The sequence below is a fragment of the Myotis daubentonii genome, chromosome 5 (assembly GCF_963259705.1).
Source record: "Myotis daubentonii chromosome 5, mMyoDau2.1, whole genome shotgun sequence".
Lineage (NCBI taxonomy): Eukaryota > Metazoa > Chordata > Mammalia > Chiroptera > Vespertilionidae > Myotis > Myotis daubentonii.
In genome coordinates, this window is record NC_081844.1 from 26,669,471 (window position 1) to 26,907,047 (window position 237,577).

Here is a 237,577-nt window from a genome sequence, read left to right on the forward strand (position 1 = left end):
ATGGGAAGTTGACAGTAGAGAAAAGGCTTGAAGGAGGTAATGGGGTGAATCATGCAAATATGGGGGGGAGGGAGAGAACATTCCAGGTGGAGGCACCTGCACCTGCAAAGGCTCTGAGGCATGGGAAGAACTTTGGCTTTCACATCGAGTGCCATGGGGATCCACAAGAGGGTTTGAGCAGGGGAGGGATATGATCTCAGTTACATTCTAGACCACAGCTCTGCCTTTTGTTGAGCTGAGTTTGAGATGCTGTGAGACCCACGGGGGGACGTCGAGAAAGCTCTTGAATAAGCGGGTACATCTCAGTATGGGTTCTTTACCTAAGATTATCCATCATGGGATGGGGACGTGGGCAAGGCTCAGGCTACTGCCACCACCCTCTCTAGCCGGCCCAGACACTTCTTTGTGTCCTGCAGCCCCATTTTAACCTTTCTTGTGTTGTGCTCAACATCAGAACCGTGGACAGCACCAACTGGGTTGGTAGGGGTGCTGTCCACCGTGCTGAAAACTTGCTTCCTTCCTGTCCTGCGTGAAGGCAGCTGTGCAACAACAGGTGTGAGCCCTGGAGACCGGAGCTCTGGTCGGGGAAGCAGGGTGTCCATGGGTCTGCACCTCCTCTGATTCTGATTTCAGCCCTTTCATGCTCCCATCTCATTCCCTGTGGTCTCCAACAGGCCCACCCCCCCCCTCACTTATTCCGCTCCAGCCACACAGGTCTCCACATTGTTCCCTGAACGTAACGGGCACCCTCCAACCTCAGGGCCTTTGTGCTTGCTCTTCCCTCTGCCTGGAGTGCTCCTCCCACCAGCCCTGGTATGTTAATGGACCCCTCGCCCCTCTCCTTCGCACCTCGTCTCCAGTATCATCTCCTCAGAAAGAAGTCTCCTGACCACCCACTTGAAATTGCAAACGGTGTCTCCATCCCACAGTTGTCCTATTGTCTTCCCTAGTTTGAGTTTTCTCCTGATCACTTGTTAATATCTAACATATCAGAGGCCTCACTCCCTGACCTAAGTCTGTGGTCCTAGAGTTTGGAATTCAGAATTTTTCAGATTTTTGAAAATAACTCTGGTGTAAATACTGTGTGTTGCATAACACCCCTGGTGGAGTCTGGGATAACATCTCAAAATCAAACACTTTATCATCAATGAAACATAAGAATATTCACACCAAGTTAAATAAATGAAAGCTACAGTAACCTCATGTCAGTTCAGATCAGGTTTTTGCCACAGATGAATTAAGAAAAAAAATTTTTTTTTGGTTTTCAGATATTTTTGAAATTTGCAATTGTAGTTCTGTATATAGCTTATACATCTTGTCTATTGTCTCTTAAGTCTGAGAATGTGAGCTCCATGAGGGCAGAAATTCGTGTCTGTTCTGTTAACGGTGACAGCCCCTGTGTCTAATCACACAGTACTTGGCATGCAGTAGGTGCTCCCTAGTGTTTGATGAATGAATGAAAGGATGAGTTAGGGGAAAGCAGCTTCCCTTTTCCTAGTCCCTGGATGACTCCATGCCCTGAATGGCCTGTCTGAAGCCCTGCAGAGCCGGTGTGTGTGTGTGTGTGTGTGTGTGTGTGTGTGTGTGTGTGTGTGTGTGTTTCCCTGCCCCTCCTACACTTCCTGTCTCCATTGGGTCTTCAGCACAACCTCACAATCAGAACTCCTGCTTTCATCCGTGCATCCAGGGGTTTGGCTTTGAGGTTCCTACTGTCCTCAGCATCCCCTTTCACTATCAGGACCCTGAATCCACTCACCCTGTTTCCTGTGCCTTCTACACCCTGGCCATGGTAAAAACAAAACACAAACAGGCCAGCTGCCCGGGGAAGACAGGCATGTGAGGCCCCTCACTGTGGGTTTGTGGGTCTGCATTTCACACGAAGACACAAGGGCACAGAGAGGTTAATTAACTTTCCTGAGGCCAAGAAGCACTGAGCCAAGATTTAAACCCAAGTTGCTGGCCCACAGCCCCACACTGTCTTTCCACAATTGCCCTCAGAAACACTAACAATACACCCACACCCAGCCTCACTGACACCTAGACCCACAATAAAAGTCCTCCACACTCCAATACTCAGGGAAGGAAGGCATGTGGCCAAACTTCTGTTACAAACAGGTCTTTATTAAAGATGAGGGAGGGGCAGGAAAGGGAGTCAGTGTCTCCTCTGCCCACTGCCTTTGGCTGCCCTCCTGGATGGGGAGCCCTCTCTGCTCCACCCTTGCCCCCATGATGGCACATCCTCATGGGGCTGAGGCATGGGGGCAGTGTGAAAACAGGGAACAGTGGGTTCCAAGGGAAAAAAGGCCCTTTCCCACAGCCCTAATAAATAACAGAAGGGTTTGGGGTGACCTGGGCACAGGCAAAAGGAGACAGCACCCTGAACCACAAAACTTTTGAACTGGACAAGCCCTGCATAAGTAGGGAGTTAGGAGGGTCTGGGCGGGAGGGTGCACATGGTGGAGGGTCTGAACGGGGAAGGGGTGAATTGAGGACCCTGCCATGGGGGAACCTGCCCCCACCCTCGGGTTGGATTCTGATCCTGAGGAGAGAGAACCCAGTTACAAAGGATGGTCCCATCTCCCTCCTCAATGTTGCACATACTTAGACATGGGCGGTCCCCCATTGGCTGGAATCATACCCACCCTAGAAATTCTGGAAAACAAGGGCTCCTATTGGTTGTTCATTTGCTGAACACTGGCTGGAGTTGCCCTCTTGCCTGAGGATTCTAAGTGAGGAGGAGGCTCCCATTGGCTGGAGTAAACTCCTTTTGATTACAATTCAAATAACTGGAGGCTCCCATTGGCTGGCAATAGCCAATGGGGTCAGGATTTGGCCCTCAAAAGGGCAATCCTAGGGGGCAAGGGCCCACCTCCCAGTTATGCCCACTTGGATGTCCCAGAGGGCAAGAGAGGCAGGGGTGGCCCCCAAATGTCCTTCCAGCCATCCTCTGCTGTCTGGACCTGGCTGGTTTGGGGACAGGGGGCTTTGGCACTCACACGGCGCACGCACGCACACGTGTGGCAGGGAAGAAATGAGGACTGGCAGATTCTGGGTGAGTGATTGGGCCTCACAGCAGGTGGTCACGGCTAGCAAACAGGTAAGGGCTGAAGTTGTCCCGATGGAAGGGGGAGGGATAGAGTCCACTAAGGGTGTACAGGTCCCGCAGCAGGGGTGTGGGCAACAACAGCTTCCGGCCACGTCCACCACCCCCTCCTGGCCCCCCAGGCCCAGGAGAGGAGGGTGAGGGGCCCTGGCTGGGGGTTGGTGCTGGCAGGGGCAGGGGCAGAGGCAGGGGCGTTGGCTCAGATCTCAATCGAGGGCGGGGCACACGGGGTGATGAACACATGGCTGGAGCCCTGGAGGACGCGCAGCTTGGGATCAGGTGGCCACGGCGGGCGCAGTTCTGCGGCTCTGGGGGTCAGAGGTCATGGAGTTAGAAAGCTTGGGAGGAGGTAAGACCTCTGTGGCAGTCACCACCATCTGGAAGTCCCCTCATTTATCCCCCCGTTCCCCCGGACACTCACTGGATGGGGTGAGCCGTGCCGGTGTCGAATGCGGCCTGCAGGCCTCGGGTTCCTGAGACAAAGAGGCGGAGGGATGGGCTAGCGGTCCCCTGAGCCCCGCGGGCCACAGCATGAGGGCCTCATTGGGCAGAGAGCCCAATGGAAAAGACAACCAGGTTATCAGGATTAACCATGTTCCCTCGGCAGGGAGAGAGGGTCTCACCCTTCTATTCTGTGGGACTGTCCCCGCAGGTCTTATGTTCACAGAGATGAGTCGTCCCCCCCACATCCCCATGGCCCTGAGGACCCCCCTCCCCGATCTGTTGCCTGACACCTTGCACCCTTGGTCCCCCTTCCACCCACCACCCTCTCCAGCCGGGAGCAGTCCCCGGCCCCCCTTACCTGGGCCACACTTAACTTTTCGAGGGGGCTGTCCATGGTGGGGGCTTGGCCCAGGCTCTCCCAGGGGGAGAGCCTTCGGCCGGAGGGTGGCCGGCTCTGGAAGTTGTGCACGACACAGGTGACCTGGGACAGAGGTGTATTGAGGCTAATAAGTTAAAAGTGGTGTAAATGCCATCCCCGTTTTTCAGATAAGGAAACTGAGGGTCAGGTTTTCAAAGACAGCTAGCATTTTTATGGTGCTTACTATGTTCTTTGCCACCTACGAAGAGGCTGCTACTATTATAATTAACTCCACAGGGCTGGGACTAGGAGGAGGCAAGTAAGGCTCCGTTTCGTTTTTGCACTAATTTTTTTTATTTTTTAAAATATTTCATTAAAATTTGATTTATCTGAATCACTGAGTGTTTTTAACACCCTTCAAATTTTGCACTCAAAACAAGTACCTCACTCACATCATCCTGATCCAGGTCCTGCCATCCCATTTCACAGATGCACATCCGGGCAAGGTGAGGTCAAAGATCTGGTCCCATCCCCTTCACAATCATGCAGCCCTCCCTTTCGGGTCAAGGAGCCGATGGAGGGTCTCCCATACCAGAATGGGTGCCCAGGGGGCTCACCAGAAAGGTGGCGATGGCCGCTCCGGTCAGGAAGCCGGCCAGCACGTCTGACCAGTGGTTGCGGTACTCCGCCACGCGGACCACGCCCACCAGGAAGGCGGGGCACAGCAGGGCCAGGCAGAGCGAGGGTTTGACCAGGCGGGAGCCCTTTACGCGGAACACCAGTGTGACGTACATCTGCGGAAAGGAAACCCGACCGGTCAGGGGACACCGGTAATGCGGCTGGCGTTTGGGGCTGGGGGCACGGCCAGAATCCCATTGGGGCTGGGGGAGGTGGTCAGGGGCTCCAGGGAGGAGCCAGAAGACAGGAGCGCAGGGGGTGGAGGCGTGCACCCCGAGTGGGCCCTGCTGGGGTGGGGCGTGGCCAGATCACCAAAGAGCAATGGCGCTCAAGGGCAGGGTCTCCCCGGGACCAGTCACAGGTGGAGACAGGCCCTTGCTGGGCGAGGGCGTGGCTACAGAACCAGAGGGCGGAATCAGGACCTAAGGGGCAGGTCCAGGAGCTCCAGGAGGTGGAATCCCCAAACGCCAGAGGATCACTGACCCGAGTCGAAGCTGAGACCCAAACTCCAGGAAATGGAGTCAAAGCAACATGGGGTGTGACCAGGGAAAAGCAAGGGAGCGTCAGCAAGTCCTAGCAGAGACCAAGGCAATAAAGGGGGAGGGACCGAGGGCTCCAGGGGGTGAAGGCCCGGTCTCCCAGCCAATATCCAGGACCTGCCGCACCCTGGGGACATGGCTGGGCTCCAGGCACAGTGTCCTGCTCCCTCGGGGCGGAGCCAACAGCTTCCCGTGGGTGTGGCATTACCGGGTCAGGAGGCAGGGCCAGGCACCAAAAGGCCACAGCAGATTCGGGGCAAGACTAGGGCCCAAGGGGAGGAGTCAGAGCTTCCACGGGGTAGACCCTGCCTTATGGGCGGGGTAACAGGGCCAGGGCGTGGCTTCCCCTGGGTGAGAATTAGAGGCTCCAATCCTGGAGGCCTGCCCGCTGGGCGCCCCCCAGCCCCCCACCTCTACTGCCGAGCTCCCATTTCGGGGCTCACCGCTGTGTAGGTGACGGCATAGGCGCAAAGGGCGGCATCCTTGCAGGGGAAGGCGCGGCGTGCAGCGGCCACCAGGTTGGGGCTGCCAGCGCAGGCACCCAGGTCGGTGACAAAGCGGTCGGGCCCTGGCCGGTCCGGCGAGGGCGGCTGGCAGCCCAGGGCCGTGTAGTTGGGGCGGCACACGGACAGGAAGTGCGGCGTGGGGTTGCCAGTCACCACCTGCCCCGCGTTGGCGAAGATGGTCGTGGTGAAGAGGCCAAAGGAGTAGACCCCTGGGGATGGGGTGGGAAAGGGTTCAGTGTTAGGGTCCTGCTGCCGCACTGTTAAGGCTCCCCTGTGAGCCTCCTTGGGCCTCATCTGGGCCGCTATCTCCTTGTTCCTGTGACCACCATTTAATCCCCTTAATACCATACCCCATTATAGCCGGCCACCACGATGGCACTCCGGGCCTCCTGCCTCTGTCCCCCTGGGACTATCGCTATGGCAGCAGGGGGCCCTCCCCTGGGACCCCATTAGACCTGGGTTTCCTCAACAGCGTTACATCAGCATTGGACCTATGCCTGGGACCCCTGGGACCCCCTGATGGCATTTCTGGGCCTCTTCATATCTGCCCTGGACTCGCTGTGACCGAGTTGCTCACTTTAATGAGCCAGAGCTGAACCGCCGGCCCTCTGCCACGGGGACCACTGTCATGGATGAGCTATGCCGCCTCCCGTCCCAACCACCCACTGTGGCTGGGACTACATTTACAGCACAGCTGAGGTCTCATCTCCCTGGGGCCCCATGGTGTCCCCCTTTTCTGACTGAGAATCTCCCTGTGGCAATTTGGGGCCCCCTCTTACAGTTGCCGCCGTTGGCTTAGGCCCCATCCATGTCCCTAAAACCTCCATCCTGTCTGGCCTGGGCCCAAGTGCCTTTTGCCTCTGACCATCATGACAGTTCTAGGCCCCTTTCCCGCTGGAATCCTGATGATGGCTGAGCCTGGCCCATATCCCTTTGCCCAGTTGAGCCCTGGCCCCGTCACTCACCCAGGAAGCGGACCAGCCTCCTCAGTGGGGGGCTGAAGCGGCAGCAGGCCCCAGACACGATGGTGCTCTCCCCGATGATGGGGATGGCTGAGGGTGGTGCGGGGAAAAAGGCACGAGCCAGCTCCCCCAGCAAGATCTGTGGGTGAGACCAAAGCAGGGTCTTCCTGGCCTTCACGCCCGGCCCAAGCCACCGCCCCCTGGCCCTCCTGCCTCCTGGGAGGGCCTCCCACAGTCTACCAAGGCTACCCCCCCCAGTCTCACCGTGAGGGTGGGCCCAGCGGTGACCAGAGCATAGATAAGTGCAGGAGGTGCCCGGCTGGCAGCCTCGGGCCCCGGGTAGGGCTTGGCATAAGTACTGTCATAGCAGAAGAAGCCCTGGGTGTGCACAGGGAAGGTGTCCGTGAACTCCAGGCGGTACGCAAGCAGGACCACCACGCCCAGCAGCACAGACTGCCACCCAGCCAGAGCGGAGAGAGAGATGGAGAGAGACAGAGAGAAAAAGAGAGATGGTCAGGCCTGAACTGGGGACATGGAGAGACACACACACACACACACACACACACACACACACGGAGAGAGACAGAGAGAGAAAAGGGGGAGAGAGACAGAGAGTGACCAAGACGAGGGAGATGAAAAGAGTAAAAGAGAGAGAGGTGGGGAATGGGGCCAGAGAAGTGTCAGGGTTTGGGAGACAGAGAAAAGAGATGGAGATGGAAACAGAACGAAAGATAGAGAAGACAGAAATGGAGGGGAGAGGAGAGAAGGGGGAAGAGAAGGAGAAAGAGAAAGAGAAAAGGCAAAGAAGAAAAAGAGAAGGGGCTAGAACAGTAGACTAGAGAGAGAAGAAAAGAAGGAATGGGATTTGGGAGAGAGAGTGAGGACACGGCTAAAATCTGACCAGAGAGATATAGAGACTGGGTCGGGGAGTGACAGATCACCAGGGAAGAATTAGTACTACGGGTAGGACTAGCAACTACCACAGGTATAACTCTTCTGTCAGTGAATACATTTTACCTTCTAAATATGCCCATTTGACAGAAGAGGAAATTGAGGCTCAGGAGGATATGTGAGTGCCCAGAGTCCAAAAGTAAGGATGTGAAGAGTGCGATTGGAACCCTGGAAGCGCTACTTCTGAGTCCAAGCCCATAAACACTTCTCAAGAGAAAGGGAATAGTATTCTCAACACCACCCGCCCCCCCCGCACCCCCCCCCCCCGCCCCGAGACAGGAAGGCGGAAATGGGGAGAGAGAAGGCAGGCCTGGAACCAGGTAGATGGAAAATCAGGGCCAGGTAGGGACCTGGCCAGGATGAGGGACACGGAGACGAGACAGAAAGACAGGTACACCCCCTCCCCACGGAGGGAAGGAAGGAAGTGCTGGACGCCTCACCTCCACGAAGACAAAGCAGGGAATGATGGAGAAACTCCTCTTGAGCTGAGGTCTCCCTCCCGCCATGGTGAAGGCCTGGGCCTGTGGAGGTGGGAGGAAATGGGGTGGCCAGGGTGGGGCCTAGGGGGACGCTCAGGTCACAGGCCCTGGAGTCCCCTGGCCATGCCTCTGCATATCCAGGGCTCAGCCCTGCACCTGCCCATTGGAGACACTAGCCTCCTCTGACAACCTGCTCAGCTCAGCCAGCTGGCGGGGGAACCCCAGAGATCCTCTAGTGGTCTTCACTCCCTATAACCTACATAGGAGATTCTGACCCCATACCTTTTAAGAGGGATTCTCCTCCTTACTAAGCAGGACCCCCCCCCACCCGCCCCGGCCTTGAGAAGAGAATTCTCCAACTTAACAGGGATACCTCCACGACGGAGAAGGATCCATTTAGAAGGGTTCTCACACCCACCAGTTTTTAGGGAACCCCATCCTCTTTCCCCACATGCTTTACAGGGGACCCCATGCTCCATGTCCCCCACTCCTGCCAGGCCCTTCTCCTGAGCCCCTTCTCCCATGTCCCTATGGTTCGTGGCTGATGGCCAGGCCCTACTTCTCTCCCAGTTGCCTCTCCCTCTCTACTTTCTTCCAGCCCATCACCTCCATGTATCATTAGGGCACTACCTCCCACCACATGCTCCCACTACCCCGAGCAGTGAAGCACTAACAGGGTCACACCTGCTTGACCCATTCTCCCAGGCGGGCCTCACCTGTGAAAGAGCCCTATGACTTCCCACAGGTGGCTGCCACGTCCGGGGACTCACAGCCGTTCCTGGCAGCCAGCAGGGCAGTGATGGTCACCCCCATTGCACAGATGTGGAAACTGAGGCGCAGGCAGGTGAGGGTAGGCACTCTGGGTCCAGTGCTCCATCCACAAGGCTTGCTCTTCAGTGTAACATGTGGGATGAAAGTTGCTAGAGGTCCCAGATGTCTCTCTGGCCACAGCCCCCTCACCCTCCCAGAGACATAATCAACCACATCGCACCCCCAGAGTACACAACTCAGCCACAGCCTCCATCCCACCCCCACCCCCACACACCATGGCCCAGCATTCGCCCATCTCACCAACATGGACCAAGTGCCTGCTGCGTTCCAGGCACTGTACTGAGTGCCAGCCTTGTGGTGAACAAGACAGGCCCACTCATTCAGACAGGTGCCCAACACCCACCACAACCCACCACACACATAACTGCATGCTCATGCACACACTCCACACACGCACACGGCACAATGTGCACACAGCCTGTCACGGACACCCACACAGATCAGACAACTCCCCCCCAGCACAGGCACAGGGACACAACGGGAGGCTCCACACGCCTCACAGCCCCTCACAGCCCCACGTGAGCACTCGGCCCTCAGGGATGTGGGCTCAGGGTTGCCAACACACTTAGGAGCAACATCAAAAAGAGAGTCACCATACACAATGGGGGGTCACTGAACCGGTCAGTGTCACACCCCCAGTTACATGGAATTCAGTGACAACCACACACATGAACACTTCTCATCCACGTCAACTGTCATGGGAGATACCGTGCTATCCACAGCCACAGCCACATGGCCACACCAGGGCACATACATGGACCATGACAGACTCACACAGAGCCACAGCCACACAAGAAAGATGCACGATCACAGCCACACATTAGAATGCAAAAATGCCCCCCACACCATTAAAAGGAACACACAATGACAGTCACATACACACAACCACACGGACTCACAATCACAGTGACAGCCATCACAACAAAGCCACACACACACCATCAGTGATAGCCACGATGAGAGCACACAATGACAGCCGCAGGAGACAGTCACACACACCACACACACTTCAGAAGCCACACCATCACAGCTATACAGACACAAAATGACAGTTATACAACCACACACTGACAATCATTACAGCCATACAATCCCAGTCACCCTCATCACCACCTCTTGGCTTCTCAAGCCCAGATCCCCTCCCATGCCCCCTCCCAGCCCGGTCCCCAAGCTCCTCGCTTCCCCTCCCCCTTCCCACGCTGGACCCGCAGGGGACCGGACCCACAGGATCCGAACCCGGACCAGACAGAGACCGAGTATCGAAGCCCGAAAGAAGGCCTACAAGGGACACTTCAGGCCCCTCCCCCTCACCGGGTAGAGGCTCTGCCACCTGAGCTCGGGGTCCGCCTAGACGTCACCAGCGCTGCCGGACGGACCGATGGCTGGCCTGGCGGGCGGGCGGGTGGACGCACAAATGGAGATGCTGTCGGCCCGGCTCTGCGCCGCGCAGACTCCGCGAAGGAGCGAGGGGCGTGGCCTCGGGGCGCCTTATTTGCATAACACAGTGGGCGGGGTATCGAGACGTCTTATTAGCATGATCTGGGCGGAGCCTCGGTAGCTCTTTGGGGCGGGGCGGGCGTGTTAAGAGTAGATTGAGGGGGAAAGAAGGATGGAGGTTAAGAGGGAGGACGCTGGCCCTGGCCGGTTTGGCTCAGTGGATAGAGCATCTGCCTGCGAACTGAAGGGTCTCAGGTTTGATTCAAGTCAAGGGCACATGCCCGGGTGGCGGGCTCCGTCCCCAGTGAGGGCATGCAGGAGGCAGCCGATCACTGATTCTCTCTCCCTCTCCCTTCCTCTCTGAAATCAATAAAAAAAATTTTTTTTAAAAAAGAACAAGTACCTTAATTGTAGTGTACAGTAAACAAATAAAAAAAAAAGAGGGAGGACTCTGGGTGAGGGTAGGCGCTGAGGGGAAGAGGAGGGCGGAGTGTCAGAGCATGACCTGGGCCACCACGCTCCCTCTCTGGGCCTCGGTTTCCCCATTTGGGCAGTAGGGCCAGATCGCCAAAGCCCCCTGGAAAGGAAGGCTGGTGACTAGTGTTAAACCGCCTGCCTAGCCACTCATATCTGGACAGAGCAACCCAGGACTTGTCATATACTAATCTGGCCTCGCACTGTACGCTGACCCTAAGTTCATACATCCCCAACAGCCCCTGGGATCTCCATGGCCGCCCCAACACTGGCGGGTAAATGGGGGTGGCTCATTCTCAGGCACGGAAGCAGCAGGAGCAACAGTCCACAGGTGGAGGAGGGTCTCGGCTAGTTTATTTTCTCTCTGGAGGGGTCTTCGTGGAGAGCAACCCGGCTGCTCAAGCTGTGGGGAGACAGGATGGGTAAGGGCCAGGTCTGGTCCAGGGGACCCAGGGTGGCAGTCAGGGTGCAGGAGCCCAGGTTGGGAGCGGGGAGGGTCCATCCTGTGGGATTCCAGGGCTGGTCAGGAGGGGCAAGGTGGGCGGAGCAGGGGAGGAGCCACACCTGGTGGGAAAGAGCGGCTTTTGTTGAAGGGTGGCTGGGAAGGGTTCTGGTCCGAGTCCGAGTCCGAGTCCCAAGAGTGAAGCGGAGGACTCAGGCATCTGTGCCCCTTGTAGCCTGCAGGGACAGGTGCCATTCTGGCTCTCCATGCATGAACCCTGAATGTGATCCTTGAACCAGGGTCCCTTGATCATGTCCCTTGAATGTGACCCAATGTGACACTTAAATTTTACACCAATGATCCTTGAAAAACATCCAGGTGACCCTGAGTGACCCCTAGATGAAACCTCCAGGGACTCCTTAATGTGACCCCAGATTAAAATCCAACAGATGTGGCCCGGCTGGTGTGGCTCAGTGGTTGAGCGTCAACCTATGAACCAGGAGGGTGGCAGTTCCTCCTGGGTTGCTGGCTCAATCCCCAGTAGGGGGGCATGAGGGAGGCAGCCAATCAATGATTCTCTCTCACCACTGATGTTTCTCTCTCTCTCTCCCTCTCCTTTCTTCTCTGAAAGCAATGAAAAAATATTATTAAAAAAATGAAACCAGCCCAGCTGACATGGCTCAGTGGTTGAGCTTCGGGCTTGATCCCTAGTGGGGGACATGCAGGGGGCAGCCAATCAATGATTCTCTCTCATCATTGATGTTTCTATCTCTCTCTTCCTCTCCTTTCCTCTCTGAAAGCAATAAAATATATATATAATGAAACCCAACAGATGTGACCTCCAAATATGGCCTCTGAACATGACCTCCATGTGTGAAGCTGGAGAATGATCCCACCCACTCTGGAGCATGGCTCAGTCCCTCTCACCCCGGAGGCTCCCAGTCTTGGGGCGGATTCCCGAGGACATGGTGAGGCCATCAAAGGAGTTCTGCAGCGTATGCACGGCGGACCTGCAGGAAGATGGGGAGCTGGGGCCCCCAGGTGACTCTGGACTGCCTGAGGCTGGGGCACGGGGTTGTTAGGGGGGCAGAGGAGGAAGGGAGTCCTGCTTGGAGATGGAGGTCTGGACTCAGATGGCTTCTAGGTTCTGGTGGTCACTGTTTGATCAGATTGGGGGCAGGGCAGGGCAGATGAGGGTCAGGGGTCAGAGGTCAGAGTAGGGGCTGGGCATCACCATATGTCACTCAGCTCCTTCTGGAGGTCACTCCTCCAAGAGCCATTGCCTCCTGATGGCATCTCCTCTGTCTCCAGCCAGTTGGTTGTCTCACACCCCTGTTGTTTCATCTTGGTCAAGACCTGGGGCTCCGACAGGAGTAGGGGGGAAAAGAGAAGAGCAGTAGTAATAAAATGACGGTGCAAGGTGACCATTACATGCTAGGCTGTCCTCAGTTCATGCAGCTACCCCTTCAGGTAGGGATGTGTGTGTTTTATCCATTACACAGAAGAGGAAAATGAGGCCCAGAGAGGTGAAGAAACTTGCCCACAGTCACACAGCAGTAAGTAGCAGAGCTGAGATTTATGTCCAGGCCTTCTGGCTCCAGTCCAATGGTGGAGGCCGAAATCCCCATGTCCCCAACCCATGTGGGGTCCCTGTCCTCCCCTCTCACCTTACGGCACTTCGCCTGGGTCTTCTGCACCTTTTGGATGTTCACCAGGTTCTCAGTGATCTCTTCCTCCTGTGCCTCTGTGAGGGGAGGGGGCTCAGCGAGGCCAGGCAGCAGAAGGACACCCCCACCCTTCCCCCGACCCCCGTGGGCTCCAGGCACTCACGGAGCTTCTGATAGATGAAGGTCACCTCCTCCCGAACCAGCTCCAGCTCCTCCCACAGGAATTTCTTGCTGAGGGGATAGTGCAGCCTAGGCCCACAGCCCGTGCCCAGTCCCTGGCCTCCTGGTCTCACAATTTGCCCACCTGCCTCTCCAAACCTCCTCCACCTCCCATGTTCCCATCTGTTCAACCACCCATTTCCCTCAGGCTCCACCCCTCCCCAAGTTGCCCACCCACCTTTACCCTCTAACTACCCCTCCTCTCCTCCCCCAGCCCCTGTCCTCTCCTCCTGACCTCCAGCCTCCCATTCCCTCAGCTTCCTATTGCCTGGCCTCCATCTCTCTACCTTCCTCACCCCTGACCTCCCATATTCCCAGCCTCAGCCCCCATCAACCTCTCCACCCCCCAGTTCCCTGATCCTCCGACCTCCTTCCCATCCTACCTCCAGCTTCCTGTCTTCCCTGCCTTCTGGCCTCCCAGTCTCCCCACGCACAAACACTGCAACCTGTCTTCGCCCCATCATCCACTCCTCTTGTCCTCTAAGCCTTCCATGGCCCCCCATCATCCTTACTCAGGCCTCCCCTGTTTTCCCCATCTTGGGCTTCCTTCCCTCCCACAGCCTCCAGGCCTCCCCCCTTGGCACACTCACCTGTCTCGGATCTCCTGGGCCAGCAGCTGCAGGTAGCGGATAGTGCGGGTTTTCTGCACCTCCTCACTCTCCCGCACAGTCTTCTGGAGCCCCTTCAGGCCTTGCGCCAGGGCCCCATACAGCTCCCGCTGTCCCTGATCCATGTCCCATTTTTTCCCCTCTGTCTGCTGGCTCGTGGGGTTCAGGACTCCTTCAGAAACAGTGGGAGCTTGATTGAGGCCCAATCACACCAGGCGCAGCTTTGAACCCACTCGCCCTAGCCTGGCTGGATCCCAAGCCTGAATCCAGACTCACCCACTTCTCTCACTCTGACCCAGCTGACCCTGACAGCCTCCGGCCTGACCTTGACCTCAGGCCAGTCCTCACCTTCAAGCTGTTGGATCTTGATTTGCTGCAGGCAGCTCTCTTTCTCCAACATGGTCACTGAGTGATTTAGGAACTCAAAAGCCTGTGGGGGAAGAGGTCATGCCTGGAGGCAGGGTGGGGAGGAGAAAGGGACAGAGGTTGCTGGGCCCAGGGCTGGCTGAGGAGGCTCACCTTAGTCTGGGCCTGTAGCTGGTTCTTGAGTGACTCCAGTTCGCATCGCAGGAGCTTCTGGGTGTCAGGAATCATCATGGTGGACTTACCTATGAGCAGAAGTGTGGGTCAGCCAAGCCGGGAAGGGTGGGGGCAGGGGCAAGGTCGGGAGCAGGGATCACAGAGCCTGAGGTAGAGGCTGGAGTAGGGGTCAAGATCAGGGACTGGGACAGAGGGCAAGGTCAGGGGCAAGAGGCAGCTGTGCTGGGGCAGGGTTGCGCGGGCAGCAATGGCAGGGTTCCACCGAGGCTGGGGCAGAGGGTGGAAGAAGGAAGCAGCAGGTCTTGCACACACAGTCTTGTTAGGAGGGAGGGCTCTCACCTTTGATTTTGGAAGAGCTGGTCTCCAATGGTTTCTAGGATGGGGGAATATGAGGGCAGTAGAAATTCATCCCTGGGCTGCCTCCTTGCTCCCCCAAACCCAGTGTTTGGACATGAGTTGAATCTGCTGAGTTCTGGGTGTCCCAGACCCTGAGTGCAGGCATATCCGCACATGCTCAGAAGTGCACTTTTGTGGCTTATACCCTACATGGGTGGGCCTCTGGGCTGCCCCTGAGAGCATGCACCTGCAAAGTCCTCTCTCTGGACTAGGCTCAGAAAATGGCCCTCCTCTTCAGGGGCAAACGACATTGACAGTGTCTGCAGGCAGCACCAATAGCACAGACACATAGCCATGCGTAATCCCAGAACAATCACAGCTACATAAATTCAAACACAGTCACGCACTCCAAGTCATAAGACGCAGGGCATCCATGCACACTCATCTCAGATACATAACCAGACACAGACACACAGGCAGTCATACCCAGAGACAATTACAGGAAAGACTCCACTAAAACACACAATCCCTCATCCATTCCATTCATTCCTTCGTCCATTAAGACATATTCATTGCAGGCCTGCTGAGCACTGGGAGGAGTTCTGGGTGCTGAGGACCTCCCTGTTCCTCCCACCAAGCCCTGCAGCAACAGACTGTGGGGCAGCAGGGAGAGGGTTCCAGGGTGTGGGTAACCTTAGTGATACTCGAATGCTTCTTCACAAGTTCCTGGTCATTACAGCATTCCTGTGAGTCTGAGTTGGGGGAGTGGGGAGACCCATGTGACTGAGGCCCTGAGTCCCTCCCTGGCTTCCAGTCTGTAATTGTCACTGTGTTCTCTGAAGCAGCTGGCCCCGAGGTCTCTGGTTCTGGAGTGCTGGACCAGTGAGTCGTATAGTCCAAGTTCTTGTCTGAGGAAGTACCTGGGGGTGGGTGAATGCGGGCTTCCTGAGGGCCAGCCCCGAGCACTCAGCCCCTCCCAGCTCCCCAGCTCTGGAGCAGCCCCTCAACGAACCCCAGTACTTGTCACACTTGCTGTGATCAAGCGAACACAAGTTGGAGGGCGACGGAGATGAGCAGTAGCAGGGCAGAGAGTAGTCAGAGTCCCGGGGCAGGCCGGCCAGAACAGGGTCGCTTCGAGTAGGAAGGACAGGACAGGGGGCTGCACTGAGACCAGCCCCCATGTCCCGACACTGCCAGACCCTCCCTGACACCTCACAGAGGCCTCATCCCTGAACACAGGGCCTCCAACTATGGTAGGAACAGGATAAAAGATGATCCCAGCCTCAGGGATTGGGATGGGCAGTGAGAAGGACCTAGAAGACCCCACAGGAGAAAGTGAGGTCTCAGAAGAGTCTAAAAGAAAAAAAAATCTTAACATTGGGTCCTGGTAGGAAACAGCATGTGCAACCCTAGCCCGTGGGGCTTAGTTGGTTGGGCGTTGTCCCTGCACCAAAAGGTTTCTGGTTAGATTCCTGGTCAGGGCAGATGCCCCAGTTGCAGGCTAGATCCCCAGTTTGGGGCATGCAGGGGGCATGTAGGAGGCAGCCAATCAACAATTCTCTCTTATCATTGACTAGTGGCTTGGTGCACAAAATTTGTGCACATGAAAGGGAATTATTAGAAGAAATTTTTTAATATTGCTATTTGCCCTTTCTCTATAATAGAAGTGTCAGAGATGAAAGAAAATTAGTAAAATGTATATGAAAACCTTACTCCTGTCAGAGTCTGGGGCATACCACAGGACCCAGAGTCAAGTCCCCGCCCACCTGTGTGCACCTTGAAATTGCAAGAGATCCAGACCTGGCCAGCCCCGCCAGGCGGGGGATGCAGCCTCAGGTCCCCTGTCAAGCCCCGCCGTGTAGGGGGTGCAGCCTCAGGGCCCCGTCAAGCCCTGCCAGATGGGGGGCACAGCCTCAGGTCCCCTGTCAAGCCCCACTGGGTGGGGGGGTGCAGCCTCAGGTCCCCCAGCCTGGTGCCAGGTGGGGGGTGCAGCCTCAGATCCCCTAGTTCCCCTCAGATCCCCCGACCTGGCACCAGGACAGGGGGTGCAGCCTGAGGTCCCTGTCAAGCCCCTCTGGGTGGGGGACGCAGCCTGAGGTTTCCCTTCAAGCCCCTCTGGAGCCAGGGGCGCAGTCTGAGGTCCCCCGTCAAGCCCTGCCGGGCAGGGGGTATAGCCTGTGGTCTCCCATCAAGCCCCACTGGGCAAGGGGGCACAGCCTGAGGTCCCTGTCAAGCCCCACCAGGTGGGGGGGGCGCAGCCTCAGGTCCCGTGCCCCGGCCTGGTGCCACGCAGCCTCAGGTCCCTGCTGATCACTCATTATGGCTCGTTATGGGAACCCCCCCTCTACTGTGGGCGCAGCCATCTTGTGATGGCATGATGGAGTGAGGGTCAATTTGCATATTACCAAGCGATGTTTTTGTTTTGTTTTTTTTTTTTTTTTATATTTTATTGAGTTTTTACAGAGAGGAAAGGAGAGAGATAGAGAGTTAGAAACATCGATGAGAGAGAAACATCGACCAGCTGCCTCCTGCACACTCCCCACTGGGGATGTGCCCGCAACCAAGGTACATGCCCTTGACCGGAATCGAACCCGGGACCCCTCAGTCCACAGGCCGACGCTCTATCCACTGAGCCAAACCAGCTTCGGCACCAAGCGATGTTTTTATCTCTCTCTCCCTCTCCATCTCCCTCTCTAAAATCAATAAAAAGTAGATTTATAAAATATTTTTAAAAAATCAATAAACTATTCTTTAAAAAAAAAGAAAAAGGAAGAGCATGTACCAAAGCTTGGAGGTGTGGAACCATGTGCTCTGTGATGACAAATTCAGGCCGGTTGGAGGCAGAGTCCAAGAGGAAACAGTAGGAGCTTAGCAGGGCAGCTCAAGCAAGGAATTGAAAGCCAAGCAGAGAAGTTTGGACTTGGTTCCCCAGATAAATGGGAGCCATAGTGTGCGAACAGGAGAGGCAAGGCACATCTATTTAGTAAGTATTAGCTGAATGGGGGCCCGGGCCCATGCTAAGTGGGGCTGGGAACGGATGGAGTCATGTGGGACAGAGCTGTCTGGAAAAACTTCCAGGTGCAGGGGATCTTGCCTTGGGTCACACTCAGACAGAAAGGCCACGCTCTAGAGGCCTTTCTGAGTCCTCTAGTGTCCTTCCTCTGCCCAGTCCTAGAAGACTGCCGTGCACCTTTCAAAACCCTATTCAGCATCTGTTCTGTAAAAGTTTCCTTAATCCGTTTTTTGTTTTTTTTTAATGTCTTTACTGATTTGAGAGAGAGAGGAAGGGTGAGGGAGAGAGAGAAACACCAATGTTAAAGAGAAGCATCGACCAGCTGCCTCCTGCATGACCCCTAGCGGGGATCCAGCCCACAACCCCACACATGCCCTGACGGGGACCGCTGACTTTCTAGTGCATGGGACATGCTCAACCAACTGAGCCACACCGACCTTAATCCTTTTTAATCGATTTTTAGAGAGAGAGGAAGGAAGAGAGAGAGAGAGAGAGAGAGAGAGAGAGAGAGAGAGAGAGAGAGGAGAGAGAGAAACACTGATGTTAAAGAGGAACATGGATTGGCTGCCTCCTGCATGACCCCTACTGGGGATCAAACCCGCCACCTGGGCCTGTGGCCTGACAGGGAAAACCCCCGCAACCTTTCAGTGCACGGGAGGATGCCCGCCCAACTGAGCCACACCGGCCAGGGCCCTTGATCCATTTTTAAGCTCCTATTTTCTGAGTACCTCACTGAGCGCGGGGCACCACCATCAGCACTCATTCGGTCTTCACACAAGAGGCAGTGGACACCCTCTGGCTGGATGGTGTGGGCTCAAGTCCTAGCCCTGCCCCTTCCTAGCTGTGTGGTGTTGGAAGAGTTACTGAACCTCCCCATGCCTCAGTGTCCCCAACTCTAAAAACGGGATATCACTACCACATCGTTGAGCTGCTGTGATTAAGTAGATTAATCCATGCCAGTGCTGAGCACACAGTAGTGGGAAACTCAGTGCATGTCCTTGAATGTCACACTGAGAACTTGGGACCTGGGAATCATATAGGAGCCCTGAGAGGATTGGAGGAGAGGGAAGACCCGTTTCTGAGTGCCACCTGCAAGCAGAACCCCCTTCCCCTCCCACATCGGTCGTTCCTCCCGAAGTTCCTCCAGGGAGAATTCTTGGGGAGAGGGCGGGGTGTCATTAACCTGGGCCCCGCCCCCCGGGCCTTGAACCCTGCGCCCCACAGGCTTCCGACCCCTTCCCACCCCCACCTACCACATAGCACCTGCTCATGCTCTCCCATCGGGAACCGCGAAGCCAGTCCCCAGCTGTGACGCTGAAATTTGATCCTGTGGGGACACCACCACTTTAAAACGCGCGGAGCCTAAACGCGGAGTCACAGAGAGGGGCGTGGCTGGCACGTTAGCCCCGCCCCCTCCGTTGCAACCCACGGCCTCATTGGCGCCTTCCCGCTTCCGCAGATCTTGGGAGCCGTCGCGTAATTGGGTAAAATCCCGGAGAGGGGGCGGGGTTTCAGGCAGGTTTCTGCTAATCGATTAGTCCATATCCAATGGGGCGGTACAGGAGGCAGCAGATTACGATTAGATTGGCTTCGGGTTCAGCTGGGAGGCGGGACGAGTTGTCGGTCCCACGAGGAGAGGTGGTGGGGATCCCGGGAGTGCAGTACCGAGCCCAGCCCGCTGGCCCCCAAGATCGGCCTCGGCGCCTCTGGTCTCGGACGCCTGGGTATTGCGGGTTGAAGTCCGATTCCTACTGGCGGGATGGTGTCTTCGGGATGAGATTTGGGGGTTTCCCAGCATTAGATGGAGCCGGGGTGCTTTGGGGACCTTCATATAGATATCTGGATCTTGTTATGGGAGCAGGAGTCTTTGCTGTTAGAACTGGAACCCCGACGTGATATTTGAGAGTCACGGAGGTGATCTCAGAAGCTCTAGGGCTACGAGCTGGAGCTGGTGGGGCTGAAACTTGGGGGTGTCGCAGGTGGCATGGATGTTGGGGTCCAGAGAGTCTGAGAGCTTGAGGGCTGACATTGCGAGAGATGGGGTCGGGTTGTCGCAGGGCTGACCCCTATTCCTGGGCTGCCATCCCTGCATACCTGCTGGATTGGCGGTGACCCCGGCCTTGCGCAGGCTCCCAGGGGCTGAAGGCCAAAGGTAAAGCTCTGAGCCACCCGGTACCTCCTTCCCAGGCCTGCAAGATGGAGGAAGGCGGGAACCCAGCAAGCCTGACTAAGGTGGTCCATCTGCTGCTCTTGTCCGGGGCCTGGGGCATGCAAATATGGGTGACCTTCGTCTCAGGTAGGGACCCTCGTTCTGGACGTCATGGATACCCAGGGTGGGGACAGGAATGAGAGCGGGACCTGGAGTATCCTCACGGATGTGTGGTCCCCCGCACTCCACAGGCTTCCTGCTCTTCCGAGGCCTTCCGCGACACACCTTCGGCCTCGTGCAGAGCAAACTCTTCCCATTCTACTTTCACATCTCCATGGGCTGTGCCTTCGTCAACTTCTGCATCTTGTTTCCACAACACCCCTGGTCTCAGCTCACCTTCTGGGAGACCAGCCAGGTATGCAGACTTGGGCCTCACTACCCTCGGAAGGCTTATTCCCAGGACCCCACTGAGCACCGAGGGGCCCTCCGTTGCGAGAATTGAACAACAGCAAAACTGTGCCTCCTTCCTGGTGGATACAAAGCTGGGCTCTGGATACCCTTGAGCAGTACCCAGCCTGCACAGCCGTCCTCCGCAGCCCTGTCTACCCTATTCCCCCTGTCTGTCTGCTGGCTGCTGCGCCCTCTCCTCCTTCTGGTTGGGCCTGCTGCCAAGCTGTGGTGACTCAGCTGGGCCGGGGCACTGACCCCGGGTCATTGTTTAAAAAACGAGCCAGACTGGGAATTTAAAGTCCCCCACCCCCATCCACACATTTTCCCAACTACCAGGCAAGCGACCATCTCTGCATCTCGTATTTCTCTATCCCGCCCTCCCACTGCCCTCATTGTGTCCCTCATATGCGGGCAGGTAAAGCCTGACAGGGATTTCAAGAATAACCCCATAGAGACCAGAGAGTATTATGGGTAACTGGAGCTTTAAGGGCTTTTTATTCACTCCCTGTGGGCCCAGTGTCAGCTTCTGGGATCTGGGCTGGGGCCACAGAGGAGATGGACCCTGTCTTAGGCTCTCTCTCTTTTGGGGGAACGAGGGGACAGTTATTGTGCTGTTCCAATTTGGGGAAGAGAGGTTCTGCTCTGAGATACCATCAGTTTGTGGGAAAAGGCTGTGTTCTGGAAACTTCCAGTCTGAATATCAGAGAAGAGGAGACTCAGAAGGTTTTGGGGGGGGGAATAAAGCAGGTGCTGATATGGAGCTTTTCCTGCCGGCTTCAGGTTATTAGAGCTGGAGCTCTGGTTGGGGGCCCTAATCTGGGTTGTGGGAGGAGGGGGAGGCCTGGCTTTGACCCTCTGCTGTCCCCCAGCCCCTCGGGACTTTGAGGGTGCAGAAGGACCCTCTGCAGGGCCCCTCCTGCCTTCCCGGCATGGCTCACCTCCCACTACTTCCAACAGCTCTGCCTGCTGTTCCTGAGTCTCACACTTGCCACCATCAATGCCCGTTGGCTGGAACCTCGCACCACAGCCGCCATGTGGGCCCTGCAGACCGTGGAGAAGAAGCAGGGCTTGGGTGGGGAGGTACCAGGCCGCCACCAGGGCCCTGACCTCTACCGCCAGCTGCGGGAGCAGGATCCCAAGTACAGTGCTCTCCGCCAGATCTTCTTCCGCTACCATGGCCTGTCCTCCATTTGCAACCTGGGCTGCCTCCTGAGCAACGGGCTCTGTCTTGCTGGCCTTGCCCTGAATCTCAGGAGCCTGTAGCACCCACTGCTTCTTTGTCTCTGCTGGCGCCCCAAATCTCAATAAACCCATCTTTGGAAATGGCTGCTGTGCTTTTTCTCCAACTGGGAAGCAGGGGGGAAAGTGGACAAGAATGGAAGCGAGGGCCTCTGTTTCTCTGTTCATACTCCCCGTGATGATTTGCAGTGTCAGCTACTGCAGCCCCTAAGCTCTTCCTATAACAGTGCCCATTTGTTGAGCACCCACTGTGTGCCAAGCATGGAGCTAACCATTGCACATACTGGTGCCATATATTATTGTAACAATAGCTGGTTCTGATCCCTAGGGGACAAGCATATTTCCAACCCCATTGAATTGGGGGTGGCCATGTGTCTTGCTTTGGCCAATGAAATGTAAACAGACCCCAATAGTCATTTCCAAAGAGCAGGGTACACCCTAGCCTGTTTTTCTCAGTGTGGAGAGCGTCAGCCCTTGGACCAAAGGATCTTGGGTTCGATTCCTGGTCAATGGCATGTACCTCGGTTACAGGTTTGATCCCCAGCCCTGGTCAGGGCACACATGCAGGAGGCAACCAATTAATGCGTTGATATTTCTCTCTCTCCCCTCCTCTCCTTCCAATCTCTTTTAACATCAATGGAAAAATATTCCCGGATGAGGATTAAAAAAAAAAAAAAAAAGAGGGAGAAGGGTACAATGGTCCCCTCCTTATCCATGGGGGATACATTCCAAGACCCCATGATTGCCTGAAACTATCGATAGTACCAAATCCTATATATATTATGTTTTCTTCCTATACACACATACTTTCAATTAAAGCATTTTATGGCTTCTCTACTCTTGTGCTTTCGGGTCATTATTAGTTTTTAAAAATTTTTTTAAAAATATATTTTATTGATTTTTTTACAGAGAGGAAGGGAGAGGGTTAGAGAGTTAGAAACATTGACGAAAGAGAAACATTGATCAGCTGCCTCCTGCACACCTCCCGCTGGGGATGTGGCCGCAACCAAGGTACATGCCCTTGACTGGAATCAAACCTGGGACCCTTCAGTCTGCAGGCCAACGCTCTATCCACTGAGCCAAACCAGTTAGGGCTAATTTTTTTTTTAAATACCTTTTTTAGAGATAGAGGAAGGGAGAGGGAGATAGAAACATTCATGAGAGAGAAACATCAACATGGACTGGCTGCCTCCTGCACGCCATGCACTGGGGATCAAGCCTGCAACCTGGGCATGTGCCCTGACCGGGAATTGAACTTTTTTTATTTTATTGATTTTTTACAGAGAGGAAGGGAGAGGGATAGAGAGTTAGAAACATCGATGAGAGAGAAACATCGATCAGCTGCCTCCTGCACACTCCCCACTGAGGATGTGCCCGCAACCAAGGTACATGCCCTTGACTGGAATCGAACCCGGGACCCTTGAGTCCGCAGGCCAATGCTCTATCCACTGAGCCAAACCAGTTAGGGCGAACTGGCAACCTCTTGGTGCATGGGTTGACACTCAACCACTGGACAACAGTGGCGGGGCTGGGTTACTATTAAGTAAAATAAGGGTTACTTGAACACAAGCACTGTGATACCATGACATTTGATCTAATACCTGATATGGCTCCTAAGTGACTAATGGGTGGGTAGTGTCCACAGCGTGGATATGGTGGACACGGGTGATTCACGTCCAGGTTGGATGGAACAAGATAGTGCAAGATTTTATCATGCTATTCAGAATGGTACACAGTTTTAAACTTAGAAATTGTTTATCCCAGAATTTTCCATTTGATATTTTCAAACAGTGGTTGACTATGGGTAACTGAACCCACAGAAAGGGAGCTCTGGGTAAGGGAGGACTACTATACAAGCCAGTGCATGGTTTGCCACATTTTCCCTTCTCCACAATGACCAGTGTGAGAAGAAAACCTCAAATGTTGGGTGCCATTGAAGTTTTGGGGCTGTTTGTTACTGAGCATACACCACTCCTTCCTGACTGATGCATGTCATTTTTGTTCATTCTCCTAGCAGTCCTTTGAGGCACCTGCTGTTCTCATGAAGCAGTGGTACTCAGAGATGTTCAACAAGTGGCTTCAGGTGGAGTTGTTGGAAGTTGAACACCAGTAAAGCCTAAACTATTATAACCGCAGATCCTCTCCTGCTGGCATAAAGAAAACTCTAGGACCTCAGTTAGGGCTGGATGTGCCAAATTTCCATACTGTGTGGCCTTGGCCAAGGAGCTGATCCTTTCTGAGACTCAGTTTCCTTATCCATAAAGTGGAAATTAATTCCAAGGGCCCTTAAGAGTATTTGGCCAAGGGATTGAGCCCACTTTAGGGTCAGGCGCGCTGCAATTACAAACACTAATTCAGACGAGAACCCATACAAAACCCTGTGAGGGGGAGACTCTTGTCATCAACCATTTGACTGTTGGGGAAACTGAGGCCCAGAGAGGTTAAGTAACTTCTCCAAAGTCACAGGGATAGAAAGCGGAGGAGCTGGGATTCGAACCTGGCTCCAGAATCCGCGCGCTCAATCGCTCTGCACATAGTAGGAGTTCTATGAGTAGTTTATTGTTGGGGGGTGAGCTCCCGACCTCTGCAGGCGCGGGGCCGCTTCCAGCCGCTATCCCCGCTTTCCACAAGTCCCGCCCCGGACTCGGCCCCGCCCCGCCCCGCCCTCCCCGGGAGCGGCCCCTCCCTCCCCGCCTGGGCGGAGCCGGCGCGGGATCCGGGTGGCTGCGGGCTGCAGCGGCGGTGGCAGAGGCTGCGGGGTCGGGGTCGCGGTCGCGGTCGCGGTCGCGGTCGAGGCCGCAGCGAGTTCGGAGGCGGAAACCCCGCGGGCAACGACCCACTCGAGGTGACCCCCTCGGAGGGAGCGCACCCCGCCCCGCACCTCCGCGTCCCATCAGGTCTGGGGGGAACCAGGGGGTTGGGGGAGGCCCCGGGGGAACAGAGGCGGGCAGCGGGGGACGCCTCTTCCCTCGCCCCCACTCAGCTGGGCTCCTCCGAGGACCAGAATGGGACGCGGCGGCTCCGAGAGCCCCGCTGGGAACGAGAGATGGGACCATATGGTGATGGGAGGACGCTCCAGAGCTACCCTGCACTGGCTGGGGCCCCCCAAACCCAGCGGAGAGGGAAGGGGCCAGATCCCGGGACCCTTACCAAGTGCGGGGCGAGGGAGGATGGGGCCGGCTGACAGGTGGGCTGGGGTGGGGCGGGGACGGGGCCCCAGCCTGGCAGCCCTGCCCAGCTTGGGGAAAGGCTTCCTGTCTCTTGTCTTCCCCTCAAACTCGTTCTCCCGGAACACGGGGTGGGGCTGAGGGCTGGGCAGAAAGGGGGGCCGGCTGTGTCCTCCTTTAAAATGGAGAGAAGCCCCACAGGCAGTTGAGAAAGAGCTTTGCGAGGTGTGTCCCCCGCTCACCCAGGTCTTCTGGAACCTCCCTGCGTGGCTCAGGGGGCGGCGGCAGACAGCTGGGGCAGCTGAGATCTAGGGAGGCCCCGAGGGCCGAGGGGATGTCCAGGGCCCAGGTGAGGCAGCCCCGCTGTGGGGACACAATGCCCGGGAAGACAGGACCAGGAGTGGCGGTCCTGGCAGTAGGGTTCCTGATTATTAGGTGGCTGGGGTGGTTTCCTCTATTTGAGGACCATCACCCCAGCCTCCCTGGGCTGGGGCTGGACTGAGTCAGCTCTATCCAGAACGAAATGGGCCCGGCCCCTTTGTCAAACAGGAGGTGGCAGTACCCGCTGCCGGGGCGGAGCTCGGCTTATCCCTGGGCTGAACCTACTGAAATCCCCTCCCCTGGGGATCAGGGAAGGGGTTAAGCTCAGCTTGGATGGGGGCAGGGCAGGCACCCTGGTGGTGGCTGACACCTGCCAAAGTCAACACCCAGCCTGCAGGGGGAGGGGGGCTCTATCCAGCTGGCAGGCCCCCTCCCCCAGCTCACACCTGGGCCACACTGGCTGCTCACCAGGGGGCAAAGTCCACACCTGCACCTTTGCAGGGTCTGGTTCCTTAGCAGCCAGAGGAGGCCCCCATGCGCCCCCCAACCTGGGCCCTTGCGTTTGCCAAACATCCCCCTTTTCTGAGTCCTGCAGAGAGCAACTGATGCATCCTGAGTCCCTTGGCCTCCACGTGGCAGAAGCGGGATTTGAACCCAGGCTACTTGTCTTTTGTTTCCCTGCAGGAGGCTTCCCCCCAGGATGGCATCAGCTGGAGACCCCCCCACCAGCCCTCGTGATGCAGCAGACCAGAACTTCGACTACATGTTCAAGCTCCTGCTCATTGGCAACAGCAGCGTGGGCAAGACGTCCTTCCTGTTCCGCTACGCGGACGACTCCTTCACCCCCGCCTTTGTCAGCACCGTGGGCATTGACTTCAAGGTCAAGACCGTCTACCGCCACGACAAGAGGATCAAGCTGCAGATCTGGGTGGGCCCTGCCGCTGTTCCTGGGTCTGTGGGACGCCCACGGGAAGGTGTAGGGCTGTGGGAAGGGGTCCCGAGTGAGAGAGGAGCCCAGAGTCGGGGAGGGGGCGTGGAGTAGGTGTGAAGAGTAGGGGGGTATTATCTGTGAGGCGAATTCATCAGGACGAGAGGATGCGCCCTGCCCTGTGAGGTCTGAGGGGGAGTCAGCAGTAACCCAAGGCAGTTAGAAGTCCTAGTGACTAATGGGAAAGGGATTTAGGTAGGCTCAGGTGTGAGTCCAGAGGCCCCCACTGAGCCTGCCAGGTGTCAGAGCCATCCTCACCCCCCACCCCACCCCCAGGGTGCAGCTGTTGGTAACAATGTCAGGGTAACGAGCGCCAGGTGTGTGCATCAAGAGGGTTCCCCTCTAGCCCAGGTGGCTCCTGTTTGTGGTCATTACGTGGGTTCTTGGAGATGAGGTCCAAGGGGCTTATAAGTCTGTGAGAGGCACTGACGCCTCCGACTGGGAATTCCTCAAGCTCAGGGTCATGTCTCTCACATCAGACATGGAGGCAGGCCCATGTTTCTCTCATCAGACTGGGGCCGTGGGGGCAGGGCCCGCGGGGGTGCGGTGACCCTTCCCTAGTCGGCTGACCCCCCTGTTTCCCCAGGACACGGCAGGGCAGGAACGCTACCGGACGATCACCACAGCCTACTACCGGGGAGCCATGGGCTTCCTGCTCATGTACGATGTTGCCAACCAGGAGTCCTTTACCGCCGTGCAGGACTGGTGAGTGCTTGCTGCCTACTGATCCCCTGACCTTTGCCCTCTCCCCTAACCCCAAATCTCTGGCCTCACAGCCCTCAAACTCCACAGGGCCACCCAGATCAAGACCTACTCCTGGGACAACGCTCAGGTCATCCTCGTGGGGAACAAGTGTGACCTGGAGGATGAGCGCGTCGTGCTTGCGGAGGACGGCCAGAGGCTCGCCGATGACCTTGGTTAGTGCCCAGCCGCGGCTGTGTAGGCCCTGGACGTCCCAGAACAAGCCCCCATGCTCACGCTCCGATCCCAGGTCCCACCGCAGTCTCCAACCCTTTGCTCTTTGAGGATCTGGCCAGAAAAATGCCCACATGTATGCCACCTTCTCCACTTAATTCCAGGGGGTTCACCCATTGATCCCTCTCCCTGACCGCTGCCCCCCCTAGGAACCCAGACTCAGAAAACTGTTTCTGGACATTTATCCCACAAACATCCTCACCCACGTGAGAAGCGGCGAGTGTGTCAAATTGCAGTTCTGCTAGTGGCAGGGGCACCTTGGCAGCCGCCCAGGTGTCTCGCAGTGGAGGAAGCAGCAGCACCTAAAGCATATTCACGTGGCAAAATGCTGTGCGGCCGTGAACATGGCAAGGTTTCTGGGTTATGTGGCTAAGAGGTAAAAGCAAACTGCAGAACAGTGGCTGTGGCTGCTTCCTTTAGTTCAGGCAGCGGTCAGCAGACATTTGCTTAAAGGGCCAGAGAGGAAATGTTTTTGGTCGTCGGGCCTCTCACAACTATTCAATTCTGCCTGAAAGCGGCCGTAGACAATACATCAAGGAATGAGTATGACGGCCAGGAAAACGTTATTTACAAAACAGGCCACGGGCCAGATTTGGCCTGCATTCTGAAGTTGGCCAACACCGGCATTCGTGTATAAAAAGGATGAGAATAAGAACATACACTTAAGTTTGCCTAAAGCAGCGGTTCTCAACCCATGGGTCGCGACCCCTTTGGCGGTCGAACAGCCCTTTCACAGGGGTCGCCTAAGACCATCCTGCATATCAGATGTTTACATGACGATTCATAACAGTAGCAACATGACAGTTATGAAGTAGCAACGAAAATAATTTTATGGTTGGGTCCCAACATGAGGAGCTGTATTTAAAGGGCCAGAAGGTTGAGAACCACTGGCCTAAAGGAACTCTGGGAGGATACGGAAGGATCTAGTCACAGACGTGACTTTTGTGTCTGAAAACTGGGTGGCTGGAAACCAGGGTGGGAGGGGGACTCTTCAGTTTATCTCTTTGGAGCAGGTGATGAATGAATTATCTATTCAAAACTTAAGCTCAATGAAAACCTTGTCCTGGAATATTCTAGTATTCTAGACTCTCCCAGGACTTTGCTTAAAGGGACATGGTATAACTACTGTAGGGTAGGGCGTGTTAAGGACCCAGAGTCAAGCTAGAATCCCAGTCTGCAACCCACTGCGGTGTGACCGAGGGCACAGGGCCTCCCCGCGGTGCTTCCCCGTCTCACCTAGGAAACAGGTGAAACCGTGTCTACTTCATCGGCTATTCGAAGGATTAAATAGGCAAACGCTGGCCTCGGTTGAACATTAACTTGTATTATTTCTCAGTCGCTTTGTGATCTGGCACCGGTGACTCCAGCTCTCTGGGTCTGCACTTCCCTGTGTGTCAAATGGAGATAGTAACAGTCCCACCTCACTGAGGTATCGTGAGGACTCAATGAGTTACAGCATGTGAAGCAGTTATAGGCACATCTGAGTGTTAGCTGGCGTGACGTGAACGACTGTTGATGCTTGCATAGAAAACTCTAAGCACCTGATGGCCCACCAAGTCGGAAATGTTTACTCTCTGGCCCTTTACAGAAAAAGTCCTAGGACCCCTGGACTGTAATGGTCCCCTTTCTCTTTTTTCTTGCCATCCATTTGTTGGAGAAACCGGGTCTTTGTCCTGTGGAACATCTTCCATTTGAGGTCTGGCTCTTTGCTCCCTCCTGTTTTCTGGGAACTCTAGCCTGGGCTCACTCCTGGGGAGTCCATCGTGGGCTAGGGCACTTGTGGGTGTCGCCCACACCTTCTTCCCGAGACATCCAGTGACAGGGCTGAGGGGAGACTTCCCACCCTGTCATTTAGGTTTAAAATACCAGAGTACAAAGCAGAAGATGGAATTTCATCTCAATTTTGTAAGAAAACAAAACAAAAACTTACCCCCCCCCCACACCACCTACAAACCCAAACCCAACGATTATGAATTAGTATTTTTTAAATTAATTTTTTATTGACTTCAAAGAGGAAGCGAGAGGAAGAGAGAAACAGAAACATCAGTGATAAGAGAGAATCACTGATTGGCTGCCTCCTTCAGGACTCCTACTGGGGATCGAGCCTGCAACCCAGGCATGTGCCCTTGACCGGAATTGAACCTGGGCCCTTTGAGTCTGCAGTCTGATGCTCTATCCATTGAGCCAAACCGGCTAGGGCTATATTTGTATTTTTAAAAGTAGAAAGCTACATATCAAACACCAATAGTAATTGTCTCTGGGTGATGAAACTACAAATGGCTTTCATGTTTGTCTTGATACTTTTCAGCAGTTTCTAGCTTTCTCTAGCAAATATTTATGATGAAAAAAAGATATTAAAAAAAAAAAGAACTCAGATTGAGAGAAGCCACACATATTTGAAGGAAATGCCAGGTTTGCCCAGGAAGACAGTGGGGTGCCATTGATGGTCACTAGGTTCAGAGTAGAAGGTCTGAGTTCATATCCTGCCTCTAGCATTCATTCGTCATTCATCCATTCATCATTCATCCATTCATCCAGTCATTGAGCAAGTAGTTCCCTAATGCCTGCTCTGTGCCAGGCACTGGCTGCAGAGTGGACAAGGCAGACAGAAATCCTGCCCTCTTGGAGCTGGTGGTCTAGTAGCGGAGACGGATAGGAAACCTATAGTCACACACCTGACTATTTAATTACAATTACATTTAAAAAAAATATATATTTTATTGATTTTATACAGAGAGGAAGGGAGAGAGATAGAGAGCCAGAAACATCGATGAGAGAGAAACATCGATCAGCTGCCTCCTGCACATCTCCCACTGGGGATGTGCCCGCAACCCAGGCACATGTCCCTGACCGGAATCGAACCCGGGACCCTTCAGTCCGCAGGCCGACGCTCTATCCACTGAGCCAAACCAGTCAGGGCTACAATTACATTTTTATAGAGCAGCATGACAAGTGCCGGAGCAGAGGCCCAGTTACCCTTCGCTGTGTGTAATGTGGTGGGTGTTTGCTTGGATTCCTGGCCCACCTTGGCGGGTGTGGCAGGTGGAGACACATCGGGGACCTTTCAGGGATAGTTCACTGCAGGCAGATTCTTAACCAAACTTTTAGGGGTGCAGGAAGGATCTTCTTGTACACCCTTATTTTCAGGTTGACTGGTACTTTTTGTAGCTGAGGGACCTTAAGCAAAACATTCGTTTCACCTCCCACCTTTGGAAGGGCAAACAGTTATGATGGTCACTAAGAATATACTCAAAGCTACCTCACATCCTCCACCCCAGGAGTCAGCTAGCCAAGACCCAAGGTGGTACAATAGGAATATTTATTTTTCTTTCTTTCTTGAGCCAAACCAGTTAGGGCTTGTTTTTTTTTTTTTTTTTTTTAGGGCTTTCTTTATATTAAAAATATTTATTTAATATTAACTGTTGTTAAGCAAGGCAGCCTGGGTGTGAACCCTGGCCCTGCCATGTGTTACCTATGTGAATTTTAAATGAGTGACTTTCCCTCTCTGTGCCTCAGTTTCCTCATCTATAAAATGGGTTATAATAGGATGAACCTCAGAGCATCATTAAAGATGTTTATTTATGTAAAGCGCTTAAAAAAGTGCCTGACACATAGTAAACATGATATAAGCCATTATTATTATTATTATTATTATTATTATTATTATTATTATTATCACCATTACCACTTTTAGTGCATTCTATAGGCCAGGAACTACTTATCACACACTCTCCACAAACACTGGGGAACCCGACAGAGACTGCAGGCTGGTAGCCCCCCAGGCTGAAGCCAGTCTTCAGCTATGTTTTCCTTGGTCTGAAGCACATTTTCCAGAACATTTCTAAAGTCCATATCAATACCTACTTTTGTGGGCAGCCTTGCGGTACCGTCCTGTGCAGTACAATTGCATGGAAGGTAAGTCGAAGCCACCTGTGGGTAGCCATCCCTCTAGGCACCAGAATGTTACTACCTGGACTCTTGCAGCCACTGCCCTGGGACAAAGAGATTCTTAGGGTAGTTCAGAGCAGGGCTTCTGTCACAGGTTTTTTGTTTGTTTGTTTTTTATTTCAGAGAGGAAGGGAGAGGGAGAGAGAATCATTGATCGGCTGCCTCCTGCATGCCCCCGACTGGGGATTGAGCCTATAACCTAAGCATGCGCCCCTGATGGGAATCGAACCCGGGACCCTTCAATCCACAGGCCTACACTCTACCCACTGAGCCAAACCAGCCAGGACTATCACAGGTTTTTATTAACATGGTTCCCATTTTATAGACAAGCCCACTGAGGCTCAGAGAGACTAAGGCACTCAGCCAGGGTCCCATAGCTGCATAGCAGACAGAAGTGGGCGTGGAACCCAGGTTTGGATGATGCCACAGCCCAGCCTGCGCCTTGCAGGGTCTCACAGGTGTCCCCACTTATGTTCATCCAGGTTTCGAGTTCTTTGAGGCCAGCGCCAAGGAGAACATCAACGTGAAGCAGGTCTTCGAGCGCCTGGTGGATGTCATCTGTGAGAAAATGAATGAGTCCCTGGATCCCAGCTCCAGCCCCGGCAGCAATGGGAAAGGCCCCGCCTTGGGGGATTCCCCACCCCCCCAGCCTAGCAGCTGTAGCTGCTAGAGAGGGTACCCAACCCCCGCCCACCCCCTCCTGCCTCGGCAGGGAATGTGACTGAGGCATGAGCCACAAGGGCTATTTTCAAGCTCAGGGCGCCCCCTTCCCTCCTGTCAGCTGTCAGCTGCCCCTCACTGCCCGCATGGCTCGTTTCCTCACTATAGCCGCCAGCTGCCCAAGCAGCCCCTGTCGCAAGCTCCAGACCCCAGGACTCTGCATGAGAGGCAGGGTCTGGGGCTGTTGACATGCACGCGCTTGCTGCCTCCCGGTGTTTCAGTGGGCGCACATGGGCAGCCTGTGGGGGGGCTTCTGCAGTGCCTTCTGGGTCCGAGCCATTGTCCACATCTCTTCTGTGCTGGGCCTTGCCTGGAGCTCACGAGCTGGCTGAAGGGGCTAGCCTTCTTCCTCCCGCCATGCGGCTTCTCCGCATTCACCCTTGGAGATGGGGAAGGAGGCTCCTTGCTCGGGGTCCCCTACTCTGATCCCGAGCCTGCCCATCGGTCTCTGATCTCAAGGCTCCAAGGTGGGGCGGTGACTTTGGCCCTGGTAGACCCCTCCCGTCTGGCCTGCAGACCCTCTGTGAGAACAGTATTAAAGCAGCTTTACCTGTTGGGAAGGGATAGGGCGTCAGAACCCCCTGGCTTCGGGGACCCCGAAGTGCCTTCTGAGTTTCCTCAGAATTCCGCATCACCACGACCCTGCCACTGTTTTTGGCTGATCCATGGTGCCCCTGATCCGGGATTGAATTCTGGAATGAGGCACCGTGTTAGGCCAGGCAGAGAATCGCCAACCCCCTGGCCTTACCGTTTGGGGCTTTTTGCCAGGAGTTAACCTCAGAGCCAGGAGCCCCAGCCCTCCTGCCCAAACCTGCCTCCCTGGGCCCATTTGGTGATGTTTTAAGCAAAGTCTTTCCACATCTCACATCCGGCTAGAGAAGGAAATTGAGCAACGTTCCCATGGCCCTCCCTTGCTGGTGACTTTCTGCTCTAAGGACTTGGGCGTCTTTCACCTGAGCACGGTGGAAGACCCAGGGTCCGCGTCCTGAGCCATGTCATCGGTGGGGCCCAGAGATGGGACCTGTTTTTGCTAATGGAGGAGTCACTCTCAGGAATGTTTGGGGTTTGGGCTGGAAGAGGGAGAGGGTAGGGTTGTGTAACTGCTACTGCCTCTTGCACTTCATGATATAGCTTGGGAGTGGCAGGCTGATGGGGGATGGGCTGGGGTCAGTCTCCCTGCTTGAGGCTTGGGTTCCCAGCTGCCCCGGGCTCCTGCTGTGGGAGGTTATGTGCAGTTTGGGGATCTACCCTCTTCACATGCACCCCGTACAGCTCAGTGGCCCTTTCTGCCCTGGGACACCAACCGACACCCCATAACTTGATAGACACTGTGAGGACAGCCTATAGCCTTAAAGGTCTCCACCTCCTCCGCTGTGGTATGGGGAAGGCCTAGTTCCAGTTTAAGATTAGCTCCCGCCTTTCTGGAAACTCTAGATAGAACCCGTTTCTAGAGGGCCCTACGTGCCCCGTATCAGGGTCTGCCCTGAGACTTTCAGAGTGAGGATATCTTTGTACACAACAAGTGAAATGACTGGTGAAAGGACCAAGTTTTGGGAGACACACAAAGAAGATCCGAAATCAGAAATGTTCCTTGCTTTAACATAAAAGTGACATTAAATTAGTTAGAAGTCTTCTTAAGTTGCACCACGGGCTGTCAGGATGTCACTGGCCAGTCCATTCTCGCTGAGCTGCTGCCAGAAAAAACGGTGGGTCAAGAGGGACCGGCCTGTGGCCACAGCCCGAGTGATGCAGCGATGGCCGCATCGTCTATCTGACTTGGTCTAAGCTTTCTGTGTGCACAGAGTTCTTCAACCGTTCAGCTTCAAGTAACAACCGAGACAGCTGCCGCAGGGCTCTCTCAAGACTGGGACGCATGTAGGAGCAGAATATGTATTTTTGTTTCTGCTAAAAATAATGCAAGTTTTTATTTCATGACTTTGGGGGGGAGTGTGTTCGCTCAAGATAGTCTCTGGGGAGCAGAAATTGATGTCCTCCCGGGTCACTGAGGGGAGGGAGGCTTGTTGAGTTTACAAACAAAAATAAACCAAAGGCCGTGGGAAAACCACCTCCCAGCTGCAGGGAGCCGGGCCTGGAGCCCGCGCCTGAGGCTGGGTCCTGCCTGGGTGCTGTCCCTTCTTACCATTTGCTTTTACTTGCCTTTCCACAGGCAGTTCGGTGGGAAACTGCCATGATTGCTGTGGTTTAGGGTTCTGCTTGCTTTCTTTCTTTTTCCTGGCTTCTCTGAGGGTCATATTCTTGTGTCATTCTCCCAACTAAGAAAAACAAGCAAAGGGTGAAATTTGGTCTCCGTGTGGAAGCACTAATTCTGCTAACTGGCTTCTTCTCCCCCATAATCCCAAAACACTACGGAGAGAGCCCTTGGCCTGCTCATTTCTGCCCTGGATGTGGCTCTCCTGCGTAAGCGATTCTTTGATGACCATTGGAAAGACGTGGCACTTTTCTCCACACGAAAAAACAATTAAAGCCATTGTGCCCAGATGCAGTTGTTTTTTTATTTCCATTAGTGAAATGCGACTTCCAGGAAGAGGGCAGTTGACTCACAGCCAAGCAGAGGGTTGAGGGCCATGCGGGTTGTAGCAGATGCCCTGAGAGTCCAGGGACGCTCGGGCCTGGGGCTGTCTAGCGGGAACTCCTGGCCACCCCTTTGCCCTGGAAACTGCCTCTGCCTGGAGAGCAGAGAGGATAATGTTGCTCCAACTAATTCAACTGGGAAGGTCTGTCCTCCACCACAGCCGCCAGGGGCGCCTGTGAGCACACACATCCCTCTCCTCAGAACCCTCCATGGCTCCCACCTGCCTGGGAGTAAATGCCAAAGTCTCCCTGTGTCCTACTAGGTACTGCCTGACCTCATCAGCCACCTCCTTGCTCTCAACTTTTCCCACTTGCCCTCTACACTTGCTTTGCTCCGGTCATATTGACCTCCTAGCTGCTATTTGAACACACCAGGCCCCTGCCTCAGGCCCCTTGCATTAGCTGTCCCTCTGCCTGGAACTCTCCTACCCCAGGTAGTCACAAAGCTCCCCTCTCTCATTTCCTCTTTCAGGTCTTTCCACAAATTTCACCTTCTCATTCTGCACCCCTCCCCCTACTTCCCTCACAATTTAGTACTTTAGTACTGCAACCCCTCCTTCCCATAGCCCCTAGAACATAAAATACTATTTCATTTTCTCATTTAACTTCAATAAGTATCTCCTCCAATAGTGTCAGCTAAACGTAGGGATTTAAAAATATTTCACTGCCACCCCCAGCTCTGTTCCTGTCTGCTACAATAAAAAAGAAATACTTGGTCTTTGTCCCTGGTTCCTACCACGCATCTCTTAAAACCGTTATCTCCGGAGGGACGGCTAAGTGTCTTTTGTATGTTACCCAGAGGACTGGGGGAGGGGGGTGGTAGCTTCAGGATGGGAGTTGGTCTCCAGAAAGACCAAGCCATGATTAGAGTGTTGGCACGGTCAGTCCTGCCCCCTGACCTGGGAGGAGTGGGGCTGGAGATAGAGTGAATCGCCAATGGCCAACGATTGAATCAATCATGTCTTTGTAAGGAAACCACCATGAAAACCCTAAACCGGTGGTCGGCAAACTGCGGTCGCGAGCCACATGCGGCTCTTTGGCCCCTTGAGTGTGGCTCTTCCACAAAATACCACGTGCAGGCGCGCACGTACAGTGCGATTGAAACTTCGTGGCCCATGCGCAGACGTCGGTTTTCGGCCTGGGCGAGTCTATTTTGAAGAAGTACCGTTGATATTTGGCTCTGGTGATTAATGAGTTTGCCAACCACTGCCCTAAACTATGGTCGAGCTTCCGGGTTGGTGAACACATGGCCATGCTGCGAGGGTGGTACGCCCAGAGAAGGCATGGAAATCCCACACCCCTCCCCCATACCTTGTCCTGTGCATCTCTTCCGTCTCACCGTTCCTGAGTTGTAGCTTTTATTTATATTTTTAAATATGTTTTTATTCTGAGTTGTAGCTTTTTAAAAAAATATATTTTATTGATTTTTTACAGAGAGGAAGGGAGAGGGATAGAGAGCTAGAAACATCGATGAGAAAGAAATACCGATCACCCGCCTCCTGCACACCCCCCCCCCCCCGGGGATGTGCCTGCAACCAAGGCACATGCCCTTGACTGGAATCGAACCTGGGACCCTGCAGTCCGCAGGCCGACGCTCTACCCACTGAGCCAAACCAGTCAGGGCTAGTTGTAGCTTTTGTAATAATGTAATAACGGGTCAAATGCTTTCCTGAGTTTTGTGAGTCATTCTAGTTATCAAACCTGAAATGGAAGGAAGATGGCGGGAAACCTCTGACTGTAACCAACTCAGAAATGTGTCTCACCTGGGTCATGATTCTTGCCCCTGGCATCCGAGATGGCGGCAGTCCTGCGGGACTGAGCCCTTAAACCTGTGGCTTCTGATGTGGGCTCTGGGTAGTTAGTTTCAGAATTGAATTGAACTGTAGGACACCCGGTTGATGCCTGCAGATTTGCTTCATATGGAAAATCCCCACATATTTGGTGTCAGAAGTGTGCGTAAAAACAGTTTGTTTCTGACATTCAGCAGGCACTGTACAGATGTTTGTTCAGTGAATGAATGAACTGCAGAGCCGGAGTGAGCTAGGTCCAAAGACTTGCATATGGTACCAGGATTCTCATCCCTGCTCTCTGTGCCTTCTCTCTGTAGCCTCGCCCCTGTGAGGTGGCCCCCTCTGAACCATGTGAGTTGTGGGGGGCTGTGGGGATGGTGGAAGCTGCTCTTTCCTGATAACCCTAGTTAACTTCCCCAAACCAGGTCTCTTGGCCACCTGGGTCCCAGTCCATGCCTGAACCAATGACTGAGGTCGAGACAGATGAAACGTGCTGATTGGCTGGCTGGGAGTATTTGCCCGCCCCTAACTTAGGGACAGAAATCTGAGAGGTGGGCTGGTTCCAAAGAAAGCTAGGTGTGTTTTACAGAAGTGGCAGTTGATTGCAGCAATAGCAAATAGGACTGTGCCCATTTTATTATCTTCCCCAAAAGAAAGATGGAAACATTAGATAAATTACCATTTGCAACCCCCAGTGGAAGAATCCATTCAGTCTGCTATGGTCACTGGATGAAACCCTGGTTTTATTGATTCTCAGCAGTGTCCGTGGCCACCCCTTAATTGGGTAAATGTAATAAGTCCCATGCCCAGGCCACGGCCCAGTCCAATTAAATCAGAAGATGGAGAGATGGTGTAACCACAGAACCAGCTCAAACGGGTCCTATCCTGTTTCTAATGTCAACTGATGGATGTTGGTGTCGATTCAACAACAATAGGAATCCCCAGTCGGGTGTGGTGAAGAATGAAATTACACAGTGCAAAACACCTCAGTTGTGATACAGCACAGCTGTGAGGCAGCCCTGGGGCCAGGCCACCCTCCAACTAGGCGGCTCTGCCCCTGGCTGGTCTGCACCGGTCTGCTGTGTCGTCAGCTCTGTGCTGCAGTGACCTGCTCACTGCCTTCTGGCCTGTTCTGCTCCTTTCCGCTTTAGGTGGAAAGAAGAGTGCTCCCAGAGCCGCAGGAGAGCTGGCTTATATAGACACAAGTCCCCACCCCTGGTCCCTGATTGGTGTGTCCTCATGCAAATGAGGGCTCCACATCCTCGGCAGTTTGATTGGTCCAAAAGGCACTGTCCTAATTGGTCAGAATAGAACTGCTCCAGTTGACCGGACCTTTGCAGCTCGGGTTGGATGGGGAAAGCCTCAGTCCTATGGGTTGAAATAGGATTTCAGGCACTCCTTCATCAGGGCTGGCCCAGGGGGCGGAAGCAGTACAGGCAGGCGAGTCAGTGCAGAGGCAAGCAGTTCAGTGCAGACTCCTCCCTGGAGTGCAGTTTGTGTGAGAGGCCCCTGTGTAGAAATGGCTGCCAGGCTCTGTTTTTAAAAATTTGAGCCCAGTTAGCCACCAGGAACCCTTGTCAGTAGGTATCTTCGTTCTCAGGGTTCGCACCAACAGGACCCAGACCCAAAGTTTAAACTTCGATATTCCCCTTGTGAGTAGCACTTGTGAACCCTTCGGTGCTCCCCCCACAGAAACAAAGGACCAGGACAAGATCGGAACCTGATGAAACCCTTTCAGAAGCAAAGGGCCTGTTGTCCAGGAAGATCCGGTGTTGCAATCCCTTGCATTATTAGTTTTTATTTATTGATTTTTAGAGAGAGAGAGGAAGGGAGAGAAAGAGAGTGAGAGAGAGTGAGGGAAACACCAGTTTGTTGTTCCACTTATTTATGCACTCATTGGTTGATTCTTGTGTGTGCCCTGATTGAACCCATAACCGTGGTATCTCAGGACAACACTCTAACCAACTAAGCTACCTGGCCCCAAGCCCTGGAAGGAGAAGACAGGCTTGAGCCTTGCCTCCTGTCTCTTTACAGGTTGACCTCACGATAAAAGCTTTTTTTTTCCTCCTCAAAAGCTAGTGCCATAGCCTCCTCGGCATGGCTCAGTGGTTGAGCATTGACCTATGAACCAGGAGTTTGCAGTTTGATCCCAGGTCACATGTCAGGGTTGCAGGCTCCATCCCCAGTGTGGAGCGTGCAGGAGGCAGCTGATCAGTGATTCTCTGTCATCATTGATATTTCTAACTCTCTCCCTATAATCAATACAAATATATTTTAAAAAGAAAAAAGAAGAAGCTAGTGCCATAGTATTGGCTTCTGTGTCCATTAGGCCTTGCTTGGTAACCCTGGGGTCCAAGCTTGAGTATTTTGTTAAATTCCCAGGGGGTTCCAGTGTACAGCCAGGGCTGAGAACAAGTGATTTATAGGAAATACAGGGGAGAGAGGAACAAGGTAAAGGCACCACAGAGCAGATGTAGCAAAACCAGACGGTGTGGAATTCCCAGCATTTCACACTCTTCCTGCAACAAATCCAAGGTAGGTGGGGTTGGGGAAAAGGAGGAAATCTAGAGCAGCGGTTTCTCAAAGTGTGTTTCCTGTGTCCGCAACGTTGTCTGGGAATGTGCTAGGAATGCAGACCCCTGCGCCCTCAAGGTCTCCTGAGTCAGAAGCTCTGGCAGAGGGATTGGGACTTTAACAAAACCTCTAGAGCAGTGGTTCTCAGCCTTCCCAATGCCGCGACCCTTTAATACAGTTCTTCATGTGGTGGTCACCCCCAACCACAACATTATTTTCTTTTTCTTTTTTTTTTTTTTTAACAATAAAGCTAATTTTTTATTATTATTATTGCTTAAAGTATTACAAAGGGTATTACATATGTGTCCTTTTTTTCCCCACCCTTGACAATCCCCTGGCCTCCCCTACCCCCCAGTGTCTTATGTCCATTGGTTATGCTTATATGCATGCATACAAGTCCTTCGGTTGATCTCTTACCCCCCCTCCTGCCCCCCCAACCCTCCCCGGCCTTCCCGCTGCAGTTTGACCATCTGTTTGAGGCAGCTCTGCCTCTGTATCTATTTTTGTTCATAAGTTTATAATAGTCTCTATTATCCATGAATGAGTGAGATCATGTGGTATTTTTCCTTCATTGTCTGGCTTATTTCACTTAGCATAATGCTCTCCAGTTCCATCCATGCCGTTGCAAATGGTAAGAGTTCCTTCTTTTTTACAGCAGCATAGTATTCCATTGTGTAGATGTACCATTAAATTATTTTCGTTGCTACTTCATAACTGCAATTTTGCTAGTGTTATGAATCGTAATGTAAATATCTGATATGCAGGATGTATTTTCATTGTTACAAATTGAACATAATTAAAGCATCGTGATTCATCACAAAAAATATGTAATTATATATGTGTTTTTCGATGGTCTTAGGCGACCCCTGTGAAAGGGTCGTTCGACCCCCAAAGGGGTCGCGACCCACAGGTTGAGAACCGCTGATCTAGAGGATTGCAATGCGCACTCTGATTTCGGGACTACTGGGTTCAGATAAAAGGGATGTAGAAGACATGACACACATAACATGTGGAGCTTGTTTGGATCCCAATTCAAAGAAACCAAATGCACAGTGACATTTGGAGCCAATTAGAGGAATTCGATGATGGCCTGTGTGTTTGGTGATGCCAAAGAATGGCTGCTAATTGTCTTAGCTGTTGTCTTAGTCCATTCAAGCTGCTGTAACAGAATATCAGACTTGGTGGGTTATAAACAACATTAATTTCTCACAGTTCTAGAGGCTGGGAAGTTCAAGACCACGGTGCCAGCAGATTACTGTGTCCTCACATGGAGGGAGGGGTGAGGGAGCTCTTTGGAGTCTCTATTACAAGGGCACTAATCCCATTCATGAGGGCCCCACACTCATGACCTAATCACCTCCTGATACCATCACCTTGGGGATTAGGTTTCAACATACAAATTTTGGGAAGACACACGTATTCAGTCTGATGTTATAATGGCATTAGGGTTGTGAACACAAATGTATACATTTTTAAATTTTATTTTAACCTTTATTGTTGAGAGGATTACAGATGTCCCCCCTCTCTCCCCCATTGCCTCCCTTCACCTGGTTCCCTCCTCACCGCAGGTCTTCACCACCTATTGTCTGTGTCCATAGGTAATGCATATACGCATATAAATTCTTTGGTTAATCTCTTCTCAGCACCCCACCCCCCTTTCCTCTGAGATTCACCAGTGTGTTCCATGTTTCCATGCCTCTGGTTATATTTTATTCATCAGTTTATTTTGTTCATTAGATTCCTTATTCATTTATTTTTATTATTATTTTTTAAAAATATTTTTATTGGTTTCAGAGAGGAAGGTAGAGGGAGAGATAGAAACATCAATGATGAGAGAGAATCATTGATCAGCTGCCTCCTGCACGCTCCCTATTGGGGATCGAGCCTGCAACGCAGGCATGTACCCTTGACTGGAATCGAACCCGGGACCCTTCAGTGTGCAGGTCGATGCTCTATCCACTGAGCAAAACCAGCCAGGGATATTTTGATTTTTAGATTCAATTGTTAGTAGGCATGCATTTATTGCCATTTTATTGTTCATGTTTTTGATATTTTATTTCTTCTTCTTCTTCTTCTTCCTCTTCAGGAAGACCCTTTAACATTTTATGTCATACTAGTTTGGTGGTGATGAACTCCTTTAGCTTTTTCTTATCTGTGAAGCTCTTTATCTGACCTTCAATTCTAAATGATAACTTTGCTGGGTAGAGTAATCTTGGCTGTAGGTCCTTGCTTTTCATCACTTTGAATATTTCTTGCCACTCCCTTCTGGCCTGCAAAGTTTCTGTTGAGAAATCAGCTGACAGTTGTATGGGTGCTCCCTTGTAGGTAGGAAACTGCTTTTCTCTTTGCTGCTTATAAGATTCTCTCTTTGTCTTTAACCTTTGGCATTTTAATTATGATGTGTCTTGGTGTGGGCCTCTGCCCCTCATACTAGTCTCGATGTACTTTCTTCGTTACTTCTCTAGTTGTAGGACTTCTGTTCAGCCAGTTTTCAGGCAGTTCTCAATGATGGTTGTTCTGTATTGTATTGTCATTTTGATGTGGTTGTGCAAGGTGGCAAGTACCTGTGTTTACCTGTGCTGCCAGCTTGGTTCTCCTCAAAAACATATTTAAAAAAAAAAAGAGAGAGAGAAAGGGATAATGAAACAAATAATGTCAAATTCTTGGTGATTGCTGAGTCTGGGTTAGGAGTACATGGGGGTTTCTTTGGACAAGTTATCTTTTGTGAATGTTTTTTAAAAAATATATTTTATTGATTTTTTACAGAGAGGAAAGGAGAGGGATAGAGAGCTAGAAACATCGATCAGCTGCCTCCTGCACACCCCCTACTGGGGATGTGCCCGCAACCAAGGTACATGCCCTTGACCGGAATTGAACCTGGGACCCTTCAGTCCGCAGGCCGACGCTCTGTCCACTGAGCCAAACCAGCCAGGGCTTTTGTGAATATTTTTGATTTTTTTTCACATAATAATTTACCAAACAAGACAGTTGCATGTGAACTAAAATCATTGCCAGCTAGTATGAAAAATAAAGCGAAGGAAAAAACAAAACAAAAGAAAAATAACTAAATAAAGCGAAGGAGAAGGGAGTCGGGATGACAGAAGTTTCCCCAATCTTTTATTACCAATCTCCCTTCAAAAAAACAGTGAGTTCCACAGAGAAAAAAAAATGAGACCACATCTCCAACAGCCAGGTGTGCCCAGGTGTCGTCTGTCAGCTCAGCTTCACAAACAGCAACAAGGTGGTAAGAACTCCTGGCAGCTGACATGGAAGAAACAAACACAGAACCAACTTTGAGGGACTTCTGGAACGGGAATCAAATTGGAAACACAGAGATGGGTAGCATCGTGTTCCGGAAACGGCAGGGGCAGGGTTTACACGTGGCCTCAGGGTCCCCAGGCCACGTTGGAGGTCATTTGGACCTGTTCACATCGTTTCAGTGGAGGGTAGAAGGCGGAGGCCTTTCAGGATGCACAGCAGTCATTCTCCCTTGCTTCCCCCAGGTCTTATCTCCACCCTCTTCTGTTCTCCCCTGGGTCCTGAAAACTACATTTCCCAGAAACCCCTGCCTTCTTCCTTCCTGTTAGATTTGGCCAATAGGAAGCACCAATGAGAGGTGGGAGAATGGGTGTAAGTTTGAAGTATTCCCACTCCCTCCTCTCTTCTGCTCATCCTGAACCCTCCGAGCCTGCTCGCCCCAGCGCTTCAGGACTTGGAGAAGTAAACGCTCCCCAAGCTGCTAGCCCCTGAGTGCCCCAACAGCCCTCGCTTTCCTGAACTCTGCCCACACCTCTGCAGAGGCCCCAGAAGCTACTTTTCTGATCTTTTTTTTTTCAATGACAGTTTACATACAATATTATTTTGTACCTGAGGCCTAGTGCATGAAATTCATGCATGGGAGGGGGTTCCCTCAGCCCAGCCCGCACCCTCTCCAATCCAGGACCCCTCGGGGAATGTCCGACTGCCGGTTTATCAGGCCTAAACCGGCAGTCGGACATCCCTCTCACAACCCGGGACTGCTGGCTCCTAACTGTTCACCTGCCTGCCTGCCTGATTGCCCCTAACTGCCCTCCCCACCCCCCCCACAGCTTGATCACCCCTAAACGCCTCTGCCTGCCAGCCTGATTACCCCTAACTGCCCTCCCCTGCCAGCCTGGTTGCCCCCAACTGCCCCCCTCTGCCAACCTGGTTGCCCCCAACTTCCCCCCTACCAGTCTGGTCACCCCCAACTGCCCCCCTTGCCAGCCTGGTCGCCCCCAACTGCCCCACCCTGCCAGCCTGGTCGCCCCATGCAGACTGCTGTTCAGTTGTTTGGTCATCCCTCACCAACACCCCTGCCAGCCTTGTCACCCCATGCAGCCTGATGTTCGGTCGTTACTGTGACTGTGACTGTGTGCCGGACAATTTGCATATTCCTCTATTATTACTATAGATTAGTTTCCAGTGCACAACATAATGTTAGATAATCATATACTTTACAAAGTGGTCCTCCCAATATTTCAGGGGCCCACCTGGCACTGTATATAGTCCTTACAATATTATTGCCTATATTCCCTATGCTGTACTTTACATCTCCATGACTATTCTGTGGCTAACAATTTGTACCAATTTGTACTTCTTCTTCTTCTTTATTTTTAAATGATTTTATTATCTCTTTTTTTAAAAAATAAGTTGTTATTGATTTCAGAGAAAGGAAGGGAGAGGAGAGAGAGAGATAGAAACATCACTGAGAGCCTGACCTGTATGAACCAGGTAGTTGTGGTTCAATTCTGGGTCAAGGCATATGCCCAGGTTGTGGGCTCTATTCCCAGTAGGGGGTGTGCAGAAGGCAACTGGTCAATGCTTCTCTCTCATCTTTGATGTTTCTATCACTCTCTCCCTCTCCCTTCCTCTCTGAAATCAATAAAAATATAAATTTAAAAAGTCTTTTAATTTGTATTAAAAAAATAGAAACATCATATTTTTTATCTGTTCATCTATTGATGGCCATTTGGGTTGTGTCCATATCTTGGCTATCCTATCTAATAAAAGAGAAAAATGGTAATTGGCGTACGACGATACCCTTTTCATTGGCTAATCAGGGCTATATGCAAATTAACTGCCAACTAAGATCAGCAGTTAACTGCCAACAAGATGGCGGTTAATTTGCATATGTAGGCACAATGCAGGGAGGCGAAAGGGAAAGCAGGAAGAAGCCCCCTGCCAAGGAGAATCAGGCGACTTTGCTGCCCTGGCCAGTGATAGCAGGAAGTAGGGGTGGAGCCAGCGATGGGAGCTGGGCACGGTAGAAGCTGGCAGTCCCGGGAGCTAGGGGTCCCTTGCCTGGGCCTAAAGTGGAGCCCACAATCACGGGGCCACTGCAGCTGCGGGTCCCTGCTGCCCGGGCCGGACGCCTAGGCCAGAGGTGTTAGGCCTGGGCAGGGGCGGAGCCTGCAACCACGGGGAGCTGGGGGTCCCCTGCCTAGGCCTGACACCTCTGCCGAAGGCCTCAGGCCTGGTCAAGGGGCCGATCCGGTGATTGGTGATCGGAGGGTGATGAGGGTCAACTCCTCTGGCCGAGGCATCAGGCCTGGGCGGGGGGCGGAGCCGGGGATTGGGGGGATATGATGGTCCCCTTGCCCAGGCCTGAAGCCTGGGTCAGAGGCGTCAGGCTTGGGCGGGGGGTGGAGCAAGCGATCAGAGGGAGATGGGGGTCCCCTGCCCAGGCATGATTCCTGGGCCAGAGGCCTCAGGCCTGGGCGGGGGCCAGAGCCAGTGATAAGGGGGAGATGGGGGTCCCCTGTCCAAGCCTGACACTTCTGGCGGAGGCATCAGGCCTGGGCAAGGGGCCGATCAGGCGATTGGAGGGTGATGGGGGTCTACGCCTCTGGCCGAGGCATCAGGCCTGGGCTGGGGGCAGAACCAGTGATGGGGGGAAATGAGGGTCCCCTGCGCAGGCATGATTCCTGGGCCAGAGGCCTCAGGCCTGGGCGGGGGCCAGAGCCAGTGATAAGGGGGATATGGGGGTCCCCTGTCCAAGCCTGACACCTCTGTCAGAGGCGTCAGGCCTGGGCAAGGGGCCGATCCTGCGATTGGAGGGTGATGGGGGTCAACGCCTGAGGGCTCCCATTATGTGAGAGGGGGCAGGCTGGGCTGAGGGATACTCCCCCCACACACACACACCCAGTGCACGAATTTCGTGCACCGGGCCCCTAGTCTATCTAATAAAAGAGTAATATGCAAATTAACCGTCACTTTGCAGCAAAGATGGCGGCACCCATAGTGGTTGGGGCAGGATGCTGGTGGCATTGCCCCGGCAACACGAGCCCAGCGTCCCTGCCCTGGCTGCACGGCGGGAGGGAGGGGCCTCAGGCCAGAGGCCAGGGCGAGGGACACTGGCGTCATTGCAGGCTGGGCTGAAGGACCCCCTCCCCATGCATGAATTTCGTGCACCAGGCCTCTAGTTGTAAATAACGCTGCAATGAACAAAGGGTACATATATTCTTTCCAATTAGTGTTTTGGGTTTCTTCAGATATATCCCAGAGGTGGAGTCACTGGGTCATAAAGCAGTTCTATTTTTAATTTTAAAAAAATCTTTTCATTGATTTTTTTTAAAGAGAGGAAGGGAGAGAGAAAGAAACATATATGTGAGAGCAAAACATTGATTGGCTGCCTCTAGCATGCTCCCTAGTGGGGATCAAGCCTGAAACCCAGGTGTGACCTGACCCGGAATGGAACTGATACCTTTCAGTGCACAGGACGAGGCCCAATCAACTGGGGATTACAATGAACATCTTTACTTTTTACAGTCTTGCTTGGATTAAGAGTAAATTAACTTCAGTAGCCTACAAAAACGTTGCTCCTGTATAGCTGTTTTCTCCAACCTTGTTCATGCTATTATTGTCATGTATATTTCATTTTAACATAAGTCTATCAACGCAGTTTTATAGTTATTGCCTTATGCAATTATCTTTATATGAGATAGGAGAAGAAAAGTTTTAACAAAAAATATTTTTCTCTTCCTGGGGCTTATCTGAACTTGGCCCTGAGGAAAGAGCCGCTCCTTGGACAGGCTCAGGGATGAGAATAGCTCCTGTGCACACTGTTTCCATGGTGAGTGGCCTTCGAGCATCTCTCGTGGTGCATGAAGAACTCATCATCTCGCTGCCTCTGCCTCCCTGTGATCCCTGCCTCGGATAAGACCTCTCTCGGGCTGATGACAATAACTTCCCAGAGTCATGGGGCATCGCCCAAAGCCTCTGACTCACGCCACCTCATCAGTGCTTAGCAGCAAACAAGGCGCAGCCCATTTTACAAATGAGGGAGGCTGTCGTCCTAACTCACAGTCAGACAGCCAGTGAGTGACACGGCTAGGACCAGAGTTTGGAGCCCCAGCCCTTGCCCCCTCAGGCCTTCCACCAGAGAAGTGTAGGCCAGACTCACTAGCAGGATGAAGAGGGCACATCTCCAGGGTAAGTTGTTTCTCACTTGAATCCTGCATCACTCACATGCCTTCCTCACCCCTTCTTTTCTTCTCTTTCCTTTTCTCCTCCTCCTCCTCCTCCTCCTCCTCCTCCTCCTCCTCCTCCTCCTCCTCCTCCTCCTGTTAATCCTCACTTGAGGATATTTTTCCATTGATTTTTAGAGAGAGTGAAAAACTTCGATGTGAGGGAGACATATGGATTGGTTGCCTCCTGCATGTGCCCCGACTGGGGCTGGGGTTCAAGCCTGCAACCGAGGTACATGCCTTGACCAGAATCGAACCCGGGACACTTCAGTCTGCAGGCCAACGCTCTATCCACAGAGCCAAACCAGCTAGGGCCATTGGTTGATTCCTGTATGTGCCCTGACTGGCATCAAACCCGTAACCTTGGCATATCAGGACAAAACTCCAACCAACGGAGCTACCTGGCCAGGGCCACATTTTCCAATTTAAGAATCATGTTTCTCACCTATCCCCGCTGGTTAGAAGGCCAGCTCCATGACAGAAGAGATTTTTGTTTGTTTAATTCTAAGTTGTATCCTTAGTGTCTACAATATTGACTGGACCTAGTAGGTGCTCAATAAAGTTCGTGGAGTAAAAAAGATGTGAAAAACCTTTCTACTGCCTGGCCGGCGTAGCTCAGTGGTTGAGCGTCGACCTATGAACCTGGAGGTCACGGGTTCGATTCCCAGTCAGGGCATATGCCCAGGTTTCGGGCTCTATCCCCAGTGTGGGGTGTGCAGGAGGCAGCTGATCAATGATTCTCTCTCATCATTGATGTTTCTCTCTCTCTCCCTCTCCCTTCCTGTCTGAAATAAATAAACTCAATAAAAATATTTTTTAAAAATAAGCATTTTTTTAAACCTTTCTACTGCCTTTCTGTTATTCTCAGAATAAAGCCAACCCCTCTCTGTATCCCACAAGGCCTTATATTACCTTGCCCGCATCAACCTGCCCTCATCTCACCCTTCTTGTCCATCCTGCTCCGCCCCAGGGGCCTCCCTGCTGGTCCTTGAATAAGGCAAGCTTATCCCAGCCTCAGGGCCTTTGCACCAACTGTTCCCTCTGCCCTCCCCCCATATACACACATGGCTTTTCCTCAGGTCACTGGTCAGCCGTCACCTCCTCAGACAGTCCCTCCCTAACCTTCCTTATTCCATCACCATGTTTTACTGCCTCCCCCACTTGAATGTCAGTGCCACATTGGCAGGGATTTTTGTCTTTTTTCATCACTGTTGTGTCCTCAGTGCCCCGAACAGTGCTTGGCACACAGTAGGTGCTCAATAAAAGAATGCAGTGCATCCCAGAGGAGCGAGGCTTACCTGTATCACTGCTGCCCCCAGTGAGCCTAAACTCAGGTTGACGCTCTGAGTCGTGACTATTTTCTGGAACTTGGGAAAACAGCCCTGCAGGTACAAATGTCAAAGCAGGCGGGACCTGGTTAGGGGCTCGGAGACTCCGAGGCCCTGTCACCATCCACCCCTTTTGGGGCCATTCAAACTGCCCCCAGATTCAGGGAGGAGAAAGGGACAGGGCGACAGGACCTCGGCTCCTTCTCACTTGACTGCTCCCCAACATGCCAGCATTGCCCTAGCCTCCTCCTCCTTCCACACACCCCCCCAGAGGACCCCCCAGTGTCCACATGGGCAAGTCATCACTAACTGTGGGACCCTCTTTCTGCGCCTCGGTTTCCCAACTGTAAACGTGACCAACTGGGTCCCCCTCACAAGATTTTTGAGTGGATTAAGACAGCGGTTCTCAACCTGTGGGTCGCGACCCCTTTGGCGGTCGAACGACCCTTTCACAGGGGTCGCCTAAGACCATCCTGCATATCAGATATTTACATTACGCTTCATAACAGTATCAACATTACAGTTATGAAGTAGCAACAAAAATAATTTTATGGTTGGGTCACAACATGAGGAAAAGCATTTAAAGGGCCAGAAGGTTGAGCCCTGACCGGTTTGGCTCAGTGGATGGAGCGTCGGCCTTCAGACTGAAGGGTCCCGGGTTCGATTCCGGTCAAGGGCATGTACCTTGGTTGTAGGCACATCCCCAGTAGGGGGTGTGCAGGAGGCAGCTGATCGATGTTTCTCTCTCGTCGATGTTTCTGGCTCTCTATCCCTCTCCCTTCCTCTCTGTAAAAAAAATCAATAAAATATATATTTAAAAAAAAAATGAATAAAGGGCCAGAAGGTTGAGAACCACTGGATTAAGAGAAAGAATCTACAGGAAGTACATAGCAGTGGCCTGACACAGAGCCAGCGTTCAGGAACTATTCGTCATTTCTGAGTGTTCTTTATATATGAACAGAAGGACGTACGTGTTTCTAGCACCTTCTCACTCATTTCCTACAACAACCCCATAAGGTAGGTATTTATTTTCTCTCCCCCCCCCCAATATATTTTTATTGATTTCAGAGAGGAAGGGAGAGGGAGAGGGGGATAGAAACATCCACGGGAAGAGAGAATCTTTGATCCGCTGCCTCCTGCATGCCCCACACTGAGGATCCAGCCCACAATTCGGGCAGGTGCCCTGACCAGGAATCGAACTGTGACCTCCTGGTTGGTAGGTTGATGCTCAACCATTGAGTCATACCAGCTGGGCTCTCTGTTTTATAAATGAAGAAACTGAGGCTCAGACAGGTGAAGAGATCAGACACAGTGGGTGAGCAGAGCAGGCTCCACTCTCCTTGCTGCGGCCACGGAGATGCCCCTCACCTTCTGGGCGCCCAGCACTCCCTGTGTTTGGAAGCTGGGGCTGCCTGTTGCTCACTGTTGGCAGTTCCGTAGCCCCTTCACGTAATGAATATTTACTCAGTGCCTATTGTATGCGAGGCAGTGGGCGCTGGAACCCAGCAATGCGAAAACAGACAAAATTCTTGCCTTGGTGGAGGACATTTGCGTGGGGAAAACAGGTACAGTGGGGCCTTGACTTACGAGTGTCCCGACTAACGAGTTTTTTGAGATACCAGCTGTCTCGCAGCCGATTTTCTGCATTGAGTTGAGAGAGTAATTTGAGTTAACGAGCTCCTTAACGAGCTCGGTCTCCGAACGAATTAAACTCGTAAGTCAAGGCCCCACTGTGTAGTAGGTACTGGTTAAGCACCAGACAGACACTGAAGTAGAATAAGGAGATGAAGTGTAATGGTGATTTGTGGGGAGATCCTATTATAGAGGATCAGGAATATCTCAACAATGGAGCACAGACTAGAAGGAAGTGAGGTGGGAAGACATTTAGGGGAAGAGAATTCCAGGCAGAAGGAACAGCCTTTGCAGAGCCCCTGAGGCTGGCAGGCGCCTGATGTGTTTGTGCTGCCTCGAGGAGGCTGGTGCGGCTGCAGCAGGATGAGTGAGCGTGTGAGTCGGAGGAGAAGTGGTTGTGCAGGGCCCAAGGGGACAGTCCAGGGGTGGGCCAACTTTTTGACTCGAGGGCCACCATGGGTTCTTAAACTGGACCGGAGGGCCGGAACAAAAGCATGGATGGAGTGTTTGTGTGAACAAATATAAATTCAAAGTAAACATCATTACATAAAAGGGTGCGGTCTTTTTTTTCAATAGTTTTATTCATTTCAAACGGGCCGGATCCGGCCCGCGGGCCGTAGTTTGCCCACGGCTGGCCTAGAGGGATGTGATGGGGATTGAGTTAAAGTGAATGCCCAGCCCTGGCCAGTGTAGCTCAGTTCATTGGGCGTCATCCTGGCACCAAAAGGTTGCCGCTTCAATTCCCAGTCAGGGCACATGTCCAGGTTGTGGGCTCAATCCTGGGTAGGGGGCATGCAGAGAGATAGAGAGACAGAGAGACAGAGAGAGAAGCATCAACCTGAGAGAGAAACACCAATCACCGGGAATCAAACCCGCAACCTGGGAACGTGCCTTGACCGGAAATCGAACCCACCACCTTTTGGGTATAGGACGACGCTCCAACCGAGTCACACCAGCCAGGGCAAATGTGCAATTTTTATGAAAGTCCCCAGCCCTCGGGGTCTACCATGGTGGTGGCCAACAAAATCGGGAGTTACCGCCTGGTGGATGACATCGGAGGACACGTTGTGCCCGGTACAGGCCGCAGTCCGGATGGATTTGCAGCAGCTCCTGGGGTAGGTGTAGCCAGTCGTCTTCTCAAAGGAGGAACCAGAAAAATCTGTGTAGTTCTTCACCCCACAGCACTTCAGCTGCAGAGCGGAGAAGAAACACTTGAAGACTTCCTTTCACATATTAAACTAACAAAAACAATAGAAGTCACAGTCGCCATGGCTACTAGACAGCAGTCACAGTATTCCAGAGCCTGGGCTAGTGCCTCCCTTACCCCCACCCCCATCACGGCTCAGAGCATTCATGGTTCTCCTCTTACTGGGGGTAAAAGCTGAACTCCTCATCATGGCCCGCAAGGCCCTGCAAGACCTGCCCTGTCCCCTCCAGGCCCTCATCTCCGCCCACTCTCCCTTTCACTTTCTCAGCTTTCGCCTCCCTGTCTCCTTGATGTTTCGCACTTGGCAAGTGCCAGCCTTGGGGCCTTTAGATAGGCTGTTCCCTTTTAAAAAAAAAAATTAAATACACTGTTTTTCTTTCCTTTTTTTTTTTTAAATTGATTTCAGAGAAGAAGGAAGGAGAGAGAGAAATATCAATGATGAGAGAGAAACATTGATTGGCTGCCTCCTGCACGCCCCCTACTGGGGATCCAGGTTGCAAACCGGGCATGTGCCTGACGGAATCAAACCGTGATTTCCTAGTTCAGTGGTCGGCAAACTCATTAGTCAACAGAGCCAAATATCAGCAGTACGACGATTGAAATGTCTTTTGAGAGCCAACTTTTTTAAACTTAAACTATATGGGTAGGTACATTGTGATTAACTTAATTAGGGTACTCCTAAGCTGGCCTTGGCTAAAAACGCCCTCAATCTGATTGAGGTACGTTCGCTGAGGTCGCCCCCTTCCAGCTCTCCCATCCACACTCGTATACTTGTTTCGTCTATCCCAGTGGTCGGCAAACTCATTAGTCAACAGAGCCAAATATCAACAGTACTTCTTCAAAATAGACTCGCTCAGGCCGAAAACCGACTCCTGTGCAAGGGCCACAAAGTTTCAATCGCACTGTACGTGCGTGCCCGCATGTGGTATTTTGTGGAAGAGCCACACTCAAGGAGCCAAAGAGCCGCATGTGGCTCGCGAGCCGCAGTTTGCCGACCACTGTACCTAGTTCATGGGTTGATGCTTAACCACTGAGCCATGCCGGCCAGGCTACAGCACTAGCTTTTGAGGAGGAAAATAAATAAACATATATTTAAAAAAATAATTGAAAGAGGTTTTCAAACACCCAAGAAGGACTTGGACACCCATGTTCATAGCGGCATTTTTCACAGCACCCCAAAGGTGGGGGCAGCTCAAGTGTCCACTGATGGATGATGGGTAAACAAAAGGGGCTGTATCCATACAACGAAATCTTTTTCAGTCTGAAAAAGGAAGGAAATTCTGACCCTTGCTACAACATGTGTGATTCCACTTATATGAGGAGTCAGATGAATAGAGACAGAAAGTAGATGGTGGGTGCCCGGGCTGGGGAAGGGGAGAATGGGAAGTGAGTGTTTAATGGGGACAGAGTTTCAGGTTGGGAAGATGAGAAAGTTCTGGAGCTGGATGGTGGTGATGGCTGCACAACAATGTGAGTGTGCTTAATGCCACTTAAAAATGGTTGAGATGGTAAATTTGATGTTATGTACTAGAGGCCCAGTGCACGAATTTGTGCATGGGGGGGGGAGGGGACACTTGGCCTGGCTGGCAATCGAGGCTGATCGGGGCCAATTGGGGCCAGCCAGCCAGGAGGAGGGACCTCAGGAGATCGGCCAGCTGAGGGAGGTTGGCTGTGGGAGCATCCTGACCCCCGGGGGGGGGGGGGGATGGGGGCAGCTCCTGCGTTGAGCATCTGCCCCCTAGTGGTCAGTGCATCGTCATAGTGACCAGTCATTCGGTTGACCAGTCTTAACGGTAGCTTAGGCTTTTATATGTAGAGCTGTTTTATCACATTAAAAGAAAGATGGGGCTCTCACCTTCTCCATGACCAAGTTCCATTCCATGGAGAAGTCATCGGGCTCATTGTAGCCCCTGTAATTCTTCTTCAGGGCCACAAAGTTGTATTCCAGGGATTCTTCCGGAGCCTCAAAGGGGAAACGGGAAGCCATGAATACACAAAACAGCAAGGCGCCCCATTTGGTGAGGTTTCTTGGGGACAGAGCCAGGGGGTGGGGGCTTCCCTTCTGCTTCCTTCAGGTCCCTCCCCTCAGCCGTGGGTCTGCTCTGGCGGATGCCGCCTTCAGGCTCCCGTCAGCCTGGGAGGCACAGGGAGCGCATCTGGTCGTCTCCATCACAAACCAGTTTGAATCATCTGCTCTTTCCAACCGCCCACACATCTGCCCCCCTCCCACCCCATTTGGCTGAAAGTCTATTAAAGACTTGAATATCATCGTTAGCAACTGAATCAATCTCTCTCTCTCTCGCTCTCTCTCTCTCGCAACTGCATCTCTCTGTGCACAAGAAAAGAAACACATTTAATTTTCCACTGTTTAAATAAAGGTCTAAATTTTAAGCGTGTCCCCTGAAGAGGTGACGTAGCCACATGGTTCAAAATTCGCAAAGCACAGACGGGTAGACCATGAAAAGTCTCCTCCCACCTTTTCTCCCAGCCAACAAGTTCCTCCCACTCCACAGCGACTGTCACTGCTTCCTGTGTCCCCAGAAGAGACATCCTGTGTGTGTCAGAGCAAGTGCATCCGATGGCTTTCCTCCTGGCTTCACAGGACTCTCGGGCTGCACCTGGCTGGTCGTGAACCAGGGAGGCCGTGGCTCTCGGTCCCCCGCTTGTGTCCCGGCGGCCTTTGTCATTTCTGTGCTCGCTGCCTGCGACCAAGGGCTGCCTGTGGCCTCTCAGCACGCAAGCGGCTGATGGGAGGTGTGGGGGTCGGCACTGCAGCTTCCTGGGCCTCGCGTGGAGGAGCGGCTGTGTGTCCTGCACCGGGTCCCCGGGGCCCCCAGCAGGGCTGAACCCAGCCGCCCACAGTGTCACCTTTTACCAACTGCATGCCCTCCCCTGCCTCCCTCCCCTGTCCCTACAGGTGCTTCTTGGGGTCACGTCTCAAATAAACCAGGAGCCTTCACATTCCTGTCTCCGAGTGGGCCTCTGGGGGGACACGAATGAGGACATCACTGTGTCCTGAAGCAAGTGCCACCTTGTTCAGGGACGGCCTTCTCCTTCCCTCCCCCCCGGCAGCGACTGCCTTGTGATGTTGTTATAAACTGGCCCCTCCAGTGACGCTCCCGAGGCGGGGGGTTTGCCGTCCCCGCATGCGTGTCGTTCTGCCCACGGACACACAGGCCCGTGGGTAAAAATGGGACGGTGGGGTCAAAGCATCTGTTTGTCATTTGGATGAATTTTGCCAAATAGCCCCCTGTTTTCAACATATTCCAAAGCCCAACAATGTGTATGGCATTCCCATTGCTCCTTACCACCCACCACCCAGAGCAGGACAGGGGGTCAGATGAACTGGGCCAGTTTCTTGGGGCCTTCGAGGGGAGGCCTGAGGTTTTCGGCTTTTCAAGGCATCTTTAAGGCCCAGTCTCCCTCCTCGGGGCCTCCCTGCCTCCCTCCTGGGGTGGGGTGGGGTGGGGTCGGGGGCTTCAGTTGAGTCTGTTTCTTTCTTTAAAAAGAATTTTTTTTTTATTGATTTCAGAGAGGAAGGGAGAGGGAGAGAGAGATAGACACATCAATGATGAGAGAGAATCATTGGTCGGCTGCCTCCAGCACGCCCCTCACTGGGGATCGAGCCCGCAACCCAGGCATGTGCCCTTGACCGGAATCGAACCTGGGACCCTTCAGTCCACAGACCGACGCTCTATCCACTGAGCCAAACCGGTCTGTTTATTCCTAACGCTGAAGGGGAGAAGCAGCGCTGTACTCACAGTTGGGAGGAAGGCAAGGACCAAGGTGGCGACCGTGATTTCCACCGTGAGGATGACAACCATCCACAGGAGGCTCTGGAAGACACGGCAGGGGCGACGGGAGCTGGGCGCTGCTGGGCGTCCCTGCCCACGCCCAGGCCACGAGGCTGCCCCGGGCTTGAAAGAACGGACATCCAGCGGGGTAGGGGCCTTTATTTCTTTCATGTGTCACTTTCCTATTTGTCCAGGTTGCAGGGTAGACTTAGGAGCCAACTAGCTGGACCCTCACTTCACACCCAGCACTGTATGGGCTTATGTGGCAGGTGTCGTAAAGGCTGTAGGTCGCAGATAGCAGGGACCGGGGTGGGGTGAGTGGGGTGGGGTGGGGAGGACAGAACAGAAGCAGGAGGAGGGGAGAAGCCTCAGACCCACTAATGTGGGAAGAGGCTGACAACTCAAGGGGAGGGGCAGGGACAGGTCGGTGGGTGTAGGAAGAAAATATCAACATTCGCTGCCTAATGTTTCCAATAAGTTCACTTGCACAGTGGAAAACGATGGGAAATTTGGCAGGCAGAGGGGCGGTCTTCAAGTTACCCATCAAGGAGAAGCTGCCTCCCCCGCCCCCTCCCCCCCCCCCCCCGCGTGTCTCAGTTTCCCCGTCTGCACAATATGGCGGTGGGACCAGCTCTAGGGGTCTCGGTGGATTCTGTGGAGCTTGAGGCCAGATGGGAGCGAAGTAAGGTCACCTCCTGGCTTTCCTTTCATGCATTTCTGTTTGTACCTATTATTATTATTATTATTATTATTACTAGAGGCCCAGTGCACGAAATTTGTGCATGGTCGGGGGGGGGGGGGTGTCCCTCAGCCTGGCCTGCACCGTCTCCAATCCAGGACCCCTTGGATCGTGCCTAAACTGACAGTTGGACATCCCTCTCACAATCTGGGACTGCTGGCTCCTCACCGTTCGCCTACCTGTCTGCCTGATCGCCCCTAACCGCCTCTGCCTACTGGCCTGATTGCCCCCTAACTGCTCTCCCCTGCCAGCCTGATCACCCCCTAACTGCTCTCCCCTGCCGGCCTGATCGCCCCTAACCACCTCTGCCTTGGCCCCTGCCACCGTGGCTTTGTCCAGAAGCACGTCCAGAAGATGTCTGATCTAATTAGCATATTACCCTTTTATTAGTATAGATTATTAAAGACCTGTTTGATGATTTAGGCTGAGTCACCTGGCTTATCTGGCCCTCACACAGAGAGGAAGGAAAGTGCAGTGGATACACCCCCGGGGTCCCCACAGCCCACAGGGGTAAACGTGGGTGCAGGGCTTACCAGGTGTAGGACCCCAGATGAGTGGCTCATGTAACAGGTTATGAGGATTAATATTAATATCAATGTCACTCTCTCCCTGTCTCTGGGTGACTAAGATAACCAGACGTCAGCAAGTCCCAGGCGCTCTATCTTCAGAATCTATCCCCAATCTGCCCTTTCTCACCCCTTCCACAACTCCACCAGGTCTAGCCTCCACCATTCCCACCTGGCCCAGCACAGTGCCTCTGCTCTGGGGCCCCCCCCAATGTCCCCCCCCATGGACACCAGAGGGCGCCCGTGAGCACCAGCACCTGTGAGTACCTGTGTCCCAAAGACCCTCCTCTGCTCAGAACCTTGTGTGGCTCCCAAATCCATCAAAAAGACTTTGCTTTTGTGAGTGAGGTCTCAGAGGCTTTGGGGGGACAGAGACTGGTGGTAAAGCAGGTCGGATTTGCAGACAGGTTGGATGTGGGGTTGTGAGAGGGAGGACTCTGATTCCTCCAAGTTAAACTATGGTTAAAATAGTGTCCATATCACATTAAAGATAAAATGAAATATTGTAGGCATAGGATGTGGCTAAGAAATATTTGCTGAGCTCTAACCGGTTTGGCTCAGTAGATAGAGCATCAACCTGCAGACTCAAGGGTCCCAGGTTTGATTCCGGATAAGGGCATCTACCTTGGTTGCAGGCACATCCCCAGTAGGGGGTGTGCAGGAGGCAACTGATCGATGTTTCTAACTCTCTATCCCTCCCCCTTCCTCTCTGTAAAAAAATTAATAAAATATATTTTTTAAAAAAGAAATATTCGCTGAACCTAATTAAGAAAAGAAATTGAGATGATGGAACTTCAGGGAGAAGGAGGGTGGAGGCAGGGTGCTCTAGGAGGTAACTAGAGTAAGAATTTCCCTGAAAACCCCAAATTGAAATAACCAGAGACTGGTAGCAACACAGTAGAGGAAGGAAAACAAACACACTGGAGATAGATTAAACATAAAGTGGGATAATCCGCTCCAACAAGATTCTAAGGGAAATGAGAAAGGGGATGCTGGGAGCTGGATTTTAAAGAGATGGTTAGCCAAGGCTGTGTGTGAAAATAAAGCATGTAAAATCTGGGACATGCTATCTGCATGGCCATGCTCACAACGTTCATACCCCATGTACTTGAGCATGTACTTGTTCATGTATGACGATTCACAGTGTTGTGTTAGTGGGATGGAAAGAACAGCATGCCCAGAACAGACGCAAACACAATGGAAACTCATGTAGACAGAGGAGGACCAGAGGGGCCACTCAGTAAGGGGGGCAGTATAAATCAGATCCCTACCTCACACCACACACATGGTTAAACTCCAGAAGGCCATGGGGAGAAAACCTAGGAGAGTATAACTCATGGCCTTGGGTAGGAAAGGAGTCCTACTAGTAAGTGAGACACATCATAAAGGAAGAGATGTGTGTATTGATGCCATCAGATGAGACACCATGAACACTGCAAATGGGCAGGAGGGATTTGCAGTGTGTACAGTGAAGGATTTGTACGTGCAGGGCGAGTTTGGGGGTTTGCCTGCAGACCCAACTTACAAACAAGAGAATCTCTCTGCTTTCTTTGGTTGTGCCGTACCACACGAGGAAGCTCAGCAGCACTGTGAGGCAGCCCATCACCAGACACAGGTAGCTAACGTGGAACAGGTACACGGACGACAGCCCGAGGACTTTTGTGAGGACGGCCCCTCTGAACTTGACGTAGATGCCCAGGGCAATGAGGATCACGCCAGACACCTTTAGAACATGAATCAGAAATGGAAAGGCAGCCTGTTCGTTGTTCACAAAAGGAACTCTCCTCAGGGAGGGACAGGAGAGTGAAGGCCAACATATCAGCAAAAACATGAAAACATTGATCGCGCCCCGTGTCGGTGAGGATGGGGAGAAACATCCTCATACGTTTCTGCTAGGCAACAAACTTTATTTTTTTGGGGGGAGGACGGCGGGGAAGGACACTTGCAATTTATATTTAAAACCTTAAAGGTTAGCCCAGCAGGTGTGGAATAGTGGTTGAGCAATCACCTATGAACCAAGAGGTCACAGCTCTATTCGCTGTCAGGGCATAATGCCTGGGTTGTGGGGCGTGCAGGAGGCAGCTGATCAATGATTCTCTCTCATCATTGATGTTTCTATCTCTCTCTCTCTCCCTCTCCTTTCCTCTGAAACCAATCATAAAATTATATTTAAAAACAAACAAAACAAAAAATCCTTAAAGGTTATATGGTAAAAACCTTTACCTAGAAATTCCATTTCTAGATATTCAGCCTAAGGAAAAGCCACATATTTGCCTCAGTACCAGGATGTTCCTTAAGGACAAAGCATCAAAAATCACTGAAGCGCCCTAACCGGTTTGGCTCAGTGGATAGAGCGTCGGCCTGCGGACTGAAGGGTCCCAGGTTCGATTCCGGTCAAGGGCATGTACCTTGGTTGCGGGCACATCCCCAGTGGGAGGTGTGCAGGAGGCAGCTGATCGATGTTTCTCTCTCATCGATGTTTCTAACTCTCTATCCTTCTTCCTTCCTCTCTGCAAAAAAATCAATAAAATATATTTTTTTAAAAATCACTGAAGCAACCAATAAGAGAGCGGATAGGTAAATCATGGCAATGCAGTGGCACCATACACCGTTGCTTTAAATGATACTGTAGGACAGGGGGTGGCAATTTTTTTTTTTCTGAAAATACCCAGATATTATGAGCTCTGTAGACTATAAGTTCACTTTTATCTAATCCTTACCTGAGGATATATTTATATAGATTTTTAGAGAGACAGGATGGGAGAGAGAGAGAAACATCAACATGAGAGAGAAAGCATTGACTGGAAGCCTCCTGTATGTGTCTGGCCCAGGGATCAAACCAACCCAGGTATGTATCCTGACCGGAAATCAAACCTGCAACCTTTTGGTGTATGGGGAAGATGCTCCAACCAACTGAGCCAGCCAGCCAGCCAGGGCTGTAAATTCTCTTTGCAAAGCACTCAGCTATGGTGGTGTACATCAAAAGCAGCCATATTTAATTTGTAAACAATTTTTTAAATTTAAAAATATTTTTTATGTATCCATCCATCCATCCATCCATCCATCCATCTATCTGGGTGTACTGTGCTGACCCCTATTGTAGGAAAGTGTTTATTAGTACAAAAAGATGTTTCCAATGCCTTAGGAAGTTTTTATTTTATTTATTTTTTTATTTTTAACTTTTATTAACTTCAGAAAGGAAGAGAGAGATAGAAACATCAATGATGAGAGAGAATCATCCTGCACAACACCCACTGGGGAATTGAGCCCACAACCTGGGCATGGGCCCTGACCGGAATCAAACCAGCTGAGTGATGGGTTTTTTTGTTTGTTTTGTTTTGTTTTAAAATATTTTATTGGTTTTTTACAGAGAGGAAGGGAGAGGGATAGAGAGCTAGAAACATCGATGAGAGAGAAACATCAATCAGCTGCCTCCTGCACACTCCCCACCGGGGATGCGCCCGCAACCAAGGCACATGCCCCTGGCCGGAATCGAACCTGGGACCCTCCAGTCCGCAGGCCGACGCTCTATCCACTGAGCAAAACCGGTCAGGGCTGATGGTTTATATTGAGCAATGTTCCCATGGTAGGCATGAGCCCCTTTAATGTGCTGTCTCCTTTCTTTTTCTTTTTCTTTTTTTTTATTTTTTCATTTTTTTAAAATATATTTTTATTGATCTCAGAGAGGACGGGAGAGGGAGAGATAGAATCATCAATGATGAGAATCATGGATCGGCTGCCTCCTGCACACCCCACACTGGGGATCGAGCCCATAACCCGGGCACGTGCCCTGACCAGGAATTGAACTGTGACCTCCTGGTTCATAGGTCGACGTGGTGTCTCCTTTAATTCCCATCAAAATGTCACAGCACCGGTAACGAGGAGGAGTGATATTGAATATCTTTCTCTTTCCGGGCAGCCTGTCCTTATCCTGCTCTACTATAAGAACAATCACTTCCTGAATAATGCACATGCTGAGTTATTTTTATAGTAAGAAAACAGTGTTTTGAAAAATGTAAAGGACCAGAAAATGACCACTCCCTCCCGCCCTCCCAACACACTTTCGCTTTCTGCCGGATTTGACTTAGAGCCAAGAGGTCCTCGCTGCCTCTGGGCTCCCAGATCACACCCGTCTGTGATTTTCACCTGCTCTGGGTCAGTGGAGGCTACCCCTGTTCCCAACATGTCCTGCCGCTCGTCAGCCTGCCCTACATTCCTCCCGCTTCCCTGGGGACCGCAGAGCTGGATGCCAATGAATTTGGATCAACTTATTTCTGTCTTCGAGGGAGTCAGCCGTGGAGGAAGGGCCGCGAAGCCTGGGGCCTGGGTTGTGACATACTTACAGCCATGAAGCCATTGAGGAAAAGTAACCGTCTCTTCAAGGAATAGTAGGGGGTGTGCGTTTCAGCCATGCTGGCAGCCTGGGTGCCCTGGACATTAAGTCAGCACCTTCCTACACCTCTGGGCTACTGTTTCCTGAGATGGTAGAGGGCTGGGGGCGGGGGGGAGGCAGGGGCGGGGGTCACTACAGCTGATGTGCTCTATTCCTCTCTCTCCTGACTGCCTGAGCATCTGCAGGGGAGGGGTTGAGTCATCAGCCTTTATCACATCACAATTGGAACAGGTGCTCCAAACTTCCTTCCTGCCGGCTCTTCTAACCAGGCCACGTGAGGCGTGGAAAAAAGGAACGGTGTGCCACCCTGGTACCCCCAGATGCCGTGGGTAGGGTGCTCAGCACTGACCACTTACGTGGTTGACGCTACACTGGGGGGCCAAGCGGGCAAGGGCCTCCACTATCCCATTCATGGCTGCATTCCCAAAGCCTGCTACACAGCAGGTGCTCCAAGACACCAGTGTGGAATGAATGATTCAAAAGGCACTATCCCTGGCCGGTTTGGCTCAGTGGATAGGGTGTCTGGCCCGCGGACCAAAGGGTCTCGGATTCGATTTCAGTCAAGGGCACATACCTCGGTTGCAGGCTCCTCCCTGGCCCAGGCCCTGGTCAGGGCTTGTGCGGGAGACAACCAAACCATGTGTTTCTCTCACATCGATGTTTCTCTCTGTCTTTCCCTTTCTCTTCCACTTTCCCTAAGAATCAACGGAAAAAAATATCCTCGGGTGAGGATTAACAACAGCAAAAAGGCACTATGACCCAGGAATCTCACGACAAGCCACTGGGTCCCGAGCTCCTGCCCACACATTAGCGCATTCGGCCCATCCTTCTCCCAGGGCTCAGAGAGGCCAAGATCACCGCTTGAGGCCACACAGGAAGCAGGATCAAGGCTGGGCTTTGAAGCTCCAAGAGTGCCATGAAGGTGGGAACCTGCGGCCCCTCCCCAGGAACCCGTCCTTTCTCCATCTGAGGCTTGTCGGCCAAAGCTGGTGGAGCGACTGTCCTTGAGCCCATGAGTCACTGATCACTGGGACTTTCTTGATAACAGAGGCCGAGAGGGCATTTCAGGGCAAAAACATGTGCACGTGGGCAGAGAGACCACAGGTCCCGCTCCTGTAGCCCCTCACCCCCATTGTCTCCGGGACCCCAAGTCCATGCCACACCAACCCTGTGCCCCCTCTGTCCAGCCCTGGGCTGCAGTTGTCTGCGTCCAGTCCTGGAGGGCTCGGGACTTTCAGAATCTTCTGTGACCCCAGGAAAGAAAATACTTTACACTTGAATTAATCTCGTGAATGTTCGTCAAATTTCCTGCTTCTTGGAACAGGTGGAACTAAGCCGATATTCATGGAAGGGGAACTGTCTCCTCCCACAGGCCGTGTTCACAGCGAGGACAATGTCCTTCCACGCCTATCTCTAAATGGTCTTTTTACAAAAATTATGTAATTGGTTTGAGAGAGAGGAAGGAAGACAGAAGCGTCGATTTATTATTCCACGTATTTATGCATTCATTGGTTGATTCTTGTATGTGTCCTTAGTAGGGATCGAACCTGCAACCTTGGCATATGCCCAGGACCCTCTAACCCACTGAACTACCTGGCCAGGACCTAAATGGTTTTTTTTTAAAACAAGGAGCCTCAGAGCCAGGGGCTAAGGACACAAAAACGGGGGCACAAAGGCGGGCGAGAACGTGGGGGTGAAAGGGGGCATGGGGAAATAGAAGGTGCAAAGGAGGGTGGAGAAAGGGGGATCAGAGGGTGGGGGTGCAAACAGCAACGCAAAGAAGCGCGGGAAAATGAGGGGCGGATAAGGGCGGGGTAGGGTGGGAGACAGAGGTTGGGGTGGATGGAAGGGCAGGTTGGGGCGCCTGCCGTCGAAGGGGAGCAGCCGGGGTGGGACAGGACGAGGGAAAGGGGACCCTGTGCGCTGCGGCAGGACCCCCCAGCCTCACCGCAAGGCCGCGGCCGGCCCCGGTCTCGCGCGCCCTCTGTCGGCCTTCAGTGGACGCGCGGCCCTGCGTGTGTCCGGACTCGGATGGGTCCCCCAGAACAGCCGCTCTGCCCGCGAGTGTCATGAGTGCCATGAAGTCCCAGGAGTGTCATCTGTGAGAAAATGAAGCTACAATTCCCACCCCCAAGCTCCCCCATCACAAGCCCATTGAATTGATGGGAATAGGCAGAATTGTGCAGGCATCCGGCAAATTACAAATGCAAGCCACGTGGTTAAAACAGAAAAGCATGCAGAAAACCAGTACAAATTTATCAGGGACGGTTAAAAGGTTCTAGAAACAGTGAAAAGCTCCTCGTGAAGTGGTGCTACACAGCCATTAGGAGGACATGCAAATACCACTGAAGAAATAACACAAGAGCCACTTCAATATTTCCCTAATAGCAGGGCTTACTGTATTGACATAATCCTGGTTTATTTCTCCACATGCGTGGTCTCCTTCCTTATAATTAGGAGATGTTTCTCTCTCTCTCTCTCTCTCTTTGCAATATATCTTTATTTCAGAGAGGAAGGGAGAGGGAGAGAGAGGTAGAAACATCAACGATGAGAGAATCATCAATCAACTGCCTCCTGCACGCCCCACACCGGGATGGAACCCTGACCTCCTGGTTCATAGGTCGATGCTCAAGCACTGAGCCATGCTGGCCAGGCAGGATATTTTTCTTAAATGAACCATTTCCAATAAAAGGGAATCTATTAAATATAAACACACACACGCACACACACACACATGCACACGCACACACACGCACACACATACACACACGCGCACGCACACACGCACGCACACGCGCGCGCGCGCACACACACACACTATTTTATGTCAATAGCCCTTGTTAGTCCATGAACGATCCTTAAATCCATAGATTTGTCATCAACACCAACAACAGGGTTCTCAGGAGATAGGTCCACCCGGCCGACTGTTCATGTAAAATTTGCAGCATTGATATAGTTGTGTGTTCAGGGCCCACACAACCTGGATCCACCCCTGACAAGAGGCATTTTATGGTTTAAGATATTTTAGTAGCCCTCCGTGGGGGAGGAGGTGACAAATCAGAATCTACCAGCCAACAGGAAAGTGAGCTCAGGGCAGCAGGTGTCTGTCCGTGCTGAGGCTGGTCACTCCCTCACTCTGGGTTCCCAGGCCACAGGCCTCAGCCCGGGCCAGGGATGTTGTGACATTGTGGGCTGAAATCTTCGTCACCATCATGGCTGCCACTTGAACAAGAAGCAGAGCATTTCCACCATGAGGGACCTTTTGTTGTTGTTTGGCTGGTTGGTTATTTTTTAAATATGTTTTATTGATTGTTTTTACAGAGAGGAAGGGAGAGGGATAGAGAGTTAGAAACATCGATGAGAAACATCGATCAGCTGCCTCCTGCACACCTCCTACTAAGGATGTGCCCACAACCAAGGTATATGCCCTTGACCGGAATCAAACCTGGGACCTTTCAGTCCTCAGGCCGACGCTCTATCCACTGAGCCAAACCAGTTAGGGTGGTTAGTTTTTTTAAAATTCCATTTCTTTCATCTTTTTCACATTCTGACTTTTTTGTTGTTGTTGTTAATCCTCATTGAGGATATTTTTCCCACTGATTTTTAGAGAGAGTAGAGGGAGAAGGGAGGGGGGAGAGAGAGAGAAAGAGAGAGAGAGAGAGAGAGAGAGAGAGAGAGAGAAACATCGATGTGAGAGACACATCAATTGGTTGCCTCCCGCACAAACAGGGGTGGGAATTGAACCTGCAACCCAGGTATGTGCCCTTGACCGGGAATCGAACCCAAGACCCTTCCATCCTCAGGCCAGAGCTCTAACCACTAAGCCACCGACCAGGGCTTCTGACTTATTTTTGAGCCTTTGTACTCTGAGTGCTGAGGGCCTTGGATGGGGTGAGGAGGGGGCAACAGGAAGGCCCCTGTCTGGTAGGGATAGCCGCTCCTCTCCTCTTTCTCTCTGCATATAAATCTGGAATTTCTACCCCTTCAGCTCAGCAGAGACTCAACCTCAGGAAAAGAGGGGAGTAAATTAAGGAACACCAACAGATTTTGGATGATATTCAAAATACTCAGCCACAGCCCTGGCTGCTGTGGCTCAGCGGTAGAGCATTGGCCCCTGCACCGAGGGTTCGGTTCCTGGTCAAGGGCATGTACGTGGGTTGTGGTTCATTCCCCAGCCCTGGTCGAGGCCCATGTGTCTTTCTTGCATCGATGTTTCTCTCTTTCTCACCCCCCTCCCTCCTTTCTACTCTCTCTCTTTAAAAAAAGGAAAAAAATATCCTTTGGTGAGGATTAAAAAACCCCAAAAACTCAAGGAGGCAAAAGCATACAATGGAGTCAAGACAGTCTCTTCAATAAATGGTGTTGGGAAAATTGGACAGATACATGCAAAAAAAATGAAACGAGACCGCCAACTTACACCATACACAAGAATAAACTCAAAATGGATAAAAGTCTTAAACGTGAGACGTGAAATCATAAAAATCTAAGAAGAATCCATAGGTAGCAAAATATCAGACATATGTCAGAGCAATATCTTAGCAAGAACTAAGGAGAAAATAAGCAAGTGGGACTACATCAAAATAAAAAGCTTCTGCACAGCAAAAGAAACCATCAACAAAACAATAAGAAAGCCCCCTGCATGGGAGAACGTATTTGCCAATGTCATCTCTGATAAGGGTTTAATCTCCAACATTTACAGGGAACTCATACAACTTAGCAAAAGGAAGATCAACAATCCAATCAAAAAATGGCCAAAGGACCTTGAATGACAGTTTTCGAAAGAGGACCTACAGAAGGCCAGGAGACATATGCAAACATGCTCAAAGTCACCAATCACCTGAGAGATGCAAATCAAAATGACAATGAGGTACCATCTCACACCTGTCAGACTGGCTATCATCAACAAATCAACAAACGACAAGTGCTGGAGAGGATGCGGAGAAAAAGGAACCCTCGTGCACTGCTGGTGGGAATGCAGACTGGTGCAGCCATTATGGAAGACAGTATGGAGTTTCCTCAAAAAACTAAAAATGGAACTCCCATTTGACCCTGTGATCCCACTTCTAGGAATATATCCCAAGAAACCAGAAACACCAATCAGAAAGGATATATGCACCCCTATGTTCATAGCAGCACAATTCACCATAGCTAAGATCTGGAAACAGCCTAAGTGCCCATCAGCAGATGAGTGAATTAAAAAACTGTGGCACTTCTACACGATGGAATACTATGCTGCTGTAAAAAAAAAAAGAAGGAATTCTTACCATTTGCAACAGCATGGATGGACCTGGAGAGCATTATGCTAAGTGAAACAAGCCAGTCGGAGAGAGATAAATACCACATGATCTCACTCATTTGTGGAATATAATGAGCAACATAAACTGATGAACCAAAATAGAGCCAGAGGGAGAAAAAAAATATTTTAGAATATAATAGAAGTAGATTTCGATCTGTTATTTGCAGATTTTTAATATTTCCCACAACTTTTGTATTATTATACTATGTTAGTACAGTTTTGGTAATATTATTATATTTAAAATCATTTTTCTTGAAATATTAATGTTTATTGCATGTAGCATTATTATGCTTAAAATAGTTTTTCTTGAAATATTAATGTTTATTGCATGTAGCATTATTATGCTTAAAATAGTTTTTCTTGAAATATTAAAAACAAAACAAAACACAAAAATTCAGCCACAAAGTACTGCCCAGGCAGCAATGAGCCAGGCAGAGCAAAGGTCTTGATCTGTGGGACCAGGAGGCCTGGGAGGGCCTGGCGAGAGTCCTAATGAGAGTTCAGACAGAGTGGCTACTAGACCACTGGCTGCAGGTGACATTCCTCAAGGGGGCTCCGGTTTTGTTTTTGTTTTAATCCTCATCCAAGGATATTTTCCCATTAGTTTTTAGAGAGAGTCAAAGAGAGGGGAAGAGACACACAGAGAGAGTGACAAACATCGAAGTGAGATCAATTGGTTGCCTCCTGCATGCACCCTGACCAGGACTGGGGATGGATGGAGCCCACAACTGAGGTATATGCGCTTGACCAGAATCTAACCCGGGATCCTTCAGTCTGTTGGCAGACACTCTATCCACTGAGCCAACCCACTGGCTGGTCCCTGTGGAGTCAAAACTGTCCCCATCCCACTGAAAAGTTCATAAGTAGTTTTCAGAGATTCTGCACCTCTAATGCGTCAAAGGGACCGATAACAACTGCAAACAGGACCTTTTAAAGTATGCGAGGCGCCCCAGCTGGTTTAGGGCGTGTACCTGAGTTGCATACCTAAGTTGCAGGATAGATCCCTGGCCCTGGTCAGGATGCATGCGGGAGGCAACCAATCTATGTGTCTCTCTCACATCAATGTTTCTCTCTATGTCTCTCCCCCTCCCTTCCACTCTCTCTAAAAATCAATATCCTCAGGTGAGGACTAACAAAAAAATAAAACACTGAAGCATGTGAGGAGTGTTTCCCCTTCTAGAAATTTCTCCTGCAGATTTTTACTCAAGCACATAAACCAGGAGTTGGCAAACAGAGAGTAAATATTTTTGGCTTTGCAGACCACACCATCTTTGTTACTACTCTGCTCTTGGAGCACAGACAGTATGTAAATAAATGCCATGCAAATAAATGCAGACAGATGGGCGTGGCCATGTCATGATGTAAACAACAGAGAGAATGTTGTTTACAAAAGCAGGTGGCAGGATGTGGTTCTGTCAACACCTCCTCTAAAGTTTAGTCTGAGTTGGTGAATGAATACCAACAACCTGAATGCCCTTCACGAGGGGACTGGTTAAATGCGACAGGCTCCCACCACAGGCAGGGGCTGTGGACTAACCTGTGTCCCCCCACAAACTCATGTAGTCGAATGGGCCCAAAGTGACCATATCGGGAGGAGGGCCTCTAGGGAGCTCACTAAGAGTAAATGAGGTCCTAAGGGTGGGCCCCTGATCCAATAGGATTGGCGTCCTCATACAAAGAGGAAGAGAAGCCAGAGACAAGACAGAGGAAGTGCTGAGTGAGGACACCGGCTCCGGCCAGGAAGAGGACTCCCAGCGGAAATCAACTCTGGCGCATTTGTCTTGGAGTCCAGCTTCCAAAACCACCGGAAAATAAATGTCTGCTGTTTAACCCGGCAGCCTGAGGTGTTTTGTTCCAATGGTCCAAGCTGATTCAGACCCGAGGGATTTCTGTAGCTGAGAAACTGAGTGCTGAGTCCCAAAAGTACTCAGGTACCGGCGTGGGAAGATTTCCCAGCGACAGTCTCTTAGGAGAAGAAATAAGGCGTAGCTCTAGCCGGTTTAGCTCAGTGGATAGCACACCGGCCCTCGGACTGGAAGGTTCTGTTCTGGTCAAGGGCTCGTACCTCAGTGGCAGGTTCTGGCCCTGGTCGGAGAGGCAGCCAATCCATGTGTCTCTCTCACATCGATGTTTCTCTCTCTGTCTCTCCCCCTCCCTTCCACTCTCTCTAAAAAAATCAATGGAAAAATATCCTTGGGTGAGGATTAACAAAAAAGAAATGAAGTGCAGGAAACACGCATGGAAAACATGAATGAATAAACAAATTGTGATGCCGTCCACACGATGGAATATTATTCGTCTTATTCGTCTGTGAAAGCAATGAAGCTCTGACACACACTACAATGTGGATGAACTCATGCTGAATGAAAGAAGCCGGACTCGAAACGCAACATGTTGTGTGATTCTATTTCTATGAAATGCCCAGAATTGGCAAATTGGTAGAGGTGGAAAGTAGATTTTTGTTGCCAGCGGCTGGGGAGGGGGACATGGGACTGACTGCTTCATAAGGACAGTTTGCTCTTGGAGCGATGGAGATGTTTTGGGCTCGGCTGGTGTGGCTCAGTGGTTGAGCATCAACCTATGAACCAGGAGATCACAGTTCCATTCCCGGTCAGGGCACATGCCCGGGTCGTGGGCTCCATCCCCAGTGTGTGGTATGCAGGGGGCAGCCAATCAATGATTTTCTCTCATCACTGATGTTTCTATCTCTCTCCCTCTCCCTTCCTCCCTGAAATCAATAAAAGATATTTTTTTTAAAATGTTTTGGAACTAGATAGTGGTGTAGTTGCACAACATCATGACTGTAGTAAATGCCACTGAATTGTACGGTTTAAAATGGTTAACTTTATGTATGTGACTTTCACCTTCATAAAAAGAAATCTGACCCTGACCTCCCCCATAAAAGCAGAAGCATTTTGATGTTTCCCAAACAACCTTAGACACCGGAGCTTGTTGTGGATGCTTGACGGAAGCCATGTTGTCAAGGGGTTGGGCCTCAACACTTGTTTGTTCAGTTCCTAAGAAACGTAAGCCATGGCACTCACCTGGCAGGGCCTCAGTTTTCTTACCTGCCAGAAGGTGATAATAAATGGCAAGGGCGGAAAAAGTGATGGGATTAAGAAATACAATCTGCCACTTACAAAACTAATAAGTCTGGTCCTGGCAGCATAGCTCAGCTGGTTAGAGTGTCGTTCTGATACACCAAGGTCATAGGTTCTATCCCCAGTCAGGGCACATAAAAGAGCCAGCCAGCCTTAGCTGGTTTGGCTCAGTGGATAGGGTGTCGGCCTGTGGACTGAAGGGTCCCGGGTTCGATTCCGTCAAGGGCGCACGCCTGGGTTGTGGGCTCGATCCTCAGTAGGGGGCGTTCAGGCGGTGGCCGATCGATGATTCTCTCTCATTATTGATGTTTCTGTCTCTCCCTCTCCCTTCCTCTCTGAAATCAATAAAAATATATATATTTTTAAAATGTGATGTAGTGGTGACTGTGACTTTTCAGTCACATATTGCCAATAAATGCATAAATAATTGGAACAGCAAATCAGTGTTTCTATCTCTTCCTCTCTCTAAATAAAAAAAAATAAAATAAATAAAATAGGTCATGGGGATGTAATGTACCACACAGTTAATAATGTCATGATAACTATGTCCAGTAACAGATGGTTACTAGATCTGTCATGGTGATCACTTCATTGGGTATATAAATGTTGAATAACGATGTTGTATGCCTGAAACTAATATAATATTGTACCTTAACTAAAGTGTGTCCCCCCAAAATGTTATACACTTTAGCAGCTGATAGCTCAATTTTGAAAATGAAATGTATTTAATAAACAGTTGCCTCTATAATTATTCAGTGTGTGTATACATTTGGGGGGGGGCACCCTGTATATTTTAATTTAAAAAGTAGTAAATTCTATGTGCACCAGGAATAGAGGCCTCCCGGTGGGGGAGGTGGAGATGGGCGGGTGAAGCGCACAGCTCCATGCCTGCAGCTACGGGGGAATGTCACCTCCAGTGCCCACCACCTCGGGCTGCAGTGCTGCTCCCAAGCTCCAAATTCATGGCCTCCGGGAGCCTCAGAATGTGACCTTTTTTGGAAATAGGATCCTTGCGGATGCAATTAGGGATCTTGAGATGAAATCAATCTGCATTTAGGGTGGTTTTGGGCCCTAAACCCAACGGGCCTTGGAGGTTCAATGGTGTGAAAAAATGATCCCAAGGTGTTGCTAAGAGATTGCTGCAGCTCCGACGCTGTGCATTCAGGACAATCCCAAGTTTGAAAAATTAGCCCTGATACCTGTTTTGTAAACAAAAATGACCAGAAGGGAATCTACAAAAATACCAGCACTGGGGGCATTAGGGCAACGTTGTCTTTTCTTATGTACTTCTTTCTGCAAATGGTCACAGAGCTTCTACAATGAGCATGAATTCCTTTGGCATACAGAAAAGAAAAAATTGTTAAGAACATGGAGGGATGTTATGACTCTTTGTAAAAGGAGACCAGTGACTGAAGGGGCCAGGATGCTGAGTGACCGCCTCCCGCCAGGGCCTCCGCGTTCTTGGCAGGGTTTTCTCGCCACCTCGGGGGATGCTCCTTGCTGAGCCTGGCGAGATACGGGATACGGGATACGGGATACGGGATACGGGATACGGGACCTCAAGTGAAAGAATTTTCAGAAACAAAAGCAACTGTGACGCAAAACTTAGCCAGGACCTTGGGGGTCAGGGAAAACAATCGCCCAGCACAGGAATTTCCTCTGCAGGCTGCGTGCAGACTGTTCTGTGGTTCTCTCTTAAAGGATCTGACAGAGCCCGGCTGGTGTGGCTCAGTGGCTGAGCGTCAACCTATGAACCAGGAGGTCATGGTTCGATTCCCAGTCAGGGCACATGCCTGGGTTGTGGGATCGGCAGGAGGCAGCCGGTCAATGATTCCCTTTCAACATTGATGTTTCTGTCTCTCTCCATCTCTCCTTTCCTCTCTGAAATCAATAAAAAATATATTAAAAAAAAAAAGATCCGAAAGAGTTGGTGTACACCAGTGATGGCAAACCTATGACAAGCGTGTCAGAGGTGACATGCAAACTCATTTTTTTGGTTGATTTTTCTTTGTTAAATGGCATTGAAATCTATAAAATAAATATAAAAAATATAAGTCTTTGTTGCAAATATCAAAAAGTTCCTACATGTGACACATCACCAGAGTTAAGTTAGGGTTTTTCAAAATGCTGACACGCCGAGCCCAAAAGGTTCGCGCCATGGTGTACACATTTCTTGAAGCCTTTACTCCATGCCACTTAACAAACAGTCTGGAATCTCCCCTCCCATCCTTGGAGGTAGGTATGGTGGTTGCACCCAATTTACAGATGGAAAACCAGAGGCACAGTAGGAGAACCTCATGCCCCCAGTCACACTGCTGAGACTTGCAGCCTGGTCTCCTGAGTCCAAAGTCAGGGCTTTTTTCTGGTGGGTGTTGTCTGTCCATTCACTAATTCATTCAGGGAGCATCCATTGAGTGCCCAGTGTGTGCCAACCACTGTGCCAAACATGACAGACACAGTGCCTGCATCCAGAGCTAAGGTATTCTTAGGGACCCAGATGTGAGAGCAGACAATGCAATTATTGGGGCCAGCTTCTTTTTAAGAACATTGGGGGACAGGGATCTCACTACCTGAAAAGCCATGTGGCTCATTATGGGTGGGCTCCTGTTGACCCCCTTATTCCTTGGGCTAGAAGTGCTCAGGCCTCGGGAGACCAGGGGGACTTCAAACCCACAGCTGTCCCATTGGGAAGTCCAGCCTTAGATCTGTATCTCTGTCTCCTCCTCCTGGGCCTGGCTTCGGGAGACAGCCACACAGATAGGGTAGCCTTCCCGGGCCGGCAGTAGCCTCTGACCCTTCACCTTTGGCCCTTTGAACACCCGAGACCCTCGAGGCATCACCAGACCCTTTTTATGTGTTTAATATGGACAAATGGAGCAGCTGGCACCAAGGTCTAGCTTCTAGAATAGGTAAGCTCATAGAGACAGAGGTAAACTAAAGGTTACCAGGGGGTGGCGGGAGAAAGTTATTCTTGCTAAATGAGTACAGAATTTCTGCTTGGGGTGATGAAAACTTTTGGAAATAGACAGTGGTGATGGTCACAAGGCATCGTGACTGTAACTAATGCCCCTGAATTGTACACTTAAAACAGTGAAAATGGCAACTTTTATGTTATATATATTACTAGAGGCCCAGTGCACGGATTCATGCACCAGTGGGGTCCCTCGGCCTGGCCTGAGCCCTCTCATAATCCGGGATCCCTCGGGGGATGTCAGACTGCCGGTTTCGGCCTGATCCCTGCAGGCAGGCCGAGGGACCCCACTGGTGCACGCCTCTAGTATGCATATAAAATCTTTAGTTAATCTCTTCCTGCCCTCCCCCACCCTTCCTGAGATTCATCAGTCTGTTTCACGTTTCCTTGCCCCTGCATTGAGCGTCTACCCCCTGGTGGCCAGTGCATGTCATAGCTACAGGTCAAAGGGTTGCTGAGGCTTTTATATATATAGATACCACAATTTTTAAAAGCACAAAAAGTCTTAAAACATCCAAGCATTATAAAAATGATAGCAACCTAGAAAGGGAAGGTCTCTTTTATTTTTTAAAAAAATTGACCATTTTAATTTTATTTATTTTTAAAGTTTTAATTGATTGTGGAGAGAGAGGAAAGGGTTTGGAGAGAGAGAGAGAGAGAGAGAGAGAGAGAGAGAGAGAGAGAGAGACCAACTGCCTCCAGCATACACCCCAACTGGGATTGAACCCACAACTTGGTCGTATGCCCTGACCGGGAATCAAACCTGAGACTCTTTGGTGTATGGGACGACACGCCAACCAACTGAGCCACACTGGCCAGGGTTATCTTATTATTATTTTAAACAATCCGCATCCTTCTTCATTATATCACACAATTTCAAGGCTTTCTGTCTGCTCTGTTCACTGGATGTCTACAGTACCTGGTACACAGTAGGAGCTCAATAAAGACCCATGGACTCTTTAGTCAGGCTTCAATGAAATGAAAAACCTGTGGAGAAACTGATATCCTCCTTCGCTGCTGGTGGGATGGGACAATGGGACAGCCACTTTGGAAAGCAGTCTGGCAGTCCCTCAGAAGGTTAAGTATGGAATTACCATATGGCCCTCGAGGCCTGCGCCCAGGAGGAATGAAAACCCACATCCCCGGAATCCTTGCGAATCCTTGCGCTTGATTATTCAGGGCACCAGTCACAATCGCCAAAAGGTGGAAACAGCCCCACGTCCCATCACAGAAGAACCGATCAGCCAGGTGTGGCCTATCCACACAGGGAATGTGATTCAGCCACAACCAGGAATGACGCTCTGACGCAGGTTACCACGGGGGTGGGCCCTGAGCACGTTTCCCCAAGTGGAAGGAGCCAGATGCAAAGGACACACGCGTTGAATTACGTCAGCCACAGGAAAGCCCAGAGGAGCGAGTTCCTGGCTGCATAGGTAGGGCTCGGGCACAAGGCACAGGAGGCAGGAGAGTGAGCGTGGAAGCGTGCAGGGTTGCTGTTGGTTTTTTGATTTGTTTTTTTGAGATGATGAAAATGCTGAAGGTTGCATGTGTCTGTGAATATACTGGAAACCATTGATTTGTCCACTTTAAATGGGGCATTGCATGGGATATGAATTATATCTGAGCTGGGTTGGGGACGGGGGAGGGAGGAGGGAGGAGGGAGGAGGGAGGAGCAAGGGAGGGAGGAGTAAGGGAGGGAGGTGGGGAGGAGGGAGGAGGGAGGAGCAAGGGAGGGAGGAGTAAGGGAGGGAGGAAAGGGGGAGGGAGGAGGGGAGAAGGGAGGAGGGAGGAGAGAAGAGGGGAGGAAGGGAGGAGGGAGGGGTAGGGGAGAGGAGGAGGGAGGAGAGGGGGAGGGAGGAGTAGGGGAGGGAGGAGAGGGGGAAGGAAGAGGGATGAGGGAGGAGACAGGAGGGGAGGAGGGGAGGAGAGGGGGAGGGAGGAGGGAGGAGGGGGGAGGGAGGAGGGGAGGAGGGAAGAAAGAGGAGAGAGGAGGGGAGGAGGGGAGGAGGGAGGAGGGAGAAGGGAAGAGGGAGGAGGGAGGAGGGAGGAGTAAGGGAGGGGGGAGGGGAGGAGGGAGGAGAGGCCCAGCCCGGAAGGCTGAGGTCAGGTCACTCAGCCCAAAGGAGTAAGCATTTCCCTGTGGCCGTACAGAAATGAGCTGTGCCCCGACTTGGCGGCCGGAAGCCAGGGAGGAGGTTCCCTCTGTGGGCTCTCCTGTGCCCCATCGGAGCTTTCCCTCCAGGGCTTGGAGCCGGCGGTGGTTCCTGCCGCCTGAGGTCTGGCCTGCATCACTGGCTCCGCTGTGGACCCCGGGCCCCTGCGACCCTCCGCTTCAGCTCAGGCACCTTCTGTGCCCGAGGGGCTTGCCTTCACTTGATTCATTTTTATTTAATTTCCTCTTTAAAGGCCCCGTCTCCAAATACAGTCCCAGGCTGGGGTCCCGGCGGGTAGGGCTTTACCATGTGAATTGGGGGGGGGGGGGCGGTTCCAATTCAGTCAGTAAAAGGAAGTGAGCCCAGGAAGAAAGGGCAGCTAGGAAAGGAGTTTTGGGGCCATTGGGACCTCTGGGAGGTAGCCCGCAGGAATGCGCCCGTAGGGAGCTGGGGATCCATTCTACAGCCGCCACCGATGCCCATCAGCCACCGACTGAGGGCTGCTTCCAGGAGGCGTTAATTTTTCAGCGTCCCCCCCCCACCCCCCCAAGCAGCCTCCAGAGAAAACTATCTGACAAAGGCGGCTGGATGTTGGAGGAGAGCCTGTGAGGACCTCAGTGGCAAGGTCTGGGTCTGCCAAACTTCTATTCACCCCTCAGCTTTCAGCGCCACCTCCACTGGTAGCCTTCCTGGATTTCCCCATCCTTTTTATTCTCGTTCATCAAACCCAGGCCCGTCTGGTCCCTGCATCTGAGCACTTAGTCCTGAGCCACATTTACCCCAAGGTCACATCAGGGGATGAATGGCCGCTGCTCTGAGTCTTGGCTTCTCTGTAAAATGGGAGTCAGGGAGAGAATAAAGCTGGACGGGATCCCAGGTGACCCCTCCACCCAGGGCAGGGTCTCTTCTCTGCCTTGGGGCCCGGCGGGGGGGGGGGGGGGGGTGGGGGACACAAACCGGATGGTTATGAGCACAGGGCTGGGCGCGCACGGGCTGGGTTCACATCCAAGCTCTGCCGTCTACCTGCTATGTGGTCTTGAAGAGGTGACCTCGCCTCTCTGAACCCTACATTGATTTGCTGAGCAGCTACTATGTGGAAGCTCTCTTCCAGGACACAGACGTAAGCAAGGCAGACAGCACACCTTCCGACATCCTCATGGCTGTGGTGGTGAGTGGAGAGGGGGAGATGGGGCGGGCGGCAACGATAAACAGATGTGTGAAATGTGAAATGTCAAGTGGAGAGATGCCCCGGGAAGAAAAACAAAGCCGGGCAGAGGGGCGCCGTGTTCTCCTGGGGGCTCAGGGAAGGTGCCTCTGGGGACGTGGCCTTTGAATAGAGCCCGAGAGAGAAGTGAGGGAGGAGCCCTGTGCGTGCCTGGGGAAGAGCATTCCAGGCAGCGGGAACAGCACGTGCCAAGGCCCTGGGCTGAATGGTGTTTGGAACAAGGAGGCTGGTGTGGCTGGAGCTGAAGGAGCCAAGGGGAGAGTGGGAGGTGGGGAGGGCAGGGAGGTGGCAAGGCAGGTGGTACAGGGCCTTGTGGGCCATCGGGAGGACTTGGGCCTTTTACCCACCCTGCGATGGTAGCCACCGAGGGGTCAGAGCAGAGGAGGGATGCGTTCTGACTCAGGTGCTCACGGCGCCCTCTGGCTGCTGCAGGGTGGATAGCGTGTGGGAGGTGAGGGCTGGGGGAGCCAGGGGACAGGGCAGAGGGGACCAAAGTCCAAGGGAAGGACCCGAGAGGGTGGGAGGCTGAGGAGGAGGAGGGAAGTGTTTAGATTCTGGCTAGATTCCAAAGGCAGAGTCCACAGGCTGAGCGCTGGGCTGTCTGTGGGGAGGCAGGGGCACCGCCTGTATCTCATACATGATCAATTATGCTTCCCTTTCCCATGCCCCTCCCGGCTAAGGAAGCTTTCCGTCACACTATCACAAACATTTGCTTTCTCCCAGCACATGAGCAGGGCAAGGCAGGGCCTCATCCTGCTAGTTTTGGCCAACCTGGTAGCTGTAACGTGACCTCTTGTTAAATCTGCTTGTCTCACCCGGCCGGCGTGGCTCGGTGGCTGAGCCTCAACCTGTGAGCCAGGAAGTCACGGTTCGATTCCCCTTCGGGGCACCTACGTGGGTTGTGGGCTCGATCCCCAGTGTGGGGGGTGCAGAAGGCAGCCGATCAATGATTCTCTCTCATCATGGATGTTTCTATCTCTGTCTCTCTCTCTCTTCCTCTCTGAAATCAATAAAAAATATGTTTTTAAAAAATCTTTCTCTGATCATCGTGATGTGAGCATCTGTTTGCAAGTTGGCACACCTTCTGGTTTTCCTTTTTTTAAAACCCCGTCATTGAGGTACGGCTGACACACAAAAAGCTGTACAAGGGATACAGTAAGAGGAGTTTGGTGGGATCCTCCTTTGGGAGTTACCTGTTCCTGTTCTTGACACATTTTCTGTATCAGGTGGGGGCTGTCTTGTTCTTGTTGATCTGCAGAAGTCCCTCACGCCTTGGTCGGTGTCAGACCTTGCAAATGTTATCTCCCATGAAACAGGCAACTGGAGGGCACGTTTAAAAAATATATTTTTTTATTGATTTCAGAGAGGAAGGGTGAGGGAGAAAGAGATAAAAACATCCATGATGAGAGAGAATCACTGATTGGCTGCCTCCTGCAAGTCCCCCACCGGGGATCGAGCCCACCGCCCGGGCATGTGCCCTTGACCGGAATCGAACCTGGGACCTTTCAGTTCGCAGGCCGACGCTCTATCCACTGAGCCAAACCGGCCAGGGCTGGTGGGCACTTTAGATTAAACAAAGGCCCCACCCCTTCTTCCTCTGCGTCTCTCTCACCTCTGCCCACTTCTCTCCACCGCCAGCCCTGGCTTTGTTCCTTCAGGCTGCCACCATCTCGTCCTTCTCACCTCCAGTCTGTCCTGTTTCAAATCACTCCCCACTTTAGGTCCAGCCAATCTTTCTAAAACAAGATTTAAAGTCTGGCTGCCTTCCTTGCCTGTTCCAAATCCTCCCAAGTCTCCCCAGTGCCCTAAAGTCTGCTTAGATCCCACCAACTTCTCCAGTTTTCTTTCTCTCCAGTTTTCACCCCCAACATGGATTAAACGTGCAGGCACACACGTACACACGCACGCACACCGCCTCTGTACTCCAGTCAAATAAAGGTCATCTGCTTTCCTGAATGCATCTCCTCCGGACCTCCGCTCATGCTGTTCCCTCTGCCTGGAAGGTCCTGCGTCTCCTGACTCCATCCAGCGCAGCCTCCAGGTCTTCGCTTAGATGGCGCCTCCTCTGAGAAGCCCTCGGCTGGGTCAGACATGGCCTCGGGGCCCCCACAGGCGTGGGATCCCTCCACGGCAGCCCTGATTACCGCCATCTGCTGTCCCTCCAGTCAGCTCCAAAACTCCAAAACATTCTCGGCCCGGCCGGTGCGGCTCAGTGGTTGAGCATCGACCTATGAACCAGGAGGTCACAGTCTGATTCCCGGTAGGGGCACATGCCCAGGTTGCAGGCTCAATCCCCAGTTGGGGCGTGCAAGAGGCAGCCAATCAATGATTCTCTTTCATCGTTGATGTTTCTAACTCTCTCTCTCTCTCTGAAATTAAAAAAAAAAAAAAAAAAAGTAAAACACTCCGAATCTCTCTCTCCATGCTGCCCCTATGGAGTCAGCCCCTCCCCGATCCCAGCAAGCACCGGTCCCTCCCACCCCCCAGCTCTGTCTTCCTGAAAATGTTATCTGAATGGCATCGTACAAAATGCAGCCTTTGCAGCCCGGCTTCTTTCACTGCAGCATAACGCATTTGAGCACAAAGCTTTGTTGCTTGTATCAGTAGTTTGTTCCATTTTGTTACTGACGAATATCCGATTGTGCAGATGGACTCTAACTTTTTATGTTTTTATTGATTTTAGGGAGAGAAGAAGGGAGAGGGAGGGAGAGAAACAAACATCGGTTGGCTTCTCTCGCACACCCCCTGCTAGGGATCGAGCCTGTCACCCGAGCATGTGCCCTGCCTGGGAATCGAACCCGCCGCCTTTGGTGCGTGGGATGACGCTCAACCAACTGAGCTACCCCGGTCAGGGCCCTAATTTGTTTCACATTCACCCAGTGAAGGACACTGGGTTGTTTCCAGTTATTGGTGATTGTGCATCAAGCTGTTATAAGCATCCATGCACAGACTTTTATGAGACTGTACATCTTCATTTCTAACTCCACCGCAGTGGGATTGCTGGGTCACATGGTTGCATCGGAGGGGTCCTGTTTCTTTGCAAACTCACCAGCACTTGGGGTTGTCAGTACTTTTAGTTTAGCCATTCTGACAGGTGTGAAAGGAAAGTGCTTTAAGGCTGGCATTGTGAGCTGAAGGCAGGATTCAAACCCCAGCATCTGAGCGTCTATCCACTGTGTGGTGCTGCCTCTATGTCTAGGCAGAGCCATTTTCTAGAAACAAAGGCAGTAACCGGAGTTCCGGTCAAGATGGCAGAGTAGGCCTAGCTGGTTTGGCTCAGTGGATAGAGTGTCAGCCTGCGGACTGCAGGGTCCCAGGTTCGATTCCGGTCAAGGGCACATGCCCGGGTTGTGGGTTCAATCCCCAGTCGGGGCGTGCAGGAGGCAGCCAATCAATGACCCTCTCTCATCACTGATGTTTCTATCTCTCTTCCCTCGCCCTTCCTCTCTGAGATCAATAAAAATATATTTTTTTAAAAAATGGCAGAGTAGGTGTATGCTGTGCCCACCTCCTCCTACAACCACTTCAAAATTACAACTAAATTATAGAACAATCAACCTGGAGAACCATCTGAAAACTAGACAAACAGAAGTCCTATAACTAAGAAAATAAAGAAGAAGCCATGTTGGGACTGGGAAAAAAAACACACAAAAAAACAAATCTCAAAATCAGCTCATAGCCAGCAATCGGGATAAAAATTTCCTTGAGAAAAAAAAAAAAAAGGAAGTAGCTGAGCTGAGAAAATGCGGTCCACAGAAGGTGGAGTTTTGTTGAAATCGGTGCTGCCTGCTCCAAAGGGTTGTGCTAAGGAGAAAACGCCACAGGCAGAGTCAGAGCAAGAAAACTATCACATGATCTCACTCACATGTGGAGTCTAATGAACAAAATAAGCGGATGAATAGAATAGACCCAGAGACGGGACGCATGGAACAGACCGGAATCTCAGAGGGAAGGCGGGGGAGGGTGGGTGGGTGGAAAGTGATCAATGGAAGAACTTGTATGCATATATGCATAACCCATGGACACAGACAATAGGGTGCTGAAGGCCTGGGGCGGGGTTGGGGGGGCTAGAAGGGGTCATTGGGGGAAAGAGGGAAACCTAGGTAACTCTTTCAACAATAAAGATTTAGTTTAAAAAAAAAACGGCAACAACACAGGCAGGAGGGCAAGGTTTTGGTGCAAGAGGTGGCTCTGGTTCAAACCCAAACTCCGCTGCTCCTCAGCTGGGTGGCTCGAGGCCCCTGGGACCTAGCAGGTGAACAGATCTCAGAAGTCCCACGACACGGAGGCGAGGTCAGGGTGTTCCCTGGAGCCCTGGCCAGTCGGTGAGAAAGTTCCTGTAACGTTCGCCTCAGCTCCTCGCAGTCGACTAGCACTTGGGCTCCGGTGGTGGAAGAGGTGGCCTGGGACAGCGGTTGCCAACCTTCCGGACCTCCCGGACCCCCGGTGGTCCGCAGACCCCCGCATGGCGACCGCTGGCCTGGGAAACTCCGACGGAGACACAGTCATGGTAGGGGTCAGTCCGGGGGGAGCCAGAGAGGCTGAGGACTCTGGGGACTGGGGGCAGCTCCGTGGCCTCAGATCGTCCATCCACCAAAAGGGATGGAGACTGTGCACCCACATTGCAGCCTGAGTGAGGACGGAGATGATGCGTTAGTGTCCCTTCCTGGAAAAAGAGAGGAGGTCTCAAGTCATGAGAAGATACGCAGGAGCCTTACATGCAGGTTGCTGGGTCAAAGAAGCCGGTCTGAAAAGGCTGCACATCGTATGATTCCAACCATGTCACATCTGGAGAAGGCAAAACTGTGGGGGGCAGTGGTCCCAGGGATTGGGGGAGTTGATGGGGGAGCACAGAGGAGTTTTAGGGCGGTGGAAGTATTCTGTGACACTGTGGATACATGTCATTATACATTTGTCCAAACCCACGGAATGTACAACACCAAGGGTGAAGCTTAATGCGGACTACCAATGTTAATGAGTAATATATCAATTTCGCTTCGTCAGTTATAACAAATGTACCTCACTCAAGCAAGATGTTAATAATAGAGGAAACTGTGGGTGGGTGGGGGTGAGAGAACATATGGGAACTTTCTGTATTATCTGCTCAATTTTCTGTGAACGGAAACATCTCTAAAAAAACATCTATTCATTAAAAAAGAAAAGAAAGGAAAGTGTCTTTCCTGCCCTTTACCCCAACCTCATTATTTTCTTGGAATTCTTTGAAGAGGATTCCTAGAAAATCAAGTAAATATGGGTAGATACATAATTCCCAAATACACAAAAAACAGTTTTCTATACACCCGGTTTTGCACCCTGTTTTTCTCATTCCTACCCATTCCATGCACTGCATGCATAGATATCATTCTCATTTTTTAAAATATGTTTATTGATTTCAGAGAGGAAGGGAGAGGGAGAGAGAGATAGAAACATCAATGATGAGAGAGAATCATTGATCGGCTGCCTCCTGCACGCCCCCCCACTGGGGATCGAGCCTGCAACCCAGGCATGTGCCCTTGACAGGAATCGAACCCAGGACTCTTCAGTCTGCAGGCCGATGCTCAATCCATTGAGCCAAACCGGGTAGGGCCGTTCTCATTGTTTTTTAAAAAACATATTTTTTAATTGATTTCAGAAAGGAAGGGAGAGGGAGAGAGAGATAGGATCATCAATGATGAGAGAGAAACATCAAATTGATCAGCTGCCTCCTGCACCCGCCCCCGCCCCTCCCCCCCACACACACACTGGGGATCGAGCCCACAACCCAGGCATGTGCCTGACTGGGAGTTGAACCATGACCTCCTGTTCATAGGTGGACGCTAAACCATTGAGCCATACTGGCCGGGCTGTTTCTTTTATAGAAACACAATTCTCGTTCTTTTTCACAGCTGCATAGTATTCCACGGTGCAGAGAGTGTGGAGCCAGCCCCACGTAGTCATTACCACTCTTAGCTGTTTAGTCAACACCACCACAAATGTCCCCGTCATTTGCTATATAAAGACTAGAATTCTAGAAGTGGACATTCTCTGTCCAAGGGTTTATAGGTTTTCGTGTGTTTGTTTTTTGGTTAATCCTACCTGATGTGAGAGAGACACATCGATTGGTTGCTTCCTGCATGTGCCCTGATTGGGGCCAGGGATCGAGCCTGCAACCCAGTATGTGCTCTTGACTGGAATCGAACCCGGGACACTTCAGCCCGAGGGCTAACGCTCTACCTACTGAGCTAAACCAGCTAGGGCCAAGAGTTTGTAAGTTTGCAATTTTGAAACATCTGGCTGCTTTGTCCTGCATTTGACATTTACTTAAGGACAGCTCTGCCCGTGATGGACGTGAGAACTGTATCTTCCTGAAACAAACCAGAAGGTGCCCTTGCCCACCACCCCTCCCCTGCTCCCCACTCTCCGCAGGGCTATGCCCAGGCCCCTACTGGGAGGCCTTGCGGGACCTGGGCCTGAAAACCCACCCCCTTGAGTCCCACCCTCTCCTCCCTGTCCCCCCACCCCCACCCCCACGTGGGCGACTTCTCCTCTCGATTTTTGCCGTGTTGGTCCCTCTACCGGACACTCCTCCCTTTTTGATTCTGCCTGGTTGACACCCACTTGAATTTAGGCCTCATATCCTTCCAGAAGCCCCTATGCCTGGCATACAGCAGGTGCTCAATAAATGCTGGTAGAATGAATGAATGAATGAATGAATGAGGGGGAATGGGGAAGGGACAGGCTTATGGGGCGGATGAGGGTTCTGTAGGCCACAGGGAGGGCATGTCTCCCTCTTGGGGCAATGTGGAACCATAGCAGGCTTTTTTTTTTTTTTAATATATATATATTTTATTGATTTTTTTTTTTTTTTTTTTTTTTACAGAGAGGAAGGGAGAGGGATCAGCTGCCTCCTACACACCCCCTACTAGGGATGTGCCCGCAACCAAGGTACATGCCCTTGACCAGAATCGAACCTGAGACCCTTCAGTCCACAGGCCCACGCTCTATCCACTGAGCCAAACCGGTCAGGGCCCATAGCAGGTTTAAGGAGGGGAGAGGATGTTGGGAAAATTCCTCTAATTTACAGGGGCACCTTTTGGTGCCACGGGGCCCTCAACAGTGAAAGTTTGTAATCACATAAAATACAACACCTTGATGGGAACGGAAACCTATTAGAAGCCCATTACCTTGGGCTACAGTTATCGAAATGCGTTTTAATTGTGATGAAATGTGTGCATCTTTCTAAACACTAAATAGTGAGGCAAAGCGGCAAGTCTAATGACTGCTGGCATTAGAAGCCGGGTGGGTGAGCGTGAGCGATGCTAGCTTTTCTCCTCCAAGTTCATGGCCCCCCTGAATTCTATTTGCAGACTCTTGGGTATCTGGGGACCTTGATGAAAACTCTCCAAATGCTGGGATGTGGTGAGAACCCCCGGAAAATGAGCAGACTAGACAGAGGTGTCACCGAGAGGGAGAGGAGTGATTTCCAGGGATAATGCATGAGCATCCAGACAAGAGACAGGGGACAGGCAGCCGGGCCATCTGTCCAAAGACAAACAGGAAGCCTGCGGCCTGCCCCTCTGGCCTGTCTGGGCCCAGCCTTTGTGCTTTAAACTCCCAAAGGCAGGACACCCCCAGCTGCTTCCAGCTTCCTTCCCCGGCTCCAGCTGGCTCCGGAAGCCACAGGAAAAACAATCTGACAGGCAGCACCTCCCCAGCTTCTGTGCTCAGTGTCTCCTGGGTTCTGTGCTCTCCCGACAACACCTCATGGGCCCCCATCACCGTCCTGTAGGGCCAGCTCCGAGGGGACCACACGAACATCACAGAGCAGGAAGCGGAGGCCCCACACGGCCCCAGGTCACCCAGCCTGCAATCGAGGACTCTTTGAACTCTAAGTCCTGCTTCTGACTGTTCTTACTCTGAGTTCACCCCTGACGGCCAGACACTCATTCATTCATTCACTCACTCATTCATTCACTCACTCATTCATTCACTCACTCATTCATTCATTCACTCACTCATTCATTCACTCATTCATTCATTCACTCATTCATTCACTCACTCATTCATTCATTCACTCATTCACTCACTCATTCATTCACTCATTCATTCATTCACTCACTCATTCATTCACTCATTCATTCACTCACTCATTCATTCATTCACTCACTCACTCACTCATTCATTCATTCACTCATTCATTCATCAAGTGATTCACCAAGTTGTCAAAATGCATCTGAAGAACCAGGAGAGAGGTTGCCCTGAACACAGCAGACCCAGTTCAAGTCCTATGACTCCAATGTGTGATCTTGGGCCAGTGGCTGCTCCTCTCTTAGCCTCAGTTTCCTGAGTCTGTAAGTTGAGGGCCTGGGTGATGGCCCACCTCTGAAGTCAGTCGGAGCCTGCCCACAGCAGGTGCTCATGAGACGCTTGTTGAATGGATGTCTTGCAGCCTTTGCCCCCACCCCACCTTATCTTCTTACTCTCCTCACTCCCCTCACCTTGTGGTGAGAGGGTTCCGTGCCCATGGGCAGGAGAGCTGGGGGCAGGACAAGTGCCCTGGGCTGACTGGTCCTGCTATCCCCACTGTGAGCACCAAGCGGCAGGGAGCACCCCTATTCCGCCCCCACTCCCCATCTTCCTGGCCATCTACCATCGGTGCCCCTCAGTTTGGGAAGCTGAGGAATTGGTCCCTCTGCCACCAGGCTGGCTTCTCCCACCACACCGAAGGTGGAAATGGGAGGCACCCTGGGAGAGGAAGGCATCAGGGTCCTCTGGCCCCTGGACTTCTGCCCCACTCTGCCTCACTCATCCTATTATTGAGTACCTGCTGTATGCACAGCCCTCTGCTAAGTGCTGGGGACACAGCATTGAATAAGACAGAAAATCCTTGCCCTGATGGAGTTGACATTTGAGTGGGATAACGATACCACCTCAGGAGCAGGAGGTGACCACTGAGGGTGGTCAGGGCTGTGATGGGAAAAGCCAGGGGCTTGCGGGAGGGGCCAGGGGAGCCCCTGACTCAGCTTGGGCAGGGGAGAGAGGTCGTTAAGGAAGGCTTCTGAGAGGCATGAAACCTGAGGAATGAATAGAAGTTCTTTCAGGTACAGAGTAGGGGAAACTGTGCTCCAGGCAGAGGGCACGCGGCCTGTGCAAAGTTCTGGAAGCAGCTGCAAACCCCCTTACCCCCAGCGTGTGTGCGCCCAGAAAGATGAAAAAGCACATTTTAATGCTACACTGATTGAAATTGTGAGTTCCTGGAGCAAGCACTGTGTAACAGATGAGGAAAACAGGAGGGGCCAGAAATAGATATTATGGACACCAATCATGTGCCAGGTGCTGGGAGCTCTGCCTAGCCACCTGGACCCAGTGTGATGGGGCTGTGATGGGGGATGCACAGGCAGCTGTGGGAGGCAGGGATACCCAAGGTGAGACTTAATGGATGGAGAAGGCGTCAGATGAGGAGTGGGTGGAACAACATTCTAGGTGGAGGGAACAGCGTTGGACAACATTGGTGTGAAGGGAGATGGTCTTCAGCTCCACTCCATTGACCACACAGACGTTCAACTTACCAGCAAGTTGATCTTCCAAAACCCACCCACTTCTGGCCACCTTCTTGGCCCACTCCCTCCGAGCCCAGGCGCCCCCCACCTGGACCAGTGCAGCCCCTCCTCCCGGGTCTGCAGGTTCCCACTCTCACACACAATCTGTCCTCCCACAGCAGCCATAGGAGGCCAAAGTCCCCACCGAGCTTGGCCTCTGTTTGAGCAGCTGTCGAGGTCACCCCAGCCCCGCCCAGCTGAGTCAGACCTGCGCATAGCCTGGAGAGGAACTGCCTCGCCAATCAGGTCTGGCAGGCACCAGGGCAGGTACTGGGCTCCAGGCGGCTGGGCAGGGCCTTTACTTGGAGGGATCATTGCAGCCATGTTTCCACCAAGACAGGGCCTGGAGCCTCTGGGCTTACAGCTCCCACTGGCTCTGGTGTGGAGTCAGCCCCCACAAGGCCTGGCGCGCGGTGTTCCCAAGTCCACGCCTCCTGCTGTGTCTGCCCTGAGCCCTCATGAAGCAGACAAGGAGACAGACACGGAAAGGTCAGAAGATTTACCCTGGGTCACGCCGCCTGGCCCAGACTGGGACCCGGCTGGTATTTAGAAGCCATGTGGGGTCAGGTTCCCGGGTCACCATCTGACACTGATTCACTGGGCGAAATGCAGCAAGTCACTCTGCTCTCTGGGCCTCATTTTCCTCATCCGTAAAAGGGGGATGAGGACGGCACCCACACGTGGGAAGGGGAACGGCACGTGCAAAGGTCCTGAGGTAGAGCTGTGTCCGACTGTTCAGAGGAACATTGAGGAAGTGAGCAGCAGTGGAGTGACTGAGGGAGAGAGTAGGAGGAGGGGGGACAGGGGCAGATCATGCAGGGCCTTTGGCTTTTATACTGAATGAGGTGGGAGCCAGGGAGGATTCGAAGCTGAGGAGGGACATGACCTGACTTGGGTGTTTCCAGGCTCCTTCTGACCGCTGAGGAGTTAACGCACTGTGGGGGCTGAGGGCAGGAACCAGGAGACCAGGTACGGTGAGCTGGACTGGAACTAGGCAGAGGGGAGGGGAGAAATCCGCCAACCTTTACTCATCTCCATATTTCCGGCCCACTTTGGCTCCCAGCAGCCTGAGAAGTGAGGCAGGGACTTCGGCCTGGGAGGCTGAAGGTTGGGGTGAGGGGTAGGCACAGCAGGGCGTGATGGGCGGGGTCACACCTGGCGTCTCCCACGCCGAAGTGGCTGGACCACTTGGGCAGGTGCGTGGGCTGCTGACACACATGTGCACGTGTCACATGCCACCCTGGGAGCCACCCTGCTGGGCCCTCGCTGGGCTGGGGCAAGTGGTCGGGTATGAGGGTTCCCCTTCCATCCAGGCATCCCTCCTGTGGGCTCAGGATCTGACACTGACCTACAGGGCGACAGGGGCAAGTCACTCTGCTTCTCTGGGCCTCAGTTTCCTCATCTGGAAAAGGGGGATAATGACAGCACCCGTACACTGAAGAGGGAATAACACAAGCCAAGGCCCTGAGCACAGCTGTGCCCTAGTATTTTTCAGCCTCAAATTCTCGCTAGGGCCTTGGCCCGATAGCTCAGTTGGTTAGAGCGTCATCCTGATACACCAGTCAAGGTTGCGGGTTTGATCCCCAGTCAGGACACACACAAGAATCAACCAGTGAATGCATAAATAAGTGGAACAACAAATCAATGTTTCTCTCTCTCTCTCTCTCCCTTCCTCTCGCGCTCTCTCTAAAAATCAATTTAAAAAATCTTGCCGAAACCAGTTTGGCTCAGTGGATAGAGCGTCAGCCTGCGGACTGAGAGGTCCCGGGTTCGATTCCGGTCAAGGGCATGTACCTGGGTTGCGGGCATATCCCCGGTGAGGGATGTGCAGGAGGCAGCTGATCGATGTTTCTCTCTCATCGATGTTTCTAACTCTCTCTATCTCTCTCCCTTCCTCTCTGTGAAAAATCAATAAAATATATTTTAAAAAAAATCTTTAGCCGTGGCTGGTGTGGCTCAGTTGGTTGAACATCGTCCCATGCAACGAGAGGTCGCTGGTTTGATTTCGGGTCAGGGCACATGCCCTGGCTCGGTCCCCGGTGGGTGTATGCAGGAGGCAGCAGATGGATGTTTCTCTCTCTCTTTAAAAACAAAACAAAACAAAAAAACAAATCAATAAAAACATACTTTAGATAAAAACGTTTAAAAAAAATCTCCCTCGGACTGGAGCTGGGTCACCAAGAGGAAGAATCCGCCTGTGCAAGGCGTGGAGGTGAGCAAGGGACTGGCGCATCCGGAGGGTGAGGGGGTGGGAGAACCCTCCAAAACTGCTGGGGGGGGGGGGGGGAGGTGGCGCCCGGGGTGGGGCTGGGAGAGGGGCCATGGCGGGGAGGGGGGTAGTGTTGAGACCACAGATTAACCAAGACAACCCCACATTCTCCTCCCAGTGGAGGCTGCACAGCCGTCCAGCCCCCTCGACGGGCTCATTCAGGTCCCACCACCAGACGTCCTGACTCACGTCTGCAGGCCATTGGGAGGACCGCTGCCCCCCGCCCCGTCCCCCCTTACCCCAGACTGGGGCGTATCCCGTGGAGCCTCAGAGACCCTGGTGATCACTCAGGCCTGGGCTCCGTTTATTCACCTGTAAAATGGGAGCAATGAGTTCCTGCCGTCTGTGAATGCAGGGCTGTGCTTAATAAACGCCGAGATTATACTGATGATGGCGACTACTAGTTAAATGGCAGAAAGAGCCTCCCCTGGAGTCCGAGCCCCCCCCCGACCCCCCACCCCGGCGTCAGTCCGGGCGCCGCTCTCCGCCTCCCCCCCAGCCTCAGTTTCCCCAGCCCAGCCCCAGGGAGCGGGGTGGCCGGGGACGGGCGCCCCCTGGCCGGCAGGGGCAGCACCGAGCGGAGCGGCCCGGGGCCTCCGGAAGGGCCCCGCCCCCGCCCGGCCCCGCCCCGCCCGGCCCGGCTGCCCAGATCCAGGAGGCGGCGGCGGTGGCCACGACCCGGACGGTGCGCGCGGCGGCGGCGGAGGGACCGGGACGCCATGGCGGCCGCCGAGCGCCGCGCCTTCGCGCACAAGATCAACAGGTAGCGCGGCCGCCGGGTCCCCTCCTGGCGGCCCCACGTGCGTGCGCCCCGCCCCGCCCCGGGGTCCGGCCCACCCCGGCCCGGGCGCCCCCCGTCCCAGCCCCTTCCGCCTTCGCCGGGGCCGCCGGGGCCGGGGGAGGCGGGAGGGCGGCGGGGTCCCGGCTGGGGGTCGCGTCCGGGCGGCGGGCGGGATGGCGGCCGAGGTCCACCCTCCGAGCCGTGGGACCCGGGGGCGTGGCCCGGGGGCCTTCCTGGAGGCGGCGGTGCAGGGAAGGCTGGGGCCGGCGTCCTCGGCATCGCCTCCGGCATCCTGGCCTCCCCCGGTCCCCGATCGAGGGTTCGGGAGTGGGGGGCAGCCTTTCTGTCCATCCTGTGTCCGGTTTGGAGCCGGGAGTTCGGACCCGGGATTGCGCTCCTGGCACCTTTGAGTCCCGTGGAGAAGTTTCCCGTGCGCCCCGCTCCCCGGGGTCCCGTGCCCAGCTGTCGGAGGCGTGAGAGACAGCTGTGGGTGTCCCCCCGCCCGGCCTCAGGCCGTCCTAGCACCGGCCGGACGGGCTGGGATGGATGGGGATTGAATGGAGGGAGTGGGGGCTGGGGACGGGCCAGCTGGTGGGCAGACGGGGGAGGGGGCAGGCACCAGGCGCTGGGGGATCCATTTCCGCGACTGGAGACTGTGAGCCGCCCGGGAGAGGGGTGGGCGCCGGCCCGGGAGAGGGATGGGGGCCGGTGCTCAGTGGTCCTCTCACAGGGGACCTGACCCCAGTGAAAAAGCCACCCTGCAGGGGTCGGCACTTGCCTGATGGAGACACAGGGAAGAGCTCACCCACCCTTGGGAGCAGAGACAGTAGGGGGTACAGACTAGAAGCACAAAGTCGGTCATTTATTAGTGACAAGTGCTATGGGGACACACAAGGCAGAGAAGGGAGGTGGGGAGGGTGGGGGTTAGATATGGGAGGTGGGGAGGGTGGGGGTTAGATATGGGAGGTTGGGAGGGTGGGGGTTGGGTATGGGAGGTGGGGAGGGTGGGGGTTGGGTATGGGAGGTGGGGAGGGTGGGGGTTGGGTATGGGAGGTGGGGAGGGTGGGGGTTATGTTAGATAGGGGAGGTGGGCCAGGAATGCCTGGGTGAGAAGGTGACATTTGAACAAATATCCGAAGGAGGCCAGGAAGGGGTCCCTGCTGTATGTGGGAGGAGGGTCCGGACACAGGGAAGGGCAGTGCAAAGGCCCTGTGTGTTCGCAAAGGCAGCGTGTGCTCACAGGGCATCGGCGACCAGCCGGGCTGCGGAGAGTGAGGAAGGGACAGTGGCAGCAGATCCCACGGGGCCTTGCGGGCTGTGGGGGGACTTTAACTTTTATCCTGAACGAGGTGGGACCCATGAAGGGTTCTAAACAGAGACGTGACCTGGTGTCCCCGGGGCCGTTTTTATGTCTGTCATCTCTGTGTCTCGAACCGTCTCTCTGTTTTGGAACTTTGATGTCTCTGAGCCTGTTTCTTTGCCTTTCAGCCCCTTCCGCCCTGTGAGTGAGGGGGGTCCTGGGTCCCACCCTGGGAAACAGATGCTACAGAACCCAGAGTAAGAAGAGCAGAGAGAGGTCCTGGGGCCCCAGTGAACCACAAGCAAACGGCTCGAGTCTTCCAGCTTCTCTCTGATGAGGTCTCCAGAGCTGTCAGTGGACACCCAGGTGTCCTACATGCTCAGATCTGGGCCTGTCTTCCTTCCTTCCTTCCTTCCTTCCTTCCTTCCTTCCTTCCTTCCTTCCTTCCACAAATACCATATTAACCTGAGCATAAGACAGTCCCCCAGTTTCCTAATGAACAGATTCTAGAAAAAAAACAAGATTTTGAATGACAACCTAAAAGTCCAAACTCTTGTGAATGTTCATAATATGGACAAATGTTCTTGGATGCAATACAACTTGTTCATTTTTTTCACTTGTACTATTTAAAATAAAATACAGTATAGAAGGGTGATAGTGACCAGCACTTACAATAATGCTTATCACATGCTTATCTCCATCTGGGATGTTAATTGTTTATAACCAGAGAAACTGAGACTCAACGTGGTTAGGTCATTGCAGAGTCCTAATGGGGTGTGTGGCTCCAGAGCCCAGAGCAGCCGTGGGAACGGTGCCTCTTTCTGTATCTCTAAGGTGTCTGCTCATTCTCCTTGGGCAGCTACCAGCAGCGTCTTCCTTCTGTCCGGCAGTGGATTGGTATGAGGCAGCTTGCATTTCTCATTTAATGACAATGATTTGTTGGACTAGTGGAGGGCCCTGAAACAGACATTGAGAAAATTCCAAAGGGACCTCTAGGATTTCAAGGAAATGGCTCCTTCCTGCTCCGTCCCACCACATGTCTGCAAATATGAGCACACGCAAATGTCATTACCTTTTTAAAAGTGTTATGTAAAACATGCATGCAGGAAAGTGCAAGGTTCACTTATAATACAGACTAGAGGCCCGGGGCATGAAAATTCATGCCCCAGAGGGGGGGGTTCCTCAGCCCGGCCTGCCCCCCCCTCACAGTCCGGGAGCCCTCAGGGGCGGGAGGCAACCCGGTGATCAGGGGATGACCAGGGGAAGGCAACGGCCCATCACACCTCTGCTGCTGCCACTGCCGGCAGCGCAAGCCTCAGCCACCCTGGTTACCTGAGCTTTGGCTGCCCTGGGTGTCTGAGGGGCTGAGGGGACTGGGAGACTCCAGAGGTGGGCAGGCCCGGCCTTGCCATGTGTCTGCCGCCCCGACAGGGCTGAGGGGACTGGGCACTGCCATCTTTGAGGGTGTGTCGGTCAATTAGCATATTCCTTCCTTATTGGCTGTGGGCGCCGCCATCTTTGAGGGTGTGTCAGTCAATTAGCATATTCCCTCCTTATTGGCTGTGGGCGCCGCCATCTTTGAGGGTGTGTCAGTCAATTAGCATATTCCCTCCTTATTGGCTGTGGGCGCCGCCATCTTTGAGGGTGTGGCAGTCAATTAGCATATTCCCTCCTTATTGGCTGTGGGCGCCGCCATCTTTGAGGGTGTGGCGGTCAATTAGCATATTCCCTCCTTATTGGCTGTGGGTGCCGCCATCTTTGCAGGCTGCTGCTTAGTTGTTTGGTCGTCCCTCACTAACCCCCCTGCCGGCCTGGTGGCCCCACTCAGCTGTTCGGTCGTCCGTTTGGTTGTTTTGGTTGCGGTCGCTTAGGCTTTTGTATGTAGAGATGCCAAGGGGCCCGGCCAGTGTGGCTCAGTGGTTGAGCATTGACCTATGAGCCAGGAGGTCACGGTTTGATTCCTTGTCAGGTCTCACGTCCGGATTCGGGGCTCCATCCCCAGTGTGGGGTGTGCAGGAGGCAGCCGATCAATGATCTCTGTCATCATTGTCTCTCTCCCTTTCCCTTCCTCTCTGAAATCAATAAAAATATATTATCTATTTTTAAAAAAATAATAAAAATGTAAAAATAAAACAAATGCCGAGGAGAAACCACTTAGGTCAGATGGGGGCCCTCTCCTCCTTCCTGGCCCCCCCCCCCAGCAGCCCCTCAGAACTGCCGTCCCCTCCTCCCCTTCATGATGGCTTCTCGTCCAGGATGGCTCCTTGTCTGCTGTGGGTTAGTTTTGCCTGTTTATGCATCTATTTTAAATTTTATTTTGAGAGAGAGACACACTGATTTGCTGTCCACTTATTTATGCATCGTGGGTTGATTCTTGTATGTGCCCTGACCGGGGATCGAAACCTCAACCTCGGGTATAGGGTCGATGCTCCGACCAGCTGAGCTCCCTGCCAGGGCTCAGTTTTGCATGTTTAGAGCGTCCTGTGCACGGAGTTACGGGGACGCCTGGTCCGTGGCCCCGCTTTCACCGCAGTCAGGAGCAGGCTTGTCTGTCAGTTGCCTGAGTCGGGGTCGTCCTTCACATTTGCTGCATATCCCCTGCCTGTGAGTTCTGTCTTTGCTCAGGGAACACTGGGTTGTTTCACGCTGGGGCTGTCACATCAGGGCTGCTGAGAGCATCCGTGGCCACGTGTTTCCTCCTGAGTGTCTGTGCCTCCAAGGGGAATTGCTGGGAATTGCTGGATGGGCATATCTTGAGCTTTCCTTGATAATTATAGACGGTTTTACAGGGTTTTCACCGCCAGCGCGTGAGAGTTACCATTGTTCTACATCATCGCCGGCACTCGTAACAGTTGTCTTCCAGTCCGGAGTGGTGGGTGGGGTATGAAGAGGACTCTCTTTGTGATGTTATTTGGATTCACTTTCTTCCCTCACTTGTTGCACAAATGGGAACACAGAGCATTCGAGGCTTCTGTCATTCTTGTTCTGGATTATCCTCCTCCTCCCCTGTGAGGGTAAGGCCTCTGTTAATCTGGCCAGCCCTGGGGTAAGTTCCCAGTCTCACATGAATTCCCAATGATGCTCCATCTTTACACTCTGAGCAACTCTTTTTTTTCTTTTAAGACTGTCTTTTTTTTTTTTAATCCTCACCTGAGGGGATATATATATATATATATATATATATATATATATATATATATATTTTTTTTTTTTTTTTTAAATATATTTCTTTATTGATTTCAGAGAGGAAGAGAGAAGGAGAGAGAGATAGAAACAGCAATGATGAGAGAGAATCATTAATTCCCTGCCCCCCACTGGGGATCGAGCTGCAACCCAGGCATGTGCCCTTGGCCAGAATCGAACCTGGGACTCTTCAGTCCTCAGGCTGATGCTCTATCCACTGAGCCAAGCCGGCCAGGGCCTGAGGATATTTTTTTCATTGCTTTTAAGAGAGAATGGAAGAGAGAGGGAAAGACAGAGAGAAATATCGATGTGAGAGAAACACATCTATCGCTTGCCTCCTGCAGGAGCCCTGACCAGGGCCTGGGCCGAAGAGGAGCCTGCCACTGGGGTACATGCCCTTGACTGGAATCGAACCCAGGGCTCTTTGGTCTGCAGGCCGACCCTCTCTCCACGGAGCCAAACCGGCTAGGGCTGAACAGCTCTTTCGTGTCACATAGGGTTGTCAGTTTTTCACCTTGGGAGGATTGATCTCACCGACAGCTCTAACCCACCACCTGCAGTTTCCTTTACTGCAATTGTGAGATCACGTCCAGGAAAGTCACTAAATTCAGCTCAACAGTTTGCCTGCCTGTTTGAAAGGTGCTCTATGTGAGGGCGCCTGACGTGGAGGCAGAAAGAGAGGAGTTGGGGGTGGCTCCCAGGGGTGGGTTCCAAACACCTGAGAGGTTTGGCTGCCTTAGTGAGGCAGGGAGACAGTGGGGGCAGGTGACGGTCACACCTGGGCAGGATGCCTGCCGGGCCCCCCACGTGGGCACACGAAGAGACAGGTGTCACACGGAGCAAACCCAAGGATCCATTCGTGTTGAGAGGGTGTGGAAGCCCCAAGGCCGGACAGGGCTGGTGTGCAGGGTGCGTATGGACAGGGAGGAGGTAGGTTCCGGAGGCCTGTTCTTGGGGCTCCTTCTCCCATCCTAGTCACAGGGGCGCACACTTCGGCCTCCGGCCGGCCAGGGTTCCGTTCCGGCCCTGCTGCGTTCAGCTGCTGACCCTGGGTGGGCCAGACCCCTCTCTGAGCCTGTCTCCTTTGGTGTCAAAGACAGGGCCAGAATTCTAGTTCCTAAGATCCTCTTGGAGGCAACATGGGGACAGCGAGCCTTAAGCGAGCACTTACCATGTGCCAGGCCCGGCACTCAAAACAGCTCAGTGAGTGCGGATGCCGCCCCTGAGCCTAGAGGTCCGCAGCGGGAGGTCGCCCGCCCATGCCCGCCCAGCTCCACGCACAGAGCCCTGCGACTCGGAACTGGCTGTCACGGCCATGGCGTCATGGACCCATCCATCCCTTTCCCACGGCAGGGGCCTCTCCACGCCTATGACAAAATGAAGCTGGAGCTCTAGCCTCCCCCCCCCCCCCTTCCCCTCCACCTCCGCTCTGGGGCAGCAGCTGCAGAACAGCTGGGACCAGGACACAGACAGGTCCCCTGTCCAGGCATCTTTTGTAAATTACCCCCAAAGTCCTTGTGTGCCCAGGCTTCTAGAGGAGGCGGCCCAATTTGGGGGAATTTCCCTAATTTTGAACACCCTTTGAATTTTCTAGAATCTCTGCCCCTCCCCATCAATAGAAGCAAGGCTCAGGGACAGTTGACAGGAAGTAAATAGAATGCAGGGACAGAAAAGGAGTGAGGTGCGCTGGCTGATTTGGCTCAGTGGATAGAGCGTAGGACTGTGGACTGAAGGGTCCCAGGTTCTATTCTGGTCAGAGGTGCATGCCCTGGTGGCAGGCTCAATCCCCAGAGCGGGGCGTGCAGGAGGCAGCCAATCAGTGATTCTCTCTCATCATTGATGTTTCTATCTCTCCCTCTCCCTTCCTTTCTAAAATAAGAAAATAAAAAGGAGTGAGGCTGGGGCCGCAAACTGGAGGGCCCCAGGTTGGATCAGGGTCATGGTCAAGTTTTGTTTGACGCATAGGGACTTGAATTCAGGCTTCTGGATGGAGCTACGGTTCTCAGCTGGCCCAGCCTCCCCCACCCCGACCCACTGCACACATCCATCTCAGTGGTGGCCTGTGGGCCATCGAGTTTGCAGTCCTCAGTGTAGAGCTTTGGGGGGTAAAACTTTTTATTATGAAAATTCTCACACACACAGAAGAGTGGGAAGCAGAACGGAGGCCTAAACGCTCAGGCAACTGCCTTCTCAATTATAAGAGGAACTGAGGCCCAGAAAAGGTGGCCCCACTGCCCAAAGCCGCCCCGCCCGAAGGTCTGGGCTTCCCCCAGTTTACAAGGGATTTAAGAAAGTTGGACCAGCCTTAACCGGTTTGGCTCAGTGGATAGAGTGTCAGCCTGTGGACTGAGGGGTCCCGGGTCCGGTTCTAGTGAGGGGCATGTGCCTTGGTTGCGGGCGCGTCCCCAGTGGGGGGTGTGCAGGAGGCGGCTGATCGATGTTTCCTCTCATCAATGTTTCTAACTCTCCCTCTCCCTTCCTCTCTGTAAAAAATCAATAAAATATATTTAAAAAAAGAAAAAAGAAAGAAAGTTGGACCAGGTGGGAGTTGGGGAGGGATGTACTCATCCCATCAAAAAACCCACATCTACTGAGCACCTGTGATGTGCAGGGTCCAACGCTAGGGCCTCCGCGGGGACCGCACAGCCCTGGATCCTGCTTCACAGAGACGTCGGGGGGCAGGAGCCCATGCCCAGAGCACAGAGCACAGCCTCCAGGCCTTTGCACTTGCTGTTCCCACTGCCTGGCACACTGTTCCCCTAGACAACTGCATGGCTGTCTCTCCTTCCCCTCCGTCTAAGCGCTGCTGAAGGGCTGAGGGCCTGGGAGATCCCTGCTCCCACGGGGTCTTGTCCCCGATTTTCCTGCTGCCCCTCCCCCAGGGTCCTGTTCCTCCCTGCCTGCCAAGGGCAGTGCAGACTTAGGTGACTCAAGCAGGCCTCAGCCCTAACCTTGGCTGCGGGCTGAGCTCTGGGAGTTCTGCCGCCTCTTACACACCGTCAGCCTCTCTCAGACTCCCTGAGAAGGCATGGAGTGCCCTCTGATTGCCAGGCCCCTGGCCTGCTCCCCACAGCCGCCCTGTGAGGTCAGAACAGCCACAAATGGGTAAACTGAGGCTGGGTGGCAGGAGTGACCTGTCCAAGGCAGCCTAGCAGGCACAGGATGGTGCCCACATACTGGATGGCTGCACAGCGAGGAGTTTGAGGGGCCCCAGGCTGGACAGAGGCCCCCCAGACGAGAAAGCAGAGACCAGAGGGCTGGCGTGGTGAGGGTGGGGGTTGGATGAGGAGGGATCTATCACCCCTCGTGGCCCTGCCCAGGAGCAGTGGCCCCATCTGTGCTCGGAGAGGGGTAGGAAGGGCTGCAGTGTGAGACGTGTGGGTCTGGAAGCCCAAGTTCTCTTGGCCAAGCGGCCTGTTGTTTTCTTGCCTCAGCCTGGATTCTTCTCTCACAGTAAATTCGCTGGCTCCGAAGCCCAGGTTCTCAGGGCCCTGCTGCCCACGTTCTCCTGTCCCCAAGGCCCCCTTCCTGTCCCCGCAGGACCGTGGCCGCCGAGGTGAGGAAGCAGGTGTCCCGGGAGCGCAGCGGCTCTCCCCACTCCAGCAGGCGCAGCAGCAGCTCCCTGGGGGTAAGTGTTCGGGAGGCGCCCCCCTGCCCAGACCCCGCCCGCTCGTAGAGCTGGGGTTCCCCTGTGCCTGGGCTCTATCCACCCCACCCGCCAGTGCCCTGTCCTGTGGGAAAGCTGAGGCGACTTCCACCCGGCCGTGGCAGGGGAGGGGTTCCTGGCCGGGCCGTGCTGCCCCCATTCCTGCTTCCCTGTGAGTGGGGAGGGAGCTCCCTGGGGTGGGGGACAGCCCTGTGGGTGGTCGGGGTGGGATGGGGGGGAGGCTCCAGCCTGATGGAGCCCCACCTTCTGCTGCCTGGACCACCCAGATGAAGAGAGGGGAGGCGGCCTGGGGGCTGGGAGGTCCGTCAGCTGCAGAGGGAAGAGGTGGGGCCATCTCGCCACTGGGCCTGAGGGATTGTCTGTTTCTGGGCTGCAGTCAGGAGGCCTTTCCTTCCACCATTAGTTCCCTCCCTTCCAGGCACAGGGTGTGATTTCCTGCCTGGAAGGAGGGGTGGGGCCGGCATAGCTGGCCTGGGAGAGGAGAGTCTGAGGTCACCACCCTTCGTAGAACCTCTCCAGCTCCAGCGCCCTCCATGGCTCCCACTGCCCTCGTACTTGAATCTGAGGCCAGCCCAGGCCCACACTCGACCTCCACCCCGACTCCCAGTGCCCAGGACTGGGGTCACGGCCACTTTGCTCTGAACCAGGTCCCCCTGACTGAAGTCATTGAGCCCCTGGACTTCGAGGATGTGCTGCAGAGCCGGCCGCCCGAGGTTGAGCCCGGGCCTCTCCGAGACCTGGTCGAGTTTCCTGCTGATGACCTGGAGCTGCTGCTGCAGCCCCGAGAATGCCGGACCACAGAGCTCGGGATCCCCAAGGAAGGGTGGGTTCCACCCCACGCCCTCCCTGTTCATAACTCCACTCTGCCTCATGCACCCCTCCCCATCTACACCTCCTTCCCATCAAACACCCAACAGCCCTGAATTCAAATCCTGCCTCCTCTGTGTGGCCTGGAGAAGTCACCCCCCCACACACACACCCCGCCCTCTCTGAGCCTCTATCACCCTATCTCTGAGACAGGCAGAAGGGCGTGCCCCACCTCACAGCTCTCTGTTTACCCTGATTTTATTTTGCGCAGAAAGCTGGATGCCCAGGTGAGGGCCGCGGTGGAGATGTATACAGAGGACTGGATCATCGCCCACAGAAGGTGGGTCTGGCTGGGGGCAGCTCAGGGTGGAGGGTCAAGAGGCCAGGTCTGAGCCCAGAAGAGCCCATTGTCTGTGGCTGGTCCTCCTGCTTATCTGCCCATTGTCACTGCATGAGCAGCTGGACTTCAGGGATGGAGTACAGGGTAGGTGGATGGTCTTGCAGGCATCACCTGGCCTTGCAGGTGTGTCAGGGTGCATCGGGGAGTCCGGGGGAGCCCTGATCCCTGCTACCCACCCAGCCCCGCCTCCTCCTAGGTACCAGCATCTGAGTTCGGCATACAGTCCCATCACCACAGAGACCCAGCGAGAGCGACAGAAAGGCCTCACCCGCCAGGTTTTTGAGCAGGATGCGTCTGGAGACGAGAAATCCGGGCCAGAGGACTCGGTGAGGGATCCCTGGGCCGGGATCACTGCAGGGGTATATGTGTGGGCTCCAGCCCCAGCTCTCAGTCACATTTAATGGGAAATGACCCAAATACCCTTGAATTTAAAAGGAAATGTATTGACCCCATGAGTGAAAAGTTAAGATAATAATTATAAACATTTATTAAGCGCCTAGTGTATACTAAGTACTTAATACTTGTCCTCATTTTTCATCCTGTGAGGCAGGGCAACCATTACACCCATTTTACAGATTAAAAAACTGAGGCACAGCCAGGTGATTAGAGGACCATCACTGTCCCACTACGACGCTAGCCTGTATTTTGTCAGCCAACATTTATTGAGCAGCTACTTTATACCAAGAATAATTATACTAAGAATTATTGTTATTGTTTTCATTGTTATTATTTATAGACTAGAGGCCCCGTGCACAAAAATTTGTGCACTGGCGGGGGGGGGGGTGTCCCTCAGCCCGACCTGTGCCCTCTCACAGTCTGGGACTCCTCGGGAGATAACCACCTGCTGGCTTAGGCCCGCTCCCTGGGTGGCAGATGGCAGGCCCGGATCCTGCGCTGGGTCGCAGATGGCTGGCCCGCTGCCATGCCACCCCGCCCCGCTGCCCGCCGCACATGGCAGGCCCGGCGGGCAGTGGGGCAGGCTGGGCGGATCGCGATCTGCCACGCCCTGCCCTGCCAGCCGCCGGGCCACTCACACGGACGGCAGGCCTGGTGGGCAGTGGGGTGGGGCCGCGCACATGCAGCAGCTGGCCGTGGGGCGGGCGGATCGCGCTGTGCCGCCCTGCCTGCAGTATGCAAATTTAACGGCCATCTTTGTTGGGTTAATTTGCATACTCTTCTGATTGGCTGATGGACGTAGCAAAGGTACAGTCAATTAACATCTTTGTCTTTTATTAGTGTAGATGTAGCTAGGCTGCCGTGGTCGGCAAACCGCGGCTTGCGAACCACATGCGGCTCTTTGGCCCCTTGAGTGTGGGTCTTCCACAAAATACCACGTGCAGGCGCGCACATATAGTGCGATTGAAACTTCATGGCCAATGCACAGAAGTTGGTATTTTGTGGAAGAGCCACACTCAAGAGGCCAAAGAGCCGTGTGGCTCACGAGCCGTGGTTTGCCGAGCCACAGTTTGCCGACCACTGACTAGGGAAACTGAGGCCCTCAGAGTTGGGGTCTAGATCTGGAGTCACAGAGCTGAGCTGGGATTTGAACCAGGGTAATCTAGCTTTGACCGTAGCTGTGTCTGGGAGGTCAGGTAGGATCCTGGGCCAGTGACAGCCCTGTAAGAAGAGCTCTCCCTCCCCTGGCAACCGTGAGCAGAGTCCCAGGGAAGCTCTCATTGACCCAGCCCAGGTCTGTCCTTCACCGTGGAGCCTATCTCTGGGGCTGGTAGATGTCTTCTGATTGGCCGGATGGGGGTCGTGTGAAGCTCAGAACATGGGGCTGGGAGTAGCCTTCCCGACAATGGTAAAGGAGCAAGGCTCGCCAGTAAGTTTCTAGAAAGAGAGTCAGCCAAGTCCCCAGGTGACCCTTGTGGTGGTGCTTGCCCGTCTCCACCGGCAGGAGGACCTCCGGCACTCCGCGGGCTCCCCGGAGGACACTCCTCGAAGCAGCAGCGCCTCTGGCATCTTCGACCTAAAGAACTCGGCCGCTGACTCACTGCTGCCCTCGCTGCTGGAGCGGGTGGCCCCCGAGGATGTGGACCGGCGCAATGAGGCCCTACGGAGGCAGCACCGGGCCCGCACCCTGCTCACCCTCTACCCAGCACCTGACGAGGTGGGTGCCTACAGGCCCACATAGGCCCTGAGGCCAACGCCCCTCCAGCTGACATGTATCCCTGTATATTATCCCACCAACTTGTACTGGGTGCCTACTGTATGCCCTGTTTTTTTATTCCGTGGCTTATATTGGATGTCTAATATGCACCCCCATATTTATTCAACCAATAGTTATTGTATACCTTCTGTATAGACCTCCCTTTAATCTAACAGAATTTATTTAGTGCCTATTACATGCCTGTATTTACCTAACCAGCGCTTATTGGACAACTAGTGTATATACACTTTATTTTTATTGAATGGCTTTTATTAGACATCTATATACCCCTATATTTATCCAGCCCACTTTTATTGGGTATCTAGTATTTTCATTCAACCATTTATTGAGTCTTAATTGTATACTCCTATATTTATTCAATCAGTGCTTATTGGGTATCTAATATAATATAATATATACATATACATATATATATCTAGTCATCATTAATAGAATGCATTCTATATATACCTATCTGTTTATTCAACTTTCAGCAGGTACCTACTGTATACCTCTATTTATTCAACCGACATGTTTGGGTGCCTGTTGTATGACAGGCACTGGGGATATAGCCATGAACAAGATAGACCCAACCCCTTCTCCACAAGTTAACAGTCTAGTGGAAGAGAGATCCTCCTACCAGGAAATTACAACCCAGACAGAGTAACACCATAGTGACGTGCTGATATTTGTCCCTCACGTGGCCCTCAGTGCCCAGCCACTTGGCCCATCGCAACAGGGCATTGTGACCACTTTGTCAACCAACAGTTATTGAGCAGCTCCCTTAAACCAATAACTAGAGGCCCAGTGCACGAAATTTGTGCACAGGGCGGGGGTCCCTCTGTCTGGCCTGCGCCCTCTTGCAGTCCGGAAGCCCTCAGGGGATTTCTGACTGATGGCTTAGGCCCGCTCCCCATGGGGAGCAGTCAGACATCCTTAGTGCTGCTGCAGAGGCTGGAGAGGCTCCCGCCACCACCACTGCGCTCGCCAGCCGTGAACCCGGCTTCTGGCTGAGCAGCGTTCCCCCTGTGGGAGCACACTGACCACCAGGGGCAGCTCCTGTATAGAGCAGGGTAGGGCTGAAACCGGCTCTCCTGCAGGCCAGGCCAAGGGACCCCACTGGTGCACGATCGGGGTTGGGGAGGGACGCGGGAGGTTGGCCAGCCAGGGAGGGACCGCAGGAGGGCTCCAGGGCGTGTCCAGCTTGTCTTGCTCAGTCCAGATCAGCTGGTCCCCAACAGCAAGCTAACCTACCAGTTGGAGCATCTGCCCTCTGGTGGTCAGTGCATGTCATAGCAAGCAGTTGAGTCGTCTTAGCATATCATTAGCATATTATGCTTTGATTGGTTGAACAGAGACCAGACACTTAGCATATTAGGCTTTTATTATATGGATAATTATACCAAGAATTATCGTTATTATTTTCGTTGTTACTAGTTTAAGTTGGAGGAGGTGCCTGCCCAGGCCTCAGAGGTCAGGGAAGGCTTTCTGGAGGAAGTGCCAGGTAAGCTGCGACCTCCACCATGAGCAGGCATCGGCAGTAAGGAGGAAGGGGAAGAAAGGCATTACAGGCAGGGGAACAGCATGTGCAAAGGCTCAGAGGCAAGGGACTTCAAGTTTAGTCAGGCTGGGGGTTGAGCTGGTCTCAGGCTATACATTCCAAGCTCTTCTTGGAGGACATGTCCCAGCTGCCCCACGGTTCTTGGCAGGACGAGGCCGTGGAACGCTGCAGCCACCCGGAGCCGCCCTGCGAACACTTTGGACAGAGGATCCTGGTCAAGTGCCTGTCACTTAAGTGAGTGTGCTCACCTGCCCCCGTTCAGACATGCAAGGGGACCAGACAGCTAGATCACGGTGTGGCACACACTCGGTGCTCACTGCGAGAGCCGTGCCATTACCACGTGCAGCCATGGGACCCGTGAGGCCATGGGCCTTTAGGCGGGAAATAAGACTTCCGTTTCCATTACTCAAAGCCACCAGTCCTTAAGTGCTGTGTACCAGGCTCTGTTCTCAGCCCATTCACGTACATTCCCTCTGATCTTCACTAAACCTTGTGAGGTGGACACAAGTGGGGAAGCCGAAGCACAGAGTGACAGTCCCTGCGCCAAAATCACACAATCTGGGAGGCCGGAGTCCAGCACGCTCCCACTCTGTTGGTGGGACCCAGGTGGACGGGCGCTGGTGACGCTGGGGCTGGAGGCCCCCTCCACAGTCGCCCCTGGGGAGCAGCCAACAATGCGTGGGAACTGAGCTGAACAGGATGTGGCCTTGGACCTGAGCCTGGCCCTGCCCCTTCCCACCCTGAGTTCCTGTTGGCCAGGGACAGGAAAGAGAGGCCTGGTCTGGCCCGAGGCCCGGGTGGGCCGCCCGCCCCAAGCGCAAGGCTTGGGAATTGGCTCTGTGGGCTCATCCAGTCATTCAGCGCTCATTGAGTGCCTACTGTATACAGAGCATGTAATCGTGGGATGACCATACAGCACACACCAAGGAAGGGAGACATCTGGAGAGGGGAAAATGAGACCAAGAGGTGTGGCAGGGCTGGGCCATGCAGGAATTTGTTGTCAGGGCAGTGGGGAGCCTCAAAATGTAAGTTCTAAGATGCTTCCTTAGAAGGTAGCTGCTGCGTAGGGGCCAGCAAGGCAGAGCAAGGGAGGGAGGCGGTTACAGTGGCCATTCAGGTGAGCGAAAATGGGACTCAGCCCAGGGTGGCACAGGTGGCAAAGGACACCCCAGAGAGGGGAGACAGGGAGACCCGGGAGTCGAGAATTTAATTTGGGGGAGAGGGAATTGTTGTGCCAAAAGCTACCTCTCTACAAACTGAACAAGAGCCATGATTTGGGGGGGAGGGGTTTTGTGTGAGTTACTTACTCACGGGAGTGGGGTGGGGGGTAGAATCAGTGCCTCAGTTTCCTCTTGCGAAATGGGACAGGCCTTTCCTGCAAGCCCCTTAAATGGCAGTTCGTGTGGCTCAGTGGGAATTAGATGCCCCCCAAGGCTGCACCAAGGTGGGTGGGGCCTCAAGAGGGAGTCGGGGGTGTGGATGGCCGGAGTGTGGCAGGAACAGCCCGTGCCAGATCGCCCCCTCACACAGGTTCGAGATCGAGATTGAGCCCATCTTTGGCATCTTGGCCCTGTACGATGTGCGGGAGAAGAAGAAGGTAGGCGCCCCTTTCTTCTCCTTCCTGCCTCACTGCCCTCCTCGTTGCAAGGCTGTGGGCTTCCAGGAGGTGGTGACCCAGCTGCCTCTTGTGCCCCCAGATCTCGGAGAACTTCTACTTTGACCTGAACTCAGACTCTGTGAAGGGATTGCTGCGGGCCCACGGCACTCACCCGGCTATTTCCACCCTGGCCCGCTCTGCCATCTTCTCTGTGACCTATCCCTCGCCCGACATCTTCCTGGTCATCAAGGTGCCCACTGGGGCTGGGCAAGGAAGGGGTGGTAATGGTGATGTCACAGGCTCAGTCCCTGCGGTCATGGAAGAACATGGACATGAGGAAGGATGATCAGGCCTCTTGTAGGGGAAGCACAGGCAGTGGGGCAAGCCTGGAGGAGGCTCCTGACCCAACCCAGGTGAAGAGAAATCCCTGAGGGCTTCCATGCAGAGGTGACAGCTGAGCCAAGACCCATGAGTGAGCAGCCTGTAGAGAAATGGCATCCTGGCCTAGGGGGACAGATGTTTAAAAATATATGTATTTCTCATTTATTGATTTGAGAGAGAGAGAGAGAGACATCGATTTGTTGTTTCGCCTATTAATGCATTCACTAGTTGATTCTTGTATGTGCCTGACTGGGGATAGAACCCCCCATCTTGGTGTATCGGAACAATGCTCTAACCACTGAGGTGCCTGGCCAGGGCCTAAAACATGTTTTTTAGTTGAGAATTTTTCAGTTTATTAGAGAAAAGACCTAATGAGCACATTTATTTGGGATATTGTTTCCAGGCGTGAGTTTAAATTTCCTTTCCCAAAGCATTCAGTTAGGTTACACAAATGACGTTAACTGAGCACCAATGGATAGGGACTGCTCACGGTCAGCCAGGCGTCACAGGGATTCCCCCTTGAGTCCTCACAGCAGCCCTGGGAGGTGGGGGTTGCCATGGCTCCATTTTACAGGTGGGGAAACTGAGGGACCTGCTCAGGATCCCACAGCCCAGAGTGGTCAGGATTGAAGTCCAGTTCTTGTCACCCAGAGCCATGCTTGGAGTGGCCTCTGTTCCTACTGACAAGGAATTGTAGATGTAGGGAAATAGGGAGCCTTGGCTGCTAGCACTCAACCCCGAGGACAGTGGGAGCCATGGAAGGTGTTGGAGCAAGAGCTCTAGTGGATGGGGTGTCTGGGGGCTCAGGAGAGGCCCAGGAGGTTGGGGGTATGGTGGGGAGGTCAGGCTCCCGCAGCACCTCACTGGGCCTGCCTGCCCCTCAGCTGGAGAAGGTATTACAGCAGGGAGACATCAGCGAGTGCTGTGAGCCCTACATGGTCATGAAGGAGGTGGACACAGCCAAGGTAAGCGGTGGAGGCTGGACCTGGTGGTGAACGCCCCGCCCCCCTCACCCCCCATCCCTCACCCCCCATCCCCCACCCCCCACCCCCCACACCACCCCTGTATTCAGCAGGCCTGGGGCACTGAGCTTGTGGGTCTCGGAGGGTCTCCCCACAGAACAAAGAGAAGCTGGAGAAGCTTCGCTTAGCGGCCGAGCAGTTCTGCACCCGCCTGGGCCGCTACCGAATGCCGTTTGCCTGGACGGCCGTGCACTTGGCCAACATCGTGAGCAGCGCTGGGCAGCCAGACCGGGACTCCGACTCCGAGGGCGGTGAGAAGGCGGGGCTGGTGGCCCGGGGCGGGGCTGCTGGGAACGGAAGGGGCGCCCTCTGCTGGCCGCACTCTGTACAGGCGGAGTCTCCAAGTTTCTCCTTCCCTGCCTCTCACCCCTGTCCCCCTCCATCCATCACCGTCACTGCTGCCCCTAGAGCGCCGGCCCGCCTGGACTGACCGCCGCCGTCGGGGGCCCCCAGATCGGACGAGTAGCGGGGACGACGCCTGCAGCTTCTCCAGTTTCCGCCCGGCCACGCTAACTGTCACCAACTTCTTTAAACAGGTGTCATGGCCACAGGGGAGGGGGCGAGGGGAGGGGCGCCGAGGGACACCCCCGTGGTCGCACAGGCCCCGGGGGACCCAGCTCATGGATGCGGGTCTGGTGCAGGAGGCCGAGAGGCTCAGTGATGAGGACCTCTTCAAGTTCCTGGCTGACATGAAGCGCCCCTCGTCCTTGCTACGGCGTCTGCGGCCTGTGACCGGTGCGTGCTGCACCCCCTAAGCCAGAGGTGTCACTCAGCAAACCCTGACCACCCGCTGTGTCTGACCCTGGGGGCTCCACAGGGACCATGACAGACAAATCCCCAGCTTCAGAGGCTGGGCCTTCCAGTGGGGCCACAGATTAGAAACAATAAATAAGACAGATGTTGGGCCAGCTGGGGGATGTAGTGGCTGGGGGGCCATGGATCCCCAGGGCAGAGCTGATCCAATGTGGGGACAAGAGGTGGGAGTTGAGGGTGACTTCTGGCCTTGGTACCCGAAGGACAGCCACCAGAGGGCATTGTGGGGGAGTTTGAGCTGGGACCCCAAAGTCCAGAGAGGGTGGGGCCTGGCTAGGAGGCTCCGAGGCAGGTGCAAACTGGCTCCCCTCTCCAGCCCAGCTCAAGATCGACATTTCCCCGGCCCCCGAGAACCCCCACTTCTGCCTGTCCCCGGAGCTGCTTCATGTCAAGCCCTACCCAGACCCCAGGGGCCGGCCCACCAAGGAGATCCTGGAGTTTCCCACCCGTGAGGTCTACGCCCCCCACACAAGCTACAGGTACAGCTTCTGGGGCCCAGTTGGGCACTTGAATGGGGGGCATTCAGGCATCATGCAAAGTGAGGCCCCCTTTGTCCCAGACACACACAGACACCAGGGTGAGATGCCACTGTTGCTTTAATGGGTATGTAGGCATGAAGGCACGCATGTCTTTCCTTCACTCCTCCTCCGTGGGGCCATGTCTTCTGCCTTCGTCCCCACCTGCTTCTGTCTCTGATCCAGGGCCGGAAGCGGGGCCCGACAGCCTGGCTGACCCCAGCAGACAGGCGGCTCCTCCCTGTGCAGGGGCCGCATGGGGCGTGGCAGCGTCCCTAGGTGTGCATGGCTGGTCCTCAGTGCTGCCAGGCAGGCTCAGGCTGGGAGCGCGGCTGTGTGGAGTCTGGAAGGGAGATGAGGCTCAGCCAAGGCGGGGAGTGGGGGGCATACCCCCAACCCAGTTGCCCTACATGCCAACCCCCACCAGGCTCACCTTTCCTGGATCTGTCGCAGCCGGTGCTGCTGTGCCACCATCTCCCGCCTCTGTCGCTGCACGTGGCCCGTGAGGGCCCACAGGATGTGGCTCTGCTTGTCAGCATGGGCCTGTGGGGTCAAGACAGAAACCTCAGCTGGGGCTGCCTCCCCTCCCATCCCTTGATCCTACCCAGCCCCCTCTCCTCATTGCATTTGTGTGACCCAGCACGTCACTGCCGCTCTCTGGCCTCGGCTTCCCTAGCTGTAAAATGGGGAAGCAATGGGACTCACTTGGCAGCATTATGAGCATGATATGGATTAACAGTGCTGGGTACTTCCTGAACACGCAAGAAATGTTGCCAGTTTCTCTAAAAGTATGCATTCATTGAGTACCTCGCCTCTTCCTGGCCCCACGCTGAGTATCTTATCTGCACTGAGTCCCTGACTCCACTCTGAGACATCAATTGTTGACTGTATTGCAAGCGGAGAAGCTGAGACAGGGAAAGGGACATGGGTTGCGCCCAGGGTCCCACCTGCTGCTGGGAAGCTGACCCGGGCGAGGGGGATCTCTGGGACTTGCTCTAAAAGCAGCTTCTGATGGGGAATCAGGGTCTCACCTCCCCCAGGACTGGGAGCCCCTTACCTTCAAAGCCTCGAATTCTTGATGGGCGGGGCCCAGCCAGGCCCCTCTCAGCCGGACTTCCAGCCGCCGCATGCTCTCCCGCAGCACCTGCTGCCCCTGGGCCGCCTTCCCCAGCGCCCGGGCCGTGGCCTCTGCCTGCAGCTGCAGCGCTTCCTCTTCCCCCTGCAGAGGTAGCAGGATGACCGACTTGTCTGTGTTTGCCTGGGTCATGCCTGGTTTTAGCACTGAAATTGCTATATTCCAGGAGCCCCCCTCTTCCCGGGCAAACCCAGGCAGTTGGTCGCCCTACACATAACTCCAGGGCAGATCCTCCCCCGCCCCAAGGAGTCAGAAAGCAGCGCTCACCTGCATCTCCCGCAAGCTGGCGCGGAGCTCCTGGGCCGCATCCCTGCCCTGGCTGACCTCCCGCCCCAGGAGCCCCAGGGCACGGCCGTAGAGGCCGATGCTGTGCCGGGCCTCCGTCAGCCGTGCATCTGTGGTCTTGTACACGCCGTTGAGGGCCTGGCCCAGCTGCAGGGCCCCGTGGAAGAGCAGGGTCAGCTCCTCGTGCTGTGCCGGCTCCACGCTGCCCACGGGGGCCGCAGAGGCCGGCCAGGCCGTCGTTAGCAGGGAGCACAGCAGACACAGAGCGAGCATGGCCGTGGCTGAGTGGCTGGAGGTGCGGTCACGGCGCCACTGCTGCCTTTTATGCCTCAGCGCCCCTTCAACCCCCGGTCAATCGTTAACCAGCCAGTCGGGTGTCTGTGTTGTGCAAGGGCCTGGCAGCGGTACAATGGTTGCATCAGGCGAATGTCCAGCGGGGCCATGCTGGAGTCACGCAGGCTGGGGCTGAGGGCCAGGTGTGGGCTGGGGGCACTGGGGGAGGACAGGCCCAGGTGCTGGGGGACCAAGGAGCTCTGAGCTCTGGTTTCCCCAGCTGCAGATGGGCACGGCCGTCACGGTAACAATAGTGAGGTAATAACCATATGAGTTTCCCCAGTTTGCTCAGAGCTGTACCCCTGATGACGGTAACTGAGCGCGTGCCCTTCCCGCAAGCCCCTGAGGCCGGCGTCTTTGTCGGCCTGGTTGAGAACCCGGGGAGTGGGTGCAGGTGGCAGAGACTGTGCCAAGGCCACACGGTCCGACTTCGAGACCCACACATGCCCCGGATCCATGTGAGCTGCCAATCTTCCCTCTGGGTAACGACAGGCAAGCGCCTCGCTCGCCTTGCCTGTGAAAGGGGGTGACATGAGTCTTGCCTCACAAGCTGCTTGTGAAAAGTAAATGAGCTGTTTCACGGTGAGTGCTTAACCGGAGGCTGGCACTCAGGTGCCCCCTCGGTGGTTGGTGCAATCATGGTCCTGACTGTTACCGTCCTTGGTATTGTTACAGCGGCTCAGCTGGGAGGGCCAATGCCCCCATGACACAGGCAGGGAAACTGAAGCCCAGAGGCAGGTCGGGGCTTGCACAGTCACCCCCGGGGAGAGAGGCAGACCTCTGACCCCAGCCAAGCCCCTACGCTGGCCCGGGCTCAGTTTCCCCACCTGAGAGACAAGCCACGTAACGAGGGGCCTCTCCTGGGGGCAGGGGGGAAGGCCCCTGAGCGGGTGAGGGGCAGGTCGGCCCGGGCAGGGCTTATCCTGACCGTGGGCCACCTTGGAACTCAGCCCTGAGCTCCCACGTGGCCCCTGCCTTTGCCTCATTAGTGTCCCCAGCGGCCTCAGTGCTTCCACCGTCTGCCACAGTTTCCCTGTCTACGCTCTGAGGCTGCCCACCTGTCTCCCGCTCTCTGCCAGTCACATTTCCGAACTGTGCCCCTAACTGCCCCTCACCCAGCCCTCAGTGCCTCGGCCGTGTGGCCGTTGTCCTGTGTCCCAGGCCAGGCTTGTTCCGGGAGCCCAGCCTCCTCTGTCCCTTTGACACCCCCTCCCCTGCCCCTGTCCCTACAGGAACCTGCTCTACGTGTACCCGCACAGCCTCAACTTCAGCAGCCGCCAGGGCTCCGTGCGCAACCTCACCGTGCGAGTGCAGTACATGGCGGGCGAGGACCCCAGCCAGGCCCTGCCGGTCAGTGGCTGGGCCCGGGAGAGGTGGGCGAGGTGTCCCTGGCCGGCCCCTCATGGCCCTGCTCCCCCAGGTCATCTTTGGCAAGTCCAGCTGCAGCGAATTCACCCGGGAGGCCTTCACGCCGGTGGTCTACCACAACAAGTAGGTGGGGTGGGGGGCCGGGCACTGGTGGGGGGACAGCAGCGGGAAGAGGGGAGGGAGGGGCAGGTTCCAGAAGTGCTAGTGGGGGACCCCGAGACAGAGAGCAGAGACAGTGGGGTCTGCAGCTCTGGGGGAACACGTGACGAGGGAGGTGGGGCAGACCAGGGGGGTCCCCGTCCCCTGAACTCCAGCCCGGCCCTGCCAGGTCCCCTGAGTTCTACGAGGAGTTCAAGCTGCATCTTCCAGCCTGTGTGACCGAGAACCACCACCTGCTCTTCACCTTCTACCACGTCAGCTGCCAGCCCCGGCCTGGCACAGCCCTGGAGACTCCCGTGGGCTTCACGGTGAGGCCCCCCGCCAGCCTGCCCCCCCCCCCAGCCCGCCTGGCCCCTGCCCGGCCCTCCCCTGACCCCTAGCCTCTTCCTAGTGGATCCCACTGCTGCAGCACGGCCGCCTGAGGACCGGCCCCTTCTGCCTCCCCGTGTCCGTGGACCAGCCCCCGCCCAGCTACTCCGTGCTCACACCTGACGTAAGTGCTCTGGCCCCGTGCCTCCCACCGCCCTGGTCCCCGAGGCTCCCTGGGCTCCTGCCTCACGGTCCCCCGGGAATGCACTGCCCACCTTCCCTACTTTCCTGGTGGTTCCCCGTCGTGCCCTGCCTTCCTTGTCGTTAGCACCTCTGGGAGCCGTGTTGTCCTCTGTCAGGGCCAGGGCCCCGGCTGCCTCCTCACTCCTGCTCTTGCCTCTGTGTGTCCTATGGCCCCTGTGTCCCTCCCTGTCCCCTCCTACCCCTGCCTCCTAGTGCCCCTGCCTCTGCACTCACCGTACGCCCCTAGCAGCCCTGCCCACCTTCCTGATCACTGTCCCCCAGGAGTACTTCAGGGCCAATCATCCCCACCCCCTCTGTGAATACCCTCAGGCTGTTCACTCGTGCCCCTGGGGCCTCCATCTCCCATGATCCTATTTTCTGATTCGTTCCCTTCCATTGATGTTCCTCTTGGGTCTCCAGTGGAACCCCACAGTGCTCCCTCCTGACGGCCCTCACCCCCATCTCTGGGCTGGGCTGGGGGCAGGGTGCCCAGCTGCTCCCCCAGGCAGGGCCGTGCTGAGGCTGTGGTGTTGCAATCGTTGAAATGACTGGAGCTGGTGGCCTGGCCAGCGGGGGAGGGCCAGTCCGTGCGCACAGGTGTGGCCCTCCCACAGGTGGCGCTGCCGGGCATGCGCTGGGTGGACGGCCACAAGGGCGTGTTCAGCGTGGAGCTCCTGGCTGTGTCCTCCGTGCACCCCCAGGTAGGTGTTAGGACAGGAACCCAGGCGTTGGGCAACAGTTCCCACTGACCGGGGAGAGGCCTGGCCTTGGGCCATGGACAGACTTCACTCAGCTGGACCTGTCTCCCAGGAGGCTGCTGACTCAGGCAGGGAGCCGTGCCAGTGGCTACCCCGGCCGGGGCGTTGGCCCTTTGCACGGCCTCTCCTCCCCCATTTGTCCCCTGCTATTTCGGTGGTTCCTTCCCCCTCGCCTCCCTCCCTTCCTCTAACCCAGTGGTTCTCAACCTTCCTGATGCCGGGATCCTTGAATACAGGTAGGTCCTCGTGTTGTGGTGACCCCCAACCATAAAATTATTTTCGTGGCTACTTCATAACTGTCAAGTTGCTACTGTTATGAATCGTCATGTCAATATCTGATATGCAGGATGTATTTTCATGGTTACAAATTGAACATAATGAAAGCATAGTGATTCATCACAAAAACAATATGTAATTATATACGTGTTTTCCGATGGTCTTAGGCGACCCCTGTGAAAGGGTCGTTCGACCCCCAAAGGGGTCGCGACCCACAGGTTGAGAACCGCTGCTCTAGTGTCTCATCCCTGTCCTTATTTATTATCAATTCATTGATCCCCCGGCCTCAGTGCCTCTGCCCATTCAGCCCCCAACTCAATCCCCTGGGGCTTCCTGGACCAGGGCCCTGGCCCCTCCCCACTCACCCCCAGCCCCTCCCTCACCCAGGACCCGTACCTGGACAAGTTCTTCACCCTGGTGCACGTCCTGGAGGAGGGCGCCTTCCCGTTCCGGCTCAAGGACGGCGTGCTGAGCGAGGGCACCGTGGAGCAGGAGCTGCGGGCCAGCCTGGCGGCCCTGCGCCTCGCAAGCCCCGAGTTCCTCGTGGCCTTCTCTCACCACGTGCTGGACAAGCTCGTGCGTCTGGTCGTGCGGCCCCCGATCATCGGCGGCCAGATCGGTGAGCAGGCACGGCCTCGGCCCTCAGTTTCCCCACCTGGAAAATGGCCCCTCAGTCCCCTGGTCCTGGGTGACTTCCTCTAGCCCATTTATCTCTCTGGCCTCCGCTTTCCCATCTGGAAAGTGACCTCAGCCCACTGAGCTGAGAGCTGGTCTTCTGTGACCCTGCGATGGCCACATGACCCCTTGGACCCTAAAGTCTCTCTCAGGGAGGCCCCGGGCCCTGGGTCCTGGAATTTGACCTCTGCTCTGCCTGGCAGTGAACCTGGGCCGGGGAGCTTTTGAAGCAATGGCCCACGTAGTCAGCCTCATCCATCGGAGTCTCGAGGCTGCCCAGGACGCCCGTGGTCACTGCCTGCTGCTGGCGGCCTATGTCTACTATGCCTTCCGACTGCCTGGCACGGAGCCCGGCCTCCTGGGCGGTGAGTATTGGTGGGAGAATCCGGGGTACAGGCAATATCCGGGAGGAGAGCACCCTAGACAAAGGGAACCGCGTGTACACAGGTTCTGAGGCCACACAGGTCTTGGCTGGTCTGGACAACTTGCAAGTTTTGCTCCACCCCCGGGGTCTGGTATCTGCCTGCTTGCTGGCAGGTGCCTCGGCCAATCAGCCAGCAGGGACTCAAGCAGGGTCCTCCTACAAGCTCTATAAGGTGGGCAAGTGACTTCCCCTCGCTGAGCCTGTTTTCCCGTTTGTAAAACATCAATCATGTGCCCCGCGCTCCTGGGGGTGCTGGTGATAGGAGATGACATAGTAACCCATGCAGAATGCTTGGTACAGTGGGTACTCAGTCAAGTCGGATGTTCTTCTCATTTGCTCGATAACGAATAAGAACCACTACCTTCTCTGGGCGCTTACCATGTGCCCGGCACTGTGCTAGGTGTTTGTAGTCCCCCCCAAAATTGTTATGAGGCGGCAGCCATTCTCACACCCATTTTATGGGCGAGGCACCTCGAGGCTCATAAAAAGAAAGTGACTTCACCAAAGGCAGCCCGCTGGGAAGGGGCTGGTCATCAGGGTAGTAGGCAGGTGGTGACCGTATTCCCTCCCTGCTCAGGGGCCCCTCCGGTGGCAGTGCAGCCTGCCACGCTGGCCCGTGGCCCCGGCCGCCCTGCCAGCCTCTACCTGGCTCGCTCTAAGAGCATCAGCAGCAGCAACCCTGACCTGGCCGTGGCCCCTGGCTCTGTGGACGACGAGGTCTCCCGCATCTTGGCCAGCAAGGTAGGGCGAGGGGGACCCTGGAGCCTCCGGCCTCAGTGCCGTGGTTGCCAGGTGGGTGGGTGAAGGACCTCAGTGTTGGAGGAAGACAGGACACAGCAGACAGGGGCAGGGACACAGGCTGGACCCTGGGCCGCAGAGGGGCTGTGGCTGTCACAGGTTGGGAGCTAGGACTTGGTTTACACTGGCTCTAGACTCTGGGGCTGACCTAAGGATGGGTGGCTGGGGGTTGGCCTGGCGGTGAAAACATATGTACCACACACATACATAGATGCATATATATGCGTGCCCTGCATGTGTAACACATGCGGTACGCATGCATGTGTGTGGGTGCCTATACGTGTGTGCCCTATGTGCGTACATACTGGGAGGCACATATACATGTGTGCCCTATGCATGTAAATATACAGGTCACGAATATGTTTGCCCCATAGGTGTACATGCATGGAGCACAGGTATGTGTGTGCCCCATGTGTGTATGTTCACAAATGCATATCCACGTGTGCCCCATGTGTGTATATACAGGTATAGATACCTGTGTGTCTCACGCACGTGTGAACACAGGTTCATATACTCATGCACCCCATGCATATACATGCACACCAGTTTTCCAGGGTTGCATGTGGATGCCTACATGGGCACACATATATGTGGTCCAGGGTAGTGTTCACACTTGTTGTTTTTTTAAAGATTTTTAATTCATTTTTAGAGAAAGAGGATGGGAGAGGGAGGGAGAGAGAGAGAGAAAGAGAGAGAAACATCAATGTGAGAGCAAAACATCAATCAGCTGCCTACTTCACACCCCGCCCTGGGGATGGAGCTCGCAACCCGGTCATGTGCCCTGACTGTTGATCAAACCAGCAACCTTACGGTGAACAGGACAATGCCCAACCAGCAGAGCCACACCGGCCGGGGCACACCCTTCGTTTTGTTTTGTTTTGTTTTGTTTTGTTTTTTTCACACCCTTCGTTTTTTGTGGTGGTTTCTTTGTCGTCTGCCCATGGATTCTACCACTTACCCGTGTATCTCCAGGGTATCGACCGCTCACACTCCTGGGTGAATTCTGCCTATGCTCCAGGAGGCAGCAAGGCTGTGCTGCGCCGGGCACCCCCTTATTGTGGGGCCGAGCCCAGACAGGTGCCCTCCCTCCCTGCCCCTGCACGCGTGTGACCCCACCTCAGCATGAGCTCCTCCTAAGCCCTGGCTGCGGCTGACTAACCTAGGGGGACTGCCTGAAGGAGGAGGCGGCCCCTTCTGCTTTGTTTGGATCTGTGGAGCCAGTGTGGTAGGCATCACAGGGTCATCGTAAACTGCTGCCACGTGGACCACAGCCTCAGGCAGAGACAGAAGGAAGGGGTGGGTGGGGTGTACGTGGCATGTAAATGATATGCAAATCCAACCACTGTAACCTCACTGCCCCGCATGGCCTATTTCTATCCCTTTAATCCACTCCGTTCAGGAGGCTCTCAACTGTTGCCGTGACGTAGCAACCTGAATGGTCCCAAGGGGACAAAACTGAACGTCTGGGCTCCCCCGTCCTGTCTCAGACAAAGGGGAGCCCTATGGGCGGCTCCCTTTCTCCTACCCTATCCCAGGTTCCTCGTATGCAGGGGGGCTTTGCTTTCAGACAGACTTGGGTTTGAATCCTGGCTCTGCTGTGGGCTCGCCCTGCACCCCAGGCTCTGAATTTTCAGATGTGATTAAGATTCTAAGGAAAGTGCTCAGCACAGCAGTCTTGAGCCCAGGAGAGAGTTAGGGCGTTGCAGGTGGGATGTTGTTAGTGACACAGATCCTCGGCCCAGCCTCACCCCTGAGCCGCCAGCTAGTGGGGGAGCTAGGCACCACGCAAACAAGCGCACCAGCGTGTGCGTGCACAGTGTGCAATGCCCAGAAGGAGACAAACAAAGGGGACCACCAGCCTCCCTCTGGGTGGTCTGCGGCTTCTCTCCAGAGAGAGAACATGTTTTGCCGGGACCTGAAGGGTAAGGTGGAGCCAGGAAGCCAGAGGGGCTGGTTTCCCTGCCATGTGGCCCTCGGCCCTGTTCCAGCTCTGTGCCGTCACTCAGGCGACCTGCACCGCATGGTGGTCCAGGCGACTGTTAGCAGCACAGACAGGGGGACTTCTGGACAGACTTTCCAGATTGCTGGGAATCTGGGTTCATGGGTCCTGCCAGCCCCCCTGCATTTTTAACAGGACTCCCCCCACTGCCCTCCGATCTCTGAGGTGCCAGCTGGGCCTTGAAGATCACATAGGATGTGATGAGATGGCAAGAGGGTGGGCATTCCAGGTAGGAGGTGGAACCGAGGCTGGCCTTTGTAGTGGTTGCTGAGAAGCCAGGGTATGTGGCTGGGATTGTGGGAGTTGGGGGGACCTCCACTGCCAAGGCAGGGGTCCCAGGGCTGGGCCGCCTCCATCATTGGACCTGTTCTCCCTGCCAGCCGCCTCACCTCCTGACCAACAAAGGAGGAGGGGAGAGTGGAGCTTGAGTCCCCATACCCATTTCACAGATGGGGACAACTGAGGCCTAGTAAGGCCCCAAGGAAGGCTGGAGTGGGGCCAGGCCTGGAACCCAGGACTCTCAGCTGCTCCTCCTGCTTCTCATCACCATCTACCTCCTCTGTCCTAGAATTCTTCCTCTTTCTCCTCTTCCTTCCTCTCTTTAACCTTTTCTGTCTATACTCTCCCTCCTCCACATCTGTGCCCTCCCTCTTCTTTCTCTGTCTACCCCTGAACTCACTGACTCACTCATACTCTCCACCCTTGTCCATACTCACTCTCACCTCCTCTGACCACACTCACTCTTCACCATCTACAGTGATTTTACCTTCTCCACCTACACTCTTCCCATCCATTCTCTCACCTTTGTCTCTGCCGGGTCCTGCTCCATCCATGCTCACCTCTGTACTCCCTGCCTACGGGCTCTCCGGCCCACATCCTAACCTGTTCTGTTCACCCTGCTTTCCACCTCCTTGCTGTGTCTTCCTTATTTTCATCTCCGTCGCACTCTCCTTCTCCATCCACACCCCCACTGCCTGTCCACACGGACACATCTTTCCTCTGTCCATACCATCTACCCACACTAACCCCTCCTTGCCATCCCACCCTCTTCACTCCATCCCATCATAGGCCATCGACCGCAGCTCTACCCGAACCTCTTCCTACCTCGAGAGCTCCTCCTCCGCCCCACCAGCCACCCAGCCGAGACCCACTGTGCCGAAGGTAGTGGGAAGCAGGGGTGGGTGGCGCAGTTTTGGCCTGGGCCCGGCAAAGGGGTCCAGAGCTCCCATCCCCTGAGCCCAGCAGGGTCTGGAGAGCCCCGGGAAAGGGCACGTCTGACTCCTGCCCCCTCTCTCTTGCATGGCCTCCTGCTGCTCTAACCCAAGCCCTCCAGCTTCATCCTCCCCCTTCATGCTCTCCAGAGGGGGTTGGGGCGGGCCCCTCTGCTCTCTGTGACCCCTGCCCCTGCCCCTGCCTCCAGCTGCTACACGAGGAGCTGGCTCTGCAGTGGGTGGTGAGCGGCAGTGCCGTGCGCGAGGCCGTCCTGCAGCACGCCTGGTTCTTCTTCCAGCTCATGGTGAGACACCTCCTCCAGCCGGAGAGCAAGAGGCCCCAGGGGAGACTCTCCCTGGGGAGGGAAGCCCCCTGAGATTTTGCCTGAGACCCCTGAGAAATGGCTTCAAGACCCCCCATATAGGGACAGAGATAAAAGACCCCTAAAGGGATCGTTCCCTGGAAAGAGGCCCCGTAAAACTCCCTCCTAGAGAGAAGGCCCTCCCCCACCCGAAGAGATACCCCCAGACAGAGAAGGAAACCCCTGTGGAACTCAAGAGGTGCCTGAGAGACCCCTCCTGACTCCAAGCCCCACCCCCAATCAGGGGGGCTTCAGAGTCCCACTCAGGGCTCCCTCAAACCCACCCCTCAAGCCCAGTGCTCCCCCAGACCTTACCCCAGGAGACCTGCTCAGCCCCTCCCACGGGCTCAGCCTCAGACCCCCGTGGGCTCTGCCCATGGCCTTCTCGAGTCCTCCCCGTGGCCTCTCAGGCCCTGCCCTCAGCTCAGAGCTGTGACGGGGCTCGAGCCCCACCCAGGGCCCCTTACGCCCACCCTGACCTCCCCTCCCTTGCTGCTAAAATACCATTTGCAGCTCCTCAAGCCGCATCCCCACTTGGCGAGCCCCTTCTGCCCACGGCCCCTCAAGCTCTCACCCGGCCCCCACCCGGCCCCCAGGTGAAAAGCATGGCCCTGCACCTGATTCTGAGCCAGCGGCTGGACTCGCCCCGTAAGCTTCGCTTCCCCGTGCGTTTCCTGGATGACATCGCGGCTCTGGTGGGCTCCGTGGGCCTGGAGGTCATCACCCGGGCCCACAAGGTAAAGGTGAAGGGGCCTCGGTGGGGGAGGGGCTTGGGGCACCAGTCCTGCCCAGCTTCCTGGCTGCAAGGCCACCAGTCCCATTTGCTGGACGGGTCTGCTCATTCACTGCCATTTCTTTTCTTTTCTTTTTTTTAATGTATTTTTATTAATTTCAGAGAGGAAGGGAGAGAGAGAGAGAGAGAGATAGAAACATCAATGATGAGAGAGAGTCATTGATCAGCTGCCTCCTGCACGCCCCCTACTGGGGATCGAGCCCGCAACCCAAGCATGTGCCCTTGACTGGAATCGAACCCGGGACCCTTCAGTCTGCAGGCTGACGCTCTATCCACGGAGCCAAATCAGCCAGGGCCAATGTCATTTCTTAAGTACCTACTGTGTGCACATCCCTGTGCTGGGCACTAGAGACACAGCAGTGAACAAAACAGATGCCAATCCTTGCCCTCGTGGCGCTATGAGGGAGTTGAAGGAGTGAGGGGGCAATCTATTTGACGTCTGGGGGAAGAGTTTCAAGCAGGGGGAATAGCAAGTGAAAAGGCCATGAGGTAGGACGGTGCCTGGGCTGTTGGAGGAGCAGTGAAGTGGTGGGTGTGGCTGGAACAGAGGGAGCAGATCAGGAACGGGAGTTGGAGAAGGCAGAGAAGTGAGGGATCCATGAGCCCTCACCACAGTGTCTGTATACAGTAAGTGCTCAATCGTGGGCATTAGTGTTCTGAGTCCTTGACACCTGTCCAGGCCCTGGGTCCCTAATTCCCATGCCCTCAGGAGCTAGGTGGGTAATACTAATGATAGTGATCTTGAGCCTTTATTGAGCACTTACTGTGTACCTAACACTTGAGATGAAGCACATGATTAAATTCTCCCAACAGCCCCATAAAGTTTGTATTATTATCTCCATTTTACTGATGGAGAAATGGGCAGAGAATGACTAACCACCTGCCACCACCCACCCGAGAAGGGCAGAATTGGGGATTTGATCCCAGGCCACCAGGTCCAGAGGCCACACCCTTATCATCAGCTTCGGTTGGGCAAGCGGGGCCGATGAAGGAGCAGCGGGCGTGTGCCCAGTCGCTGTGGCCAGAACGTCTCATTTGAAAAGTGAAATGGGGCTTCTGGATTTGATGGGAACTTTCCAGATTTTTGAAACGCCAGCCTGGCCCGAGCCAGCCCTTGTGCAATCCCTTGCGACCTCTGGGCCGGTCTCGAAGGTCTCGACCTTGTTCCGCTGGAGCCTCCCCTAAGCACTGACATTCCCAGGGGCTGACCCAGATGGTGAGGAAACCGCCCTGGGAAAGGGTTGCAGGGCAGAGCAATGCCCCTGAGAAGCGCCGTCGGCACGGCTGCTAGTGGGGCATCGGTGACGGCCAGGGTGGTCTCACGCACGGAGCTCGGGGAACAAGGCAGACCCAGCCCCTGCCCCACTGCGGGCTCAGAGCTCCAGCAGGTTTTGTGTTGTGTTTCTTTGGGTTGCAGGGAACTAAGAGCCACAGAGGCTGACTTGTGAGGCCGGAGTGGCTGGTGAGAGCCCGAGGCAAGAACAAGCAGCTGCTGGGCCTGGAGGCCGTAGCGATCCCCTTGCTGTTCCTCCCACTTGCCCCGATCCCCTTGCTGTTCCTCCCACTTGCCCGGCACATCCTGCCCAGGCCTGGGCCTTGTTCTTAGCTCTGCCTTTTCCTCCTCCTTCGGGCTTCTCTCAGAACAGCACCCCGTTCCGTTGTCTTCGACACATGGAGTGATCTGAGATCCTTTGGTTTATTGTGGTTCCCCCGCGGGAAGCTGGGCGCTGTACAAGCTGTCCCTGCCCCTTATATCCGTTAGGGCAGAGGTTAACTGGCTCCAACATAATCACAGGTGGTTTAAAAGGGCCCTGAGCGTAAGTGGGCCGTGGGGGCTCCCTAGTGGGGCCTGGCCGTCAGGATTCACCACGGCGCCCCCACATCAGGCACCTGGCGGGCTGTGGGAGCAGGAAGACCTGGCCACAGTCCTTCCCCTCATCCCATTGGCCAGAATGTGACCCCATCACATGGTTATTCTCAGCTGCCAGGAAGGCGGGGAAATCCAGCCTTGGCCGCCCTCTGATATCCTACCCTGAGGGCTGGGAAGGAGGATCCAGGGGGAAGTCAGCAGCCAGTTTCCCCCATCCATGTCATGTTATTTAAATCTGGGGAGAGAGAAAAGAAAATCTGTCCTTAACAGTGCCCTGAGGGGTGTGGACCTGTACGTGTGGGGGAAGGGCGTGTGGGGAAGGGCGGGCTGGTCTGAGGGCGGAGACAACCAGGAAGGCCTGGAGTGGGAGGGGGGCGGGGGGGGGGGGGTGTTAAGAAGACGCTCGGCTCTGGAACAGTGATGCGGCTCCCGAGGCGCCAGTGGCCTTGGTGGCTGCCGGGCCCTGGGTGGGCCTGCGGGTGCTGGGCGTGAGCGTGGCTGCCGGGCCCTGGGTGGGACGGGGGGGGGGGCGGGGGGGGGTGCTGGGGTGAGTGTGCTGCCGGCCCTGGGTGGGCCTGCGGGTGCTGGGCGTGAGCGTGGCTGCCGGGCCCTGGGTGGGACGGCGGGTGCTGGGGTGAGCGTGGCCTGGGCCCTGGGTGGGCCTGCGGGTGCTGGGGTGAGCGTGCTGCCGGGCCCTGGGTGGGCCTGCGGGTGCTGGGGTGAGCATGGCCCGGCCCTGGGTGGGACGGCGGGTGCTGGGGTGAGCGTGCTGCCGGGCCCTGGGTGGGACAGGGGGTGCTGGGGTGAGCGTGCTGCCGGGCCCTGGGTGGGACGGCGGGTGCTGGGGTGAGCGTGCTGCCGGGCCCTGGGTGGGCCTGCGGGTGCTGGGGTGAGCGTGGCCCGGCCCTGGGTGGGACGGCGGGTGCTGGGGTGAGCGTGCTGCCGGCCCTGTGTCCCCAGGACGTGGAGCAGGCTGAGCGCCTCAACATCAGCCTGGCCTTCTTTCTCGGCGACCTGCTGTCCCTGGCCGACCGCGGCTTCGTGTTCAGCCTGGTCCGGGCCCACTACAAGCAGGTGGGAGCGGCGCGCCCGCCCACGGGGGCCCGGCGGGCGGGGGGGGGGGGGCGGGCGGGGGCAGAGAGACCGCAACGTTGCCCACGGGCCCCTCTCCGGCAGGTGGCCACGCGGCTGCAGTCGGCCCCCAGCCCCGCGGCGCTGCTGACCCTGCGCGTGGACTTCACCCGCATCCTGTGCAGCCACGAGCACTACGTGACCCTCAACCTGCCCTGCTGCCCGCTGTCGCCCCCGGCCTCCCCCTCCCCCTCCGTGTCCTCCACCGCCTCGCAGGTGGGCCGGCCTCCCTTCTGGCTCCTCCCTTGACCTGTGACCTCTCACCTTCAACCTATCTTCTGGGGCTCCCCTCGTCTCTGTCCTTTTCAGGGCGGGCCACTGTCCGGGGGGACCGTCCCCTTACCTCTGACCCTTCGCCTCTGACCCCTCATGCCCGGCACGTTCCTAGGGACCAGGTTCTAATGTCTCCCCCCTGAATCTTAACTCGCAGACCTGCCTTCCATCTGCTGTTTCTCGGACCTCTGACTTTTGACCCCAGTCCCTCCACCTTACAGGTTCACCTCATTCTCTTACCTCTGATCTGAACTGTGCTCCCTGTCACCTCCAGATAATTCCAGTCTCTCACCTCTTCACCTTAACTTCAGATGAGTTCATCCCAGCCCCTCCCCTCCACCCCCTGGCCCCTGGTGACGTCCTGCTTCCTCCCGCTCCCTTCACCCTCTGCAGAGCTCCACCTTCTCCAGCCAAGCCCCCGACCCCAAGGTGGCCAGCATGTTTGAGCTGAGTGGGCCGTTCCGACAGCAGCACTTCCTGGCTGGGCTCCTGCTGACGGAACTGGCGCTGGCCCTGGAGCCTGAGGCCGAGGGGTGAGCACAGGCCCTGTTCGGCTCCAGCGGGTGGGAAGGTCCAGGCACTACGTCTACTCTCTCCTGAGCACCTCACTACTCCACAGGGCATCCCAGCTGCACAAGAAGGTCATCAGTGCCGTCCACAACCTGCTCTGTGGCCATGATGTTGACCCCCGTTATGCCGAGGCCACAGTAAAGGCCCGGGTGGCCGAGCTGTACCTACCGCTGCTGTCGATCGTCCGGGACTCGCTGCCACGGCTGCATGATTTCGCTGGTCAGTGGGCCAGGCCGTCGGAGTCACACAATCCAGGGGCTCGATTGACACATAAGGCTCAGGTTGGGGAAGGTGGGAGAGCACAGTTAGGAGTAAAAACATGGCGTTAGGGTCCATAGATTGGGTTCAAGTGCTGGTGCGGGGCCCTGGCAAGCCATTAACCTCTGAGCCTCAGGCTTCTCACCTGTGAAGTGGGGACAGTGGTGACACTAACTACTTCCTGTAGTTATGTAAACATCTGCAGAGCTTTAGCCCTGGGACATTGTCAGCCCACAATAGATGGGAGATATGATTATAACATTTATTAGGTTCTGAGTAGAGAGGACGTGAGGACGGAAGGTGGGGAACACTGGGGCCAGAGGCAGTTGCAGCCCTGCATTTAGTCATTCGCTCATAGCACATTCACTGGCACTACTTAGGGACATGTACACCGTGGTGGGAAGCACGGACTTGGGATTCGTGGATTGGCCCCCTCCATCATTGGGAGGAAATTCTTAGTCTTTATTTCTAACTTTTTTATCTGCCTTTTGTTCTCCTTTCTTTCTGGGACTTCAGTTACACGTAAGTTGGACCTTCTGATCATGTCACACGTGCCTGCTACGCTCTGTTCCGTTCCCCATTCTTTTTTCTCTCTGTGCTTCACTTGGGATATTTTCTGTTCACCTGTCTTTGAGTTCACTACTTCTGTCTTCTGCTGTGTCCAGGCTTCTGTTAGCCCCAACTGTTGAGTTCTGAATTTCAGGTGTTAATATTTTTCAGTAGGCAGATGTCTATTTTATTTTATTTTTGTAGATTTCAATTCTCTGTTGAAATTCTCCATGTTCTTACCCATTTTAGTCCAACTTTTCCACTACTTTTTATTTTAAGAACTGCGTTTGCTTTTGGTCATTGACCGGCCTCCTTCTGCTGTTTCTTCTCTCTTAACAACCCGTTCCCTGCCTTTTCACATACCTTGTAGCTTTTTATCGTATTCTGAACATTGTATGTAAAAGAACCACCAGGATGGGAGCAATGTCATTTTTCCTAGTGAGGTTTCCTCTTCCCCCCTCTTAGCAGATGAGTTAAGGGGTCGATCACCTCAATCCAGCTGGGCTGGAGTGATAATGAGGCTCAGTTGACCTTTTGTTTCAAGAATCTCTAGGGTGAGACCTATCTGTTGGCTGCTCCTCTCTCTGGTGAGACTTTTTGGGGGAAAGGGAGAGGGGAAGGGCTACTCTTATAAGATCATAGATTTTTGGAACCAGACCATTTAGATTAAAATCAGCTTTACTATGTACCAACCCACTGCGTGACCCCAGGCAAGTAACTTCACCTCTACAGTTTCCTCATCTATAAGGTCGGAATGATGAAAGTCCTTCTCTCATAGGTGTGTTTTTTTAAGATCCGTAGTTAATATTGTTTAAGTTAGACTAGCACCTGGCACATAGGAGATTCTGTGTCAGTGCCAATTGATGCTATAACAATAGCAGCAGCCTATGTTGTTGTTGTCATCACCACCATCATCTTTACAGTTACCGCTCCTGTGGGCCAGGCCGTGTCCTGAGTGTTGAGCATATAGCAGTGGCCAGAGTAGATATAGTCCCTGCCTCTGTGGACACAATGAATGTACCTGCTTACAAGTACAATAAGTGAGCTCTGGGAGTAGATAGCTGGCGACTGGTCTGGGGGTGGTATCAAGGAGGGCTTCCATGAGGAGGTGACCTGTGAGCTGAAATTTGAGGCAGAGGGACAGCACTTACCAGGACTCCTTTTTCTCTCCCCCCTGCTTCCACCCCCAGAGGGCCCGGGTCAACGGTCAAGGCTGGCTTCCATGCTCGATTCAGACACAGAAGGGGAAGGGGACTTTGGAGGCACCATCAACCCCTCAGTGGCCATGGCCATTGCTGGTGGGCCCCTGGCCCCTGGCTCCCGGGCCAGCATCTCCCAGGGCTCAGCGACTGTGAGTATGGGGCCAGTCTCTAGAGACACTATCCCACCTGGTAATAGAAGTTATGTAACGAGATTCAAATCAGCCAGTTCTCATCTTATTTGGAGAAAATGAAAATCAACTCTGTCCCTTCTGAGCCCCCTGTCCCCTCTCTGGTCCCAGGGCTCTCGCTCCGGCTGTCCTCTCTCTGCCGAGTCTAGCCGGACCCTGCTGGTGTGTGTGCTGTGGGTGCTGAAGAATGCAGAGCCAGCCCTCCTGCAGCACTGGACTGCCGACCTGTCCCTCCCTCAGCTGGGTCGTCTCTTGGACCTGCTGTACCTCTGCCTGGCTGCCTTCGAGTACAAGGTTTGGGGCGTGGGCAGGGGATTGGAGGGTAGGAGGCAGGCCGAGTATGCATACAGAGCTCTCGGTGCTGTGGTCTGGGCACGAAGGGGTGGACTGTTTCTGTGCTGAGCCCAAGGAAAAAGGGAGGATTGTTCTTGTAAATAGAATTTGGAAGGTGCTGAGAGTTGGCAGTAAAGCAGAGAGCTGTGGCCCTAACCGGTTTGGCTCAGTGGATAGAGCATCAGCCTGCGGACTGAAGGGTCCCAGGTTCAATTCCGGTCAAGGGCATGTACCTTGGTTGCGGGCATATCCCCAGTAGAGGGTGTGCAAGAGGCATCTGATCGATGTTTCTCTCTCATCAATGTTCCTAACCTCTATCCCTCTCCCTTCCTCTCTGTAAAAAATCAATAAAATATATTTTTTTAAAAAAGAAGAAGAAGAGAGCTGTGTCTTTAAGCACAGGGTCCCAGAGGTCAGAAAGGGCCCGGAGAAGCAGGACTGGGTTAGCCCAGGTCCCATGGGAAAGGGCGGTCAGCCTGGAACCCGTTCTTTGACCTCCCAGGGGAAAAAGGCCTTTGAGCGCATCAACAGCCTCACATTCAAGAAGTCACTGGACATGAAGGCTCGACTGGAGGAAGCCATCTTGGGCACCATTGGAGCACGACAAGAGATGGTGCGACGGAGCCGTGGTGAGAGGGAGATGTCCCCCACGCCCGTCCCCACCAGCTGCTCTCAGCCTGTGTCCGAGGGGCCCCAAGTGGGCCCGTCCCTACCTCTCTGTCCGACTCACTTTCCCCAGAAATCCATGCATCATCCCCATGCACATGGGTGGGTATCCGTGTCCCCATCTCTTCTCACAAGTCACTCAGGCCTAACTGCGTCCACTCGGCCGGCACCCGCACCACCCCGTGTCCTCACAGGTTAGCCCACCTGGGTATCTTGGTGCCTGTGTGTTTCTCAGTCATGTGTGTCCTTATGTTTTTGCACGTCTGTGAACATGTGCCGGCCCATCTCAGAGAGGAGCCCGTTTGGGAACCAGGAGAACGTCCGCTGGCGGAAGAGCATCACACACTGGAAGCAAACCTCGGACCGCGTGGACAAGTAGGTGTCGCCAGAAGCAGACCAGTTTCCTGAGAACTGGCACCGCAGGCGCCTGCGGGGGGCGGAGCTGAGCCGCAGGGTAGGGTCTGGCTTCCAGAGGCTCCCCAACCCCCTCCTCTCTCCTTCAGGACCAAGGACGAAATGGAGCAGGAGGCCTTGGTGGAAGGGAACCTGGCCACCGAGGTGAGCCTGGTAGTTCTGGACACGCTGGAGATCATCGTGCAGGTAAGGTTGGACCCAGCATCTTCCTGACCTCCGACCCGCCCCAATGCCTTGTGACCTCGGACTCCAGAACCCCTCTCCGTTCCTGACTCCACGACCAAGCCAGGCCCTAACCGCTGGGTTTCTGACCCCGCAGACGGTGATCCTGTCCGAGGCCCGGGAGAGTGTCCTGGGTGCGGTGCTGAAGGTGGTGCTGTATAGCCTGGGTAGCTCCCAGAGTGCCCTCTTCCTGCAGCATGGCCTGGCCACTCAGCGGTCCCTGGTGTCCAAGGTGAGCACCACTCGGCAGCTGCGGCTCTTAGCGTCACAGTGACCGCCAGTCGCTGAGCACCTAGTGTGTTTTCAGCAGCTCCGTGAGGCAGACATCCCTAGCCACAGTTGACAGAGGAGAGAACTGAGCATGGGGGTGGCAAAGGCACTCACCCAGTGTCACACCGCAAGGACCTAGCCCGGGTTTGACTCCCAAGCCTGCTGTGCATGGCCAAGAAGGCAGAGCACAGACAGGCGCCCCCGCCCCAGTCCCCACGGGGGACCTTCTGATCGGGCATGGGGAGGGGCTGACCAGTGTCCGTCTTGGCCCTGGGGGGCAGTTCCCAGAGCTGCTGTTCGAGGAGGACACGGAGCTGTGCGCCGACCTCTGCCTGCGGCTCCTGCGACACTGCGGCAGCCGCATCAGCACCATCCGCACGCACGCCAGCGCCTCCCTCTACCTCCTCATGCGCCAGAATTTCGAGATTGGCAACGTAAGCGGGGGCGGCCGCCCGGGGGTGGGGGTGATAGGTGGAGGGTGGGCAGGGAGAGGGTGAAGTGAGCCCGTGGAGCAGGCGCCGGTGGGAGGGTCCGAGGCCCCCAGGTGAGCTCTCCCCCGCTGCCCCCACAGAACTTTGCCCGTGTGAAGATGCAAGTGACCATGTCACTGTCGTCCCTGGTGGGGACAACGCAGAACTTCAGCGAGGAGCACCTGCGACGGTCACTCAAGACCATCCTCGCCTACGCCGAGGAGGACGTGGGGCTGCGAGACAGCACGTTCGCCGAGCAGGTGACCCCGCCAGGCCCCCGCCCTGTCCACAACTACCAGGCTCACCTCGGTTGCCGGGGTCTTTGCCTTGGAGTCCTGACCCCACCGCCTTGGCCCTGTCACTTCCCCATGAGGCGCACTTCCCACTCCAGGTCCAGGACCTGATGTTCAACCTGCACATGATCCTGACGGACACGGTGAAGATGAAGGAGCACGAGGAGGACCCCGAGATGCTCATTGACCTCATGTACAGGTGAGGAGAGCCCGGGGGACCTTCAGCCCTTCACCCTCAGGCAGGTGAGCAGATTCATGAGAAAGCGAGGGGAGCAGGTGAACATGCAGGTGACAAGAGGGACAAGTAAGGAGGGCCGGGGGAGGGCCGGGAGAGCGGGCAGATGGGGAAAATCAGGTGAGCGAGGGGTCAGGTAAGCAGACAGGTGAGGCTACAAGTCAGGTGAGGGCTCATAAATGAACCGATGAGGAGGGTGCCCGATGGACCTACAGAACAAGGACAAGAGGGGACAGGAGGGAGAAACAGGTGAAGTGCAAGCAGCGGGTGGAGGGGTGGCAGATCAGGGGGGTAAGTAAATCTGGAGGAGAGGTAAGGGGTATTTAGTAAGAAATTGGGGAGTGGGAGGTGGAGAGGCAGGTGATGCAGGTAGGGAAGTTAGGGGCCATGAGGAGGGACGGCCTGGGAAGGTAGGTGACATGGTGCATGTGCGAGGGGATCAGTGAGAGGGGTGTGGCAGAGTAGACGGATGAGCAGAAGGACAAGTGAGAGAAGGACACTTGGGGGTTTGGTGAAAGGATGGACAGTGACGATTGGATAAGGGAGGTGAATAGAGGAAGAGGGGAGATGATGGGCAGGCAAATGGGAAGACAGGTGAGAGGTTGGACAGGCAAGGGAATAGGCGAGGGACTGGACAGGTGAGACAGAAGGGGGATGGACAGGTGGGTTAAGGGATCAGGGGATGGTTCAGGTGAAAGGATGGAAGGTAGGACAGGTAAGAAGATAGACTGGTGACGCGGGGACAGGAGAATGGATGGACAGGTGAGACGGGTGAGGGGATGGATAGGTGAGGAGACAGGTGAAGGGAGGAAATAGGTGACTGGATGGACAGGTGAACGGAGTACAGGTGAGGAGATTGGCTGGTCAGTGGGGCAGATGGGTGGGGTAACAAGTGAAGGAGTGGGCAGGTGAGAGGCAGGCGGGCAGGCAGGGTGAGTCCCCATCCTCCTCACATCCCCCCTCACCTGGGCACCAGGATTGCCCGGGGCTACCAGGGCTCCCCGGACCTGCGGCTGACGTGGCTGCAGAACATGGCGGGGAAGCACGCAGAGCTGGGCAACCACGCGGAGGCCGCACAGTGCATGGTGCACGCGGCCGCGCTGGTGGCGGAGTACCTGGCCCTGCTGGAGGACAGCCGCTACCTGCCCGTGGGCTGCGTTTCCTTCCAAGTGAGTGGTCGGAGGGGGAGGGGTGGTGGGCAAGGGTGGGGGTGGCACCTGTGCGGCGGGGACCAGCCCTGACACCACGTCCCACCCCAGAACATCTCGTCCAACGTGCTGGAGGAGTCGGCCGTCTCCGACGACATCCTGTCGCCTGACGAGGAGGGCTTCTGCTCCGGGAAGCACTTCACGGAGCTGGGGCTGGTGGGGCTGCTGGAGCAGGCGGCCGCCTACTTCACCATGGTGAGGCGGGGCTGCGCAGGGCTCGGGGCTCGGGGCTCGGGGCTCGCGCTGGGTGGCATCATAGATGTGCTGATGGCCCTATACTTGCTCCCGGTTACTTGAGGGGAAGCTGGGGGATTTGCAGAGGAGAATGGGGACCCTCAAAGGCCTCCATGACCTGCCTTTCTCTCTGTTAAACCCATGACATGCAGGCTGGATAGCGTAAGCCTTTAACACATTCAGCTAGTATTAAAACCTTTTTTATTATAGAACATTTCGGTGCTCGCTTCGGCAGCATGTATACTAAAATTGGAACGATACAGAGAAGATTAGTATGTCCATCCGCCCCCAAAAAAGGAAAGGAAACCTTCAAGCACACATAAAGAAGAAAGCTGTACCCCCACCAACCCCACACCCAGCACTCGAATTCATCAACCACCTGCATTTACCGTCTTGTTTCATCTCCTCTTTACCTCCAGCTCTTTTGGGTTTTCTTTTTTGTTGTTGTTTTTTCTTTTTTTTTTTTTCTTTTTTTTAATGTTGTCGAAACAGGCCACCAAAAATTAGGTTGCCTCCAAAAAATAATGGGAGAGAGAGAGGATCTTTTTTTGAGTTTTTGTGGGGCTTTTTGACATCTGAAAAAACAAGATCCCAGTTTTCACAAATTGATGAAACAAAACGTGATCATTCGGGTTTATAAACCTTTGCTACTCAGTGTGGTCAGAGGACCAGCAGTGCGGCCATCGCCCAGGGCTTGCTAGAACGCAGAGTCCTGGGCGACCCAACTCTCTGAGCCCTGCACTGTAACAAGGTCTCAGATTCCTGTGCACTTTAGAGTCGGAGAAATTCCGGCTTAAAACCAATCTGATATCACAGCGTCACACCCACGAGTACCTGTGTGCAACTCCCACTGAGAAAGTCCCTTTTACACAACTTTTATCCCGCATGACGAAGTTCACAGGAATTCTTTTTTATTTTTTAATCCTCACCCGAGGATATGTTTCTTATTGATTGTAGACAGGAGGGAGGGGAGGGGAGAGAGAGAGAGAGACATCGATGTGAAAGAGAAACATTTATGGGTTGCCTCCTGTACGCACTCCTAACAGGGACCCATCCTGCAACCTGAGTATGTGCCCTGATCAGGAATTGAACCCACAACCTTTTGGTGTAACCAACTGAGTCACCCTGCCAGGACATGCATTCCTTGATAAGTTGGTGCCTGGGCATTTATTTTTAATTGTTGTAAAGGAGTTTCTCCTCCAGCTTGCTTGCTTGTGCGAAAGCAATTAGTTTTTCTGCATTTCACTTGTTGGAGATGGGAACTGTTCCAAAGGTTTTCTCGCCTGCCTGGGGCTGCTTGCTTGACCTGTTCCTCAGTTCCTGTGCTTCTGGGAACTGATAGTTACATTTGGGGCCCCACTCAGTTTCAGGGTCAGGTTGCCCAGTGAGATTTCTTTCCTGTGGGGCCAGCCCTCCTAGTGATGTTGTTGTCATTATTGTCACTTCGCTGGAGTCTCACAAAGGCCTCATGAGGGGAAGAAGCCGGAAGGTAGACATAGACCTTCTGATAGCCAACATCCAGGGCACCTGCTGTATGCCAGGCTTGATGCTGGCACCAGCTAGGGATAAGGGGCACCCATGAGTGGTCACTACCATGTGCCAGGAGGCAGTGGGCTGGTGTTCCGGTCCTGACCTTGGGGAGCGTCTCTGAGGTTCAGTGTCCCCTCTGAGGAATTGGGGGGGGGGGGCGGGGAGGAATTCCTCCTCCCACCAATGAAGGAACATGGGTAAAGTGTAGATGTACACAGTGCCTTGTCCATAGTAATCATGGTGGAGACCACAGCGGGGTATGTAGGGGCCAAGTGGAAAGGCTGATGCCCCATCGGGTGGGGGTGGTCAGGGTAGGCGTCCTGGAGGAGGTGGTGGAGGATGGGGCCTTGGAAGGTGAGTCAGAGCACAGAAGGGAGGGCTGTTCCAGGCAGGAGAGGACCAGGGAGGGTGCTGGGAATCCTGACCTGCTCCACCCCACCCCAGGGTGGGCTCTATGAGGCGGTGAACGAGGTGTACAAGAACTTGATCCCCATACTGGAAGCCCACCGTGACTACAAGAAGCTGGCTGCTGTGCATGGCAAACTGCAGGAGGCCTTCACCAAGATTATGCACCAGGTTGGCCCATGGTGCCCTCCCAGACCCTGCCCTTGGCCCCACCCCACCTTCCCAGGCTAAACTCTTGACTCTTCTCTTCCCCACAGAGCTCTGGCTGGGAGGTAAGTCCGCCTGGTGGCCATCTGCCTCTGGGGCCCCCAAGAGGCTAGCAGCAGTGGTCATGGACAGCCACCAGGGGGCGCCGGAGGAGCATGGCTGCCGGGGCACAGGCGTGGGGACTCAGTGGGCAATGACATACCCCACTGCTTTCCCCCAGATGCCCCCTCCCTTCCCCAAATCTCCAGGGCAGCCTGTGACTCACCCAGCTGGGAGCTCTCCAGAGACACCCCTCCCTTGGGCAGGGCCTGCTCAGTCATGGCCTGCGAGGGGGCTCTGACTCTCTTTCTTTTTCTCTTTGTCTCTTTGTGTCTCTTCTCTCTTTCCCTCCATTTCTCCCTGTCTCTCGCCCTGTCTTGACTGCTCCCTCTGTTTCTCTTGGTCTGTCTCTCCCTATCTCCCTACCTCCCCCAGGATCTCTGCTCCTCATTGCCATTTAATGCTCCCCTCTCCCGCCTTTCCCCCACTTGGGTCTATTTTTAGGCATCTCCTAGTTTGGGGAGAATTTTCTGGCCAAAGATGGCAAGAACCCAGAGCCGAGGCAGGAGGGCTGGGTGGGGGCCGGGGGGGGGGGGCAGGTCCCCTCCCTCCCTGGGTCTCTGGTCTCATGGGGCAGCATAACCAGGACCCTGGGAGTTTGGTGGCTCTGACCTCTGACCTCCCCCATGATTTTGTCTCTCTGTCCCCTGCTCCCCACCTCCCTCTCCTGATGCCTACCCCACCCCTCCTGGATCTGCTTTGGTGAGTGAACATGGAGCCACCCCTTCCTTTCTGGTGGGGGCGGGGAGGCGGGGGAGGAGGGAGAGGATGCCCTGGAACAAAAGAGGCAGAGTCTCTGTCCCAAGCATTTATTGAGCACCTGCTGCATACCCAGCCCAGTAGGCATTGAGGATACAGCTGTGAGCAATATAGCCCCAGTTCTTACTTCATATAAGGGATAAATGAGGAGGCAGATTTGGGGGAGGCAGGAGACAGAAGCTAGGGAGAAAGAGCAAGGGTGTGGGCAGTCGGTGGTCGTCTGAGTCCATGCCCAATATTCAAGGGGTCCCCCTGCCTCTGCCTGTGCTATGATGTTCTTGGAGTCCTCACATGCTACCCAAAGTGCTCTGGGTCTCCTGCCCATGTCCACCTCTTCCACATGTGGGGCCCGCACTTCTGGAGCAGGGGGACCTCCCGCGGGGCCTCCTGGGCAACACTCCCCCTTCCCGCAGCCCCAGCGCGTTTTTGGAACATACTTCCGCGTGGGTTTCTACGGTGCCCGCTTTGGTGACCTGGACGAGCAGGAGTTTGTGTACAAGGAGCCATCCATCACGAAGCTAGCCGAGATCTCACATCGGCTGGAGGCACGTCCCGGTGGTGGTGGGTGGATGGGGCACAAGGCTGCCGTGGGGTGGGGTGGGGGCTGCAGCTGTGCGGCCCGAGTCAGCCCCGTGTCCCCAGGAGTTCTACACGGAGAGGTTTGGAGAAGATGTGGTCGAGATTGTCAAAGATTCGAACCCTGTCGACAAGACCAAGCTTGACTCCCAGAAGGTGAGGGTTCCTGACCATGCCTCTGGGGTCCCCAAAATCTTATAGTCGGGGTGATTCTCAGCACTGTTTCCTGGAAACCCTCAAATCCTTTTCCACTGAGAAAGTCCAAAGCTTACATCCTCCAGGGACCCCCAAATCCTTAACCTCAGGTAATTCCCAAACATAAGGAGACCTGGGATTCTCAGATGTAAAACCCCTAGACCCATGGAGGCCCAAATCCCCTTTCTCCAGGGACAGAGCCCTGCTGGGAGGCTGGCAAGCCCCAGGGGGGTATGTGGGGGCTGTGGGAACCTCACACCGGAGTCCCGTGCCCCAGGCCTACATCCAGATCACATACGTGGAACCGCACTTTGACACCTATGAGCTCAAGGACCGGGTGACCTACTTCGACCGCAACTACGGCCTGCGCACCTTCCTGTTCTGCACGCCCTTCACGCCTGACGGGCGTGCTCACGGGGAGCTGCATGAGCAACACAAGCGTAAGACACTGCTGAGCACGGACCATGCCTTCCCCTACATCAAGACACGTATCCGCGTGTGCCACCGGGAGGAGGTAGGTGGGGTTCCCAAACCCGGGTTGGGGGAGGTGAGGGGGCTCCCAACGCCAACCTCCAGGCCCCAATCTGTAGCCTCAAATCTCTACCTCCAGACCCAGCTGATCCAAGGCTGCACCACAACCAGACCAAAGCCCCAGAGCTAGACAAAGGCAGCTGAGCCAGGCCCTTGCAGAGCCAGGCAGGCAGGCGCCCTCACACACTGTTCATGACACAGCCACTCAGGCCCCTCCCACCGCAGCTGCCCTGGGCTGGCCTGGGTAGGACATGGTCAGGCCCCAGCCAGGGCGTGCTGCTCCTAACCCTGCAGACGGTGCTGACGCCGGTGGAGGTGGCCATCGAGGACATGCAGAAGAAGACACGGGAGCTGGCCTTTGCCACCGAACAGGACCCGCCCGATGCCAAGATGCTGCAGATGGTGCTACAGGGCTCTGTGGGACCCACTGTGAACCAGGCATGGCCGGTGGGGTGTGCAGGCTGCCCAAGGCCCCCAAGGGTCCATGCAGACACCCTCACAAGGCCTTCTTACCCCACAGGGTCCCTTGGAGGTGGCCCAGGTGTTTTTGGCAGAGATCCCAGAAGACCCCAAACTCTTCAGGCATCACAACAAGCTACGGCTCTGTTTCAAGGACTTCTGCAAGAAGTAGGCCTGACCTCACCCATTAGAGCCCCTTCAACCCTCATCATGGCTCTCTGCCTACTTTACCCCCCAGTTCTAGCTCCTGACCCACCTCATGGACTCCTCCTCCACCTCTGGTCTTGCTTTCTCTCCTGAGTGCCAGTACCTGAGCACCCTGCCATCTGGCCCTCAGGTGCGAGGATGCGCTGCGAAAGAACAAGGCCCTGATTGGGCCAGACCAGAAGGAGTACCACCGCGAGCTGGAGCGCAACTACGCCCGCCTAAGGGAGGCTCTGCAGCCCCTGCTCACCCAGCGCCTGCCCCAGCTGCTGGCGCCAACCACCGCCAGCCTCAGGTGCCTGACCCAGGCCCCCCACCCTAGAGAGGGCAAGCGGAGGCAGGCACAGGATGGGGATTGTCGTGCACATCAGCATATGCATTCGGCTTTGCACACAAAGATGTGACTACCTGGGCATGTGCACAAATGCACACTCTGGGCAATCATTTCAGATCCTAGTGCATTAGGTCCCAGACACGCAACTTCATCTTTCTGAGCCTCAGTTTCTACATCCGTAAAATGGGCTCGATACGATTCTGGTGGTGGGTTCCGGGAGAGAATCTATGAACCCACAGCCAGATCAGAATGGATGTGAAAGGAGCAGGGAAGACTCTAAACGAAGCTTTGGCGGAGGAGAAGGGAGAGGGCTGGGAGCACTATGGAGTTGGGGGCCCTGTGTCCATGTTGACCCACCTCATTCTTCCCCCAGGAACTCCTTGAACAGAGCAAGTTTCCGGAAGGCTGACCTCTGAGCTCACAGGGCCTGAAACCACACCCAGAGCAACCAGCATCCTGGCCTCAGCTCTGTGCCTTTCTGGGGTTCTGCCCCACTCGGGGTGACCACATTGCATGTGGTGCTGGGCCCTCTGTTCCTGTTTGTGCACTGATACTTCTTACCTTTTTTTAATTTAAAAATTTTTTTATGAGCAGCCTGTGTGGTGTGGTCCCTGGGGGCTGGGTCATGGGTGCACGGCGTATCCACACTCTGATCTTCGACAGCCAGAGACTCTGTTGGGTGCCAGGGACACAGCAGTGACCACAGTTGCAAATGCCTGCCCTTGTGGGGCGTGCCGTTCTGATGGGGAGGCAACACACAAATGAAAACGTCGCATGTACATGGGAATAATAGTAATGTTTGTTGTTTTTCCCTCAAAAGGAACATTTATTAAACCCTTGCTGATTGCCCAGTCCTGTACTAAAAGGCTCCCAGAAAGACACTGCTCCATTTATGGGTCTTTAGGTCCAAAAACTCCAAGAGGCCCCTGCCTCATGGTTATTGAATCTTCTCAGCACCACTATCAGGCACACTCTTAACCCCATCTCAGAGATGGGGAAACTGAGGCACCGGGCACTTAAAGGCCTGGTGGGGTTGGGATTGGAGCCTAGGTCTGGAGGGCCAGAGAGCCCAGGCCTTAGTCACGGCCCGTGCAGCCTCGAACTGACCCGGCTCCCTGTCCGCCCCGCGGCGGTCACGCCACCGTGGACCAGCCCTGGCTGCGCCGCTTCCAGCCTCCGGCCCGCGGGGGGAGGGGCGATCGCCCGCCCTCTGCGCCCGGGCCAGTCCCGCCCCCTCCCGCCTCCCGGGCCGCCCAGCTGCAGCCGGCGGGGCGGGACAGCGGCGGGGCCCGGGACGCGGGGAGGAGAGGCGCGGGGACGAGGACTGGCACCCCCATGCGCGCGCACACACCTGCCGTCCAGGTGAGCTCGCGTCCTCCGGCCCCATCGCCCCACCGCCGCCCGGCCCACGGGCGGCCGGGGGCGGGGCAGTGGAGGGGGCGGGGCCTGGACCGGGGGGCGGGGCACTGGAGGGGCGGGGCCAAGCCGAGGCCCGGAGGCCGGGCGGCGGCGCGCGGAGGACGCACGGGCAGCGGGACGCGGGGGACGGCGGCGGCCGGAGCGCGGGAGGCGAGTAGGACCGGGGGTCGGATCGGGGTTCGAGTCTGGTTCGGGGTTCGAGCGTGGTCCTTCACCACCGCCAACTGCGGGGCGTGACCTCGCGGGTCTGGACCAGCCGCGGCTCTAACTCCACCATCTCAGCCCAAACTTTGCGGACTGTTGAGCGTCTCCGCCCGGTTCCCGGCTCTGACCCCCGTCCCTGCTTCTCTCCCCCACCCCGTCCTCTTCCATCTGTACCTCTCACCCTACCCCTCCGCCCCATCACTGCCTCCCTCTCCCCACCTCCGTCCCCTCCACCCCCACCCCCGCCCCGCTCTGTCTCCCTTCGCCCGCGGCGGCCGCCCGGAGCCAGGCCCCGGCGCGGGGAAGGCGACCGGGCGTCCGGCTGGGCTGGGCCTTGTCCTGGCGGTTGGGCCGGCGTGGGGAGCGGCAGCTGTTTGCCATTAGCCGGGGACCCCGCAGGCCCCGCCCCTCCCTGCGCGGGTGGGGTCCTCCTCACCCCCATCTTTGGGGCGCGGAGAGGGGCGGGAAGACCCCAGAGAAATCCAGGCCGGTCAGCGAGGGGGGCTTTAAGGGAGACCCGGTTGGACATTCGGGCCCGCCGGACCCTGTGCCCCTTCCTCGCCCACCTTGTCTCCTCTGTGAGTGTCCGGTCTTCCTTTCGGCCTCTATCTGTGTCCCCTCCCTGTGCCCCGGGGGCTCCAGAGAGGGAGCGGGGCCCAGCCGCAGACATCCCGCTTCTAACCTGCTTTGTCCCTGAGGACGGCCGGGGTGAGAGGCCCCCAGACCCCAGTCTCTGTCTGGGAATGGGTCGGGGGGATGTGGAGTGGGGGTGAGGCGGCTCGGCCTGCAGTGGGGAATCTGCCGGGCTTAGGTTCAAATCCAGGACCAGCCATTTCCCCCTCCCGTGACCCTGGGCAAGTCACTACACATTTCTGTGCCTCCACATTCCCCGCCTGGTGGGGTTGTCTGATACGCAGATCAGTGTTCTTACCCTTACTCACCCCGGCCCTGTCCACCTCCAGGCGCCCCCACAGGCTATTCCAACCCTGCGCCCGCCTCCAGGCTCTCGGGTCCCCAGAAATCACTTGTAATCCTGTCGTATAGGGGGTGAGCCTCCAGGCAGGCGGGAAACCAAATCTACATTTGGTGACTACATGTTCCAGGCGTTGCAAGACAGAGAAGTGAGGATAGAGACGTGAAGAGGCGGGGAGAAAGACGTACAGAGACAGAGAGACAGAGACGTGGAGAGAGATAAAGCAAGAGGCTAACCGAGAGACACCGGCGTGTGAGACAAGGACCAGCTCGGCAGCCCCTGGAGCCCCAGCCCCGCCTTCATGCCCAACCGGTGTCCCACCTGGCCCGTCCTCCCAGGTACCCCCTGCTCTGGCACCCGCGGGCTGGGAAGGGTCCTCCTTGGTGGTGGGTGGGCCAGGGCCCCTGCAGGAGGGTGGCTGGAGGACAGACCGCAGGAAGCACTGGCTGAGCTCAGTCGGAGTGTTTGGGACAGAAGGACCCTGGCTGGACTCCAGGACTGGGGGGGTGAGTGAGTGAGTGAGTGAGAGGCCCGGATTGTCCCTCCCCTTTGCAGCCTCCAGGCGCCCCCTCTTACTTCCTCCTCAGACCCCCATGACTTCCCGGGCCACCGCCCCGGCTGCTGGGCACCCTCTCCCCAGCCGGACATGTCCTGGGGGTGGGCAGGAAGTTCTCGTGTAGCCCAGCAGCGAAACTGTTTATTTTTAGAGAAAATTGTTTCCATAAAGGGGAAAGGCTTTGCTCCTCACTGCCTCCCCACAATTTTCCCTACCCCCTCTCCCCCAACTTCCCTGACCCAGCTCTATTTTGGGGTCCCCTACCCTGAGCTGTAGCTCTCTTTTTTGTTTCTGTCTCCTCAGATTCTGGCAGGATAGCTGTCCCCCTATGAGCACCCCAGCCCCCATCTGACCCCATACCAGCTCCTGGCCTGGGCTGAGGGACAGGGTGCAGGAAGGGTGGGCCTGTAGGTCTTGGGGCCCCCAGCCTGGGGGCCTTGTGGAGGCGGGGCTTTGGGAACAGCTGGAGGCTGTCCAGAGGCTGGACAGATGTGCAGGCAGGCTGGGAGGTTTGGTTTCTTTGTTCTAGGCCCCAGGGCCGTCACCCCACCCCTTTCCACAGCTTGGCTGGGTGTACACCTATACGAGGGTCCTTACTTGGGAACTGGGTGGTGGCCACACCCCCTCCCCTTCCCCTGCAGACCCTTCCTGACTCCCGTGGCCATGGCCCCTCTCCCCAGGTGAGCCTCAGCCGGTGCTGCAGGCAGTTTGACTCGAGGCCTCCCAGTGACGCGTGAGGAACATCTACGGAGGGGAGGATGGCCCAAGTCCTGCACGTGCCAGCCCCCTTTCCAGGTCAGACTTCTGCAGAGGAAGGGGCCCTGCCCAGGGGTTGGATGGGAGGGCCTGGGCCAGACCTGGAGGCCTGAGGGAGGGGAGAGGGGCCTGGGGGTAGGGAGAGAGATAAGGCCCTACCTGGGGTAGGAGGTGGCGGAACACAGCGCTGCCCTGAGGGCCTGAATGTAGACAACCTGACTGTCCTGGAGGGTCAGAGAGGGAGACAGGGCCCTGCCCTGGGGGGAGGGGGCGGGGCCGAGACTGGAGACCCAGTTGATCCCCTGAGGGCCAGTGGGCTCCCATCCCCTGGGCAAATGAATCTTGACTGGGGGGGGGGGGGGGGGCGGGGCTCAGTCTTCCCCGCAGAGGACGGCAGTGCCCACCGGGCTTAGCGTTTCTCCCGCCCTAGGGACCCCCGGCCCAGCCTCCCCGCCCGCCTTCCCCGCCAAGGAGACCGACCCTCCCTACTCCGTGGAGACGCCCTATGGCTACCGCCTGGACCTGGATTTCCTCAAGTACGTGGACGACATCGAGAAGGGCCACACACTGCGGCGCGTGGCCGTGCAGCGCCGGCCCCGCCTCGGCTCGCTGCCCCGCGGCCCGGGCTCCTGGTGGACCTCCACCGAGTCGCTGTGCTCCAACGCCAGCGCCGACAGCCGCCACTCCGCCTACTCCTATTGCGGCCGCGGCTTCTACCCGCAGTACGGCGCCCTGGAGGCCCGCGGCGGCTTCAACCCCCGGGTGGAGCGCACCCTGCTGGACGCCCGGCGCCGCCTCGAGGACCAGGCCGCCGCGCCCACCGGCCTGGGCTCCCTGACCCCCAGTGCGGCCAGCTCCACCAGCTCACTGGTGGGTGTGGGGCTGCCGCCCCCGACACCACGGGGCTCCGGCATGTCCACGCCAGTGCCACCCAGCGCCGGGCACCTGGCCCACGTTCGGGAGCAGATGGCGGGTGCCCTGCGGAAGCTGCGGCAGCTGGAGGAGCAGGTGAAGCTGATCCCCGTGCTGCAGGTGAAGCTGTCCGTGCTGCAGGAAGAGAAGCGGCAGCTCACGGTGCAGCTCAAGAGCCAGAAATTCCTGGGCCACCCTTCGGGGGTCCGGGGCCGCAGCGAGCTCTGCCTTGATCTCCCCGAGGCTCCCGAGGACCCGGCACCGCTGGAGACCCGGAGCGTGGGCACCTGGGTCCGGGAGCGGGACTTGGGCGTGCCCGATGGGGAGGTGGCCCTGGCCGCCAAGGTCGCGGTGCTGGAGACCCAGCTCAAGAAAGCGCTCCAGGAGCTGCAGGCAGCTCAGGCCCGACAGGCTGGCCCCCAGCCCGAGCCCCAGCCCCAGGCCTGGCCTCCGCCAGACGGCCCAGTTCGCGTGGACACCATCCGCGTGGTAGAGGGACCTCGGGAGGTGGAGGTGGCCGCCAGCACGGCCGCTGGGGCCCCTGCACAGCGGGCCCAGAGCCTGGAGCCCTATGGGGCAGGGCTGCGGGCCCTGGTGGCATCTGGAGGAACCGAGAACCACCCCGTGTTCCGAAGCCATGAAGTGGTGGAGGCAGTGTTCTCCTCGCCCGCTGCCTCCACTGGCAACGTCCACTTGGTGAAGAAGATCAGCATCACAGAGCAAAGCTGCAACGGGGCCGCAGGTGAGCCACGCTGGGCAGGGAGGGCAGTGGAGGGCCCCTCGTGCTTCATCTGAACAGTAGGGTCCGGCCCCGGCCCCGGCCTTCCACCATGCAGGCCATCCCCATCTCGGAGCCTCTGTTTCTCTCTCTGCAAAAAGGGGACAAGATCATGCCACCGACTCAGTGTGTAGGGATCATGCTGAACAACTGCGTGTCTGTCAACTGTATGTCCTCGTGTGTCGTACACTGGACGTGTGCAGAAGACAGAACGTACTTGTCAGAGGGGCTCCCCAAGACTTGGTTTGCTCCATTTATTCAGTCGGTGGCAGGAAGCAATCTCAGACCAGTTCAAGCCATGACAAGGGAATGTAACTTAGTGACAGCTTCAGGCATGGCTGGATCCTGGTGCTCTTGAATCTTTCTTTCTTTCCCTTCCTCTGTGCACCCTTGAGGCTTCTCTCTTAGGCCAGCAAAGGTGACCCCGCCGCTCTGCGCCTCTGTGCTTGCCGCTCAGTGGAAAGGGAGCCCCTCGGTCCAAACGTTGCCAATAAAAACCCCAGCGGTGGCACTCATTGCTGGCTCGGGTCACATGCCCAACACTGAGCTCATCGCTGACCCTCTCTGCCTAGCCCTTTGGGGTAGAGGAGCCCCACCCAGGTCCTGCTGTGGCCAAGTCCTGAGGGGCGCTCCCTGAAGGAAGTGCTGAGTCTTCATGCCAAGAAAGGGGATGTGGGTTGTGCAGAATGGCAGCTGCCTACCACTGCTGCCCTGAGGCCCCCGGGAGAAGCTGCCAGGATGATTCATAATAATGGCAGCAGCTGCTCTTTATCAGACACCAGCCTGGAGCTGGGTGCTGTGCTAAGTGTTTCATCCATAGAGGGGCTGAAGGCAGGGCGGTGCGGCCAGGCAGCCTGGGTTGCAAGTCCGCTTGCTGTGTCTCTGAGTGCGCAGCTTCTCTCTGGGCCTCGGCTTCCCTGTCTGTGAAGCGGCGTAATAACGGTTCCCCCCCCCCCCCCCCCCCCGTGGGATGCTTGTGAATTAGCGCGCACAGTAAGTACTCCATCAGTGCTTGTTTCTGTGTCTGCTGATGATTTTCAGGTCAACTCTATTTATAGTTGGGGAAACGGGGGCTTGGGGGGAAGCTGCACTTGCCCCGTGTCACACAGCCAGGAAGTGGCCGACCCAGGACCTAAACCGAAGTTAGCCTGAACCTGCAGCAGGGCTCAGAGGGGAGACCCAGGTTCTCATGCCAACCTCATATCTAAGGTGCCAAGAGCCTCGTGGTGGGACCTGAGGGCACAGCTGGAGGGTGGGGACACAGCTGTGTTTTCTTGCTTTTCCATGTTGTTTCTGGCCAGCTCCAGGCACCACCCCTCTGTTCTGTATCTATTCCAAACACCCAGCCCTGCGACTCTGGCCTCTAGCCAGGGGCTCCGCCTGGCCCAACCTCAGGACCTCTGAGAGGCAACCTCCATTCCAGACATGCCTCCCAGGGCAGTCATGGGACCTCCTGCCGTCGGGACACACAGACAGTGATGTCCTCCCCCAGCAGTTCTTCCTTGTGTCGCACCTAACTCCCTCTTGCTGCAGCCAGGCCCAATGTGCTAATTCATTTCACTGTCTGCTCATTCAGCAAGTATTTATGGAGTGCCTGTTATGTACCAAACTTTTCTAGGCCCTGGGGACACAGCGGTGCACAAGATAGACAAAAGCCCCTGCGATAAACAAATAGGAGGCCGCAGTAAATAAGTGAAGAATTATTTCAGAGAATCCGTGTTTGAGGCAGATACGTGTTTGATGGGGTGGTGGCCCGGGCTTCCCTGCTCCCTAGCTCTGCGCCCTTGAGCAATTTATTTAACTTCTCTGTGTCTCATTTGCAAATTGGGGGTCTTGACAGCCCGATGTCACCACATCAGTATGAGGCTTAAATGCATCAATTCATGTTACGTGTTCAGTGTGGCACCAGACACATAACGGGTGCTCAAGGGTTAGGTGTTGGCTCTGAACCAAGATGTGAAAGGAAAGAAGCAGTCAGATGGCAAAGAAGTGGGAAGAAGAGTGTTCTGGGAGGGGGCTCAGCAGGGGGAAAGGCCCTGAGGTGAGGAGGGGTATAGGTGCATCCAAGGTATTAGACAAACTAGAATAGGCTGAGGCTAGAGAAGCGGGGTACAGGATAGCCTGAGCATCAGGGGTAGGTCCTCCTGGGTTTGTAGACTGGGGAGGACCAACATAGGAAATAAAATGAGATATAATACTAGGAGGACTTGACAAGTATTTGGACTATGTAGTCGCTTAGGTAGGTCAGCTAGATGCGTAGGTCAGGGAGGGCTCCCTGGAGGAAGAGGCAAGAAGGAGCCCAACCTCTGCACCCAGTAGAATTTGCTCACTGCAATTGAAGGGCAGTCTTCCCCTTGGGCTGGAAAAGCCTGGAGAACCCCAAAGTCCTGTCCCCCGATCTGGGAAAGGCACCACAGAGATCAGTGGAAGAGGGGGCAGCCAGACACATGCATATCTCGGGTCTCTCCAAGACTTTGAAATTTTCTCTGCTCTTGTTTGAGACATATTTCTATGAGAGTAATTCATATTCTTTGTGGGAACTTTGGGAAGTACAGAAAAATCTAGAACACAAAATAAAACTCCCATAAACCTACCACCGCCCAAACGCAGCTGCTGTCGACACTTCTGCTTCTTTCCTTCTGAATTTTTTAAATATATTTTTTTATTGATTTCAGAAAGGAAGAGAGATAGAAACATCAATGATGAGAGAGACTCATTGATTGGCTGCCTCCTGCAAGCCCCACAGTGGGGACCAAAACAGGAACCTAGGCATGTGCCCTTGACCAGAATCAAACCTGGGACCCTTCAGTCTGCAGGCCAATGCTCTTCCCACTGAGCCAGACTGGCTAGGGCGCCTTCTGAATTTTTTAACACAGAAAATAATATGTATTTTTCAAGTCTGGAACATGGAGCTTGGAATTTGTTGTTTCTCTTCATTTTACTTTTAAAAGCATTTAGGCAGCCCGTACTATAGACCAAGGCATTATTTGACTCCCTTTTCATATTTTAATTCATTCAAATCCCCAGCACCTATATAAGGTGGGGTGTTTCTAACCCCCATGTTATAGACGAGGAAACTGAGGCACAGGCAGGTTAGCGAATTTGCCCACAGTCCTTGAAGCCAGGATTTATAATCTCTCTGGTAGAACGATAAACCAGGGACATTTCTGATGTTATTAAGAATTTGTGGCCCTAACCGGTTTGGCTCAATGGATAGAGCATCGGCCTGCGGACTGAAGGGTCCCAGGTTCGATTCCGGTCGAGGGCATGTACCTTGGTTGCGGGCACATCCCCAGTAGGGGGTGTGCTGGAGGCAGCTGATTGATGTTTCTCTCTCACCAATGTTTCTAACTCTCTATCCCTCTCCCTTCCTCTCTGTAAAAAATCAATAAAATATATTTTTTTAAAAAATTTAAAAAAAAAAGAATTTGTGGGAGGCGCCTTTTTGGTTGTGAGCAGCCACATCATTCTTTATTCTCAAGGCTACCGCGCCAACGTCCTTCCTCAGGAGCCTTTCATATCCTCTGGTCTGTTTTTTCAGGGCAGGTTTCTAAAAGGGCATTTTGAGGACCTTGTTGTCTGTTACCAAATTGCTTTACGCACTCTTGGGCTCACTCCTTTCCAGCACTGGGTTGGCGAGTAATTTACGTTTTTAACAATTTCTTTTGGACTTAAGGGGCCCAAACCTGAGTTAATGAAATTTCCTCTGCCCATGGTAACCACACTGCTATTTTACTTGACTCTTTTTTCACCTTCTTTTCCAGCCTCGATGAGGAGAGTCAGTAAACATTTTCAGCTTTGTGGGCCATATGATCTATGTTGCAATAACTCCATTCTACTCTGTTCTCCCCCCCCACCCAGCTTTATTAAGGTATATTATATACAAAAAAATGTATATATTGTATATATATTTTTAAATTCTCTACAATTTCGGACATTCTTTATTTTTATTGATTTGAGAGGGAGGGAGAACATTGATTTCTTGTTCCACTTATATATGCATTCATTGGTTGATTCTTGTATGTGCCCTGATGGGGGATCGAACCTGCAATCTTGGCATATCAGAACAACACTCTAACCAACTGAACTGCCCAGCCAGGGCAAAAGTGTATATTTTTAAATTTTATTATTATTTCTTTTAATCCTCACCCGAGGAAGGGAGAGAGAGAGAGAGAGAGAAAGAGAGAGAGAGAGAGAAAGAGAAAAGAGAAGGGAGAGAACATTGATTAGTTGCCTTCCATATGTGCCCCAACCGGGTATCAAACCCACAACCCAGATATGTGCCCTGACTGGGAATTGAACCAGCAACCCCTCAGTGCTTAGGATGAAGCTCAACCAACTGAGCCACTTGGGCTGGGAAAAAATGTATATTTTTACTGTATATATGTTTATTAATTTGTTGCGTCAATTTTGCCTTTGTAGCATGAAAGCAGACGTAAACAATATAAGTATTAATAAGCGAGCATGGCTGTGTACCAAGAAAACTTGTGTGCCAACACTGAAATGTCAGTTTCATATAATTTCCATGTGTTCCCAAATGGAATCCTTCTTTTAATTGTTTTTCCAACCATTTAAAAATGTAAAAACTGCCCTCGAGCTAGAGTCAGCCAATCTCTGCCCTATGCCATTCACACACACCCTCTGTCAATTCTCACCCCTCACCCCACTTAATATCATTCCTGGCAATCCACCTTCCAGAGTTATTTAGATATGTGAGTGTCCTTGAAAAATATGCCCTGTGTGTGTTAATTTCCTAAAATGGTATTGTGCTTTAGAGGGAAAAAAATCTCATTCTTTTCTTAATTTTTCTTCTGTACACACTGTTTTTGAACTCTCCATACTGATATAAATCCAGTTTGTCACTTTTAATGCCCTAGTATGTGCTACATTTTTCTTATCCAATCTCCCCTTGGTAGGCACCTGGGTTACTTCCAGCTCCTGCTGCCATGAACAGTGCTGGGACCCTCTTCACCTGTCCCTTCAGGAGGGTCACTGGCCACAGGAGGTGCCCAGTGTCAGAAGTCCTGCCTGGCCCCCCCTGGAAAAGCTGTCCCTGGTCACACTCCCAGCAGCCATGCTTGAGTCTTGTATGTCTTTCTAATGTTTTGTCCATCAGGTGCTGGTGCAAAGTGGTATCTCCTTGTTCTAATTTGCATTTCTTTGACTTCTGATGAGGTTGGGCATCACCATATCCATATTTTAAAAAGCCGTGGCCTTACCGCCTGACGACCAAACGACCGGTCACCAGGAGGTGCATTGATGGGTCTCACGGTGCGGCAGGTCTCGGGGTCTCGGTCGCGGGGCGTGGCGGGTCTGGGTCCTGGGGCGCAGCAGGTCTCGGTCCTGCCGTGCGGCGGGTCTTGGTCCCGCGGGTGGGTGCGGCAAGGGGAGCCCAGTGAGGTGCGCACGGGTGGGTGGGGCTGCGAGCAAGGCGAGGCGCATGCGGTGGGCGAGTATGTTTAATAAGATTCCTCCTTGGACCACTTGTTTGTAGCTTTTGTCCATTTTTCTTTGGATAGTTTTGAGAAATTTCTGGCACATCCCCCGATAGGGGTTGGTGAACCAAATCCAGCCCGCTGCCTGTTTTTTATTTTTATTATTTTTATTTTTTTGTTAATTCTCATCCAAGATATTTTTTCCATTGATTTTCAGAGAAAGTGGAAGGGAGGGAGGGAGAGAGAGAGAGAAAGAGAAAGAGAAATCTATGTGAGATTTCTCAAATGCATCCCGACCGGGGCTGGGGATCAAACCTGCAACCCAGATACGTGCCCTTGACTGGGAATCGAACCCATGACCCTTTGATGCATGGGCCAACGCTCTAACCACTGAGAACACTGGCTAGGGCTGTTGTTCTATGGCTCACAAGCTAAGAATGCTTTTTATGTTTTTAAATGGTTGAACAATATGAAAAGAAGCGTAACATTTTGTGACATGAGCAAAATTATATAAAATTCAAAATTATAAAAACATAGCCACGCCCATTCATTTACAAAATTTGCACCATTTTCGACTGAGACCATGGCCCACGTAGCTCCAGTGTTTGCTGTCTGTCCCTTTACAGAAAAAGCTTGTTGACTTGTTCTGGAAGGTGATCACTTGCCCATTTTTGGCATTGCGAGTATCTTCTCCCTGTCTGTATTCTTCTCTCAACTCACTATGAGTCTTTTGGAGGTTGTTTGTTTGTTTGTTTTTTTATCAAATAGAAATCTTTATGTCAGATATAGTTAAACCCATCGTCTTTAAATTTTTTCCATTATTATTATTGATGTATTTGACCTGTAACATTGTATTTGTGTTAGGTGTACATGAATGATTTGATGTAGGCATATATTACGAAATGATTACCACAGTAGATTTTGTTAACATCTGTCACCTTAGAGAATTAGGTTTTTTTCTTGTGATGAGAATGTTTAAGATCTACTCACAGCAGCTTTCAAATATACAATACAGTAGCATGAGCTACAGTCACCATGCTCTACATTCCATCCCGAGATTTATTTATCTTATAACTGGAAGTTTGTACCTTTTGACCCCTTTCACCCATTCCCCACCCCCACCCCTGGCAACTACTAACCTGCTCTTTATCTATGAGTTCAGTTTTTTTTAGCTCCCACATATAAATGAGATCACCTTGTATTTTCATATATAGTTTGTGCTTTGAAGAATTTTTTTTTAAGAGAGAGAGAGTGGAAGGGTGTGGGAGAGAGAGAGAAATATCAATGTGCGAGAGACACATCAATTGGTTGCCTCCCCCAGGTGCCCAACTGGGACTGAGCCTGCAACCAAAGTACGTGCCCTTGACAGGAATCGAACCAACAACCCTTCAGTCCAAGAGCCAATGCTTTAATCACTGAGCCAAGCGAGCCATGCAAGGAATTTTTTTTTTTGTATTTGAACTTTTATTGGTTGAGGTTTTTTATTTTTTCAATTACAGTTGTCATTCAATATATTGGTTTCAGGTGTACCACATAGTGGTTAGACACTGAGGAATTTTTAAAGGAATCTTTTCCCTTCCTGAGACCCCCAATATTCTACATTTTCTTCCTGTGGCTTTGTAATTGGACCTTCATATTATTCCTTCCTTCAGAGTTTACTCTCTGTGTCAGATCTGAGGTGGGTTCCAGCCGGACTTTTTCCTGGCCAGAGCAAGCTGCTTCCCCAGCACCACTCCACAGAGCCCCCCCTCCACCACTGGTTTGTGGAAACCCCCCTGTCTGACCCCAGCTCCCCAAGAGGGGGCTGTGCTGGGCTCTCTCTCTCCTGTTCCCTTGGCCCATCTCTTCACGTAACAAAACCCCACTGTTTGGACTGTTCTGGCTTTGGCATATGTTTTACTCTCTCCTAGGCTGGGTTCTTCGTCTCTGCCCATTTTTGTAAAAGTATCTTAGCTGGTCATGGACTTTAGTTTTTCCATATAAATTTTGGTATCAGTTTGCCCCACCCCCCAGTGAAATAACAGCAATAAATACCATTTTTATTGTTGTTATTTTAGCATTGCAGTATCTGACCTTGACCTCCTCCCACGAAAGGAGCCACCCAAGCTTTTGGAAGCAGGGCCTGCTTTTCCCTGTGGCAAAATGGGCCATGGTGCTACTCCATTTTTTTTTTTTTCATTTTTTGAAAAATTGTGGTGAAATATATATAACAAAGTTTACCATGGCAATCATTTTTAAGTGTCCACATACTACGGTATTCAGCAGTCACATTTAAAAAAAAATGTTTTTATTGATTCCAGAGAGAGAGGAATGGAGAGGGAAAGAGAGAGAGAAATATTGATTGGCTGCCTCTGCATACCCCCCCACTGGGGAAGGAGCCCACAGCGCTGGCATGTGCCCTAACCAGGAAGAGAAGCGGAGACCTCTTGGTGCACCTGGCGATGCTCCACCCACTGAGCCACACCGGCCAGGGCGGCAGTCATATTTTTTATGCAGCCATCTCCACCAACCATCCCTAGAATTTTTCCATCTTCCCCAACTGGAACTCAGTCTCCATTCAACACTAACCTCCCGTCCACCAGCCCTTGGCACCCACCACTTACTTCTTGTCTATGAATTTGACTCCTCTAGGGACCTCCTGTAAGTAGATTCACAGTGTTTATCCTCCTGTCCCTGGCTTATTTCACGCAGCAGCATATTGCTTTACCTGACTTTTTGACCCTCCCAGGTGTTTAAATAAGGGTGTGAGTTTGGGGCACACACGGAGATTGCAAGCTGGCCATCTGCCTCCTGACACATTTCACGTGGCCACATAATGTTTTTTTTTTTATGTGAATGTATTGACAGGGTTTAAAAAAAAATCAGGAGCCCTGGCCAAGTAGCTCGTTGGCTAGAATGTTATCCCAATACACCAAGGTTGCAGGTTCGATCTCCGATCAGGGTACATACAAATATCAACCAAGAAATGCATAAAGGAGTGGAGCGACAAATCACTGTTTCTCTCTCTCTCCCCTTCTCCCTCTCTTTTCCTTTCTCTTTCTAAAATCAATTTTGAAAAAAATAAGATTCTCATAAAAACCAGCTCCGGAACTGGCCTGGCCCAAGCCACGCCCTGGGCTGCAGCGCTGTCTGCGTGCTCATGGCCAAGTGTCTCATCTTTTCTATGTTCTTGTCCCAAGTATTTACTCCCTGTTCTCAACTCAAGTTGAATGTTGCCCAAGGACTTGAGGAAGTAGTCACTGTGTATGTCAAAACAGTTTTAACTGTTAAAGAGAATTAAAATGCCCAGCCGGCTTGGCTCAGCGGTTGAGCTATGACCTGTGAGCTAGGAGGTCGCAGTTCCATTCCCGGTCAGGGCACATGCCCGGGTTGCGGGCTCGATCCCCAGTTGAGGGGTGTGCAGGAGGCAGCTGATCAGTGATTCTCATCATTGACGTTTCTATCTCTCGCTCCCTCTCCTTCCTTTTCTGAAATCAATACAAATATATTTTTTAAAGAGAATTAAAATGAATTGGTCTGTGGAGCCAGTGGCAGGAAGGGGACGTCCTGAGGAAGTGGTGACATGGAAGCCACACGTGGCCTGAGGGGGGTGAACCTTTCCAAGACTTGGACACACAGCACAGTGGTGACTGAACCTCTGTTCCTCGTTCCAAGCTGTGCTCTGGGGCTGGCGCTTCCTGTCCGTTCCGTTCCAGGTGGACAGTGGGCACCCTCCGGGCCTGATGCCCACAAAGTCAGCTTTGTCCTTAGGCCGAACGAGGTGGGTTTTCTGAACAATTGTGATAAAATGCGTATAACATGAAATTTTCCATTTTAATAATTTTAAAGTGTCCAGTTCAGTGGTGTACGACCATCACCACCACCCACCTCCAAAATGTTTTTATCTTCCCAAACTCAAACTCTGCCTGGGTGGGGTTTTAATTGTCATTTTCCAATAGTTCAATTGTTTCTTTTTTCTTTTTATTAAAGTAACGCCTGCTTAAAATTCAGTAAAGAAAGCAAAAAGGAAGCTGCATACAAATGCCATTTATAGCACAATCCTACTTTTGTTATTAAAAAAAAAAAGAAAGAAAGAAAGAAAAAGCCCTAACTGGTTTGGCTCAGTGGATAGAGCGTCCACCAGTGGACAGAAGGGTCCTGGGTTCGATTCCGATCAAGGGTATGTACCTTGATTGCAGGCTCCTTCCCATCCCGGGCCCTGGTTGGTGCTCGTGCAGGAGGCAACCAATTGATGTTTCTCTCACATCGATATTTCTCTTTATCTTTCCCTCTCTCTTCCACTCTCTCTAAAAATATCAATGGAAAAATATCTTCGGGTGAGGATTAAAAAAAAAGAAATCAAAGTCCTGGCTGGTGTGGCTCAGTTGGTTGTGTACGGAAAGGTTGCAGGTTCAATTCCTAGTCACGGCACATGCCCAGGTTGCAGGCTTGATGCCCAGTCGGGGGCATGCCTTAGGCAGCTGGTCCATGTTCTCTCTTGCATCCATGATTCTCTCCCTCTCTCTTCCTCTCTCTCTAAAAAAAGGAAAAATCCATAAAAATAATTCAAAAAATCTTTTTTAAAAGAAAGGACAGACTTTAAAAATCATAATATGAAGTTTTATCAAAATATAGCTTATGATTCTCTTGAGTTAACAGATGCTTCTTGAGCCCTCCCAAGTGCAGACATTGTTTAGGCCAGGGGTGGGCAAACTTTTTGACTCGAGGGCCACAATGGGTTCTTAAACTGGACCGGAGGGCCGGAACAAAAGCATGGATGGAGTGTTTGTGTGAACTAATATAAATTCAAAGTAAACATCATTACATAAAAGGGTACGGTCTTTTTTTTTTTTTTTAGTTTTATTCATTTCAAACGGGCTGTAGTTTGCCCACGGCTGGTTTAGGCTCTTCATCTCACCTTACTGTCTTCAGTCCACATCAGCTGCCAGGAAGGAGGAATGCCATTCTCCGAGGCAATAGAGGTTACGTGATTGCCCGAGGTCACATACTTGCTCCTGCAAAGACTTGATTCCCTGCAGTGACCACCACACTCCGCTGTGATCAGATCTCGTTTCCAGAGAACACTTCATATGTCGTTGGAGATTGGAGAGGGGTCATGAGGCAGCACCTTGTGGTCACAGGATCTTCCCGTCCCTGCCAGTGTGGGGCAGGCAGCCAATCAGGGCTGGAATTGGATTCTTCTGCCCCATCACTGAGCAGCCCTCTGGGGCCTCAGTTTGCTCACCTGCAATAATCCACCTTCTGCGGGCTGGGAGGGGTTGATGCAAGAGTCAGTCCTCAGAGCCCCTGCCGGGGGGGAGGGGGGGCGGGGGGGGCAGTGTTACTGCTGTTAGTGCTTTGCTGTCTCCCACAGCGAGTGCCTCTTTCCTGCCCCTCCAGGCCTTCCTCAGGCTTCTGCAGGGCCATCCTCGTCGCCCCCAGGATCCGCCGCGGCCTCCTTGGCACAGCCCAAGAACACGGGCCGGGTGCCCACGTGCAACACCAGCACCAGGGAGCCCCCCAGGCCAGCAGCCCCATGTGAATCAGAGGAGGCCGGAGGTGCAGGCAAGTGCGGGTGGCCGCCCAGACGGACAGGACGCCGGAGGCCTGGGCATGGGGCCTGGCTGTGGGAGACCCTTGTGACACCAGCCCTCCCCCCAGGTGGGCCCCAGGCGGGCACACGGTCCATCATGAAGCGGAAAGAGGAGCCTGCAGACCCCGCGACCCACCAGAGGAGCCTCCAGTTTGTGGGGGTCAATGGCGGGTGAGAGAAGCCCCCGCCCGCTCCCCAGCTTCCGCACCCCTGTTTGTTCCAAGAATGTCCAAGTACCTGGCCTAAGCCCCTCACTTTGATTCACTCATTTAACTAAAGCACAGTAGACAGGTGAGGAAACAGGCGCAGTGAGGCGAGTGCCTGGCTGGAGCTCACGTGGCGACTAGGAGCCCGCCTCGGTGTCTGGCTCCAGAGCCCGTGCCGCAGCCACCGGACCGCGAAAGGTGCCAGATTAAGCTCCCTGCCTGGACGAAGCAGGAATGCGGGGAACACTCAGGCAGCGTGGGATCTTGGGAGGCACGCTGCCCCAGGAACATCCCTGAAGGGTGGGCGCATGTGCTGCGGCGCAGCAGGAGCTGGCAGAGCGAAGAGAGGGGTGAGAGGGCTCTCCTGGTGGAGGGCACAGCCTGGGTCCAGGCCCAGAGGTGAGAGGAAGCAGAGCGACATGAGAGATGGGAGGCATCAGAGCGATGGTCAGGGACAGTTTGAAACCTCAGATACCAGGAACTTAGACTTTGTCCAGAGGAAGCAAGAACCACGAGGGACCCATCCGAGGTAGAGCAAGGGTCTGAACCAGGAGCAAAGTGTGTGAGAGGTTCCGAAGGGTAGAAGGGGAAGACGTGTCCCTCCCTGCCCCCCCCTCCCTGGCCCCCCCAGCGCGATCCCAGTCACAACTAGTGTCTGTTGAGGTTCACTGTGTGCCAAGTGCTGTGAGCCACATTCCTGCAGACCTGTTAGGTCCATACTGACATCATCCTCGTTTAACAGATGGGGGAACCGAGGTCCAGTAATCAGAGCCCCAACCCGCCCCCCCCCCACTCCCTGTCCCATCTGCAGCATCTCTCCCTCCCCGCCCACCCCTCTTCCCCAGGTGTGAGTCCTCATCTGAGGACTCCAGCACAGCAGAGAACTTCTCAGACAATGAGAGCACAGAGAACGAGACCCCGGAGCCTGAGGCGAGGGTGCCGCGTGTGGCTGAGGCTCCCCCGCTCAGGCCCACAGGGACAGCCGTGGCCAAGATCAACCAGGAGGAGTGCCAACCAACTCGGGAGTCTCAGCGAGTGCCCACAGCTGAGGGGGCCTCAGGATCAAATGTAGAGGAGATCCGGTCAGTTTTCTGGGTGGGAGGCAGGGCCTGGGTTGTGTGTGGGGTGACCTCCAATTCCACCATCCAAGCCCTTTGAGTGAATATCCCATCAGTCATGCACACCCTAGTCTAAACGAGCAGAGAAGCCCTTTTCTCCCTCTGGGCGTCTTGAAGATCTGGAGGCTTTGAGGAAGGGCCTGATGGGGCAGTTTGGCTGTTGGGTTAGAATTTAGGGGGCAGGTAAAGTCCTTAAGCTACCCACCTTTTTGGGACATTTTGCCCCACTTGTCCATCCTGTTTATCTTGTTTTATTCCTTGATGAAAAATCTGACATTAGGAAAAGATTTTCCATCTGCCACTGACTATTTGGAGAAAACTAGCCTGTGTGTCCACTTTCTCCTGGAGTTTGTGTGTGCTCCATGTATGCCCTGTGGGGTATCATATAAAAACTTGTTCCTGGTGAAGGGGGCGTCTGAGGGTCTACCAGTCAGGTGAGCCCTGGCAAGAGTGGTGAGTGCCGTGGTGGAGAGCATTGGGGCTCTGTCTGAGCGCCCCAGCCGGACGTGGAAAGTGAGGGAAACCCAGGGGCTGGGCTAAACCTCCTCTCTCTCCCCTTCTCTTTCCCCCTCTCTCTCCCCCTCTCCCTCCCCCTCTCCCTCTCAGGATGGAGCTAAGCCCCGACCTCATCTCAGCCTGCCTGGCCCTGGAAAAGTACCTGGACAACCCTAACGCCCTCTCTGAGCGGGAGCTGGTACGCGGTCTGGGACTGAGAGGGCCTCCTTGTGCCAGCCTCAGGGGGAGTGTGCTTGAGTCATGGGCCTTAGAGAGGGGCCAGGGCTGTGGGGAGGGGCCCCAGGATGATCGCAGCTGGCAAAGCCGGCCTTGGTTCCTGGGCCTTCGGGAGCTTGAGGGGAGGGGCTGGCATAGCTCCCTCCACTAGTTCCGCACGCACGTGCCTTGATACCCCGATGGAGATATTCACAACTTCCTGGGGCCAGACCTGGGATTGCAGTGTCTCCACTTCCCTCTAGGGTCCTTGTCCAGGAGGGGAGACAACACTCCTCCAGGGGCTCCTCTGGGTGGGGTGCCCATGCTCCCCTTTCAAGGCTCTGGTTCAGGACAGGGACATCCACACTCGCCTCGGGGCTTAGCCCTGGGGAAGGTGGGCTGCCGCCCGCCCTCATCCCCTCTCCTCTCCGGCTGCAGAAAGTGGCCTACACCACGGTGCTGCAGGAGTGGCTGCGCCTGGCCTGCCGCAGTGACGCCCACCCGGAGCTCGTGCGGCGCCACCTGGTCACGTTCCGGGCCATGTCCTCGCGGCTGCTGGACTATGTGGTCAACATTGCCGACAGCAACGGCAACACCGCGCTGCACTACTCCGTGTCCCACGCCAACTTCCCGGTTGTGCGGCAGCTGCTGGACAGCGGTAAGCCTGGCCAGCTGTCACCCCGGTTTGGTGGTCTGGTTGGGGAGACATGGCCCCCCTAGTCTAGTGGGGGAGACACTGCCCTCCCACTCTGGCGGGGAGATGCAGGCCCGCCTGTCGCCTCAGTGTTCTGGAAAGGGCAGCCATGGTCTTCGGGAAAACACATGACCTCCCCCATCCACACGGACCCCTGTGTAATGGAGGTCACACCTCTGGAACCCTAGTCTGAGGGGCGGACATGGCTTTGAGTCTGGGGCTTGGAGAGAAGATGTGGTTCCCAGTTCAGCAGGAAAGGGTTTCCTTGCCCTAGTCCGCCGGGGAAGACACGGACTCCTAGTCTGATGAAGGCTCCAATCTGATGGAGGAGGCAAAGGCCAGTCTGAAGGAGACTGATGTTCAGACCAGTACTCTCAGCCCTAAATGTGGTGCCAATGTCGGGGGGCCCAGGCTGATGGAGGGGTGTGATGGCTTCAATCATAAAGGGCGTGGCTGCATTTAGAGGAGCCACTCCGCAGGGTGTGGGGATGGAGACGGACACCCTGGGCAGAATGGGTTCTCAGTCTGAGAAAAGGGAGGAATCCGGCCACACCGAGACGGATGGAGGAGGCCATGCCCAGAGCTCATGGTCGAGCAAAACAAGGCTCCAGTCTGATAGCAGAGACTGGCCTGGGCCTCAGGGCCCCTCCCCTGGCCTTGAGGGAGGCCGGCGGGCGTCAGTGGGTCTTAGGGCTCCTGTCCTCCTGCCCCCTCCCCCAGGGGTCTGCCAGGTGGACAAGCAGAACCGGGCTGGCTACAGCCCCATCATGCTCACCGCCCTGGCCGCCCTCAAGACCCAGGATGACATCGAGACGCTCCTGCAGCTCTTCCGGCTCGGAGACGTCAACGCCAAAGCCAGCCAGGTAGGCCCGGGCACTGCAGAGCTGGGCAGCCCTTCCCGCCAGCCAGGTAGGCCCGGGGCACTGCGGACCTGGGCAGCCCTTCCCGCCAGCCAGGTAGGCCCAGGGCACTGCAGAGCTGGGCAGCCCTTCCCGCCAGCCAGGTAGGCCCGGGGCACTGCGGACCTGGGCAGCCCTTCCCGCCAGCCAGGTAGGCCCAGGGCACTGCAGAGCTGGGCAGCCCTTCCCACCAGCCAGGTAGGCCCGGGGCACTGTGGACCTGGGCAGCCCTTCCTGGTTACCAAGTCCTGGCTGTGCGCCAAGCCCAAACGTGACCTCGGTTCATGCCCAGGGAGAGTCCCTGCTCCACAGACAAGGAAACTGAGGCTCAGAGAAGCAGAGTCATTTTCTCAAGGTCAAACTAGAGGAGGGGGCTTTGAACAAGGGGGTCTAGCTCCAGAGCCCCATTCTTGTGCCCTTCCCCGGCAGGTGCAGGACCTTCTGGTGGAAGTGGGTAGGGACGGGCGAGGACATGGGGGTCCCCAGCCTGACACCGTCCCGCCTGCTGCTGGGTAGTGCGTTGGGCAGCAGGTGGAAGCCGGAGGCTCAGAGGGTGGGCCAGCAGGCACGGGCCCCGCACTCCTGGAGCTCACAGGCCAGTGGGGGCAGGAGCCACTCGCATCAGGCAGCACGGAGGCTTGGAGGGGATTTGGACTCGGGCTGCAGAGCGCCACTAGAGGCGTTCCGTCAGGGCAGGGTGCGGCCCACTTTCTGATTTGAAATCTCCCTTCAGCTGCATGTTGGGGAGCAGAAGCCGGGAGACTATGAAAGCCACAGGGGTGTGGACAGGGTCCAGGCAGAGGAGCAGGGCAGCCAGGACATGGAGGGACAGCCAGGGGAGGGGACTGAACAGCACAGACGCCCTGAAGGGAAGGAGCAGGGCGCTGCGATGTGCATGCAAGAGCAGACCTCTTGCTCTTTTTTATTGATTTCAGAGAGGAAGGGGGAGGGGAAGAGAGAGAAACATCAATGATGAGAGAGAGAAGCATTGATCGGCTGCCTCCTGCACACCCCCTACTGGGGATCAAGCCCGCAACCTGGCCATGTGCCCTTAACCGGAATCGAACCCGGGACCCTTCAGTCCGCAGGTCAGCGCTCTATGCACTGAGCCGAACCAGCCAGGGCTGGTTTACTTTTTTTAATTGAGGCGAAATGCACACATTCCCCTTTTAAAGTGCACAGTTCAATGGCATTTAGTATATTTACAGTGTTGTGTAACCATCACTATTTCTACTTCCCGAACATCCCCATCACCCCTAAAGGAAACCCTGCACCCGTTAGCAGTCACTCCCCCTTCTCCCTCCCCAGTCTGCTTTCTGCCTCTGGGTTTGCCTGTATGGGTATTTCATACAAACGGAGTCATGTAGCGTGTGCCCTTTAGTGTCCGGCTAATTCACTGAACATGTTTCCAAGGTCCGTCCCCGGTGCAAGGCGCAGGCTGTGGTGCTTTGTTCCTTTTTAAGGCTGAATAAGGTTCTGTAGCATGGGTTTACCACAGTTTGTTTGTTGCTCACCTGCTGGTGAACACTGATTTAACTTCTATAAAGGCTCAACTGACATACAGAAAAGTGCACAAATGTTAGCGTCATATGTTTTTACCTGTTTACACCTGTGAGTTAGGCGCCTGCTTGAGGTGGGCGTGGGGGTGGGAGACGAGTGGCATCTCCCTGAGGAGGAGACATTTAAGCTGAGACCTGAGGGGCGAGTGAGACAGGAAGGGGGAGGGACCCGCCAATGCCCAGGCCCGTAGGGGAGGACTGTTTGAGCTACAGAAGGAGGCCAGCAAGTGGGGCGCTGTTGGCAGCGGGGCACTCCGGAGCAGGGCCGGCCTCGGAGGGCGTGGTGCAGAGCCTGTGGCTTGTCCTGGGCAGGCAGGGCAGACGGCCCTGATGCTGGCAGTCAGCCACGGGCGCGCGGACGTGGTGAAAGCCCTGCTGGCCTGCGAGGCGGACGTCAACGTGCAGGACGATGACGGCTCCACGGCCCTCATGTGCGCCTGCGAGCACGGCCACAAGGAGATCACGGGACTGCTGCTGGCGGTGCCCAGCTGTGACATCGCGCTCACTGACCGCGTGAGTCAGCACTCGGGTGCCCCTCGGGGCGGGCGGGAGCTGGGCGCCGGGCGTCCTTAGAGCAGCCATGCTTTGCAGGACGGCAGCACGGCTTTGATGGTGGCCCTGGACGCAGGGCAGAGTGAGATCGCGTCCATGCTGTACTCCCGCCTGAACATCAAGTGCTCGGTGAGTCTCGGCCCGAGCAGGGTGTTGCGGGAGGAGGGTGCAGGGGAGCAGGGCGGGGGCCTGGGAGGGGACAGATGTTTATGAAGAGCCGATGGTGGATGGGTCCTGAGCCAGGGACTTAGTAGTCATCTGCTTGTTGAACCTTCATGGTGCCCCATGAGGCCATGAGTCACCGAGAGCTGAGACTGCATGGTCATGGTTGACATCTCGGTATTTGAACCCAGACCTATCTGAACGCTCTTTAAATTATTTTAAAATATATTTTTATTGATTGCAGAGAGGAAGGGAGAAGGATAGAAACATCAATGATGAGAGAGAATCACTGACCGGCTGCCCCCTGCACCCCCCCTACCCAGACATGTGCCCTGACTGGGAATGAAACTGACCTTCTGATTCACAGGTCAATGCTCAACCACTGAGCCACACCGGCCAGGCCAAATGCATGTTCTTAATCACCATTCACTCATTTGAGAAATATTTACAGAGCCCTGACTGTCTCTGGCCCTCATCTAGGCCCTGGCAACCAGCACTGAACAAAACAGAAAAAAAGTTTCTGCCCATCATAGAGCAGACATTCTAATAAAAGACAAAATAAAGCAAATTGGTGTAGCATAGCCAGGGGATGGTACGTGCTGGGAAGAAATATGAACCAGTATGTGAGGGACAGTGAGTGACGGAGGAGCTACCAGAGACCTTCATGAAACTGACGCTTGAGCCAGCACCTGAGGACGTGAGGGAGCAAGTGTGTGGCTCTCCAGGCAGAAGGAACAGACAGTGCGAAGGCCTGAGGCTGGGGCTTTCCTGCGTGTGAGGGCGGCAGGGAGCCCCAGCGGGAAGAGAGGAGGGCAGGGAGGTGATGCCACAGATCACGCAGAGCCCGTGGGCCACCGTGGGGCTTTGGGTTTCACTGTGAGCGTGTCCGTGTGCAGAGGCCTTGAGAAGTCTCACTGTAAAGAAACCCAATTTAACTGTGTTTAACCCAGCATTTCTCTTATGGACCACAGAAACCTGAGGTGTTTTTTTAAAAAGTTTCCCTAGCAAAACACTCTTCCAGAAGCACAATAGGGGGATAATACTGATACCAGCTGTGTCCTGGTGCCGGTGGAGGAAAAAGCCCTCTAGTCTGATGGAGGAGACAGCCCTTCCAGTCTGATGGGGGAGACAGGGCGGTCCCTGTAAGCCTCAAAGCGATTCTCCGTGTGGTGGAGGAGACAGTATACCGAGTGCCTACTGGGTGTGATTGCTTGAACCTTCCACAGTAACCTGATTCGTTTGCATAAAGTACTATTATTATTTTCTACTCAGTTTTTCCAGGTGGGGAGGTGGAGGCTTAGAATGGTTACATCCTTGGTTCAAGGTCTCACAGCCAGGAAGGGGCAGAGGCCCCGGGGTCCTTCTGACTCTAGACCTTGGCAGGAGCCTCACTGCCCCCGCCCACCCCCACCTGCACTGGCCCCAGCTGCCCCAAAGCGTATCCTGGTTCGGGTTCAAGGGTAGCATCGTGGGTGTCAACCACGGCAATTCCCAAAAGGTCCGAGAGGGAGGTTGCAGACGTGCGGTCCGTCTCCGCCTGGCTCCCAGGTTCTCCTGAGGCTTCGAGCTTTTCTGGCTTCAGGGTACCCACCTGGCCTCAGTGTGATGCTCAGGATCACCTGGGGATCCGCTTTGGACCTCAGTTTCCTCAACTGGAAGATGGGGGCGATGGGCTGGAGATGGCTCCCTGTCTGATCTGCGCTCCTGCCCCCAGGGACTCTGAGGCAGGAACCCCAATCCTCTCTGTCCACCTGGACCACTGCCACAGCCTCTGCCTCCCCCACCCTCACTGCCCCTCACTCTGCTCTCCCCACAGCAGCCAGAGGTCAGTGCGGACACCTGAGTCAGCACTCACAGCCCTCTCTGGCTCCCACCTCCATTGAAGAAAAAGCCAAAGTCATCCTCAAAGCCCATCAGCTCCACCGACCCCGACCCCGACCCCTCCCCTCCCCCTCCCCCTCCCCCTCCCCCTCCCCCTCCCCATCGCTCCCTGAGCTCCAGCCACACCAGCCTGACCCCTGCTCCACCTCAGGGCCTGGGCACTGGCTCTCTCTTCTGCCTGCAATGCCTCTCTGCCCCCTTGGCCGGACCCTCCCCGACCACCCGCTGTTGCTGTCATTCCCTTCCATCCCTCATCCCTGGTGAGACTCCTCCACTGCGTTTATTTATTTGCTTCTCGGAGGCATCTCCCCCGTCACATGGCCTCGAGGCCAAGGGATCCCAGCCTCTTGTTCACTCACCGCAGCCGCTGGGCCAGCCAGCAGAGCCGGCGCCGCGGAGGCAAGGATGCCAAACAAGGAATTGTGCTTCTCGTTTCAGTTTGCCCCGATGTCAGATGACGAAAGTCCTGCATCGTCCTCTGCAGAAGAGTAGCCATGGGGGGGACCAGAGGCGCCTCCCGCTGAGGCCAGTCAGCCCCAGAGCGAACTGGCCCTCCTCCCTTGTTCCTCGTCCCGTCTCCTCCCTGGCCAACCCCATCGTACCCACCAAGGCCTCAGTCTCAAAGGCAAGTGGGTTTCTCCTGCTTCCCAGCAGCGACAAGACTCCAGCTTAACTGGGTTTTTCCCGTTCCCCAGTTCAAAGCAGCCACAGTGCAGACCGAAGCTACATTCTCGTAGGAATTGGCGCCAGTGGCTGATGCTGGCGTGGGTTTATGGAGAACACAGAACAATCGGCTGGCAGTGATGGATGGAGGCGGGCGAGAGGGAAATGTATTGTATTTTGGAATCACCATCGGGGAAGGGGGGAATCATATCACTTGTTGCCAAATCTGAAAGTCACTGGAAATGCATATTTTCATTTTAATCTTGAGTGTTATTACTCACGGGTGGTGTCTGGAGTGGCTTAACTCCCCCTGGCCCCCCACATTTAATTGTCTGGTATGTAATAGTGTTTTGTCCACTCTCCCTGAGACAGCTTTCTTGGGGGAATTTTGGTCACGGATTCTGTCCCTGCCACCTGGAGTAGGAAATTTAGCCCTTTCTTCTGCTTTCTGCCAGCGTCGACCCCGTTCGGGTCGAGGGGAGCCCCAGGACACAGCAGCCGAGAGGTGTGAGCAGTTCATATCAAGAAATTACCCCGCCCTCCGGCCCCTCCCCACGTGGAGGCCCCGGCAAATATTAATTTTCCTAGAAAATCCTTCAGACCTGGAGACACAGGAAATGAATCCTGTTCCCAGAGTGGCTGCTGAGTCCCTGGGCTTCGAACCCAGGTTACGGGCCGTCCAGATCCTCCTCAGGCTCCAGAATTTCTCTCTTCAAAGGAAAGAAAACAGGCCATGTGTGTGTTGGCAGCGCCTGGGGCCGGCTCCAGGAACCCCATGTGTGCACAATTAAAAATTGGCTGCCCCCAGAGGGCTCCCAGCGCAAACTTAAAGAGGCAGGGCCTTGCCGAAAACCAAACAAGGGCCAGCTGGGGTTTTTTTGTGTGTTTTTTTTTAACCTTCAGGCTTTCCGGAGCTGCCTGGAGCAGAGCCTGCTGGACGTGGGGCTCGCCAGACTCTCACAGTTTCCTTAATGGCCTGTTTTGTTCCCAGGATCTCAACAGCGTTTTCTTTCCTTTTCCTTCCTTCTGTGAACCAAAAAAAGAAAAGGGATAGGCCCGAGCCCCCGAAAGTGCCTCCGCGGCCGGGGAGCGAGACCCCGGGCTAATAGGTGTCCTGCCTTCCGGCCAGTTGGCGGCCCCACTGCCAGGGTCGGAGCCAGGCCACGGAGGATGGAGCGGGCCCTGAGTGCCCACGTGTCCATTCAGTAAAGCGGAACGCTGGCTTCTCTCCTACAGAAGTGGGTTTCTTGGCTTGATGGAGTCTGGCTTGCTTTGATTTTGAAGGGATCAAAATCTTTTTTATTTGGTATCTAAGACAAAAGAGCTTGCTTGCATGGTCAAAGGAGGGAGGCACCCCGGGGGGAGAGAGGGAGAGAGAGAGTGTGTGTGTAAGTTGGAGAGAAAAAACCAAAGCTGCTCGATGTCCAGGGCATTTGATGGAAGGCTGCAGCTCTGAGCAGTGGTGCCGCGTCGTGTGCCTGTGTGTCCTGGCCTGGAGCCAGCGGTGCGTTTATTTTAAGCTCCTACAAGCAGCTCACTGACACCGTATTTGCCCCTGTGCCCCTCTCCCCTGGTGCCCGTTGGCTTGGCACGGAGGCTACAGGGGGTCCTGCCTTTGTCCCCATTCTCTTCTCACATGTATTCATGACCTTAAACTTTCCAACCACGGTACGTCCATAAAGACAGTATTACGCTTAAATGAAGTATTCTTTTTGTAATCATTTTTTAGATGGTAAAGAAATTTAATAAAGCTACTTTATGATAATGCCAATATCTGTGTCTGATCGTTGTCTCGGTGTGTGCCTCTTTAAGTTTTAAAATAGATACTTTTTAGCCCTAGCTGGTTGGCTCAGTGGACAGAGCGTCGGCGTGCGGACCGAAGAGTCGCAGGTTCAATTCCAGTCAAGGGCACATGCCTGGGTTGTGGGCCCCTACCCCAGTAGGGGGCATGCAGGAGGCAGCCAATCAATGATTCCCTCTCATCATTGATGTTTCTATCTCTCTCCCTCTCCCTTCCTCTCTGAAATCAATTTTAAAAAAATTATAATTTACTTATTTTGAACAATGTTCAAAGCTACAGAAAAGTGACAAGACTATTATAATAAACTCCCTTATGCTCTGTCCTATACTGTAGCCACTAGCTACATGTGGCTGTTTCCAGCTAAATATGAATTAGTTATCATTAACTTGTGCCCGGTGGCTATTATATTGGCCTCCAGAGGTCGAAAACATTGCCACTGTGGCAAAACGTTCTAACAAAGACGCACAGTGAAGACCTCAGACAAAATCCTTACAGATTGCGTTTCCTCGTGACAGAATAGTTCATAGCAATTGTAAAAGGCAACATTCAAACGATACAGAAATGTGTGGCGTAGTGGAGGGTGCCGTGGTCCACTTAGTGTGAACACCTGCCGGTCAACAATTTGGAGCATCTCCTACCAAACCCTTTTTCTAAAATGATTTGCTGTTTTATTTTTTGAGATGCAGCATACATACATGTTGTGCACCCGTCTGTTAGGGCGCCGAAGGAGGAAGCACAAGGCCAAAGTGGTGAGGAGTTACAAGTGTATTAGGTCGTCTGGAAACCCAGATGAGCTGAGCCCCCCATGGCACCAGCGCCCAGGGACAAGGACTCGAGGTCTTAAAGGGCTCTCGGCGGGCTTTTTCTGGGAGGGTCTTAGCAAATGGAATGTCGGCTGTGAAGTGGCCTAAAGGTCACTTCCCAGGGGAGGGGTGTCGATTCAGTTACTTGATCAGACCTGACGAAGTCATGCTCAAAGCACATGGCTCCCTGACTTTTCACAAACCGAACACCCTCGCATCACCAGCACCAGGACAGGAAGTGGAGCAGCCTGGGCTGCCCCCAACCCCCGACCCTTCCTCTCCCTCCCTCCAAAGGTGATTGATGGTTGCTCTCCTGACGTCTCACTTCCTCTGTTTTACCTCTGGATTGCTCAACCAGGAGATAATGGGTGGGTTTCAGAGGTTTTAGGAAGTCCCAGGAATTTTATGCCGAGTCGTGTATTTCTGAGGGGAAGGTCCACTGCGCTTGTCAGTTTTTCAGGGGGGTTTGTGAGCCAAGAAGGGGCCTTTGGAACATTTTTTAAAAAATTGTTTCTCTTGCCCTGGCTGGTTTGGCTCAGTGGATAGAGCATCAGCCTGCGGACTGAAGGGTCCCAAGTTCTATTCCGGTCAAGGGCACATGCCCGGTTGCAGGCTCAATCCCCAGTAGGGGGCGTGCAGGAGGCAGCCAATCAATGATTCTCTTTCATCATTAATGTTTCTATCTCTCCCTCTCCCTTCCTCTCTGAAATCAATAAAAATAATTTATAAAAATAAATAAAATAAAAATTAAAAAAGATTGCCCTAGTTGTTTTAAAAAAAAGATTGTTTCTCACAAGTAATGGCCCAGGACCGTTTTGTCCTCTTCGCTAATCTTGTTCAGCTAATGCTGAACCCATTCCCCACCACCACCCAGTTTCTTGCTTTAATTTTTTTAAAATATTTTTTTATTGAGTTTAGGAAGGAAGAGGGAGAGAGAGAGAAACATCAATAGTGAGAGAGAATCACTGATTGGCTGCCTCCTGCACCCCCCACACTGGGGATCAAGCCCACAACCCAAGCGGCATGTGCCCTGACGGGAAATAGAACCACGACCTCCTGGTTCATAACATGATAACCCCTGAGCCATGCCCGCCAAGCTAATTTTTTTAATACATGATTTTTTTGGTTAATCCTTACCTGAGTATATTTTTCCATTGATTTTTTTAGAGAGAGTGGAAGGGAGATGGGAAGAGAAAGAGAGAAACATCGATGGGAGGGAGACACATTGGCCCACTCCCAAACATGCCCTGACCAGGGCCTGGGAATGAACCTGCAATCCAGGTACAAGCCTTTGACCGGGAAATCAAACCCACAGCCCTTGGGTGCCCAGGTGGATGCTCCAACCACTGAGCCACACCAGCCAGGGCAATATATGATTTTTTCCCTGCAATATATGATTTTTAAATATGTTTTTATTGATTTAAGGGAGTGGGAGAGAGGGATAGAAACCACCCAGTTTCTTGCTTTAATTGATGAGAGAGAATCATTGATCAGCTACCTCCTGCACACCCTCTACTGGGGATCAAGCTTGCCGCCAGGGCATGTGCCGTGACCTCCTGGTTCATGGGTCGGCGCTAAACCACTGAGCCACACTGGCTGGGCTAAGCCATTTTTAAGTTTCAGTTAAGTACATTCACATTGTTGTGCAGCCATCACCACCACCCATTTCCAGGACTCTATCTTCCTAAACTGAAACTCTGTCCCCATTAAACATTAACTCATCACCCCCCACCCCCAGCTCCAGGCACCATTCTTTCTGTCTCTATGAATTTGCCTGCTCTAGGGTCCTCACATCAGTGGAACCATACAGGATTTGTCCTCTGTGTCTGGCTTATTTCACTTAGCATAATATCCTTAAGATCCATCCGTGCTGTAGCATATGGCAGAATGCCCTTCCCTTTTTAAGACTGAATAATATTTCATAGTATATACATACTACACCTTGTTTATCCATTCATCCAACAATAGACACCTGATTGCTTCTACTTGTTGGCTACTGTCAGTGATGCTGGTGTACAAATGCAGGCGCAGGGTAGGTGTTAGACTGGGAGGGTCGGACCAGACCTGGGTTGAGCGACCTAGCCACGGAAAGATTTCAGAGCAAGGCTCGCACCATAGGAGAACATTTATTTGGAAATTCACAGAGGTAGAAGCAACTCCTAGACGAAACGGGCTTAGGAAGCAAGTTATAGAGGGGAAAGGAGGAGCCTTGGGACTTGGGAGTGAGGAAGCTAATGGGAACGTGCCTGGGGGAGGCAGAAAGGACGGGAAAGCGAAAAAACCAACAGCGTAGGCAAGCTCCTGGGAGGAGAGTGAGCTGTAGCCTCAGTCCTGAGGGTTTTGAGGGTGAAGATGTTAGGGGAGCTGCCAGGGGAAGATCTTCATAGAATATTCATCAGCTTTCCAGTCTGTCCTTGCAGGTCAAGGTCTCCACGGATTCACTCTCCAATGAAGTTGGTCCTGAGGCCAGCCATGGGGTCGCTGGTCTGGTTTTGTTGCTTTTCTGGGCCTGGAGCTGAACTACAACTGAGGCTTGGATGTTATCTGTAGGCAGGGGATGTTATCTCAAGGGGGGAGGGGGGCAGGTCCAAACCACCAGGGACCCTTGCTGTGCCAGGGCAGGAAATGTCACCAGTGAGAGCCCACCTGACAATCGTCTTTTGCTGGGCACCTAGGGCCTTCCATCCTGGTGACCTGTGTTCTGTGCCTGGCCCATCGTCCTTGCTCTGCTCCTGTCTACCTGCCTACCACACAAATATCTTCCAGTTCCAGCTTTCAATTTGGGGGGTATATACTTAGAAGTGAAACTGCTAGGTCATATGGTAATTCTTTGTAATGGAGGGGGCTGCTATATTGTGTGTTTTTTTATTTATTTAAATTCTTTATTGTTGTATATTGTTTTCCATAGTGGCTGCACCATTTTACATTCCCACCAACAATGACAAGGGTTCCGACTTCTTCACATCCCTGCCAACACTTATTTTCCATTGTTTTGTTTTTCATCCTCACAGGAGGATATGTTTATTGATTTTGGAGAGAGGAAGGGAGGGAGGGTGGGAGGGAGGGAGGGAGAGAGAGAGAGAGAGAGAGAGAGAGAGAGAGAGAGAGAGAGAGAGAAATGTGAAAGAGACACATCAACTGGCTGCCTCTCACACACACCCCAACTGGGGTCGAACCCGTAACCTATGTGCCCTGACCCGGAATCGAACCCATGACCTTTTGGTGTAGGGGGATGGTGCTCCACCAACTGAGCCACACTCGCCAGGGCTGGCTTGCTTTTTTTTTAATAGTAGCCATGCTACTGGCTGTGAAGTGGTTCTGACTTTGCTTTTTGGAGGAGAGGTGAGTGGCCTTTTTGACCAGAGCATTTATATCTGTCAGGCTATGGTTGTGCAATTTCAAATGGCTTTTATCTCTTGAACACCCCCTATCCCCCAACCCCCCCACTGATAAGAGAGCTATCATTAGCCCATGGCTTAGAAAGGTTAAGAACTTGCCAAGGTCACAGGTAAACTGCAGAGCCAGAAATGAAATCCCAGGCCTTATCTCCTCATTATTTCATTCTGCCTTGTTAAGTAATCCACCCCACTGCCTTCAGGCACAGAAGGTGAGCTCCTGCCACCAAAGGTCACGCAGCTGATGGTGACAGATCCATGTCATCATCCAATGCTCAGCCACCAGGAGGGTGAGCAACACTGGCCTTGAGTGCTGACTCTGGGGACCAGGCTCCATGCCAGACACCAGGCACCAATATTTCTGCAGGAAATAACTCAGGTGCCACGGCGTCTTTTGTAGGTATTCCTGCTGATTGTTAGAAAGGAAGGGAGAAGTAGAGAGAAACATCGATGTGAGAGTGGAATATCAATTGCGCTGCCTCCTGAGTGGCCCTACTGGGGATCCAGGCTGCAACCACAACCCAGGCATGTGCCCTGACCAGGAATGGAACCTGTGACCTCTTGGTGCACAGAATGACACTCAACCAACTGAGACACACTGACCAGGGCAGGTGTCATGACTTCTAAATCTTCTAGCTGGTCCATGAGACAAAGGCTGGGGAGCTTCTTAACCCCCAAAATCTGGGGATGGTCTTCTGGGGTCCTAAACTCTCTCCCTCATTTTATATATCCAGTCAGCCTGCAAGTTCCCTCGATTCCAGAAGATCAGGAATTGAGATCTTCCCTAGTTCACCCCTACTTAATGTCTTCCAATAATTCCTGTTATGCCAGAGAGAACTTCAGGGCTCCTGGAAACCCTCTTGCTCACCCCTCTCCAGCCACGCCAACTCCCTTGCTATTCCTTAAACCAGGGGTCCTCAAACTACAGCCTGCGGGCCACAGGCAAATACAAATATTGTATTTGTTCCCGTTTTGTTTTTTTACTTCAAAATAAGATATGTGCAGTGTGCATAGGAATTTGTTCATAGTTTTTTTTTAAACTATAGTCCGGCCCTCCAACGGTCTGAGGGACAGTGAACTGGCCCCCAGTTTAAAAAGTTTGAGGACCCCTGCCTTAAACAAATTAAAGAATTTCCCGAACCTCAGCAGCCTTTGCACTTGCTCTTTCTTCTCCCTGGCTGTTTGTATTCCAACACCTTTTCATCACTCAGGTCCTAGTTCATATAGCTCCTGCTCAGGAAGTCCAATCCTGATCACCATCCCCCACCCCAAATCTAGTGACTACCCCATGACCCTGTTTAATTGCCTTCACAGCAGGTGTTATGGTTCAAAGTATCCTGTTCATGTTTTCTCTCTTATAATGAGGTCTTGCTGCTGTAGCAGTGACTTCCAATGATATTTTTATGTGACCGATAGTAAAATGAATTTCACATGTGGCCCAGCCATTCAGGTGTCATGGCTGTGTAACAAATTACCCCCAAATTTACTGGCTTTAAACAATGACATTTATCTTGCGCACAGATTTGCAGTTGGAGCAGGGCTTGATGGGGACAACTCATTTTTGCTCCTCTCGGTGTCAGCTGAGTGGCCTGAAGGCTGGGAGCTGGAATCATTTCAATATTCACTCATTTGTCTGGTGCTTCATTGGCTTATCTGGGACCTTCACGTTGCCTGGGCTGAGAGCACCCCAAGACTGAGAGAGAGCTATCACCAGGCAAAAGATGTATCCGAGTTTCTGACCTATGCTTGGAAGTTGCACAGTGTCCTGTCTGCCACATGCTATTTGTTGCACAAAGTCCTGCTCATGTTAAAGAGGAAAGGAGTTAGAGTCTAGCTTCTGATGGGGAGTGGCAAGGTGGGAACTACGGTATTTCTGTAGTCATTTTTCAAAAATACAGCCTGCCACACCCAGGACACAAATGCAGAATTTGGAGTGTCCCCAAACAATACAAGTACTTAACTAACCTTCCACACACAATGCACTGAACTTTTCCATTACATTTTGTAGAAACGGCTGATCATGACCCACTGCTTTTATTTCTTCTCCTCAGTTTGAGGAACATGTCACAAGTGTGCAGTTTGTCTTTCCTCTACTGTTTGGTGCGTTAAGCACCTCACCAGCTAGCATTTCATATGTGTTTTTTAAATATATTTTATTGATTTTTTACAGAGAGGAAGGGAGAAGGAGAGTGATAGTCAGAAACATCGATTCAGTTGCCTCCTGCACACTCCCCACTGGGGATGTGCCCACAACCAAGGTACATGGCCCCGACCGGAATCGAACCTGGGACCCCTCGGTCCGCAGGTCGACGCTCCACCCACTGAGCCAAACCAGTCAGGGCTCATATGTTTTATTTAACACCTCTATGGCTATTGAGTCACAGAGATCGTCCTCATTTAATCTCACGCCAACCCTGAAGCAAGTACAATGATGATCTTCATTTTATTGAGAAGGAAAGTGAGGCACAGAGGGATGGAATTATGTGCCCAAGGTAACACAGCTGGTAAGTAGCAAAGCTGGGATTGGAATCCAATAAATCTGGTTGTAGACTCCATCTGGCTATGCGGCCACTTATAGAATTTCCTTATTTATTGTGAGTCTCCCACTGTAAACCTCAGATCCACTAGATAGAAGCAACTCCCTGCTTGGCCCCTAGAACGCCGCCCTGCCTGCTGCAGGTGCTCCAACTAAGGAGGTATCCACAGCTTCCAGCTCTAGCAGCCGCTTTCCTGTCTGCGCAGGCGCATCAGGTAGGACCTGGAGGCACCCGCCTCCCTGCGTCGATTGGCCATCGCCAATGACTGACGCAGGACCCGGCGCAGGCGTACTAGGCCAGACCAGAGGGGCGTCCCCCATTGTTAATGACTGGCGGAGGATCAAGCCAGTAGGAATGGGTCCCTTCAGGAAGGGGGCGGACCCAGCAAGCAGTTAAATTTGCGCGGGATGGGCGCTCACGCAGTCATGGCGGCCTTCCGCGACATGGAGGAGTTGTGCCAGGGGCTGCTGAGCCTCCTGGGCGCCAACCACGCCGCGGCGCAGCAGCGGCGGCTACTGGGGCGCTACGGGCAGATGCTGGAGCGGCTGCTGGAGACGCAGGACGGCGCCGAGCAGCAGCTGCGAGGTGAGGGCGGGGGCGAGGCCGGGACCCAGGCCCTCCTCTTGGGAAGGTGCAGCCAGGCCGGCCGCCAAAGCCCCTCCCTCCCTCCCGGGTGCCCCCAACCCTCTGCCAACTTCCCCTGGGGCTAGCGGGCGGGCCTGCTCACTCGGAGCCTCAGTTTCTCCACCCGTGACATGGGCTGCAGGACAGCAGCCACCTTCAGGGTTTAGTGGTGAATAGAGGGGTTGGGCGTCTGGCGCAGATCCGAACGCTCGGTGAGCAGGGACGGGGGCGCCGGGTTTGAAGCCCAGCACTTCCACTTCCTAAGGTTATTTAGAGGTTTTACGCAGCACCTGCTGTGCCAGGCACGGTGCCCACCTGGATGGCAGCGGAGAACAAAACAAAATCCCTTAGGGGGGCTGATTGCCAGTAGGGGGATGACGCGCAATAAACAGAAAAATGAATAGTCCGGAGGCGACAGGCGCAGGAGGAAGACGAGGATGTGCAGGGAGGAGTGGTGATGTTTGGGGGCGTGTGCGATGATGTTTTAGCAGGAACCCTAAGGAGCTGGGGGGAGCCCGGGCCATGGAGAGGATTAAATAGATCGATGTGGAGAGAACACTGGACAAATAGCATCATTTTTGTCGAATCCAAGACTCCATCAAATATGACTCTTAGCCCTGAGCCACAGTTGGTTGGATTTGGGGCTGGAGAGAGGAGTCTGTGTTCTAGGAGCTGGGGCGCTGAGTCAGTGAATCGGGTTCAAATCCAGGCTTCGGAGCTGTGTGCCTGCGGACAAGTCCCTGGACCTCTCAGAGGGTGGGAGGGGTCGGGAGGATGCGCTGAGCAGGGGCTGCCAGGTTGTCCTGCTCGGGGGGCCACACTCAGGAGGGTGAGTGGAGAAGGGGCAGGAAGGCTCCTAAGAAAGCCAGACCCTCGGCTCTCCGAACAGGAAATCGGCAGGCACATCTCAGACAGACAAACCAAGAAAGCAGCATAAGCGAATTACCGAAACTATGAAGGCCGGTGCCTGAGAAACTGGTGAAGAGTGGAAAGTCCCTGCCCCAGAGGGGTGGAGAGGCTTCGAGGGGGGCGTGTGTGTGTGTAAATGTTCACAACCATATGCGTGTAATAATACTTTGGTTAAAAATTAACTTAATGTCACTTTGTTAAACCCTTAAATGCCAGCCCTTTGAGGAGCATTTTCAATCTGTTGGCAGGTTCCTCCAACTCTATGGGAAGGAACACAGTTACCTTAAGGTGTGTTTAATCTTTCTGGACGTTGTGTTTATTCCGAGTAGGTGCTGGCGATACATGGTGGCTGTAAGATGCAATCTCTGGTTCGAGGAAGAAGTAATTCAATGTGATGGGCTGTCATGGGGGCACAGTCATCCCCCAGGAGGGAGAAGAGAGTGGCCCCCTGCCTGGCATTCCCCAGGAGGTCCGGATGTGTCCCAGGGAGGACAGGCAGGCAGAGGCCCAGGACTGAAACATGTGGCATTTGCAGAAGGAGGCATCTTTGCAGCCAGAGCAGAGAGGAAAACACGCGGTGGGGTGGAAAGGAGGGAGAAAGGAGCAGGAACAGTGAAGATGCCCAGAGGGCCCTGGGCCTTGTCCTGGAGGCACTGGGGAGCCATGGGAGGTCTCTGAGTAGGGGAGTGATGCGTTTGGCCTCGGGTGCAGCCACTCTGAAGGGAGAGGGAAGAAAGGATCAGCAGATTGGCAACAGGAGAGACCACGCCAGGGCACATGGGGGAGGCTGTGCAGGGTCCCTGGCCCTCGAGGGACAGAGGACCTGCACCAGAGAGGCAGGGGGAGCTGTCAGGCCTGGATGGCCAATTGGGTGCAGAAAGTGAGTCAGTCCCAGGCTTCTTGCTTGGGCAACAGGAGGGACTGTGACGTTATAAATTAAGATTAGGTGTGCAAGAAGAACCTTAAGTGATTAATTAATTAACTTTGTGTGGATTCAAATGTGTTTCAGTGAAATGGCAGTATTTACACAAGGTCCAGGCGGAACTGTCTAGTGCAGTGGTTCTCAACCTTGGCTGCACATTAGAATCACCTGGGAATCTTTTTAGAATCCTGATTTCTGGGCCTCATCCTCCGGAAATTCTGTTTCTTTGTTACTAATGTTGTGGCCCCACCCCGTAACAAAGAAACAGAATTTCCGGAGGACGGGGCCCAGAAGTCAGGATTTTGAAAAGATTCCCAGGTGACTCTAATTCACAGCCCCGGTCCAGAACCACTGGTCTAGTGGGTGTTCGGAAATAGGATGAATGGGTTGGGGAACTGCAGACAGGGAAGTGGACCGTTCGCCATTGATGGGGGGTAGTTGAGGCCACAGGCCCGTGAACCACAGCCTCCTCGGGCTCGCCCAGGACAGACCCCAGGAAGCCCGAGTTGAGGGGCCTCCGCCTTCTTCCACCCACAGAGATCCTCGAGGCAGAGAAGAATGTTGCCCAGAGCCTTCTTGATGCGAAGGAGCAGGCGTGCCAGGGGGGTGCTGAATTGCAGCAGATTGAAGCCAGGCTTCAGAAGGCCAGCGAGGAGGACACTCACCTGAAGGCCAGCCTCCTATATCCTTTCCTCCGCCTCTCCTCGGAGGTGTGAAGCCATTCGCACTAGAAACCGAGCTTGGAGCCAGACGCCCTGGGCCCCATGGGGCTGCTTTTAGCATGTGGGCAGCCCTCCCTCCAAAGTCGGATCCTTAACTGCCTGCCCTACTCAGCTCACCAGGGAGCTGGAGGACCTCAAGGAGGTGGAGGCCGATCTCGAAAAACAGGAGAAGGAGGTTGACGACGACACAACGGTCACCATCCCTGCCGCCATGTAGGTCCCACACATGCCAGTGAGTGTGTGCCTGAGCCTGTGTGTTCAGTCCACAGCGTTTTTCGGGGTTGCTGCTGGGGTAACTTTCTTTTCTCGCTCTCTCTCTTTTTGTATTCTTACGCAGGTATGTGGCTCAGCTTTATCACCGAATTAGTAAAATCGAGTGGGATTACGAGTGTGAACCGGAGATGATCAAAGGCAGTATCCTTGGTGGAGAAAAGGCGCCCTGAGCACTGCTGGTGGGATGTGAAGTGCTGCGGCCGCTGTGGAACAGGGCGGCGGTCCTGTACGCTTCCGAGTGTAAACACTGAAGAGCTGGAAGCAGGCACTGGGACAGATACATCATTGTTCATAGTAGCACTGGTCACAGAAGGTGGACGCAACCCATGTGTTCATTGCTATTTAACTGGATGAACAATGGAGCGTACACATACAGTGGAATAGTATTCAGCCTTAAAGGGAAGGAAATTCTGACGCGTTGCAACATGCTTGAGCCTGGGGGACGTGCTGAGTGAAATAAGCCAGGAACAAAAAGATATATACTGTAAGATGGCACTTCCATGAGATCCCAGGTTCGATTCCTGTCAAGGGCATGTACCTCGGTTGCAGGCTCCTCCCCCGCCTCAGGAATCAAAGCCGTAGAGACAGGAAGTAGATGGTCGGTTTCAGGGGCTGGGGACTTAGTGTTTAATGGGGGCAGTGTTTCTGTTTTACAATGAAAAGGCTCTGGAGATGGATGGTGGTGATGGTTGCACAACAATATGCATGTGTTGATGGCACACTTAAGATGGTGCCCTCGCCTCAGTGGATAGAGCGTTGGCCTGCGGACCAAAGGGTCCCGGGTTCGATTCTGGTCAGGGGCATGGACCTCGGTTGCAGGCTCCTCCCTGGCCTGGGCCCTGGTTGGGGCACGTGCAGGAGGCAACCAATCGATGTGTTTCTCTCACATCGGTATTTCTGTCTTTCCCTCTAAAAATCAATGGAAAAATATCCTCTGATGAGGATTTTTAAAAAAGTGGTTAAGATGGTAGATTTCATGTTATATCTATTTTACCACAATTTAAAAAACAATATGGTGCATTATTAGAGCTTAAATTTTTCTTCACAAAAATCTGTTTGTCTCTAAACATCTTTTTTTAAAAAATATTTTTTTATTGACTTCAGAGAGGAAGGAAGAGGGAGAGAGAGAGAGAGAAACATCCATGATGAGAGAGAATCATGGATCGGCTGCCTCCTGCAGGTCCCCCACCGGGGATCGAGCCCACAACCCAGGCATGTGCCCTTGACCGGAATCAAACCTGGGACCTTTCAGTTTGCAGGCTGACGCTCTGTCCAGTGAGCCAAACCGGCCAGGGCTCTAAACATCTTACTAACACATTTTGAAGGCGTTATCCTCTGGCTGGGGGGTTATGGAGGGGGCTGTGCGTCGGGTTTCCTTACATCCTGCCCTCAGTCCATCGCGGCCCCAGCGTGGCCCAGCCCATCCACCTGGACAGCACCCAGCTCTCCAAGAAGTTCATCAGCGACTATCTCTGGAGTTTGGTGGACACGGAGTGGTAGCTGGGAGCCGCTCGGACTGTCTTGCACATAATGGGAATCGTTTGTGGTGTGTGGTTAGTGCCTTGGTGGTGAGATCAGCTTAAAATTAAACGTTTAGCCCTAGCCAGTTGGGCTCAGTGGATAGAGTGTCAGCCTGCGGACTGAAGGGTCCCAGGTTCGGTTCTGGCCAAGGGCACATGCCTGGGTTTCAGGCGCGATCCCCAGTAGGGGATGTACAGGAGACAGCTGATCAGTGATTCTCATCATTGATGTTTTATCTCTCTCCCTCTCTAAAATCAATAAAAATATATTTTTAAAAAGTGTTTAAACATAAATGGGATTTTTACTGAATTCTCCCCCCACCCCATCCCCAACTTTTTTGCCTCAGATGCTGGACTGCCCTGGGCCAGGTAACCCTAGAGAACTGACTTACCTGTGCCAGGCCTGTGACTTCACATCTGTGACAACACTGTACAAATGACACCATAGTGTATGATGACAAATTCCGGGTCTTTATCATTTATTATTCAAGTTTGGCCCTTTTTTATTCATTCAGAGCGTGTCTGTGAGTGCCACTGTGCTAGGCACCCAGGACACAGATGAAAGTGGAAAGGATCCCTCTGCCCCATGGAGGAGTCACAGGTGAGCAGATGCCACCCTGGAGCTGTGCCTGGTCCAAACTCGTTTCCCAGCCTCTTTTGCAGCTACATTGAGCCATGTAAGTGGAAGTGTTGTACGAGACTTCGAGAAGGATCCTTAAAAGGCAAGGGAGTATACGCTTTCCTTCCCCTACCCTTTATTCCCTGGAATTTGGGTGTGATGGCTGGAGACCCGGCAGCCACATTCCACAAGAAAGGAGCGGTGCCGTGCTCTGGGGGCGACACAGAACTGGGATCTGATGATGGGAGAGCTGGTGTCAGCGTGGACTTCTTTAAAGGGGAGAAGAGGTTGACCGAAACTAGCCCGTGTGCCATCGTTACTTTTGTGTTCCGATCCCAGTCAGAATAAACCCTGACTGATGAAGCATGGAACCACTCCAGGGCCGGCCAGTCGGTGTTCAGCTAAAGCTCATTTTCGGTGATCTGGCACTACTCGGTGGGAAGCTCGCCGCCTGCCTGCCTGAGGGGAGAGAAGTAGAGCCGTGGACACCTGTTGCCCCTGGTACAGCTGTGCCCGAAGCCAGTAGATTGTTCCAGGACCCTCTGGGTGTTGGGTTCTGCCCACCTCTGTACCACTGAAGTGTTTACAATAAGCACGATTCGTGTTTTAATCAGAGACGGGCATTCTAGGCAGCGGACAGGAAGTTCTAGCAGCACCTGAGCATCCAGTGGGCACTCAGCACTGACCACGGAGGTCCTGGGCATGGAAGCTGCCTGTGGGGCTCCAGGGGCCTGCTGCGTGCCAGCGCCTGGCCGTGCCTGTTCACCCGGCCCTGGGCTGCTGCTCCAGGTCGGTAGAGTGTGAAGTGGGAGCAGAGCCCCTGTCTGCACCATCCACGTCTAAAGGGCAACAGACGACCAGCACTAGGGTTTTCCACCGCAGCCCTGGTGACCGTTGGGCCGGTCATTGTCTGTGGTGGGCAGTCCTGGACATGACAGGACATTCAGCACCATCCCTGGGCCTCCCCCTGCTAGATGCCAGGAGCACCCACCTCAGTTGTGACACCCACAAATGTTTCTGGCTATTGCCAGTGTCCCAGGGGGAACCCCCCCCCTTAAGGCTGCCCACCAGCCTTGCAGCCTCAGCTAGAACAGGCTTTGGCCCGTGGTCAGCTGAATAACAGCGGTCACTCTGGTGGCCATTCCCGCTAGCACAGCTGGCCTCCCACCTGCTCACCTTTGTGGGGGAAGGTGCCAGGAGCGCCCCCAGCCCAGCTGAGAGTCCAGGGCAGGAGAAGAGCGTATTTCCCCCTGAGCCTAGAGCGCCTGAGAGAAAGCAGGCGTGGGGTTCCCGGAGGGGCCGCGGAGGCCTGTGTCTGCCTGCAGCTCGGTTCCCCAAGAGGAGGAAGGGGCCATGTCTGTCCCCTAAACCCCCGTCTCCAGGGACTGACCCAAAGGAGTGAGCAAGTGTGTGTGGGAGCGTGGCTGGCCGGGGCCCTGTGGGCGGATGGGTTCAGGGAGGTGCTGAGCTCACAGGGGCCGGGAGCGGCCCTGGCCCTCCAACATGCCTCGGCCCTGACTCACTGCCGGGATCTGGCCAGATGCCGGGGACAGCCAGCAGGATAGGCTCAGGCCCACAGCCTCCAGCCTGCACCCCTGCTCCCACCCCCGCCCACTCTTGGAGCCTCTCCACGAGCAGCCACCGGCTCTTTTCTGAATCCTGGAGGCTGGCCAGAGGCCGCTGCGCGCTGGGCCCAGCCTGTGGAGGGAGTAAGATTCATTCCCCAGGACCAGGGAGTGGGGAACCAGGTCACCGGACCACAGAACCGAGGGTCAGCCCTACACCCCGCCCGTTCCTAGTCCTGCGTGCACCCCACCCCCAGCGCGGCCCGGCCATCCTGAGCCCTGAGGAAGGTTCACCTTACAGACGGGGAGACGGGCCAGTTAGGTCCCCGGCCAGGGCAGCGGGCCTCAGGGTCGCTTCACTTTTCAGACGAGAGGGAGCCTCTGAGGGTCTGCCTTGTCCAGGTCGCACGGGTAGAAAGAGACCAGTGAGAACTGGACGCGCACCTGCACTGGGTCAGGCCCTAAAGGTGACAGGAGCGGCCTGGGTTCGGGTACGTGAGGTCGTTCAGGACCAGTGGCTGCTGGTCAGATAGGCACACGCCCGGTCACCTGGCGGACAGGTGGTGGTGCTGAGGCCGAACCCCTCGCCCGCACCTCCCGCCTCCCGCGAGCGGCTGGGGGACGGCCGGCAGGACGGGTCTCCGGGCGTCGGCACAGCGTTGTTTGGATGCCCTGGGACCCTCCGTGTGTGGCCCACACTGATCCGCCCGCACGGTGGTCCCAGGACCCCCAGTGGCCCTCGACTGACTTGGAAATGTGGGCTCACATCTGTGACCTGCACCCCGTCCGGGAAGCCGCGCTCCAGTGGAGGCCACGGCGTCAGGGTTGAGCAGGTGCTCTGAGCTGGCTCCGAGGTTCCTTACAGGTAAGGGTTGGCAGCTGATGTTGGCAGAGCTGGGGTTTGAACTGGAACCAGACCTGGAATTTAACCCCGAGGTCATTTCAGTTATTGATAAATGCTGTTGGAATGTGGGGGGCGGGGGGCGAGGGCTTTGTAGGAGGCCCAGGGAGGAGGTGTCCTGAGAGCCCAGACCTGAGCCCCCAGGGGACAGAAGGGCGGAGCCAGTGTCCCGGCAGAGGGGACAGCAAATGCGAAGGCTGGTGTCCACCGCAAAGCAGGGCCGAGCGGACCCGAGGGCACAGGCGTGGTCACGCTGGGCCTGCAGTCGGTGAGACGGGAGGATTTCGGAGTCCAGGGTGCTGGTCTCACTGAACTCCCAGGCCCCCTCCTCCGTCCCAGGCGGCGTGGGAGAGGACGCCAGGCTGAGTGGGAACAGCTGGGCCGGGCGGGCGGGGCTCGGGGAGGAGGAAGCCCCTGTGCTGAGGCCAGGAAGCTGCAAGCTGCATGAAACCCGAGCTCTGCCTGGAGGGGAGGCGACCAGCCCAGGGTGGGTGACGGGACCTGTACAAGATCACACCCCCTCAGCCTCATTCCTCCTCCTCTCAGGGGGAGAGGGTGCTGCTTTCCCCCACCCCCGTCCCGGGCAGGGCATTGGGGGGCAGCTCTCCCCGTCCCCTTCTCCCCCTTCCTCCAGAGGACCTGGGCCCAGCCCCGCAGGCTCCAGCCTGACTCACCACAGGCAGCTGTGGTTTGGGATGCCAGGGCTGGGGGCGGGCGGCATCAGAGGGCGTGTAGAGCATCGGGCTTCGGGGAGCAGCTCCCTCTGCGACCCACCCCGACCTGCCAGAGCTGTCGAGCCCGCACCCGTATTGGGGAGGCAGCCCCCAAACTCCAGACTGCCGCCCCTGCCCTTCCAGGACCAGCAGGTTGGGTGCGGGCCGAGCCCATAGGCCGGGGGGCTGGCCAGACAGCCAAGGGGGCTGAGCTGTTCCTGGTGACATCCCAGAGGACTGCAGCCAGAAAGGGGGTCACCCCCATGGTGACCGTCCCAGGCTGGAGGGGGAAAGGCCAGGGGAGTCGGTTCAGGGACCCCGAGCCTCCCCTTCCCCATCTGTAAAGTGGGTGCCGGTCACCGCAGGGAGCGGATGAGTTCATCCTGCAGACACGTGCACCCTTGTATGTCACAAAGCTCTAACCCCAGTCGGCACCATAGTCCGTGCCCAGCGGGGTGCCTGATGGGTAATAGTGACCCCTCCTTCAACGGAGCCGCCAGGCCAGATACCAGAAACCTCGCTCCCTCTGCCTCTCCCAGGTACTGGTCCTCTGGCCAGCGCTTGGCCAACTCCCCTGTGCAGGCCATTCAAGTTCATTGTCCCCTTTGCCACAGGGCTGAGCATGGGCTCAGTCAATCACCCAATTATTGACCGCCCAGTGCAAGCCCCTGAAGCTTCCTGTTTGGCCCGTTCAGCTTTCACCCCAGAGGCATTTTGGAACCTTCCCAAGACAAAGCGCGGAAGGAAGGAAGGAAGTGCCACCCTGTGGACAGAAACGATAGCAGTCCCTGCGCTCCTGGCCTTCGCCTCCAACCAGATCACAGAACGGGAGGTGGGTTAGCCGTGGCCCCGGTTTTATTGGGGAAAGGCGTTGATGGGCCCAAGGTCATCCCTCAACCCAGGCGGCCTGACCCCGCTGTGCTCTTCCCCACCCCGTGCCCCTGTCCTGCAGTCCCTTCCTGCCAAGCCTTCCCTCTGCTGTGGCATATTAATAGTTGCCCTTTTAAAAAAAATTATCACTATTTTAAAAAATATTTGTATTGATTTTTAAAAATATATTTTATTGATTTTTTACAGAGAGGAAGGGAGAGAGAGAGAGAGTTAGAAACATCGATCAGCTGCCTCCTGCACATCTCCTACTGGGGATGTGCCCGCAACCCAGGTACATGCCCTTGACCGAAATCAAACCTGGGACCTTTCAGTCCGCAGGCTGACGCTCTATCCACTGAGCCAAACCAGTTTCGGCTGTATTGATTTTTAGAGAAGAAGGAAGAGGGGGAGAGAGAGAAACACTGATGTGAGAGAAACACTGATGTGAGAATGGAACATCAATCGGTTGCCTCCTGCACAGCCCCTACCAAGGAGCAGGCTGAAACCCAGGCATGCGCCCTCACTGGGAACTGAACCGAACTGGCAATCCTTCAGTGCACGGGACGATGCCCATCAGCTGAGGCACACTGGCCAGGGCATCACTAGCTTTTAATTGCAGTCCACTACAATAAAATTGATCACCTTAACCATTTTTCATTTTTTAAAATATATTTTTATTGATTTCAGAAAGGGAGAGGAAGAGGGATAGAAACATCAATGATGAGAGAGAATCACTGATTGGGTGCCACCTGCACACCCCCTACTGGGGACTGAGCCCGCAACCCAGGCATGTGCCCTGACTGAGAATGGAGCTGTGACCTCATGGTTCATGGGTCAATGCTCAACCACTCAGCCACGCCAGCCAGGACATCCCCTACCATTTTTTAAAAAAAGATATTTTTATTTATTTCAGAGAGGAAGGGAGAGGGGGAGAGAGATAGAAACATCAGTGCTGAGAGAGAATCATTGATCGGCTGCTTCCTGCACGCCCCCAACCGGGGATTGAGCCCGCAACCTGGGCATGTGCTCTTGACTGGAATCGAACCTGGGACCCTTCAGTCCACAGGCTGATGCTCTATCCACTGAGCCAAACCTGCTAGGGCTCCCCTACCACTTCTAAGTGTATAGTTCAGTGGGATTAGGTGCCTTCACACTGACCATCCATCTCCAGAATGTCCTCATCTTCCCAAACAGAACCTCTGTCCCCGTCGAGCACTCCCCATCCTTACCCTCGGCAGCTGGCACCCACCACCTACTTTCTGTCTCTGAATCTGGCTCCTCTAGGAACCTTCTAGAGCTGCAATGTCTGTTCTTTTGTGACTGACACTTCACTGAGCAAGGTTCATGTTGTAACATATGTCTGAATGTTCTTTTTAAGACTGAATATTATTCTGTTGTATGAATACAGCACATTTTCTTTATCCATGAATTTATCGATAGACATGGGTTGTGTCCATCTCTTGGCTATTGTGAATAATGCTGATATGAACGTTGGTGTACTGCTTTGAATTCTTTGGGAATCTATATACTTAGTAGAATTGCTGGATCACATGGTAATTCTTTTTGTTGTTGTTAATCCTCACCCGAGAATGTGTGTGTGTGTGTGTGTATCTCCGAGGTTTTCATTGTTATTTATTTATTTATTTTATATATTTTATTGATTTTTTTACAGAGAGGAAGGGAGAGAGATAGAGAGTTAGAAACATCAATGAGAGAGAAACATCCATCAGCTGCCTCCTGCACATCTCCCACTGGGGATATGCCCACAACCCAGGTACATGCCCTCGACCGGAATCGAACCTGGGACCCTTCAGTCCGCAGGCCGACGCTCCATCCACTGAGCCAAACCAGTTTTGGCTATTTTTTATTTTTAAAGTATATTTTTATTGATTTCAGAGAGGAAGGGAGAGAGATAGAAACATCAATGATGGTAGAGAATCATTGATCAGCTGCTTCCTGCACTCCCCCGCCCACCCTAGGAATTGAGCCCAAAACCTGGGCATGTACCCTGACCAGGAATCCGACCGTGACCTCCTGGTTCATAGGCTGACACTCAACCACTGAGCAACATGGGCTGGGCTCCATTGATTTTTAGAGAGAGTGGAAGGGAGGGGGAGAGACACAGAGCGAGAAACATCGATGTGAGAGAGACACATCCATTGGTTGACTCCCACACAAGCCCCAACCAGAAACCCAGGATCGAGCCTGCAACCAAGATATGTGCCCTTGACCTGAATCAAACCTGGGACCCTCCAGTCTCTGGACTGATGCTCTATCCACCAGTCAAACTGGTTAGGGCAGTAATTCTATTTTTAATTTTCCAAGGAACCACCATACTATTTCCACAGCACCTGCACCATTTTACATTCCCACCTACAGTGCATAAGGGCTCCGATCTCTCCACACCTTCACCAACACTTGTCATTTTGTTTTTTATTATAGTCATTCTAATGGGTGTGAGGTGGCACCGCATGGCCTGCCCCCTTTGTTTTTATACTTAAGTCTCTATATTGAATTCTTTCTGTCCAAGGATCTGCTGTGGACTCTGACTGTAGCCAATTGATACTCCGGGGCTATTTGTGGTTTGACTGCCATGTCCAAGGGCATGCTCCAGGGCATGCTGAAATGGCCACAGGCCCAGGCTCACGTGAAGCCGGGGTGCACGGGAGTGGAGGTGTGGGTACTGAGATGACTGCAGTATGCACAGCAGACGCCCAAAGCTCTCGCCAAGTAGTTCTATGTAGACTCTGTAGACTCACCAAACTTTTTTTCTGTCTCAGTGGTAAATGTAGTCACATTCTTAGCTTTTGTTTTATCCTTTCAGAGGACCTCACACCAACCACCCCAAGGGCCCAAAGGTTTGAAGGGATATGCCCTGCAGAAATGCCATGATCCATGGAGCTGGTGTCTCAGCCCCAGCGACTCTCCCCACAGATCCTCATGTGGCCAGTTATTCAGCCCAAATCCTCTGCCAGGTATTTGTCTGTCCCATTATCCTGTTTAACATGCTTCTAAAATATAGTAATTCTATGTTTCCCCTTCTAAAATGTCACATCCTTGCTCGGCCGGTGTGGCTCAGTGGTGAGCATCGACCCATGAACCAGGTTCGATTCCTGGTCAGGGCACATGCCTGGGTGGCGGGTTCGATTCCCAGTAGGGGGCATGCAGGAGGCAGCCCATCATGATTCTCTCTCATCATTGATGTTTCTATCCCTCTCTCTGAAATCAATAAAAACATATTTAAAAATTAAAAAGTCACGTCCTCGAGGGCCCAGACTCTTAGTCACTTTTATTGTCTTTTATTCTACATGCCTAGAACAGGGCCTGGCCACACAGTAGGTGCCCAATAAATGTTGTTGAATGAATGAACAAGCAGGAGATTTAGCAAAACCCCAACGCAGGGGAGCACCCAGCACGGCTGCCCCCTGGCTGAGCACAACACGGCCAGAGCTTGCGCCTGCGCCTGTGCCTGCGCCTGCGCCTGCCCTGAGCTCAGGGCCAGGCTCCCTCGCAGACCCTTCCCCTGCGGAGCCCAGCCCACCAGCAGAGGCAGGAAGTGAGGGAACAGAAGACAACGTGCATCAGGTTTAGCCAAATGGTTCATTTAAGAAATTTAATCAAAGTAAGACACGCAGGCTATAAAAACATTCTATACAGTGGTTTATAGTCAAAACCCACCCCCAGAGCAGCCCACGCGGCCACATGGACACGGGTCCCCTGAAGAGCACAGACCCGGGCTGCGGGGTCAGCTGTACAGAAAGACGAGGCCTCTCCCCCATGCAGGTCCCTGAGGGGTCACCCAACAAAGCAGCACCCAGGGTTCGCAAAAATAAATAGGTCTGTTTTCATATATATGAGTGATAAATGCTCCAACAAATGTACAAAGTGCAAAATGAAATGCCCCGCTCCTAGGTTCAGGGCTCTATTTACAGGCTTCAGAGCGAGAAACACCTTTCACAGTTTCCTGCAGGCTGGGCACAGGGGCTGGGGTCTGTAGTGCACAACTGACGGGGAAGCCAGGGGCGGCCCCTCCCACCGTCTCTTCCGTTGTAAATACGTGTGTGACCATTTCAGAAAGCCTTCTTGTTTCATAAGCCCCATATGATGGCCACCCCCAGGGACGTCTCAGGGCTGGAACACCCATCCGTGACTACTGTCCTGTCGGGGAGAGGAGTGGCTCAGGGGCCGGTGCACAGAAGTGGAAACATTAGCCAGATAATCACCTCTTGGCTTTGAAGTGCTGGGAGAAAGGCCACAAGACGGCACCGCCTCCCCTCCCCGCTCCCGGGTCCTCTCCGACCTGGGAGCCCATCCTAGTCGGACCAGAAAACAGTGCAAAGTAAGGAATTGTAGTCTTTACAGATGTACAGACCTGAACTGGAAAAGTGCACGGGCACGTGGAGGGGCTGGGGCTGGGGCACGGCTGGGCTGAAGGACACTGCTAGAGGTCGGAGGGCACTTACCCTCACACACAAGGTGCCCGGGGGTCGCGGGCACTCGATAAATATTAAGGGCAAAGGGTGCTCAGGCTTTCCCTGGGGGACTGTTGAGGTTTTGTTGAATGAATGGGCGCCGTTGGCCGCCCCGGTGTGCTGGATTCAGCCATGTCCACACCAGCGCCGGAGTCCCTTCCCGGCTGAAGGAGAGGGCACAGACTCAGCTTAGGAAACGGATTTCATCCTGATGGGGGGGGGGGGGGCACAAAGGCTTGCGCGGCAGAGGTAAACACATTTACTCCTGAGGTTCGAGGCTCGGCAGCTGCCTGGGACCCTGTGGGCATCACCTGCTCTCGATTCAAAGCCACTTGCTTTCTCTTGCTTGGTGTCCCTCCGTCCATTCGTTCCTCAGGTGAGGAGCCAATTGAGGAGAAAAGGTCAAGAAAAATATTTCAACCCAAACCCATTCCGTGTGCTCTGTCGCCTGCCTCCCAGACGAATAAATATATAAAACAAAGCTCTGGCAGACAGGCCCGTGGCTGCCAGCGTCGAGGTCAGCTGCCAGCAGGGCTTTTGGCTGCTGCTTTCTCTGAACGGAACGGGCGGGTGTCGGAGGTCTGAAGAAGGGTTTGGAAAGGTCAAGGGTTTGGGGAGAAAGTGTTCTTCCTGCCCTTGACCAGCAGCAGGTTCTGGGAGAGGCAGGACTGGAGGCGGCTTACGCCATGTCATCCTCCGTCCTGACCATCTGTCTCTGTCAACAAAACCATAAACGCCGGAAATAATCAGTCCAACATCCAGTAAACACGGCCAGAGGCCACCTGCTCCTCATTACCGGCCTGGACCAGCACAATCACTTCCGCCCGGGCCTCCTGGCCACTGACCTCTACCCCAGTCTGTTTCCCCCCCCCCCCCCCCCCCGGCAGCCAGAGGGCGCCTGTGAGCACCCGAGTCAGATTTTGCCCTCGCCCTTCCCCAGTCTGTCCTGCCACAGCAGTCCCCACCAGGGGGTGCTTGTGAGCCCCCAAGTCAGGCCATGTCCCTCCTCTTCCCAGAGCCCTGCATAGCTCCTTCCTCACTTTGAGCAAAGCCCGTGTCCTCCCCATGGGCCACAGGTCCTGCTCCATCTGCCAGGCCCCCGCATTGCCCTTGTCTCCTCCCTCGTTCCCGCTCTCTCCGCTCCAGCCACACTGGCCGCGGTGTGGCCATAGGGCTCAGACACACCAGGCTCGGCCCAGCCTCAGGGCCTTTGCACATGCTGCGCCCTCTGCACACCATACACTTCTGCTTAGGGAGGCCCGCCCAAACCACCTCTTCTAAACTTGCCTCCCCTCTCTCCCAGCCCCCGTGGCTGCCCTCTGCTCATTGCCATGACTGAGGGTCTCTCCTTACCCCCTTCCTGTTCCCCAACCGTGCGGATGGCTTTGGGCGCTCACCGAGGGGTAGGCGTAGCCGTCCTGGCTGTGGCAGATGTGCACCTCGTCCTCCGTGGTCTTCTGGTACACGGGGTTGTCGAAGTTGATGCTGTTGATGCTCTTCAGCCGCCAGTTCTTCCAGAGGAGGAAGGCCCCGGAACACAGGAGGGTGAGCAGCACTGTGGAGAGGAGAGGCGGCCTGGCGTCACCCCTGCCCGCGCCCCCCGCTGCCCCGAGTGGCCAGTGACGCTGCCTTCAAACCTCAGCCTTTTGTGAATGGTTTTGTTCCGACTTAAAGAAATACTGCCCATTGTAAAAACGCGATCGGCGAGCATAACCAACCTCTCACTTGAAGACCTCTGCGACCGCCTCACCCCAGAAATGCTCAACTGTGGTGGGTTCTTCGGGTTTCTTCTGGGTTCGCCCACACAGGGGGCTGCTACTTTTTTAGACCCAGGGCACAGCCAAGGGCTTGCACAGCCCAGTTTGTGAAACAGCCTGGCCAGTGCCCAGCGGGTGGGAGAGACGTGGGCTCTGCTGGGAAGACGCAGGGCAGGCACACACTCGGAGGCCACCAGGGGGTGAGGGTCCCACTTGCCATGTCTGTCAACCCACAGTCGGACGGCTGTTGGCACCAAAATGAAAGTGTCTGTGGGCAGGCTGCATGCTGAAGGGACGCCTCAAAAGGATCTCTTCACCAAAGGAAGAATGGGTGAGGCTCACCGAGCTCTGATTGACAGGCTGAGGAAGGGGCCCTGCGCTCTGCACACTCGCCCCTGCAAGAGAACCGCTCTCGCCTCCCCTGGTGTCAGCGCCCGTCACTGCGCCCCGGGGACCTCGGGCCCATCTCCCCACCTGAACGTCGGCGCCCACGGGGCGAGGTGTTTATTCCTTTCACAGCTGTGTCCCCAGAAGCGGGCATGGTATACAGTAGGCGCTCCACTAGATTTGTTAACGAATGAAGCTAGGAAGGGGAGTGCAGTGATGACAGGACACCTGGCGGGGACACCCCATTCCTGAGAGAAAAGGAGGCTAAGCAGGGAGGCCAGGGAACCGAGGGAGGGCCGGTGGGGGGCTTACCGATGGGGAGGACAATGTAGAGCCAGCCCACGCCCCGGGGCCTCTCCTTCCTGTCCTCTTTGATAGGAATGTCCTCCGAGGCTGCAGGGGGAAAGGGAGAAAGTGAGGCTCAGACCCTCAGGCAGGGCATGGGAACCAGCCGGTGTAGGAGGACTGACACCCAACGGGAGCACCTGCCGCCTCCCATTGTCCTTAAAGGTTTCGAGGGACTTGGAGCAATTCCCAGGTTTCAAGGGCAGCATGATGGCTTGTGCCTGGGCCTTATTTGTTAGCAATTGGAGTTGTGGGACTCAGTGTGGTATGAATATTAAAGGTTCGCTAGCCCAGCGTTGAGAGGCACTGGGGAAGGGACCGGGCTGCGAGGCAGAGCCTGCGGTTACATTCCCAATGGTCCCCGGTGAATTTTTCAACCTGGCTCTGCATTTGATGGTAATGAGCCTTTGCTGCACGAGTTCACCAATTCCACAGCCTGGGTTGGATGGCACCAAACCCCATAGTCCTGTGTCAACTGTCCCCAGCTAATAAACTATATGGGGCCGGGGAAGACACCTCATTATATAACCACTCACATGCAAATGCACCTGAGCCAGACAACAAAGGGCTCCATGCAAATGAAAATGGAAAGGTCTCTCTGCCCAGCCGGAGTGGCTCAGTGGTTGAGCATGGACCTATGAACCAGGAGGTCCCGGTCAGGGCACATGCCTGGGTTGTGGGCTCCGTCCCCAGTGGGGGAGCATGCGGGAGGCAGCCAATCAATGATTCTCTCTCATGGTTGATGTTTCTTATTTCTCTCTCCCTCTCCTTTTTTCTCTGAAATCAATAAAAATATACCTTTTTAAAAATTGTAGAGGTCTCTAAAGAGAAAAAAGGGCTGGGAAGATTAAAGAAGCCACATCCGGGCCACACGTATGCCGGTGAGCTGTGGTTACCACCGTGTTCAAATCCATCTGGGTTTTAATTCTACCGGCTGTTGGACATGTGTAAACGAAGTTCTACCCAGTACTGCGTTTGCACATATGTAAGAAGCCTTGTAGCAACAATAATCTAGGGCGGCAGCAGCGTTTTTGAGAAGTTTTTCCCTTACGAAGGATCCTTTTCCAAACTCCCGAGCCCTGGATGGGCCTGTCCGCGAGGATGGCTTTTCAAACAGCGCCCCCCTCTTCCCACCCCAAGTGAGAAGCGCTCCAGGCATCCCAGAAGCACAGCAGTTCCTGTTTTATCTCCTTTATGGCTGAACAAAAGCTTCAACTACTCTGAGCGGGGAAATATGTCTGAAACGTGCTGATGTGACTTTTTTTTCTGGCCAGAAAAGTCCGTGAGCTCCATTTCCGGTTGCTCAAAAGCCAGGCCGGGCGCCCTCTGGTGGACAAAGACACAAATGGTGGGTCTCTGATCAATTCACTGAGAGCACAGTTCTGACCTCTTAGGGTGAGGAGTCACTGGCCTCAAGCACAAAAATTAAAGCTCCCCCAGCCCCAATTCAGTAACTCAGCAGTATTTTAATATTATTATTTCTTGTTTGTCCATACCCGACGATATTTTTTCCGTTGCTTTTCAGAGAGAGTGGAAGGGAGGCAGGGTAAAGGCTGGAACCCGAAACCCAGGTATTTGCCCTTGACCGGGAATTGAACCTGGGACCCTTTGGTGTGTGGACCCTTTGGTGTGTGGGCTGACGCTCTAACCACTGAGCACTGCGGCCAGGGCAATGCTATTTTAAAAATATATATTTTTATTGATTTCAGAAAGAGGAAGGGAGAGGGAGAGAGAGAAACATCAATGATGAGAGAGGATAATCGATTGCTGCCTCCTGCAGACCCCCCTACTAGGGATCGAGCCCAAAACCTGGGCACGTGCCCTGACCGGGAATTGAACCATGATCTCCTGGTTCATAGGTCAACGCTCAACCACTGAGCCACACCGGCTGGGCGATGAGTTATTTTTAAAAATCAAAATTAATTCCAATACCCTAGGATGAACAAAATATCCAGATGGATCTGACACTACCCTTGAATGATCCTGCCTTCCTAGGACCCTGGCTCCAATCAAACTTCATTTACCACAGGTGGTTGGCCCCACAGACGGTAGCTGGGCAATTCGATTTTTTAAAATATTGAGTCCTGAGTTTCTTGGCACCCTTCAGGTGCTGCCTCGAAGAGTACCTTACCTGCCTCCCCTACTCCTGGCCCTGCGGGCACACACCTGAAAACAGGGCAGTGAATGCGCCTGGACAACACTTCGCACTCCTGGGCCGTGTGCCTGGCGGACTCTGGGATCAGCAGCCACCATGAGCTCAGGCTCTTCACATGAGCTCGCCCATGGGATCCCCACTATTACCAGGAGGTGGGTGGGCACTGTTACCAGCCTTGTTTATAGGTAGGGAAACTGAGGCTTCAGAGATACACAGGCCATGTCAGAGAGTCAGCAAAGGAGCCCAAACTAACTCCACTCTCCAGCTCTCCATCGAGATGCTCTGGCCTCGGAGCGAGCCCATCTAGATGCTCATCGGGACGAGCCGGGGCCCAGGGGGGTCCCGGCCTTTACCTTGCGGGGGGGCCTTCGTCACCATCTTGGCGGTGGTGAGCTCAGGAGTGGTCACAGTGGAGCGAGTCATGTTGGGTCCCCGGGTGGTCACTACAGGTTCTGTGTTTGAAAGATTAAGCATTTCCTGAGTGCCCTGTGGCCGAGGAGCGCTCTGAAAGCTCTGCTGCTCCCAGCAACGCGTGCCTGTGAGCCCAGCGGCCACAGAGAAGTAACTGAAAACAAAAGCAGTGAAAATACAAGCAACCGATGTCTGCTTCCAGAGAGGGGATTGCAGCGCTATGGACACTAGCTCCAAATCGAGGCTTTCTCTGAGGATGAGAATTGAAAAGGGCAGATTCTATTTCAACAATACACTTTCTATAACTTTTGTTTGTGGGGTTTTTTTTGTTTTTTGTTTTGAGAGAGATTTGTTGTTCCACTTATTTAGGCATTCATTGGTTGATTCTTGTATGTTTGGGTTTTAAACCCGCAAACTTGCCATATCCGGATGATGCTCTAACCAACTGAGCTCCCTGGCCAGGCCTCAACAATATACTTTCAACATATGAACTTTGGGGGTGGGAGGCGAAGGGAATCATAACATTCCATACCTCCCACCATGTCACTGGGAGCAGCCCTGTGGATAGGCCCTGCAGTGGGAGTGTAACCAGCATGGAACTGAGTCCTGCTGCAACAGCTACCGCGTAAGCAATCTTAGAAGCAGACAGGCCAGCCCCAGGCGAACCTTCACCTGCCTGCAGCCCTGGCTGAGAGCTTGACTGCAGTCTCATGAGAGGCCTTGAGATGTGTGCCCTGCGTAAGCCTTGAATCTAATCTGAAGGCCTTTTTCTTTTGAAGTTTCTGGATAGAAGGGCAAAACAATGAATATAATGAAGAAGGACAATACTATGAAAATAGGATGAATGACCCCCACTCTGCAGAAAGAAGAAAGGAGAAAAAAAGAAGATGGGGAGGAAGGCGGCAGTCTCCTCCACGCTGCTTGTTGTGGACAAGGAAGCACAACGGGCACAGGGACGCTGGCCTGTGCGGCCGAGAGCGCACGTGAAGTAATGGAAGGTTACTGTCCTGGTATCTAAGGCTACAACATATCGTCGGTTTCAAGCTAGTTCCTGAGGGACAGAGCCCCGCTGCCATCCTCAGAGGCCTGCGTCTCGGGCCGCCAGCACTGAGCACGAGCTTGCACCTGAGGAGGAAGTGATGCTGCCGAAGGCCCCTCTACCCCTCCCTCCTGCCCGCCAGACGGACAGGCCTGGTCAAGGGCTGGAGAGCCACTGTGAGCAAAACGTGCCCCGATTTTTCTGTGAAAGTTTAAAAAATTTTAAATGTAAGATAAAAAATAATCAAGATACGCAGAAAAAGAGAAATAAAATGAAACAACCAACCACACAATAGCAAAATATTTTCACAGGAACTCAAAGGACAAGCTGAAATGTAGTAAGAACCGGGGTTCCGGACTGACATGAAGGAACAAAAATATTTATGGCAGTAGCAAAAGGAAACAAGTTCGTTTTGTTCCCTTTTAAATGAAAGCTCAGAATCACATATGAAAGTCCACAGTGTTTTTTTAAATTCCTAAATATAAGAGAGATCTCCTCCTCCTCAAAATAACCAACCTATGAACTTTGGGGGAAATTCAAGTATATGAAGCTGGTGGGTAAACTTCCTAACACTGGACTGTTAAGGGAGGCAAGAGTGGACGTACCAAAAGACTTCAGAAAAATACTAGTGTTTGAAATGAAATCACCAATTGTTTCAGCAACATAAAAAGACACTGAAAAGGGACATGGCTCTACAATCAGCCACCTCCCCTAATTAGCCAAAGACCTGTATGCATATGCTGTATGCATAACCCATGGACAGACAATAGGGTGGTGAGGGCCTGGGTGGGGAGTCGGGGGCAGGGGCAGGCTGGAGGGGGTCGATGGTGGGAAAAAGGTGACATATGTAATACTTTCAACAATAAAGATTTTAAAAAATAAATAAAAGTGATTTAAAAAATAAAATAAATAAAATCAGTTACCTCCTGGACCTGGAGAGTATTATGCTAAGCAAAATAAGCCAGTCGGAGAAAGTCAAGTTATCACATGATCTCACTCCTATGTGGAATCTAATGAACAAAATGAACTGATGGACAAATAGATCCAGAGACAGAAGCATGGAACAGACTGATGAATCTCAGAGGGAAGGCGGGGGTGGGGGTGGGGTGGGGATGGGGTTGGGGGGAGAGTAAGCAGGGAACTTATATGCATATAGGCATAGCCCACGACAGAGCTGGGAAAGAGCGGACTAGACATCAAAGGTAAACTGAGTCTAAGTGCCCAGCGCAGTGCTGGTATGCCCAATATTTAAGAAAGGCAGGCTACGGTTCCCCCAGCTAAGGAGTCCTTACAACGGCCTCCTGGGGCCTCGCTCTCCCATTTGACAGATGGGGAAAGAGAGGCTCAGGCTGAGCCGAGAGGGTGGCAGAAGCAGAACTTGTGCCAGGCAGGCTGGCGTCCCCTACCTGGGCGGCACCTCCTCCTGTCCTCGGCCAGCAACATGCCATCAGGGCAGGCACAGGTGAACTTGGGTGAGTAGGAATTGATCTGTGGGGCCGGCAGACACAGGTACTGGCAGCCGCCGTAGGAGTAGAAAGTTGTCTCACACCAGTTTATCCCTGAGGTGCAAAAGGCAGGGAGTCAGGGCAAGAATGAGGTCAGAAAATTCTAGAAAACTCCAGAGCTCTATCAGGGAAGCGGGGGAGGGGGAGCGCCCGTCGTCACCTTTTGGCTGTGTGAGGCGGTGGGAAAGGACAATGTCCTCCGGGGACAACAGGTTTTCTGCCATCAGACTAATGTCGGACCCCGTATGGCGGTTGGCACTGTAAATGGCTTCGTTGATGATATCCGTCCAAAATACTTTATCCTGCAGGGGCAGTGAGGAAGATGACAGACCCCATTACCACTGGGATGGGCGGACCACTGTCTTCCCAGCCCCCGAGCCGCGGAGGTTTTCTGGGAAGAAGCAGTTCTAGGTGGCAGCATCATTTATTCTTTTGAAAATAAAGGTTAATTGCAGTAAAATTCACATGATGGGAAATATACCATCTTAATCGTTTTTTGTGTCCAGTTCCATGGCATTAAATACATTCACTGTGTTGTGCAGACATCACCACTATCCATCCCAGACTTTCTCATCTTCCCAGACGGAAATTCTTTAAACACTTAATCCATTAAACACGCAGCCCCTGGCTCCCCATCTACTCCCTGTCTCTCTGAAGCTGACTCCTCAGGGACCTCCTGCGAGTGGAGCCGTACAATATTCGTCCTCTGTGGCTGGCTGATTTCACTCAGCGCGGTGTCCTCCAGGTTCGTCCATATCGTAGCAGGTGTCACCATTCCCTTCCGTGTTAAGGCTGAATGATATTCCACCGTAGGGGGGGACCACATGGTGCTTGTCCATTCACCCCAGACAGACACCCGTTGCTTTCACCTCTTGGCTATTATGAATCAGGGTCTACCAATAGAACTCCATTTCTTTAGAGCAGAATCCCCCCACCGGGGTGCTATGGGGGCCAACAGCCCTTCGTGCCGGCTCCTCCTGCAGGCTGTCTAGCAGCATCCCGGCCTCCCCCCCCCCCCCCCCCCCCCCCCATGCACGGCAGCCCTCGCCCAAGCCCCCGGCATCCCCAAGTGCTCTGGACAGCAAATGGCCTCGGTGTGAGAGCTGCTGCTTCAGGCCTTTGAGGATTCTTTTGGCGACAATAACACGGAAACAGCGGTTGAAGAGGTCTCAGCCCTCTTCATAGTGGAGGGCAGTCTTCTGAGTTAGTCTCGGCTTGAATGAACTAGACCAGCGGTTCTCAACCCGTGGGTCGCGACCCCTTTGGCAGTCGAACGACCCTTTCACAGGGGTCGCCTAAGACCATCCTGCAGATCAGATATTTACATGACGATTCATCACAGTAGCAACATTACAGTTATGAAGTAGCAACAAAAATAATTTTATGGTTGGGTCACAACATGAGGAACTGTATTTAAAGGGCCAGAAGGTTGAGAACCACTGAACTGGACAATGTCACCTGACCTGTTGGTATGAGCACTCACGCCTCAGTGAACAGCACTTGGCTGGGAATTCCCTCAAACCCCAGAGGAGCCCCATGTGCTCCCAGCCCCCACCTCAAAGATGGCCAAGGAGAAGGGGTGCGCCAGCCTCTTCTTGTCCTCCAAAATTGTCTTCCGGTGCCCCCCAGTGAGGTCGATGCTGGAGATGGAGTGGAGCTTGGAGTCGACCCAGTAGAGGCGGTCGCTGGAAAGATCTAGAACCCACAGGTGGACAAGGAGAGGTCACGTGCTGATGCCAGAGGGGCCTCTGGACCTGCTCACTCTGCTGCAGGAAGGAGCCCCGAAGGACCCAGCAGAGGTGTGCCCAGGAAAGCAGCTTTGACCACCCCTGCCGTGTGGGAGCCTGAGCCAGAGGCTGGGGTGGGGGTGGGGGCGGGGGCGGGGGCAGTTTAGTGGTGGGCGATAAACAGGGTGATAAACAACTCGGGGAGCTGCATGGTGTGTGCGGGGCGGCCTGGCCACTCTCCTCTCTCCTCTAGACTGTGCCCAGCCCCGGGGACCACAGTCCCTCGAACATACCCAGGGTGATGCCATTGGGCCACTGGATGTCCTCTGTCACCAGGGAGTGAATGTCCACGCCATTCAGGCCCCCCTTCTTGATCTTGGCAGGGGTCCCCCAATCCGTCCAGTACATGAAGCTGGAGGGAGAACAGTGAGAACAGACACTCAGATGTCGGCCAGGGTGGCTCCCAGCCAACACTGAAGAGCCCCAGCCGGTTTGGCTCAGTGGAGAGAGCGTCGGCCTGCAGACCCAAGGGTCCCGGGTTCGATTCTGGTCAAGAGCACAGACCGTGGTTGCAGGCTCCTCCCCAGCCAGGGCCCTGGTCAGGGCACGTGCAGGAGGCAACCAATTGATATATTTCTCTCACATCAATATTTCTCTCTGTCTTTCCCTCTCTCTTCCACTCTCTCTAAAAACCAAAACACATCCTGAGGCAGCCAGGCCAGGGTCCCACACAGGCCCTGGGGAGACCTCCGCGTGGTTCCTCTGCTCCCAGCCTTCCCTGCCCTGCCCCAAGGCCTGCCGCCTGGCAAGACCAGGCAGGATTTTAGAACCTTCAGGAAAAAGGGAGGTTCTGATTCCAGTGTCAGGGCTGCGGCCCAGGAATCTGCACTCTAAACACTACTTTCTGAGGGTTTTATAATTTTTTCATCTTTTTGCAATTTTAAATCTTTATTGTTTTGCTTTTCCAACATATATATAGGCATACCTCAGAGATATGTAAGGTTTGGTTCCAGACCACTGCAATAAAGCAGTGCTACTGTGCGAGTGGTAGGATAAAAAGGGGTTTTATTTTTAAATTCTAAATTTCATGTGCTGACTTGAATAGCAGTTAAATAAATCCTGGCCCATCGGGGGGGACCCAGGCCTGCCGGGCCCATCTGCACCACGGGGTCTGTCCCATCGCCACGCTCACAGCCAAATGCTCCCTGACCTCTGATTGCATCTGCCCCTCGGGGCTGGCAGTGCCCCACCAGAACTGTGAGCTCCCCCACGTGGCATGCTGTGGTGGCAGACGTGGTCGGGCAGGCACAGACCGGTCATGCTTCCCTCCTGTCCCTGTGGGCCCTAGAGCTGCTGCGTCAGCCGCGAGCCCTGTGGACACCAGCCTGGGGCCACCCAGGGGGTGACCTTCGCTCCCTGTCACGTCCTGGAAAGACCTGTCCAACGGTTAACGTTGGGCCTGCGCAGTCTTACTTTTCTCCAATCCTGTCCTGGCACAAAAGACTAAATCGATTTTTATTTTCTAATTTCAAATAAGGATTCATTCCTAACACCAGGTTAGTCAGTATGAATGTCTGGTTGTGGATTCTATTCCACAGGCCAGGACTTTTCAGGGTCTGCCTGCACCACAGGCGGCACAGCGGGCGTCAGAGGGACGGGTCCCACGGCCCCAAGGGCATGTGGGAAAGGCCCCCCTTTCCAGCCCCCTGCCCCCAGTCGAGTCTACTTTGGGCACAGACCTCCCCCCATGAGTCCTAGCTGGTTCTTCACGCTCCATACCCCTCAGCTTTGGGAACACCCACCCGTGACGGGGATCCACCACAATGGCCCTCGGCTTGGAGCCTTTCTCCTTGAAGAGGGTCTTTCTCTTCACGCCCTTGGTGTCGGCCACAGAGACGGTGCCCAGCATGGAGTCCGTCCAGTAGAGGTTGCCGTGGATCCAGTCCACGGCCAGCCCGTCGGGGGCCTGCAGGCCCTTGTCGATGATGGTGTCGTAGGAGGAGTTGGACTCTCTGTGGATCTGGGTGCTGGGGAGGGAGGAGGAGTCGGAGTCAGTGCCTGAGGCCATGGTTTCACGCAGGGCGGGCGGGCGGGCGTGGCTGAGGCTCACCTGTAGATCTTCCTTTGGGACAAGTCGGACCAGTAGACTCTGCTGGCGTGCACTTCCACGTCCAGGGCGACCGCGTTCTTCAGGTTGGGGATGAGGCTGGTGTATTCGCTGCGGTCCAGCGTCATCTTCCTCACCTCGTGGCGGTTGGTGAAGAAGAGGTAGGCGATGGTGTCTGTGGAGGCACAGGGGCGCTCAGGGGAGCGGGAGGGCCCCCGGACCTGTTTCCGGGGCCTGGCTGAGCCAGAGGAGACGCCCAGGACACGGGGTGGGCGCGCCTCCCTGGTGTATGAACCACGCGGTTCTGATGCCCCGACTCTGGGGCCTTGCAGATGCCGGAGGGACGGCCCCTCCCAGGCCTCGCGGTTCCTAGGCAGTCACCCACTCGCCTCAGATGCAAACTAACGGCCCACACCCACCACCTCCTGCACCTCCTCACACTCCCGGCCACCGTGCCCTGCCATGGAACCAACCAGGGACAGTCCCTACACCCCAGAGCCCACGGAAATCCTTCCAGCCAATCCTAAGCCCGGCTACCCTGCCCGAGGAAACCACGACAAAGGCTCCTGCCCCAGTTCCCCGCCCCCTCTACTTCCTGGCCACCTTGGTGCCTGCCCGTGGGCCCTGCCTGGTGCCATGTGTCTCCTCCTCTGGGATCTGTGAGAAACAAGCTAGCTGTTCGAGGGCAGCCACCTCCCGATCTGTTGGCCGCACCACAGGTGCCTAATACTAAAAGCTACATTTTAGAACACAGGGGCCCCAGCATTCTACATTTTAGAACAGGAGGATGAAGAAATGATAAGTTAATTTGTACAGAGTGATTCCTTAGAGCAGGGAATTCTTCTTAGTGCTTTTCTTAAGTTTTCCCTCACTGATTCTCACACTCCTATAAGGCAGGTGCTGTTGTCAACCCTTTTTACAGATAAAGGGGCTGAGGCCCAGAGAGGGAAAGGGTCCTGCCCCAGGTCACACAGCTAGTGAGCGACAGAGGCAGGATTTGAATCCGGGTCTCTCTGACTCTGGGGGCTGTGCTGTAACCATGATGCTGATAGGCGCCAACAAACTTGACCGCTTCTACAGCTGACCTCACCCAGAATATCCCTGCCTCTGGGGTGGCATCTGTACAGACACTGACCCTACACATTGGAAGGAGAGTAAAATCTCAAATCCTGGAGGATTTCAGGAATTCACCCCCCAATTTTCTCCAGAACCGGAACATGCATGGGGATGTGGCAGAGGGAGGACAGGAGGCCGGCAACAGTGGGGAAGGGATGGAAGCCTAAGAGGTTCTCGGGGAAACAGAACAAGCTCTAAAATATTTCTGCAAAACGGACCCTCGCTGGAACCACACTGCACGAGCAGAACATGAGGCAAAACAAAGACTGTCCGGGCGACCTTCTGGGCGATAATCTGCCACAACAATTAGGCCTCCAAAAACATGGCTCGTGTGCAGGTGATTCTAATAATGAGTGCACGCTTGCAGTTCTAACCTGAAGTTCAGGGAGGAAAAAAACAACGATTTCTACTATTCTGTTTCATCACGACCTATTAGATTTTGGTCTCTTTTAAATGTATTTTTTTTTTTTGTGGGTTTTTTTGTGCAGGTACCTTTCGCTCGTAAGAGCTGGAGGAGGTGCAGGCTGTTTGGGGCCATGGCTTTCTACCTCTTGCCCCCTGAAGTCTCTGGTGGGGCCTGTGGGCTGAAAACCACCCCCCAGGGGTTGAGCTGTGTCTGCTGAGAAGCCGGACACGTGAGGGCAGCGTTCCAGCAAGCCCGAGTCCATCTGCATGTGCTCCGTTACCTGCCAGAGGTCCCGGGAGCAAACGCCCTGTCCACAGAAGTTGACACAACGTTCCGATGATGCAACTCCCCACCCGTTTGCCTCGGGCGCCTGGGGACGCTCACCCACAGCCTTGCAGGCCTTGGTGAAAGGGTCCAGCCGGAAGCCCTCTTCACACTTGCACTGGTAGCTGCCCACGGAGTTCACACAGAGCTGGCTGCAGGCGTCAGGGTCCTCACACTCGTCGATATCTACGAGTTGCGACGGAGAAAGAGGTTTGGGCATCTTCCCCGCAGGTAGAGTGATGGGCCCCAACACGAAGCTGTGCCCCATAATGGTAAATGGGGGACAGCCATCTCCTCTGGGGAAGAACTCCAGGGCTGGCCTCTCAGTAACTATGAGGTTCAGAGATAAAATCTTAAAAACAGCGAAGAATCATCTCCAATGCCCTGGTCAGTATGCTCAGTGGATGGGCCCTCACACCGAAGGGTAGTGGGTTCGAATCCTGATCAAAGGCACGTGCCTGAGGATAGAACCCGCAACCTTGGCATATGGGCACATGCTCTAACAAACACAGCTACCCAGCCAGGTCTCGTTTTTAAAATGACAAATCCCAAAGCCAGAACCAAGTGTGCCCCACGGACTAGGCCTATGCTAGACTCCCCATGCCTATGGCATCTTGTTAAATCCTCCTAACAGCCCTGTGAGTGGGGACTGCCCACAAAACAGATGGGAAACCAAGGCACAGAGGGCTTGGCCACCGTCTCAGAGGAAAGGGCTGGGGAGGCCCGGAGCCCACCCCACTTGGGAATCACCTTCGCATCTTCGCTGGTCCGCCAGCCGGAAGCCCTCAGGACACAAGCACTCGTAGCCGATCTTGAGGTCTTTGCAGAGGTGGGAGCAGCCACCCTTGTTGGCCAGGCACTCGTTGGTCTCTGCGCCGGGCGGGGAACAGATGGTCACACTCAGGCCTCCAGCCCCCTCCCCAGCCCCCCTCTCTATTTCACTATCTGTATCACAATCACCCCAACCAATGTGAGGCCAGTGAGGTGCCACGGCCCCTAAGAGGACGTAAAATACCATTGTCACGTGCAATGTCACAGATGGGCCTGGAGCACACTGTGCTGAGTGACATAGCCACTCACAAAGGACCAATCCTTATGATCCCACCTATCTGAGGTTCTTGGAGGAGTCAAATTCACAGAGACAAAGAGAAGAATGGTGGGTGCCATGGGGAGGGGGCGCGGTTAGAGTTTGGGAGCAGAGTTTCAGTTTGGGAAGATGAGAAAGTCCGGGAGATAAACAGTGGTGATGGCGGTACAACAATGTGAACCTGCTTAATGATACTGATTTGTACACTTAAAAATGGCTATGATAGCCTGGCTGGTGTAGCTCAGTGGTTGAGCATCAACCCATCAACTAGGAGGTCACAGTTTGATTCCTGATCAGGGTACATGCCAGGGTTGTGGGCTCGATCCCCAGTAGGGGCATGCAGGAGACAGGCGATCAATGATTCTCATCACTGATATTTCTATCTCCCTCTCCCTTCCTCTCTCTAAAGTCAATTAAAACATATTAAAAAATGGTTATGATAAATCTTATTGCTTTCTTCAACCACAATTTAAAAAAAAATTTATTGATTAAAACTGTAAACCACATACTACAGTTACATACAGAAGTGGACAAAGTAGGTTTACAGTTGTTCGTATAAAAAATGATACAATAATTAATAAATAATACAAGAATTGGTGAACTCACAACTGTAAAGCTACGTTTGCCACCCCTATATATTAACTCATTTAATCCTCCCAACAACCCTAAAGCTAGCTGGGGAAACTGAGGCACGTCCAAGTTAAATGACTTGCCCAAGTTCACACTGCTGGGCTGGAACCTAGGGTGTGTGGCTCCAGAATCCATGCGCTAGCTCTTAACAACAAAGCCTGCATCCCACCTGTTCTTAAACAGGCCAACAAATAAGAACAATTCCAAATTTTTAAATAGTTAAAAAGAAAAATAAGAATTGGTGTGGTCTCCCTCCCAGGAGCACACCCATGCCTTTCCCTCCGCCCTCTTCCCCAACAGGTGGCATCTCCTAACCTCTAAGGGTCCGCACGAGACTTGCTCCCAGGGAAGCAATGCGCACCAGGGTGACCCCCTGAACCTGTCTCCAAGGCCCCTTTTCTCTGACTCCCAGGGAGCTCAGGTAGCCCCGCCTCGGCTCACGTCTTTGCTACAACATTCCTAGAGCCAAAGCAGCCCCCCTACGCTCCTCCTGTGCCTTCTTCTACTCTGAACCCTTCCTTGTTTCCCTGTCCCCAGTGCAGAGATCCAATTGCTTCTCGGCCTTTAGGCTAAGATCAAGTGAAGATATGAGGTTCACCTGCAATGTTAATAAATGTGCTCTCAGAAATTAATCAAAATAAAAATATTTCACACCACATAAAAGGTCTATGAAATTCAAATCTCAGTGTCCATAATGAAGTTTTCTTGTAACTTAGCCACACACATTCATGTGTGTACAAATGCATTCATGTGGTTGCTTTTCTGCTAAAACGGCCTAGTTGCCTGGTTGCAAAAGAGACTATATAGCACTGGAAACATCCAGCCATTCACACAGCTATGGGTGACAGAACATGGCTGAAACTTTACACGTATCCCACCGGCCAGTCCCCAGCAGTCCAAGGATGTGTGAGCAACTACGGTCCCGTCCTACAGTTGTGAAACCTGAGACTTGGAGCAAAGCCACTTTCCCCAAGACCCCCCATCTGTCTGGCCCCAGAGCCAAAGCCCTCGGGGGCACGGGTGGGCTGAGCCCTGCAGCCCCACAGCGCCCGTGTCTGGGTCCCGCTTCCAGCTCCCCATGAGCTCCGAGAGCTGCCTGCCCCCCAAGGCTCACCACACTCCTTGAGGGGCTCATCTGACCAGTCCCGGCAGTCCCGGACCGAGTTGCACACTTTGTCCATGGTGATGCATTCGCCACTGTGGCACTTGAACTTGTTGGGGCCCTCGCACAGAGTCACTATGGGAGCCAAAGAAGAGGGTCAGTGCTCTGAGCTGCAGGACCCTGTTTAGTACTTTTTAGTCCTATATAATAATACTGTATGCAAAACAACCCAATGGCGGAACCACCGGTTGGCGGGGGTTGGGGCCAGCGAGCGGGCAGTGCCAGGCCAGCCAAGGCGGGTGCCGGCAGGCAGAGGGAGGGGACGGTGATCAGGGGGTGGTGGTGACCAGTGGTGGAGGGGTGATGGGAGGGCGGGGCCAGCTGCTCACCAGGTCGGCGCTGTCCCCCTATCTGTCCTCCAGTTGCCTCCTCCAGAGGGAGGCCAGACTGCAGCTTAGGCCCCCCAGAGGGCCCTCAGACTGTGAGAGGGCACAGGCCGGGCTGAGGGACCCCCCAAGTGCACGAACTTTTGTGCACCAGACCTCTAGTAATATAATAATTTGTACAAGATTTTATGCAAATGTATTCAGTAATAAAACCTACTAACTATTGAACACTCGTAAACCCAGTTTAGGAATTAGAATGTCACCCTGGCCGGTTTGGCTCAGTGGATAGAGCATCGGCCTGCAAACTGAAAGGTCCCAGGTTCGATTCTGGTCAAGGGCACATGTCCGGGTTGTGGGCTCAATCCCCAGTGGGGGACTTGCATGAGGCAGCCAATCCATGATTCTTTCTCATCATGGATGTTTCTATCTCTCTCTCCCTCTTCCTTCCTCTCTGAAATCAATAAAAAAAAATTTTTTTTTAAGTGAAAAACAAACAAACAAAAAAACAGAATTAGAATGTCATCAAGAGCAGGATTGGGCAAACTAGGAAAGATGGGCAAATCTACCCACTGCTTGTTTATTTAAATATTAGTGGCCTGGTGCATGGATTGTGCACATTGAAAGGAAATTAATTAGAAGAAATATTTTAAGATCACTATTCGCCCTTTCTCTATAATAGAAGTGTTGGAGATGAAAGAAAATTAGTAAAATGTATATGAAAATAATATATAAATTGATTAATAAATAAACAATAACAATATGATATAACAACAAAAACATGACATAAAAAAACATTGATAAAAATAATGACTGCCCTAACCAGTTTGGCTCAGTGGATAGAGCATTGGCCTGTGGACTGAAAGGTCCCAGGTTCGATTCCGGTCAAGGGCATGTACCTTGGTTGTGGGCACATCCCCAGTAGGGGGTGTGCAGGAGGCAGCTGATCGATGTTTCTCTCTCATCGATGTTTCTAACTCTCTATCCCTCTTCCTTCCTCTCCATAAAAAATCAATAAAATATATTTTTAAAAAATAAAATAATGACTGACAAATTGATTAAACTTATTCTAATATCTCCCTGTACACCACATTAAGAGTAAAAACACTTTCAGAGTGCTTGACTAGTTTCCCTTGTGATGAAGTATTTACAACTTTAACTTTAACGTCACATACTCATCGAACTCGAGAGAAAGCAACATATAGCTGACCATGTGTGAAAACGGGTGCAGGTAGGAACATGCCTAGAGTTTGTTCTTGTGATTTATTAATAGTCATCACAAATGCTGGCATCAAGGGAAACTGTCTTCAAATTAATTTAAATGGGAGGCCAGTGTCAGATGGGGACAAATTCAATTCTTGGAATCAGAACAACCTCTCCTGCCACAGATCCTGTTAATGCTTCAGCTTTGATTATATTAGGTTGCAATCTTTTGATAATAAATCTAGTACCATTAAAAACAACCAAAAATTTTTGGTTAAGTTAGCAATAATGTAAAAAACATTCTTTATCAATAAAAACACATTTGTGTGTTCTGAACGAAAAAAACAAAAAAACTCCCACCAAATTCACAATCAACAACGACAGATCAAAATACACTCGTGCATTTCGGCGCCAGCCAGAGCTTTATATGTATTGCGCATGTGCAAGTCAACCTTCATTTTTAAATTGCCAGTGCGCGTCATATGTACTGGCCAGTCGGACGGTTGGACAGACGTACAGTCGGTCCCTTAGCCCTTTATATATATATAGATGAAAAGTTTTAGCCCAGCCCTAGCTGGTTTGGTTCAGTGGATAGAGTGTCAGCCTGTGGATTGAAGGGTCCCAGGTTCGATTCCAGTCAAGGGCACATGCCTGGGTTGTAGGCTCAATCAGATTCCCAGTGTGGGGCACGTAGGAGGCAGCCGATCAATGATTATCTCTCATCCTTGATGTTTCTATCTCTTTCTCCCTCTACCTTCCTCTCTGAAATCAATACCAGGGCTCAGGCTAGGGAGGAGCCTGCAACCGAGGTACGTGCCCTTGACTGGAATTGAACCTGGGACCCTTAGGTCCACAGGCTGACGCTCTATCCACTGAGCCAAACCAGCCAGGGCAATAAAAAAATTTTTTTTAAAGTTTTATTGACATGCATCCCTATTCATTTACATACTGTCTATGACTATTTTCTAGCAACAACAGCAGAATTGAGTGCAGAGACTAAAATAAAATATTTACTAACTGGCCTTTTATGGTACAGGTTTGCAGAGCCCAGACCTAGATTATAACACGCCCTTCTCCATCCCACCCTGCTACCCTCTGCTACACCCTCAGAGGTAACAATGATCCTGAACTTTAGGTTTACCATTCTCTTATGTTTTTCATTAATAGTTTTATCAACATGTAGGAATGAACAATATATTATTGAATTTTGCTTGTTTTCGAGTCTTGTAAAATAACTGTATTCAGTAATCACCTGCAACTTGCTTCTTCCTGAAGTTATGAGGTCCAATTGCTTCTCGGCCTTTAGGCGAAGATCAAGTGAAGTTCTGAGGTTCACCTGCAGCCTGAGAGCCCTGGCCTCATTTTCTGAGCTGTATGCGCGATAGTCCACTGCGTGACTACATCGCCATTTTAACATTATTTTCATACACCCGTGTTCATAGCAGCATTAGTCACAATAGCCAAAGATGGAAGCAACCCAAGTGTCCGTCGACTGATAAGTGGGCAAACATAACGTGGTCCATCCATACAATGGAATATTACTCTGCCTTAAAAAGGAAGGCAATTCTAACACCTGCTACAATGTGGGTGAATCTGGAGGGCATTATGCTCATGAAATAAGCTAGATACAAAGGGACAAACACTGTGTGATTTCACTTATATCCTAGAGCAGTAACATTCATAGAGACAGAAAGTGGGCCTGGGGAGAGGGGATGGGGAGTGAGTGTGTAATAGGGGCAGAGTTTTAGTTTGGGAAGACCAGGTTCTGGAGATGGATAGTGGTAATGGCTGCATAACAATGTGAATGTACTGAATGCCACAGAACTGGGCACTTAAAAATGGTTAAAATAGCTCTAGCTGGTTTGGCTCAGTGGATAGAGCGTCGGCCTGCGGACTTGAGGGGTCCTGGGATCGACTCTGGTCAAGGGCACATGCCTGGGTTGCAGGCTCCATCCCCAGTAGGGGGTGTGCAGGAGGCAGCCAATCGATGGTTCTCTCTCACCATTGACGTTTCTGTCTCTCTCTCCCTCTCCCTTCCTCTCTGAAATAAATAAAAATATATTAAAAATAAAATAAGCCAAAGCCGGTTTGGCTCAGTGGATGGAGCATCGGCCTGCGGACTGAAGGGTCCCAGGTTCGATTCCGGTCAAGGGCATGTACCTGGGTTGCGGGCACATCCCCAGTAGGGGGCGTGCAGGAGGCAGCTGATCGATGTTTCTAACTCTCTATCTCTCTCCCTTCCTCTCTGTAAAAAATCAATAAAATATATTAAAAAAAATAAATAAATAAAATAAAATAAAAATAAGTCCTGCTTGAAGGACTTCCTTTTAAAAAAAAATGGTTAAAATGGTAAATTTTATGTTGTAGGTACTTTACCACAATTTTTAAAACGGTAGTGCATTATCAAACTTTAACTCTTTATTCACTAAATAACATAATACTTTTTTTTTTTTTAATCCTCCGGCCTGGAAATGAATCTGCAACCCAGGCACATGCCCTTGACCGGGAACCGAACCCGAGACCCTTTGGTGTGTGGGCTACACTCTAACCACTGAACACACTGGCCAGGGCCATAAGAAAAATGTAACAAGCAGTATCCTGGCCCTGGCTGAGTAGTTCAGTTGATATCGTTAGAGCATCATTCCAAAATGCACGGTTTCAGGTTCCATCCCTTGTCAGGGCACATACAAGAAACAACTAATGAATGTGTGTAAGTGGAACAACAAATTGGTGTTTCTCTCTCTCCCCCTCCCTTTCTCTTTCTCTTCCTCTCTAAAAATCAATCAATAAAAAATAAATAAAAATTATTTTTAAAAAAAGCAATATCCTTACGTTATGTGTATTTTACCACAATTAAAATTTTGCCAGAACCGGTTTGGCTCAGTGGATAGAGCATCGGCCTGCGGACTCAAGGGTCCCAGGTTCGATTCTGGTCAAGGGCATGTACCTTGGTTGCGGGCACACCCCCAGTAGGAGGTGTGCAGGAGGCAGCTGATCAATGTTTCTAACTCTCTATCCCTCTCCCTTCCTCTCTGTAAAAAAATCAATAAAATATATTTAAAAAATTTTTTTAAATTAATTCTATTGCTGATGAACATTTGGGCGGCTTCCAGGGTTTTGCTATCAGCGCAGTGCTTCTCTGGACCTTCCAGAGCCGGGCTCCTAGTGGAATTGCTGTGTGTAAATTCAGGAAAGTCTTTCACCTGGAATTGTATTTCGCATATAACTCTGAGCTCAAAGATACGGGCTTTGTACACTCTGACCTCATTAAGTCTCACAGTGCTGAAGTAGGTGCTTTCACTATGCACATTTTTTCAGGGAGGGGCCAAGTACCTTGCCGAAGGACGCACAGCTGGTGTGGGGCTGACCTGGGATCCACCCTGCTTGTACCCCCGTATGCTGCCACGGTTTAGGGGTGTCACGGCACGGAGCTCACCATTGATGCAGCCAAGCTCATCACTCATGTCCTTACAGTCACGCTCCCTGTCACACTGCTGGCTGCCATGGATGCAGGTCCCGTCAAAGCACTGGAACTCGTCAGGCCGGCATGTGGCCACAGCTAGGAAAGACAGAGCATGTGTTGATTTTTCTCAGGGAGGGGCGGAGGCGCAAGACTCCCCGTCACTGAAGAAACAGTTTTCCCACAGCCTCACAGGAGTCGGCTGCCCTGGGCCTGGGGGACAGCATGTAAATGGAGGACAAAAAAGAGAAGAGGCGGCCTTCCTTCCCAACATGGGGCAAAACTCCCCAGGTGCACCTATTTTTGTATTCTCAAATGTAACCAATGTAGATTTTAGAGCAGTGGTTCTCAGCCTTCCTAATGCCGCGACCCTTTAATACAGTTCCTCAATTGTGGTGACCCCCAATTTCATTGTTACAAATGGAACATAATTAAAGCATAGTGATTAATCACAAAAACAGTATGTAATTATATATGTGTTTTCCGATGGTCTTAGGCGACCCCTGTGAAAGGGTCGTTCGACCCCCAAAGGGGTCGCGACCCACAGGTTGAGAACCGCTGTTTTAGACGGTTTTTTTTCTTTTATGGCAAAATGTACTTCTTTCCTTCAAGAAGAAGAATCATGAAAAATTATTACTAAAGTAACAAAGCCAAGTTTGGAAAATTGGAAAGGGGAGGAAAGCACCCGGAACCCAAATATCCCACCACAGCCATCAAGGTTTTCCTAGACTTCTCTCTAGTTTTGCTTCACATGCATTTTTTTTATTTTTTATTTTTTTTATTGATTTTTTACAGAGAGGAAGGGATAGGGATAGAGAGCTAGAAACATCGATGAGAGAGAAACATCCATCAGCTGCCTCCTGCACACCCCCCACTGGGGACGTGCTCGCAACCAAGGTACATGCCCCTGACCGGAATCGAACCTGGGACCCTTCAATCCACAGGATGACACTCCATCCACCGAGCCAAACCGGTTAGGGCTTCACATGCTTTTTTAGATCACATAATCCATTAAAATACTATACACCTGCCCGGCCAGTGTGGCTCAGTGGTTGAGCATTGACCTGTGAACCAGGAGGTCACAGTTTGATTCCCGTCAGGGCACATGACTGAGTTGATGGCTCAATCGCCAGTAGGGGGCCTGTAGGAGGCAACCAATCAGTGATTCTATCTCATCATTGACGTTTCTAACTTCTTTCCCTCTCTTTTCCTCTCCCTGAAATCAATGAAAACAGGGTTGTTGTTGTTGTTTAAAAAAAAAAAAGAGAGAGAGAAAGAAAGAAAGAAAATAGCCCTGGCTGGTTTGGCTCAGTGAATAGAGCATCAGCCTGCGTACTGGGGTGTCCCGGGTTTGATTCCGGTCAAGGGCACATGCCTGGGTTGCGGGCTTAATCCCCAGTGTGGGGCGTGTGGGAAGCAGCCAATCAATGATTCTCTCTCCTCATGGATGTTTCTATCTCTCTCTCTCCCTCGCCCTTCCTCTCTGAAATCAATAAAAAATATTTTTTAAAAAAAGAAAAGAAAACTATAAATCCAAGGAGCCATTCTCAGCAGAAAAAATCAATGATATTGTCCCAATCTAGACAGAGACAGGCCAAGTAAATCATGATAAATCAGATCAATACCACCGAGTATAACACAGTTGTTCAAATGACTGAGACTACAAATATATGAAATATTGATGACATGACACCATGTGATAAGAGACATCACGATTAAAACTCAGAGGCTGTACATGGTGACTGGAATAGGGTACTGCCAACCATGGTCCAGACCTTGACCTCACACAGGACTTGCTTTGTGCTAAGTCGTTAAGCTATTTGTTCTTTTATGCACTTTCCTTTGGGCTTTATTTCACAATAAAAATGTCTACCATTTATCATTTTGATTTCAGGATGTGAGTGAGAAGAGATAATAAATCTGTGAGCAGAATGGAGCCCCTTCCACCTTTAAAATAATATGTCCAAATTTTTGGCACTCTGTATGTTCAAGTGGACACTTGCTCTGCTGTGATAAGTAAAAAGGGGAATGATCCTATTTCGAACCCATACGTATATCTTCGCATCAAAGAAAAAACAACCACCGCCAAAGGTAACTTCAGCAAAGCCTAAACTCTGATGACAGTTAAAATGATAGGAGGATGGGATTTTTCGTTTTCTCAAGTATGTGTTTTCTCAGAAAACTATCCGGCCTTTCTGTGCCTCGGTTTCCCCATCTGTACAGTGATGGGGATTAAGTGAGCTTGTGTTAAGTTTTAGAACAGGCCACGTCCAACATCATGCATTGCTTTTAAAACGTGACTTTCAAAGGTCCAATTACATCTTATTGGCGAGTACAACGCGATGGAAACTGACACAGAAAAAGGGAAAGACCTCCTGGATTCACAGGGACTCCACATGCCAGCCTCGAGATAGCGGCCTGTGGGTTCCAGGAGCACCCACACAGGGCCAGAGCCCCGGTCTGCACTGTCTCCAGCAAGGAATTCTGCTCTCCGGTCGCACCATGCACGTCGGCTAGAGGCTACTGCACTGGGCAGCACGGACACAGGGCGCCTCCACCATCACAGAACGTGCTACTGGGCGGCGGCGGACTCTGACCCCGGCCGGCCGCCAAGGCCAACGCTATTATTGCCCCATCCCGCCCCGGAGGGCGCCACAGCGCAGGGAGGGGGCGTCCTTGCCCGAGGGCCACCCAGCTCCACGCCCCCAGCCGGGCCTGGAGCCCAGGATTCTTTCTGAACCAAAACACTCCTGCCGCTGTGGCTTCCTCCCCTCTCAGAAAAAAAGATGAATGAAATAGGCAAGTGATTTGAGACCGTTAACCCCTTGAAAGCACGGGGACGGGGCGGGGAGGGCGCCCTCACCGCAGTTCTCCTCGTCGGACTTGTCCTTGCAGTCAGCGCTGCGGTCGCAGCGCCAGCTCCGGTGGATGCACTCGCCGCTGCGGCTGCAGTGGAACTCGCTGGCCAAGCAGGGCTCGTCCCCGCGCCCGGCCGACGTGTTGCGGCCCCCGCAGTTCTGCGGCCACTCGTCGGAGCCGTCATCGCAGTCGGCGTCGCCGTCGCAGACCCACAGCTCGGGGATGCAGGAGGAGCTGTTGCACGGGAAGCTGGCGGGGCCGCAGGTGGGCGGCGGGCAGGATTCCTCGTCCGAGCCGTCCAGGCAGTCTCGGTCCGCGTCGCAGACGAACTCTGGGGCGATGCACTTGCCGTCACGGCAGCGGAACTCGTCTGGGGAACAGGTCTTGGGGGCTGTGGGGACGGAAGGGAGATGAAGACCCGGTCACCGGGAGCCCCTGCCTCCCTACACCAGATGGGGACACTGAGAGAAGAGGCCAGACCCCAGTTACTGGTCCCTGGAGGCGGGAGAGCGCAGTCAGGGGTCCTAGGCTGGGAACCTCGGACTCTCCAGTTGGCAACCGCTGCTCCAAAGGTTTCCTTAAACCGGCAGTCGCCAACCTTTCGAACCTCACAGACCACCAGAGGTCCCGGTGGCCCCCTCTCAGCCCCCCATTCTGGGCCCCCTCCTGCCTCAGGGATTTATTATCAGGACTGGTGAGTACAGCTCTCAGGTTGGGCTGGCTCGCAAGAATGGCTGATTAAGGGTTTGCTCTTATTAAATGAGACACACCCCCTTCCAAAAAAAACCCGGTAATTATGTGAGTTGATAGAGATGTTAAGTAACCCTACTGTGGTAATCATTTCACGATACAATCATCTCTCGGGGTCCTAGTGGGATTGGTTCCAGAAACCCTACAGACACCAAAATCCAAAAATGCTCAATCAAGTCCCTTATATATCTGTATTTGCATAAAACCTACATTTGCATATAAACTGTATTTGTATATAGGCCCCAGCAGGTTATGCCTACACATCACTTCATTTGCATAAATTCGGGATAGTTCTCGGCTTATGGCAAATTCAAGTTTTGCTTTCCGGAACATTCTGGAATTTCTCTCCTCCCCCTGCAATATTTTCAATCTGCAGTTGGTTGCGTCAATGGAGGTGAAACCTGTTAGTACAGAGGCCAGATATACGTGTGTATCAAATCATCATGTCTCAAGTCATACTCTTTAAACTTTCATGGATATTTTTTTGTTGTTTTCATTGGTGAATATTTTTTATTAAACTCTCTCTATATAAGAGAAGCCTGGGAGCCCTGACGGCATGGCTCAGTGGTTGAGTGTCGATTTCTAAACCAGGAGGTCAAGGTTCCCGGGCAGGACACATGCCAGGGTTGCAGGCTCAATCCCTAGCAGGGGGGCGTGCGGGAGGCAGCCAATCAAAGATTCTCTCATCATTGATGTTTCTCTCTCCCTTTCCCTTCCTCCCTGAAGTAAATTATATATATAATATATATATATATTTTTTAAAAAGCGAGAAGCCCGGGAAAGCTGTTTGTTGCTGCACTAAGATGGGCTGACCTGGCAGCTAAAGCGGCTCCAGCAGAGACCCATGGAAGCACACAGGTTTCAGTTCCCTTCTGCTCTAGGCTGCCTCCCCGGCAGCCCCCCGGGCCCCCAGTTCTTGGTCCAGAATGAGTTTGTTCCTGCCACCCTCTCAGGTAGAAATCTGGGTCTCTGGGCCAATGCACTCTGAAATGTGGCCCGAGTGTCCTTGAGTCAGGTAATCCCCCTCCACTGAGTCTGAGGATCCATTAGCTGTGAAGTCACCTCAGCCTCAGCTCACATCCGGGCCTTTTCCTGCCGCTGTATTAGGAAGATGCAACAGAATCGGTGTACAAGACACATCGGTGTGAGGGGAGGGGCCCTCCAGCATGTCTCCAAGGAGGCCCATGGCTGGGACAAGCTGTTCTCCTCCACTTGGTGCCTAGAGAAGGTCCCAGTGCAGGGTAGGAACTGAACTGGCCAAGCAAGACCCCTCCTAGCCTACTATTTAGTTCCTTCTTTTAAAAAAAAATTTTCAGTTCCTTCTTGCTTGTCTTTGATGGCCACCTGGAATCACTCTTAATCCAGCAGAAAGAGCTCGCTGATGAGGCCTGGGTGGCACTGGCGAAGGCCTGCTGGGGGCTGTAGTCTGGTGTGGTCTGCACACGGAAGACGATTCTGTGCTCCAAGGGGTAGGAGACTTTGTAGCCAGCAAACAGCACCTGTGGGTTCTTCAGCAGCTGTGATTTACTAACGTTTCCTAGTGTCTGATCTTCGTTGATGGTGAAAAAACAGGCATTGGTGTCCTTGTTAATGATGATGATCTCACTTCCGAACAGCAAGAATGCTTGAAGGCTGGAGGGGCGTTCATCACCCTAGTGCCACAGCCACCTCCAAAGTCGCACCTGTGGCCACCGCCACCTCCAGAGCTTACACTTACACAATGTTATATGTCAATTATATCTCAATGAAACTGGAAGGAAAATTAAAAGAGTGTCTGGGAAATAACACTTATCCATTTTATTTTAAAATGTTCCCCAAGAAGTCATTTCATTAGATGACTACTAATGAAGGTTATTTATTTGTATATACAGTTGTGTATTTCTAAGGTAAATGCAAGTAAACCATTTTGTGGTTGATTTTTTTTTTAATCTCTTAAGTCCCTGGCTGGTGTGGCTCAGTTGGTTGGGCATTGTCCTGTGCATTGAAAGATTGGGGTTTCGATTCCAGTCAGCGCACATCCCCAGGTTTCAGGATCGATCCCCGGTTGGGGATGTGCAGGAGCCAGCCAAGCCATGCTTCTCTTTCACATTGATGTTTCTCTCTCTCCTCTCTCTCTCTCTCTCTCTCTCTCTCTCTCTCTCTCTCTCTCTCTCTAAAAATCAATTTTAAAATCTTTTTAAAAATCTTTTAAGGGCTTTTATATTTTGTGAATGTGAAGAGTTAATGTGATCTTAGTTATTTTTTTCCATTATTTTGGTTTTGAAAAAAAAACTCTACACAAGTGAAAAAACAATAATAATCCTATATAATAAAGAGTTAAGATGCAAATGGTCATCACACCCTCATGTCAGCACATCATCACTCCATAATGGCTCAGACACTCAATACTGGGGAGAGAGAGATGGGGGCCAACCAGGCACAAATGAGCTCTCGAGTGGGGACCAGCCAGGCTGCAGCCCCGGAGAGGGACAAGCCACCCGCCCCGCGGTCCCCTGCAGCTGTGGCTGACTCAGGCGAAGTCGGCCCGGGTCCTGGGTGTCTGTGGCTGGCCAGAGGGAGGGAAGCCTGGGTCCCAGGTGCAGGGTGAGGCAGAGGCAGTTAGGGGCAATCAGGCCAGTAGGGGAACAGTTAGGGGCGGTCAGGCAGGCAGGCAGGCAGGTGAGTGGTTAAGAGCCAGCGGTCCCAGATTTCAAGAAGCAGTTGGACATCCCCCAAGGGGTCCTGGATTGGAGAGGGTGCAGGCTGCGGGGGGGGGGGGGGGAACGCACCCCCCCCCCTGCGCCATGCACAAATTTCGTGCACTGGCCTCTAGTAATACATAAAATCAAAGAGCCAAGACAGACACCCAGCTCCAAAGTGAATTCCCCTCCAGGACTCTTGGCCTTGTTTCTTTGAAGAAGTCCGTTTCTTTGGTGAAGCTTTCCTCCTCCTTAATGGTTAGTTGGATGAGTGATCTTGGTGGGTGAATACCTACTGCGTGTTTAGTCTCCTGGGGTGGCTGACAGTGGTCATAGTGGCTCACTGACGGAAGCATATGCCATGTGGCAAGGACAACCTCACCGAGTGTGCTGATAACCCTAAGAGGGGCGCCATCACTACTTGCTGCAATACCTTCTAGCGGAGGTGGGCTTCCATGGGAGGGAGGGGGCTTGGTATGCGCTCCCAGGAGGTGGAGCTGAGTGAAGAGCAGCTGATCCACACCAGGCAGGGCTGCTTGGGGAACCAGCTCTGATAGCAGCCAGAAGCCCATCGGGCCACATGGACATTCTGGCATGCGGGCTGCCAGTGAGGGGCCACACTTACAACAGCCTTGCTCGTCCGAGCCATTCTCGCAGTCTATCTGGCCGTCACATCTCCAGAACTCAGGAATACAACGGTTGATGCGACCCCCACAGCTGAAGTCCTCCACCTTACAGGTGACAGCCTCTGTGGGAGAAACAAGGTTGAGTCTTAACTCAAAGAGAAGCCAGTCTGCTTCCCCAGTCCCAGCTGTGCAAGGAAGAACCCAGTTTTTGCGTGTATTTTATTTTAAATTAAATCTTTATTGTTGAAAATATTACATATGTCCCCATTTTCCCCCCATTGACTCCTTCTAGCCTGCCCCCACCTCCACCCCCACCCCCACCCCAGGCCTTCACCACCCTATTGTCTGTGTCCATGGGTTATGCATATATGCATACAAGTTCTTGGTTAATCTTTTCCCACTCACCCACCCTCCCCCCTTCCCACTGAGATTCTGTACTCTGTTCCATGTTTCTATGTCTCTAGATTTATTTTAGAACCCAGAGCATTCCCTCTTGGATTCTATAGTCTGTTCCATGCTTCTATCTGGATCTATTTTAGAACCCAGAGTTTTCAGAGAAAAGGTGCCAATCCCACCTTTCTGGGTCAAAATTTAATGGAGTTTGTTAAAAATCAGACGCTAGGTTTTGGAATAAGGGGTGGTGGTTGCACAACATTGCAAATGCATTAATGCTAGTGAACTGGCCACTTTAAAATGGTTAATTTTGTTTGTGTGAATGACCCCTCCTCAAAACAATTTTTTAAAAGAGCTGTTCAAGGGATGTTCTAGTAATATCTTTGCTCCCCACCTCCCAATTCATGGTTGAACATATCAATCTAATGGCCGAAATCCACCTCATCTGTTCCCTGCTATCATCAAAAAGGGTTGGGGCCCCTGCTGGTGTGGCTCAGTGGTTGAGTGTTGATCTATGAACCAGGAGGTCATGATTTGATTCCCAGTCAGGGCACATGCCTGGGTTGCAGGCTCAATCCCCAGTGTGGGGCGTGCAGGAGGTAGCCAATGATTCTCTCTCATCATTGATGTTTCTATCTCTAGCTCCCCATTCCTTTCTCTCTGAAATCAATTATGTGTGTGTGTGTGTGCATGTGTGTGTGTGTGTGTGTGTGTGTGTGTTTTAAGTGTTGGGATGGGTGTAATACCCAAAGGGGACTCACTACACGTCTCCTGGGATTCATCAGACTGGTCCTGGCACTCAGCTCTCCCATCACAAACCCACTTGTAGGCGATGCATTTCCCATCTTGGCACTGGAACTCGTTTCTCTCACAATTGCCTTCCACTAAGAGAGAAAAGGGGAAGAAAGATTCAATGCCAGGATCAGAAACTGACCACACTACCTATGTCTGTTTCCTGCCAACTAAAGAACAAAACCAGAAATATAACCCTATTATAACAGTCTGGTTCCCAGGAAATGAAACATGTATAAGTTAAATTTCATGAACCAAAAGTATAGCGGAGGATGCAAAAAAACACATCCAAAAGCAAGACTTGTCAACATAGCGTAAGACTTTGACATAATGGTTTGTTGAGTCCAAAGTACAAATTCATTGGGATCTGGGGACAAAATATTAGAACTTTCATGCACATTTATAAAGAAAATTATTTAGCATATTATAAGCCTGTATTGGAAACAGTAATGATGAAAATTGACAGTGCAAAATCATTGAAACTTGAGTTTTCTCCAGTAGGTAGAGTGGAAATAGAAAGAAAAATTATGATAAATTATTAATGTGGAGGCCAGAGAGCAGAAACCCAGCAACAAAGGTAATCAAATGTCTCAACATCAGAGCAAAAGAAATGGAACAGAAACAGTAGCCTTAGGTGTAATAAGAGAAAATTTTCCTAGAAAAAGACTTGGGCCCTGGCGGGTAGCTCAGTTGGTTAGAACAGTGTCCTGATATGCCAAGGTTGCAGGTTTGATCCCAGGTCAGGACACATACAAGAAGTAACCAATGAATGCATAAGTAAGTGGAATAGGGAGTCAGTCTCTCTCTCTTTCAAAATCAATTTTTTTAAAAAAGACTCAAATTTTTAGATAAAAATGAAGACGAAGTAAGTGTCTGGGAAATTTCCTAAAATACATGATTTTTGCACCTTGGAAAAGAGATCAAAATTATATTGATTGTGCCCTGGCCAGCATTGCTAAGTGGTTAGAGCATCGGCCTGTACCCCCAAGGGTCTCCGGTTCAATTTCCTCTCAAGGGCATGTACCTGGATTGCAGCTTTGATCCTGACCCCAGTCGGGGTGCGTGTGGGAAGCAACCAATCAATGTTCTTCTCTCTCTCTCTCTCTCTCTCCCTCCCTCCCCCTCCCCCTCCTTCCTTTCCACACACTCTAAAAATCAATGGAAAAAATATATTATATTGACTGCATTTCCTTTTGAATACTATACTTTAAATTAGAATGCACTGCTAGGTATATGGTAAACTGGAATCAAAGCCAATTTTTTTTTGGTTGGCAATTACCTGATAAGAATAATCTTTTAAGCTCAAAGTATAAACTTTGATTTCCTATGTACGCTAAAACAATGAGGCCAATAAAAATTCTGACCTGGCTTATGTTAGCATGCTTTATATTGAATAAATAAGGAAGTAAGAGAAAAACAATAAAAGCAGCAGGAAGGGCTTTCCTCATGAGTCAGATGTTCTGTAGGCAAATAGTATATAAACATGAGTTTTGATTGATGGCTATATTACTTAAATGTTCCACTATCCTTGTAAGAAGACTTTTCCTTTTATCAATTGAGTTTGAGCATTAGCTATAACCAAAAAAATCGTTTAATGGTTTGTGCGAAGTGTAGTCATTAGCTCATTTTGCACGAAGGTAATTTATACTGGTACATGCATCAAAGTTGAAGCAGACTTCACATCTACAGAAAGTTCTTCCATTCTTGGGAGAAACCTCAGACAAAAAGAAATGGAGAGAGTAAATACTTGAATGAGAGCAGCCTTTCCTTCTTCATCCTGGGCGTTGAAGAGGAAGGATCAGGACCTGGGCCCTGGCCAGGCAGCTCAGTTGCTTAGGCATCATCCCATGTCACCACCTGGATTCCCAGTCAGGGCACAGGCCCAGTAGGGGGTGTGCAGAAGGCAGCCTATGATATTTCTCTCTCCCTCTCCCTACCTTTCTAAAAAAATCAATGCTCCCCTTCCCCCCCCTTATTTTAAGGGACAAATAGCTGATAAACGTATCGACACACGTGACTTGCTGGACATTACTTGTGTCTGACTTATTTTGTTCAAGGGTATGTACTCTGCATTTATGTGAAGTTCTAGTTCAGGCAAAACTAATCTAAATTAGAATTCAGATTAGCCGTTGCCTCTGGTGTGTGGGGGCAGTAATTAAATTAGAGAAAGGGGCAGAAGAAAACTCTTTGAAAGGCTAGAAATAGTCTATATCCAAATGGGAGTTAATTACATAGAAACAGGTGTTTATAAAAACTCACTGGCCTGGCCGGCATGGCTCAGTGGTTGAGCATCGACATATGATACAGGGAGGTCACAGTTCGATTCCCAGTCAGGGTATATACCCAGTTGCTGGCTCAAGCCCCAGAGTAAGGAGTGTGCAAGAGGCAGCTGATCAATGATTGATTCTTTCTCATCATTGATGTTTCTATCTCTCCCTCCCTCTCCCTTCCTCTCTGAAATCAATAAAAATATATTTAAAACACACACACACACACACACACACACACACACACACACACACACACACGATCCTGTACAGCGTGGCTCGATTGGTTGTGTCCTCCTGTGCACTGAAAGATTGAAGGTTTGATGTGTACAAGAGGCAATTGATCAATGTTTCTCTCTCACATCGATGTTTCTCTTTCTCTCCCTCTCCCTTCCTCTCTCTCTAAAAATTCAATTAGCCTGGCTGGTTTGGCTCAGTGCTTGAGCATGGACTCAGAAACCAAGAGGTTGCCAGATTGATTCCCAGGCAGGGCTGCAGGCTTGATCTCCAGTAGGGACATGCAGGAGGCAGCCAATCAATGTTTCCATCTCTCTTTCCCTCTCCCTTCTTCTATCTCTAAGGTCAATAAAAGTATATTAAAAATAATAATAAAAATTCAATTTAAAAAAACCTCACTGAACTTTTGCTCACTTCTTATCTATCCATTTTATAGTATATTGTATCTAAATTTTAAAAAAAACAAAAAAACAAAACCCACTCTGGGTCTTCACAGTTCAATTCCAATGCTCTTACCAAGAATTAGGAAACCAGTCAGATGAGATTAGGAGAGATATGAGGAAGCCCCAGAGGAAGATAGAGGTGATAACGAGAGAGAGAGAAACAAGGACTGTTTCCAAGAACCAACAGAACTTGGTAAGTGCTAATTACAAGGCCCAGGCGACCAGGACAAGAGCAGAAGAGAGGGGGTGAAGAGGGAAGGCAGTGAGTTGAGCTTTGGAATCTGCCGTCAGTACTGATAGTTGTATTGCCCAACCACTGATCAGAACAGGATGTCTCCTTTGGAGATGCCTCTACAATACACCCCAATGACAAACAGCTGAATCATAATCGTAGTCATGCCGAAAGAGGGAAATGACACTTCTTGCTGCTGTGGCACACTCGGTGGCCAAAAAGCAATGGGAATTTGAGGAATCTTTGAAAAAACTATAGAGGAAGTTCAGGCAAGGGGCACTGGTGATGAGGATCTTGGAAGAGGAGCTTCTGTCACCATCCCCCTCCTCCCATTGCTAGCCAAGCTTTGGTTATCATTGTAGACATAAGAACATCCAAACCTGTAGGGAATTTTTTTAAAATCCTCACCGGAGGATATGTTATTGTTTTTTAATTGATTTTAGAGTGAGAGGAAGGTGGGAGGGGTGGGGAGACAGAGGTGAGAGAGAAGCATGAGTGAGTTGCCTCCCATGCTCGCTCTGACTGGGAATTGAACCCGAAACCTTTTGGTGCACAGGACTCTGTTCCAACCACTGAGCCACCAGCCAGGGAAACAAGACCTCAGATGCTGGGCAGAACTGACAGTGTTGCAGTTTCTTTTATGCATTTGAGAGTCAGGCCCAAATGGAAGTAAAATTACATGAAAGTGGGAGAAAGCAAGGTGAGGATTGGATTACAGGACAGTTAACAAGATTATGTGTGTGCTCTCTCTCTTGCCCTAGCTGGTTTTGCTCAGTGGATAGAGCGTCAGCCTGCGAACTGAAAAGTTCCAGGTTTGGTTCCGGTCAAGGGGACATGCCCAGGTTGTGGGCTCAGTCCCCAGTGGGGGACTTGCAGGAGGCAGCTGATCAATGATTTTCTCTCATCGTGGATGTTTCTATCTCTCTCTCCCTCTTCCTTCCTCTCTGAAATATATATATAAAGATTATGTGCTCTCTTGAGGGTGGTTATGCTTTTTTCAAGTGTCTTAATCTAGATCAATGATGGTGAACCTTTTGAGCTTGGCGTGTCAGCATTTTGAAAAACCCTAACTTAACTCTGGTGCTGTGTCACATATAGAAATTTTTTTATATTTGCAACCATAGTAAAACAAAGACTTATATTTTTGATATTTATTTTATATATTTAAATGCCCTTTAACAAAGAAAAATCAACCAAAAAAATGAGTTCGCGTGTCAGAGGTTCGCCATCCCTGACTAGAATCAGGGGTGGGCAAACTTTTTGACTCGAGGGCCACAATGGGTTCTTAAACTGGACCAGAGGGCCGGAACAAAAGCATGGATGGAGTGTTTGTGTGAACTAATATAAATTCAAAGTAAACATCATTACATAAAAGGGTACGGTCTTTTTTTTTTTAGTTTTATTCATTTCAAACGGGCCGGATCTGGCCCGCAGGCCGTAGTTTGCCCACGGCTGGACTAGATGCACAGAAACAACGGACAGAGCTTGCTTAACGCAAATACAAGCCTTTTCGAAGTTACATGCCTGAGGTGTGACTTCCCACCATGACCTGCCAAGCTAGGAATTTATGATCAGAACATCCTGTGAGATTACTTTCTGTAGAACCATTTTTCGTCCACACCACTAATGCTCTCACCACCCGACCTTTGCACAAGGACCTATTTTACAAACTAAAGGAGCCACTGGAAATAATAGTAATATCTTAAGGCCCTTTAAAGAGGGATAAAGAGCCCTGACCGGTTTGGCTCAGCGGATAGAGCGTCGGCCTGCGGACTGAAGGGTCCCAGGTTCGATTCTGGTCAAGGGCATGTACCTTGGTTGCGGGCACATCCCCAGTGGGGGGTGTGCAGGAGGCAGCTGATCAGTGTTTCTCTCTCATTGATGTTTCTAACTCTCTATCCTTCTCCCTTTCTTTCTCTTTGTAAAAAATCAATATATTTTAAAAATTTTAAAAATAAATAAATAAATAAAGAGTGATAAAGATAAGAACAATAAATTCTGCCCCCCCTGGGTGGCTCAGTGTTTGAGCATTGACCTATGAACCAGGAGGTCACAGTTCAATTCCCTATCAGAGTATACCAGGTATACCCGGTTGTGGGCTCAAGCCCCAGTAGGGGGCGTGCAGGAGGCAGCCAACCAATGATTCTCTCTCATCCTTGATGTTTCAATCTCTCCCTCTCCCTTCCTCTCTGAAATCAATAAAAATATATTTAAAAAACAACATTAAACTCCTTTCCTGGACTTCAAGCCTTCACCTGGTAATAGTTCTCTAAATATCTGTCAGCCACAGGTGGCTGAAGACCTCACCAACAGCAAGACCCCACCACTACCCATTTCTATCAGACCAGGTCATCCAACAGCTGGCCATCAGCTCCAGACAATGTTTGAAAAGTGGATGGATTTTATTGTTATAGGTACAGTCAGACAGCAGTTGGCTGAGAAACGGCAACCAGAAACAGGGAGCACTGCCCTGGCCTGATAACTCAGTTGGTTACAGCATTGTCCAAATAATCCAAGGTTGTGAGTTCGATCCCCGATCAGGGTACATACAAGCATCAACCAGTGAATGCATAAATAAGTGGAACAACACAATCAGTTTCTCTCTCTTTCTAAAAAATAAATCAATGTTTAAAAAAAATTTAAAAAACAACACCACAGGCAGCAGCTGGTAACAGCACATCAGACGGGTGTCCCCGTGGTAGACAGGACTGGCTCTGTTCTAAACACTACAGCCCAAAGGAACTGCACATCTTTCTTGTTTCCTCCCCATTGCAGAAGCGAGGTTTGGATTGCCTATGTCAGTTTCATTTACATTTCAGCAAAAGCAAAAGGGAGCCCATACTTTTAGATTTCCTGCTGGGGATGCCTAAAATTACTGAAGCACTGCACCCTACCCAACCCCCCAAACCTCTAACTTCTAGCCCTTAAATTGCTCCGGTTATGAGTGACAAATCAGGAACCAAGTTATCGAAACAGAAAAGGAGAATACACGTTTCTGCTTTTTCTCGAACACACAAATGAGGTAGTAAATGCTTTCGATGTTTGCAGTCCCACGCTGCTTGTGGACGGAGGGGCCACACACTAAACCTGACGAAATTAAAGCTTGGGAGGCCCGCATGGCAGGCCTCACAAACTCAGAGGCTGAGCGTAACCGCATGGGATGATCTGACACAGAAAATTCCAAACTAAAAGCGAGTCGTGGCCTGTAGCTTCCTAGACAAAGGTCAATATCTACCTTAATTGAGACCGTCTGCTGTCTTTTTGCATCTAAGATAACATACCTTTGAAAACTCATAGTGTGCTCACTTTGGCAGCATAGATACTAAAATTGGACCAAGACAGAGATTAGCGTGGCCCCTGCTCAAGGATGACTCGTAAATGCGTTGTGTTCCATATTTTTTTTGTTTGAGAAGGAAAAAAAAAAGTAAAAGAAATCTTCTTTTCCAGACCTCTCAGGGCACAACCTCTGCACCAGGGCAGACCACAGAACCCCTCATTTTCATCTTGCTCTAGGAATACTATATCTATGTTTTGTAAACGTTAATTGTTAACTATCCTGTGTCCACCAATGTGAAAGAAGTGTCTCTCCGGTTTCCTCTTTATCCAATCTCAGAGATTTCCCACTTTGCTTTCTCCCGCCCTTTTCCTACTTTGATTCTAATGTATCAAATAAACTACAAAACTGCCATTTTCCGGAGTATCTTCTCAGTCCGTTGAGATTTTGTTTCCTGGCAACTGTCATCATTTTGGCCCAAATAAACTCATAAAAAAATTCTTTGCAGGTTCTTACATCGACATACTGAAGGTAGTTGTAGTAAGGGAAATAAAAACTATAGATAGAATCATTTCCTGGAAAGAAGAGATGCCTGGAGCTAGCAGACTCAGCTGAAAATGAATGAGAAATCAATTTACCAGTGTGCTCTTCCGAACTCGGACGCCAAGGTAGTTTCCCCAGGAGTGATCTCAATGGTAGACTTTGCTGCCAAGCAACTTTGGGGAGCAGTAGCGTGTCCCTGTCAATACTCACTGCAGTTACTCCCACAGCAACAAACGGTCACTTGCTTGACAGCTGGGCAAAGTGTGGATGTTATTTTGTTAAATATATTTTTATTAATTTCAGAGAGGAAGGAAGAGGGAGAGAGAGAGATAGAAACATCAATGATGAGAGAATCATTGATCAGCCGCCTCCTGCAAGCCCCCCCTCCCCCGCCCCCCACCGGGGATCAAGCCCACAACCCGGGCATGTGCCCTTAACCAGAATCGAACCTGGGACCTTTCAGTTTGCAGGCCGACGCTCTATCCGCTGAGCCAAACCGGCTAGGGCAGTGTGGATGTTATTAATGTACTCAACATGGAATGCTAAGGGACCATCGAAGCACCCAGCAACAAAGGCATCTCGAATTGAATATTATCAGGGGAGGAACCCCACAGATAAGAGCAGGACTAGCCTGGAAAGACAGAATGAGGTACATAATTCCCCTTTAAGGTTTCCAGCCTCAAAAAAAGCTCTCCCTATCTTTTCCCAGTGTTGCCCTGGAAGAATTTGCTAAGGCAGATACAACTCTTAACAGGATGCTCTATGTTCTCTGAGTTTGGGTGTGCCCTTGGCATATTTGATACTCTGCACACAACTATTATATAGATGTAGAGGTGAACAAAAAACCATCTCCATCTTTGTGTCCTTTCATGTTGTGACCTTTGCTTAAACTCACTGTCCTTAGTAAGCACATCAAAACCTTCTAGTTTACCCTAGCTGGTTTGGCTCAAAGGATAGTGTGTCAGTCTGCGGGCTGAAGGGTCCAGGTTCGATTCTGGTCAAAGGCACATGTCCAGGTTGCGGACTCAATCCCCAGTAGGGGGCGTGCAGGAGGCAGCCGATCAATGATTCTTTGATCATTGATGTTTCTCTCTCTCTCTCTCCGCACCCACCCCCGTCCCTTCCTCTCTGAAATCAATAAAAATATTTAAAACAAAACAAAAAACCCTTCTAGTTAATGAATATCTGTGTTCCTTAAAATACTTTTGTTAATAATGACCAGATGACAACAGAAATGAATACCAAACTAGTGATAGTATGGACCACCAGGATATATGGCCCCTAGCACTACCGTATTCTTTGTCCCTTGGTCTTGTCAATCCTTAGTACCTGCGTTAAAATATTTAAAAATGTGCAGTAAGCCCTAACTGGTTTGGCTCAGTGGATAGAGCGTCGGCCTGCGGACTGAAGGGTCCCAGGTTCGATTCCGGTCAAGGGCATGTACCTTGGTTGCGGGCACATCCCCAGTAGGAGGTGTGCAGGAGGCAGCTGATCGATGTTTCTCTCTCATCGATGTTTCTAACTCTCTATCCCTCTCCTTCTTCTCTGTAAAAAATTAATAAAATATATTTTTAAAAAAATGTGCAGTAACAGGAGTCTTTAGCGGAGAACAACTTCTGTGGAAAACAGCTGGGTTGTCCCTTCCACTCTGGCCCAACCTTCCCTCAAGGGAATAGATTCTGTGATATTCTATGGAAGTGCCTGTTTCGTGTGTCGGTCTTAAGATACCTTCTCCTTACAGTAGCCATCACATCTTTGCTCCATCATCAGACAACTATTGAGGGACATTGATCTGGCTAAGGGAAGCCTGCAGCTCAGATTCCAAGTACGACACCCCCCCACCCCACCCCCAACCCGAGATGCTTTGAAGACAGACAGCCCAGGAGCCACGGGGCTGCTGCAGCGTCAGGTTTGCACCAGGAGAGAGAAGTAGCTGCCAGCTGCCAGCTGCCAGGGTTTGGGGAGATCGGACTCGGAGCCGCCTTCAGAACAGGAGACCCATCCGCTCCCAGCCACCCAGCGGGAGAGAAAACTAAACTGCACGTCCTGCCCCAGCCTCACTGCCATGACCTCCGCGGGAAGGAGGGGATCAGCGTGTGAACCGCAGGTGAGTCAGGTGTCTCTCCACCACGCCGGGCCCCTGCACTTCACAACTGCGGGCTGAATTATGACACTGTCCTCTGCTGTGAGGCTGCACCTCCCCTCCTGGCTCCCCTCCCAGCACAAACCCATAGGTCAAGAGTTCAAAGCTCTCCAGTCAAAGCCAACCCCCTCCCCATTAAAAAAAAAAAAAAAAAAAAAAAGCTTCCTGCAATCCTGTGAGTCAGGAAACCCCAATCCGTTTATGGCTCTGGCAGCTCATTTAAAGCCACTCAGGACTGTGCACCTACCAGCCTCTTGTCCAAATCTAACTCTGAACCCCCTGAAGCAGTGGTTCTCAACCTTCCTGATGCCGCGACCCTTTAATGCAGTTCCTCATGTTGTGAACCCCCAACCATAAAATTACTTTCGTTGCTACTTCATAACTGTCATGTTGCTACTGTGATGAATCGTCATGTAAATATCTGATATGCAGGATGTATTTGGGCGACCCCTATGAAAGGGTCCTTGGACCCCAAAGGGGTCGCGACCCACAGGTTGAGAACCGCTGCAAAGTGAACCATCGTCAGAGAGGCAGTCAACTGAACCCGCTTGGGAGCCTCCGCACAAACAAGGCGATTCGGAGGGGTCCGTCGGTGTCGCACCTTCCCGGCCCGGCCCGGCCCGGTCCCCACCGGCCCATTTCAGAGGCGAGGCTTCGGCCTCGGGAGGAGCCGAGCCCCGCAGGCGGCCCGGAGACACTGCGACAGGTCCCGGCGGGCGAGGCGAGGGCGGCCTCGAAGACACAGTGGGAGTGGAGGCCGGGGCACGGGGCGCGGAGGAAGCCGCGGAATTCGCCGAGGGGACCACGGCGCTCAGCGGGCGCCTCGTGCTCGCGCGCGGAGGAGACTGCAGGGCCCGGGGAGGGTCGTCTCCTTTGTGATGGGCGCCCGGGACCGAGGCGAGCGAGCAGATCTCCTGCGGCCGCTTCATGCTGCACCAGGCACGGCGCGAACCCTCAGCCAGCCCCGCCCCGCGCGTGCGCAAGCCCCGCCCCGCTCCGCGCGCGCCTCCGCAGATGCCGCCTCCCATTGGTCAGAGTGAGAGACTCTAGGCTCGCCTGTTTGAATTGCGCCCAATGGGGGCTCGGGGGCGGGCCGGGGGGCGGGGTGGGAGGCGTTGGCCCGGGGCAGAAGCGCGCGCGCCGCGGCCGGGTAGGATGCCCTCGGCTCGGCTCCCAGGTGCGCGGAGCCCGCGGGCAGCACAAAGCCGGCTTGGAGCCTCGGTTACTCCTGCCCGCGGTGGGGCGCGGGGAAGCCGAACTTCGGGTCACCCTTGCCCCTACAGTAACTCCGGGACGGGGTCCCCCTCCCCAGCGCTGGGGATCCGGCTCCCGGTCTGAGGGAGGCCAGGGGAATCCCCATTCGAGCGGACTGGCGGAGAAAGCCGCATCCCGTTTCCTCTGGCTCCCCAGACCCTCGCGCCCCTCAGCGTTCTCTCCAGCTGTTGGGGAGGACTTGGTGCCATTGTCCCACGTCTCCCAAGGATGCAGTGATTTTTTTTCGCTGCCCCGCCCCCCAAAAAATTACCAAGGGGGCTCCGGGAATTCGGGGGGCTCCCCACACCCCGAGCGGGCGCCCGGAGCCAACCTCACCTGCAGGCATCCCCGCGGCGAGGAGCAGGACGGGCAGCCAGCACAGCCTCATGCTCTCCGCGGCGCCCGGCCCGGCTGCCGGCCCCTGTTGGCAGTGTCCGCGCGGCAACCTCGGGCTTCGCACAGCCCGGCGGCGACTGCACGCGGGGCCCACTCATTTGCAGCATTTCAATGCGAGGTCCCTCCGAGGGGGAGGAGTCTGCATGGGGTGATTTTCAAATATCTGCACCTCGCGGCGAGAGGAGGAGTTTGGGCCGCGGATGGGACACAGCCCCTTAACCCCTTTGGCCCTGCGGGCTCCCGGCCGGACCCGGCTTGGTGGGCTTTGGGTGACGAGCGGGCTCTCCCCAAACTGGAAATGCGTCTCCTTCCCATCCCCACCAACTGCTCGTTGCCCCGTTCCTCTTCGGTGTCCCGAGGTGAATGGTCTGTCCTCCCAACCAGGGCTCACGGGCTGGTGACGATCTCCCCTCGGCCTCGGACGGAAAAACTGGGCGTGGGAACGTTTCCCCCCTCCTTTCTCTCCGCACCTTTTCCTTTCTAGGAACGGAATGTAGACTTTAGCCGAGTTCTAGTTCTCTATAGTTTTTAGAACGGTTATTCCAAATCGCAGTATCCACCGTAACCCAGGAGGCCTTTGACTAAAACCCTCACCGAAGTACAGCCAACCACGGGCTCTGTCTTGTGGGATTCGACACTTGGATGAATTATGAGCAAAAAACATCGCTAAAACAACGGACCCGAAACCTGGAGCCTGGACATAGATATTGATTTATCCTTTTTCGGAGAAAGAGAGGAACAGACAGGCCACTTCCTCTCCCCAAGGAAAAAGCAAAACACAGTGGGGCTTTCAGAGCCGACGTGGCTGCCAGCCTGCGGCGGGCTGGCGGAGAGCAGAGCAGCTCTCAGGGTCGGAAGCCTCTTTGGGGATTTGTGCGGTTGCCCGCGGCCAAAAGGCGCACCCAGCACCTGGCAGCCCTGGAGGGTCCCCCAAGAATGAGTGGCGTTCCCTGGGGTTTACAAACGGAGCTTGGCAGGGCACACGGAGCCCTAGGACGCTGATGGGAAACCCATGGGAGACGGCAGAAAAGAGCCAGAGCCCTGGTTGGGTGGCTCAGCTGGTTAGAGCGTCGGCCCAATATGCCGAAGCTGCGGGCTTGATCCGCAGTCAAGGCAGGTGAGAGAATCAAGGACGAATGCATAAATAAGTGGAACAACAGATGCATGTCTCTCTCTCTCTCCCCTCCTCTCTGTAAAATCAGTAAAAATTAAAAAGAGGCAGAAGGGGACCATCAAACCTTCAGAAAGGAAAACGGTGATGAATACAGAGGAAGAGGTTTATAAGCAGAATGGTAGTTAAGAGCCCCAACTCTGGAATCAGACAGACCTTGGGTGAGTGAATCAGCTTTCACAGCCTGGAAAGGGGAGGAAATAATGCCCTCTTCCCTTACTTGGCAGGCTCAGGCTCAGGGTCAAATGAGTTAATTAGCAATCACCTGGGCAAATTTACAAGGATGGGCAAGTTCTGGGAACTGTTGCAACATTTGTGAGTGTGCCACCATGAAACTCCACTCCTTGTACCATATGCTCCATTTCTTTTTTCAATCAATTAGGATCAGAAGTTTGGTTTCCCTTCAGAAAAATGACAAGACATAACATGCTGTGTTTCTGTGGGGAGCCCAGCTTCCCCTGAACCATCTGAGGGCAGGAGGCCCGGCTCAGCGGGCCTGGAAGAGTGACCGGGAACAGGCTGTCTTCCGGAAAGTAACGTAGCTCTAAGTCTCCAGAACTAGTCCTCCTTAGATGCGAGGGCGGGCCTGGAAAAGGACCACAAAAGCTCTGAAAAGAACATTCCTGGGGTGCAAGGTCTCCAGGACAGCTCTCCCCAAGTCTCCCTGTGACCTGCCTGTGGAAATCATCAGGCCCCCCCTTTTTTTTTTTTAATTAAATCTTTATTGTTCAGGTTATTACATTTGTTCGTCTTTTTTTCCCCCCATAACTCCCCTCTTTCCAGTTCCCACCCCACCCTCTGGCCTCACTCCCCACCCACTGTCCTCATCCATAGGTGCACGATTTTTGTCCAGTTTCTTCCCGCATCTCCCACACCCCTTCCCCCGCAAGAATAGTCAGTCCATTCCCTTTCTATGTCCCTGATTCTATTATAATCAACAGTTCATTCTGTTCATCAGATTATTTATTCACTTGATTCTTAGATTCACTTGTCGATAGATGCATATTTGTTGTTCATAATTTGTATCTTTACCTTTTTCTTCTTCTTCCTCTTCTTAAAGGATACCTTTCAGCATTTCATATAATACTGGTTTGGTGGTGATGAACTCCTTTAGCTTTTCCTTATCTGTGAAGCTCTTTATCTGACCTTCAGTTCTGAATGATAGCTTTGCTGGATAAAGTAATCTTGGTTGTAGGTTCTTGGTATTCATCACTTTGAATATTTCTTGCCACTCCCTTCTGGCCTGCAAAGTTTCTGTTGAGAAATCAGCTGACAGTCGTATGGGTATTCCCTTGTAGGTAACTGGGTTTCTTTCTCTTGCTGCTTTTAAGATTCTCTCTTTGTCTTTTGCTCTTGGCATTTTAATTATGATGTGTCTTGGTGTGGTCCTCTTTGGATTCCTTTTGTTTGGGGTTCTCTGCGCTTCCTGGACTTGGAAGTCTATTTCTTTCACCAGGTAGGGGCAGTTTTCTGTCATTATTTCTTCAAATAGGTTTTCAATATCTTGCTCTCTCTCATCTTCTGGCACCCCTATAATTCTGATGTTGGTACGCTTGAAGCTGTCCCAGAGGCTCCTTACACTATCTTCATATTTTCGGATTCTTTTTTCATTTTGCTTTTCTGGTTGGGTGTTTTTTGCTTCTTCACATTTCAAATCTTTGACTTGATTCTTGCGCTCCTCTGGTCTGCTGTTGGGAGTCTGTATAGTATTCTTTATTTCAGTCAGCGTATGCTTAATTTCTAGTTGGTTCTTTATCATAACATCGAGGGTCTCATTAGATTTCTTGTAGATCTCTTGTAGATTAAGTTTATCGGCGGCTTCTAGACAGTTCTTGAGAGACCTTAAAAGTGTGGTTCTGAACTCTATATCTTCCATTGACAATTTTGTCCTGTTTCTTTGTCTCCGCATTTTTTTATGCTTTCTTGGTGCACCCCCTAGTGGTCTTTGTGCGCAGTCTTGTTGTAGTTAAGCCTTGATTGTTGTAGTTAATACTGGGGGGATTTGACCTCCAGGCCAGCTGGCTGTGAGAATCAGCTGTGTCTGCAGTGGGAAAACTTCTGTCCTCTGGGGAGGTGCTAATCTAGCCTTTGCCTGAGGCTATCCGGCAAATGGCTCTGTGCAGGGCTTGGGCAGGTCGCAAGGGATCAAACAGGGTGGGCGGAGGGAGCAGTTATGGCTGCTCTCAGTCCTGTCCCCAGAGGCTCTGCCTCTCAGAGTCCCAGCAACCACTGCAAACCTCGGAGAGAAAGCTGCCCTTGCGTTCCGACCGATGCCAGACAGCCCCGCTTCTCCCGTTTGAGTCTGGGTCCCTAGAGACTCGCCCAGAACTGGAGCTCAGGGCCTGAGCCTCCCTCCCGATTGAAAACAACAACCGCGCCCTCAGCCACCAGCCCACTCCTCACGCACCTCTGTACCTTTGTATTTTCCGCACTGCGCCTCCTCTGAGTCTCTGTATGCTGTTCTCTTTCCTTCTAGTTGAAGAATTTCCCCTCAGCCAGCTTTCCCGTGGTTCTGGGTGATGTCCGTTCCGTCTTTTAGTTGTATTTTTGAAGTGGTTGTGCGAGGCAGCATTCTCCGGTGTTTACCTATGCCGCCATCTTGGTTCTCCCCATCAGGCCCCTTCTGTTCCTAACACCACACATGCCCTGAGGACAGGGTCAGGCTGATTCATTTTTCTACTTCTACCTCTTGGAGCCTCCATTGCTCTTCTGCAACTAGCTCAGAGGGTTGTTGTTGTATTTGGTAACTTCATATAGACTTGCCACAATAAACATCATAAGTGGGCTTGCTCTTTTATTTTTTTAGTTTTTGACTGTCTTTGTGTGGCAATGGCATCTTTTTTTCTTCTTCTCTTCGGGGAAGACATTCTTTCTCCTAGGCACTTAAAAGTAATCTTTCTGAACCAAGATGGCGGCATAGGTTAACGCCGGAGTTTGCTGCTTTGAACAACTACTTCAAAAGTGTAACCAAAAAACGGAAGGGACATCACCCAGAACCACAGGAACGCTGGCTGAGTGGAAGTCCTACAACTAGGAGGAAAGAGAAACGCACACGGACACTCAGAGGAGGCGCAGTGCTGAAGTCAAATTCTGAGGTGCGGAGTGTGCGGAGCGGGCTGGCGGCGGAGGGCGCGGTTGGCGTTTTCAATCGGGAGGGAGTCGCAGACTCTGAGCACCAGATCTGGGCGAGTCTTTAGGGACCCAGACTCAAACGGCAGAAGCGGGTCTGTCTGGCTTCGGTCAGAGCGAGTGCAGCTTTCTCTCCGAGCTATGCAGCGGGTGCTGGGGCTCAGAGAGGCAGAGCCCCTGGGGACAGGACTGAGAGTCGCCATAACTGCTCTCCCCAGCCCACCCTGTTGATCCTGTTCGACCCGCCCCGCCCAAGCCCTGCACAGAGGCATTTGCCGGATAGCCTCAGGCAAAGGCTAGATTAGCACCTCCCTAGAGGACAGAAGTTCTCTCACTACTGACTCAGCTGATTCTCATAGCCACTTGGCCTGGAGGTCAAACCCTCCCTGGAATTAGCTACAACAATCAAGATTTATCTATAAGACGGCGAACAAAGACCACTAGGGGGTGCACCAAGGAAGCATAACAAAATGCGGAGACAAAGAAACAGGACAAACTTGTCAATGGAAGAAATAGAGTTCAGAACCACACTTTTAAGGTCTCTCAAGAACTGTTTAGAAGCTGCCGATAAACTTAATGAGCTCTACACGAAAACTAATAAGACCCTCGATCTTATATTGGGGAACCAACTAGAAATTAAGCACACACAGACTGAAATAACGAATATTATACAGACGCCCGACAGCAGACCAGAGGAGCGCAAGAATCAAGTCAATGATTTGAAATGCGAGGAAGCAAAAAACATCCAACCGGAAAAGCAAAATGAAAAAAGAATCCAAAAATGCGAGGATAGTGTAAGGAGCCTCTGGGACAGCTTCAAGCGTACCAACATCAGAATTATAGGGGTGCCAGAAGATGAGAGAGAGCAAGATATTGAAAACCTATTTGAAGAAATAATGACAGAAAACTTCCCCCACCTGGTGAAAGAAATGGACTTACAGGTCCAAGAAGCGCGGAGAACCCCAAACAAAAGGAATCCAAAGAGGACCACACCAAGACACATCATAATTAAAATGCCAAGAGCAAAAGATAAAGAGAGAATCTTAAAAACAGCAAGAGAAAGAAACTCAGTTACCTACAAGGGAATACCCATACGACTGTCAGCTGATTTCTCAACAGAAACTTTGCAGGCCAGAAGGGAGTGGCAAGAAATATTCAAAGTGATGAATACCAAGAACCTACAACCAAGATTACTTTATCCAGCAAAGCTATCATTCAGAATTGAAGGTCAGATAAAGAGCTTCACAGATAAGGAAAAGCTAAAGGAGTTCATCACCACCAAACCAGGATTATATGAAATGCTGAAAGGTATCCTTTAAGAAGAGGAAGAGGAAGAAAAAGGTAAAGATACAAATTATGAACAACAAATATGCATCTATCAACAAGTGAATCTAAGAATCAAGTGAATAAATAATCTGATGAACAGAATGAACTGTTGATTATAATAGAATCAGGGACATAGAAAGGGAATGGACTGACTATTCTTGGGGGGGAAAGGGGTGTGGGAGATGTGGGAAGAGACTGGACAAAAATCGTGCACCTATGGATGAGGACAGTGGGTGGGGAGTGAGGGCGGAGGGTGGGGCGGGAACTGGGAGGAGGGGAGTTATGGGGGGGAAAAAAAGGAACAAATGTAATAATCTGAACAATAAAGATTTAATTAAAAAAAAAAAAAAAGTAATCTTTCTGGCCCTAACCGGTTTGGCTCAATGGATAGAACGTCGGCCTGCGGACTGAAGGGTCCCAGGTTCGATTCCGGTCAAGGGCATGTACCTTGGTTGCAGGCACATCCCCAGTAGGGAGTGTGCAGGAGGCAGCTGATCAATGTTTCTCTCTCATTGATGTTTCTAACTCTCTATCCCTCTCCCTTCCTCTCTGAAATCAATAAAAATATATTTTTAAAAAGTAATCTTTCCGTGGATCCCCTTCATTTGAAAGTTCCTGGTTGCAAAATAATCTAAGACAACCCAGGCAAGGCTGTTTCCTCATTCTAATGGGTAGCCCACCTTGTCCTGGTTTTCACCTCTAACTCACCAGGCGGCTGGGCCTCCGATAGTCTCCACCGGAGGAAGTCGGGCCTTTGGTAGAAGTGAGTCCTGGCAGATGGTCTGGCCTTGGGCCTGGCAGACAGCAGAGAAAGGATGAGTAGCTGCAGGTGCTTGGTGCTTTCCAGTCAGTGCGATTAAGGGCCTGCCTTGACTTGGTTGCCATCGAATTATCTCCATAAAACACCCGTTAGCCATGTGAGGGCAGAACCCATGGCTTCCGACTCCAGCGCCTGCCTGTAGCAATTAAATAAGTGAAAATAAGAGAAAGTATCATGGGCGTGACTGCAACACGAGAGATGTGCTGTTTCTGAATTCCACTTTTCTTGTGATTTTGATCATTTGGAATTAAAATTTTGTCTGGGGCTGTCAGTCCCTCCTTTCAAATAGCACACCAGACTCAAAAACAAGCCTGCATTGAGAACACAGAGAGGGCCCTGAGGGGAGATGCCAACCTGATCCTCGAGGAATTCGGGAGCGAGAACACAGCAGGATGTGCCTAAGAACGCAGTGCCAGGGAACGCAGAGGCCACGTCTAGTACATTTGCCTTTAGTTCAAATAGCTGAAACATTCCCATGGCTCAAAAGTAAAACAATTTTTATTAAGATCAGGAAAAAGACAAGGATGCCCACTTTCATCATTTCTATTCAACAGCATAGGATTGGAAGTTCTAGACACCATAACGAAGAAAAATACATAAACGGTAAGAAAAATACATAAAAGGCATCCAAGAATGTAAGGGAGAGGTAGAAAAGTAGACGTTTTATGTATAGAAAACCCTGAATACACACACACACACACCCACCACACACACCTATAAGAACTAATACATGAATTAAGCAAAGTTGTAAAACAACACACAAAAAGCCCCCAAAACCAGTTGCATGTCATACACTAGAAAAAAAAAAACAATCCGAAAAAGAAATTAAGGAAAAAATTTCAATTATGATAGAATCAAAAAGAGATAAAAAAGCGTAGGAACAATTTTAACCGGAAGTTGAAAAACTTGTATACTAAAAACTAAAATTTGTTGCTGAAAGAAAAAAGACAAATAAATGGAAAGACATCCTGAGTTCATGGATTGGAAGACTTAATATTGTTAAGATGTCAATATTGCCCTAAGCAATCTATACATTCCATGCAATCTCTATCAAAATCCCAATGATGTTTTGCAGGAAAAAAATCCACCCTAAAATTCATATGGAATCTCAACAGGCCCTGAAAAGCCAAAATGACCTTAAAAAGAACAAAGTTGGAGGTCTCATACTTCCTGATTTCAAAACTTACAACAGAGCTCTGGTAACCAAAGCATAGCTCTGTTGTAAGTTTGGCATCAGCATAAAGACAGGCATAAACCAATGGACTAGAACAGAGAGCTCAGAAATAAACTCTTGCATGTATCGTCAAATTATTCCTTTTAAATTTACTGATATTAGGAAGGGAGAGAGAGAGAAACATCAGTGTGAGAGAGAAACATCCATTGGTTGCGTCCTGTACCCAAACAAATCGGCAAGACGATTTCGGGTAACCAAACGCGTGAGGAGGAGTGATTGGTGCTCGAGGTGCCTATTTTTCTTACTTTTTAACTAAGATATAACTTACATCCAATAAAGTGTACCAGCCTCAGGAACTCAGCTCCGGAATTTGTTTTATATTGTCACAGCTGTGTAGCACCCCCTGGAGCAAGATGGGGAATATGAGCCTGGGGCTGGCCTGAGCTGGCGGGAAGGGAAGGAGGGAGACATGGAAAGGAAGACCTGGCTGGGGGAAGGGCACTGTGGGCAAAGGAAAGAGCAGTTTGAGGTGCCCGAGGTGGGACTGCGGTGAGAAGACCCCAGCGGGAAGGAGGCCAGTGCGGCTCAATGGAGTGTACGGGGGGGGGGGGGGGGCGAAGGCAGGGGGCCACAGGGGCGGGTGGTGCAGTGCCCTGGCGACAGGGAGGACTTTGGCTTTTGTCCAAATTAGGGTGGGAGCCAGGGAGGGTTCTGAGCAGAGGAGGGCTGGCCCTGACTCTGCTCATAGGTGCCCTCTGGCCACTGTGCGGAGGACAGGCTGAAGGGGCCCAGCGTGGGGACTGGGAAATCAGGGAGGAGGTGACGGTCCTGGTCCTGGCAGGTGAGTGGTGAGGGGTGGGGCCGGGGTGGGCCAGGGAGGTGATGAGGGACGGTCAGAGTCTGTTTACCTTTTGGCTGAGATGCCACAGGAGGCCAAAGGCCAAGATCAGGTTTCCATTTGCCAGCAGTGATCTTGGTCTGCAAAGGCCTGGGTGGCGAGGCTGCCCCCCCGACTGCCCCCCCCCCCCCCGCCGGTGTGCAGCTCCCCACGGCTGCTGGGAACACACTCCATGCCCTGAGTTTCCTGCCCGCTGAAGAACCCAGGTGGGAGGCAGGTGTGGGCTGGAGGCCCTGACTCTAGGCCAGTTAAGACTGCACATCATGCCTGGCCAACTTGGCTCAGTGGTTGATCTTTGACCTATGAACCAGGAGATCACGGTTAGATTCCTGGTCAGGGCACATGCCCAGATTTCAGGCTCGGTCCCTGGTGGGGGTTGTGCAGGAGGCAGCTGATCAATGATTCTCTCTCATCATTGATGTTTCTATCTCTCCCTCCCTCTCCCTTTCTCTTTGAAATTAATATAAATAAATAAATAGACTGCACGTCAGCTGTCTGGGTAGCAAGTGGTTACACTGTTAGGGAAGCTCATAGCCCTGGATTCCAGTCTGAGGAGGCGAGTGCTTTCCACTCGATACCCTCCTATGATTGATGTCTTACAAGGACGTGTCATTTCCATGTGTTACTTGTTACTTGTGTGATTTTACAAAAACAGAAGCCCAAGCCCCGACCAGGTTTGCTCAGTGGTTGGCGCATCGTCCGATACACTGGAAGGTGGCTGGTCTGATTTCCAGTCAGGGCACAGACCTAGGTTGTGGGTTCAATCCCTGGTCGGGGTGTTTCCGGGAAGCAACCAATTGATGTCTGTCTGTCTGTCTGTCTGTCTCTCTCTCTAAAAAAAAGAAATCAATGAAAAACTATTTAAAAAAAAGAAAACAGTGAAGTGGACTGGACATAAAAAGACAAATATTATATGATTCCACTTGCAGGAGGTCCCCAGAGGGGTCAAATCCATGGAGACAGAGTAGGCGGTAGGTGCAGGGCTGGGGGAGGGGAAGGAGTTGGTGTTCACTGGACAGAGGTCCCGCTGGGGAAGGTGAGAGCGGTGGCGCTGGATGGTGGCGCCGGCTGCACAGCAATGTGAGTGCAGTAATGCCACTGAGCTGCACGCTGACATCGGGGTTAACGTGTAAATGTTGTGGTTATGTGTACTTCACCACGATTAAAAATAGAGAAAGTGAGAAAAAAATAAATAGAAAGGGAAGGGAGGGAGGGAAAGAGCAAGAGAGAGAATGGAAGGAAGGGAGGGAGGGAGGGAGGGAGGGAGGGAGGGAGGGAGGAAAGGAGGGAAGGAGGGGAGAGGGAGGGAGGGAGGGAGGGAGGAAAGGAGGGAGGGAGGGGAGAGGGAGGGGAGAGGGAGGGGAGAGGGAGGGGAGAGGGAGGGGGGGAAAGGAGAGTAAAAAAGAAAAGAGAAATAAAACAACCCTTTGGTCAGAGCTCCCCAGCCGCACACTCAGCCTTGGCTCCCACAGCTTCTTGGGGCAGCCTCCGCCTCCGCCTCAGGTTCACGGGCAGCACCGCCTCCTGGCCTCTCCCTCAGGACGCCCGCCCCTGCTGCCAGGAACCTATAGAAACCCAGGGAGGAAAAGCCCATCAGAAATTCCTGTGTGGGCTCTTCTCGTTCCGCACTTGGACCCATGGCGCCTCCGGGGCCTGCCTGGAGCCAGGCCCTTTCCTCCTGTTGAATTGATGCAGCTCTCGTTTTGGGTGCAGGTGTGGATTGGACCCTGCTAGTGCCTGCAACTAGAGTGCCCTCCTTTTCTTTTTTAATTTTATAAATGGATCATTGTGGCAAAATACATAACAAAATGTACCACCTTAACAATTTAAATGTACGGTTCGGTGGCATTAATAAGCACACTCACACTATTGCACAAACATCACCACCACCCGCCTTCAGGGTTTTTTCATGTTCTAACGCCCCATCTGCACCCCAGCCCCTGGCACCCACCGTTCTACTTTCTGTCTCCATCAATCTGACGACTCTAAGCACCTCATGTCAGTAGAATCACACGGTATTTATCCTTTTGTGTCTGATTTACGTCGCTTAGCTTAATGTCATCAAGACTCATCCATTTTATAGCATGTGCTAGAATTTCCTTTATTTAAAAGGCTAAATAATATTCCACGGTATGGATATACCACATTCTGTTTATTCATTCATCTATCAATGAACACTTGGGTTCCTTCTCCCTTTGGACTTTTGTTTTGTTAATCCTCACCTGAGGATATTTTTCTCCATTGCTTTCCAGAGAGAATGTAAGGGAGAGAAGGGGGGAGAGAGAGAGAGAGAGAGAGAGAGAGAGAGAGAGAGAGAGAGAGAGAGAGAGAGAAATATTGATGTAAGAGAGACACACCAACTGGTTGCCTCCCGCATGTGCCCCAATGGGGGCAGGGAGCAAACCTGCCACCGAGGTAGGTGCCCTTGACCGGGATCGAACCCTCGACCCTTCCGTGCAAGGGCTGATGCTCTCATCACCGAGCAGCGGGGCTCCCTTCTGGCTGTTTTGAATAATGCTACGAACATGGATGTGCATGTCTCCTTGAGTCCCTGCTTCCAGTTCTTTTGGGTAAATATTCCGAAGTGAGATTGCTGGATCATATGCTAATTCTATTTTTAATTGTTTGTGGAAGCTTCATACTGTTTTGTGCAGCAGCCACGCCGTTTCACATTCCTTTCCTTTATTTATAGAATCCCAATCCTGTTTCAGACTATGTGCCCAGTTAAAAATACTTCCCCAGAAGATGACATGATACTGTATATATGGAACCCTAGAGTCACCAAAAAAAAAAAAAAACCTACTAAAACCGATAAGTATGTAAGTACAAAGAAGTCCCACAGCCCAGCCGGCATGGCTCAGTGGTTGAGCATCCACCTATGAACCAGGAGGTCACAGTTCTATTCCTGGTCAGGGCACATGCCCGGGGTTGCGGGCTTGATCCCCAGTGTGGGGTGTGCAGGAGGCAGCCAATCAATGATTCTCTCTCATCATTGATGTTTCTATCTCTCTCTCTCCTTTCCTTTCAATAAAATTATATATATTTTTAAAATATATTTTTTATTGATTTCAGAGAGGAAGGGAGAGGGAGAGAGAGATAGTAACATCAATGATGAGAGAATCATTGCTTGGCTGCCTCCTGGAGGCCCCCTACTGGGGACTGAGCTCACAACCCAGGCATGTGCCCTTGACCGGAATCAAACCCAGAAACCTTTAGTCCGCAGGCCGACACTCTGTCCACTGAGCCAAACCAGCTAGGGCTAAAATTATATTGAAAAAAAATCCCATATATCAGGGGTGGGCAACCTTTTTGTGAGTGCGTGCCAAAAACAGCAAAATCTCTGACTCAAAATTCTTCTGCGTGCCAACCCTAATTTTTTTTTTAAATATATTTTATTGATTTTCCACAGAGAGGAAGGGAGAGGAATAGAGTCAGAAACGTTGATGAGAAACATTGATCAGCCGCCTTCTGCACACCTCCCACCGGGGATGTGCCCGCAACCAAGGTACATGCCCTTGACCAGAATCGAACCTGGGACCCCTCAGTCCGCAGGCCGACGCTCTATCCACTGAGCCAAACCGGCTAGGGCAACCCTAATTTTTTGAGAACATGTTACGCCTACTTGATATCTCTTAAGGTGTACGTATGTGAAGAAGCTTGAAGAAATAATAAAATTCATTCAAGCGACAAAAACGCAGTATATGATGATGAGAGATACATTTATTTTTTAATGTATACATGTACACTGATAGTCCGACAGAAAACTTTATGACTCCGTTTGGTATTATCAGTGGGACTTTCGCTGCTGCATCACTGATGACAGAGATTTTACATCAGGTTTATATCTTGTGACCTTCAGAGATATGCACAAGCTACTACTTTCATCTGTCAGGCTACTGCTATTACGAGACTTAACAAAATCCATCACTGAGAACAAAGATTCACAAGCGTATGTGGGTGAAAACATGGAGAGCAACGCTGTTGCAAAGTTTTTTAAACAGAAAAAAATTTCTGGAATGGCATTCCAAGTCCTCAATAGTTCGTTTTCGACATTATTGAAACTGCTCTTCCCCTCTCTCGTCAATCCTTGTCTATGGTCTTTAAGATAACTTGTTATATAAAATTATTTATTTATCTACGATGCACCTACACTGAATTTATCTGAAAAATAAAGAAGTCGATATTAAGAAAAAAATTGTAAATGGAAGATTATAAGAGGGTTTCGCGTGCCAGCAAAAGTTACTGGCGTGCCATGTTTGGCACACGTGCCAGGGGTTGCCCACCCCTGCCATATAGCCTTTGCCTGGATTTAAGGTTTAGATTTTGCCTTTCTTAATCAAAACGTAAGAACTTCAGCTGTGGCTGGGTGGCTCAGTTGCTTGGAGTGCCATCCCATAAACCAAAAGGTTGAAGGTTTGATTCCCAGTCAGGGCACATACCTAGGTTTTGGGTTTGATCCCCAGTTGGGGGAGCATATGGGAAGCGACCGATCAATGTTTCTCTCTCATGTTGATGTTTGTGTTTCTCTCTCTCTCTCTCTCTCTCTCTCTCATCAATAAAAAACATATCCTTGGGTGAGGCTTAAATAAAAAAGTAAGAATTTTGGATTTCATAATTGAGATAGAAAATCACTTTTAGGCCGAAACCGGTTTGGCTCAGTGGATAGAGCGTCGGCCTGCGGACTGAAAGGTCCCGGGTTCGATTCCGGTCAAGGGCATGTACCTGGGTTGCGGGCACATCTCCAGTAGGGGGTGTGCAGGAGGCAGCTGATCGATGTTTCTCTCTCATCGATGTTTCTGACTCTCTATCTCTCTCCCTTCCTCTCTGTAAAAAATCAATAAAATATATTTAAAAAAAAAAAAAAGAAAATCACTTTTAGGAGCCCTGGTCCATGTGGCTCAGCGCGTTGAGCGTCACCCTCTGCACCAAAGGGTTGCTTCCTGGTCAGGCACATGCTTTGGTTCCAGCCTCAATCGCCTGTGGAAGATCTATGTTTCTCTCTCAACTCTCTCTCCCTTCCTCTCTCTCTCGAATCAATAAAAGCACTTACAAAATCATTCCTAGGAGAATTTGGTTGGTATAAATTGTAATTGATAAACTTAAAAAAACTCTGGGAGTTTTCTGCTCAAATCTCTCAGATAAATATTCTATTGTCATTAGCTGTTTTATTCCTATTTCATTTCATAGTCATACATGTCTTCGTTTATAGACTTCTTCTTGAAAAAATATATTTACTATCACATCAGATTTAAAAACCAAGTATTCTAATAAAAGTGTAATGACGAGACAAAAAAAAAAAAAAGAAAGAAAGAAACTTTCCCAGACTCTTGCTGCTGCTGGTTGGCCTGAGACCCAGTTCTAACCAATGAAGCAAGTGGAAATTTCTGCCCAGTGAACATACAATCCTTGACCGTTTGTCCTGGGTGGGCCCTGTCCTTCCTCTCCTCCTGCCTGCATATTCCATTGGTGCCTGGGAGTGAAGACGCTGTCTCGCCCACATGGAGGTGAAAGTCACACTCCGAGAATGCTAAGAGCAGCCAGGGCCTGGACTGCCTGCCATGTGACTTGCAAATAATCAGGCCCCAGTTATTTAAATCCGCTTCCTATGACATGCAGCTGAATGCAGCCCTAACTTACCTGAAGGGTTCCAGGTAACAGCTTCAGGGACCTTCCGGGAGAGTGTTTTAACTTTGCCTTGATTTTTGTTGGCAAAGAACCACACAGTCTGAACATAAACCCCGACTCGGCCACTTCCTGTGTGGACTTGGGCAAGTGACTTGATGCTTTTGTGCCCTGATTTCTTCCTTTAGCAAACGGGGATGTGCATCACGCTCACTGACTAGGACCGGCATCTGGGCCCAATCAGTGAATAGTATTAGCTGCTCTTATGGCTATTATTGTCCTTGTGGGGATTCCACAAGTCCCCTGGGGAAACCAGGCGCCTCATCCTGCCACTCAGGTCTCACCTCTCAGTCTGAACTCTTTTTTTAAAAAAAAAATTATAATTTTTACTTATTTACCAGAGGATATTTTTCCAGTTGATTTTTAGAGAGAGTGGAAAGGAGAGGGAGAGACAGAGAGAAGCATCGATGTGAGAAAGACACATCAATTGGTTGCTTCCTGCACACACCCTGACCAGGGAACTTGCAGCCAAGGTACATGCCCTTGACCAGAATCGAACCTGGGACCCTTCAGTCCGCAGGCCGACGCTCTATCCACTGAGCCAAACTGGCTAGGCCTCAGTCTGAACTCTTAAGTACTGGCTTTTTTCATGCTGTTCCCTCTGCCAAATGCCTTTTTTTTTTTCTCCCCTTATCTAACCTTAGTAGGCATTTGGGAGATTTTGTCTCCCCAGCAGCCATTCTACCTACTCCTGGTAAGAGAGGGGAGGGAGGGACTATCTCTCCCTGATTCTCAGTCCTTGTACTTTGGATGAGTAATAGCCAGTCTCTGCCTGTCAATCCCAAGGGATTGGCCACATGACTCCGGCCTGACCAATTAGAATTAAAAAATCACCTTCAGCCCTACCCGGTTTGGCTCAGTGGATAGAGCGTCGGCCTGCGGACTTAAGGGTCCCAGATTCGATTCCAGTCAAGGGCATGTACCTTGGTTGCGGGCACATCCCCAGTGCGGGGTGTGCAGGAGGGAGCTGATCGATGTTTCTCTCTCATCCGATGTTTCTAACTCTCTATCCCTCTGCCTTCCTCTCTGTAAAAAATCAATAATATATATATATATATATATATATATATATATATATATATATATATATATATATATATAAAATCACCTTCAACCTTAGAGATTGATTCAAGGATGGGCATGTGACTCAAGCCAGCCAATGAGAAGACTGGGAAACAGGAGCTCTCTTTCTGTTGGGCTAGCTCAGTGATGGCGAACCTTTTGAGCTCGGCGTGTCAGCATTTTGAAAAACCCTAACTTAACTCTGGTGCCGTGTCACATATAGTAAAACAAAGACTTATATTTTTGATATTTATTTTATATATTTAAATGCCACTTAACAAAGAAAAATCAACCAAAAAAATGAGTTCGCGTGTCACCTCTGAAACGCGTGTCACCTCTGAAACGCGTGTCATAGGTTCGCCATCACTGGGCTAGCTGGAGGATTGAGGGTGATGGAGCAATGGGGATATCTTCTCATTTGCCACCTCTAGGGGAGGGCCTGCCAAGAAGAAAGCTCCCCGAGAGGAAAGAAGAGAACCAAGGCATGGAGTCCTGACCTCAGGGCTAGATCTGAGCACCTAGATACAGCCATGCCTGAAGGCATCCCTTGGATTTTTTCAGTTACGTGTACCAGTATATTCTCCTTTTTGCATCAGCCAGTTTGAGTTGAATTTCTGACACACTCACCTGTAGCTCCTGCCAGATATGACAAACTCTTATCCTCTAAGGCTCAGCTCAAGTATCACCTCCTCTCAAAAGCCCCACCAACCTCCCTGCTCCTTCACTGGTGGCCTGGGTGTTCCTCCTATGCTCTGCCATGATTACCCTATGCATCAATATCGCCACGAGGCGGAACTGCTTGAGGGCAGGGACCTCATTGTCACTCATGGCAACATCCCCAGCTCCCAAAGGGAGCTCAATAAACAATGAATAAATAAATGATAAATGCAACACTTCCTGAAGAAACCTTAGTAGACAGTGGGCTTTCCATAAAGTCATCTCCAAGTCACTTAAAGAATGAGAATTGGTGACCTAACTGGTTTGGCTCAGTGGATAGAGCGTCAGCCTGCAGACTGAAGGGTCCCAGGGCTGATTCCGGCCAAGGGCATGTACCTTGGTTGCGGGCACATCCCCAGTTGGGAGTGTGCAGGAGGCAGCTGATCGATGTTTCTCTCTCATCGATGTTTCTATCTCTCTCTCTCCCTTCCTCTCTGTAAAAAATCAATAAAATATATTTTTTAAAAAGTCAATAAAATATATTTTTTAAAGAAGTCCATACTTTAAAAAAAAAGAATGAGAATTGGTTATCTTTATTCATTTAAAATCTCCTGAAATGAAATCTTTTGTGCAATGTGTATTTTTCTGGAGAGAAGGGTCCTAGTTTTCATCAGATTCTCAAAGAATGAGAGTTTTACAACCTCTGCCTTATAAAAAAAAATCCCTCTAGAATGTGGAGGTCAATATGTTAATTCAGTCTTAATTTATTTGCGTCCCATTTTATATAAAATGCCAAGAAATTGAACATGTTTTCAAAAAGTAAACTTTGGTTTTAGTAAGTCTTTAATATTAAACTAGAGGCCTGGTGCATGAGTTCATGCACAGGTGGGGTCTGGCCGGCCCACCCCAATGGGGGCCAATCAGGCCCAGGCCAGCAAGGGGAAGGGGATATAGGAGGTTGGCTGGTGGGCCCTGTCCTCAATTGGGGTTGGGGGGACTGATTGGGGCTGGGGCTGGCTGGGGGGTAGGGACCTTAGGCAGTTGGGGGGGCTGATCAGGCCCTGATCAGGCCAGCTGGCCGCCCCAGTTCGTGTCATAGTGACCGGTCGTTCCGCCATTCCGGTCGCTTGGCTTTTATATATATAGCTGTCTGTCTTCCTAAGGAGAATATGGACAAAAGCAAAAGCATTCATTCCTCCCCTTTAACAGATGGAGAAACTGAGGCACAGAGAAGGGAAGGGGTTTGCCCAAAACCACAGAGCAGGTTGGTGGCAGAGGTGGGTCTCCCCTTCCTCAAGCTATGTCCCTTCCGCCTTTATGTTGTCTGTTCAGCATCAGAATCCCTTTCCTGCATTTGGGCATCTGCCTCACAGCTGCATCCCCCTTTGGACTTTCCCAAGGCCAGATATTTGCTTCCCAAGTATCCATTGCAGAGGACACGAGCACGTGACCTGGATTCAGCCAATCATGTCCTCACATCCAAGACTTCGACTCCAGAACCAGCCTGTTGATCTGGCACCCGTTGTCCTTTTTACTCCAAACCACCTGCTATCTGGTTTGTGACATCTGCAAACAAGAAGCTGCTGGATAAAATGTCTGTTAGATTAAAACTGAACTGAAGTAACCCATGTCTCGGGGCTAGAAAAACCACTGGCATCACCTCAAATTTTTGGTCCCATGATCTCCCACTTAGAACGTTCCTCTGAGGTTGATAAGAATTTCATTTACTTTCCTTGTTATCTTTGTTTAATTATAGCACGTACTTAAATGTAAAATCGCTACACAGTAGGAAACTTGGGAGCTTCTGAGAAGAAAACAGTAGACACCCACATCATTCAATATGATCAGTTTGTATTTTATGTTTTCTAGTCTCTTTTCTTTATATACGTGTGTGTATGTGTATTCTACAAATTTATATACTAGTATATGCCCATTTAAAGTAAATATATTTTTAAAAATATAAATATGTACATTTTTATGAAGTGGGATTATTTTCTATGCACAATGTAGCAGTCACTAAGTTTGTTCTCTGGGTCCGAAAAGGATTGTTCCTTTTTGTCCCCAGGTGAAGTTAGTCATGGCCATATGGCTTGATTAGGCCACAGATGTTTTCCTGGGTTGGCAACCTGTGGAGGCACATGTCAAGACAGAACCTCCGTACATCTGGGTTGCAACATAAACTCATTGTGTGCAAAGAAAAAAATCACTCTTTGTTGATTTAAATCACTTAGATGATGGGGGTGTTTGTTATAGCAGCATACAACCAGCCTGTCCTGACGGACACTATTTTTTTTACCCTTGTTTTGAAATAATTATAGACTCACAAGAAATTGTGCAAATGGTAGAGAGAGGTCCCCTTAGCTTCTTCCCACATGGTTGGTAACACCCTACATAATTATAGCACTTTATTAAACCCAGGGAAGTGACATTAGTACAAGACTATAGACTTAACTCGAATTTTGTTGACTGATATCATTTTGTAGTCCCTTCCCTCCCTCTCTGTCATATATAAGTCCTTCCTCACCCTCATAATATGATGTTTAATGGCTGTCCCGTATCTTCTGAATGAACCTTGGGAGGCATTGCCACTCCATTATTTTTTTTTTTATAATTTTTAAAAATCTTTATTGTTGCCGAAACTGGTTTGGCTCAGTGGATAGAGCGTCGGCCTGCGGACTGAAAGGTCCCGGGTTCGATTCC

The 237,577-nt window shown here is 52.8% G+C and overlaps 10 protein-coding genes, 1 non-coding gene and 1 pseudogene across 28 annotated transcripts; 6 read left to right on the forward strand and 6 right to left on the reverse strand.

Moving 5' to 3' along the window:
- Positions 1 to 2,100: 2,100 nt before the first annotated feature.
- Positions 2,101 to 10,634, reverse strand: PLPPR2 (phospholipid phosphatase related 2). Of its 4 annotated transcripts, none has more exons than XM_059696728.1 (10): positions 10,163 to 10,623; positions 8,737 to 8,911; positions 7,982 to 8,062; positions 6,855 to 6,968; positions 6,594 to 6,729; positions 5,566 to 5,837; positions 4,523 to 4,699; positions 3,906 to 4,028; positions 3,525 to 3,576; positions 2,101 to 3,411 (listed from the first exon to the last, which is right to left on the reverse strand). In XM_059696728.1, the coding sequence occupies exons 3-10, from the start codon at positions 8,045 to 8,047 to the stop codon at positions 3,068 to 3,070; spliced, it is 1,284 nt and encodes a 427-aa protein (XP_059552711.1). In that variant the 5' UTR covers positions 8,048 to 8,062; positions 8,737 to 8,911; positions 10,163 to 10,623; the 3' UTR covers positions 2,101 to 3,067. The 4 variants fall into 4 exon arrangements, with proteins under 4 accessions (XP_059552711.1, XP_059552710.1, XP_059552713.1 ...); XM_059696727.1 differs by having other exon boundaries at positions 6,855 to 7,043; positions 10,163 to 10,619; XM_059696730.1 differs by having other exon boundaries at positions 3,263 to 3,411; positions 3,922 to 4,028; positions 10,163 to 10,634.
- Positions 10,635 to 10,722: 88 nt separating this feature from the next.
- Positions 10,723 to 18,980, reverse strand: CCDC159 (coiled-coil domain containing 159). 4 transcript variants are annotated; one of them, XM_059696733.1, is made up of 13 exons: positions 18,841 to 18,980; positions 15,587 to 15,705; positions 15,268 to 15,494; positions 14,578 to 14,611; positions 14,218 to 14,306; positions 14,047 to 14,128; positions 13,681 to 13,867; positions 13,035 to 13,102; positions 12,872 to 12,948; positions 12,439 to 12,560; positions 12,132 to 12,214; positions 11,327 to 11,440; positions 10,723 to 11,165 (listed from the first exon to the last, which is right to left on the reverse strand). In XM_059696733.1, the coding sequence occupies exons 1-13, from the start codon at positions 18,843 to 18,845 to the stop codon at positions 11,161 to 11,163; spliced, it is 1,212 nt and encodes a 403-aa protein (XP_059552716.1). In that variant the 5' UTR covers positions 18,846 to 18,980; the 3' UTR covers positions 10,723 to 11,160. The 4 variants fall into 4 exon arrangements, with proteins under 4 accessions (XP_059552716.1, XP_059552714.1, XP_059552717.1 ...); XM_059696731.1 differs by having other exon boundaries at positions 13,681 to 13,870; XM_059696734.1 differs by lacking the exon at positions 15,587 to 15,705 and having other exon boundaries at positions 13,681 to 13,870; positions 18,841 to 18,969.
- A 172-nt stretch (positions 18,981 to 19,152) lies between these two features.
- Positions 19,153 to 21,509, forward strand: TMEM205 (transmembrane protein 205). Its single transcript, XM_059696736.1, has 4 exons — positions 19,153 to 19,311; positions 19,775 to 19,883; positions 19,988 to 20,151; positions 21,144 to 21,509. Exons 2-4 carry the CDS (start codon positions 19,784 to 19,786, stop codon positions 21,447 to 21,449), a joined length of 570 nt encoding a protein of 189 aa, XP_059552719.1. The 5' UTR covers positions 19,153 to 19,311; positions 19,775 to 19,783; the 3' UTR covers positions 21,450 to 21,509.
- Positions 21,510 to 24,123: 2,614 nt separating this feature from the next.
- Positions 24,124 to 34,043, forward strand: RAB3D (RAB3D, member RAS oncogene family). 2 transcript variants are annotated; one of them, XM_059696737.1, is made up of 5 exons: positions 24,124 to 24,322; positions 25,598 to 25,841; positions 26,488 to 26,606; positions 26,694 to 26,818; positions 31,307 to 34,043. In XM_059696737.1, exons 2-5 carry the CDS (start codon positions 25,614 to 25,616, stop codon positions 31,492 to 31,494), a joined length of 660 nt encoding a protein of 219 aa, XP_059552720.1. In that variant the 5' UTR covers positions 24,124 to 24,322; positions 25,598 to 25,613; the 3' UTR covers positions 31,495 to 34,043. The 2 variants fall into 2 exon arrangements, with proteins under 2 accessions (XP_059552720.1, XP_059552721.1); XM_059696738.1 differs by having other exon boundaries at positions 24,124 to 24,270.
- Positions 34,044 to 41,644: 7,601 nt separating this feature from the next.
- On the reverse strand, positions 41,645 to 59,665 carry TSPAN16 (tetraspanin 16). 2 transcript variants are annotated; one of them, XM_059696752.1, is made up of 7 exons: positions 59,597 to 59,665; positions 56,779 to 56,976; positions 53,916 to 53,990; positions 52,010 to 52,117; positions 49,985 to 50,137; positions 47,286 to 47,369; positions 41,645 to 41,761 (listed from the first exon to the last, which is right to left on the reverse strand). In XM_059696752.1, exons 1-7 carry the CDS (start codon positions 59,663 to 59,665, stop codon positions 41,714 to 41,716), a joined length of 735 nt encoding a protein of 244 aa, XP_059552735.1. In that variant the 3' UTR covers positions 41,645 to 41,713. The 2 variants fall into 2 exon arrangements, with proteins under 2 accessions (XP_059552735.1, XP_059552736.1); XM_059696753.1 differs by lacking the exon at positions 53,916 to 53,990.
- Positions 59,666 to 86,872: 27,207 nt separating this feature from the next.
- On the forward strand, positions 86,873 to 131,824 carry DOCK6 (dedicator of cytokinesis 6). Of its 5 annotated transcripts, none has more exons than XM_059696755.1 (50): positions 86,873 to 87,002; positions 95,044 to 95,131; positions 95,818 to 95,993; positions 96,249 to 96,317; positions 96,574 to 96,703; positions 98,278 to 98,490; positions 100,239 to 100,324; positions 101,621 to 101,687; positions 101,788 to 101,937; positions 102,953 to 103,033; positions 103,188 to 103,341; positions 103,499 to 103,626; positions 103,732 to 103,825; positions 104,220 to 104,382; positions 107,404 to 107,521; positions 107,592 to 107,662; positions 107,868 to 108,006; positions 108,090 to 108,191; positions 108,865 to 108,951; positions 109,672 to 109,903; positions 110,163 to 110,324; positions 110,961 to 111,124; positions 112,154 to 112,258; positions 114,249 to 114,341; positions 114,601 to 114,696; positions 115,350 to 115,496; positions 118,377 to 118,490; positions 118,593 to 118,763; positions 119,214 to 119,353; positions 119,440 to 119,609; positions 121,388 to 121,548; positions 121,699 to 121,881; positions 122,423 to 122,549; positions 122,877 to 122,961; positions 123,090 to 123,186; positions 123,320 to 123,454; positions 123,774 to 123,926; positions 124,064 to 124,222; positions 124,354 to 124,454; positions 125,467 to 125,659; positions 125,750 to 125,893; positions 127,907 to 128,038; positions 128,125 to 128,139; positions 129,352 to 129,477; positions 129,575 to 129,664; positions 129,981 to 130,217; positions 130,529 to 130,672; positions 130,755 to 130,861; positions 131,031 to 131,192; positions 131,605 to 131,824. In XM_059696755.1, the coding sequence occupies exons 1-50, from the start codon at positions 86,959 to 86,961 to the stop codon at positions 131,645 to 131,647; spliced, it is 6,348 nt and encodes a 2,115-aa protein (XP_059552738.1). In that variant the 5' UTR covers positions 86,873 to 86,958; the 3' UTR covers positions 131,648 to 131,824. The 5 variants fall into 5 exon arrangements, with proteins under 5 accessions (XP_059552738.1, XP_059552739.1, XP_059552740.1 ...); XM_059696756.1 differs by having other exon boundaries at positions 115,350 to 115,490; XM_059696757.1 differs by lacking the exon at positions 114,249 to 114,341.
- On the reverse strand, positions 104,493 to 106,765 carry ANGPTL8 (angiopoietin like 8). Its single transcript, XM_059696786.1, has 4 exons — positions 105,821 to 106,765; positions 105,476 to 105,637; positions 104,852 to 104,961; positions 104,493 to 104,761 (listed from the first exon to the last, which is right to left on the reverse strand). Exons 1-4 carry the CDS (start codon positions 106,109 to 106,111, stop codon positions 104,734 to 104,736), a joined length of 591 nt encoding a protein of 196 aa, XP_059552769.1. The 5' UTR covers positions 106,112 to 106,765; the 3' UTR covers positions 104,493 to 104,733.
- Positions 131,825 to 132,453: 629 nt separating the features above from the next.
- KANK2 (KN motif and ankyrin repeat domains 2) lies at positions 132,454 to 158,052 on the forward strand. Of its 4 annotated transcripts, XM_059696781.1 has the most exons (14): positions 132,457 to 132,593; positions 133,958 to 134,165; positions 135,064 to 135,178; positions 135,570 to 136,793; positions 147,644 to 147,808; positions 147,905 to 148,007; positions 148,888 to 148,985; positions 149,019 to 149,124; positions 149,767 to 149,854; positions 150,310 to 150,529; positions 151,286 to 151,428; positions 153,336 to 153,536; positions 153,615 to 153,704; positions 156,057 to 158,052. In XM_059696781.1, exons 3-14 carry the CDS (start codon positions 135,142 to 135,144, stop codon positions 156,108 to 156,110), a joined length of 2,529 nt encoding a protein of 842 aa, XP_059552764.1. In that variant the 5' UTR covers positions 132,457 to 132,593; positions 133,958 to 134,165; positions 135,064 to 135,141; the 3' UTR covers positions 156,111 to 158,052. The 4 variants fall into 4 exon arrangements, with proteins under 4 accessions (XP_059552763.1, XP_059552764.1, XP_059552761.1 ...); XM_059696778.1 differs by having other exon boundaries at positions 132,459 to 132,593; positions 148,888 to 149,124; XM_059696779.1 differs by lacking the exon at positions 132,457 to 132,593 and adding an exon at positions 133,241 to 133,432 and having other exon boundaries at positions 148,888 to 149,124.
- A 7,162-nt stretch (positions 158,053 to 165,214) lies between these two features.
- SPC24 (SPC24 component of NDC80 kinetochore complex) lies at positions 165,215 to 170,081 on the forward strand. The gene is made up of 5 exons (XM_059696754.1): positions 165,215 to 165,402; positions 167,810 to 167,982; positions 168,107 to 168,207; positions 168,332 to 168,408; positions 169,661 to 170,081. Exons 1-5 carry the CDS (start codon positions 165,225 to 165,227, stop codon positions 169,765 to 169,767), a joined length of 636 nt encoding a protein of 211 aa, XP_059552737.1. The 5' UTR covers positions 165,215 to 165,224; the 3' UTR covers positions 169,768 to 170,081.
- Positions 170,082 to 179,153: 9,072 nt separating this feature from the next.
- On the reverse strand, positions 179,154 to 219,064 carry LDLR (low density lipoprotein receptor). 3 transcript variants are annotated; one of them, XM_059696782.1, is made up of 18 exons: positions 218,899 to 219,064; positions 208,139 to 208,261; positions 206,984 to 207,106; positions 202,935 to 203,321; positions 200,048 to 200,170; positions 195,038 to 195,160; positions 192,957 to 193,076; positions 192,267 to 192,392; positions 190,364 to 190,535; positions 190,056 to 190,280; positions 188,547 to 188,665; positions 188,082 to 188,221; positions 186,687 to 186,828; positions 186,428 to 186,580; positions 183,925 to 184,023; positions 181,384 to 181,464; positions 180,325 to 180,482; positions 179,154 to 179,642 (listed from the first exon to the last, which is right to left on the reverse strand). In XM_059696782.1, exons 1-18 carry the CDS (start codon positions 218,948 to 218,950, stop codon positions 179,607 to 179,609), a joined length of 2,502 nt encoding a protein of 833 aa, XP_059552765.1. In that variant the 5' UTR covers positions 218,951 to 219,064; the 3' UTR covers positions 179,154 to 179,606. The 3 variants fall into 3 exon arrangements, with proteins under 3 accessions (XP_059552765.1, XP_059552766.1, XP_059552768.1); XM_059696783.1 differs by lacking the exon at positions 183,925 to 184,023 and having other exon boundaries at positions 218,899 to 219,063; XM_059696785.1 differs by lacking the exons at positions 181,384 to 181,464; positions 183,925 to 184,023.
- LOC132235042 (DNA-directed RNA polymerase II subunit RPB11-a-like) lies at positions 204,525 to 206,115 on the reverse strand (annotated as a pseudogene).
- On the forward strand, positions 214,647 to 214,748 carry LOC132236253 (U6 spliceosomal RNA). The gene has a single exon (XR_009453214.1). It is a non-coding gene; the product is annotated as a U6 spliceosomal RNA (small nuclear RNA).
- Positions 219,065 to 237,577: the final 18,513 nt, after the last annotated feature.

Bases quoted from the DNA above. Each gene is read 5' to 3' on its own strand.
- PLPPR2 (XM_059696727.1), bottom strand. From the start codon at position 8,047: ATGGCGGGAGGGAGACCTCAGCTCAAGAGGAGTTTCTCCATCATTCCC. The intron at 7,044-7,981 runs GTGAGGCGTCCA...GCTGGGTGGCAG, and splicing joins CCTGCTTTGTCTTCGTGGAG to TCTGTGCTGCTGGGCGTGGT. The intron at 4,029-4,522 runs GTGAGCCCCCTG...CCTCTGTCCCAG, and splicing joins CGGCCATCGCCACCTTTCTG to GTCACCTGTGTCGTGCACAA.
- CCDC159 (XM_059696731.1), bottom strand. The intron at 14,612-15,267 runs GTTACCCACACC...CCCCCATCCTAG, and splicing joins AGCATTCGAGTATCACTAAG to AAACCATTGGAGACCAGCTC. The intron at 13,871-14,046 runs GTGAGGACTGGC...CTGTTTCTGAAG, and splicing joins CAAGATCCAACAGCTTGAAG to GAGTCCTGAACCCCACGAGC.
- TMEM205 (XM_059696736.1), top strand. From the start codon at position 19,784: ATGGAGGAAGGCGGGAACCCAGCAAGCCTGACTAAGGTGGTCCATCTG. The intron at 19,884-19,987 runs GTAGGGACCCTC...CGCACTCCACAG, and splicing joins ATGGGTGACCTTCGTCTCAG to GCTTCCTGCTCTTCCGAGGC. The intron at 20,152-21,143 runs GTATGCAGACTT...TACTTCCAACAG, and splicing joins CCTTCTGGGAGACCAGCCAG to CTCTGCCTGCTGTTCCTGAG.
- RAB3D (XM_059696737.1), top strand. From the start codon at position 25,614: ATGGCATCAGCTGGAGACCCCCCCACCAGCCCTCGTGATGCAGCAGAC. The intron at 25,842-26,487 runs GTGGGCCCTGCC...CTGTTTCCCCAG, and splicing joins GGATCAAGCTGCAGATCTGG to GACACGGCAGGGCAGGAACG. The intron at 26,819-31,306 runs GTTAGTGCCCAG...ATGTTCATCCAG, and splicing joins GAGGCTCGCCGATGACCTTG to GTTTCGAGTTCTTTGAGGCC.
- TSPAN16 (XM_059696752.1), bottom strand. From the start codon at position 59,665: ATGGCTGAAACGCACACCCCCTACTATTCCTTGAAGAGACGGTTACTT. The intron at 56,977-59,596 runs GTAAGTATGTCA...CATGTTCTAAAG, and splicing joins TCCTCAATGGCTTCATGGCT to GTGTCTGGCGTGATCCTCAT. The intron at 50,138-52,009 runs GTGAGAGCCCCA...TCCGCTCTGCAG, and splicing joins GGAACTTGGTCATGGAGAAG to CTGAAGTGCTGTGGGGTGAA.
- DOCK6 (XM_059696755.1), top strand. From the start codon at position 86,959: ATGGCGGCCGCCGAGCGCCGCGCCTTCGCGCACAAGATCAACAG. The intron at 118,491-118,592 runs GTGGGAGCGGCG...CCTCTCCGGCAG, and splicing joins TCCGGGCCCACTACAAGCAG to GTGGCCACGCGGCTGCAGTC. The intron at 119,354-119,439 runs GTGAGCACAGGC...ACTACTCCACAG, and splicing joins CTGGAGCCTGAGGCCGAGGG to GGCATCCCAGCTGCACAAGA.
- ANGPTL8 (XM_059696786.1), bottom strand. From the start codon at position 106,111: ATGCTCGCTCTGTGTCTGCTGTGCTCCCTGCTAACGACGGCCTGGCCG. The intron at 105,638-105,820 runs GTGAGCGCTGCT...CTACCTCTGCAG, and splicing joins CCAGCTTGCGGGAGATGCAG to GGGGAAGAGGAAGCGCTGCA. The intron at 104,962-105,475 runs GTAAGGGGCTCC...TTGACCCCACAG, and splicing joins AAGAATTCGAGGCTTTGAAG to GCCCATGCTGACAAGCAGAG.
- KANK2 (XM_059696778.1), top strand. From the start codon at position 135,142: ATGGCCCAAGTCCTGCACGTGCCAGCCCCCTTTCCAG. The intron at 149,855-150,309 runs GTACGCGGTCTG...CTCCGGCTGCAG, and splicing joins CCCTCTCTGAGCGGGAGCTG to AAAGTGGCCTACACCACGGT. The intron at 151,429-153,335 runs GTAGGCCCGGGC...TGTCCTGGGCAG, and splicing joins TCAACGCCAAAGCCAGCCAG to GCAGGGCAGACGGCCCTGAT.
- SPC24 (XM_059696754.1), top strand. From the start codon at position 165,225: ATGGGCGCTCACGCAGTCATGGCGGCCTTCCGCGACATGGAGGAGTTG. The intron at 165,403-167,809 runs GTGAGGGCGGGG...TTCCACCCACAG, and splicing joins CGCCGAGCAGCAGCTGCGAG to AGATCCTCGAGGCAGAGAAG. The intron at 168,208-168,331 runs GTAGGTCCCACA...ATTCTTACGCAG, and splicing joins GTCACCATCCCTGCCGCCAT to GTATGTGGCTCAGCTTTATC.
- LDLR (XM_059696782.1), bottom strand. From the start codon at position 218,950: ATGAGGCTGTGCTGGCTGCCCGTCCTGCTCCTCGCCGCGGGGATGCCT. The intron at 193,077-195,037 runs GTGAGCCTTGGG...CGCCCGGCGCAG, and splicing joins TGAGCCCCTCAAGGAGTGTG to AGACCAACGAGTGCCTGGCC. The intron at 188,222-188,546 runs GTATGTTCGAGG...TGTGGGTTCTAG, and splicing joins GCCCAATGGCATCACCCTGG to ATCTTTCCAGCGACCGCCTC.